The sequence below is a fragment of the Budorcas taxicolor genome, chromosome X, assembly GCF_023091745.1.
Source record: "Budorcas taxicolor isolate Tak-1 chromosome X, Takin1.1, whole genome shotgun sequence".
NCBI lineage: Eukaryota > Metazoa > Chordata > Mammalia > Artiodactyla > Bovidae > Budorcas > Budorcas taxicolor.
In genome coordinates, this window is record NC_068935.1 from 8,644,398 (window position 1) to 8,932,755 (window position 288,358).

The 288,358-nt window shown below is 40.6% G+C and overlaps 1 protein-coding gene across 1 annotated transcript; it reads right to left on the reverse strand.

The window, feature by feature from the left end:
- Positions 1–71,252: 71,252 nt before the first annotated feature.
- Positions 71,253–196,606, reverse strand: PCDH19 (protocadherin 19). Its single transcript, XM_052663666.1, has 6 exons — positions 194,460–196,606; positions 191,543–191,683; positions 190,537–190,864; positions 131,410–131,468; positions 123,021–123,193; positions 71,253–71,842 (listed from the first exon to the last, which is right to left on the reverse strand). Exons 1-6 carry the CDS (start codon positions 196,604–196,606, stop codon positions 71,253–71,255), a joined length of 3,438 nt encoding a protein of 1,145 aa, XP_052519626.1.
- Between the last annotated feature and the right edge of the window lie 91,752 nt (positions 196,607–288,358).

Consider the following 288,358-nt stretch of genomic DNA (forward strand, 5'->3'; position numbering starts at 1 on the left):
TCTCTAGTCTTTCCCATTCTGTTGTTTTCCTCTATTTCTTTGCATTGATCGCTGAGAAAGCCTTTTTTATCTCTCCTTGCTATTCTTTGGAACTCTGCATTCAGATGCTTATATCTTTCCTTTTCTTCTTGTTTTTCACTTCTCTTCGTTTCACAGCTATTTGTAAGTCCTCCCCAGAAAGCCATTTTGCTTTTTTGCATTTCTTTTCCATGGGGATGGTCTTGATCCCTGTCTCCTGTACAATGTCACAAACCTCCATCCATAGTGCCATCCAGGCACTCTATCTATTAGATCTAGTCCCTTAAATCTGTTTCTCACTTCCACTCGATAATCATAAGGGATTTGATTTAGGTCATCCTGAATGGTCTAGTTGTTTTCCCTACTTTCTTCAATTTAAGTCTGAATTTGGAAATAAAGAGTTCATGATCTGAGCCACAGTCAGCTCCTGGTCTTGTTTTTGCTTACTGTATAGAGCTTCTCCATCTTTGGCTGCAAAGAATATAATCAATCTGATTTCTGTGTTGACTGTCTGGTGATGTCCATGTGTAGAGTCTTCTCTTGTGTTGTTGGAAGAGGGTGTTTGCTATGACCTGTGTGTTATCTTGGCAAAACTCTATTAGCCTCCTTTGCCCTGTTTCATTCTGTATTCCAAGGCCAAATTCGCCTGTTACTCCAGGTGTTTCTTGACTTCCTACTCTTGCATTCCAGTCCCCTATAATGAAAAGGACATCTTTTTGGGGTGTTCGTTCTAAAAGGTCTTGGAGGTCTTCATAGAACCATTCAACTTCAGCTTCTTCAGTATTACTGGTTGGGGCGTAGCCCAGGAGGGCCAGCAGGAGCTACTCCACTTTCAAGGTCAGGAGGGACAGCTGTGAAGAGATACCCCTCATGCAAAGTAAGGAGCAGCAGCTGCTCTTTGCTGGAGCACCCGTGAAGAGATATCCCACGTCCAAGGTAAGACAAACCCTGGTAAGACAGTATCAGAGGGAAAACACAGAAACCATAATCACAGAAAATTAGTCAATCTAATCTCCCAGACCACAGCCTTGTCTAACTCGATGAAACTAAGCCATGCCCTGTGGGGCCACCAAAGATGGGCGGGTCAGGGTGGAGAGGTCTGACAGAATGTGGTCCACTGAGAAGGGAATGGCAAACCACTTCAGTATTCTTTCCTCGAGAACCCCATGAACAGTATGAAAAGGCAAAATGATAGGATGCTGAAAGAGGAACTCCCCAGGTTGTTAGGTGCCCAATATGCTACTGGAGATCAGTGGAGAAATAACTCCAGAAAGAATGAAGGGATGGAGCCAAAGCAAAAATACCCAGTTGTGGATATGACTGGTGATAGAAGCAAGGTCGGATGCTATAAAGAGCAATATTGCATAGGAACCTGGAACGTTAGGTCCATGAATCAAGACAAATTGGAAGTGGTCAAACAGGAGATGGCAAGAGTTAACGTCGACATTATAGGAATCAGCAAACTAAAATGGACTGGAATGGGTGAATTTAACTCAGATGATCATTATATCTACTACGTGGGCAAGAATCCCTTAGAAGAAATGGAGTAGCCATCGTGGTCAACAAAAGAGTCCGAAATGCAGTACTTGGATGCAGTCTCAAAAATCAGACAAAGATGCCACACAAAAAAGAAAACTACAGGCCAGTATCACTAATGAAAAATTCCTTAACAAAATTCTAGCAAACAGAATCCAACAACATATTAAAATGATTATACATCATGACCAAGCGGTCTTTATCCCAGGGATGCAAGGATTCTTCAATATCCGCAAATCAATCAATGTAATACACCACATTAATAAATTGAAAAATAAAAAAACATATGATTATCTCAATAGATGCAGAGAAAGTCTTTGACTAAATTCAACATCCATTTATGATAAAAACCTTCCAGAAAGCAGGCATAGAAGTAACATACCTCAACATAATGAAAGCTATATATGACAAACTCACAGCAAACATTATCCTCAATGGTGAAAAACTGATAGCATATCACTTAATGTCAGGAACAAGAAAAGGGTGCCCATTCTCACCACTACTATTTTACATAGTTTTGGAAGCTTGGGCCACAGCAATCAGAGCAGAAAAAGAAATAAAAGGAATCCAGATTGGAAAAGAAGAAGTAAAACTCTCACTGTTTGCAGATGACTTGATCCTCTACATAGAAAACCCTAAAGACTCCACCAGAAAATTACTAGAGCTAATTAATGACTATAGTTAAGCTGCAGGATATAAAATCAACTCACAGAAATCCCTTGCATTCCTGTACACTAACAATGAGAAAACAGAAAGAGAAATTAAGGGAACAAGCCAATTCACCATTGCAACGAAAAGAATAAAACTTAGGAATTTATCTACCTAAAGAAACAAAAGATCTATATATAGAAAACTACAAAACTGTGATGAAAGAAATCAAAGAGGACACAAATAGATGGAGAAATATACCGTGTTCATGGATCGGAAGAATCAATATAGTGATGATGAGTATACTACCCAAAGCAATCTATAGATTCACTGCAATCCCTATCAAGCTACAAATGGTCTTTTTCACAGAACTAGAATAAATAATTTCACAATTTGTATGGAAATACAGAAACCTCAAATAGCCAAAGCAATCTTGAGAAAAAAGAATGGAACTGGAGGAATCAACCTGTCTGACTTCAGGCTCTACTACAAAGCCACAGTCATCTAGACAGCATGGTACTGGCACAAAGACAGAAATAGAGATCAATGGAACAAGATAGAAATCCCAGCGATAAATCCACATACCTATGGTAACCTTATCTTCAACAAAAGAGGCAAGAATATACAATGGAGAAAAGACAATCTCTTTAACAAGTGGTGCTGGGAAAACTCGTTAACGACTTGTAAAAAAAATGAAACTAGAACACTTTCTAACACCATACACAAACATAAACTCAAAATGGATTAAAGATCTAGAAAGACCAGAAACTATAAAACTCCTAGAGGAAGACATAGGCAAAACACTCTCTGACATAAATCACAGCAGGATTCTCTATGACCCACCTCCCAGAATATTGGAAATAAAAGCAAAAATAAACAAATGGGACCTAACTAAAATCTAAAACTTTTGCACAACAAAGGAAACTATAAGCAAAGTGAAAAGACAGCCTTCAGAATGGGAGAAAATAATAGCAAATGAAGCAACTGACAAACAACTAATCTCACAACTATACAAGCAACTCCTGCAGCACAATTCCAGAAAAACGAACGACCCAATCAAAAAATGGGCCAAAGAACTAAACAGACAGTTCTCCAAAGAAGACATACAAATGGCTAACAAACACATGAAAAGATGCTCAACATCACTCATTTTGAGAGAAATGCAAATCAAAACCACAATGAGGTACGACATCACGCCAGTCAGAATGGCTGCGATCCAAAAGTCTACAAGCAATAAATGCTGGAAAGGGTGTGGAGAAAAGGGAACACTCTTACATTGTTGGTGGGAATGCAAACTAGTACAGCCACTATGGAGAACAGTATGGAGAGTCCTTGAAAAACTGGAAATAGAACTGCCATATGACCCAGCATACACACTGCAGAAACCAGAATTGAAAGAGACACGTGTACCCCCAGTGTTCATCACAGCACTGTTTTATAAGAGCCAGGACATGGAAGCAACCTAGATGTCCATCAGCAGATGAATGGATAAGAAAGCTGTGGTACATATGCACAATAGAATATTACTCAGCCCTTAAAAAGAATACATTTGAATTAGTTCTAATGAGGTAGTTGAAACTAGAGCCTATTATACAGAGTGAAGTAATCAAGAAAGAAAACACCAATACAGTATACTAACACATATATATGGAATTTAGAAATATAGTAATGATAACCCTATATGCGAGACAGCGAAAGAGACCCAGATGTATAGAACAGCCTTTTGGACTCTGTGGGAGAGGGCGGGGGTGTGTTGTTTTGGGAGAATGGCATTGAAACATGTAAATTATCATATGTGAAACGATGGCCAGTACAGGGTGCTCGGGGCTAGTGCACCGGGATGACCCAGACGGATTGGAATGGGAGGGAGGTGGGAGGGGGGTTCAGGATGGGGAACACATGTACACCTTTGGCGGATTCATGTCAATGTATGGCAAAACCAATACAATATTGTAAAGTAATTAGCCTCCAAAAAATAAATAAATATTTTTTTTAAAAAAGATGCAATTGGTAGTGTGTGAGCTATAGAAAAGCAATCTTTGTTGCTTTACAAAACATTTTTTTCTAGACTTTAAAATGCACTAAATAAGATTAAAATTAAAAAGTAAAACATTCAAGAAAAAAAAAAAGTCCAAGAGGGGCTGTTAAATGACAAGTTAGTACCCTAACTCAGTAAAAAGACCAAATTGATATAATAGGCAATCCCTAGCCCCTCACTCTCTGCTCCAGCCTGAGGAACATCTTCCAGTTGTCCCAATGTCCTGTTCTCTTTCATTCCCCTGAGCTTTCACCTCAGCTATTCTCTCTGCCTAGTTTATTCTTACCCTGCTACTTCACTTGTTTTACTTCTCTTTCTGGTCTAATCTAAAAATGTCATTTTGTCAAAAAGCTTTCCTTGACCAGCCCTTCTCCACAAGTGTGAGTTAGTTGATACTGCCACATGTAATCACAACACTATAAACTATTCCTGTCAGAAAACATATCACAGTGTATTATAATTGCTTATTTGCTTACCTAATCATCTGTGTTAAAACATAAGCTCAATAAAGCAGAGACAGTGTGTTTCTTTTTCACCATTATATTTTAGTACCTAGCACACTGCCTAGTAAAAAATATTTGTTGAGTTGAATCAAACTGAATACTACAGTATTTGAACTTCCATAGATATGAAAGCTACCAAAGGAGTAAATTTATGATTTGGAAATTTAACTTTTCTGGCAATATAGTGCAATATTTATGAGCTAGATTTTACCAAACTGTAAGCTTCTAAGTGCGATTACCATGTCTTTCATGTTCATTACTATATCCTCAGCACATTGAACAGTGCTGAGGATATGATGGGAGTTCAATAAATGTTCAATTAATGAATGAACAAACAGTTATCATATCAGACTTTCTCTCAATCAGGAAGAGTTCATGTCCTTGGAGAATAAGGGAGTCCCACCAGGACCTTAACACAAAATCTACCTCCTTCGTGAAGCACTCTAATTCCTACTAATCCCCCTAAACAGAAAGCTTTATACCAACTTAAATGAATAGAAAAGGCAAACCTATAAAATGTGAGCATTACATAAAGCTTAGAAAGAATAGTCAATAGGATGGATTACCAAATCAGGATTCAAAATGATCTCAGTAAACAAGAATAAAATGCCTACACCCAGAAGATTCAATTTAACTGAAATATGTGCGAAGTCTAGTATTCAGGTTCAAAATATCAATGTCACAAGTACAGGATAGGATGAGACCAGTCTTGACAGCAGTGTGTGTAAAATAGATGTGCGGATTTTAGTTGGCCTCAAGATCAATATGAGCCAGCAATGAGATGTCAATGCTAAAGGTGTGAGTGCAATATAAAAACTATACTAGAAGTATTTTGTCCAGTTCACTAAATGCAATGGTCCCACAGTACACTGTTCCAGTCCAACCACATCTGTGGTACTGTTTCTGACATTTTGAGAGAATCATTTACAAAGTAGATAAAGTTCACAATAGATAAACTGAGACCTGAAGGACCTGGGGACATTTTCATTGAGAATAGAAAATCTGAGGTCAGAGAATGTAGCAGCATCTTTGAGAAAGTGGAAAGGAACAAGAGGTAAGGAGTGATGAGGGTCATATGTAATTTGAAGACATCTCACCAGTGAATCTAATATACACACTATTCACCATATCCACCCCCATAATGGTTGAGAACCACTGTTCCTGAAAACATAAACTACTCAGCTGAATAATACAGGAAGGCAATCCTAGAAATAATAATATAATGTTACTATAGTTGAGGCAATCAAGCAATGCAACAGACTGCCTTATGAGGCAGATAGCACCACCACCACCACTGTGTTAGTGTGTGTATTAGTCTTTCTCATGTCTGACTCTCTGCAACACCATGGACTGTAGTCTGCCAGGTACCTCTGTCCATGGGATTTCTCAGGCAAGGATAGTGGAGTTGGTTGCCATTTCCTTCTCCAGGGGATCTTCCCAACCCAAGGATCAAACCTGGGTCTCCTGCATTGTAGGCTGATTCTTTACCATCTGAACCACCAGTGAAGCCCACCGTGTTCCTGGAAAATTAAAAAGAAACTGGACACTCACTGTCAGGACTATTAAAGGGAAAATTATCTTTGGAGTAAGTTGTTGAAGATGGCCTGAATAATGTCACCATGTTGTAAAGACACTATGATTCTATACTCTTCCAATCTTCTAAATTCCTAAATCATCTAGCATACACTGTTTCTCTCACAATTACCATTCATTTATTTCAGACAGTATTTATATTTAAGACAAAATTGAGGTTGGATTCTATGCACAGAATTTTATGCAGAGTAAGCTGTCAAATATTTAGTGAATACATGAATTCTTGAATTGTAAAAAAAAAAAAATATTAAGAGGGTTCAGAAAACCAAATGTTTGCAACGTTTACTAGAAAACCACTGAGTTTGGATTTAGAATATCAGGATTCTCAATCCAATTTGTTTTTTACCTTAATCAAGTCATTTGAAGTTAATTAACATCAGCTTTCTAATCTGTAAGATAAAAATAATAATGCCTGCCTTGGCTATCACATAAAGTAATAATTAAATGAGATAGTGGAGTTTATGATACTGCTGGAGCAGGGGGCAGTGGCTGCATGGCACTGGAGTGACAGGCAGCCGAGAGGAGATACTCCATGTCCAAGGTCAGGAGCAGGGGCCGTGAGGAGATACTCCACATCCAAGATAAGAGAAATCCCAGTAAGATGGTAGGTGCTGAGAGAGGGCATCAGAGGGCAGACAGACAGAAATCACAATCACAGAACACTAACCAATCTAATCACATGGACCACAGCCTTGTCTAACTCAATGAAACTATAAGCCATGCTATGTAGGGCCACCCAAGACAGACGGGTTATAGTGGAGAATTCTAACAAAATGTGGTCCACTGGAGAAGGGAATGGCAAACCACTTCAGTATTCTTGCCTTGAGAACCCCATGAATGGTATGAAAAGGCAAAAAGATAGGACACTGAAAGATTAACTCCCCAGGTCGGTAGGTGCCCAATATGCTACTGGAGATCAGTGGAGAAATAATTCTACAAAAAATAAGAAGACGGAGCCAAAACAAAAACAACACCCAGTTGTGGACGTGACTGGTGATGAAAGCAAGGTCCGATGCTGTAAAGAGCAATATTGCATAGGAACCTGGAATGTTAGGTCCATGAATCAAGGCAAATTGGAAGTGGTCAAACAGGAGATGGCAAGAGCAAGCATCAACATTTTAGGAATCAGCAAACTAAATGGACTGGAATGGGTGAATTTAACACAGATGACCATTATATCTACTACTGTGGGCAAGAATCCCTTAGAAGAAATGGAGTAGCCACCATAGTCAACAAAAGAGTCCAAAATGCAGTACTTGGATGCAATCTCAAAGAAGACAGAATGATCTCTATTTGTTTCCAAGGCAAACCATTCAATATCACGGTAATCGAAGTCTATGCTCCAACCAGAAATGCTGAAGAAGCTGAACGCTTCTATGAAGACCTACAAGACCTTTTAGAACTAACACCCTGAAAATATGTCCTTTTCATTATAGGGGACTGGAATGCAAAAGTAGGAAGTCAAGAAACACCTGGGGTAACAGGCAAATTTGGCACTGGAGTACAGAAGCGGGGCAAAGGTTCATAGAGTTTTGCCAAGAGAATGCAGTGATCATACCAAATATCTGCTATAGGGGAAAAAAAAATCATGTCCTTTTTTCTAATTTTGTCATAATAGGTGGTGTCTCATATGAAAAATAAATCTCCTTACTTCATGTTCTATGTTAAGACTGGAGAAAATAATTGACCAAACTATAAGATCCATATTCGAACCTCACTCTGTCAATAACCACCTGTGGGTCCCTAAGTAAATCACTTTCCTTCTCTAGGTCTCACTTTATTCACCTGTAAAATGAATGTAGTTGGACTAAATTGCTTGTTCCCGAATGGTAGCTCATAGTCAAGTACCACTCAGTGACGATATTTACCGGTCCTGAGCAAAAATGAGATAATGAAAATGTAGAAGGTTTTTCATTAAGCTAATTTTTTTAAAAAAATTCTGAACAACAAAAAAAAATTCTGAACCTATGGACTTATTGGTATTGGACAAAAAAGGCCATTGTTTTTATTATATGGTAATAATAGAAATGCTAATATTTTTCTTAAACAATGTCTCTAGTTGGCAAAATTTAGTTAGCAAGCTTATATCAGTTTTCATGTTTTGATTTCCTTAAAATTAATGATAGATTATAATCAAAAGTCAATTACATAGTTTCTAAGATCCCTTCTTGCTTTAAAGTTCCCAGGATTATGCATCCTAGAACCATTTCTTGTCCAGATTTTGCCGTATATCATTAGAACTACACTCAAAAGTTTTGTCTTAAGAAACAAGGTATTGAGCAGTCACTTCAGAGGCATCTCCAAGAGATGTTGACGGAATCTGTTAAAACTTGGGGGTTTTCTCTACTTTCTCAATCCAAACCCCAATAAGCTTCAATATCCAAATGTTGGCCATCTTCAAAATTGGAGGATACAACTATAGATGATATTTTAAATATTCACACACACACTGAGAGAGAGAGAGAGAAACGACCAGAATTTCACTTTCTTTGTTCCCAAAGGATTTTGGGATCCTAGGATAGTCTGCCTTAAACATCACTGCCCTCAACATGAAGTCTTGCCCTTCTCAGTAACACACAAAAGTTTGCCCAGCTTGTCCTTACTGTGGTAGCCACAGATCCTGGTTAATCTACAGTGATACAACTACCTCACAAAGGTGCAAAGGTTTATGCTTTTCAGAAATTTTTCTGTACTTTATCTTGTTGGAGTTACACTGCATGAGCTGGGTTTACCACATGAGGAAGACAGGTCAGTTCAGTTTAGTCACTCAGCCATGTTCAACTCTTTGTGATCCCATGGACTGCAGCACGCCAGGCCTCCATGTCCATCGCCAACTCCTGGAGCTTACTCAAACTCATGTCCCTTGAGTAGGTGATGCCATCCAACCATCTCATCCTCTGTCATCCCCTTCTCCTGCCCTCAATCTTTCCCAGCATTAGAGTCTTTTCAAATGAGTCAGTTCTTCACATCAGGTGGCCAAAGTATTGGAGTTTCAGCTTCAGCATCAGTCCTTCCAATGAATATTCAGAACTGATTTCTTTTAGGATTGACTGGTTGGATCTCCTTGCAGTCCAAGGGACTCTCAAGAGTCTTTTCCAACACCACAGTTTAAAAGCATCAATTATTCGGTGCTCAGCTTTCTTGATAGTCCAACACTCACATCCGTACATGACTACTGTAAAAACAAAAGTTTGACTAGATGGACCTTTGTTGTCAAACTAATGTCTCTGCTTTTTAATATGCTGTATAGGCACCCCACTCCAGTACTCTTGCCTGGAAAATCCCATGGATGGAGGAGCCTGGTAGGCTGCAGTTCATGAGGTCGCTAAGGGTTGGACACGACTGAGCGACTTCACTTTCACTTTTCACTTTCATGCATTGGAGAAGGAATGGCAACCCACTCCAGTGTTCTTGCCTGGAGAATCCCAGGGACGGGAGAGCCTAGTGGGCTGCCGTCCATGGGGTCGCAGAGTTGGACACTACTGAAGTGACTTAGCAGCAGTAGCAGCAGCTAGGTTGGTCATAGCTTTTCTTCCAGGGAGCAAGCGTCTTTTAATTTCATGGCTGCAGTCACCATCTGCAGTGATTTTGGAGCCCAGGAAAATAAAGTCTCTCACAGGTCATTGGCATGAAATTTGTTGTATAAAAACAACAATAAAAAAAATAGTTACCATTAACACAAGAAGTGTCTCTCTTTTCCTGATTTAAAGTAGTCTTTGTAAAATTGTTCCAGGTTACTCTTAGAAGCTCAAAAGAGAAATAAGTGTCTGTTTGCTTATTTGTGGGGAAATGTGTGTGCATTTTTTAAAAAAAAAACACAGCTGCAAGTGAAGATTTATCTGGTTGTATTGGTGATATATCAAACTTAGCTTTGTTGTTTTTGAGAACCCTTCTAAAGAGAATTTCTAGAAAGTTGTAGGACATTAGTCTCATGGCTTGGCCAAGGAGTTTTCAAAATGAAAAAAGAACACCAGAAACCTGGAATAAGGAAGTAGTAGAAGTGAAATAGGCAGAAAAGGGGGTTTTGATGTCCTATTTCAAAGATGTTTAAAATAATCAGGAGTCTCCTTCTCAATGCAGAAACTTTGAAACCAAAGTTGCACCTCAGGATGGAAGCAATATTAGAGAAAATGGGGGGCTTCCATGAATTACCCTGTTCCAAGACAGCAAAGATTATCTAAAAAACTAGTGAGTAGTAAAGTTTCTTGCCAGTAAAGACTCTGCAACTTGTCATTCTTTGCTCCCTTCTGCCATGCCATGAAGGAAAGAGTGACTAGAATCAACAGAGTATTTTGTCATAAGGTAGCCCCGTAGAACTTCAGCTAGCAGAGAACTTGACATATGTGGTTGTTGTTTAGACACTAAGTAGTGTCAGACTCTTTTGTGACCCTGTGGACTGTAGCCTGCCAGGCTCCTCTGCCCATGGGATTTCCAGGCAAGAATATTGGAGTGTGTGGCTATTTCCTTCACCAGGAATCTTCCCAACAGGGGGACATTCAAAATTTGGTAACTTGGTTATGGTCAGAGGATAATCAAATACTTTTTGTCATTCAAACTGAGACATTTTTAGGAAAAGCTTGGCTGCTATTAATAATTACACTTGAGCTTCCCTGATAGCTCATTTGGTAAATAATCCACCTGCAATGCAGGAGACCCCAGTTGAATTCCTGGGTCAGGAAGATCCGCTGGAGAAGGGATAGGCTTCCCACAGTATTCTTGGGCTTCCCTTGTAGCTTAGCTGGTAAAGAATCCGCCTGTAATGCAGGAGACCTGGGTTCGATCCCTGGGTTGGGGAGATCCCCTGGAGAAGGGAAAGGCTACCCACGCCAGTATTCTGGCCTGGAGAATTCCATGGACTGTATAGTCCATGGGGTCGCAAAGTGTTGGATATGACAGAGTGACTTTCACTTTCATTTTCAGGATGGCAGGTATAAACCATAACTGTCCCCAGGCAAACCAGCATGTCTCATCATCCTAGTGATGAAGAACAGAATTCAGATGGTGAATTTAGTCCCAGAGACATAGCTAAATAAATAGGGGCTATGAAGTCTGATTGCAGAGAGGAGAGTTAAGTTGGGCTACTCAGGAGAAGTCAGATGATTGTTCAAAGATAACCAGATGTTCGCCAAAGAGAACAAAAATCTGTCTGAACTTATCTCTAATTTTAGGTTTGCGATGATTTTAATTATGTAAAACTATTAATTAAGAAAGACAGCTGTCACAGCACAGAATAAAAAGTATGTAAACAATTGGACTGCATTATCATATTACCAAGAGTATGTAACAGGCGAAAACTTTCCATTGAAGATCCAATGATCTCAAGAGAACAAAAGAAACTGGTTCTCCCCCAGGAAGTTTCCCAAACAGCTCACTGCACTGCCAATAACCTAACTTACACCAAGGTGAAAATGGCTTTAACTAAATGTCCATGAATCAAGTTTCCAGTCCCAACATGATTGCTAGAGTTGAAGGACAGGCCATCCAACCCTTCTTATGAGAAACTGAAAAGTTCTATGGATCCACAATGCAGCCTCTATTACATCTGACCCACTCTCAATATTTATCAAATAGAAATCTTTCTGAATTAAGAGATATCATACATTCCAGCATGCAGTAGGCATTGTGCTGGTAATCTTTGTAAAGAAAACTTGCCAGGTTGGTCAAAGCACTGACTATACCAGTAAAGGCCACATGACCAATCAGCAGCCACTTAGCAACAATTCAAGGCTGGCTCCAGAATAGCTGGAAGCAATACAATTCCTGAATTCTTATTCAGGGAATCCCAAGAGTTCCAACAAAATTGGAGTCAGTCATTTAAATCTTTTAGGAAAAAGAAATTTACCCTGTATATTAGCATTAAGAAACCATGTTTTGAAAGTAAACATAATTCTGAAGGTATAGAAAAATGCACCTAGATTTGTGGGATCAAAAACATCCTCAGTTCTGAAGTTAAGCAGCAGAAGGGAGGTGCAGTCTGGTTTGTCAGTGTCTAGATGGTTACCTGCACACGTGCTAAGTCGCTTCAGTCCTGCCCGACTCTTTGTGACCCTATGGACTGTAGCTCGCCAGATTCCTCTCTCCATGGAATTCTCCAAGCAAGAACACTGCAGTGAGTACCCATTCCCTTCTCCAGGGAATCTTTCCAATCCAGGGATCTAACCCACATTTCATGTCTTGTGAATTCACAGGCAGGTTCTTTACCACTAGCATCACCTGAGAAGCCCCTAGATGGTTAAGTGAAGTGAAGTTGCTCAGCTGTGTCTGACTCTTTGCGACCCCATGGACTGTAGCCTACCAGGCTCCTCTGTCCATGGAATTTTCCAGGCAAGAATACTGGAGTGGGTTGCCATTTCCTTCTCCAGAGGATCTTCCCACCCAAGGATCGAACCTGGGTCTCCTGCATTGTAGGCAGACACTTTTACCATCTGAGCCACCAGGGAAGTCTCCTAAGAGAGTGAAGTGAAAGTCACGTTTGACACTTTGCGACCCTTTGATTCTCCAGGCCAGAATATTGGAGTGGGTAGACTTTCTGTTCTCAAGGGGATCTTCCCAACCCAGGGATTGAACTCAGGTCTCCCACATTGCAGGCAGATTATTTAAAAGCTGAGCCACCAGGGAAGCCCTAAGATGGTTATTCCTGAGTAATTAAGAGCTGGCTTAAACATTCTTAGGTGGCCACACACTTAAGACAGGCAGGTCATGATGGAGAGTTCTGACAAAATGCGGTCCACTAGAGAAGAGAATGGCAAACCACTTCAGTCTTCTTGCCTTGAGAACCCATGAACAGTATGAAAAGGCAATAGGATAGGACACTGAAAGATGAACTCCTCAGGTCGGTAGGTGCCCAATATGCTACTGGAGATCAGTGGAGAAATAATTCCACAAAAAATAAAGAGACAGAGCCAAAGCAAAAACAACACCCAGTTGTGGATGTGACTGGTGATGAAAGCAAGGTCCAATGCTATAAAGGAACCTGGAATGTTAGGCCCATGAATCAAGGCAAATTGGAAGTGGTCAGACAGGAGATGGCAAGAGTGAACGTCAACATTTTAGGAACCAGCAAACTAAAATGGACTGGCATGGGTGAATTTAACTCAGATGACCATTATATCTACTGCTGTGGGCAAGAATCCCTTAGAAGAAATGGAGTAGCCATCATAGTCAACAAAAGATTCTAAAATGCAGTACTTGGATGCAATCTCAAAAACAACAGAATGATCTCTGTTTGTTTCCAAAGCAAACCATTCAATATCACAGTTATCCAAGTCTATGTCTCTATCAGTAATGCTGAAAAAAAGCTGAAGTTGAACGGTTCTATGAAGACCTACAAGACCTTCTAGAACTAATACCCAAAAAAGATGTCCTGTTTATTATAGGGGACTGGAATGCAAAAGTGGGAAGTCAAGAAACACCTGGAGTAACAGGCAAATTTGGCCTTGGACTACAGAGTGAAGCAGGACAAAGGCTAACAGAGTTCTGCCAAGAGAACACACTGATCATAGCTAATACGCTCTTGCAACAACACAAGAGAAGACGCTACGTATGGACATCACCAGATGGTCAATACTGAAATCAGATTGATTATATTTTTTTCAGACAAAGATGGAGAAGCTATATACAGTCAGCAAAAACAAGACCAGGAGCTGACTGTGGTTTAGATCATGAACTCCTTATTGCCAAATTCAGATTTAAATTGAAGAAAGTAGGGAAACCCACTAGACCATTCGGGTAAGACCTAAATCAAATCCCTTATGATTATACAGTGGAGTCACAAATAGATTCAAGGGATTAGATTTGATAGACAGAGTACCTGAAGAACTATGGACAGAGCTTCATGACATTGTAAAGGAGGCAGGGATCAAGACCATTCCCAAGAAAAAGAAATGCAAACTGGCAAAATGGTTGTCTGAGGAGGCCTTACAAATAGTTGCAAAAATAAAAGAAGTGAAATGCAAAGGAGAAAAGGAAAGATACACACATTTGAACGCAGAGTTCCACAAAATAGAAAGACCAGAGATAAATCCACACACATATGGACACCTTATCTTTGACAAAGGAGGCAAGAATATACAATGGAGTAAAGACAATCTCTTTAACAAGTGGTGCTGGTAAAACTGCTCAACCACTTGTAAAAGAATGAAACTAGATCACTTTCTAACACCACACACAAAAATAAATTCAAAATGGATTAAAGATCAAAATGTAAGACCAGAAACTATAAAACTCCTAGAGGAGAACATAGGCAAAACACTCTCCGACATAAATCACAGCAGGATCCTCTATGATCCACCCCCCAGAATTCTGGAAATAAAAGCAAAAATAAACAAATGGGATCTAATTAAAATTAAAAGCTTCTGCACAACAAAGGAAAATATAAGCAAGGTGAAAAGACAGCCTTCTGATGGGAGAAAATAATAGCAAATGAAGCAACTGACAAACAACTAATCTCAAAAATATACAAGCAACTTATGCAGCTCAATTCCGGAAAAATAAACTACCCAATCAAAAAATGGGCCAAAGAACTAAATAAACATTTCTCCAAAGAAGACATACGGATGACTAACAAACACATGAAAAGATGCTCAACATCATTCATTACTAGAGAAATGCAAATCAAAACCACAATGAGGTACCACTTCACACCAGTCAGAATGTCTGCGATCCAAAAGTCTGCAAGCAACAAATGCTGGAGAGGGTGTGGAGAAAAGGGAACCCTCCTACACTGTTGTTGGAAATGCAAACTAGTACAGCCACTATGGAGAACAGTGTGGAGATTCCTTAAAAAATTGCAAATAGAACTGCCTTATGACCCAGCAATCCCACTGCTGGGCATACGCACTGAGGAAACTAGAATTGAAAGAGACACATGTACCACAATGTTCATCGCAGCACTGTTTCTAATAGCCAGGACATGGAAACAATCTAGATGTCCATCAGCAGATGAATGGATAAGAAAGCTGTGGTACATTTACACAATGGAGTATTACTCAGCCATGAAAAAGAATTCATTTGAATCAGTTCTAATGAGATGGATGAAACTGGAGCCGATTATATAGAGTGAAGTAAGCCAGAAAGAAAAACACCAATACAGTATACTAACACATATATATGGAATTTAGAAAGATGGCAATGATGACCTTGTATGCAAGACAGCAAAAGAGACACAGATGTGTATAATGGACTTTTGGACTCAGAGAGAGAGGGAGAGGGTGGGATGATTTGGGAGAATGGCATTGAAACATGTATACCATCATGTAAGAAACGAATCGCCAGTCTATGTCCGATGCAGGATACAGGATGCTTGGGGCTGGTGCACGGGGATTATCCAGAGAGATGTTATGGGGAGGGAGGTGGGAAGGGGGTTCATGTTTGGGAATGCATGTATACCCGTGGTGGATTCATGTCAATGTATGGCAAAACCTATACAGTATTGTCAAGTAAAATAAAGTTAAAATAAAAATTTTTTAAAAATGAATGCAGAGTTCCAAAGAAAAACAAGGAGAGATGAGAAAGCCCTCCTCAATGATCAATGCAAAGAAATAGAGGAAAACAATAGAATGGGAAAGTCTAGAGATCTCTTCAAGAAAATTAGAGATACCAAGGGAACATTTCATGCAAAGATGGGCTCAATAAAGGACAAAATTTTATGGACTTAACAGAAGCAGAAGATATTAAGAAGAGGTGGCAAGAATGCACTGAAGAACTATACAAAAAAGATCTTCATGACCCAGATAATCATGATGGTATGATCACTCACCTAGAGCCAGACATCCAGGAATGTGAAGTCAAGTGGGCCTTAGGAAGCATCACTTTGAACAAAGCTAGTGGAGGTGAAGGAATTCCAGTTGAGCTATTTCAAATTCTGAAATATGATGCTGTGAAAGTGCTGCACTCAATATGCCAACAAATTTTGAAAACTCAGCAGTGGCCATGGGACTGGAAAAGGTCAGTTTTCATTGTAATTCCAAAGAAAGGCAATGCCACAGAATGCTCAAACTACCACACAATTGCACTCATCTCACACACTAATAAAATAATGCTCAAAATTCTCCAAGCTAGGCTTCAACAGTACGTGAATTCTGAACTTCCAGATGTTCAAGCTGGATTTAGAAAAGGCAGAGGAACCAGAGATCATATTGCCAACATCCATTGGATCTTTGAAAAAGCAAGAGAGTTCCAGAAATACATCTACTTCTCCATTATTGACTACACCAAAGCCTTTGACTGTGTGGATCACAACAAACTGTGGAAAATTCTGAAAGAGATGAGAATACCAGACCACCTGACCTGCCTCTTAAGAAATCTGTATGTAGGTCAGGAAGCTACAGTTAGAAGGGGGCATGGAACAACACTGGTTTTGAATTGTGAAAGGATTGCTATGTATTGTCACCTTGCTTATTTAACTTATATGCAGAGTGTATCATGAGAAACGCTGGGCTGAATGAAGCACAAGCTGGAATCAAGATTGGTGAGAGAAATGTCAATAACCTCAAATATGCAGATGACACCACCCTTATGGCAGAAAGTGAAGAACTAAAGAGCCTCTTGATGAAAGTGAAAGAGGAGAGTGAAAAAAGCTAGTTTAAAACTCAACATTCAGAAAACTTAGATCATGGCCTCTGGTCCCATCACTTCATGGCAAATAGGTGGGGAAACAGTGACAGACTTTATTTTTCAGGCTCCAAAATAACTGCAGATGGTGACTACAGCCATGAAATTAAAAGATACTTACTCCTTGGAAGAAAAGTTATGACCAACCTAGACAGCATATTCAAAAGCAGAGACATTACTTTGCCAACAAAGGTCCATCTAGTCAAGGCTATGATTTTTCCAGTAGTCATGTATGGATGTGAGATGGTAAAAAAAAAAAAAAAAAAATCTGCTTGTAATGTAGAAGACCTGGGTTCGATCTCTGATCTGGGACAATCCCCTGGAGAAGGAAATGGCTATCTACTCCAGTATTCTTGCCTGGAGAATCCCATAGACAGAGGAGCCTGGTGGGCTACAGTCCATAGTGTCACAAAGAGTTAGACACGACTGAGTTACTAACATATACATAGAGCTCTGAGTACCTTAAAAACTGCCATGAAAGAAAGCAAGGGGGAACACCAGTCTTATGTGAGCCTCTTGGACACTATCACTATTACATACCAGTCAAAGTAGCTCTGTTTTAATCTATATTAAATTGAGGGTTAAGTAATATTTCACTTGAAAAGGGTGTTCAACAAATAATAGAAAATTTGAAAACCATATGATTAAGTGGCTTCTTGAGTTCTGCTTTATAAAAAGCATTTATTATTTATTAAGTGACTGATTCTATGGATTTAAACCAGGCATCAGCAAACTTTTTCTTAGAAAGGCCAGATGGTAAATATTTTAGGCTTTGTGTGCCATTCAGTCTGCCACTACCACTCAGATCTGCCACCATAGTGTGAAGGCAGCCTCATTAGACAATACATAAATGAATGGTCATGGGTGGCTGTGTTCCAATAAAAACATATTTATGGACCCTACAGTTTGATTTCATGAAATTTTAATGTGCCAGAAAATATTCTTTCTGGTTTTTTTCCATCATTTTAAGATATAAAAGCCATTTTTAGTGTGCAGGTCAATAAAAACAGGTAGTGGGCCATATTGGGCCATAGACCAAAGTTTGCTGATTTTTTTTTTTTTCTGAACTACATGATACTAAAGGAAAATCAGATGGAAACAACTATGTAATGAAAGGAACCTGCTCCCTTTCTGCCAAGCTGTGATTTGGAAGTTCCTATCAGGTAGCCTTCTTTATATGGATCTCCTTTCCAGTTTTCAGTAGCATCATTTTCTCCTCTGTCTCATCAAGTCTAGAGTAGTAATCACTTCTTATTGTTGTTAGTCTCAGGAAACTTCACCATCCCTTGTTAGTTCCCTTTACCCTGTTCACATCTTTGTAAATACTGCCTTCAGCAATATCTCTTCAGTTGCCCTTTGAGTGTGCCATGTGCTTCCTATTAGAACCCTGACAAATACAGAGATGTTAAGTGCATATTCACAACCCCATACCTCTGAATACATGCTTTTCAATATGCTCCGTTTCATTTGATTCAGGAATACCAACCCCAAATGCAGTACAGATCCAAATCAGTTTCCTTAGCAGAAATCTCTTTCTCTGCCCAAACTTGAATTATCCTTCATTAAACAATTGCTAAATACAATAAACTTCATAAAGTCCTACTTTCATATTTGCAAGTGTCTTACAACTCATTGAAATTAAGAAAGAAGAAATAAGAAATGTGTCTTGGAGATTTAACAGGAAGCTTTTCTGTGTGAATTGCTTGACTCCTCTAAGGTTGAAATCAGCTCTCCTTCATCTTTGGGAGTTACAGTTCTGCTTTCATGAATCTATGGATCAGGCCAATGGCAACCAGTAGTTACATAACCCCTGCACAAACGTCTAAAAACGACTTCTGATAATAGAAACACTGGAGGCATGACATACGAATCTGACAGATTTTTGTTTGTTTATAAATGGTGCAATGTGTTGATAAAGATATGAGGAAATAGATACACTCATTCAAATTGGTGAGAGTTCATACTGATAAATCCTTTCAGGAAAGTGATTTGAAAATAAGCTTTAGCATTCAAAATGAGTAAAATATTTGACACATTTGATCAAGTAATAATGACAGACTTAATGAAGAAATAATGAGAGACTTAAAGATGTATATACAAGGATATCCTTACAGAATTATTTATTACCATAATATTAATGTTAAAATAAGGAAATCAATAGAGTAGTATATTATAATCAGTATAATTGGGCACTAAAAGTGAAAGTATTAGTTACTCAATCATGTCCAACTCTTTGTAACCCCATGGACTGTAGCCCACCAGGTTCCTCTGTCCATGGAATTCTCCTGGCAAGAATACGGGAGAGGGTAGCCATTCTCTTCTCCGGGGGATCTTTCTGACCCAGAGATTGAAAGAGGGTCTCCTGCACTGCAAGCAGATTCTTTACCATCTGAGCCACCTTGGAAGCCCCAATTAGGCACTATGTAGTCATTAAAAAGTATATTTTCAAATAATATTTAATTTTATAAAAATGTTCATAAGCATTTGTTAAATATAAAGAAATGTGTTGTTCAGTCTCTCAGTCATGTCCGACTCTATACAACCCCATGGACTGCAGCAGGCCAAGTTTCCCTGTCCTTCACTATCTCCCACAGCTGGCTCAAACTCATGTCCATTGGGGTGGTGATGCCATCCAACCATCTCATCCTCTGTCATCCCCTTCTCCTCCTGCCTTCAATCTTTCCAAGCATTAGGGTCATTTCTAATGAGTAGGCTTTTCGCATGAGGTGGCCAAAGTATTGGAGTTTCAGCTTCAGCATCAGTCCTTCCAATGAATATTCAGGATTGATTTCCTTTAGAATTGAATAGTTTGATCTCCTTGCATTCCAAGGGACTCTCAAGAGTCTTCTCCAACACAGTTCAAAGGCATCAGTTCTTCAGCACTTAGCCTTTTTTATGGTCCACCTCTCACATCCATATATGACTACCGGAGAAACCATAGCTTTGACTGTACAGACCTTTGTTGGCAAAGTAATGTCTCTGATTTTTAATATGCTGTCTAGGTTGGTCATAGCTTTTCTTCAAAGGAGCAAACGTCCTTTAATTTAATGGCTGCAGTCACCATCTGCAATGACTTTGGAACCCAAGAAAGTAAAGTCTGTCACTGTTTCAATTATTCCCCATTTGCCATGAAGTGATGGGACCAGATGCCATGATCTTATATATATTTACATATGTATATACACACGTATTTATATGTGTACACTTACATACAGACACACATGATATAGATATAGAAACCCAAGTAGCTCAGTGGTAAAGTATCTGCCTACCAATGCAAGAGACATGGTCTTGATCCCTGGGTCAGGAAGATCCCCTGGAGAAGGAAATGGCAAGCCAGTCCTGTATTCTTGCTTGAAAAATCCTATGGACAGAGGAGTCTGGCAGACTACAGCCCATGGTGTCACAAAGAGTCAGACACAACTGAGTATGCATGCAGCAATAGTATAGATTTAGATATATAGTGGTAGGCAGAATGATGGCCTCCCAAAGATGTGAACTTCCAATCCTTAGAACCTGTGAATATGTTACCTTCCATGACAAAAGGAACTTTGTAAGATGTAATTAAAACATGTGACTAAGCAATTAAACATGGAGATACCCTAGATTAACTGGATGAGTTCAACCAAATCACATGGGTCTTCATGTAAGTGTGACTACAGAAGAATTGTCAGAGGGATGAAACTGCTTAGAAGATGCAGAAAGGGGGTCATGAGCCAAGGAAAGCAGATACCCTCTAAAAGTTGGGAAAATCAAGGAAATGGATTCTTCCCTAGAGCCTCTAAATAGGAATACATTCCTGCTGACACATTGATTGTAGCCCAGTAAGATCCATTTCAAACTTCTGACCTTCAGAATTTTAAGATAAATTTGTATTAAGCACTGCAGTTAAGGTAATTTGTTACTGCAGCTACATACACACACACACACACACACACACACACACGTGCACACATTATCTGTAAGTCATATCACTTCAGTCGTGTCCGACTCTGTGTGACCCCATAAACGGCAGCACACCAGACTCCCCCATCCCTGGGATTCTCCAGGCAAGAACACAGGAGTGGGTTGCCATTGCCTTCTCCACATTATCTGTAAAGTTTGATTCAAATTGCTTTGGAATTTAGATTAAAATAGGAGGAATTGCCATTTCCTCAATGCAGTGCTGTTTGATTCAAATTGCTTTGGAATTTAGATTAAAATAGGAGGAATTGCCATTTCCTCAATGCAGTGCTGTTCCCAACTGATTTTTTTTTTTTTTTTTAGTAATATTATGGAGAAGGCAATGGCAAGCCACTCCAATACTCTTGCCTAGAAAATCCCATGGACGGAGGAGCCTGGTGGGCTGCAGTCCATGGGGTCGCTACTAGTCGGACACAACTGAGTGACTTCACTGTCACTTTTCACTTTCATGCATTGGAGAAGGAAATGGCAACCCACTCCAGTGTTCTTGCCTGGAGAATCCCAGGGACGGCAGAGCCTGGTGGGTCACACAGAGTCGTACACGACTGAAGTGACTTAGCAGCAGCAGCAGCAGCATACTTAGCAAAATTAGAGAAAAACGAATACTGTATGTTATCACTTATATTTGAAACCTAAAAAATAAAACAAACAAATGTTCCCATTTGATCTTCGTAACCTTGTTTAACTCTTTAAATCCAATTCTCTTGACTCCATCTCATGTGTTACTAATGTCAGTATTTTTAATTTTTACTTTTACATTACTCAAGATAGTCACGACAGGGTATTGATGCTTTATAGAATAAATGGTTGTTAAATTTACTCATGTTTGCTAATTTCTTAGGCTTCCCTGATAGCTCAGTTGGTAAAGTATCCACCTGCAATGCAGGAGATGCTAGTTCGATTCCTGGATCAGGAAGATCCACTGAAGAAGGGATAGGGTACCCACTTCAGTATTCTTGGGCTTCTGTTGTGGCTCAGCTAATAAAGAATCTGCCTGCATTGCAGGAGACCTGGGTTCAATCCTTGGGTTGAGAAGATCCCCTGGAGAAGGGAATGGCTACCCACTCTAGTATTCTGGCCTGGAGAATTCCATGCACTGTATAGCTGCAAAAGTCAGACACAATTGAGTGACTTTCAATTCAACTAATATCTTATTTGCTAGCTCTTGCACCTCACTCCCTTTTTCTGAATTCAGCGCTGTTCATTGTTTTACCCCTTACTTTGAAGATTTTAGGACTTCCCTGTAACTCAAATGATAAAGAATCTGCCTGTGATGCAGGAGACCAGGGTTTGATCCCTGGGTCAAAAAAATCCTCTGGAGAAGGCAATGGCAATACACTCCAGTATTCTTGCTTGGAGAATTCCATGGACAGAGAAGCCTGGTGGGCTACAGTTCGTGGGGTCACAAAGAGCTGGACATGACTGAGTGACTAACACAAACACACTCATTGAAGCCTTTATTCTACTTTCTTCTGACTTCTATTGTTGCTATTGAGAATTTTGCTGTCAGGCTAATTGTCATTCTTTACAGATAAACTGTCCTTTCTTTCTGCTGCCTTTTAAGATCTTCTCTTTATCCTTGGTGTTCTATAGCTTCGTTGTGATGAAACTAAGTATAGATTTATCTCTATTTTTCCTGTTAAGGATACACTGTACTTCCAGAATGTGGATTCAAGTCTTTCATCAATGTTGAAAAATTCAGAGGTACCATTTCCTTGAATTTTGCTTCTCTCCCCATCTATGTTTTCTTTGGAGATGCTAATTATTCCCTGGTGGCTCAGAGGTTAAAGCATCTACCTGCAATGTGGGAGACCTGGGTTCGATCCCTGAGTCGGGAAGATTCCCTGGAGAAGGAAATGGCAACCCACTCCAGTATTCTAGCCTGGAGAATCCCATGGAAGAAGTCTGGTAGGCTGCAGTCCATGGGGTCACAAAGAGTTGGACATGACTGAGCGACTTCACTTACTCACTTACTTACTTACCTACTTGCATAGTTTCTTATTATTCTTTAATATTTTTAGTTCTTTCTCCTATTTCTGTAATGATTTTAAATACTAATTTTATTGACTATCATATTGTGCCATTTTGTGATGTGCTTGGGATTCTAATTTTGCATTTTGTTGTATTTTCACTTTTCATTCATGGTGATATTTCTTTTTCAATTAATTTTGAGTTGTGAGCTCTTCTGCAACAGAACTTTGTACATGAAAATCTTTTGCAACCTGGTTTTATCACTAAAATCAGTTTTATCTGAAACCAATTTTCTGCTAAATCTTTGGCTTGCAGGCTCCTAAACCATGCAGGAAAATAAAATATGAAGGATACCATCCACTGTTACAAATTTTCAGGAGAGATTTTTTTCATCACCCAGATTCCAGATAATGATAGGCTTCCTTGTTATTTTTCTGTATTATTGCATATAATTTTTTCTACTGCACATTCTGTGGGCTTCCCTGGTGGCTCAGAGGTTAAAGCGTCTGCCTCCAATGCGGGAAACCCGGGTTCGATCCCTGAGTCGGGAAGATCCCCTGGAGAAGGAAATGGCAACCCACTACAGTATTCTTGCCTGGAGAATCCCATGGACAGAACAGCTTGGTAGGCTACAGTCCACGGGGTCACAAAGAGTCAGACATGACTGACTGACTTCACTTTTCACTGCACATTTTCACTGATGTTGTAACCCTCATGTTCTTGTGTTTTTTTGTTTTCTTTTGTTTTTTCTTGTGAGAGGCACTTTTCACTGACCCAAGGATTTACCTTTTGCCCCCTAACCATAACCCTAACCCTATAACCCAAGCCTTTAGACCACTGAGTGTGATACTCCACCCACTACCTCTAGGGTATCCGTATCATCAAATATATTACCTCATTGATTTTCCCTCTTTGTTTCTCAATCCTACCAATATTCTTTACTGTACTGATAGCTTAGTAATGTACTTAATAGAACGCTTGTTATAATTTATCTAATATTTCCAGAACCCTCCTGGAGGGTTCTCATGATATCTAGTTCACATTAAGTCTCTCAATATTATTAAAGTACTTTTAAAATAACATTTTCAAAATTTATTTTTTAGAAAAAGGGGTACATGGAAGCACAAAGGAAATTTTTAAATAATAATGAACTGCAAAATCTTCTCTAATGAAGATATAAAACCTGGAATCTGTAAAGGAAATATTTGATAAATTTGGCTACATAAAAAACTTCTGCATGACAAAAAAATTAGTTTAAAAACAGACAACAAATGACAAGCAAAGAACAAGTATTAGCTATATATTTGTCAGGAAAAGGCTAATTTCTCTCAAAGAACTATTAAAATTTAATAAGAAAAAGACATAAACAGAAAATGAAAAGTTCACAAAATGAAAAATGAAAATCACCAATAAACATACAGATACATATTTAACCTCACTTATAATTGAATAAATTAAAAATAAAACAGTAAAATACCATTATTTACACATTGTATCAACAAAGATGATAATATCAACATTTTTTAAAGCTACACAAGGGTCTATATATGTGCATAAATATATCTGCATATAAAGTTTCTGGAAAGATATATAAAAAACAAGTGACTGCTACAGAGTAAGTAGAGTTGGGGAAGGAAGAGGATTTTATATTTCAACTTTTGTTCTTTCTTTACAGCTTGAATTTTTACATGAATAGAAATCACTTTTTCAACAGCAAAAGGAAAAAAAAATACTAGATAGTAATAGGAACAATAATAAATGCCAAAATGAATAGGGCTCCATGGCCATAAACACAGGGAATCAAAGAGGAGAGGAGGAGGGAAAACTAGGACCCAAGCAAGCACTGAGCTATTATATTTTCTGGTTGCTTCAAGAGACACAAGCCCACATAGAGATGAGGGACAAGGTGACTGTAAGCTCTTCAATGGGGACAAGTGAGGCTTATTTCTATGCTGAGAGTGTTATATTACATTCTGCACTGTAATACTCGGTGTTAATTTGACAATTTTCATTTTCATGCACATTAATTGTAATTGCATTCTAACTTTCAATCCTTTTTTGAGGAATACAGGTGGCAGCCATTATCATTAGCTATTTACCAAGTATACAGACATATATAAAACTGTATTAATATAAAAAAAGAAGAAAATAGACATATGCTAGCAAGAATTATAGTTTGAGAAATTCAAAAGTGCTTGAATCTCTTTCTCTTCCAGCTTAACTTGCAAACCCTTAGTCTAAGATCCAAATGTTCAAGCTCCCCTCAGATATTGCCCTTCCATTTTGATAAAGCATATAGTGCACAGAAGGGGAAAGTTCTGTCATTAGACTGGATCTGAATCCTAACTCTACCACTTCCTAGCTGTGTGAACTTGAGCAAGTTGCTTAAGTTCTCTGAATCCTAGCCAGTTTCCTCCTTTACAAAACAGAGACCAATAAAAGTACCTACAGGCGTTGTTGGGAGAATTAAATGAGGTGATAAGCATGTAAAACACTAAGTGAAGTGGCTGGCACATGGCAAATAATCCATAAATATTAGCTATGATTATTGTGAATAATTAATCAACTGTATATTGAGGTCCCAGAACCATACTACGATGATGTGAGGGATAGTCTAACATCTTATAATGTTGCTGAGTGATAGAGCATGTAAATTCCAAGACGAAGCTATTGAAACCTTATATTGCTCACTGCCAGTACCCCAGAGCAGTCTTACATTCAAAGTTTAAAGGTTCAGCAGTTAAGCCCCAAAGAACAAAACTTCTCTTGTCAATAGTGGGTCCAACTAAAGCAACATTTCCAAAATGTAGTGGGAGGTATTTTCATGGTCATGGAAATAAAAGGAAATTCAGTGAGTGGGGAAAACCAGACTTCAGTGGGGTTGAATAGTCCAAATCCACAACACTGATTATTCTCAAGGTACATGATCTGAAATAAGTCACTAATTGAACCTTAACAGCTTTATATAGCTAAACCTAGAACACTTTGATTACATTGGTTCTGTATGAACTGGCCGACCAGTCAGTCAGCCAGAAACTATCAGCAGAGGACAGACCACCCTTTCCACAAGTGTTTCCTAGAAAGAACAATATATCAATCAAGTGGTTTACAAATGAAAGACAACTGTATCTGATGGTGCCAGAGGTGGGTGGGAGTTGATGATAATAACAACTGACTGGTAATGAATCTCAGAAGTGCTCTTATGCATTATAAATAACAAAATTGGGACTAGTCAAAAACTCATAGAAGTACAAAATATTAGAGCTCTAAAGGACATTAAGTCCTTCAAAGCCTGATATATGGTGGGCATCAAAATTACTTGTGGATATGTAAAGAATCTGCCTGCAATGTGGGAGACCCAGGTTCGATCCTTGGGTTACGAAGATTCCCTGGATAAGGGAATGACTACCACTCCAGTATTCTTGCCTGGAGAATTCCATGGACAGAGGAGCCTGGTGAGCTACAGGCCATGGGGTCACAAAGAGTTGGACACAACTAAACAACTAACACTTTTCATGTATTTGTTAAAATGCAGGATCCTGGGCTCATTTGAATTCTGACATTTTCATATTTATCAATGTTCCTATGCAATTTTTATGCAGCCTAAAGTATAAGAGGACTTCCCAGGTGGTGCTAATAGTAAAGAACCCACCTGCCAATGCAGGAGACAGACATGAGAAGTAGCTTCTCTTCCTGGGCCCAGGAGATCTCCTGAAGGAGGGCACAGCAACCCACTCAGTATTCATTCTTGGAGAATCCCATGGACAGAGGAGCCTGGCAGATTATGGTCCACGGGGTCGCAAAGAGCCAGACATAGCTGAAATGACTTAGCTTGCATGCACACAAAGTATGAGGGTCATTTTTAAAAATTAATTTATTTATTTTAATTATAGGCTAACTTCTTTACAATATTGTGGTGATTTTTGCCATACATTGACATGAATCAGCCACAGGTGTACATGTGGCCCCCATCCCGAAACCCCCTCCCACCTCCCTCCCCATCCCATCCCTCTGGGTTGTCCCAGTGCACCAGCTTTGAGTGTCCTTTTTCATGCATTGAACTTCGACTGGTGATCTATTTCACATATGGTAATAGAAATGTTTCAATGCTATTCTCTCAAATCATCCCATTCTCTCATTCTCCCACAGAGTCCAAGTCTGCTCTTTATATCTGTGTCTCTTTTGCTGTCTTGCATAAAGGCTCATCGTTACCATCTTTCTAAATTTCATATATATGCATTAATATGCTGTATTGGTGTTTTTCTTTCTGACTTACTTCACTCTGTATAATAGGCCTCCAATTTCATTCACCTCATTAGAACTGACTCAAATGTGTTATTTTTAATAACTGAATAATATTCCATTGTGTATATGTACCACACCTTTCTTATCCATTTGTCTGCCAATGGACATCTAGGTTGCTTCCATGTCCTGGCTATTGTAAACAGTGCTGTGATGAACATTGGGGTACACGTGTCCTTTCAGTTCTGGGTTCCTTGGTGTGTATGCCCAGCAGCAGGATTGCTGGGTCATATGGCAGTTCTATTTCCAGTTTTTTAAGGACTCTCCACACTGTTCTCCATAGTGGCTGTACTAGTTTGCATTTCCATCAACAGTGTAAGAGGGTTCCCTTTTCTCCACACTGAGGGTCATGTCTTTAGAGACCATTATTTTATTTTACAAAAGATGATCTTTAGCTGTGTTGAGAGTTACCTGCCATAGAATAACCAAGAAGCATGCTTCTTGGAAACAGCATAATGAAAGTGCATTAGCATAAAATTAGGCAGCATGTGTGCTTGCTCAGTTACTTCGGTCAAGTCCAACTTTTTGCAACCCTATGAACTGTAGCCCACAAGGCTCCTCTGTCCATGGGATTCTCCAAGCAAAATTACTAGAGTGGGTGGTTGTGCCCTCCTCCAGAGGATCTTCCTGACCCAAGACTCAAACCCATGTCTTCTGCTTTGCAGGCAGATTCTTTACCCACTGAGCCATCTGGGAAGCCCTAAAATCAGACAGAGGTATGTTCAAATTATACTTGTGCTACTTATAGTTCAGTCTTAAACAAAATACTTAATCTTGTGACCCTCTGTTTTTCTGATAAGATGAAAAGATTTACTTCTTAAAGTTGTTTCAAGGACTGAATAATATCCCACGCCTAAGCACACAGAACATAGTAGATGTCCAGTAAGTGTGCTTTCTTTAATGCCACACTGGCCGAGGAGATTTGAAAAGAAAGGAAGTTAGTATAGATTTAGTGTTCCCTGTGTGTTGGTAGTTTACATACATGTAAACTCCACAGGCTTCCTTGGTGGCTCAGAGGGTAAGGAATCTCCCTGCAATGTGGGGGAGTTGGGTTCAGTCCCTGGGTTGCGAAGATCCTCCGGAGGAGGGCATGGCAACCCACTCCCGTATTTTTGCCTGGAGATTCCCATGGACAGAGGAGCCTGGCCGCTTACAGTCCATGGAGTCACAGAGACAAAGCTAAGAGACTAAGCACAGAACAGCACAAACTCCACAAGAACAGGGAACTTTTTCTGTTTTTATAACTGATGTATTTTGTTCACTGATACCTAAGACAGGATCTGGAACAAGGTAAGTATGAAATAATAATGTATAAAATAAATATTCTCGTCCATTCTCTGGATCTCACACTACTCTTGACGATCAAATGGAAGGAGGGGTGGAGTAAGGTTAGGATAAAGTTCGGGAATGAGCCAAAAGAGAAAGCTGTTGTACATATCTGTAACAAATATGAAGTTTGTATACGTGTGCATTCTATATAACTGTTTTAACACTTGGACTAACAACTGCTAAGTCGCTTCAGTCGTGTCCGACTCTGTGGACTAACAACATAAGTCCATAAACAGTTAGTGTCAAGTGTGGAAAAGACATGAGTGCTATGTAAGACCTAGTGCAGAAAATGAGAATAGGCCTTGATCTAAAAACTCAAATCATGTTCCATATTCAGGCAGTAGAATTCAGATGAACAGAACTTGGAAAGCTATCTTGGATGTTATTTAACCTCCCACCTCCAATATAGGAATTCTCTCTACCATATTCCTAACAGTTTACCATCTGACCCCTATTTCAACACTCTCATGGAAATGAAGGTCATTACCTGGCTAGTTAGTCCATCCTTTCTAAGCACCCCTGATTTTGACCAGGTACCCATGTTAAACCAAAGTCTGCCTCTTAAGAACTTCTGCCCATTAGTCCTAGATTGTCCTCTGAAGCTCCAGAGAGTATCTACTCACTTTCCCACATGACAACTCTTCACATTTTAGAAGGCAGCTCTTCAGTCCTCTTCAGTCAGGCTGAAGTGAGGAATACATTCCTTCCTTGCCCTCATATACAACATGCCCAGGGCCAGTGGTCTCAGGAACATCCCCAGTGCCAGTGAAGCCCACCCAAAGGTGGAAGCATTTCTGAAAAAAAAAAAATAGAAATGTAAGTGAGCCTGGTGAGATAATCACTGCTAAAGACAGCAACTTGCTGTGTGGCCTCCAACCCACCAAAGCAAGCAGCCAGCACAAATGTGTTCAAGTGAGAAACTGGGAAAATGGATCCATTTTCTCTTCAGCAATTGTTCTTCCTGAAATTGGACAATTTCTCACACTGCTCTGCATTACACACTAATTATTCTCTGGTGCAAGGTCAGTGGAGGCTCCTTAACTCAAGTCCCAAAGAGAATAAGGCCCTCCCTCTCACCCCCTCATTTCTACTGTCCTAGGTCAGGGTTTATTTGTCCTTGGAATCTAGGGGAAAACTGGAGTGCCCGCAGAATGGATGAGCCTGACACATGTGTTTTCACAAAATGACAAAGGGAGTGATTGCACTTGCAGAATTTCACAGCAAATTCGAAAGAATGTTGAGGATGTGAAGAATTTTACAAGAAATATGAGCATTGTCAAAAGTAGTAGAATTTCTGTGAAATTCTCTAAAATTCAGCCACACTCATCTCACAAGGAAATTGGTCATAACCTAATGGAACAGATTTTAATTTCATACCCTGTCTATGCAGCTTTCATTTATAGTTTAACAGTTTTAGTGAAGAGTTCATACCACACACTTTTGCTGAGCAGATTCATGTTTCCTAGATAATTTCAGGCACTTTCTCTCCACAGACTAGCTGTTGCCTACATTTCCAATGGTAACCTCCATTTCATCTTTTACAGATCAGTTTATTGGCCATGTTTTAATAAAACTCAGTGTTTCTTTACATTTGTCTCTTAGTGACTTCTCTGCCAGAAATGTCTCATTCTCTTGCCTCCATTCCTTCACATATCAAAATTCTGTTTTTTCAAGGCCCATTACAAACTATTCTTTTTCCATGAACCTTCCATAATTCTCCCATCCTAACCCTCTTCTCTGAATTCTCAGTTTACCTAAACAAAGTGACAGAGGGGCAAGATGATGCTAGAATTCAAGGGGGAAAAAATCAAAGGTGCAAATCCAAGCAAACTGCTGCAGCAAGTTGAAAAGGCTACAATTGGGTTAATAAAATTTATTTATTCAATAAATGCCTATTGAGTACTCACTACGTGTCCGGTACCCCAAGAGGCCAATACTTACATTACAGAAATAAAGGAGAGAGATGATACTCAAGAGAAGCAGATATTTATCAATTCACCACACAAACATAGATCACACAGGATCTTTTGCTTGAGCAACTAGATGAATGGTGGTGCCATTTACTGAGATGAGGAAAACTGAGAGAGGTATAGGTCAGGGTGAAGTGCTAGGGACTCAAGAGTTCAATTTCAGTTCCTATAAAGTTGGAGTGACCTGTGCAACTTCCAGATGGAGATGTCAAGTAAACATTGGATATACAAGTCAGGGACTCAGAAGAGAGGCTAACACTAGAAATGAGAGGAAGTGATGAAACTCAACAACCAGGAAGTCAAGAGCCAGTTGAAAGCAAGTGAAAAGTGGCCAGCCCATCAGCATTCTGTACATGTTGAGCATCTCAAAAGATATTCCTTTTCTATATTGGTGACAGGTTTTGCAGAGTGAAGAGAAGACTCTTAAAGGGCCAAGTCACACTTGTGGTACTGATCATATTCACCTTTTCTTATAGTTATATATGGACTTGTCTTATAACTCCTATTTGTCCCTGATGGGAGTAGAAAGAGGAGGCCAAATAAGTAACATTCCTTCGGATTGTGAGTCAATCACCTGCTAGACAATAAATTCAGACTGATGAAAATCAAAATATCACCTTTCTTATAAAGCCTAGAGTCAAGGACATAACTTGAGTGTACTTCCTAATATCTGAACCCCAGAGTTACCCCCATCCCGAGCAACACTGGAAGTTAGAAGTCCTTCTCATCTAAGGACCTGCAGCTATACAACTTCAGGCATGTAGGAGCAACAGGATGTACCTCAAAGACACAAGTCACAGGGATCTCAAACAAAGCAGGAGGACTCAGCTGAGCTACACCTGCCCAGCACCTTCTCTGAAACTCACCAATCAGAGCAGTCACGTCTTCTCCGCAGGAGAGGAGGGGATGAGGGGGCAGAGAGAGGCCAGAATGTTCTGCTAATGAGATGTCCCTCCATATGGAAGGAAACATCAGGACTGGGGAAGTGAACCTCCTTAACAGATTTGAAGCTTCTGGGGGAAGGCAGATCTGGAGCTTTTTACCTCCGTGTATCCCCCAAAGCACCCTGCAGAGTGCCATGCTACAACAGATGCCAAATAAATACTTACTGCATAAAAGAATGGTGCCAGAAGCTCTGTGTGTGTGTGGTATGGGCTTCCTTCATTCAAACCTCAGCTTAAGATTTTCCTCCTCAGGGAAGACTTTTCTTTCTCTATTTTTTCTTAAATTGAAGTGTAGTTTATTTACAATGTTGTGTTAATTCTAAGTGTACAACAAAGTGATTCAGTTATACATATATATATATATGTATATTTTCTGTTTCAGATTCCTTTCCTTTATAGGTCATTACGAGATATTGAATGTATTTCCCTGTGCTATAGAGTAGGTCCTTGTTGTTTACCTATTTTATATTTATCTGTGTATCTGTCAGGGCTTCTCAGATGTCTTAATGGGTAAAGAATCTGCCTACAAAGCAGGAGATGTAAGAGACGTGGGTTCAATCCCTGGGTGGGGAAGATCCCCTGGAGGAGGGTATGGCAACCTGCTTCAGTATTCTTGCCTGGAGAATCCCCATGGACAGAGGAGCCTGATGGGCTACAGTCCATGGGGTCACAAAGAGTCAGACACGACTGAAGCAACTAAGCACTCACTCATGTATATCTGTTAATCCCAAACTCCTAATTTATCTCTCTTCCCCATCCCCTGTCCCACCACTATCCCCTATGGTAACGGTGAGTTTGTTTTCTATCAAGCTTTTTCTTTTTAAGCCTCCTTCACTGTGATCACCTCTTCATTCTGGATTTCCACAGCCCATTCCTATTCTAGTTGATCATTTGAATCTGCACTCATTCGTATGATAATTTGCAAATATAAGTCATTTGCTACCAAAAAAGTCCTCCTTTCCTCAGCTGGATAGCAAGCTCCTTGTAATCATGTGTTCTGTCCTTCCCTGTGCCTAGAGAAGTGGTGGGCTCCAACAGGGCCAGTACTGGCATTGCTAATTGTTGAGGTTGTCAATCTCCCATGAGAAGGAGAATGCAGTAACCTCTGAGACACAGAAGTCTCTGCTGCAGCTCTGACTTCAGTACTGGATGCATTCCTCCCTGCCTTTCTATCCTATGCTCTCAGAACAAGATTCCTTGCCTACTGCCTTTTTCTATCTATCACAAATTCAATTCAGTCACTCAGTCATGTCCGACTCTTTGTAACCCCATGGATTGCAGCACGCCAGGCCGCCCTGTCCATCACTATCACAAAGGAGTGCCTAAAGAATGACAGGCTCCCAGTAGATGAAGTTTCTTCCTACCCTTTTGCACTGAATGAACACGCCACAGTAACAGGGTTTTGAAGGAGATGACAAAAAGAAGCCCCCAAATGAAAGCTGATGACATGGAGATTTCTCTGCATGAGGTTGGTCTCACCCTAATTTCTCTGTGAGCTGAGTTATGAGCCATCACAGGTCACACAAACTGATAACGCATTTGATAGGGCATTCAAAATAGCAGATAGGAAAAATTCTAGAAATAAGCTTTCACCCTAATGGAATTCATAGACGGAACTAACCCAGCAGATGTTAATGGAAATGCCAGTTCTGAAACTGAGGATCTTAAGTTTCTAGTGCCATCTTGACCTCATTCACTGCAGAATGATTTGACTTATACAAGTGGTAAAATATAAATTAACTGCACAAGGGAGGCACAGCTTCAAGATGAATTAAAAATGAAAATATTTAGTGGGATCAAAGTTCATGTCTTAGCACGTCTGTGCATCATTCTGTCAGCATGTGATACGTATGTGTGCTAAGTAGGGAAAGTGTACATGATCAGGAGTAGACTCTTTGTATATGATGGAGGTTAATTAGCCTGATCTAGAAATATATAAAATATCAGACCTGAGAAGCCCTGATTCAAAGTCCTTATTCTATAAATCAGGAAAGTAAATCAAGAGAGGGAGTAAATTAGGCCTCAAAGTGGACTTCTGATTCCTAGTATGTATCTGTCTTCTCACTATAGGATAGGGATTACTGTAGGGTAGGCTACTTAATGGCAGTTCTCAACTGATTTGTCCTTTTAATTGTATAAACAATAGTAATAATATCTTTTTGGCCATCTTACTTCCATGTAGCTCTAGAAGCACTATTCATAGTATTATATGATGCTGCTGCTGCTAAGTTGCTTCAGTCGTGTCCGACTCTGTGCGACCCCATAGACGGCAGCCCACCAGGCTCCCCCGTCCCTGGGATTCTCCAGGCAAGAACACTGGAGTGGGCTGCCATTTCCTTCTCCAATCCATGAAAGGGAAAAGTGAAGGTGAAGTCGCTCAGTCATGTCCGACTCTTAGCGACACCATGGACTGCAGCCCACGGACTGCAGCCAACCAGGCTCTTCCGTCCATGGGATTTTCCAGGCAAGAGTACTGGAGTGGGGTGCCATTGCCTTCTCCATTATTATATGTTATGACTCTGTAAATTAAACACCAAATCTCATCTTGCATATGTCACCACTGACTATGCTGACATTGGACTAAAGTCCAATGATTAAAGGATTTTTACAAATTCACAGAGGTGATTATAAACCCCAGTACTCCACCTTTACTCCCTGGACTACTTAGAAAATTGGACTTTAGAATAAAAATGAACTCATCTCTACTGCTTCCTTGATATGCCATATGTTTTCTTCACAGTATACCTTGCCTCGTGCTATTCCTTTGCCTGAAACATCTTCTTAGCAGCCTAGTCATCCTCATCACAGTTTGTCAAAATTCTATCTTTCCTGGTACATACAAAGTATTACCTCCTTTATGCAGCCTTCTTTAAACCCAGGCTCTCAAGCAAAATATCTTCTTTTCTTTGAAGCTACAGAGTCCTCAGTTTATTCTGCCCCCAAATATATGTTGCACTCTCTCTTAATGATAGTTATGTTTTTTAATGGCAAACACTGATGCCTACTCAATAACTATTTCCTCTGCTTTCTTGCCAAAAGAAACCTGTATTGGAGGAGCAATGTGCCTAGCACCATAGAGTAAATTCTAATTTAGCTAAGCCCAATATGATTATTCCACTGTCCTTTGCCATATAATCTTCTAGCTTTGCTTCTCTCACAGCTAGCCATGTCCATATGAAAAAAAAGTATGACAAATTAGACTGTCAAGAACGGGGAAAGATCTGAGATTTTACCCTATTTACAAACAAACAAGTTAACCTGCCACAGTGTTACGAATTCTGTCAGAAGACTCCCAGCTCCTGAGCCAGAGACAAGGACTGTATCACTCACAACAGTATTAATGATCAGAAGTGAAATGGAGTGAAGTCACTCAGTCGTATCCAACTCGAGACCCCATGGACAGTAGCTTACAAGGCTCCTCTGTCCATGGAATTTTCCAGGCAAGAGTACTGGAGTGGGTTGCCATTTCCTTCTCCAGGGGATCTTCCCAACCCAGGGATGCAGACACTTTACTGTCTGAGCCACCGGGGAAGCCGTTAATGATCAGAGTATAGCTATTTTTTCAAACTTATTCTCCAATCCCCAATTTCCACAGGATGATAAAAAGAGAGCTGCACAACGACTGTAGACTCAGTGTTTTAGGTTACTGAAGAACTCTGAAACACAAATCATTTGTAATGGGCAGTAAGCAGGCCTGCCTTTGCCCTGAGAAGAATATTATCTCTATCTTCCAAGGTGATTTACTATACAAACATCCTTGAAAATAGTCCAGAACAAAAGTAGTCAGTGTCTCTGCTCATAAGACATGTTGAAATGCAAATGACAATTGGAGACTCATCTTCCAACAGAGATATAATTAGAAATAAAAATGTTAAATTCATGGCTGCGCTAGGTCTTTGTTGCTGCGCCCGAGTTTTCCCTAGTTGTGGTAAGGGAGGACTACTCTCTAGTTGTGGTAAGGGAGGATTACTCTCTAGTTGCAATGCATGGGCTTTTCATTGCAGTGGCTTCTCTTGTTGCAGAGCACAGGCTTTAGGCTTGTGGACTCAGTAGGGGTCACAGATCTAGTTAGCCCCACAGCAAGTGGAACCGTTCCAGACCAGGGATAGAACCTATGTCCCCTGCATTAGCAGTCAGATTCGTAACCACCAGACCACCAGTTAAGTCTTCATAAGTAGAAATTTGATGTAGATGTTTTGCAAAATATTTTTCTCCATAATAAGAAGAAAACTCTGCAAGAAATTAGAACTCCTTCCATTTCTTCCTGCCTAGAGCACTTGCATATGAGGACATGCAACACTTCTGCAACCATCTTGAAATTCTGAGAAGAGGCTGAAAGAATTCCAGGGATGGCTACCCAGTGCCCATGAATCATCTTGCTCAAAAATACCCCTGAAGTCACCCCCTTCCATAGAGTGACCTTAGAGCTTAAACCACAGTCAGTAAAGATGTCTATATCTTCAGGCAAAAGTGCCCAACCTGAAACATTTTTTCACAGTTCTTACCATTCACCTACTTTCTGAAAGTAAGAACTATGTCAAATATAATAATTAAGATAGACACAGGTTTGAATTATTAGTCTTCTGTTGACTAGCTGTTTGTGTTAGATTGTTACCTAAACTCTCTAAGCCTTAGTTTTCATGTTTTAAAATGAATAGAATAGTGTAACCCACCTCAGAGAGTATTGTGAAGATTAAACAAAATTATAAATATCAAGAACTTAGCCTAATGTCCAGTATATAATAAACATCCAATAAAGGATAGCCATCAGTATTTTTTCCTCCTATTTAAGGCCTATGGCAAAGCCATTTACAGAGTCAGATGAATGTGTAAAATGAATTGTGCAGGGTCACATAGCTTGAGATTTAAATATAACTACTTCTCAACTCTCTATGAGCTAACCAGGAATAGGAAGAACACAGCTGAATAGTACCTTTGGATAATCTCTCAAATTCATTTTTGTCAGTATTTTCAATTCCTACCCCAAGCCCCACTGACTATTTTTTGAATAAGATTTTCCCAGTATAATAGTAGAGCATGTTCAGTGAACAAAACTGGGGGAAAAATGCAAAAAAAATAAAAACAAAAATTGGGAAGAAAATCCCACCCACCCAAATTTAACAATTGTTACCATTCAGTTGTATTTCCTTCCATATTTTTTACTGTGCATTTATATGCATATTTTAAAATATAGTTGTGCTCATTCTAAATAAGTGCTTGTGTTTTTTCTCCAGTTAACGACAACATAAGTATTTTGCCATATTATTAAAAACTCCTTGTAAGCACATATTTTAATGGCGGCCTAATAGCACTCGTAAATATGCCATAATGTACTTAAACATATTCCCACATTTTCACACATTTTGGTTGTACCATATATTTGGCTAAAATAAATAAGTCACAATGAGTATATCTATGCTTAAAACTTTACCTACTTAATATCATTTACTTAGGTTATATAGATTCCCAGGAGTCAAATGGTTTCATCAAAAGTATCATTTCAGTTCAGTTCAGTTGCTCAATCGTATCCGACTCTTTGCAACCCCTTGGACTGCAGCAATCCAGGCCTCTGTGTCCATCACCAACTCCCAGAGTTTACCCAAACTCATGTCCCTTGAGTCGGTGATGCCATCTAGCCATCTCATCCTCTGTCATCCCCTTCTCCTCCTGCCTTCAATCTTTCCCAGCATCAGCGTCTTTTCAAATGAGTCAGTTCTTCACATCAGATGTCCAAAGTATTGGAGTTTCAGCTTCAGCATCAGTCCTTCCAATGAATATTCAGGACTGATTTCCTTTACAATGGACTGGTTGGATCTCCTTGCAGTCCAAGGGACTCTCAAAAGTCTTCTCTAATACCACAGCTATAAAGCATCAATTCTTTGGCGCTCAGCTTTCTTTATAGTCCAACTCTCACATTCATACATGACTACTGGAAAAACCAAAGCCTTGACTAGATGGACCTTTGTTGGCAAAGTAATGCCTCCACTTTTTAATTTGCTGTCTAGGGATTGATCATACTTTTCTTCCAAGTATCAAGGTCTTTTAATTTCATGGCTGTAGTCACCATCTGCAGTGATTTTTGGAGCCCCCTCAAAATAAACTCTGCCGCTGTTTCAACTGTTTCCCTGTCTATTTGCATTGAAGTGATGGGACCAGATGCCATGATCTTAGTTTTCTGAATGTTGAGTTTTAAGCCAACATTTTTACTCTCCTCTTTCATTTTCATCAAGAGTCCCTTTAGTTCTTCTTCACTTTCTGCCATGAGGGTGGTGTCATCTGCATATCTGAAGTTGTTGCTATTTCTCCTGACAATCTTGATTCCAGCTTGTGCTTCACCCAGCCCAGCGTTTCTCATGATGTACTCTACATATAAGTTAAATAAACCGGCTGACACTATACAGCCTTGACGTACTCCTTTTCCTATTTAGAACCAGTCTGTTGTTCCATGTCCAGTTCTGTTACTCTCTGACCTGCATACAGGTTTCTCAAAAGGCAGGTCAGGTGGTCTGGTATTCTCATCTCTTTAAGTATTTTCCAGAGTTTGTTGTGCTCCACAGAGCCAAAGGCTTTGGCATAGTCAATAAAACAGAAGTAAATATTTTCCTGGAACCCTTTTGCTTTTTCAATGATCCAACAGATGTTGGCAATTTGATCTCTGGTTCCTTTGCCTTTTCTAAATCCAGCTTGAACATCTGGAAGTTCACAGTTCTCGTACTGTTGAAGCCTGGCTTGGAGAATTTTGAGCGTTACTTTACTAATGTGTGAGATGAGTGCAATTGTGTGGTAGTTTGAGCATCCTTTGGCATTGCCTTTCTTTGGGATTGGAGTGAAAACTGACCTTTTCCAGTCCTGTGGCCACTGCTGAGTTTTCCACATTTGCTGGTATATTGAGTGCAGCACTTGCACAGCATCATCTTTTTTTAATATAAATTTATTTTAATTGGAGGTTAATTACTTTACAATATTGTATTGGTTTTGCCATACATCAACATGAATCTGCCACAGGTATACATGTGTTCCCCATCCTGAATCCCCCTCCCTTCTCCCTCCCCGTACCATTCCTCTGGGCCGTCTCAGTGCACCAGCCCCAAGCATCCAGTATCATGCATCAAACCTGGACTGGCAATTCATTTCATATATGATATTATACACGTTTCAATGCCATTCTCCCAAATCATCCCACCCTCTCCCTCTCCCACAGAGTCCAAAAGACTGTTCTATATATCTGTATCTCTTAGCATCATCTTTTAGGATTTGAAATAGCTCAACTGGAATTCCATCCCCTCACTAGCTTTGTTCATAATGATGCTTCCTAGGGCCCACTTAAACTCACGTTCCAGGATGTCTGGCTCTAGGTGGGTGATCACACCATCATGATTATCTGGGTTGTGAAGATCTTTTTTTGTATATTTCTTCTGTGTATTCTTGCCACCTTGTCTTAATATCTTCATCAAAAATATAAACTGTGTTAAACTGTTTTCCAAAAGAGTTATGCACATTTCTACTCCCACCAGCACCATTTGAGTGTGGCTATTTCATCATACCTTCCTTGGCCCTAGTTTTTTCATTTTCCCCCTTTACTATTTCGATGGGGTAAAAGCTTTAATGTTCTAATTTGAATTTCTTTGATTATCAATGAAGCCGAACATTCTTTTTTCCATGTATTCCCACTAAACTGTCTGATCAGTAATGCTGACATATTACAGATTTTACTGATTCACACTCGCCCTACTCCTACCATGGAAGTAATCTCCAGAAGACAGGAGGAGGTGAAACAAATGATAACCTAAAAGCCTCAAAAGTCCAACATGGCTCCTAAATAATCTGATTTGATTGTACGAATGGTTGACTAGAAGTTCTCCTTCCCACGGTATTTCCTGCCTCCGGGTCTGTCCTCACAAACATTCCAGTCACTGACTGAGCTACATTTGAAGTGGTTAAGAAGTGAGGTCCTTTCCCACTGCCTCTGGGTTTCCTAAACATAACCCATAAGTGGCTTATTAAAGAACAAGCAAGAAGTGCCTGCTTTGGAAATCTCAACTTAGAAGTCTTGCTTAATAGGCAGTTTCATCAGTCATCATGCCTGCTTTGAACTTTACTTAACACCAACAGGCCTGTCAAGTTACAAGGAGTATGGTACATGCTGTAAGTCTTTGTGCATCAAGATCTGACATATTTCTCACACCTGCCTCTCACCCCTCCTCCCTCACATCTACACAGTTGGCAGTGGCATGTCCCAAAGTGTGATGTGGGCTGACCTCACTGGCCGACCACTCTGTCAGAAGAGTTTGCCGGGAGGGAAAGATGTGTGCCTTCATCATTAGTGTTTCTCCCAGGTGACCAACTGCATTCCGAGGATCAGGAAAGAGTCCTGCAAGGCCCCTCCACGAATTCTGCCTGAATATCCACATGGTTAAAAATACTTCACAATTCCCTATTAAGTTTTAGATGCCTACTATCCAGGGCTGTCACAGTGGTGATCCATCTGGGCCCAGCTACACAGCTTTTCTGCCTGAAGGAGCTGACCTTGCCTCAAAAGTCTCTTCACTTGAGCACGTTTAACTTCAAAGAATCAGCCTGAGAAAAAAAATTAAAGCTGTTCAGTATATGATGGAGAAATTCACTTCTGCTCGATCCAGATTCCTTTCTCAGCTTCCAAAGATTAATTGGATCCAAGAACTAGCTCACGTCATTTTCTGAAGCAAGGCCACTGCTGTGTTAGCCAGGCAACACAATAGATCAACATGACAGGAGGAGTCACTGAAGGTATTTTAAGATTAAACCCATCTGCACTTACCCAGCCTGACATAAAGTTGGTGCAAGCTTGCATCTCTTTTATAACATAATGGGCATTCTGTGATGCAGCTCACTGAAATCAAGAGTGTGAGGCTTGTAATGGAGGCATCAACCTACGACCATTTTCAGGAATAAATCCCGATAATATGCTTGCTCTGGGGCTGAAAGTAACACTATCATAATAACTTGGTCTGATTATCATGTCCCAGCCCACTCCTCTCAGCAGCTCTCTGATCCACTGCTGACATGTCAGACAAAGCAAAACCAGGAAATTATGGACTCACCCTCCAGGGAGCATGTTGCAGTTTGACTCAAAGAGATATAAGTTCCATCCAGAAATCCCTTTTTCATCCTCAGTTGATAATCTAGCTGCTTTTTGTCTTTATTTTTTAAAAGATGACTTTCTGTCCTGGTGAGAGTTGAGTGACTGGCTTGGGTGTCAGCACCATCTCACAGAACTGATTCTGTATTGGCTGAACCCACACATTCAGCACCAGAGCTCGGTGCCTGGCATTTGCTTAACATGAGATAAATGTCAAATTGAACTGAACTGAACCACACACAGTCAAACTGAATAGAACAGAATTCAATTTATTTGGGTATATTAAATGGGGTCTTTCCTTTCACATATATGGCAGCCTCCCAAGTGTCTTATTTCAAACTTCCTCAAACAACCTGAGAATAACCAAATGATTACTAAAACATACAGCATAGATAAAACAAAGATAGAACTGAGTTCTTGTTTTGCTATTCTTTTCGTGGTTTTTTTTTTTTTTGTAATACCATAATTTACTCACTTATTTTCTTCCAGTTTTATGGAGGTGTAATTGACATACAGCACTGTATATGTTTAAGTTGTACAGCATAATTATTTGACTCATATATATCATGAAATGAGTAGCACAATACGTATAATGAACATCCATCATCTCATATATCTATACATACAAAATTAAAGAAATAGAAAAAAATATTTTTTTCTTGTGATGAGAACTCTTGAGACTTATTCTCTTAACAACTTCCATATAAAATAAACACCAGTGTAAGTTATATTTATCATGCTGTACCTTACCTTCCTAGTATTTATTTATCCTATAACTGGAAATTTGTGCATTTTGACTTGCTTTTATAATAATAATCATCTAACTAGAGGAAGGCCCAGAATGGAAAGGTCACGTTTTCTGAGGACAAACTTTGTTCCGATTATAGTATTTTCTAAAGCTGACTTTTCCTTAGACTCTCAGTTTTCTGAGCCAACTACACAGTTATCCTCCTTTAGTTCAGTTCAGTTCAGTCGCTCAGTCATTCGAGAGTCTAAGGAGAACTCAACTTTAGAAAGTACTATAATCAGAACAAAGTTTGTCCTCAGAAAACGTGACCTCTCCATTCTGGGCCTTCCTCTGGCTCTCAAGCTTCTAGTGCCCAGCACATTCATAGGCTTTCCCCCATAAAAATCCATTCTTGAAAAAGAATGAAATGCATAGACTCATACTAAGATGTAAAGCATCAAAAAGTGTCGAAAGCATCAGCCCTCCTGAAGATGCCTACACATTACAGAGATTTAAAAGCTCATGCTAAAGGGATAAAGTGGTGTATCATTCTCTCTTGGGGAGAAACACTGGAGGTTGGGGACACCTTGGCACACCCAAATCATACCACATCACCAGGAAGTAATTTTTCCTCAAACTATTGTTTGACTCAATTAGAAAGTTAAAGGGTTTTTTTGTTTGTTTGTTTGTTTTGCTCTGATTTGTTTTATTATTTAGGCCAGTGATTTAACCCCTGTGGTCTTCACTTTCCCCATAAAAGAAAAAGCAAACAAAAAAACACAGAGGCAGTAATCGGACAATTCCTCTTGGTGATGCCTGTGGGCTAAGATGTTTGGGAGCACATTTTTTAAGAGTTAGTAATAAAGCAAACCAAATATATATTTCAGTTCCTTATTCTCTTCCCCAAGGAAAATCGAAGCTGCGCACCTGGCCATCCCCCAGTGTAAACTGGCTCATCTGCCCACTCGCAGAAGGTACTAGCTCCATTCAGACTAGTCAGTTTAGGAACAGGAAAAAAAATGCTAATCAGTGTACTTTTGAATGTGATGAGAATATCATAGAAAAAGGATAGAAAAATAAGGGGAGGATTCTTTTTCTTTAAAAAAGTGAAGGAGAAATCACTCTTAAGGTCTACTACATAGCTACAAAAATCAAGACAGCTACATATGTGAAGAAATTGCATAAAACTACACACACATACACTAGCAGACACAAGAAAGAGTAAATGGGTACACCCATAACTGAAAGAGCTCTGTGGATTGTACCAGTGTCAATTTCATGGTTTTGATATCAGACAATAGTTATGCAAGATGATTACATTGGGGAAGGAGGGGTGAAAAGTGCATGGGACCTCCCTCTATATTTTTGCAGCTTCTTGAAAATCTATTCATATTTCAAAATTTTTAATGTAAGATGAAACCCCAGTTTCAATATGGGATGTTGCTGCCTTCCACTATGATACCCTGCCTTCTATGTGCCAAGAAGTGTAAGGCTGGCTACAGAAAGCATTAAGTAGACAACTCACTTTGCAGAGACCTGACCCTGGCCTCTCCCTAGGGGTTGAACACTAACAACAGCAGCTAGTCCTGGCCTTGGACTTCTTTCTTGCTTCTACTAATGTTTTTGATCAGGGCCAGATGCAATTGAATATAGGGGATTGAGACTGATTTTCTTGGAGTCCTTGAAGCAGGGACCCTGGCTGTGTGAGTAAAAGTAGAAGGTCTCCCAGAATACTGTGGGAGAGAGCAGAATGGAAATGTATCTTGGGGGCTGGCATCAGAGTGCCTCCCTGAGGAGAATCAGCATTTGCCCATTGCCCTTTTTAGAGACCAATGAAAATTAAAGAGGGAGCAGAAGCAGCCTATCTTATCAAGCTGTTTCTAAACTGCAAAATTTTATGCCTGATTGTTCTGCTTGCTAGTTTCATCTCCTGTGATGTGAAGAAGGAATGAGTTTTTGCTTCACTGAAGATTCTGCTTCTAAGTTGTGTCCTTAAGGTATTACATGTTAACAAAATGTTGACAGATAAGACAGAATTTTTAAGTGCTTCTTTTTTTTTTCTTGCTAGGATTTTTTTTTTCTTAAGCAGAGGTACTGCTAGCAGCACCTTCAGTGTTCATTTCATCAAAGGACTCTCTAAACATATCGTATATTTATTGTATCTTTGGGAGTAATAATTTTCTTTCCAGCTTTCAAATTACTGTATATTTGTTACTGCACCACTGAGGGAGGAGATCATTTGTTATTAGTTCCTTGTCTGATGTGAAACATTTAATTTGAACTGATACCACCCCACAAGAAAATAAACAGTGCATTTCATACACGAAGTGTCTGCTTCTCTCACTGGGAGGCAGGGGGAATCATTTAGACCATATGGTGGGTATTTATCATCCAATGGCTTATGAGCTGCTCTGCTCTCTGCCTCCCTTTTCCCCTCAGATATGAGCACTGGCTCTTTTTCATAGAAGCGAGGTCAACTTGCTCTTAGAGCTTCTAAACTCTGGAGGTTCATCAGAGTCCTCAGGGGAGATCTTTGTAAATACTAATGACCAAGCCACATCACTCGTAGGTCTGTCACCATGGTGGGACAGTTTAGTCAAGAGGTTACTCTCTTGGGTTCTAAAGCTAGATTGCTTGATTATGATACCTAGCTTTGCCACTAAAGACTGGGAGCTGGTAGGCAAATTATTTAGTCTTTCTGGGCCTCAGTTGCCTCAGTTGCAAAATGGAGGTAATATTATTAATATTACCTAAATCACAGAATTATTTATATATATAATTATCTAATATTTTATAATTATATAACATAATACTAATATATCAATATTACCTAAATCACAAAGTTATTCATGTAAAGTGATTAAAACAAATCCTGATTCACAGGAAGTACCTGATAATGTTGGCTATGACCTTTACTGATGAATACTACAATTCTCACGTTTTCAAATTTTATTCAAGTATGGTTGATTTTCAATATTGTGTTTAAATTCTGCTGTATAGCAAAGGGACTCAGTTATATTTACATACACACTCACATACATATATTGAGATGGTTGGATAGCATCATCAACACAATGGACATGAGTTTGTTTGAGCAAACTCCGGGACATAGTGAAGGACAGGGTAGCCTGGCCTGTTGCAGTCCATGGGGGTGCAAAGAATTAGACATGACTTAGCAACCGAACAACAACAAACGTAGTTATATATATATATATTCTTTTTCATATTCTTTTCCATTATAGTTTGTCATCAGTTCAGTTCAGTTCATTTGCTCAGTCGTGTCCAACTCTTTGTGACCCCATGAATCACAGCACGCCAGGCCTCCCTGTCCATCACCAACTCCCAGAGTTTACCCAAACTCATGTCCATTGAGTTGGTGATGCCATCCAACCATCTCATCCTCTGTTGTCCCCTTCTCCTCCCGCCCTCAATCTTTCCCAGCATCAAGGTCTTTGCAAATGAGTCAGCTCTTCACATCAGGTGGCCAAAGTATTGGAGTTTCAGCTTCAACCTTAGTCCTTCCAATGAACACCCAGGACTGATCTCCTTTAGGATGGACTGGTTGGAGCTCCTTGCAGTCCAAGGGACTCTCAAGAGCCTCCTCCAACACCACAGTTCAAAAGCATCAGTTCAAGTTTATCATGGGATATTGAATATAGTTCCCTGAGCTCTACATTAGGAAATTCTTGTTTATCTACCCTATATATAATAATTTTCACCTGATAATCCCAAACTTTCAATCTTTTCCTCCACCGCCACCCCATTTGGCAACCACAAGTCTGTTCTCTATGTTTGTGTGTCTGTTTCTGTTTTATAGATAAGCTCATTTGTGTTGTATTTTAGAGTCCATGTATAAGGGATATCTTATGGTATTTGTCTGACTTACTTCAATTAGTATAGTTTCTTTTTTGTTGTTCAGTCACTAAATCACATCCAACTCTTTGTGACCCCATGGACTACAGCTCACTTGGGTCCTCTGTCCTCCACTATTGGAGATTGCTCAAATTCATGTCCACTGAGTCAGTGATGCTATCTAAGCATCTTATCCTCTGCCACACCCTTCTCCTTTTACCTTTAATCTTTCCCAGCATAAGGGTCTTTTCCAGTAAGTCAGTTGTTAGCATCAGGTGGCCAAAGTATTGGAGCTTCAGCTTTAGTATCAGTCCTCCCAGTGAATATTCAGGACTGGTTTGACCTCCTTGCTGTCCAAAGGACTCTCAAGAGTCTTTTCTAGCACCACAATTTGAACGCATTGATTCTTCAGTGCTCAGGCTTCTTTACAGTCCAACTTTCACATCCATATACGCCCACAGGAAAAACCATAGTCTTGATTATACAGACCTTTGTCAGCAAAGTGATGTCTCTACTTTTTAATATGCTGTCTAGGTTTGTCATAGATTTTTTTTCCAAGGAACAAGCTTCTTTTAATTTCATGGCTGCAGTCACCATCTGCAGTGATTTTGGAGCCCAAGAAAATAAAATCTGCCACTGCTTCCACTTTTTCTTCATCTATTTGCCATGAAGTGGTGAGATCAGATGCCATGATTTTAGTTTTTTGAATGTTGAGTTTTAAGCCAGCTTTTTCACTCTCCTCTTTCACCCTCATCAAGAGGCTGTTTAATTCCTCTTCTCTTTCTGACTTAGAGTGGTATCCTCTGCATATCTGAGGTTGTTGATATTTCTCCCAGCAATCTTGATTCCAACTTGAGATTCATCCAGCCTAGCATTTCTCATGATGTAGTCTGCATATAAGTTAAATAAGCAGGGTGACAATATACAGCCTTGACATCCTGCTTTCCCAACTTTGAACCAGTTTGTTGTTCCCTGTCCGGTTTTAACTGTTGCTTCCTGACACACAAACAGGTTTCTCAGGTGATAGGCAAGGAGGTCTAGTGTTCTCATTTCTTTAAGAATTGTCCACAGTTTGTTGTGATCCACGCAATCAAAGGCTCTACCCTTTGTCAATGAAGCAGCTGTTTCTGTGGAACTCCCTTGCTTTCTCCATGATCCAACGAATGTTGACAGTTCAATCTCTGGTTCCACTGCCTCTTCAAAACCCAGCTTGTACATCTGGAAGTTCTCAGTTCATGTGCTGCTGAAGCCTAACTTAAAGGATTTTGAGCATAACCTTACTAGCATGAGAAATGTGTACAATTGTTTGGTAGTTTGAACATTCTTTGGCATTGTCTTTCTTTGGGATTAGAATGAAAACTGACCTTTTTAAATCCTGTGGCCATCGCTGAGTTTTCCAAATTTGCTAACATTATTGAGTGCATACCTTAACCACATCATCTTTTAAAATTTTAAACAGTTCAGTTGGAATTCCTTCACCTCTACTAGCTTTGTTCATAGTAATGCATATAATGCGCATAGTAATCCTAAGGCCCACTTGACTTCCCATTCCAGGATGTCTGACTCTAGGTGAGTGATCACACCATCGTGGTTATCTGGGTCATGAAGATCTTTTTTGTATAGTTCTTCTCTGTATTCTTACCTGTTCTTCTTAATGTCTTCTGCTTCTGTTAGGTCCTTACCATTTCTGTCCTTTATCATGCCCATCTTTGCATGAAATATTACCTTGATAGCTCTAATTTTCTTGAAGAGATCTCTAGTAGTTTCCATTCTATTGTTTCCCTCTCTTTGCCTTGTTCATTTAAGAAGGCCTTCATATCTTTCCTTGCTATTCTCTGGAACTCTGCATTCAGTTGGGTGTATCTTCCCTTTTCTTTTTTGCCTTTCACTTCTCTTCTTTTCACACTTATTCGTAAGACCTCCTCAGACAACCACTTTGCCCTCTTGCATTTCCTTTTCTTTGGGATGTTTTGGTCAGTGCCTTTTGTACAATGTTATGAACTTTTGTCTATAGTTCTTTAGGCACTTCTCTACTATATCTAATCCCTTGAATTTGTCAGCTCCACTATATAATCATAAGGGATTTGATTTAGGTCATATTCAAATGGCCTAGTGGTTTTATCTACTTTCTTCAATTTAAGCCTGAATTTTTCTATATAGAGCTCATGTTCTGAGCCACAGTTAGCTCCAGGTATTGTTTTTGCTGACTGTATAGAGCTTCTCCATCTTTGGCGGTGAAGAACATAATCAATCTGATTTTGGTCTGACTATCCAGTGATTTCCATAAGTAGAGTCAACTCTTGGGTTGCTGGAAAAAGATGTTTGCTGTGACCAGCGTGTTTTCTTGTCAATACTCTGTTAGCCTTTGCTTTGCTTCATTTTGTACTACAAAGCCAAATTTGCCTATTATTCTGGGTATCTCTTGACTCCCTACTTTTGCATTCCAATCCCTTATGATGAAAAGGACATATTTTTTTGGTGTTAGTTCTAGAAGGCCTCGTAGGTTTTTGTAGAACTGGTCAACTTCAGCTTCTTCAGCATCAGTGGTTGGGGCATAGACTTGGATTACTGTGATGTTGAATGATTTGCCTTGGGAATGAACCAAGATCATTCTGTCATTTCTGAAATTGCACTCAAGTACTCAGTATTCTTTTGTTGAGTATGAGGGCTACTCCATTTATTTTAAGGGATTCTTGCCCATAGTAGTAGTAGATATAATGGTCAACTGAATTAAATTCTCCCATTCTCATCCATTTTAGTTCACTGATTCTTAAAATGTCAGTGTTCAGTCTTGCCATCTCCTATCTGCCAACATCCAATTTACCTTGATTCGTGAACTTAACATTCCAGGTTCCTATGCAATATTGTTGTTTACAGCTTCAGTCCTTAATTTCACAACCAGACACATCCCTACTGAGCATCATTTCCACTTTGGGTGAACCACTTCTTTCTTTCTGGAGCTGTTAATTGCTCTCCACTCTTCCCTAGTAGCATTTTGGACACATTCTGACCTGGGGTGCTCATCTCCTGGTGTCGCAACTTTTTGCCTTTTCATACTGTTCATGGGATGCTCCAGGCAAGAATACTGGAATGGGTTGCTATTTCCTCCTCCAGTGGACTGTGTTTTGTCAGAACTCTTCACTATGACCCGTCTGTCTTGGGCGACTCTCCCCTTCACCATAACAAGGCTGTGATCCACAAAGGGGATAATATCTTCTAGGTCATTCCACATTGTTGCAAATGGCAAGATTTCATTTTTATGGCCCAACATAAAAGTATTATAAATAAAGGAATGGGCTTCCCTGGTGACTCAGTGGCAAAGAATCCACCTACCATGCAGGAGATACTGGTTCAATCCCTGGGTCAGGAAGATCCCCTGGAGGAGAGCATGGCAACCCACTCCAGTATTCTTCCCTAGAGAATTTCATGGATAGAGAAGCCTGGCAAGCTACAGTCCATGGGGTAACAAAGATTTGGACCAGACTGAACAACTAAACAACAAAGTTGCTCTTACCCACTGAGTTTTTCCCCAGCCTTTATTAATTGATTGATGCTTCACACACACACACACACACACACACACACTCTACATGCACACATTCTACAAGATTGGAAAAGCCCAGAGCCAGTTTCAAAGTAGGCCCAGGTAGATTGGATCTTTTGCTTTGCTAAGAATCAGAAATGTCAAAAACAAGTGAAAAGAACCCTTTCAAGAAACCATGATGCTTTTCATTCAACATATTTTAATACACACATACACACACACACACACACGCCAAAATGCTTTGATATTGCAAACTTTTTGTCTAAGTATTTTTTACCATCTACACATCACTAAAAGATCATGTACCAAAGTGGTAGAAAAAAAGAGTCTATCATCCAAATGATCAAAGCGTTAGGTTATGAGACCATAGATACACATGATGAAATATAGCAAACACTGTAGTATCATATACTTCCTATATCATCAAATTCACACCTGATAACTGGTTACAATGCTTCTGGAAACACACATATTGCATTTCTGATGTCTTCTAGTCTTAGCTCTATAGGATGAGTCAGCGTCATTGGAGTGTTATTACCTTGAAAGATGTCCTTTGGGCTTCATAAATACATGCGCCATTATATGGTTCTTTAGATTGAAATCATGCTGCTGTTAAGCCCTCTCTTTAGTCTGCTTTAATATCGAAGATTGCCACATGTTAATGAGTTGTCAAAAATATAAAATATAAAAAGAATGTGAAGAAGAAAGCATATTGGACAGGGCTCTGAGTACTGTCATTTTACATGTGAATAAGTTAATTATAAACCCTTTTTTTTTTCTTCCCATAGCACCTAGCAGTGCTTTCCACAGAGTATGTAGTTGCTCAAGATTTTTTGGCTGTTGAAAAATATAAAACACTCTATACCTCCAGGAGGGTTTACATGTATTTAAGGTGCAATGTGAAGTATTAGCATCAGTCCCCTTATTTTAATTTTTATTGCTTAAAAATAAAAGTTAAAAATGTCTTCTTTCCAGAGACACAATATGGAGTGATGAAATGTCTTTTACTTACAGTAAGTTTTAGATCTCTTCTGGTTATTGCTTATTTTTTTCACCATTCATATTCATCTTCTTTTATTGATGCTCAGCTACAAATCATAGCACTGTATTTATCACGGCTTATTCATAACTCTGAATGAACCATCATTTGATAAGTGAGCGTGAATCACTAGCCTCTCTTATCTAAGTCTATCCTTCTAGATATTTCTAGTGCCCGTTAGCCCATCAGCCATAGGTACAAAGCTAAATATATTAAATATACTATCCTTTCCTGTTAGAGATAAGAATGACACTTTGGCACAAAATTTAAGAGCCCCTGCATCACGTTTGGGGCTTCCCTGGTGACTCAGTGGTAAAGAACCTGCCTGCCAATGCAGGAGACATAAGAGATGTGGGTTCGATCCCTGTGTCAGGAAGGTCCCCTGTAGAAGGAAATGGCAACCCACTCCAATATCCTTGCCTGGGAAACCCCATGGACAGAGGAGCCTGCTGGCTACAGTCCATAGGTTCAGAAAAGAGTCAGATACAACTTAGCGACTAAACAACAACAAATCACATTTTAACTGTCATTTTCAAAACATCAGTATATTGTGTTAAATTTAACCCTCAGAATGTAACTACCTGTCTTCAAGTGAATCTGTTAAAGAAACTAGTTGTATTGCTAAATGGCTATGCTTTTTCCACTCCTGGACGCAATAAGAAGTTAAAATAATGGAAAGTTACTAACACACAATATTCTTTCAGCACAGCCCTGCCATATTATAATAAGGTTTTACTTTTAGATCTTCAGTTTAACACAGTATGGATTTCATTATTTTAAGAAAACTATTGACCAAAATAAAAAGGTGGAGCGAGGGAAAAAAAAAGAAAAAGCATTTTACAATCAGAAGGCTAATGATGTGAAAGGGAATTTTGCAAATGCTTTTCCTTTAAAGTGAAATTGGACAAAGGCCAAACTGATTATTGAGGGAACAATGCTGCCATGGTTAGGAGGAAGTGAGTTAATTGACCTGATAGGTTCTTTCCATATGGGATAGCCATGACTTTATCATTCAATTCACAAGAATTCATCCACTGACAAATGGACTATGATCTTTCCATGTATACATTACAAGGAAACATGTAACTATCTGAGCCTTGGGTCTCTCATCAAAAGAGTAATGTTGAAATTCACACATGGGAAAATCTTTTTACTGGAAAGACAATGTGTACTCATTTGACATCTGCATGTTCAAAGCCACTAGACACGGAACTATTCAGGAAGCAATCTGGTGAGATGACAAACTTCAGTCTGCAATGCTCTGTGAATTTCCAGTCCACGCCACTTCCATCTGCTAAAAGTGTAGCAGCCCCAGTATGGCCCCCGCACTCCGTTTTAAGGGCAGATGTTCTCTCTGCAAATAGGTTTCCCTTTTAAAGTTGAACCATCAAACTCCATTATAATCTACTCTCCTGTCATTTCCTTTGTTACACTTTTTGTGCCAACAGATTGTGAGGCACTAAACATTTTAAGCAAAGTTCTGCAAAATTGCTAATATCTAGCAATAAATATTAATGGTCAACTGTTACATGATAATGAGAGGTGGATATAAAGTTGGCTAACCTTGACAATAAGTGGCAAATCATTACCTGATATTCATTTTAACAAATGTGATCAAGTATGGAAAGAGTAACATGGAGACTTATATTACCATATGTAAAATAGATAGCCAACGGGAAGTTGCTGTATGGCTCAGGAAATTCAAACAGGGGCTCTGTATCAACCTAGAGGAGTGGGATGGGGAGGCAGATGGGAGGGAGTTTGTGGCTCAGACGGTAAAGCATCTTTTACAATGCAGGAGACCCGGGTTTGAGCCCTGGGTTGGGAAGATCCCCTGGAGAAGGAAATGGCAACCCACTCCAGGACTATTGCCTGGAAAATCCCATGGACAGAAAAGCCTGGTAGACTACAGTCCATGGGGTCGCAAAGAGTCAGACACGAGTGAGCGACTTCACTTTCACTTTCATGGCTGATTCATGTTGAGGTTTGACAGAAAACAGCAAAATTCTGTAAAACAGTTATCCTTCAATAAAAAAATAAATTAAAATAAAAAAGAATGAACTCTTATTAGTAAGATAGGCATGAAATACAGTTTTACGAGTGATTCTATTATATAGCACTTTCCAAAGGGAAATTCATAAAGGATGACTAAATGAATGGCAGGCATACTTCATTATATGGTAGTTAAATGGGATGGAGAAGTTGGGGACAGAGAGACTGAGTCCATACTTTCACATTTACAGGCGCATACACACACAAGTCACTGAAAAAATAAGTACTTCTCATTGTTCTTCAATGGAGAAGGCAATGGCACCCTGCTCCAATACTCTTGCCTGGAAAATCCCATGAGTGGAGGAGCCTGGTAGGCTGCAGTCCATGGGGTTACTACGAGTCAGACACGACTGAGCTACTTCACTTTCACATCCTTCTTCAAAGAGGCTTTTCCCTCCTCTTCAGCCTCTTGAAGAATTTGCTTTTAGTGCTAGGAAGCTAAAGTGAAAGTGAAAGTCGCTCAGTCATGTCCGACTCTTTGCGACTCCATGGACTGTATAGTCCATGGAATTCTCCAGGCCAGAATACTGGAGTGGGTAGCCTTTCCCTCCTCCAGGGGATCTTCTTAACCCAGGGATTGAAGCCAAGTCTCCTTTATTGCAGGCGGATTCTTTACCAGCTGAGCCACAAGGGAAGCCCACTAGGAAACTACGGTACAAAAATATTAAGTAATTTGCCAAGTCTGAAAGAGGTAGTAGACTGGATTTGAACTCTAGGCTGAAAGAGTCTAAAGATAAGTTTAGCCATTATACCATCTGCTTCTTCCGCCAGAACAAAGCACCAGTTTTGAAAGGCCCTACAAAATGCTATTATGAAAGCAGCCTGCAACACCAGCACAAACTTAGCAGACTTTCTAGAGACATTAGGCCAGTAATATCTAAGAAATTGAGCAGCTAACTTGAGTGGCCTTTCAGAGACCATCGCAGAGAAGCACATTGGGCCTGCAGTATGAACAAGCTACCGAAGATCAAAAAATAAGCAAAAACAAAGGCTGGGGGTGGGAGGGTTACAACTTTGTTATTCTGTAAGACAGACTGTTCATGTGCTGGGGTGCTATATCCTAAATACTTATTTGGAGAGCACTACATTATTGTAGTTAAGGACATGGGATGTAGAACCTGATAGTTGTTTCATCTGTAAAATGAGGTTCGTAATATAATTCTTTAGGGCTGTTAGAAAGATGAAATGAAAGAAAATATGTCAAACTCTTACCACAAAAACTGGAACAAAGTAAGTACTCAGTAAGTGTCACGTCATGCTGTTTTTGTTGTTTTATAGTTGATAATTTTCTTGCCTGTCTTCACAAATTGTCCATGAATCACTTGACTGCAAAGACTCTTATTTCTCTTTGAAAGACAATGAGGAACACGTGTACACCCATGGCTGATTCATGTCAATGTATGACAAAAACCACCACAATATTGTAAAGTAATTAGCCTCCGGCTAAAATAAATAATTTTAAAAAAAGAAAAACAAACAGAAAAAAGAAAGACAATAAACTACAATAGTTGAAAGCAGTTCTGGGACCCATACTACCTGGATATAATCCTGTCTCTGCCACTTCCTGCCAATGAGATCTCTATGTCTAGGCTTCTCTACCTATAAAATGGGCTTAAATATAGGATTAACCTCCTAAATGTGTCAGAAGGATTAGAGCATAAGTTCCATGAGAACATTAATTTTTGTTTGTTTTGTTCAATCACCTAACCCCAGTGCCCAGAATGTAACTGGTATACAATAAGTGCTCCATACAAATATACTAAAAAATTAGACAAAAATCACCTCGAACAGATCCTGTAAAGATATATGAAGCCTAGCTCTTATTTACATCTCTACCATTGGAACTTAGTACAGTGCTCTGCACAGGTTAAGCCCTCAAGAAATATTAGCAGAGCAAATGAATGAATGTTGTCCCTCTAATCAGGGCCAGCCCACCTTCATGAGAAACTGTGAAATTATTGAAGTTTTACCTTTCACACCATGGCCTCCATCACCTACATCACATACATACATATGTAACTAGCTTTGATAGTTAAGAAAAATTTCTGAGGAACAAACAAAATAGAATGTCAGATATGTAAAAGTTTTCAGATCCATAGTTCAAGCCTTCCATTTGCTGATTTAACCTGTATTCAGTAAAAATTATTTTATTGAGCACCTACTACAAGCTTGATCCTGTGATTAGAAGCCAGGCCTACAATGGTAAGCAAAATATTTATGATCCCCACCCTCATAGAGTTATAGATCTTATAGCCTCATCATTTTCCTCCTCTGTGGTTCATTTTCCTCTGAAAAAATAGGAAGTTGAATGATCATTAAGGTACTTTCAGCTTGGAAATAAAATGTAACATGTTAGTTAAAATCCCAGGTTTTCAGATAAGGCTACTTGTATTTGAATTTCATTTCAAGTACTTGAATAGCTGTTTGAACCTCAATCAAGTAAAGGCTCTCTAATCCTCAGTTTCCTCATCTGCAAAACAGGAATGATCTTGATAATAGGAACTATGCTGCTGTGATGTAAGTTGGATTAAATGAGAATATATACATTTAATTTTGATGGTGCCTGACACATACTAAATACTCAACAAATGATGATGAATACTTTTCAACCTGTCAATCTATAGTGTGCAATCCCTGAGGCCCCAGGTGGGAAAATGTTCCCTGTAAGGCCAGCTGTATTTACAGAGGTCAAGCAGGGCCAATCTGCATCTCAGAACTATTTTTCTGATATGTCTTTGGATTTCACTTCCTTTTGATTGTCAGGTAAAAAAGTGAAAGCCCTCAGCTCCTGCAATAGTTGCTTACCTGTGCCATGTTGCTAAGCAGCATCTAGATAGCGTCAGATTGTGACAAATCATAAGAAAAATCAAGCAGGAAAAAATGGGTAGTAAATGTCTAGGATGTTACTAAAACTTTAGTTAGGGCAATCAGCAAAAGCCTCAATGAGAAGCGCCACCACCACTCAGAACCCCAGTACATGTGTTTACTCCCTTGAGGTTTCCTAATGTGGGATTCTCTTTCTTAAGGTGTCCTGGGGATGAAGGTCCTCTTGTACTCACTGCTTTCTGACTGAGGCTGCTGTTCTAATCACAGTATTCTTTGCTTTATCACAGCCAGATGCAGCTCCCTGACAAAGTTCTGGGAGGGAATTAAAACATCTTCAACTGCCTTTGGAGACCTCAGAAGGGATTTATCCAGGCCAAATATTTGACCTGTCATCTGAATATAAGTAAGTGAAAAACTACCATATGTTTAACTCAAGCAGCACACAGGTGCTGTTTCCAGAGCTCAGCCCAGTTCTCTGCACCATTCCCCAAGGCCCAGACTGTGACCAGTAAGCACAACCTTCTCTGATAGAAACTCACCAGTGAGTTCTTTGTGTCAAACTAGCTATTTTCTAAGCAAAATTATAACAGTGGCTCCAACAATTATCAGTTGGCTCCCTTATTGGGAATAATTACTGATCAAAAGAATGTAAACATTTGTAGGCACTCTCCCTTCTCACTTACCCCATCCCAGAACCTTCTAAGCACCCTTCTCCATATACATATACACACACACAAATAGACATACCTACACCTTTTTGTCTCAATACTATCAAGTTTCAGGGAAAAGAAAAGTGAAGATGGTGCAAAAAGTTAAGCTTGACATTCATTCTATGAGAAAACACTACAGTAAACTGTTAAGACCTCATATTTTTCAAGAAACAAAGAGCCTGAACTTTAAAAAGTCAATGTACTGTGAAAAGAAAAAAAGTGGTGAGTGAAAAATAACTATTGGCAAAGTAAATTACTTTTCCCATGGAGTTTTTATGCTGAAATATAACAGTGAGGTAATGTTTCATTGAAAGAAAAAGAGGAAACACCCTAAATATAATGAGTAAATTGAACTGCAAACTTTGAGGAGAAAAAAGTCAACCATCAGATATCAACCTCATAACCTCTATACAGTTGCGCTCCACCAGGAGCTCAGGGATTTCCACTTTTCCTTAGTAGATTTTTCTCAATTCTAGAAGTTAACATTTCCCTTCTCTCTACCTCTGGATGTTCTTCAGTACGGAAAACCTGAAGATGTCTCCTATTTCTGGACCAGACTATACTTTGAGTCTTCTGATTGCAAGGAAATAGAATGTCACAATTCCAAAAGACAGGGTCTACTCACAGTTCCATTCCCCTTTATTCTCTAGGAAATATAAAGCCCAAGTGTATTAACAATTATTAAATTATTAAATACTATCCCTCAACTACTATGTATTGATATATTGGAAATTTTTCATAATAAAATTCAAGAATTCAAGGCCCAAACAATTTCCAGGTACTTGTTACTCTGCTTCCAGCCTTCTACCAACAGGAAGGAATTCTAAGTTGTCTAGATGGTCCTGAACCTCAGGAGTAGCATCACACATTTGATGATTCTAGAGCAGATCAGAGGGGATTTTGCCTGTAGCCCATTCATACAGGGAATACTGCTCAAGTAAAAACAGAAAAAAAGGATGGTGTTATTCTGATCCATTAATTACTTTTCCCAGGGCCGATTAGGGTTTCCTTTTACTCATAGGGCTTCCCTGGTGGCTCAGACGGCAAAGAATCTGCCTGCAATTTTGGAAACCTGGATTTGATCCCTGCGTTGGAAAGATCCTCTGGGGGAGGAAATGGCTACCCACTCCAGTATTCTGGCCTGAAGAATTCTATGGACAGAGGAGCCTGGCAGGCTACAGTCCATGGGGTCGCAGAGTTGGACACAACTGAGCGAGTTTCACTTCACTTCACTTCACTTTTACTCATTTAACTTAGAGAAGAACAAGTATCCTGCTTATATATATGTATGTATGTGTGTGTGTGCATGGACACATGTATGTGTGTGGGCTTAGTTGCTCAGTCATGTCTGACTCTTTGCAACCCCATGGATGGTAGCCTGCCAGGCTCCTCTGTCCGTGGGATTCTCCAGGCCAGAATACTGGAGTGGGTTGCCATATCCTCCTCCAGGGGATATTCCCAACCCAGGGATGGAACTCAGGTGCCTGTCCCACGTTGCAGGTGGGTTCTTTACCACCTGAGCCACTAAGGAAGCCCATATATATATATTTCAAAATGCTGCAAATCACACTACTTTGCAAGGTGATAGACACCACAAAGGGGATGGTTACTGTGCAGTGTATATAATCAGAAACACCTGATATTGAAAAAATTATTTCAAAGACATTCTAGTTGCCTGCTTTTTTTTTCCCACATGGCCCTATTTTCTCACAATTATTTCCTCCCTTCCCCATTACCTATTCTGTCGCACCTAACAGAACCTTATACCTCCCCAGCATTTTGCAGTTATTCTTGCCTGTCTCCAGTCTTTATTATTTATTGATATTGATATCATCATTTTGGGCTACAAAGAGACAATGGGGAATGTATCCAGATTGGATCACTTCTCACCTTCTCCATGGCCATCACCCTGATTCAGGCTACCATTTTCTCTGGCCTGAATTATTATAATAGCCTCCTAATTGGTCCCTCTGCCTCTGCCTTTGACCCTCTGCAGGCCATCAGTCAGAGTGATACTATTAAATTCTGAGTCAGATTACCGCTCTGCTCAAACCTGAAGATGTCTCCTATCTCTGGACCAGATACAAGTGTGGCTACTAATTCAGTTTTCTTAGGTCTTTATTCAAAAATCACCTTCTCCGTGAGATTTTCTCTGGCTGTCCTAACCAAAGTTTCGGAAACACCTAAGGCTATCTTATTTCCCTGAATGATTATTTTCCTCTCCTTGGCATTCATCACAATCTGACATAACATATTGTACTATCTATCTTGTTTATTGTCTGTATTCTTCACAGAATGTAAACGTCATGAGGGTAGAGATTTTTGTGTATGTTATTCATTAGTATATTCCTAGCACCTAACCAGGAGATGGTGAGGGACAGGGAAGCCTGGCATGCTGCAGTCCATGGGGTTGCAAGGAGTCTGACATGACTGGGTGACTGAACAACAGCAACAGGCACCTAACAGACTACCTATCACGTAGTAAGTGCTCAACTAGTATTTGTTGGATAAACGAATGAATCAGAAACCACAATAGCTACATGTGTATGTCTTTGTGGGTGTGTGTTGATGGTGGTAGGGCTGTTGGTTGAAGGATAAGGTGAAGTGAAGTGAAGTCGCTCAGTCGTGTCCGACTCTTTGCGACCCCATGGACTGTAGCCTACCAGGCTCCTCCCTCCATGGGATTCTCCAGGAAAGAGTACTGGAGTGGGTTGCCATTTCCCTCTCTAAAGGATCTTCCCAACCTAGGGATTGAACCCAGGTCTCCAGCATTCCAGGCAGATGCTTTAACCTCTGAGCCACCAGAGAAGCTATAAGGATAAGGTAGGAAATAGTATTATATGATCATATTCCTCTAATCAGACCATTATAAATTCTCCTATTTGCCAATTCTTTTTGCTCGTTTTTGCCCTTTAACCCTCAATCAAATAATAAAATTTGTCAAGTTTTCTTTTTAGTATCACTGCCACAGTCCTAATTCAAGTCCTGAAACCTCATGCCTGAATTATAGCAAGTCTTGCACTTATTTTCCTCAATGTTCCTGGCACTGTCAAGCCATTCTTCAGAGGAGTCTGGAACTCAGCAAGCACTCAGAAGTGATACTTTCTGAAACTGCTTAAAGCTTAGGCTATGTGCAATGGGCCAGGGTCGTAAAGGTAGAAATATCGTATATGAGACTCAGAAAGAAGGAGGGTAGACACAGCTAGATTTCTTGTGATGTTCAGAGATGGACTAATCCTTGAAGAAGGAAGAAAGACAGAGACAGGCTGAAGAGGAAAATAACTAGCTCAATTTCTTAGACACAATAGTAAGCACAAAAATGAGAAGAATTGAGAAATGTAGGAAAAAAAAAAAGAACTGTACAGCTAACTCTAAGATTCAAGCTTCAGAAATCTCAAAATTTGCAAGGTGTGTAGGTGATATCATCTAACAATTCAAGCTAAAGTGCTATGAAACAAGGGTATCTCTTTCTTCCTCTGAGTTGCGTTCTTTGAAAAGATTCATTTTGTAAAGTTGGGTTGGAGATTGAATTTATGTAAAATTGTGCTTTACTTGTCACATACACATATGTACTTATTTGCATACATACATGTGACATATACATTGATAAAGGAAAGAGAGAAAGAATTTGTTCTGTGACGTTTTTCCTCTCTCTAGTGATTGTGAAAAGTATTTTCTAGCTCATTGCATGCTAATCGAGTTTAGATAAATATTTCAGTTGTATTAATACTTCAAGGGGAAGAAATATAGAAAATAAGGAGTATGACATATAAAGGGGACACTGATGTGGAGCTTCTCAAGATCTGGGCCTATGAGTAAGACACTGTATGATGCTGAAATGTCTCTAGTTGCAGTGCTTACTACTCAGGATTGGGGGTGAGTTGCTCTGCACGTGAAAACTGGAGGAATCTTTGTGTGGGGAATGTACAAAGTCCTCAGAATTGTAAACAAAAGTATTTGTATACACACTACAACAGTAAAGTTTAGTAGTGGCAACAGGGATCCTCCAGCCTATGCATGCATGCTGAGTCCACTTCAGTCATGCCCTACTGTGCAACCCCATGGTGTAGCCCGCCAGGTTCCTCTGTCCATGGGATTCTCTAGACAAGAAGATGGGAGTGGGTTGCTATGTCCTTCTCCAGGTAATCTTCCTGAAACAGGGATCAAACCCACATCTCTTACGCCTCCTACATTGGAAGGTGGGTTCTTTACCACTCATCCCACCTAGGAAGCCCATCATCCTACCTACAAAACCTAAAATACATATTATGTGTTCCTATACAGAACAAGTCTGCTGATCATTGACATGCAGAGTTGAATGGAAAATCTCAGAGTACATTGCAGGTAACAAAGATTAAGTGTTTGTGAAATGTTTGTTTCAGTTATGTGTGTGTGTGTGTGTGTGTATGATACTAAGTTATCATGCAAAATGCATTTCTTACTATGGGGAGCAATCCCCCAAAATTGAAAAGTACTCTTGTAGTCCATGGTAAGGAGTTTGAACTTCACCTTAAGAGAAACCATTGACAGATTTTAAGCAGAGTTGTGATTTAACCAGCATTGTGTTTTAACAAGATCTTTTTTGGCTACAATGTGAAGAATGTGAAAAATAGAGGCAAGGTGGATGAGAGGAGGAAAATTAGGAGACTATTTCAGTCATCCAAATGAGGGATGCTGTGGCCTGGATCACAGTGGTGGCAGAGTAAAACTTATTGGATATTTGGGGGAAAGCCCCTCTCTATTAATTTGGGAATATAAAATGCCTCTGTCTTGGTCTATGATATGCCATATTTTTCTGCTAAAAGAAAAAAATATGCCAGAATAGAATTGGCAAAACACCTCAGTGCTTACTTAGCATTGCCTGTAACTCAATTCAGACATCCAAAACCCTAAAGCATTGTATCCCAGACTGAGAAAGTTCTGGACCACTGAGGAAAACTGGACAATATCTTTTCAATAATAAGAATTTTAAAATGGGTTGGTCTGTAAATTCTTTACCTCAAGGCTTCTTTTAGGGGAACCTGGTATATTCATCACCAAAAAACTTCATTCATGTAATTGGGATCATTCCTCTTCACCCTTACCATTTTTCTTTGACCACACTTCTTAGTTTAGCTCTGTGTTAGGGCCTTTGCTGACTTTGAAGGGCCAGATAAAGGGCCTTTGCGGGCCTATCAACACCTCTTTGTGACCTCACTTGAACAATGAAGCAGGCATGGTAAACAATTCCTAGGCCTCTGGGCCAAATCCTCACGACTGATTCAGTCACTTTTCTCAGCTGGGTTTTTTGTTTGTTTGTTTGTTTTTTTGACTCCTTGATATCTTTCCTTGCAATAGTCTGGGTTTCAATTTCTCTTTCACGTATGTCTCCCCTCCACACCTCCACAACCACCCTGCTTTAGCCTTCAACCTCTCACCCTCAACCAACGTTTGGGATCTAAAAATGTCACCAAGGCCTGTTGTGGACATATTTTTGGTATTAATTCCAGCTGTGCTGACATGTAACACACATGAACACATCCTTCACAGATTGCTTGAAACCTAAAGGGACAGATGAATATAGGGTTCAGTTCAGTTCAGTTCAGTTGCTCAGTTGTGTCCAACTCTTTGCGACCCCATGAATCGCAGCACGCCAGGCCTCCCTGTCCATCACCAACTCCCAGAGTTCACTCAGACTCATGTCCATCAAGTCGGTGATACCATCCAGCCATCTCATCCTCGGTCATCCCCTTCTCCTCCTGCCCCCAATCCCTCCCAGCATCAAGGTCTTTTCCAACGAGTCAACTCTTCACATGAAGTGGTCAAAGTTCTGGAGTTTCAGCTTTAGCATCAGTCCCTCCAATGAACACCCAGGACGGATTTCCTTTAGGATGGACTGGTTGGATCTCCTTGCAGTCCAAGGGACTCTCAAGAGTCTTCTCCAACACCACAGTTCAAAAGCATCAATTCTTCGGCGCTCAGCTTTCTTCACAGTCCAACTCTCACATCCATACATGACCACTGGAAAAACCATAACCTTGACTAGACAGACCTTTGTTGGCAAAGTAATATCTCTGCTTTTCAGTATACTGTCTAGGTTGATCATAGCTTTCCTTCCAAGGAGTAAGCATCTTTTGATTTCATGGCTGCAATCACCATCTACAGTGATTTCGGAGCCCAAAAACAAATAAAGTCTGACACTGTTTCCAGGTGTTTCTTGACTTCCTACTTTTGCATTCCAGTCCCCTATAATGAAAAGGACATCTTTTTTGGGTGTTAGTTCTAAAAGATCTTGTAGGTCTTCATAAAACCATTCAACTTCAGTTTCTTCAGCATTACTGGTTGGGGCATAGACTTGGATAACTGTGATATTGAATGGTTTGCCTTGGAGACGAACAGAGATCATTCTGTCGTTTTTGAGATTGCATCCAAGTACTGCATTTTGGACTCTTTTGTTCACTTCATGGGAAATAGATGGGGAAACAGTGGAAACAGTGTCAGACTTTATTTTGGGGGGCTCCAAAATCACTGCAGATGGTGACTGCAGCCATGAAATGCAAAGACACTTACTCCTTGGAAGAAAAGTTATGAGCAACCTAGATAGTATATTCAAAGGCAGAGACATTACTTTGCTGACTAAGGTCTGTCTAGTCAAGGCTATGGTTTTTCCTGTGGTCATGTATGGATGTGAGAGTTGGACTGTGAAGAAGGCTGAGCGCCGAAGAATTGATGCTTTTGAACTGTGGTGTTGGAGAAGACTCTTGAGGGTCCCTTGGACTACAAGGAGATCCAACCAGTCCATTCTGAAGGAGATCAGCCCTAGGATTTCTTTGGAAGGAATGATGCTAAAGCTGAAGCTCCAGTACTTTGGCCACCTCACACGAAGAGTTGACTCATTGGAAAAGACTCTGATGCTGGGATAGATTGGGGGCAGGAGGAGAAGGGGATGACCCAGGATGAGATGGCTGGATGGCATCACTGACTCGATGGACGTGAGTCTGAGTGAACTCCGGGAGATGGTGATGGACAGGGATGCCTGGCGTGCTGCGATTCATGGGGTCGCAAAGAGTCGGACACGACTGAGTGACTGAACTGAACTGAACTGACACTGTTTCCACTGTTTCCCCATCTATTTCCCATAAAGTAATGGGACCAGATGCCATGATCTTAGTTTTCTGAATGTTGAGCTTTAAGCCAACTTTTTCACTCTCCTCTTTCACTTTCATCAAGAGGCTTTTTAGTTCCTCTTCACTTTCTGTCATAAGGGTGGTGTCATCTGCATATCTGAGGTTACTGATATTTTTCCTGGCAATCTTGATTCCAGCTTGTGCTTCTTCCAGACCAGCGTTTCTCATGATGTACTCTGCATAGAAGTTAAATAAGCAGGGTGACAATATACAGCCTTGAGGTACTCCTTTTCCTATTTGGAACCAGTCTGTTGTTCCATTTACCAGACCTTTATTTCAAGGACTGTTGACCAGCTAGAGTACACAAACTCTAAAAGGAGCCGTAGTTGTCATGCATGAGTGATGTAACTTGAAAGGCAGGCCCTGGGTATAGAAGGAGTAGGGGGTTGCCTGTGAGGCTAAACGAAATCCCCCTGACTTGAAAATCCCACTGCTGCTACCACTTCTTTGGACCATGACACTGAGTTCACAAAGATCTCAGTTTAAATGTATGCTTTTTAGACGGATAAATGCCTTAAGACATTAGCATCAATTGTTAATACTCTAGTAAGGAAGAACTTAACAGGTTAATTTCATGTTCCTTTAGAGTAGTTGAAAAGAACAATAATGTCTAAGTAGGTAGATGTGGTTTTGAATCGCAGCTCTGCTACTTAATAGGACCTGGGGCAAGCCTCCTAACCCTCTAAGCCTCAATTTACTTATGTATAAAATGGAGATAGCATCATCTACCACACAAAGTTAATGTGATGATAAAATTAGATGTTTGCAAAAATGCCTGGCACATGGTAGGTTTCAATAAAAGTGTGACTCCCTTAAGCCCTAGCAGAGAAAAACCCTAGAAGAGATGAGATTCAGCTAAGTTTTAGAGATAAAGTGGAATGGGAAGTAGGAAGGCCCTTACAAGAGAGAAAATAGTTATGGCTGGGAAGAGGGGACATACTGGAAAGCCTAGACAGCTGAGAGAAATTAAGGCTCTGGGAATCTGTGCAAAGTCAAGACACAAAATCACAAGGAAAAGGAGAATAGGGAAGTGTTGGGACCATTAGCCCAGCTCCCTCCTCACTTCCAGGCAGAAACAGCAGGATTTCCTAACAGGGCCCAGTAGACTTCCTGCAGCGCACTGATTCTTGAGAGTAGGGTGGGGTTACAGCTAGTGATCCAGGAATTGCATGTAATGGAGGGAATCTTGTGTCAAGTCCTGCCTATCCTCCTTCTCCACATAAAAAAGGTACAGAGATGCAGTGTCAGACACGTGCAACTAGGTCATTTGTCAACATGAAGGTTAAGGACCAAAAACTCTAAGAGAACACCTCTCTTCTCCCAGCCTGGAGAATTTTGTTTTGGGGGTTAAGGGTCTAATCCCTTTACAAGCATTGGCAGTGCATCCAAGATGCTCCTCTGTCAGGCATATCTCTACCCCCAAATCAAAATAATCAAAATGGTTAGTCCTATATTTGTTCCTGGAGCAGCTGTCACCTCCTATCAGAAACTATCCTCTTAGGCATCAATTCCCAACATGGTTTCTTGACAGCCATACACAGCAAATCAGTGACATGTTTGATGTAAGTCACGAGCACTTTGTTAACGAAAATGCAGGGGATTATTTTAATGATTTGTTTTGTTGTGTTTTATAAATTTCAATAGCCTTGATGTTATGCCTCTAACTTGGTCACTCTCCAACATTAGGTAGTGATCCATGACTTTGGATATACGTATGTTGGACATGTGAATGCCCTTCATCACATGACCATTTATTTTCTCTTGCTCACTCTTCTTTTAAAGCAGGAGTTTCCATTTCTTGTTCAGTGTTAGTCACTCAGTCGTGGACTGGAGTAGATAGCCATTCTGTTCTGTTCTCCAGGGGATCTTCCTGACCCAGGGATTGAACCCTGGTCCTCTGCATTGTAGGCAGATTCTTTACCATCTGAGCCACCAGGGAAACCCCCCGAAAACAAAACGTAGGTGGAAGAGGTTTGAAAAACGTTCCTTTGCTCTCTTGGTATGGACCAACCCAGAAGCACTCACGTGTGCATGCATGCCAAGTCGTTTCACTCATGTCTGACTCTTTGCGTCCCCATGGACTGACCCACTAGGCTCCTCTGTCCATGGGGTTCTCCAAGCAAGAATACTGGAGTGAGTTGTCATGCCCTCCTCCAGGGGATCTTCAGGACCCAGGGATCAAGCAAACGTCTCTGGCATCTCCTGCATTGGCAGATGGGTTCTTCACCATTAGCACCACCTGGGAAACACTCATAATGGCCTGAAAGTGAAAGAAAGTGAAAGTGAAAGTCACTCAGTCATGTCTGATTCTTTGCGACCCCAGGACTACACAGTCCATGGAATTCTGCAGGCCAGAATACTGGAGTGGGTAGCCTTTCCTGTCTCTAGGGGATCTTCCCAACCCAGGGATCGAACCCAGGTCTCTCACATTACAGGCAGATTCTTTACCAGCTAAGCCACCAGGGAAGCCCAAGAATACTGAAGTGGGTAGCCTATCCCTTCTCCAGCAGATCTTCCCGACCCAGGAATTGAACCAGGGTCTCCTGCATTGCAGGCAGATTCTTTACCAACTGAGCTACTAGGGAAGCCCTACTAAGACTTAAAGGCCTCCGAGCAAGTGACAATACACTTTTGTCAGCATCTGTGAGTCTGTGTGAACATCTGCACATATATCAATCAGTCCATGCAACTTGTGTGTCCCTGCACGTCCGTGTTTACATTGTGAGGTAACATCTGCTAAACTACAGCACCAAATAGCTGGCTATTGCTGCAGCTTTAGGGCTAACGTGGTGGGGAATAAGATGCAATCTCCATTTAATACAGGTTAGTAGAGATAACAGGAAGATGGAGATCCAGAGAATCAGTGGATTTCCTGGAGGTCAATTTTTTTTAATTGTCGAGACGGTAGGTCATGCTAAAGCAATTTAGCCTTTTACCACTAAAGGCACTACTTGGAAATGGTCTGCCATGCTCCTTTTTTTCCCTCTTGCTCTTGATTTTTTTTCCTACCAGTTGAATACTTACAGCCCAAGTGCTAATTCTCAGAGAATAATAGTTTGGATAAAGAAAGCTTGTCAGGGCTTTCACTGCAGCCTTGTAATGTGCGAAGTCAGAGTCTCTCCTGTTGCTTTGCTTTCAAACCTGAAGGCATCAAAGGAGCAGCTAGATCATCTTTGTTTTAAACTCTCTTTTCCCCTGCTGTCAGCCTCTACTATTTCTCACCTTTTTTAAAATTAATTCTTCAGAGAAGTCCTACTGTGAAGTTGGCCTGAAATGGTTTATTCTAAAGAATGGTTTTAGTGCTCTTGTATAAAGTACCACCCAGGAAAGTACCTCTCTGGATGTGAGTGGGTCTCCCTCCTCAGAAAAAGGTATTGACTGGGATGGGAAGGAAAGGAGGTACTGAGGAAATGACTGGAGCCTGGCTGATGGAAGAATCCGCTCTTAGTTGGAGAGCTGTGATGGTGTGGAACGAAAAAGGCAAGAGAAATCCTTTGGGTCCTCATGGACCTCACAGTCACTCCCAACACCACCCCCCACGCCCAGCCAACCAACACCCTCTGAGACACAATTCACCAATCATTTCTCCATAATAGCCTTTAATACTAAAATGCATTAAATTTTTGAAGCAGAGAAAACACATTTAAGGGGAAAACAGAGAACCACCAGATAAAAGGAAACAATGTGGCAGATAACACCATTTAAAACATAACTGTAATAATTTAATAAAGCTGCTTTATCATCTTCATAAAATAGAGTGGTGATTCTTTTTTGTCTTTTTTCTTTCTACAATGATTCAATCACTGTGAAAATGTACATAACATACAGATCAGCATATACAACAATTTCACCTTCATATAGTCAGCAACAGAGACTGCTTAATGAAACATACTGTACTTGCATCCCTCTAAATTTCCACCCTGGTTTGACAGGTAAACAGTAATAGTGTCATCAGGCTCATTCCCCTCACTAGAGGAGCGAAGGCGTAAGCCTTTTGCAACTAATACCTTAGCATTCAAATAGCACAAGAAGGTATTTGTTGCTGAATTTCTAGCTCAAGCTAGTCTGGCTCTTGGTCATTAAAGTCTGCATTCTAGCCTTCCTCAGCTGAACGCCAGCCAGTGCCAGTAAAAATCTACTTAACCAGTGCTGTAATGGTGTTAGCTGGTTTGTTTGCTAAGGTTGACAGCAACTTGCAGTTAGTAACAAGGTCATTTTTAATTGCCAATACAGCTGGAGCAACAATCAGCATCATCAGTTTTCCCTAATGACCTACAATGCTTTCCAATCAAGATCAGGTTTTCGTGGGTTGTTCTTTACCAAGAGCACCTTACAATATATATTTCAGACAAGGTGGTTGATTTTCTTTGTTTTTACAAAAAGCAATATGAGTTCTATTGGAAATTAATTCACTTTTACACAACATGTGACCCACAGGCCAATTCCAGCTTCACAAGAAAATAAAGAGAGCTGCAACAACTTCATTAGGACAATGTGTTTTGCTCTGGAATATTTCATTATCAATATAAAGCCACCCAGTCCCAGCCCCACCCCCACACATCCCCTTTGAATATTACTTTGTTACATACTTAAACTAAAGAACAACATCTCAATACACTTTAGTGTCAGCAGATACAATTTTGACTCATGAAATGACATCCTTAAATGTAATTTTACTGAGAAGGCAAACACTAGGACTGTATACAATGGACTTTTTAAGCTCATTTATGCCAGTTTTTCAAAGTCAGTTAGGGTCTTATTATCCTGGAGAAAGAGCCAAGTGGACGGGACTTGTCAGGATGCTCTGGGACCATTCAACATCAAAATGATCCTCATAGAGTGAATTGGAATTCCAGCCAGAACTTCTATTATGTACAGTAATGATCCTTTTCCCACACCAGATGCCCAGTCAAGCTATCCTTACACACTTGTGTCTCCCAAAACTGCCCGTTGCCCTTGATGCTTCAACTGGACCACTTTTGTTTTGCTTGTTAATATAATAGAGCAATATGAAAAGTTCAACTGAATTCCCTTCAATCAGGTGTATGTTGAAGTAACACTATTGGGATGACACTGGATGGCTCCAGTTTTCAGAGTTCTAAGTTGTATTCCTCCAATATTTTTGAGCAGTGATCAATGGGTCACCAACTTATTGGTCTAAATGGACACCTTAGGTGCAATTAGCTCTACTAGGCAGGTTTACACTGGAGCAGTGATACTTAAAATGTGATCCCTGGACCAGATGCATCAGCATCACTTGGGAATTTTTAAATCAGCAAAGACTCAGGCCTCACTCCAGACCTACTGAGCCAGAAACTCTAAGTGCAGAGCCCATCAACCTGTGCTTTATCAAGTCCTCAACCTTTAGTGGGCATTTGATTCATATAAATTGCTAGGTCTCACCCCCAGAGGTTCTGCTTCAGTTGGTCTTTGTGAGGACAGAGAATTACCGTTCCTAACAAGTTCCCAAGTGATGTTAGTACTGCTGGTCCAAGGACTACACCTTGAAACCACTGCCTTTCAGGAAGTGCGGGGTCCCTTGGCCCATTACCTATTTGGGCAATAAAGTGGGCCATAATTTACTCTACTGGCTTTAAGAGAATCCAAGGGATGGTAAGTTTCCTTCTGAACGGGTTCATAGATTAGTCAGTATAGAGAAAAGAAAAAAGAGACTCCACACAGCATGGCTCCCTTCTTCCTATTTCTTGTATGTATATACCATGTTCCCATATTTGGGGAGAAGCGATTGATCAATGCAAACTAACCTGTTTATATTGCATGAAACCATTCACCTGCTCAGGGACATGCCCAAAGCAGTTAGTAGTAGAGCATGTCATACCTCAATATGTCACACCTAAACACACCTAAAATGTCAATTCCTCCCTGAAAGGGACATCAGAATAAGTGGAAGAGAACTCCCTAAGATTTAGAAACTGAAATTGATCCCTCATATTTAAGTGTGTAACATATTTAGAGAGGAAAAAAAGGGAGAATATTTGGCCCTCTGGCCTTTGTGGCTTTTCATCAGACATGTTGGAAAGGAGAGAAAAACATGAACCAAAAGGGAAAGTTAGGATCCTTGCACAAAATTTCTTTTTGCAGGCACAGCCTGACTATAAAACCAGCATACAAAGCCCTCCTAGGATGCACTTGTGCTTCTGGGAGGATGTATACATCAGACAACTGTAGAGGGGAAAAAAAGATATTTTCTTAATGAGGGAAATTCTCTGAACAAACTCAGTAAAGGATTTGGAAGCCAAAAAATATCTGACTGCCCATTGTGAACAAAGTATTTTGAGAAGGAAAAAGGATTGGTCTATTGCTTGAAACTGAATTCTGGAAAAAAAAATGGGGCGGGGGGGGCGGTGGTGAACACAAGAGAGAAGCAGAATCAATGTCACTGCTACATTAACCATTTTCAATTTGGCTGGGAAGAGACATGGCAGCCAGTGGCCACATAACATTGAATGTTCTCACTTGCCACAATCTTTTCAGCTCCCTCATCCCCACTGAGCACATAAGAAATACACCTGTACAAAAGCTGTCAAATCTGACTTGAAAGTGAGGTGGTAGCTAACAGTATAGCTAATATCTGGATGGATCAGCAGAGGAACAGTCTAAATTCTATGGGCAGCCATCATAAATTAAATTGAAAAAAAAAGTTAATTTTTAACATGCTAAATAAACTATTCACTTTCAAACAAATAAATACTTAATTCACAATCTACTACTAAAATGAAATGAGTTAAAGGGGGAAAAGTGAGAGAATTAAATGAGCCAAAATGAAGATGCTATGATAATTGATTTCTAATTGTGTCAGTTTCAGGGGGAAATTTGCAGTCACACCAGTATTCTGTATGAGGTAGTATTCAGCACTGAATAAGAAATAAGGATGAATTTGTAGCTTCATTTATAACTTCTTTTTCAGAAATATTCTCCCCTACTAACCCCATTCCCACTGCCTTACCCAGCCCCCTCCCTCAAACCCTCCTTTCCACAAAAGAAAATGTTCCCAGTTAATGTATAAAGCAGGAACTCAGGCAAAAATAACTAAAACATTTAAAAGAGTGGACTTATCTACCTAACTTAAGAAAATAAATCATCTTTTGCATTCTTAATACTCTAAGCCTGTTTCTTTGTGTATTCTTGAATTTCAAAAAGTGAAACAAATGAGAACATAACCACAAAACTTGTTTCTCTAGAAACAACTCTTTTAAGACCAAGACAGAGCAAAGGTGACATATTTGTTTTTAAATTATGAACTCTTAGGCTGTAAGAATACTATGTTGGCTAGTGAATATTAATAGACAGTTAATAAACAGGGGAGTTTGAGGAATGTTAAACAAACCGAGAAAGAATGTGTGTAACAAACTTGTTAATAAAAATGGTGTATTCCTAGCCTACAGCAAAGAGTTGGCTAAATCTAAAGGATTTTTATTTTAATAGTTTCCTGATCACATTTTTAATTTAAAAAATGTATCACTCATAAATACGAGTTCAAGTGTCCAAGTGTCTCCATTCAGAAGGCACAATAATTGGATTAGGGATGCTGTTATCTGTTACCTGTCTTTTCCTAAACATACACTTTGTACTGCTTACTCGGTTCCTATTTATACTCCTATGATACAGAGCCACATGGAGTTCTCAATTCCAGTCCATGACGTGCTTTGCACTCTAATTTCTAATCGTGTTTGGGAAGCACTGAATCAGGAAGTATGTGTCTGAAAGGATGCTAATTTAAAATCCAAAATAGATTCAGTCTTTTTGAGTTTTAGATGATTGGAGATAGGGAATTTCTAAGCCTGGAAACTGATAACTTCAGGAGCAACTTTCCGGTTCAGGGCCTGAAAATCAGAAAAATTGATCTCATAAAATTTTCAGCACAATATTTCTGACAACTGCAAATTAGATAGCAGAATATCCAAAAATGACTTTCTGTAATGATCTATCATGGATCTGGGCAGAAGCCTGAAAGTCAGGAAAAATACTCTGCAACGTGGTGAGCAACCATTCTGTGGGTATCCTACGTGAATGAGTACCCTCCAAGGACTCAGCCTATATATGTGGCATTACTCACTCACTTGCCATCTCAGTTGTTTGCACTTTGTTTTGTCTGTAGTTTTTTTTTTTTTTTTAAGAAAAAAACACCAATTTCTATAAGCCTTTTGCCACCACCACACACGTAGCAATTTGCAATATCAAATACGACAATAGCACAGCTAGCAAAAGGGTTCTTTAAAGCAGGGGTGTCCACAGCAAAGTAGCGGCATTGGAAAGTACTCGAGCTTCAGAAACAACCATTTGGGGACTCAATTTCACATCACCAAATCAATGAATAGTACACAATAAATGACCATTAACTTGTCTACACTACAAAACAGTGGCAAAGTTATTAAAGGTGTCCAGAGCCTTTTTTTTTTTTTTGCTTTTTTTAAATGTAATCCTCCACAAACAATGGTAATTTTTATTATAATTTCGACATAGAAAAATATATAAATTCAAACACTTAATACATAATACTTTTCACAACTGAATTTGTCTCTGTTTCCCCAACATCAAGGCCTCATGAACGACTCAAGCCAAAGCTAATTTGCTCCAACGGAACACCCCTGCTGCCTGTTGAAACGAGAGGGATTGTCACAGATTGATAGTCATTTATAAACAATACATTTAGGGAAAGCTCTGAAATACAGCCACTCAAGAACCAACCATTGGTGAACAATTACAAGGATCAGCTACTGCTTCTTAGCTAGCCAGCATGGTTTCTCTCTTTCTTCTTCCCCAGAACTGATTTAGAGAATGATATCCTTCAGACGCTTTGCACCAGGAGACTCTTTGTCTCGACCTTCCTTCAGAATGGGGTTGACCTCATGCACGACTTTCTCGCCATCAGCTCCACGGGGTTCAGCTTCAGAGGGACGAGAAGGACCATTGTTGACATACTGCTCCAGATCACGGGCAGGGGGTGCCAGGGCAACAGTGTAAGACACAGAAGGCTTGGTAGGCAGAGGGCTCTTGAGGTGCAGAGGGGAAGTGACAGGGCTAATAGCCTCACAGCCATTGCCCGCCTCCCGGATAGCGCTGTTGACCTTGGGGCTACAGGTGGTCACATCAACAGTCCTTCTCCCTTTGAGGGTGGGCCTCTCCTCAGCTGGGTGGTCGCTGACATCCTTTCCAAAGGTTGCGAAAGTCCGCTTGGTGGGGCCGCAGTCGTCATAAGCTTCAACATCAGCAGCAGTAGCTTCAATGGACAGCGTGATGATGTTCCTCACATGTTCAGGGGACTTGGAGCAGGTGGGCATGGGATTCCGGGGCATCCAGCACCTGTCAGAGTGGCCAAGAATCCGGCATTCTTCCCTGCAATGAAATCCTTCATTCTGATCTGTTTGGAGAAAATTAAAAATGTCAATTTCATCAGCTTTTCCCAGGAATCATCGTTACTTCCCAGTGCTCAGGTTTCTTAGGTACCCAGAGATCCTTTGGGGAAATAACACTTTTAGATAGTCCTTTATTGCCTTTTGGGACAAGTGTGAAGAATTGGATTTTTAAAAAGCTGTAGATCTCCCCCCAAACACTCTCCTCCCTTTTTTATGATTATCTTTGTTGCTGCTTCCACTGCTGACAAAACTAAAAACCTAAAGGGAAACACACTATGATGAAAAATTTTATTCTTTTAAAAGTTTATCTGATGGTAAAGGTGCTGAGACTCAGCATTTTATCAACAATTCCTGCTAAAAATCAACTGTGTTTGAAACAGGTTCTAGCAGATATACTGAGAAGTCTTGGCCATGTTTTGGAGTAATAGCACTGTCAACCACATTCCTACCCTACTTGTCAATGATATTCAATGCTTAGTTTTAGATTAGTAACATACTCTTTGAAAACCCAATCACATCACTTTTTTTGGCCACCAGTCTCACCAGCCAATCTTCTCACTAAACCCTTTACATGACTTAGATTTCCCATGAGAAAGAATATACTGAGATCTCTTCCTTCAATCTGATCCAGAAGCTACACCTGGCCTTATGTACACATCCCTCATGGGTTGAACATCATTTAATTATATTCAGCTAGCCATTCCTTCTTATTTTTCTTATCTGCAATTTCATTTGGGTCATATTTCTTAACATAATTTCTTCATGGATTACTTTAACCCTATCATAGATGATCTTAGCACACAGAATTCATAATTAATGGTAAGACGTGTTTTTCTCTTTTTATCCCAGGTTCATTTAGAGTTAAGGTTTTAATTTGGCTCTCAGAAAAGCTTTCTATATGGGCTTCACTAAAGTATGGACTCAGGGTTAACTTCTACCTGTCCATTGGAAAACTGTTAATGTCTGGTTTAGAGCTCTAGTTTTTCAGATCAATTTATATTTATGTTACATTCTTGCATGAGGATGACCTAGTAAAATTTTTCATATCACACTGCACAATGCATCAAAGTATGAGCAGCTTAACATTTATAGATATCCTTGGGGTAGGACTGGAAGAGGTAGGGAGACAAGAAGAGATTGCAAAGACAAAAAAAATATCCATCAAAAAAAGTTGGAAATATGTGCTATGAGTGCTTTTTTTTTGCAGGAAGAAGTCTGCAATTCAGGGACTTGCCTGATATTAGTCTATATATAACACACCTTCCTTTACAATTGTATTTCTATTTTTTAGCATTTTTCTTGAGTTTTTAGAGTAAATGATACAGCAAAGAGATATTTCTCTGCCTCATTTACCGAAAGTTATTTTGGTAAAGGGGTACTTGGGAGGAGGCTCAAGAAATAATGGTTGAAATGAGTGTATATTTCATCATTTGGAGAAAAAGTGTTAGAAGCAGCTAAATGTCAAGGCTTAATCCAGGCTGAGTTCAGCTTTCAACATGACTCTGGAAATGGCTTTTGACCTAAATTACAGAAAAAACAGCCAAAGATAAGACCTCCTTCTGTATACCTTTACACAATTTGCTGACTTATCTTTAAGATGGCCAGTTTAAGCCCCCTTTCAATGCTGGAGAATGAAACTCTCCGAATTTTGCAGAGTTGGAACCAAATAACAAATGAGCATTATCACCAAGAAGATGAGTGCCTTCTTCATACATAGGACAAAGCTCCCACAAACTCCAGCACACTTCCACGTCAGGAATGCCTGACCACCTCTGAAAAACAAGGGTTTGTCAAAGCCGTTTCTCTGCCTCTTCCCTGTAAACTTTCATTGCTGCCACCTAATGACTTGTGTGCACCAGGATCCAGAGACCCCACAGACACTGAGACAAAACTGTGTGTGAGTGTCTCCTGTGGAGGTATGGGTCAGCAGTGGACTGCTGCAGGGGCACGGGCTCTGGTGCAGCAGACCCGGGTACGGCATAAGCCCTCTTGGAGGACGTCGCCATTAACCCCACCACCTAGTCACCAGAACTCTCCGTCAGAGAGCAGACAGACTGAAAACAACAATCACAGAAAACTAACCAATCTGATGACACAGACCACAGCTGTGTCTAACTCAATGAAACTATGAGCCATGCCATGTAGGGCCACCCAAGACAGGCGGGTCATAGTGGAGAGTTCTGACAAAACGTGGTCCACTGGAGAAGGGGATGGCAAACCACTTCAGTATTCTTGCCTTGAGAACCCCATGAACAGTATGAAAAGGCAAAAAGATAGGACAATGAAAGATGAACTCCCCAGGTCAGTAGGTGCCAAGTATGCTACTGGAGATCAGTAGAGAAATAACTCCAGAAAGAACAAAGAGACGGGGCCAAAGCAAAAACAACACAGAGTTGTGGATGTGACTGGTGATGGAAGTAAAGTCTGATGCTGCATAGGAACCTTGAATGTTAGGTCCATGAATCAAGGCAAATTGGAGGTGTCAAAGAGGAGATGGCAAGAGTAAACATTGACATTTTAGGAATCAGCGAACTGAAATGGACTAGAATGGGTGAATTTAACTCAGATGACCATTATATCTACTACTGTGGGCAAGAAGCCCTTAGAAGAAATGGTGTAGCCATCATAGTCAACAAGAGTCGGAAATGCAGTACTTGGATGCAATCTCAGAAATGAAAGAATGAACTCTGTCTGTTTCCAAGGCAAACCATTCAATATCATGCTCATTCAAGTCTATGCCCCGACCAGTAATGCTGAAGAAGCTGAAACTGAACAGTTCTATGAAGACTTACAAGACCTTCTAGAACTAACACCCCTAAAAGATGTCCTTTTCATTATAGGGGACTGGAATGCAAAAGTAGGAAGTTGAGAAATACCTGGAGCAACAGGCAAATTTGGCCTTGGAGTACAGAATGAAGCAGGGCAAAGGTTAACAGAGTTTTGCCAAGAGAATGCACTGATCATAGCAAACACCTTCTTCCAATGACACAAGAGAAGACTCTACACATGGACATTACCAGATGGTCAATGCCAAAATCGGATTGATTATATTCTCTGCAGCCAAAGATGGAGAAATTCTATACAGTCAACAAAAATAAGACCAGGGGCTGACTATGGCACAGACCATGAACTCCTTATTGCCAAATTCATACATTGAAGAAAGTATGGAAACCCACTAGAACATTCACGTATGCCCAAAATCAAATCCCTTATGATTATACAGTGGAAGTGATAAATAGATTCAAGGGATTAGATCCGATAGACAGAGTGCCTGAAGAACTATGGATGGAGGTTCATGACATTGTACAGGAGGCAGGGATCAAGATCATCCCCAAGGAATAGAAATGCAAAAAGGCAAAATGGTTATCTGATGAGACCTTACAAATAGCTGTGAATAGAAGAGAAGTGAAAGGCAAAGGAGAAAAGGAAAGATACACTCATTTGAATGCAGGGTTCCAAAGAATAGCAAGGAGAGATAAGAAAGCCTTCCTCAGTGATCAATGCAAAGAAATAGAAGAAAACAATAGAATGGGAAAGACTAGAGATCTTTTCAAGAAAATTAGAGATACCAAGGGAACATTTCATGCAAAGACTGGCACAATAAAGGACAGAAATGGTACGGACATAAGAGAAGCAGAAGATATTAACAGGTGGCAAGAATACACAGAAGAACTGTACATAAAAGATCTTCACCCTCCAGATAATCACAATGGTGTGATCACTCACATAGAGTCAGACATCCTGGAATGTGAAGTCAAGTGGGCCTTAGGAAGTATCACTATGAACAAAGTTAGTGGAGGTGATAGATTCCAGTTGAGCTATTTCAAATCCTAAAAGATGATGCAGTCAAAGTGCTGCACTCAATATGCCAGCAAATCTGGAAAACTCAGCAGTGGCCACAGGACTGGAAAAGGTCAGTTTTCATTCCAATCACAGAGAGGCCATGCCAAAGAATACTCAAACTACCACACAATTTCACTCATGCACACGCTAGTAAAGTAATGCTCAAAATTCTCCAAGCCAGGCTTCAACAGTACATGAACCGTGAACTTCCAGATGATGAAGCTCGATTTAGAAGAGGCAGAGGAACCAGAGATCAAATTGTCAACATCTGTTGGGTCATTGAAAAAGCAAGAGAGTTTCAGAAATATATCTACTTCTGCTTTATTAACTATGCCAAAGCCTTTGACTGTGTGGACCACAACTAACTCTGGAAAATTCTTAAATATATGGGAATACCAGACCACCTGACCTGCCTCTTGAGAAATCTGTATGCAGGTCAGGAAGCAACAGTTAGAACTGGACATGGAACAACAGACTGGTTCCAAATAGGAAAAGGAGTACGTCAAAGATGTATACTGCCACCCTGCTTATTTAACTTATATGCAGAGTACGTCATGAGAAACACTGGGCTGGATGGCGCACAACCTGGAAATATCAATAATCTCAAATATACAGATGACACCACCCTTATGGCAGAAAGGAAAGAAGAACTAAAGAACCTCTTGATGAAAGTGAACAAGGAGAGTGAAAAGGTTGGCTTAAAGCTCAACATTCAGATAACTAAGATCATGGCATCTGGTCCCATCACTTCATGGGAAACAGATGGAGAAACAGCAGAAACAGTGATAGACTTTATTTTGGGGGGCTTCAAAATCATTGCAGATGGTGACTACAGCCATGAAATTAAAAGATGCTTACTCCTAGAAGAAAAGTTATGATCAACCTAGACAGCATATTAAAAATCAAAGACATTACTTTGCCAACAAAGGTCCGTCTAGTCAAAACTATGGTTTTTCCAGTAGTCATGTATGAATGTGAGAGTTGGGCCATAAAGAAAGCTGAGCACCAAAGAACTGATGCTTTTGACCTGTGGTGTTGGAGAAGACTCTTGAGAGTCCCTTCGACTGCAAGGAGATCCAACCAGTCCATCCTAAAGGAAATCAACCCTGAAAATTCATTGGAAGGACTGATGCTGAAGCTGAAGCTACAATACTTTGGCCACCTGATGTGAAGAACTGACTAATTGGAAAAGACCCTGATGCTTGGAAAGATTGAAGGCGGTAGGAGAAGGGGACCACAGAGGACGAGATGGTTGGATGGCATCACTGACTCAATGGACATGAGTTTGAGTAAACTCTGGGAGTTGGTGATGGGCAGGGAGTCCTGGCCTGCTTTATTCCAAGGGGCTGTAAAGAGTCAGACCCAACTGAGCAACTGAAATGAACTGAACTGAATTGAACTGATGACTTATCATCATTCAAAACATGTGTGTTCCTGGGACGCTGAAAGTATGGGAAACATGTTGGGATATACATGGGAAACACTTAGTGTAGACCCAAACATTATGAGTGAAAGAGTCTATAGCTGATCCACCCACATTTTTTCATTCAAATCTAGTGCTTTCTCCAGAAGACCCCAGGATCCCTATAGTAGGACAGAATTCACACCTCAGAGTTTTCCCAAATATGTTTCTTCTTCAACATTTCCTCTGAGGCCTATCTTGTAACTCTCCAAGTAATACCTGTAAAGAATTAGTCTGACTATTTGTTTGGAGGTGGAGAATAAAGAGGTGCAACTGGAGGACCAGTCCAATAACTAACTTCCCCATCTACAATTCTGAGTAAGAGTTCCCTAGAAGTCTGGAGAGGCAGGTAGGGAGGAAGGGAGAGAGAGAGAAGAAGGAAGAAAAGAAAAAAAATGTTCAGAAGGTTATGGGATCCCTGGCCATTTTGTCCAAAATTAAGGCAAGGAGGCATAGAGCTCTTAGCCTTTGAACCCTGAAACTGCAGCCATATGACCAGCTATGAAGAGGAAATCCCAGGTGAACTTCAGACTGATATTGCTCATACTCCCAGGGCAGAGCAGTGATGAACTACAATCTAGGAGAATATTCCCAATAGGTTCAAAATAAAGCTCTTTTAAGTCTCAAGTTTTGAGTTTCAAGTGGTTGTCTTAAAATGTGAAGATGTAGCTCTTTTTTCAACACAATTCAGTAAGAGAATGCCATCCATGGGTCACCCCCAATCCATGTACAGTTCTCCTTCCCTATGCTGAGTGAGTGATAGTCACTCAGTCATGTCTGACTCCTTATGACTGTAGCCTGACAGGCTGCTCTGTCCTGTCCTCTGGAATTTTTCAGACAAGAATCTTGGAATGGGTTGCCATTTCCTTCTCCATTCCCTATGGTAGGCTTCTTCAAATGAACGTGAGGAGACCTGGATCCCCAGCATACACAGAGGGCAAAGACTCCAGAGTCAGACACCTGTGAGATCTTATGAACTGAGGAAGACCAGAGCAGGGAACTTAGGCATGTCATAAGTTTCTCTGCAAAGACAGTACTTGCTTTCAGCTGGCCCACTGCCTAAGTGAATAGATCACTCTCAGGGAAGAGGAAAAGGTAAACTTACTCAGGGACCCCAGGAATGCAATTAGTTTAAGCCTACATACCAATTTCACTAAGCCCACTTCAGTCCTATAGAGTGAGAATAATATGCAATTTTCTTGGATTAATTACGTGTACATATTAGGTACACTGCTCTTACCCCATGCAAGTGAAGACTTGAATCTAAAAGATTTATTTACTCACAATGTCTCACTCTTGGCTTAGATCTAATCTCTTTATTTCCTTAAATCCTTACCAAGGGCAGAGACAAGACTTGCTGTTTATCATTTTAGTATCAAACAACACTCAGTGACATTTGTGTCAATACTACTGAAACAAAATCTAACCTAGCTTTAGTGTTTATGGACATATGAAATATGAAAGAAAACATGGAGAATATAAGTGGACAGAAAGAAAGTGTCTTCCCAACCCAAGGCAATCTACATTCATAAATGTAATGTAGATGGATTGTTGTTGTGTGTTTAGTTGCTGAGTCATGTCTGACTGATTTGTGACCCTATGGACTGTAGCCTATTAGGCTCCTCTGTCCATGCAATTCTTCAGGTAAGAATGCTGGAGTGGGTTCAGGGGATCCTCCCAACCCAGGGATCGAACCCAGATCTCCTGCATTGGCAGGTGGGTTATTTACCACTGAGCCACCAAGGAAGCCCCTAATGCAGACGAATTACCTTTTGAAAATCAAACCTTCAGTTTAGTAAGGAAATTAAGTGTGCATTAAAAGTGAGAAAGTCATGACACAAAGTCCCTTTAAGAATAGCAGTGATGACAAACCAGATGAAAAAGGCAAAGAGACTACTTCTGGAATTGCCTAGGCCTGATACAGATCATATGCCTGCCATCATGTAACACTGTGGCTAGGGATGGAGCTATGAGACCAGAGAGAAACCATTTGGCATCATCACAAGTTAATTGTCAAGATGCTGGCTCCAGGTGAAATAGAGGTAAGCTAACACTTCACTGGAGGAAACACAAGCTGGGAAGGAAGATTGCCGGGAAAAATATCAGTAACCTCAGATATGCAGATGACACCACCATTATGGCAGAAAGTGAAGAGGAACTAAAAAGCCTCTTGATGAAAGTGAAAGTGCAGAGTGAAAAAGTTGGCTTAAAGCTCAAAATTCAGAAAACAAAGATCATGGCATCCGGTCCCATCACTTCATGGGAAATAGATGGGGAAACAGTGGAAACAGTGTCAGACTTTAATCTTTTGGGCTCCAAAATCACTGCAGATGGTGACTGCAGCCATGAAATTAAAAGACACTTACTCCTTGGAAGAAAAGTTATGACCAACCTAGATAGCATATTCAAAAGCAGAGACATTACTTTGCCGACTAAGGTCCGTCTAGTCAAGGCTATGGTTTTTCCTGTGGTCATGTATGGATGTGAGAGTTGGACTGTGAAGAAGGCTGAGCACCGAAGAATTGATGCTTTTGAACTGTGGTGTTGGAGAAGACTCTTGAGGGTCCCTTGGACTGTAAACTTGTGATGATGCAAAGGAGATCCAACCAGTCCATTCTGAAGGAGATCAGCCCTGGGATTTCTTTGGAGGGAATGATGCTCAAGCTGAAACTCCAGTACTGTGGCCACCTCACGAGAAGAGTTGACTCATTGGAAAAGACTCTGATGCTGGGAGGGATTGGGGGCAGGAGGAGAAGGGGAAGACAGAGGATGAGATGGCTGGATGGCATCACTGACTCGATGGACGTGAGTCTGAGTGAACTCCGGCAGTTGCTGATGGACAGGGAGGCCTGGAGTGCTGTGACTCATACGGTCGCAAAGAGTCAGACACGACTGAGCGACTGAACTGAACTGAACAATTCACCAGTTCCTGGCTAAGATTTCTTGTATAAGCCTATTTGTGACTATACCTTGCTATAAATTGCTGGGAGAAATATCAATAACCTCAGATATGCAGATGACACCACCCTTATGGCAGAAAGTGAAGAGGAACTAAAGAGCCTCTTGAGAAAAGTGAAAGAGGAGAGTGAAAAAGTTGACTTAAAGCTCAACATTCAGAAAACTAAGATCATGGCATCTGGTCCCATCACTTCATGGCAAATAAATGGAGAAACAGTGTAAACAGTGAAAGATTTTATTTTGGGGGGCTCCAAAATCACTGCAAATGGTGACTGCAGCCATGAAATTAAAAGACACTTACTCCTTGGAAGAAAAGTTATGACCAATCTAGACAGCATATTAAAAAGCAGAGACACTACTTTGCCAACAAAGGTCCATCTACTCAAAGCTATGGTTTTTCCAGTAGTCATGTATGCATGTGAGAGTTGGACTATAAAGAAAGCTGAGTGCCAAAGAACTGATGCTTTTGACCTGTGGTGTTGGAGAAGACTCTTGAGAGTCCCTTGGACTGCAAGGAGATCCAACCAGTCCATCCTAAAGGAAATCAGTCCTGAATATTCACTGGAAGGGCTGATGTTGAAGCTGAAACTCCCAACACTGGCCACCTGATGTGAAGAGCTGAGTCATTTGAAAAGACCCTGATGCTGCTGGGAAAGATTGAAGGCAGGAGGAGAAAGGGACGACAGAGGATGCGATGGTTGGATGGCATCACCGACTCAGTTGGCATGAGTTTAAGTAAACTCCAGGAGTTGGTGATGGACAGGGAGGCCTGGCACGCTGCAGTCCATGGGGTTGCAAAGAGTTGGACATGACTGAGCGACTGAACTTACCAACCGTGCTATATCTTTCTGTGAAAGTATTAACCTGTGTGCGTGCTAAGTCGCTTCAGTCATGCCCAACTCTTTGTGACACTAGGAATGTAGCCCACCAGGCCCCTCTGTTCTTAGAGTTCTCAAGGCAACAATACTGTAGTGGGTTTCCATTCCCTTCTCCATGGGATTGTCCCAACCCAGAGATGAAGCCTGCATCTCCTCCAGCTCCTGCATTGCTGGCGTATTGCTTACCACTGAGCTACCAGGGGAAGCGCAGAAGTATTAACCTAAGTTTTAACCTAAGCCTAGGCAAAGCAAAATATAAGACTCTAGAACCCATACATAGTTGTAGAAATTTAAACATATGCACATGTACAGATGAATGAAAGCAGCTGTCTTTATTTCAAATACACACATGATTGGGGTGAACCATGAATTTGCACATTGGTCTTCCCTGCTTCTGAATGTGCCCTAGGATCTGCAAATAAATAAATGAAGAGAATGCATAAGTTTGGAAAAGAACATGAATCTTGAGGCTACAGAACACCTTAGTTCAAAACAGATCCAATTATTCTAGACAATTTTTTTAATATAGAGAAAAGATAAAGCTTCTTCAATCTAGGTAGTAATAAATAAATTTTCAGTCACAACTTTTCATTAGGGACTTTGGTGAGAGGCTCCCAAAACTTCTGGCAAAAAAAAAAAAATTAATCTTAAAACATGAGTCCTATGAGAACACAGGAGGCCTAAGAGGCAGCAATGTCTAAGTCACAGTGGATAAGGAAGTAATTCAAATAGAAAACGAATAGAATATGTTATTTTGTGTAGATAATAGCAAAACTGTTTGCTGCAATTACTCTCTTCCTCAGGACATGAAACTGCTGTCTCTTCAGATGTGGGCAAACAATATGCTTCCACACTATAGAAAGAGCTTACCAAAGGTCCCAACCAAAGTAAAAAAGAAAATGATGAAAACATCACCTCAGGCTTTGCTAAAACTTTCAAAGTCTTGGTGGAATAGAACAGCTGAGAGGCTCTGTTGGGTTTGTATAGGTGTCCAGTTACAATGGATGTGTTCAATAATGCTGGCACTCTGTATTGTGATTCAGAGTTTGCTGTATTAACTCAAAGATTCCGATGATCAGAGACAAAACTCCAGGACTAAACTAGTTCAAGGTAAGAGTTACAAGAGCAATCTGTTACCTCCTCAAAAGTGATCTGCAATCAATGAGGCAGAAAAGGAAAGTTAAAGTGAATTCCAGTTCCTGAGAGCTCAAGTAGTTAGCTATTTCTAAGTAACAGCAATAACATAACGTAGAAACAGGTGATGTATAAATCAGAAAAGCTTCCTGCATTGTACTCATATCTATTCACTTAGCTTACCCTGCATAACACCATAAGCAAAATAATCTATGATCAAAGCGGGCAATTTTTATGAAAAACAATGGAAGGGATTGTGGCAATGATTATGAAGTGGTTAAATGCTATTAAAATTGATCACATGAACCTAATCAAGAAAACATAGCTATTGAGAAGTGTCCCCTCTTGGCCTACCTAATTCCCGTACATCTGAAGCAGACATAACAAACTGCCTACCAAACTTTCATATCTATTTTTTATACTAGAAATGGGGCTTCCCTCATAGCTCAGTGGGTAAAGAACCTGCCTGCAATGCAGGAGACCCTGGTTTGATTGCTGGGTTGGGAAGATCCCTGGGAGAAGGGAATGGCAACCTACTCCAGTATTCTTGCCTGGAGAATCCCCTGGGCAGAGGAGCCTGGCAGGCTACAGTCTATGGGGTCACAGAGTCAGACACAACTTAGTGACCAAACCACCACCATACTTGGAAACAGAACCCCTCTCCTGTTAAGACTGGCAATGTGCCAGCTAAAAATCTACATTTTCCAGTATTCTCTGTAGATAGGGGTGGCCATGTAACTAAGAGTCAGTCAATGTTATGGAGGTAGGATATAAAAAATCTCCTTAAAAGAGGGGAACTGACTTAGCTGGGGGACCTTTCTCCTTATTCCTCCCTGCTTTGTCCTATCTGAAATGGAGACATAATGGGTAGAGCTATAGCATCCATCTTACTACCATGGGGCAACTCTGAGGATGGAAGCCACATGCCTATGAATAGCAGAGTAAAAAGATATAAGGACTATGGGATATTGGAGATACTCCTAGCCCCACCTTACTAGACCAGAACTTCTTTTAAATAAGAGGAAAAAAAGCCTCTCTCTTATTTAATTCAGGGGCTTCCATGGTGATAAGGAATCTGCCTACAGTGCAGGAGATGTGAGTTCAATCCCAGGGTTGGGAAGGCTCCCTGAAGAAGGAAATGGCAACCCACTCCAGTTTTTTGCCTGGAGAATCCTGTGGACAGAGAAGCCTGGTGGGCTACAGTCCATGGGGTCACAAAAGAGTCAGACACAATTTAGCAACTGAGCATGCATGCTTATTAAATTCATAATTTATTTTCCTTAGTTGAGAAAAAGGGATTTTTTTTGCAAGCAATCAAACACTATTCATATCTGATACATTATCCTTAAAGTCTCAACTTAAATGTTACTTCCTCAGGGAATCTTTCGCAGATTTCTTAGATTAAGGTAGGCCCCATCAGTTGGGTTCAGTCGCTCAGTCATGTCCGACTCTTAGTGACCCCATAGACTGCAGCACGCCAGACTTCCCTGTCCATCACCAACTCCTGGAGCTTGCTCAAACTCATGTCCATTGAGTTGGTGATGCCATCCAACCATCTCATCCTCTGTCGTCCCCTTCTCCTCCTGCCTTCAATCTTTCCCAGCATTAGAGTCTTTTCCAATGAGTCAGTTCTTTGCATCAGGTGGCCAAAGTATTGGAGTTTCAGCTTCAGCAACAGTCCTTCCAGTGAATATTCAGGACTGATTTCTTTTAGGATTGACTGGTTGGATCTCCCTGTAGTCCAAGGGACTCTCAAGAGTCTTCTCCAACATCACAGTTCAAAAGCATCAATTCTTCAGCACTCAGCTTTCTTTATAGTCCAACTCTCACATCCATACATGACTACTGGAAAACCCATAGTTTTGACTAGACGGACCTTTGTTGGCAAAGTAATGTCTTGCTTTTTAATATGCTGTCTAGGTTGGTCATAGCTTTTCTTCCAAGGAGCAAGCATCTTTTAGTTTCATGGCTGCAGTCACCATCTGCAGTGATTTTAGAGCCCAGAAAATAAAGTCTGTCACTGTTCGCATTGTTGCCCCATCTATTTGCCATGAAGTGATGGGACCAGATGCCATGATCTTCGTTTTCTGAATGTTAAGTTTTAAGCCAGCTTTTTCATTCCCCTCTTTCACTTTCATTTTGCTTTCTGCCATAAGGGTGGTGTCATTTGAATATGTGAGGTTATTGATATTTCTCCAAGCCGGGAAAAAGGTAGGTCTCATACCATCTCCTTTTATATTACTCATCATACTTGTAATTGCTTGTTTTATATATATATATAATGCCAGCTTGTAAACTCTAAATGAGCAAAGATTACATATGTTTTGTTCCCTCTCAGGCCAACATAGCCTTCCAGTGGCACAGCACAAAGCAGGTACTCACATAACATTTTAACTGAATGAAAAAAGTAATGAAAAATGACAGCAACAAAACGAGAATCTTGGTCAACACACCAGATACTGTACCACTAACCCAATGCCTAAAACCAGAAATAACTAGCATATTCTATTTAGTAGAGATGCTATGAAAACCTACATAGAAAATTATGTAGCTTTGCTGAAGACAATAAAGTAAGTGAACACTTGAGAAACATAAAAGTCAAGCGTCATCTCAGCCCCTTAGTGGCTTCCCGCACACTACATGCAGATCTTCAAGAGATCTGTTATGTTTTGATGTCCAGTTGAAAATAATATTTGTCATGTACCTTGGAGTTTTTAATTCTAACAATAGTTAATTGGGCCTGTACTCTGATAAGTTAACAACACAATAAGCAGAAACATCCATTTTATGAAATTAATCTATTGTTCAAATACCCACCACAGATGCTGGCTCTTCCTGGCAAAACTAATTTAAATACCCAATGAAGAATTAATGCTTAAGTCAAATATGCTTGGGAATTACCAAACGAAAGAATTATTCTGTAAATAAGTCTTCAAATATTTTAAGGCCTGCAAAGTGTCAGGAGATAAACATCCATCCTTTATTTGTAACTTAACAAGGTGAACAGAGTAGCAAGGGACTCTGGAAAAGGAAAGGAGGGATGGGAGAGGGAAAGAAAAGAGAGCAGGAAACACCATCTAGGCTTCGGATATTGCATCTTAGTTTTATCTGACTGACATCTTAAGGACTGAGCTTCTTTGGGTTATTTAGATACCATTTGAGCATCTTTGAAAATTCAATAAGGGCTTTGAAAAATCACAATTTCCCAAAACCCTACCCTTCCCCAGCTGTAATTCTGGGAGTTTATGCTCATTTCCTAATGGACTAAAAGTTTCTGCAAGAAAAGATGGGGCTCCATCTGTAAACTATTCAAGGCTACACCAGTGATGGCTGAGAGTTTTCTAGAGACTCATGAACCAATCACACCAAGCTATCCTGTAGCCAACCAGTGTGACAAGAAAGAAGTAAATCACAGATTACATACACTACAAACAGCTCCTTGTCTCTTTCTCACTCTCCTCATCTTTTTCTCTCAGCATCTTCTACCATTTTGGTGCTTCCCTAATGCTTTCTCTCTGTTCTCCTGTTCCCTAGCCTCCTGCTAGTCAGTAGCCCTACCTACGGCACTATGGCCTCACAGACAACAGGCAGAAGGGGTAGGATGCCAGAACTGTGATTAGCATTCAAAACACCTATGTGGTATTATTTGACAGATGCCAAAGAAGTATACAGTAAAACAGCACTTAGACCATGAAGAGGGAGTCCCACATTTTTCATTTACTATGTACAGGCATTAAAGGTCATTGTTAAAATAAGAGGATTCACTATCAAATTGAGATCATCAAATTATCTTTGGTCATATATCAAAGCCCTGGGTAAATGGTACCAGGAAAGGAGAGTTTGATAGGGTAAGCAGGACTAGAAATGTCTGGAGGCAGAGATACCTCAGGAAAGGCAAGGTGGGGATAGGGTGTGGGAACAAAGTTCCTGAGACAGACAGGGAGAAAAGTCAGCCCTGATCAGCATAAGTTGGCATTTTCAGGATGGCTAACAAGTTAAACAGCAGGAATTCTGTGAACTTTAATTTTAGCTTGCAATAAAGAAGATGGTTGAAAAGACTGATGAATTCCAACCTTTTCCTAGACCATTTGACAAATCAGCATCAGTTAGCAAGTGCCACCCAATATTTGGTCTCTGTGATGCCAAAGAGTATGTGGGCCTCTACTCTCATTCACAGTCTATGCACCTGTAATTCACATGCAACATGAAAATAGATTAAAAAGATGCCCCTTCCAGAATGCAAAGCAATTGAATTATCTTCAATGGAATCTTCAGTGCTGAGCTGGTCAGAGAGACAAAGTTAAAACATATTGAAGTCTAAGTGGTTGAGAATTTAATATTTATGATAGATGAGAGTGTGGCATATACAGTCATACCATCTAAGTTGCAATTTTGGCAATCACAATAGTTCCTGGAGTTTTCATTTTTGTACTGGGGCTCAATTCAATTCAATCCATAACGAAGATTTCAAGATGTGTATAAGTACAAATCATTTGTGCTGATGCATGGGGAGCAAGGAAATGAAGCAGAAGGCTGCCTAGAAAATTGAGACAGAGAAATAAGAGGCGCTGACAGTGACTGAGATAAGCAGAGATTGACTAGGCTGGAATGTTTGTATTTTGGTTTCTATGGTGGAGCAAATTATTTGACTAAGTGCTGCACTTCATCGAGGGGCTTAGCAACCATTTGAAAAAGCTATACAAGTAAAATACGAGGTGTCACAGAAGACCACTGAACTATTCCCCCAAAGGAGGAACACTGAGATACTGCAACTCTGAGCAAAGAGGGACTATTTTTGAGTTTCATTCTACCATATCCACAGAATTAAGTCTCTTAGCCTATATCCATGGGACAGCTATCACACCTCATCACTTCTGCAAGAGTTCAAACCAAATGTTTGACTTTGTGTAGACAAAAAACAGACCATTTCACACATTATACAGGTGGTTATGTCACTGTGAAGACAGAACTTTTAGATGATACTTAGTAGCCCTGAATCCAATGTTATTGCCAACTTGGTTTCACTCTTTCATCAAAAATAAGGAAGTCACTGATACATACATCATTAGCATGAGAAAAAAGCCACTTTTATTCTGGTCTTAAGTTTCTAGGTATAGGTCACAATAGGTTGTGAAGATGGCAGAAATAAGGCTGGTACAGAAAGCAAGAGGGACAGGGCATGTTAGGTAAAAGAAAAATCTTCCCTTTTTGAGTGAAAATTTAATGTTGGTGGGAGAAAATGGAGCCAGCTGCTAGAGTTCTTAACAGGAACTGACACTTCTTTCAATCAAGTCCCAGGACATTTAGTTTTGTGGAACAGGCAATGCTATACATGAGTCAATGAAAAATCTTGCAACTCTAACTTCTAAATTCTTTAAAGATTCTCAACTGCAAAAATGCCCCTGTTACTGGGTGGAGAAGCTAAGAAGCAACATCAGTAATTCTCCAGTCACTTCCTTCCTGTTTGAAAAATAAAGTGCTCAATAAACCAATCACTGTTTCTTGCAATGATTCAAAAAGATAGTGTGTGTCATATCATCAGCTAGCTAAGAATCACTAGAAATAGTCACTGGAAGCAAATAAGAGTGTCAGAGGGATTAATATCTATTAACTACCTAGGTTGGATTATTCATTACCAACAAAAGGAAAAGTCTATCATTATCTTGATATTTCAGCATAACTTCAGCAACCATCTGGAATACTGTAATTGCAATGACACTGCTTCTGGGTACAGCAAACAGCACAATCATTAAAAAAAATTCATTTCAAATATGTGCCTGGAAGCTAATAAATTTTACAGCAGTTTCAACCTTTCCTCATTGCAACAAAGAAAAGCATCGTTCCAGACAAATTAAAAGTAAATTGATTGCTTAGGGGACTCAATTCAAATATCACTTTTCCATGTTAGAAATCTCTTTTCTTAAAACATTAGAGAGAGAGAGAATGAATGAATCTTAGATGGGGGAGTGAGATGGATGATGGAGATAGTGAGTGTGAAAGGGACAGAAGCCAGTATATGAAAAAAAAAAAAAAAAAATATATATATATATATATATAGCAGCAAGGGAAAGTGAGAGATAACCAAAACCATTAAATCCTTGTTTGCAAAACCAGGTAGAAGTCAACTTAAAATGAATGCAAATATGTCACTGGGGTGCAGGCCTAACATTTGTGCTGGAATTTATTAATAATAACTATGAATAATGAATACCAGAATTGAAGGGATCAAATGCCATTTTCTGTGTTTACGTGTCATTATCCATCTTTCACAGACAATGCTCAATTTTATTCATTTGCTCTTTTCCTTAGAATTTGAATTATTCTTTTTCCAGTTGTCCACTTAATCATAAAGAAAGCTGAATGCCGAAGAACTGATGCTTTTGAACTGTGGTGTTAGAGAAGACTCTTGAGAGTCCCTTGGACTGCAAGGAGATCCAACCAGTCCATCCTAAAGGAGATCAGTCCTGGGTGTTCATTGGAAGGACTGATGCTGAAGCTGAAACTCCAATACTTTGGCCACCTGATGCGAAGAGTTGACTCATTTGAAAAGACCCTGATGCTGGGAAAGATTGAGGGCAGGAGGAGAAGGGGACGACAGAGGATGACATGGTTGGATGGCATCACCGACTCAATGGACATGAGTTTGGGTAAACTCCGGGAATTGGTGATGGACAGGGAGGCCTGGTGTGCTGCAGTTCAAGGGGTCGCAAAGAGTCAGACACGACTGAGCGACTGAACTGAACTCAGTTATACGAGTAGGAGAAGCCAAGCTATACTTTTCAGGGTGTTGCCTCAAAAGCGATTAGACCAATTCAGAAGCAAGGCCAAGTAATAAAGTTTTTAAGGAAGCTTGATAATTTGAAGGCACCAGACACTAGTCTTGCTGCTCATTTTAGGAAGAAAAAACTCTTTACAATTTTAGCACATAGTGGTTCCAGTATAACCTCCTGACCTTCAGCTTGTCCAAGTGTACTTGGAAAGAAAGAATGGCTGCTCCATCTGAAGCATCAAGAAAGTCTTGGATTCTCTCTGCACCACAGATGTGAGGGCTTTTTTCTGAGTTGGTTTGAACTCTGAATACAGAAATAGCAGAAGGTTTTTCGGTTGAGATGACCTGAGTTAAGACATTCTGACATGGCTCTAGAAAAAATTCTATGTAAGAGCTGATACATAGTAATCCTGAATTATAGCCACAAAAAACTATCACAGATACACATGTGTGTACATACACACATTCACCAGCACCACTATTAGTCCTCATCATCCTGAATACTCATCTCCATTCACAAGTTAAAACAATGACACATCAATCGTATCTTAGTAAAGCTGGAAAAAAAAAAAATAGAACAAATCAAAAGATTACTAAAAACCTGTCTGGTAAATTTAAATGCCCTGTCCATTTAGTACAGACCATGTATCTTCACACATTTGGAATAATCTGTTTTTCCAAAGCATTGCATCTTCTGAACTCCAGTTTTACTGCATTTGCCCCTTGCTGGTTAAAATGCCAGTCTTTCATGACTAGGTCTGGGAAACATGAAGGAATGCCATGCTCTGGCTAAAGAAGCCCGGAGGAGTCTAGTTCTATATTCAGGAAACAAGAGAGCACCGGGAGCAGAGAATTTGACGCTTCATTCAAACCTGCACGATTTCTATTACCTGAGATGCCAATTTGGCAATTACAGAGAGGGAGGGGCAGACTTGTTTAATATAAGATGTTGGACTCTAGCATAAAAACGTTCTAAGAGTAAATGGAAATTATTAATGAAAGAAAAACAGCCTTCTTTGGCCCCAGAGCTTTCTTATCCCCTTAATTCCACTTTGCAATCTCTTTTCCTTTACTTCTATCAGTTAGTGAACAGCAAATAATCTATCTTGCTATTAAAACTTCAGATAAAATAGTCATTTTTAGCAAAATGCAAATGGTGACTAGCTGAAGAGCTAAGGGTCATCATCTGCTCACATATTAAGACATGACACAACTCCTTAAACTATCCTAATGGTCCTGGATTGGGGACAGGGGGTAGAAAAGGGTTGGAAAGGAAAAACGAATGGGGCAGATGCAAAATTATATTTTCAAACCTCCTGCTGGCATTCAACAAGCTCTTTGCTGTTCTTAATCACACACATATACAGAACTGTAATGCTGACATAGCTTCCTGATGAGATACTTATAGGACAGTAACAAACAAAGACATTGACCCATGGTTTTATTCTCCTGGGGAATCTTTGCCCCACCCCCCTTCCTTCAGAGTTTATGCAAACTGAAAAGTTTATACGTTTAACACCCTGTTATCCATTCCAATATGGGAGGTCAGCGGTATTTCAACAGAGAAACCACTCATGAGTAATGATTTCATGGAGACAAGAGTTTTTATGGAGACAAGAGTAGGAAAACAAACTGTTTGAAATGAGTTTAATTCCTTGTGTGACGGCTAATAAAAAGAAACATCCGAACACAGTGCTTGAGAAGCATTTTTGTACTGTTCAACAGACTGAAAATAACAGCTTTTTTTCTGGTCTGCATTAGCATTAATAACAGCCTTCCCTTCTGGTCATCTGTGTTTACAGAGGGAATAAAGATTCATAGAAGAGCTCGCCTTTCTTCTGTACCACCCAACTAGACACAGGCTGTCCAGATGATTTTTTTAAACACAAACCAACTTCCATTTTCAAAAGTAAAACTAATTAGGGTACCTAAGTGTTTCAGAAATTACTTAGGAAGTGTGAGGAAGCAAGAGAATTGTCAAGAGAGCTCTCAGAAAGGTTGTTTGTGGAAAGTACAAGGGGACGTTGACATCTCGCCTTTGTTTAAGGAAGTGCTTGAACGCTCCTGTGAGGAAATTTTTCATCAGTTCTATTTTCTTTCTTCTGGCCACACCCCCAAAAATATCCAAGGCAGGGGAACAGTAGACTGATTATGTACCAGACAGAATATTCCACGAACTGCAGGTTTTCAGCTCCCCCAGTGTATTTAAGATGGAATTGTCTTCACAAAATTTCAACATATTCACAGGCATTGCATACTGGAAGGTTCCCCTGGAGTTCAATGGACCTTTTATTCGCACCTGTAAATAATAAGTGCTCTCATGAATTGATTCTCATTTCTCTTTTCTCGTCTCATTTCCCTTGTCTCCATTCCATAGTATTCAACTCATTTCTGCCCTGCCCAAAACATCCTCTTGTCTTACTATTTTGCTCAGACCTCGTTTCTCTTCATATAGCTTTGTAGCCTTTCCTCACTGCATCAAATCTTTCTGCCTAGAAATTCACACCTCCAGGGAAGCTACAGGGAGGCAATCAAAAACAATAGCAGTGGCCAAGTCTCCGACGGAAAATCCACCAATATGATAAAAGGTCTGTTCCCTGGGACATTTCTTACTTCCCACTGAGGAAACTTCAGAGGAAGCCTGATGGTTCTGTGGGAGCCCCTCTGAATATTAGAAACAGCTGTGTCTGGAATTTCCTTAGCCCCGTATGTTCACCAGCACCCCTTACAAGAAACACTCGAGGACAGGAATATTATTTGTACAACTACATATTCTGCACACCCTAAAATAGAGCCCACATTTTCCTATTAGGAGAGTGAATAGTTAACATTTATTGTAAAATAAAATTTTAAGACTTATGATTTCCTCAAATTCTAAAAAAGTTGCCATGAACTTTATGTCTGCCAAAAAATATCCAAAGGGTATTCAGTAAAACACACAACTATTTGCTCACTGGAAACTCAAGTCTAATTTAACACTGGCCCTCTCCTGTCCTTCATGTTAATATCACTGGGCCATCAGCCAAGGCCTAGAAAAGGAGTAAGCTTCATCTTGGTGAACTGGAATCTCTGTGTCAGATACAGTCAGCCTGACTAATGGGAACCACTGCTTGCCAAAATCTACAGCCTCACTGTCTGATCCACCTATCAGATATGCTTAGAAGTCCCATGGCACAAGCCCAGCAGTCTACAGATCCCAATCAACTATCAATAGCTTAAATGTAAGTGATTGTAGATGAAGTACAAGCCAAATGTGTTTCCTTTTTAGTTGCAGGAATTCCAGTGCTATTATAGCACCCATAATGCTCATACCTAATGGTTCAGACAAGCATCCAGGAGCTAAGTGTTATGGGATGCTCTCCACACGCTACAATTACAGCATTCAGCACAGCACTAATGAGGATCCTAGGCTCGAGTTCCAAGGGCACCACATGCACAGGATTGACAGGATTGCCCTCTTCCCTGGTTAAATATGATGGAAGATGTAAGGGTTCTCATACGCCCTGCTGCTAGTCTGGATGCCTGTTTCTCCCTCTTCAGACTCCCACAGCTAGAGAGCAAAGAAATGCATGTGTATACATTATAGGCTATAACTCTCCAGTGAGTCTAGGTTTCCTGACACCCCAATATTGCATCAAATGGTAATTTATTGAATTTTCCTCCCTTTTCTATTCTTGAACACTTCCCTTATGATTCAAACTCAGTGCTCTATCAAAATAGCTTTTCTTCTCAAACCAAAGGCTCCCATCCTATAAACAAATATGCTACCTCAGAAATATTATTTTGAAGTGAGCTGCTCAGGAAAATCATTTTTCAATAGCCAGTTGTGTCAGGAGTGAATCTGACTGAGTTATCTCTGAATGCAACAGCATCCCAGTGCATTTAAAATGTAGTACTTTATTTTCTTTCTTGATCAGGATCAGATCCTGATATTCACATCCAGAGGAACGCCAACTGCCATTGTGCTAACTATCACTGGCCCTCCCCAAAGAATAATCAGGAGAATCCAAGGCATGGAAACCTGCTGTCACCTGAGAAAGTCCATACCTTGGGGTTCAGGAATATGCATGCCTGTGTGCCTCTTCAAAGGGACAGAATAATTACTAGATCCCAGACTTTATTGAACTGAACAGACTCAACTTTGAACATAACTGTGGGTGGAGGATGGAGATGGAAAAATTGGATAATCCATAATATTTGTATTTGTATCACTTCCCTTCACTGATCATATATTAAAAGTCTTTAGCATTATTGACCTAGTCATTATTTAAACAAATCTCAGGAATAAAACATTCCAGATATCAGAACAAATCAGTCCCTTCCAAAGGCAATATTGCTCTGCTCTTGTTTCCAGTGAACATGGAGAGAATCAAACTGAATATAAACGTAGCTACAATTTCATCAGGCATTTTCTTTACACTGTCATACTTAATCTTTCAGAGGTCCTTATTTTTCCCCTGTTTTCCATTCCTCTGTTTTCTAGCATCATAACTGGAGCATATTTGAGGATGTGGCTTTAGATTTTCACAACCTTTGCCTAGTTTTCATCCCCTACTGTTAAGAAGGTATGACTGTATAATTAACACCAGCTGTCCCATCTTCACTTCTGACTCTGCTGCTGCTGCTAAGTTGCTTCAGTTGTGTACGACTCTGTGAGACCCCAGAGACGGCAGCCCACCAGGCTCCCCTATCCCTGGGATTCTCCAGGCAAGAACACTGGAGTGGGTTGCCATTGCCTTCTCCGCTAGGAGCTAAGAAAGCCAATTTCATGGGGTGCGGACTAAAGTGGGTGGAAGAATGTCAGACCCACCCCAGCCACAGTGGGCCTCTCCCAAATTGCAATCCTCCTCCATTAGACAACACCTAAGTTCTTCCATCATGTTTACACAGCTGGAACTGTGCAGACCCTGAAAATCACGCAAAGCACAGGCCGCTGAAGACTCTTCCTTGCTTCATTCTGGATTTAATCCTGTTCATCTAAGGAAGAATAAATGAATGTATTAAATTCCTAGCACTGGGGTAAAGGCTACCAGGAAAGATAGCTCCCCTTTCTAGAAGCAGCCCACAGGTGTGAGGCTTTATGTCTGCTTGTAAGTAAGCAACAGCCAATACAAGTTTCGTCCAGAAGGAAAAGCAGTAATCCAGGAAACACAACCATTCACATCAGAAGATAATTTATTGTGTGACTGCGTTGAAAACTACCTCTAGTGAAGAGACTGGCACTGCCTTAGTGAGGCAGGGTTTCTAGCCATCAGCCCTTGAGCATATGGGTGAGCCTGCTCTCACCTTCACAGAGCCTCTGCCATGAGTTTGTCATGTTCCTGCTGGCCAACACCGAGGAAAACCCTCCATACAGCTCCATCAGCTCCAAAAGTAGAGAACTGATAGAGCGTATGTTTGGTCCTAGGCACTCGACAACCATTCCTCCTGAGGACCTAAAGCCATAGGGACTGGTGAAGAAAAATTTTAGCACAGCTAATTTGGGGGATGCAGAAAAGCAAACGTATACTGTTCTGATGCGGCACTATGTCCAAAGGCAAGCTTCTTTCCAGACAGAATGAGGGTGTATGGACACTGCTATATTTAAAATGGATAACCAACAAGGACCTACTGTATAGCACATGGAACTCTGCTCAATGTTATATGCCAGCCTGGATGGGAGGGGTGTTTGGGGTAGAATTGATACATGCATATGTATGATGGAGTCCCTTTGCTGTTCACCCGAAACTATCAAAACATTGTTATTTGGCTATACTCCAGGACAAAATAATAAGTTTTTTTCTTTTTTTTTTTTTTAAAGAATGAGGTTTATGTAAATCAGACCTACTGGAGTAATCGGCTCCTTGCCAAAAGGAAGCTTACCACCCTGCAGTGCATCTGAAACCAGCTTCTCTCAGTGAACTGTGTGTTTGAAAAAGGTACCATCCCTCTCTCCCAGAGGCAGTGTAGAATAGAGTGCACACTGTAGGCTCTGGAGCAAGACTGCCTGGTTCAAGGCTCAGCTCCACTACTTAACAGCCTTACTGGGAAATTACTTAAAATGATTCTCTGTGTCTTGGCTTTTTCCTTCCATCTATAAGAGAGGAATAATAGCACTGGCCTCCTGGGGTTGTTGGGATAGTTAAAAGTATGTATGTGCATGCTACATCACTTCAGTCATGTCTGACTCTTTGCAGCCCCATGGATTGTAGCCCTCCAGGCTCCTCTGTCCATGGGATTCTCCAGGCAAGAATACTAGAGTGGGTTGCCATGCCCTCCTCCGGGGAATCTTCCCAACCCAGGGGAACCCAAGTCTCTTAGGTCTCCTGCATTGGCAGGTGGGTTCTTTACTAGGACTACCTGGGAAGCCCCAGTTAAAAGTATAAATGCATGTAAACCAAGCTAAAGAGTGCCTAGGACAAAGGAAGAACTCAATACATATTTAGGTCAGGATGCTCTAACTCTTTGGGGATATAAAGGAAGGGATGCTGGGAAAGATCCCATGCTAAAGACATCAACCTCATCAGGCTACCTGAGTGGCCCAAATGCCACCATTAATTATTCCCTTATATTATCATCCCATCAAGATATCAAGTGCTCGGAAAGAGAGATCAATGAGTTTAGCAGATATTTTGGAATAATTAGGACCTTGGGGAAATGGAACATGGAACAGGTAAGTTTGTATGTGGGAAGCAGGAAACAAAGAAAACCCGAAAATGCAGGACCCTGAGTAGTAGGGCTAACAGTGACAGAAACTAACAAAACCCAAGGGGAGTATTAGATGCCAGTGCTCCCAAATGGAGGGGAAGGGGCAAACAGATAGATATAGTCACAAAATAGACACAATTTTGCCAAAGGCTCACCCTTATACACTCCTTCTGAGAACGTGAGGAATGCTGTTTCCCTCTATGCTTTTTTTCTTTCTTTGTTTCTAGGCACAAAACTAATTCTGACTCTCTGCTGCAGTATATTTCATCACTTAAGTGAGGGGGCAGAGGACACATGCAGAATGCATTCAAATATTAGAAATAGATCACAGAAAGGAAATATTGACAAGATGCTTAATATGCTAAGTCAGTTCAGTTCAGTTCAGTCACTCAGACTGAGTGACCCCATGGACTGCAGCACGCCAGGCCTTCCCGTCCATCACCAATTCCTGGAGTTCACTCAAACTCATGTCCATTGAGTCAGTGATGCCATCCAACCATCGCATCCTCTGTCATATCTTACTCCTCCTGCCTTCAATCTTTCCCAGCATCAGGGTCTTTTCAAATGAGTCAGCTCTTCACATCAGGTGGCCAAAGTATTGGAATTTCAGCTTCAACATCAGTCATTCCAATGAATACTCAGGACTGATCTCCCTTAGGATGGACTGGTTGGATCTCCTTGCAGTTCAAGGGACTCTCAAGAGTCTTCTCCAACACCACAGCTCAAAAGCATCAATTCTTTGGCACTCAGCTTTCTTTATAGTCCAACTCTCACATCCATACGTAACTACTAGAAAAACCATAGCCTTGACTAGACGGATCTTTGTTGGCAAAGTAATGTCTCTGCTTTTTAATATGTTGTCTAGGTTGGTCATAACTTTTCTTCCAAGAAGTAAGCATCTTTTAATTTCACGGCTGCAGGCACTATATCCAGTGATTTTGGATCCCCAAAAAATAAAGTCTGACACTGTTTCCACTGTTTCCCATTCTATTTGCCATGAAGTGATGGGACCAGATGCCATGATCTTAGTTTCCTGAATGCTGAGCTTTAAGCCAACTTTTTCACTCCTCTCTTTCATTTTCATCAAGAGGCTCTTTAGTTCTTCTTCACTTTCTGCCATGAGGGTGGTGTCATCTGCATATCTGAGGTTACTGATATTTCTCCCCACAATCTTGATTCCAGCTTGTGCTTCATCCAGCTAAGCATTTCTCATGATGTATTCTGCATATAAGTTAAATAAGCAGGGTGACAATATACAGGCTTAACATACTCTTTTCCCAATTTGGAACCAGTCTGTTGTTCCATGTCCAGTTCTAACTGTTGCTTCCTGACCTGCATACAGATTTCTCAGGAGGCAGGTCAGGTGGTCTGGTATTCCCATCTCTTTCAGAATTTTCCACAGTTTATTGTGATCCACACAGTCAGCGGCTTTGGCATAGTCAATAAAGCAAAAATAGATGTTTTTCTGAAACTCTCTTGCTATTTCCATGATCCAGCGGATGTTGGTAATTTGATCTCTGGTTCCTTTGTTATGTGTGTTAGTCGCTCAGTCGTGCCCGACTCTTTGCGACCCCATGGACTGAAATCCACCAGGTTCCTCTGTCCATGAAATTTTCCAGGCAAGGATACTGGAGTGGGTTGCCATTTCCTTCTCCAGAGGATCTTCCCAACCCAGGGATTGAACCCGGGTCTCCTGCACTGCAGGCAAATTCTTTATCGACTGAGCTACAAGGGAAGCCCTTTGCCTTTTCCTAAAACTAGCTTGAACATCTAGAAGTTTGCAATTCATGTACTGTTGAAGCCTGGCTTGGAGAATTTTGAGCATTACTTTACTACCATGTGAGATGAGTGCAATTGTGTGGTAGTCTGAACATTCACTGGCATTGCCTTTCTTTGGGATTGGAATGAAAACTGACCTTTTCCAGTCCTGTGGCCACTGCTGAGTTTTCCACATTTGCTGGCATATTGAGTGCAGCACTTTCACAGCATCATCTTTCAGGATTTGAAACAGCTCAACGGGAATTCCATCACCTCCACTAGCTTTGTTCAGAGTGATGTTTCCTAAGGCCCACTTGATTTTGCATTCCAGGATGTCTGGCTCTAGGTGATTGATCACATGATCATGATTATCTGGGTCGTGAAGATCTTTTTTGTACAGTTCTTCTGTGTATTCTTTCTACCTTTTCTTAATATCTTCTGCTTCTGTTAGATCCATACCATTTCTGTCCTTTATTGAGCTAAGTATGAGAAGTTAAATTGGAAGAGGCACTTGGGGTGGGGAAGCAAAAACAGGCTGCAGCACACACATTTGGAATGACAGTAATAAACTGATAACACAAAATGCTTTTGGTTGCTTAACAGGGAGCATAATGTGAGAGGGAAGATGGAGTGGCGTGGAGAAGCTGACTTGATATCTTATATGTAAGGGTAAGCTATGATAAGCGCAAAGCCCACCAATTAACAACGGAAGTCAGTCATCTGTTATAAAATTAGAGGCCGGTGGGGGGGGGGGGGCAGATAACATCAAAGCACCCAAAGAAAAAACAGGAATTGCTTTCTAAAATACAGGTACATAAATGTAAAACAAAAAGATCAATGGCAAGAAGATTTCTTAGGAACTGAAGTGGAGACTCTGTGAAACAGACAAAGGAGAGCCACTTAATTCAGTGAAAGTGTAAGTGTTAATCGCTCAATCGTGTCCAACTCTTTGCAATCCCATGGGCTGCAGCTCACCAGGCTCCTTTGTCCATGGAATTCTCCAAGCAAGAATACTGGAGTGGGTTGCCATTTCCTTCTCATGGCATCTTCCCAACTCAAGGATTAAACCTGCATCTCCTTATTGCAGGCAGATTCTTTACCATCTGAGCAACCAGGTAATTCAGGGGCAAAGTATATTTAGGATCTTTCTTATCCTCTGTTTCTCCATCCAAACCACATCAGAGACATTGGCCTAGGTTCTTCTCACAGACTAATTAGCATCTCAAAAGGCTGAATAACAGAATCACTGGAGATTATTAAAAAATAATCTAAAAAATATTTTCCACGTTGTTAAAAATGTCTCTCATAATGAGCCAAATGGAGCTCTGAAAGATTGCTAAATCCTCCATTTCACGTGAATTAATTTCCCCTAAAGATTTAAAGGCACCAAAAGGAACAATTTTGGTCATCAGATTTGGGACTTGCATCACCAGGAGATGGGCTAGGAGTCCTGAACAAATGAATACCTAAGAAATTGAAAGAAAGAGCTAACCATTCCATTTGGGGAAGGCAGAGGCAGCTGCCAAAGCAACAGAGAGGGAACATCTGTGTTCTTCACTTAGGGGAAAGACCTAATTAAGTTGAAAATTGCAAACTATTCAGAAATTGATGATTCAGTAAGGGAGAAGGAAGACGAGAACATGAATCGGTTGTAAAAGGAAAGGAGGACCATTTCCACAAAACTGCACACACTTGAAAGCAGAGTTAAGCTAAACACACGTAAACAGAAGTCAAAGAGGAGGAAGAAACTCAGTATGTTTAACCCACGCTCTCTTCACCAATGTTTCACCCTAATCCCATTTGCCACAACGGAAGGATTTTTACAACCCAAAGCCCCATGGATGAGTCACATTTCCTATCCTGTCTTGGTCTTTAGAAATACAAAGGAAAATCTAACTAACATGCCTTCTACTTCCCCTTCTACATCTACTTCATACTTTCATACTAATGAAAATTGAACATTCATAAAGAATCAGCGGTAATAAGTCCCTATAAATCATTCCAGTCTGAACTCTTCATCTATAGATGAGGAAACTGGGGCCCAATATGATAAGGAAGTAAGTCATTTAAGATCACAAATGAAGTCAGTTACAGATCCAGGACTTGAATACAGATGCCTGAATCAGGACTTTTCTCCTCAAACAACAAAAATCCCAATAAAAAGAAAAAACAATAGGAAATACCCTAACAAATATTAGGAAGTGAAGAGTAATCATAGGGTGCTTTAACCATGTGGAAAATATTTTTTAGATCATCTTTGAGAGCCTTCTCCAAAATGCCCATACAGTACCACAAAGAACCAACCAATCTAGAATGACTGGGGCTCAGCAAACTTGCAGTCCCTTAAGTGAGAAAGAATGAAGCCACCTGATAAAACAAGACATTTATCTTAATGAGAACATTTGACCCCCAAATAGTCCAGATCAGAGGAAATGATGAGGGGAACAGAAGCTAAAGATTTTAATTTCATCAGGCATTTTTGAAAGAAAAAGTTTTAAGCCCCAACGTGAGTAAGAAATTATCAAGGTTAGAGGGAAGGAAACTTCAAGACTCAAGCTGTGATTCAATTGAAGTGTTATGGTCAATGAAATTGCCAGTGACACAAATTACACAGCAGGCCAAATCAAAGAGTAAAATGTTAAGAAACAAAATAAAAAGTCAATATCTATACAGATGCCAACACTGTAGACACACCCATGTACTATCAAACATGCCCCCTGGGCTAGTTAGGAATGCCATTTCTTTCCTTCCATCTCATAGTAATGCTTCTGCCTCCCTGATCTTTCTGGCTCCACTGTTATATTCAGCTGCAGTTTCCCTAAGCAACATGTCTTCTAAATTGGAGGACATAGTCCTTTCGTAACAGGAATGAAAACTTCCTGCCAATCCAGTAGCCTTTGAGATTTCAAATGGAAAAAGAACAATGCTCTGGAGTCACATAACAAATCCAGGAAATATAAACTCTCTTCTTCTTCTTTTTTTTTAATATAAACTCCCTTCTGATTCTCGCCCTGTCTTAATCATTTTACCTCCAGCATCTATAGAATGGGGTGGATGAGAACTGCCCTGGAGATCAAACATTGGTGTCTGGCATCTGTTGTTTGGTAGTGTTCAAAGCAATGAACTGATCACATTTGTCCACTAAGGGTCTTCTCTATTCATAGGAGTGTGTTATGAGCTGTGAGGAAGGAGGGGAAAAGTAATAAAGAAGTTAACTCTACCAAATGAAAAGAAGCCAGAAAAATCTTCAATAAGGGAACACTGTAACTCAAGAAATTCTTGATGTCATTTAAAAATCTCTGTTTTTCATAAAAACATAATGATGATTGAGAAGTTGCCCCTAGAAGAAAAGAGGACAGAATTATGCTAAGCTTAAAAGAGGGAGATTTGGAGAAAAAACCAAAAAAAACATCAAGGGGAAAAGTGGGGGAGGGGAGGGGGGAGAGTCTATAGTAAAGTTAGCAGCTAACAACTGACCCCATAGAAGAAATGACAACAGATTTGGCTTAGTGTGTTAGATTTAAGAAGAATGGTTTGACTGTGAGACGTGTGACATGGTAGCCAAGGAGGAGGCCTAAATGATGTTTAAGGAAAATGGAGACAGGTACCAAGCAGGTATGGTCAACTTGCTTAGGGAAAGAAGAATGAACAGACAATCTAAATACACTGTGCCCTTGTTTGGCCTCTAACACTAGGGCGAAAAGCCCCTTCTTGGTAGAACTTCACTGATCCTTAGTTTTAACCATAATTATTTTCTTTGAGAAACCCAAAGCCTGGACAGGACAAGTAACTTGCATACAGGAGCACAGCTATGAATTTGTGCAGCATAATGAGAACCAAAAGCCCCTGACTCTCAGGTCAGTAATTATCTGCTAAACTAGATTGGGCTGATAGTAAAGTCAAAAGGCAAGGAGAAGAATGGCAGAGAAAAAAATAGCTATCTGACTCACAATTATATTATATCAAGAAAAGGTATTCTACACATATAAAAAGCATTTTGGTTATTGATCCTAGCAACATTATTGGAATATTGCTCATCAGCCCCTCTATAAATATATGAATTAAAATTTTGAAAGGTTAGTGACTTATCCAGGGCTCTGTGATAAATAAATAACAGAGCGAAAACTACACTTCTCTTTACCCTGGGCAACAAGGCATTAAATCATTTTAGGACTATAATGATCTTTTTAGGATTTTGCATATTGCCTGTGACACAGATTACTGGATTCTGTGTGGATTATGTGGATTGCAATTATTAGGAAGGCAAAAACTATATCCTTCCATTTACATTGATCATCAGATGTTACGTTCAAGCTAGGAAAGATTGTTTTTGATTTTCAGAATCTGTCTTTTTTTAAAAAAAACACTGTGTGTTCCTGAGTTAGAAGTCCTTTTTGCTGCTGCTGCTGCTGCTGCTAAGTCGCTTCAGTTGTGTCCGACTCTGTGCGACCCCATAGACGGCAGCCCACCAGGCTCCCCTGTCCCTGGGATTCTCCAGGCAAGAACACTGGAGTGGGTTGCCATTTCCTTCTCCAATGTGTGAGTGAAGTCGCTCAGTTGTGTCCGACTCTTAGTGACCACATGGACTGCAGCCTACCAAGCTCCTCCATCCATGGGATTTTCCAGGCAAGAGTACTGGAGTGGAGTGCCATTGCCTTCTCTGTAAGTCCGTTTTGCATCTCCCTAATTCCATTCTGAGCTTCCCTGGTGGCTCAGTGGTAAAGAATCTGCCTGCCAATCCAAGAGACGTGAATTCCATCCCTGAGTTGGAAAGATCTCCTGGAAGAGTAAATGGCAATGTACTCCAGTATTCCTGCCTGGGAAACCCCATGGACAGAGGAACTTGGTGGGCTACAGTCCATGAGTGGCAAAAGACTCAGACATGCCTTTGTGATACAGTTCAGTTCAGTTCAGTTCAACACTCAGTCATGTCCCACTCTTTGTGACCCCATGAATTGCAGCACGCCAGGCCTCTCTGTCCATCACCAACTCCAGGAGTTCACCCAAACTCATGTCCATTGAGTCAGTGATGCCATCCAGCCATCTCATCATCTGTCATCCCCTTCTCCTGCCCTGCATCCCTCCCAGCATCAGAGTCTTTTCAAATGAGTCAACTCTTTGCATGAGGTGGCCAAAGTATTGGAGTTTCAGCATCAACATAAGTCCTTCCAATGAACAGCCAGGACTGATCTCCTTTAGAATGGACTGGTTGGATCTCCTTGTAGTCCAAAGGACTCTTAAGAGTCTTCTCCACGGGTGTATATGTGGTGGATTCATGTCAATGTATGGCAAAACCAATACAGTATTATAAAGTAAAATAAAGTAAAAATAAAAATTTAAAAAAAAAGAATGAAAGAAAACATATCTTGTAAAAAAAAAAAAAAAGAGTCTTCTCCAACACCACAGGTCAAAAGCATCAATTCTTTGATGCTCAGTTTTCTTCACAGTCCAACTCTCACATCCATACATGACTACTGGAAAAACCATAGCCTTGACTAGATGGATCTTTGTTGGCAAAGTAATATCTCAGCTTTTCAATATGCTATTTAGGTTGGTCATAACTTTCCTTCCAAGGAGTAAGCGTCTTTTAATTTCATGGCTGCAATCACCATCTGCAGTGATTTTGGAGCCCAAAAAATAAAGTCCAATGCTGTTTCCACTGTTTCCCCATCTATTTCCCATGAAGCGATGGGACCAGATGCCATGATCTTCGTTTTCTGAATGTTGACCTTTAGGCCAACTTTTTCGCTCTCCTCTTTTACTTTCATCAAGAGGCTTTTTAGCCCCTCTTCACTTTCTGCCATAAGGGTGGTGTCATCTGTATATCTGAGGTTATTGATATTTCTCCCCACAATCTTGATTCCAGCTTGTACTTCTTCCAGCCCAGAGTTTCTCATGATGTACTCTGCATATAAGTTAAATAAGCCTTGACGTACTCCTTTTCCTTTTTGGAACCAGTCTGTTGTTCCATGTCCAGTTCTAACTGTTGCTTCCTGGCCTGCATACAGATTTCTCAAGAGGCAGGTCAGGTGGTCTGGTATTCCCATCTCTTTCAGAATTTTCCACAGTTTATTGTGATCCACACAGTCAAAGGCTTTGGCATATTCAATAAAGCAAAATTAGATGTTTTTCTGGAACTCTCTTTCTTTTTCGATGATCCATTGGATGTTGGCAATTTGATCTCTGATTCCTCTGCCTTTTCTAAAACCAGCTTGAACATCAGGAAGTTCATGGTTCACATAGTGCTGAAGCCTGGCTTGGAGAATTTTGAGCATTACTTTACTAGCGTGTGAGATGAGTACAATTGTGTGGTAGTTTGAGCATTCTTTCGCATTGCCTTTCTTTGGGATGGGAATGAAAACTGACCTTTTCCAGTCCTGTGGCCACTGCTGAGTTTTCCAAATTTGCTGGTATACTGCGTGCAGCACTTTCACAGCATCATCTTTCAGGATTTGAAACAGCTCAACTGGAATTCCATCATCTCCACTAGCTTTGTTTGTAGTGATGCTTCCTAAGGCCCAGTTGACTTCACATTCCAGGATGTCTGGCTCTAGGTGAGTGATCATACCATTGTGATTATCTTGGTTGGGAAGATCTTTTTTGTGTAGTTCTTCTGTGTATTCTTGCCACCTCTTCTTAATATCTTCTGCTTCTGTTAGGTCCAGACCATACCTGTCCTTTATCGAGCCCATCTTTGCATGAAATGTTCCCTTGGTGTCTCTAATTTTCTTGAAGAGATCTCTAGTCTTTCCCATTCTGTTATTTTCCTCTATTTCTTTGCATTGATCACTGAAGAAGGCTTTCTTATCTCTTCTTGCTATTCTTTGGAACTCTGTATTCAGATGCTTATATCTTTCCTTTTCTCTTTTGCTTTTCACTTCTCTTCTTTTCACAGCTATTTGTAAGTCCTCCTCAAACAGCCATTTTGCTTTTTTGCATTTCTTTTCCATGGGGATGGTCTTGATCCCTGTCTCCTGTACAGTGTCACGAACCTCCATCCATAGTTCATCAGGCACTCTGTCTATCAGATCTAGCCCCTTAAATCTATTTCTCACTTCCACTGTATAATCATAAGGGACTTGACTTAGGTCATACCTGAATGGTCTAGTGGTTTTCTCCACTTTCTTCAACAATTCCTTGCTAGTCTTTGTATATGTCCTCACTCCCTCACTCATTCTCTGTCCTTCTCTCTCTCCAACTCAATCTATTGGCAAACACAAACATGTCATAAGGTCCGTTATAAGCCAAGCATTTTATGACACAAAACCACAGCCTGCCAACTAAATTCATTGCACTATAACCAGTGAAGATGAGTCATCTGACTTCACAAACAGCTCTAAACAAGGCAAGAGTAAAAAGAAAGAAAGAAAATTCATTCATCAACTGAGTACCTGAGTGGCTCTCTCTTGGCATTTATATAGAGAGAATATTATTAAGGGGCTTTGGTTGAGGGTTTTGTTTTTGTTTTTTTTTTTTTCTATCATTAACAAATTCATTTTTTCACTACAAAAGAGGCAGAAATCCAAAGACACATAAATTCCCATCATTGCTCAGATGACACTGTCCCCTTGGACCTGCTGTGAGCTCATTCATATGATAAGGAGATATGACCTTTCAGGTACTAGCTGGGTATTTTTTCAATCCAGTGGCAGAAAAAAAGAATAGAAAGGGTTCTTTGCAGAGTGACTTCTTTTAGAGAAAAATTATAAATGAAAAATGTATCTCCTCATTTATTTTTTAATGAAAGTCTGGGCATGAGGTAGAAATAACAACAAAAAAAGGACTCAAAATGATGTCCCATTAGCCATTTAAGAGCAGTGAGGTAAGAGGAGAACAGGGAAGAATAGAGCCCCTGGGAGTTGGGATATGCACATTTATGCAGAGGGAAAGCAAAGCAGAGTCAATGCCAACAGAAAAGAACTAAAACTTTGCTTGCCTTACCACAGGTGCTCAAGAATATGTGCATTTTGTAATGTAAATTAACATGGACCTCTCTTCGCAGTTCCACAATGAAACCAAGGAGGATCCTGTGGGGATCCTGGGCACAGAAGCCTTTCCATGTCCCCCATTTCTTGTTTGTAGGAAATAGACTCCAGCCTCTGTGACCTTCTCTGAGTTCCAAAGGGCAGATTTACAGTTGCTAATTAGGGAAGGGAGAGGAAGCAGAGGCAGGCAAGAAGAGCAGTCAAGAAACAATAGTGAAGCCTTGGGACAGGATCCTGATTTTGCCTTAAGGGATACACATAAATATATCTTTGAGCGCTTCTCCAGAATTCAGTTCAGTTCAGTTCAGTCCCTCAGTCCTGTTCCACTCTTTGCAACCCCATGAACCACAGCACGCCAGGCCTCCCTCTCCAGCTCCCAGAGTTTACCCAAATTCATGTCCGTTGAGTCGGTGATGCCATCCAACCATCTCATCCTCTGTCGTCCCCTTTTCCTGCTGCCCTCAATCTTTCCCAGCATCAGGGTCTTTTCAAATGAGTCAACTCTTCGCATCAGGTGGCCAAAGTATTGGAGTTTCAGCTTCAACATCAGTCCTTCCAATGAACACCCAGGACTGATCTCCTTTAGCATGGACTGGTTGGATCTCCTCACAGTCCAAGGGACTCTCAAAAGTCTTCTGCAACACCACAGTTCAAAAGCATCAATTCTTCTGCATTCAGCTTTCTTTATAGTCCAACTCTCACATCCATACATGACCACTGGCAAAACCATAGCCTTGACTAGACGGGCCTTTGTTGGCAAAGTAATGTCTCTGCTTTTGAATATGCTATCTAGGTTGGTCAAAACTTTCCTTCCAAGGAGTAAATGTCTTTTAATTTCATGGATGCAATCACCATCTGCAGTGATTTTTGAGCCCAGAAAAATAAAGTCAGCCACTATTTACATTGTTTTCCCATCTATTTGCCATGAAGTGATGGGACCATGATCTTAGTTTTCTGAATGTTGAGCTTTAAGCCAGCTTTTTCACTCTCCTCTTTCACTTTCATCAAGAGGCTCTTTAGTTCTTCACTTTCTGCCATAAGGGTGGTGTCATCTGCATATCTGAAGTTATTGATATTTCTCCCAGCAATCTTGATTCCAGCTTGTGCTTCCTTCCATGTGCGTTTCTCATGAGGTACTCTGCATAGAAGTTAAATAAGTAGGGGGACAATATACAGCCTAGACATACTCCTTTTCCTCTTTGGAACCAGTCTGTTGTTCCATGTCCAGTTCTAACTGTTGCTTCCTAACCTGCACACAAATTTCTCAGGAGGCAGGTCAGGTGGTCTGGTATTCTCATCTCTTGAAGAATTTTCAGTTTATTGTGATCCACACAGTCAAAGGCTTTGGCATATTCAACAAAGCAAAAATAGATGTTATTCTGGAAATCTCTTGCTTTTTCATTGATCCAGCAGATATTGGCAATTTGATCTCTGGTTCTGCTGCCTTTTCTAAAACCAGCTTGAACATCAGGAAGTTCATGGTTCACATAGTGCTGAAGCCTGCTTTGGAGAATTTTAGGCATGATTTTACTAGCGTGTGAGGTGAGTGCATTTGTGAGGTAGTTTGAGCATTCTTTCGCATTGCCTTTCTTTGGGATTGTAATGAAAATTGACATTTTCCAGTCCTGTGGCCACTGCTGAGTTCTCCAAATTTGCTGGCATATTGAGTGCAGCACTTTCACAGCATCATCTTTCAGGATTTAAATTGCTCAACTGGAATTCCATAACCTCCACTAGCTTTGTTTGTAGTGATGCTTCCTAAGGCCCACTTGACTTTGCATTCCAGGATGTCTGGCTCTAGGTGAGTGATCACATGATCATGATTATCTGGGTCGTGAAGATCTTTTTTGTACAGTTCTTCTGTGTATTCTTGCTACCTCTTCTTAATATCTTCTGCTTCTGTTAGGTCCCTACCATTTCTGTCCTTTATTGAGCCCATCTTTGCATGAAATGTTCCCTTGGTATCTCTAGTTTTCTGGAGGAGAACTCTAGTCTTTCCCATTCTATTGTTTTTCTCTATTTCTTTGCATTGATCGCTGAGGAAGGCTTTCTTTCTTTCCATTTTATTGATTTATTGATTTTTTTTTAATTATTCATTTTACTTTACAATATTGTATTGGTTTGGACATACATTGACTTGAATCCACCATGGGTGTACATGTGTTCCCCATCCTGAAGCCCCTTCCACTTCCCTCCCCATCCCATCCCTTTGGGTCATCCCAGTGCACCAGCCTCGAGCACCCTGTATCATGCATCGAACCTGGACTGGCGATTCATTTCACATATGATAACTTACATGTTTCAATGTCATTCTCCCATATCGTCCCGTCCTTGCTCTCTCCCACAGAGTCCAAATGACTATTCAGTACATCTGTGTCTCTTTTTCTGTCTCGCATACAGGGTTATCGTTACCATCTTTCTAAATTCCATATATATGCATTAGTATACTGTATTGGTGTTTCTTTCTGGCTTACTTCACTCTGCATAATAGGCTCCAGTTTCATCCACCTCATTAGAACTGATTCCAATGTATTCTTTTTAATGGCTGAGTAATAACTCCATTGTGTATATGTACCACTGCTTTCTTATCCATTCATCTGCTGATGGACATCTAGGTTGCTTCCATGTCCTGGCTATTATAAACAGTGCTGCAATGAATATTGGGGTACACGTGCCTCTTTCAATTCTCGTTTCCTCAGTGTGTATGCCAAGCAGTGGGATTGATGGATCATATGGCAGTTCTAGAAAGCCCAGTGATCAATCCACTCATCTATGGGTACCTTATCTTTGACAAAGGAGGCAAGAATATACAATGGATTAAAGACAGTCTGTTTAACAAGTGGTGCTGGGAAAACTGGTCAACCACTTGTAAAAGAATGAAACTAGAACACTTCCTAACACCGCACACAGAAAGAAACTCAACATGGATTAAAGATCTAGATGTAAGACTATTAAACTCCTAGAGGAAAACATAAATCACATACGTCACAGCAGGATCCTCTATGACCCGCCTCCCAGAATATTGGAAATGAAAGCAAAAATAAACAAATGGGAGCTAATTAAAATTAAAAGCTTCTGCACAACAAAGGAAACTACAAGCTAGGTGAAAAGACAGCCTTCAGAATGGGAGAAAATAATAGCAAATGAAGCAACAGACAAAGAATTAATCTCAAAAATATACAAGCAACTCCTGCAGCTCAATTCCAGAAAAATAAAAGACCCAGTCAAAAAGTGGGCCAAAGACCTAAACACACATTTCTCCAAAGAAGACATACAGATGGCTAACAAAGACATGAAAAGATGCTCAGCATCACTCATTATTAGAGAAATGCAAATCAAAACCACAATGAGGTACCATTTCACGCCAGTCAGGATGGCTGCAATCCAAAAGTCTACAAGCAATACATGCTGGAGAGGGTGTGGAGAAAAGGGAACCCTCTTACACTGTTGGTGGGAATGCAAACTAGTACAGCCACTATGGAGAACAGTATGGAGAGTCCTTAGAAAACTGGAAATAGAACCGAGAAAGGCTTTCTTATCTCTCCTTGCTATTCTTTGGAACTCCCCCAACAAATGGACGATGTTACCATCCTTCATTCCAGAGAAGATCAGTTTGATAACATCAAGAGAGAAACTCATCAGGAGACTACCTGAGGCCACTTTAAAGGAACCAGAGAAGTTCATCAGGAGACCACCTGAGGCCAGATTAAAGAAGTGATGGCCCTACACACACCCTGGTCCTTAGTAACCCCACTGTTGAACCCTTGCTATAAAACTCACCAAATCCTCCTAAGTTGGGACAGATTTTGAGGCATTACCCTGCTGTATCCCCTTTGCCTGGCAAAGCAATAAAGCTCTTCTTTCTACTTCACCCAAAACTCTGTCTCCAAAATTCTACTGGTCACTGGTGCACAGAGGCTACATTTTCAGCATCAGTAAGAACCTTTTGTGGACGTTCTTTAATATCTCAAACCAAAGACTGGGCTAATTCAGAAACATGATTTGATAGTAAAGGCAGCTTTTCAGCATTCAGATATTTCACAGTGAGTAATTCAAATAATTATTCAGCATTCATTTGGACATTGACAGCTCTGGGAAAACTCATGAGGTTGTCATCTTTGACACCCCATTTTAGTGCTTTTCCCCAACTGCTGAGACTCTTATAGTCTTCACTATTCTAGAAACCATCCCTCCCCCCCACACACCCCAAATCCCAGTGTTAGAAACAATTTAAGAGCACTCATTTACAATTTACTGTGAAACAGAATAAATGCATTCCCTCTTCCCAAAGGCTACTTGAAATTTGAACTATAATTGTAGAATTAAATGCCTGACCCTCTGTTAAAGGTATTATAGACAGCAGCAAGCAGATGAGAGGCTCTGAAATCATGCAAAGTAGATATTTTGAAAACTGAAATCTCCATAGTAATAACAGCACTTTCTATTTTTGAGTACTCATTATGTGTCAGGAAGTAACACTAAGTGCGTTACCTAGATTATCTCACAACCACCCTGATAATTAATTTCTGTGTTTACTCCTATTTTGTAGATGATAATATTTAGGGCTCAAAAAATAAGTAATTTGAGTAAGGTTAATAACTACTAAGAAGCAAAGATAAGCATGGCACTTTGTTTTATTCCAAAATCTGTATTCTTAGTCACTATGATGCTATGCTTATCTTCAGATTTACAGGCACACTAGTGGTGTTGATCTTAAAGAAAAGGAATAGGCTAGAAGCTGACTCAATGGGACTTGCTTGTATTAGTTGGAGCCTGAATTGATGGGACAGTGTCTAGAAGATTCTAATGACAATTAGAATTCTGGGTTTACCTGTAAGGATTGAGTATGACACCAACCTTATGGCAGAAAGCAAAAAACTAAAGAGCCTCTTAATGAAAGTGAAAGAGGAGAGTGGAAAAAGTTGGCTTAAAGCTCAACATTTAGAAAACAAAAATCATGGCATCTAGTCCCATCACTTCATGGCAAATAGATGGGGAAACAATGGAAACAGTGACAGACTTTATTTTGGGGGGCTCCAAAATCACTGCAAATGGTGACTGCAGCCATGAAATTAAAAGACGCTTGTGCCTTGGAAGAAAAGCTATGACCAACCTAGACAACACATTAAAAAGTAGAGACATTACTTTGACAACAAAGGTCCGTCTGGTCAAATCTATGGGTTTTCTAGTAGTCATGCATGGATGTGAGAGTTGGGACTATAAAGAAAGCTGAGTGCCTAAGAATTGATGCTTTTGAACTGTGGTGTTGGAGAAGACTCTTGAGAGTCCCTTGACTGGAAAGAGATCAAGCCAGTCAATCCTAAAGGTAATCAGTCCTGAATATTCATTGGAAGGACTGATGCTGAAGCTGAGACTCTAATACTTTTGGCCCTCTGATACAAAAAAAACTAACTCATTGGAAAAGACCCTGATGCTTGGCAAGACTGAAGGTGGGAGGAAAAGGGGATGACAGAGGATGAGATGGTTGGATAGCATCACAGACTCGACGGACATGAGTTTGAGCAAGCTCCAGGAGTCGGTGATGGACAGGGAAGCCTAGTGTGCTGCAGTCCATGGGGTCACAAAGAGTCCATGAGGGGAAACATCATACTTATGGAAGCCTTAAAGTAGACTGTGTTTTTGGAAAACTGGATTTTAAACCAAAGATCCAAAGCAGATAGTTTTATGAGCCCCTAATTAGCATCACAAAGGAAATACCAAAAGGTTAATGAGAGATGGTTAGTTTGGAATGGTGGCTTCCTGGTGCCAGCTCCAGCAGCTCAGACTGTTTGCAGTCTCATTAGCTGCCTAGATTGATCATCAGCTGAATTCAGAAAGTGCTCACTTGCTGTGTTAGCAGAAGGCTAGTGTGATTCAAGACATCTATGCTATAGATAACTAACTAGGACCAAACAGTAAGGTAATGTTTTCTGCAGTCAAATAAGGCAGGTTTTCTTTGCCTTCAACTTCAGTTGACATCAATTATAAATCTGAAAGTGTTTGGTGAAACTCTGAGATAATGAAACTTTCTAAGTTGACAGTCGGTACAAACAAAGGTCTGGCTCCAGGTCCTTAAGTTCCAATTTGTGCATAGACACCATATTTCTGAATTCACATTTTGCGCTAAGCAGAATCATCCACTGTAAGAAAATCCAAACTTAATAGGGTACTCACAGATAATCACTCAGCTTCTAAAATGTACAGCTTGATGGACAGTGAGTCAACAAAAAGAATCTGCACTTTGGGCTTTACTCTGGACTTTGCCACTGATTTGTGTTCTGACATGAATAAAAGTCTTCAAATTCTTAGTGTATCAGTTTTTCTTCCAGAAAAAAACATATGGAACAGATAATTGTATGAAGCATATCTCTTAAATAAAATGGTTCCTTGAATTAAAAGAACTAAATTTTCTAACTAGTGATAATAATAATAATAATAATAGTTCCCTAAATTTAATAGAGTTCACATTTGCATATGAATGATGGTTCAGCTTCTGCATTGGACTTGCTTCAGTTTATCAACAGTTTACATGACTCTCACAAGCTGGAGGCATTTTTTTTTTCCCAATAAGCTGATTTTAAAATTAAATTAAAATCAAAACCATTCTTTTGGTTTACTTTCCAGATTAAAACAACTGACAATCTCATTAATAATTAAAACATCAGGTGGTGATGTCTTAGAACAGTCTGACCAGTCTATCTTGGAACCTATATCATTCCTCTTCCCCCTTTTTCCATATATTAAAAAGGAAAGATTCTATTGTTCACTCAGGTTGGAAACTCCATGGAAAGAAAGAGGAAGGGAGAAAGCAAGTAGTCAAACATCTATTATTATCCAAACTAAGAAGAGAAAAGAGAGACTATATGAGCTTAGAAGTGGTGAAAGAAGCCATATATTGGAAAAAGTATCTCTGGATTTCAATTTACAAACTCATGGCTGGGAAGCTGCCTTGCTGTAATTGACTAAAATTACCAAGTTTCTCCAGGTGATTACAGTAGTGTTTGTTTACAGATATCTATTAAAAGGGAAGCAACATAATGAGTTGCACTTTTATTTTAAAGCAGACTACAGTTGAACTCCTGCATGATTTAGTAAAGGTATTAAACCACAAATTAGAAAGAACTTAAGATCAAGATTGCCAGAAGAAATCAATAACCTCAGATATGCAGATGATACCACCCTTATGGCAGAAAGTGAAGAACTAAAGAGCCTCTTGAGGAACGTGAAGGAGGAGAGTGAAAAAGTTGGCTTAAAGCTCAACATTCAGAAAACGAAGATCATGGCATCCGGTCCCATCACTTTATGGGAAATAGATGGGGAAACAGTGGAAACAGAGTCAGACTTTATTTTGGGGGGCTCCAAAATCACTGCAGATGGTGACTGCAGCCATGAAATTAAAATACACTTACTCCTTGGAAGAAAATTTATGACCAACCTAGATAGCATATTCAAAAGCAGAGACATTACTTTGCCGACTAAGGTCCATCTAGTCAAGGCTATGGTTTTTCCAGTAGTCATGTATGGATGTGAGAGTTGGACTGTGAAGAAGGCTGAGCACCGAAGAATTGATGCTTTTGAACTGTGGTGTTGGAGAAGACTCTTGAGAGTCCCTTGGACTGCAAGGAGATCCAACCAGTCCATTCTGAAGGAGATCAACCCTGGGATTTCTTTGGAAGGAATGATGCTAAAGCTGAAACTGCAGTACTTTGGCCACCTCATGAGAAGAGTTGACTCATTGGAGAAGATTCTGATGCCGGGAGGGATTGGGGACAGGAGGAGAAGGGGACGACCGAGGATGAGATGGCTGGATGGCATCACTGACTCAATGGATGTGAGTCTGAGTGAACTCCGGGACTTGGTGATGGACAGGGAGGCCTGGCGTGCTGTGATTCATGGGGTCTCAAAGAGTCGTACATGACTGAGCGACTGAACTGAACTAAACTTATGCTGTGCATAAGTTTCTAAAAAGCAACTCTTCTGATGGTTCTGAAGGTCAGTTCAAACCTTTTCTAATTTGGTCCTTGGTGATTTTTCCATGGCTAAAGTGTTTTGGGGGGTAAGCCTTGTAGGAAGAGAAATTGAAAAGACTTCCTTGTCAAGCCACATTTCCAAAGTGTATGTGTTAAATTAGCTTTCATTGGCCCAAAATAAACAGATAATGAGCCATCTGGTAAGGGCAGAGATCAAAAATACCTGGGGCAAAGACCTGATCCTGGATGATAAAAAAGCATCTACAGTAAGAGAGGAAAGCCATCTCACAGATATTTTGCCTATACAATAAGGAAGCAATACAGGATTTTGGTATTCTTGAAATTGCTTTTTAAATCAGGACTCAATTCTTCATATTTATTTCATAAGAAAAGGGTTAAAGGGAAGATGAACAGAAAAAAATATTTCATAAATATATAAATGGAAAGTTCAGTTTGTTTTCCGATCCTGATGGAGTTTATTTATGGTGCTTAACCATCTTAATGATGGAACAGAAATGATGTTAAATAGATTGAAAAACCCAAAGAAGATAATGATCTTGATATTTCAATGGACTGTTTCAGTATGTGAACCAATCATATGATTTATCCCTATAAAACAATTTGATTTGCTTCTCATCTGTTGTCCGATCGCCAGCATCCCTACTTACCATGGCCTACAGAACTTGCTTTATCATGAAGCAATTTGAAAAAATTCACCTAGCAAATCACCCAAATAGAGCTTAATATTATCTCACGTGCTATCTCGGGGCATGGCTTCCAGTATTCCTCCAAAGGAATCCCATTACACAGAAGTGTCTTTTGAAAAGGATTTTGCTTTCCAGCTGAAGTTGTCTTAATTAATTTCTTCACTGATCCCATGCAATCTATTCCATACTGGACCATTTGTGCTATTGGGCCATAAACTCCTAGAGAATGAAATTCTTAACTGTTCAGTGTGCTCCCTTTATAGAGCCTCCATCCTCCAATTCTTTCCAAGTGCTCAGAAATATAGAAATTCTCAGTGTCAACTAGTCAGGAAAGACCTCTGTATTTATTCTCTTGATGAATAATGAATCCTTTACTAAAGGTAATTATTAATAATAATAAAATTTAAAATAGACAGTGACTTTGAGACAACTAAAAGTTCTAAGTGGATCAAGAAAACATTACTATATAAAAAAGAGGAAGAATGCTTTTATTTCAAAGTAGATAAACTTGAGCTGTCCTAAAAGAATTCTCTGACCAAAAAGCCCACGCCAAAAGAACGCTAGCAAACAACAACTAAGAGCATGAATGTTTCCATTAGTTTGGCTGTGCTGTGCTTGTCGTTCAGGCATGTCCGACTCTTTGTGACCCCATAAACTATAGCTCACCAGGCTCCTCTGTTCATGAGGGCTCTCCAGGCAAGAATACTGGAGTGGATTGCCATTCCCTCCTTCACAGGATCTTCCCAACCCAGGGATTGAACCCAAGTCTCCCACATTGCACGTGGATTCTTTACCGTCTGAGCCACCAGGGAAGGCCAAGATTACTGGAGTAGGTAGCCTATCCCTTCTCCAGCGGATCTTCCCAATACGGGAATTAAACCAGGGTCTCCTGCATTGCAGGTAGATTCTTTACCAGCTGAGCTACCCGGGAAAGACCTTCCATTAGTTAAGGAACATTTTATTCTAGTGGCCACCTTACTAATAAAATGTAAATAATGCTTTGGAAGGAATCCATTTATCTGGTGCAACAATGTAGTTGAAATAAACAAAAGCATCCACCTGTCATCTCTCTTCCCACCTACCCACCCATTGCTGAGACTGAGAATGGATAAAGGCCCTGGACCGCAAAAGGAAAGAGAAACTGGGTATTGAGTATCACTGAGTACTTCCTAACCAGAAAGGTAAAAAGGCATGTCAGAGATTAAACCTACCGTTTTACAATGACATTAACTAAAATTAAGCAGGAAGTTCAATCTCAGAGCAGAATTTAAAAAGAAAATCCTTAACATTGTGACTGTTCAAATTAGATCAAGGAAGATTTTTTCATGATACTCTTATTAAAAATATGACCTTGACTGTAACCATCTTCTTTTATAGTTTCTTCTGCTTTATTGGCACAGTATTAATAAGATTCATATTAGTCCCAGGCTCTATTCTTAGAAATATTTCTAAAATAAAAGTTATTTATTTCATCATTGAGCTGACCTTGGTCACCCCAGTAAAACCCAGATAAGCAAATCTAAAAAGGTGATAATTTTCACAGTCAATAACAGAAGTAGCTGACACTTTCCCAGAGCTGGACCTATTGCTGAATGAATGAATAACAATATCTATGCATGGATTGTTCCTATCTGGTATTAGAATGCTGTATACCTGAGGCAAGATGAGAAAACCTGAAAGCCATATATATAGAAACTCTGTATACATATACATTACTCTGTATACATTACATTACATATACATTCAAGTAATTAAACATTTTACCTGGTTTGTTTTCAAGAGGCTAAAGACATCTTTAAACAATTCTATATGAGCTAAAGCAGGGGAGAAATAACCACATGAATTGCAAAACAGTATATCTAGCCTCAAAGATGCTAATTTGAGTCCAGGGGGAGCTAATCAACCTCTTTGTTGAAGTAAAGATAAACCTTTTTGACAGCAAATACTATCTGATAAAATGCAATTTTCAATTACTCTATGAACATCTGGTTCATGCTACCATTTCTGGAGCCCAGCAGCACACTGCCTTGCAATGTCACAAAATATTCTCCATTGAGAACTCCCTATTTTGCTAAGAGACTAATTGAAATGAATGTTGGCAGTTTAGTGAGGTGAGAGGTGAGTCAGGGGATAGGTAAGAGGATAACGAAGGGATGTTCAGTCATGGAATCATAATTTCATTAAAAGGCTATAGGAAAGGAAATTACATATTGTTGATAGAGTGTTGAAAGTGTAAACGTCCTAATACACCTGTGCTTGAAACTAGGATATGCATAGTGTGCAGCCTCCAGAACATTTTCATGGCTAATTTGCAATAGCGGTTGCATTAGGCACAGCTCAAGTTCTTTAAATCAATGTTTTACACAACAAACATGTTAAATGATATACAGGTGATGAAAATAGCAAATGAATAAGTTTAGGAAAATGCGAAGAACCTACACTTTCAGAAATAAAGCAATCATTATATTGCATTTGGGTGCTTTTGGATGTGAAAATCAGATAGATGTTCTCACAAATTTCTGTACACTGCTTCCATTTGGTATCAATTAGCATGGGAGGGAAACCAATTCAGTGTTGTAGTGAGCTCCAAATTAGGTGCATATTATAGCAATTAAATTCATCTTTTCAGCTGATGAATTTATAATCAATAATTAAATCATAAGGTAAGAGAGATCGAGTGTGATTTGAAACAAATGAGTTAGGCTTGGGACGAGTATGTACAACTCTAAGACATGAACCCATAAACTCTAATTTCATCAGAACTACACATTTGAGTATTCATAATGGGATATACAAGTCATCGCAAATGAGCATGCAAAGAAGCAAGGAGACAAAAGCCTATTAAACCCAGCACTATTCAACCCAGAAATAGGCAGGAAGGGGTTGCAGTCCTGTCAGACTCCCAAATGTGCAACAAACCCACGAGCCTCTGGCACCTCTGAGCACTCTACTTTTTGGTTACTCTTCTTAGAGATTGTCTGCAGAAATTGCACAGGGCAAAATTTTTGTCCCTGCCAGAAGGTGTCATTTTACCAAATAACTCAAATTCAGGGAGGGAAAACATTGGTTAAAAGATTTGAGTGTGACTCCCCAACTCAGCACCAAATCAGGTGGTAAACTATGCTGAGTGACAACACTGACTTGTTTTCAAGGTACTCTGAGAGCTACATAGACATAGAATTGCAATGGCACCCCACTCCAGTACTCTTGCCTGGAAAATCCCATGGACGGAGGAGCCTGGTAGGCTACAGTCCATGGGGTCGCAGAGTCGGACACGACTGAGCGACTTTACTTTCATATGCCAGTAGAAACTATAGGATAAAGAATGCTCCATTAGCTCCTTTTCTGGGAAGCCATGACAAGAGCTACAGTACTGGGGGCAAGTTGAGACATATTAATTCAAAGGCACTATAAATAATAAATGTAATTCAGATACCTGGCAACTGGGAAATTTGGCTCAGTCAGTTCATCAGCCCACTGATCAGGTTTTAGGCATGTTGTGAGTGATACTGCTGCTGCTGCTGCTGCTGCTAAGTCGCTTCAGTCATGTCCGACTCTGTGCGACCCCATAGACGGCAGCCCACCAGGCTCCCCCGTCCCTGGGATTCTCCAGGCAAGAACACAGGAGTGGGATGCCATTTCCTTCTCTAATGCATCAAAGTGAAGGATTGATAATAATTCAGAAAGCAGAGATTCTTACCATTCCATTTTATCTCTACCCTGACCCAGCTCACAGATATGTCTGGTTGGGGCAATCAAAAAAAGAACTGAAACCAACACAATTCTGTAAAGTAATTATCCTTCAATTAAAAATAAATAAATTTAAAATAAAAAAATATTGTAATTATCCTCCAATTAAAAATTTTAAATAGATAAAAGAAAAAAAAACTAGCAAGCTGATGGTACAAAGGAATGCTGCTGCTAAGTCGCTTCAGTCATGTCCGACTCTGCGTGACCCCATAGATGGCAGCCCACCAGGCTCCCCCATCCCTGGGATTCTCCAGGCAAGAACACTGGAGTAGGTTCCATTTCCTTCTCCAATGCGTGAAAGTGAAGTCGCTCAGTTGTGTCCAACTCCTAGCAACCCTATGGACTGCAGCCTACCAGGCTCCTCAGTCCATGGGATTTTCCAGGCAAGAGTACTGGAGTGGGGTGCCATTGCCTTCTCTGACAAGGGAATGGGGGCTGTGGAAATTCCATCTGGGTGATGGGTAACCCAAGGTATCCAGGTGGCAGTAGCAGGGACACCCAGAGCCCAGCATCCATGGTGTCAATAGTGTAAGCTGGGGATTCTGTATACAGCAACAGCAGTGGTGACCTCACCACACAAGTTCTATGTTATCACTTGGAGCACTGTTTCTGGCTCTGCATCTCTTGGGCAATTCAATATCATTTGAATGAATTCTTTATCTACTCAAATTAATAAAATGTAGAACATATTGACTGTAACCAGTGTGTTTCCATTAAAATTAAAAGTAAAACAAACAAACAAACAAACAAACAAAAACCCCACAATCTGAAGTCAAGGGTCTAAATCTGGACTCTTGCCCTTTGAGTACAAAATTCTTCCAGCCATTCTCCTTTGGTTAAATATAGTGATCCTGGGTTCCCTTGTCTAGGAATGTTCTCAGAGAAAAATAGCTGAAAATTAGGGGATCTGAGAATCTCAAAGCACCCTTGATATTCACACTGAGCATTGTTTAGCTACAGTATAGCTAAAAAAATAAACTCCAAAGAAAGTTTTGGCAGTGTGAAGAAGCACAGGGCCCTGGTGTCTAAGAAAATGAGAAGCAAATACTGTTTGTACATTTTCCTCAAACACTAGCAACACAATATGAGCTCAATGAACAACTTGCTCCTGTTCAAGGAAAAAAAAAATTAACAGTTGAATAAAATTACCCTTATCTGGAAAATCCTGAGATTCTTCATTATTCATATGTCTATATATATATATATATATATATATATATATATATATATATAAAATTCTGCACTAATATCCAAATTGGAAACATCACAGAGAGATCTACACACATGAAATCCAAGGTGAGCTAAATTCCCCCAAACAAAGGCATAAGGTGAACTGTATTGGGTATATTTGGTCCAACTTTGGAGTAATTCTGATAGGACCAGAAAAAATAATTATCAGGATCAGAGTTAGTCTGACAGTATCATTATAACCCTTGCTCTTCTCCAGAGACATCCATTAAAATCTCAAAAACAGTTCAGCTCTGGCACCTTTTGGATTTAGGGGTACTTTGGTTTGAGATGCCTAACACAGTATCAATGAACCAAAGAGAACTGGGACCTTTTTTCCTCAATATATCTTTGAGACTTTCAGCATAGTCTGAGTCCAGAGGAGATTCCATTTTCCCTCCTCACCTTTCTAGATCAGTAGTCCTCAGGAGCAACAATACCATGTTGCCCTGGAACAAATCTAATTAGAACCACACTAATTATGATTACTATTTATGTAATTATGTAATTAGAATGGTTACCAGATCAGGCAGGCATAAATTTGTTCATATTTGTCTTTCAACTACTTATGTGAAGTCAAGTGGGCCTTAGGAAGCATCACTATGAACAAAGCTAGTGGAGGTGATGGAATTCCAGTTGAGCTATTTCCAATCCTGAAAGATGATGCTGTCAAAGTGCTGCACTCAATATGGTAGCAAATGTGGAAAACTCAGCAGTGGCCAAAGGACTGGAAAAGTTCAGTTTTTATTCCAATCCCAAAGAAAGGCAATGGCAAAGAATGCTCAAACTACCACACAATTGCATTCATCTCACACCTAGTAAAAAGTAATGCTTAAAATTCTCCAAGCCAGGCTTCAGCAATATGTAAACCGTGAACTTCCAGATGTTCAAGCTGGTTTTAGAAAAGGGAGAGGAACCAGAGATCAAATTGCCAACATCCACTGGATCATGGAAAAAGCAAGAGAGTTCCAGAAAAACATCTATTTTTGCTTTATTGACTATGCCAAAGCCTTTGACTGTGTGGATCACAATAAACTGGAAAATTCTGAAAGAGATGGGCACACCAGACCATCTGACCTGCCTCTTGAGAAATCTGTATGCAGGTCAGGAAGCAACAGTTAGAACTAGACATGGAACAACAGATTGTTTCCAAATAGGGAAAGGAGTACATCAAGGCTGTATATTGTCATCCTGCTTATTTAACTTATATGCAGAGTACATCATGAAAAACGCTGGGATGGAGGAAGCACGAGCTGGAATCGAGATTGCTGGGAGAAAGATCAATAACCTCAGATATGCAAATAACACCACCCCTATGACAGAAAGTGAAGAAGAATTAAAGAGCCTCTTGATGAAAGTGAAAGAGGAGAGTGAAAAAGTTGGCTTAAATCTCAACATTAAGAAAAACTAGATCATGGCATCTGGTCCCATCACTTCATGGCAAATAGATGGGGAAACAATGGAAACAGTGACAGACTTTACTTTTCTGGGCTCCAAAATCACTGCAGATGGTGACTGCAGCCATGAAATTAAAAGACACTTACTGCTTGGAAGGAAAGTTATGACAAACCTAGACAGCATATTAAAAAGCAGAGGCATTACTTTGCCAACAAAGGTCCGTCTAGTCAAGGCTACGGTTTTTCCAGTAGTCATGTATGGATGTGAGAGTTGGACTATAAAAAAAAGCTGAGCGTAGAAGAATTGATGCTTTTGAACTGTGGTGTTGGAGAAGACCCTTGAGACTCCCTTTGTCTGCGAGGAGATCCAACCAGTCCATGCTAAAGGAGATCAGTCCTAGGTGTTCATTTGAAGGACTGATGGTGAAGCTGAAACTCCAATACTTTGGCCACCTGATGCGAAGAGCTGATTCATTTGAAAAGACCCTGATGCTAGGAAAGATTGAGGGCAGGAGGAGAAGAGGACGATAGAGGATGAGATGGTTGGTGGTGTCACCGATTCGATGGACATGGGTTTGGATAGACTCCAGGTGTTGGTGATGGACAGGGAGACCTGGCATGTTGCAGTTCATGGGGTCACAAAGAGTTGTACATGTCTGAGAGTCTAACAGTTTCACTTAAGTACCATTATAGGAAGCTCAGAGGTACTGGGATATCATAAGGTAGAGCCAGAGATGTAAGCAAGACCTGAATTCCCTTTGTACCTAAGCTTTAATGACTCAACCAAATTGTAAAGAACAAACACAAGGGATGGTTCAAGGTTTAGCCACTGCTAGAACAATGGAAAAAATGAAGATACATGTATGAGAACTGAATATTGAGAAACAAAATGTAGAAGTATGCCAAAACAGAACAGCAAAAACGTGTGTGTGTGGTCCCCACCTTAAATGTAGGAGAGTCTTGGGATAATGCCATACATTTGCTTTAGAATCTCATTATTACACAATCTATAGGATACACATACAATACATCACTTTTGTAAGAAACACCCCCTCAGAAAAACTAGCTCCAGTCCACTGGTACTGTTTTCCTAGAGATATGGGACCAAAAAAAAAAAAAAACAGATGTTGTTCTAGACAGGCACAAAGTGAGAATCAATTACGACTATTTCTTTTCCTGGAGTTATTTCATTTTAGAGAGCATCTAACTAAAACCCTTTCTGATATAAATGAAAAAGCATTTCTTTGAGACACAAGAGTAGTAAATGATACACATCAGTCTGTATTCTGTGACATGCTGCTAATCCTCTGAGAATTAAATAGCCTCTGTTTCACTTATATGTTTAATTTTTTCATCTTTAGTCTTAGGTTGCTTGGAAAGTATATTATCCCTGCGGATGTCACCACTCACCAATTAGGGAAGGCAGCAGCTCACAATTGGTAGTGACTTACATATATTATAGACTTTGACACTTGGATCTGCTGGGAAAGGGATGGATTAAACAATCTAATAGAATCTACAGTGACAAACTTTTTCCCCACAGAAAACATTTTGTTTTGTGGATCATGCATTTTTTTCCTTTGGATTCATTTACAAGACCAAAACAAAGCCATTTAATGATGTATAAAGTGAAATGAAACAGTTGAAGACCAGCACATAATCACCATATTTTGTTTTCTCATCTTTAAGTCTTTTAGCAGCAGGGCTTCCAGCTGAGCTTGCGTCTAGCTACTCTCAAGACATAGCCAAGCATCTGAAGCTTCACTGAGCCTAAACACCAAGCTGAATTCATAGTTCTTAATTGAAAAAGACAGGCTGTTTGCCTAGCAGGTTTGCATCAGTAAAACATTGAAAATGACAGTTGTGCCCAAGTCCATCTGAACATTCTGCCTTAGCTGAACTCTGCTAATGTTTTTATACCCTGGTTTATGCTTGGAACAGTTTTAAATAGCTCCTCTTGCTAAAGCATGTGTGCTAGATTCCCAAAACTAGACTCTTCTTCATACATGAGGATGTCGTTCCTGACAAATACTTTGAGGCATTTTTGACATGCACAGAATGTTACATTCAGTTTTCTTACTCTGGTGTCTCCTATGACCAGTGGCTTGCATTTGCTTGGTAGCTAGAGGGATTTGGTGGCATCACCACCTCATAGACAAAACGGGAAGTTTTGTACTCTGTCTCCTCGGTAAATAGTATGCAATACGTGGCCAGAGAAGAGTCTCCTTCTGGGTAAAGCTAACTAGCCTGATATGGAAATAAAACTCACCCCTTTGGTGTCATAAGTGCTGTGTTCTCTGCAACTCAACTGATCGGTTGAATTCATGTACTAAATCAAAAAGAGGCATTTATTCCTGGTGAGAAGGCATCTGCTCATTCCCTATGTTTGTGATATAGTTATGATTGACAAGTGTGTATGCAACATGCATAGGTAGTCAGCTTTTTAAGTGCTTAAACGTTTATATGATCATAGTGGATCCACTCATAGAGGGCAAAGAAGAGTCTGGACAGGTGTCAGGACATCTCAAAACCCTTTAGGTGCTGCTGAGGCACGAGCATAATACACACCTTCAACACACACTCATTACAGTCAAGAACAGTACAGGAGTACAGTGAGCCACTAAACCTCCCGAGTTCTTATAGCCACACAGTCCTTACCATGGTCAGGCATCTGAGATCCCATGGAGGTCACACTGGTGTTCAGCACATCATTGACCGCTGTGTCACAATACAGGCTCCGCTGGATATCATGTTCACTGTCGGTCTGGTCACTCTCCTCATGGCCGCTATCCTTTAGGCTGTTGCCCTCTAAGTCCTTGAAGGTGGAGCTGCTGGGTTGAAGAAAGAATGATAATTTATAACTGTGACAGATCTGATTTTTAAAAATCTTTCAGAGCCAGGATGATGTCAGCTCTGTGATGAGGCCAACAGCGACTGTATGGTCCAACACGACAGGAGGAAGGAAACTTTCTGTTTAAAGATCATGGAACTTAACACTGTAGAGAGGTCCCCACTATTGGATTCTGATGAAGCTAATCACTTTCATTCACTTATCTTCAGGGCATCACTACAGGCAAGGCAGAAGGAACTACAATTCTGAAACAACCACCTGCAAAAAATATCATCATTTCAGAAGGTTTTTTTTCCTTTTATGCAATCAAAGTAAAATAATAACAGCTAAAGTTTACTGAGGGATTACTGTGCATGAGGCACTGTTCTAAGTGCTTGATATGAATTCACTTTTTTAAATAATCACAACTCTATAAAAGAAAGGTGCTATTAATATTCACATTTCGTGAAAAAAAAAAAGAGGCACACACACATAAGTTGAATAACTTGTCCAAGGTCACACAGCTAGTTAAAACGTAGCAGATTTAAGACCAAACCCAGGCGGTCTGACTCCAGAGCCTGGCCCCTTAACCCCTATTTATACTGCCTCTCCAAATATGTCTACTAAGCAACTGTGAAAGTGAAAGTGGCAGAAACTGATGTAATGCAAGTCAGATAGAAAGGGTCATCAGGATCAGAGAACCTGGGATCAGATTTAACTGAGAGAGGCTGAGGGACAGAGTCAAAGAAATAAAGGAAAGGTAGGAGCTGAGAAGAGAGCCTTGGTACATGGAAAGTAAGACAAAAGTGAGAACCAGAGGAAACAGTGAGTGCAGTTATGCTAAGAACATGGCACCCTGCAGCTCAAGACTTTGTGGGTAAATTTTGCCTGCACTTATTAAATCAATCCACCATTCCGTGCACTAACCATATTACCCAAGAACCCCACTGCTGCTGCTGCTGCTAAGTTGCTTCAGTCGTGTCTGACTCTGTGCAACTCCATGGACTGAAGCCTACCAGGCTTCTCTGTCCATGGGATTTTCCAGGCAAGAGTGCTGGAGTGGGTTGCCATTGCCTTCTCCACAAGAACCCCACACCATTTCTCAAAAAATAGAGACTAATATATCAGGTACATCCATAGAGGCCTCATCTTCTCCAATACTTTGTATGTCCTGACAGAATGTGCAGCTGTGATGCACCATGGACTATAAATTATGTATCTGAAATACCTAGTGAATGGTGAATCCATTCCCTAGTCAGTAAGGAAGCAGCAAAGGCATACTCAAGAAAATGTGTTGTTGTCTCAACAAGGGAGAGCAGCATGCTTGTGAATTAGGACAAGTCCCAACAGACCTACTGTACTTCTGAAAAGGGAGCCCTGTGGAGATGACACTGCAAACTCACTTGATCTGCTCAACCTTGAACATCCCCAGGCCTGGCTCTCTGAGGCTTTGATAAGAACACTAAGTACATATGATGAAGAGCTATGCCATGGACACAATGGCTACATTGTCATTCTCCACACTGGTCAAAAGGAATGACAGCGGATTTTTAACATATGACCAACCTAGATGTAGAATGTTTGCTGCCCTGAATATGAAAAGGAAAAGATCAAAAGGGCAGTAACTGGAAAGCCATAATTATCAGAAAATGAAGGGCAAAAGGGGGTGAAGCACTGACCTATTTGCTAATTATTTTCAGAAAGAATAACTGAGGATCAACTGTATTAAAACTAAAATCACTCAATAGGCCAACTCACTCAGCTCCTTCAAATTATGTCATGTAGCTACTCAGCCCTGTGGACCCACCAGGATGCAGTTCTATTCAAAAACCAATCATCCTATGAGTATTTTATGGTCATTAACACCAATTGGAAACAGATGCTTTAAAGTGTGTCACTATCTCTAGCTTCATGGCACAGATTCGGAGGCTTCCTGTAAGTACTAATTCCACAGAATGAACAGATTCAAAGTTTGCTTTTTAGAAAAAAACTCTGGTCCTGTCCACACGTACCCTTGCACCTCAGGAGAAAGGAAATGACCTGCCTGGATGGTCTTACTGGCTCCTACATTTTTATAACAAATCATTTTTTACCTACATTCATTCCTGCTATCTGAAGCATGTGAAAATTTCTTTAGTTCACAATGCACGATTGTTACCTTAAACCACAGAATTCAACCCTGACTTGACTGCATTTCAGCAGTTACTAAAACTTGCTTGAGATAGATGATAGTGAGGGGTATAAAATAAGGACAATGTAATTAACCATTCTTTCAGAGCAAGGTTCCCAACCTTGACACTACAGACACTGTATAAGTCTGTTGGCGGGGGGAGGCAGGTGTTCTGTCCATTATAAGACGTTTAGCAGCATCTCTGGCCTCTATGCACTAGATGCCAGTCATGCCTCTCCCAGAAGGCACAACCGGAAATATCTCCAGACATTGCCAAACAACTCCCAGTTGAGAACCACTGCTCTAGGTTCTTTAAACTCTATTCCTGTAACATGTTATATTTCCTGACTGTAGTGTAAAGAGCATTGAACTTGGAGTCATCAGAACAAGTGATAATCCTTAGTTTGCCACTTCATCTATGGGAACCTGGGTCTGATACTTAATGTCTTTGTGCCTTGATTTCTTTGTCTGTAAAATGCATCTGCTGGGAATTCCTTGGTGGTCCAGTGGTTAGGATTCCATGCTTTTACTGCCAAGGGTCTAGGTTCAATCCCTTGTCAGGGAACTAAGCACATGATTATTAATCAACTATACTCCAATTTTCAACAACAAAAAAAAAAAGAAAAATTAAACTCTAGAAAAATGCACTTGCTAAAACCTCCTTTAGAAAGCCATTTTGAGGACTTCATCAAATACTTCACATGAAGTACCAGTTATACACAAATGCTCAATAAATGGTTATTGCTTAATATGATTATTACTCCCATATATGGTCATGATTTCATTGACTTACAACTAAATATTATGTACATAGTTTTTTTTTTAGTTGGAGGCTAATTACTTTACAATATTGTAGTGGTTTTGCCATGCATTGACATGAATCAGCCATGGGTATACATGTGTTCCTCATCCTGAACCCCCTTCCCACCTCCCTCCCCATCCCATCCTCTGGGTCATCCCAGTACACCAGCTCTGAGTACCCTGTCTCATGCATCAAACCTGGACTGGCGATCTGTTTCACATATGATAATATACATGTTTCAATGCTATTCCCTCATATCATCCCACCCTCACCTTCTCCCACAGAGTCCAAAAGACTGTTCTATACATCTGTGTCTCTTTTGCTGTCTCACATATAGGGTTATCATTACCATCTTTCTAAATTCCATATATATGTGTTAGTATACTGTGTTGGTGTTTTTCTTTCTGGCTTACTTCACTCTGTATAATAGGCTCCAGTTTCATCCACCTCATTAGAACTGATTCAAGTGTATTCTTTTTAATGGCTGAGTAATACTCCATTGTGTATATGTACCACAGCTTTCTTATCCATTCATCTGCTGATGGACATCTAGGTTGCTTCCATGTCCTGGCTATTAGAAACAGTGCTGTGATGAACATTGGGGTACACGTGTCTCTTTCCATTCTGGCTTCTTCGGTGTGTATCCCCAGCAGTGGGATTGCTGGGTCATAAGGCAGTTCTATTTCCAGTTTTTTAAGGAATCTCCACACTGTTCTCCATAGTGGCTGTACTAGTTTGCATTCCCACCAACAGTGTAAGAGGGTTCCCTTTTCTCCACACCCTCTCCAGCATTTATTGTTTGTAGACTTTTGGATAGCAGCCATTCTGACTGGTGTGAAGTGGTACCTCACTGCGGTTTTGATTTGCATTTCTCTGATAATGAGCGATGTTGAGCATCTTTTCATGTGTTTGTTAGCCATCAGTATGTCGTCATTGGAGAAATGTACATAGTCTTTTTATAGGATTGATATAGAAAATGTATATATAATGAATGCTTCTATATCTTCTATAAACTATAGTCAGACATTGTCCACTACATTAATTTCTTCTAAAATTAAGGGATAGGAAAAAAAAATTCTCCTATCCAACGGGTATCCTTCCTTTATTGAAAAATGAGAATGACATGCTCTGGTATACTTACTCTGTCTTGGCTTCTCAAAAGCTTCAAGGAAAATGTAATGTTTAATTGCAGTGAGTTAGATGCCAGGGATCTTTATTTCGCTTTTCCTAATTGGTTTTGGCTCTATCTTTTAAAATTTTGATCATTTTTATATATACCTAACTATTATAAACCACATTGGAGCTTTTGGCTTTTTATAGGAAGAAGAGAAATAACAAAATAGTGAAGAATCGGCTACTTGGACTTAAGGGACTGGTAATTTGAGAATGAGAAGTCATGTGCTCTCTAAAGAAAAAGCAAAGTGTATTAACCCCCTCCGACAAACCTTAAAATAGTTAACTTGTATAAAGAACAGTTTGCCTATCTGACAAACTAAGTGCCACTTACTCTCATCCTATAAGGACATTTAGTGGCTTAACGAATGGATTTCTGTAAGACAGTTTAAGACTCAGTAAGCAAGATGCTGCAAATTGTAAAACAGCCTGGTAAATGGCCACCCACCCCAAACAAATAACAATTTATGCCAGGCATAAAAAAATACTTATTTCACTTGTTTATTACCTGTGTACCTGTTGGGAGATGAAAGACTTATAAAGCAACTTTTGTGGGACAATAAATTAGGGTTCTTTTTGCAATGGTATTATAAATACAGATGTTTCTATTACTTGTTCTGGTGACTAACAGAGGAACAAGTTTGAAAAAATTTGGAATAAGATTCTGTACGTAAGACTCAGAGAATACTTGATGAATGAACATTACTAACATTCTGACCCATATTTACACTTAAAAATATTAGAAATCTTTCCAAAGAACAGAAAAATCTGAAAGGAGAGCATATCTTTCTAGTAGGTAACACCACATACCTGGGAAATAGCTTCTGAGAATAAGAATGGACTAAAAGTCAAAAGAGTAGGGTAACTATATTAAGAAACATAAAATCTTAGAGTGGTTCTTGGATCACCTGTATCACAATCACCTTGGGAACCTGTGAAAACTGGAGAGTCTCTAGGGATGGTGCTAGAGCCTGCATTTAACAAGCCTCCCAGGTGATTCTAATGCACATAAAAGGCCAGAAATTGCCTGTATAAAGGAATGTTTAATGCTAGTTTTCAATGGAAAAATGCTGAGTTTTTTTAAACTTTTTTCATCCATTCTTTCAATAGACATGTACCAGCATTTGTTACAGACAAGGCACCATGCCAGGTGCTGCAAAACCCCAGGACAATTCAGGTGGAAAAGGAAAGCACTCTGTATGGTTTAGGAGCCAATGCTCATTTTCTTTCCCACGCTGCTTCAGAGCCATGTTCATTTCCTGCTTTATTTTCTCTGAGCTACAGCCCCAGCCCTGCTTGATATTGCTCAAAAGCACTACAGGAGTGGGTATCAGACAGCAGTAAAGAAAACTGGCGTGAGGAAAGACAGTGTTGCAGCAAGGGCAGCGTCCCACTGCTGGCTTTCCTTGCTCTGACATGATAGCAAGGCAACAAACATAGCAGGACGGAAATTCGTCCGGAAAAAATTCTGAACTGGCTTGGCCTGTTAATCTGGGACTCTGACATAAACCTTGGGTATACCTACAGGTTACAGATGACGTTCTGGAAGAAAAAAAAAAAAAACACTACAGAAATAAATCACTAGATTACTCAGTGCAGAAGATTATGGGGCAATGTGCTATATATCTTCCGTTACACTTCTGATCTACTCCTCACCCTTCTGAACCTTAATTTGTGCTAGGAGAAACCCCGTTGCCTTTTGGCTTTCTGTTGGTTTACCTCAGGTAGACAGATGAGAGAGAGAAAAGGAAGCCTGCACGTAAGACAGTTAATAACCCCTGGAGAATGCCAAAAAGCCGGGTCTAAGAAGAATCCTTTGGTGGGTGGAAAGCGAACAGAAGAAGAAAAAAATGGGTAGGAAAAGAAATTCTCAAAGTTGGCCTGGAATTGGATTGGCATTTAAAGAAACAAGAACTTGATAATAAAATTAAGACTGATAATCAGATTCAGAATTTTCTGGCCAGGATATTTCCCATGCATGTAAGTGGATCCTCAAGAAACCACATACAGTGAAACACCTTTCAAACATCACTGTGAGCTATGTGAACACAGTTTGTGTGGTTTTATCATCTGATGTTAGTTACTACTCTCTTAACACTTTCCATACATTTTACATTTAAAATAGTTAGTCCCCCTCAAAAAGCATAGCACACAAGATTCCCTGTGTCTTTCCAGGTATTGTGCTTTGTCTAAATTCAACTGATCCCATAAATTCCAAGACCTTTGTAGTTTTCCAAAGCTCTCAGGGTTCCAAAAACAGAACCTGGCAAAAATGCTTGTGTCCTTGAACTTTCCTCTTAACCAAGGTGATCCCTGACTGGAAAAAAAAAAAAAAAGCACTCACTATCTTTGATCTCAGGGAACATCAAGAGATTTTTTCCATTGAGAGTCTATTAATTCCACATTGTACCTTTTGTGTGTGCATGTGTATAAACAAAAACATATAATTAATCAAAATCAGAAGTTTTAGTGAGTACAAAAGCTGCTAAAGAAATACATGTGTCCCAAAAGCTAAATGTTTGAACATGGTTTTCATCTCATCAGTTTGCCTTGCACATTGGATATTCAGCTCTGACCTAAGATGGTGAGGGTTCCCAAGAGTCTTAGCCTTCTGCCATGCTATGAAAATCAGGTTCATGCTACGAGTTTAACCTGGTCGTAGAATTTCCAGGTACCCAGAGCTAGCCCAAGGGGCCTGTGAGGATAGGTAACTCACTGTTTTTATCAGAAATCTGAAAAAAGGAGCTTTGAAATAACAGTTCTGAAACAGAAAAGAAAGCAACTTTCTGCTGCAGTTACTCTAATCAGTGTACAAAAAGAGGGCTTTTATCCTTCCTAATAAATCAGTTGAATAATTTTGATTTGCTCACCTTTTGATTTCTTCTGTGGGCCAATAAAATATTCAAAATGAATCCCTCCCAATCCCTCAAAAAATTCTAAACAATGCTATGACTGTTAATACTAGGCTATCCATTTTCACATCATTAACAATTGTCACTTAAGGTCACAAGTGATTCCAGACCAATACAGATAAGCCTAGCATGTTAGTAGGCACTACTGCAGCATCGTGAATTAAATTAGATCTGAATTAAAGTTCTTTCTACAACAAACTAGTTTACTCCTCAAATCCTACCCTTCTGGTGATATAAATTTATGGGATTAAAGCCAGCAAAATAATAGAATTTTCAGATCTTGTCTACTGCAGCTCTAACATACCCTGCTTGCTTCTCTATTTCATTTCTATTAACAATCACACACAGAGTTCAATTTTAGCTACAGAATAACCTCTGGACCATTTAAGAGGACAATTGCATCAAACAGTAATAAAGGCATCATCTGAATGGTCAGTACCAGTTTTTCTGCACAAATTCTCTGCTTAGAGGACTCCCTAAACCATTTATCTTGCCTGCCTTGGGCACCTTGGTGACCACGGCACCAGATAGAATCTTCCTTCCTGGAATCTTCCCGCCTTAGAATCTTCCAGGCAGTATTCAGCTCTGTATCCACATACATTTTGTCTCCATGAATAACTGGGTTATGAGCAACCATTCACACAAATCTCAACTTTGAATGCTTCGCTTGAAATACGTATTTTAAAATTTATTGTATTAGCAAATATATTATCTTTCCCTCTCTCATTTATAAAGTTTTTTAAAGATAAGAAATTAGTTTATCTGTCATTAAAATAGCCTTAAAATGATTTCAAAGTTGCCAAAATAACAGCCATCAACCATCTTAAAAGTCAATAGAAGATACACAGGAGAAAACTTTAATATTAGATTTCTAAATCATCAAATCAATTTTATTTTAACATGACCCCAATTTTAATTTAATTATTTCTGTATACAGTGACATAAACATGATAAAATGCCAACAGTGATTTTGGGTGGTGGAATTACCAGTGATTTTTATTTAGTATTTTTTAATGCTTTTCTGAATTTTCCTAATTTCCTGCAATAAGCAGATAAGCATTTTCACTTTAAAATCTGAAAAGGCATCATTAAAAAATATCTTCATGCTTTTTGTATTAAATTGAGCTTAATTGTAGAAATAGGCAAGCAAACCAACATACCTTTTGATTAAATGGGCTCGGCTGTTCACGTAGTTGGAGTCAAAGGAATAATTTTCAGTCTGAAATAGGGAAAGAAAAGATTAAAAATGTTATGGAGGTGATTCATGAAGAGAGTCAAACTGTCCTACTTCGGAGGAATTTTTCTACTGAGCAAGAGGCAATGAATGAATCAGAAACTAAGGCCATAGTAGGGCAATGCCCTGACGAATACCTGCCACCTCCTTGGGGCCCTGGGGGCTCTGTGGAGGCAGGCCCCTGGACAGAGGAAGATGAACTTGACACAAACATCTCCTAGAATACGCCTGACTACTCACTATGCAACCACTTAGGGAAGATACAGCATGACCCAAACTCTTCACAGAAACTAATTGCTTCCCATTCCCCAGTGGACACAAATCTGTGCCCATCAAATTGACTGGAAGTTCAAAGGTATTTTCATTAGATAATTAACACATTAAAATATTTATTCCACAGATATAGAAATGCAGGCAAGGTAATCCTCCACTGTGGATTTAAACTCTGCACTTCCCTTTGTTTTAAGACATTTTGCTCAGCACCGGTTATATAGGGAGGCCTTCATTTTATCACAGATATAAAGGCAAACAAGTATTACACCTAAAACGGGGTGAAAAGCAGTCCACAGTGGATGCCAAAGCCTTTCATGTGAAACATGAAGTTTGAAAGTAAACCCTTGTCTCAGCTCCTATCATTAAAACACCACTGTCTAATGTGGTTACAGTAGACTGCCTGAGCAACAGCTTTGCAAAAGCAAACGCAGAATACCTGCCAGATAAGAGTTGGGAAAACAGCTGATAAGCATCCAGAGGTTGGGGGCGGATTGCAGGGGAGTCAGCCTTAGGAGGGGGAAACACAGGGAAAAGTCAACACTGAAGTAACTGGAGGTCCTAAAAAAGTGGATCTTATGTCCAAAACTAAAGTACACTCTCGTTAATCACTGTATAAACTGAAAAGTACCCATCTCCTTTGACTTCCTGCTGGTCTACCAGAAATTCTCACCATTCTCACCATTCCTTAGGGCCTTCAGAAATCACTTCAACTGAAAGTGCCTGTGAAAGGAAACACAATAGCTGTCGAGCTAACAGCAGCAGATTCCTTTCAGATGACTACATGTCACACAGGAACTATGCCAGGTTCTTAGATGCAGCTTTAGGTTTCAGGGAGCTCAGACTCCTTGAAAACAGGAAAACAGGACAGGTGATAGCAGTTCTAACACATGAGTACCAAATAGCCAACAGTCTGGATAGCGACCTTAAGTATCTAGAGTAGGTGGGGATGGGGGTGGCGAGCAGGTGAGAGAAAGAGAATGTAAGGAGAAGAAAACTAAATCCCCATCACTCTCCTGTACTTGCTGGTGCATGCCCATGTTCCCCCCATGCCCCTTATTTGAAAATGAGCTGTGTAATTATATCTGGGCTTCCCAGGTGGCACTAGGGGTAAAGAATTTGCCTGCCAATGTAGGAAACAGAAGAGACACAGGTTCAATCCCTGGGTTGGGAAGATTCTCCCAGAGGAGGGCATGGCAACCCACTCCAGTATTCTTGCATGGAGAATCCCATGGACAGAGGGGCCTGGCAGGCTACAGTTCATGGGGTTGGAAAAGAGTCAGACAGGACTGAAGTGACTGAGCATGCATGCATGCAAGCACACTGGCTTTTTCTAAAGGATAAAATCCCCTTGAATGAAAATCATAAGTAAGTTTCAGTGTTGTTGGAAGGAATGGATCGGACAGTTAAAATCAAAAGGGTTAGTTCATTTCTAATTGGTTCATAAGAAAATGGAGGCTGAAATTGTTGCAAACATAACTACAAGATGAGGAAGCAAACTTGAAGCTGCATTGGGAATACAGTGCTGGAAGAGGTTATCCATCAGTGTGTCAACCAACAAGCACTTCTGAAATTAATTTCTACACCAATATAAAAGGCAAAAATAGTGTTGGGTAAATGTATTCTTCTATGATATTCAGTACAATATATAATTTAATAAGTGGAAGTTTGCTAACTGCTTCCCAGGTAATGCTGGTGGTAAAGAATCCGACTGCCAATGCAGGTAGACGTAAGAGATGCAGGTTCAATCCCTGGGTTGGGAAGATCTCCTGAAGGCGGGCATGGCAACCCACTCCAGTATTCTTGCCTGGAGAATCCCATGGACAGAGGAGCCTGGTGGGCTACAGTCCATAGGGTTGCAAAGAGTTGGACTCAACTAAAGCGACTTAGTACATGAAACATGCTAACTGCCCCCCACTCACCCACAGAAAAGGATTCTGCCCAAACAAAACAGGGAAATGATTAAGCACTGAGTTTAATTATTAGTTTGTGCAACCTAAGCAAATTACTTAATTTCTATGTGTCTCACTTTCCTCCTCCGTAAAATAGGCATGCATTCATGTGTGCTAATTTGCTTCAGTCATGTCCAACTTTTTGCGACCCTATGGACTGTAGCCTGCCAGGCTCCTCTGTCCAGGGGATTCTCCAGGCAAGAATACTGGAGTGGGTTGCCATGCCCTCCCCCAGGGGATCTTCCCGACCCAGGGATGGAACGCATGTCTTATGTCTCCTGCATCAACAGGCAGGTTCTTTACCACTAGCGCCACCTGAGGAGCCCTAAAATAGGCATAACAGAAAACAAATCCTAAGGGGAATTTCAAGTGCATTTGTCATAACTCGTGGTAGGAATGGTGGAAATCCTTATCCTCTGCTTTCTACAGAACATGGATTCCCAAGTAGGATCTGAGATTTGCCCCATTTGGGCAATAAAAGAGTACCATGCAGCACACATTCCATCACAGCTTCCAAACTTCCTAAATCTTTTTTTCAAGGAAGTTAACAGAGACACAGATGTAAAAGAAAGGAGGATACTAGCTTTGCACAGAAAGCATGAGCAACATTCCATGATATTGTCACATTAAGTCAGTTTTCAGGTGGAATATTTTATACTGCTTTGCATATATGGATTTCCAATCTGTGTGCACTGTGCTTCAAATTTGGAGCCCTGTGGAGATATGACAGAACTCTGGGCAAATAAACTAAATCATACAAATTTATCCCTCGTGACTGTACTACTTCTTGGTCCTAATGGAGTACTACATCTCACCTTGAGGATTCCCACTCACAGGCACTGAGTTATAGGAGAACACAGGTCTAGAAGACTTACTTATGGAAACGTAGCAATTCTCTTTCCCTTGCTGTGGTATACAGATGGGTTAACCTGGACAGAGATGCCACTGATCTGCCACTGTAGGGTAGGAAAGGATCACTGAAGCTTATCACCTTGCTATCTTTCTCTTTTTACTCTAAAAGGGTAACCCCCCACCCCCACCACACATTTTCATCTGTCCTGACCTTCAAATGTAAATATTCTATTCCCCAAACCAGCACAAACCATAATAGACAGATGGCCCATGCTACATCCTCATGCAATTAGAAGCACTAGTCATGAGGTAGGGTCCTAGAACCGATTTTCCCACAGCAGATGGAGCTATGCTGAGTCATCCATTGCCTTTTGCCTCTGTAATCAGTCTCAGGTCTCTTTGTGAGGCAGCTTGGTGAGACTATGGACACAACCTATGCAACAGAATTATTCTATTAATAATTGGAGAAGATATACTATTCTGGCCTCATTAGGACTACAGTCCAAACAACTGAGCCAACTGGCCATAGACGGCCTATGATGAGTCAGGGTAAACTAACAGCAAGTATTCTTGCTTGTACTGATTCAAAGTGTGTGTTCAAATCCTAATGCACTGAAAGAGTACATTTTTTTTCACACTTTAGGTAGAGCAAAGAATGAGACTCAGACCACCCCGAAGAAGGAAATAATTTTTCTTAAGGAATAGTTTGCAAGTCTTAAGCCAATGGTTCTCAGCCCTAACTATACGTTAGCATCAACTAGGGAATTTTTTTTTTAAATACTGTTGAGAAGATCCCACTCCGAGAGATTCTGAGGTGATTGGTCTGGAGTGGGGCCCAGGCATTAGTACTTTTTTAAGAACTTCTTAGGTAATTCTAACTGACATCAGAGTGGAGAACTGTCTTGGGCGAAAGACCAGACACTGGCTTTGACCCGATGTGCTGTGTTTTCTAAGGCAAGCCTAGAAGATGGCATCTCTTTTGCCAGAGTATCTACCAAGGTCATCTCAACAAAGACTAAAAAATGACAAAAGAAATACACGCTTTAGGAAATAATAAAAGAGCTTTTCTTTTTTGCATGAATGTATTGGCTCCCGGTTAGCCTTATTTAATCAAAATTTGCTTGACATTATTCCAATCCCCTCTCTAAGTATTCTAAATGGGAAATAACATGAAACATTTGAGGGGAAATTTTGTCTAAATGTCACATTAATTTCACTAGGAAATGTCCCCATCTCCAGTGAGACAGCTAAGTTAACACAGGAACACAGCAGAGATAAGAACATTTGTTTCTAAAAAATCTAAATTTTGACATCAAAAAAATGGGTCTAGAGCAAACTTTTATTATATAGTATTTTTATGATAATAATTATATTCCCAGTCTCAACAGTAAATGTCACTTTCCTATCACTTAACATATTCCTCCCAAACCCTTTCTCTAATTAGAATTCTTTATCCTAGGATTCAATGAGAACAGACTTCTCACTTTGTTTAGTAGTGAAGTCGCTCAGTCGTGTCCGACTCTTTGCGACCCCGTGGACTGCAGTCTACCAGGCTCCTCTATCCATGGGATTTTCCAAGCAATAGTCCTGGAGTGGGTTGCCATTTCCTTCTCCAGGGGATCTTCCCAACCCAGGGCTCGAACCCAGGTCTCCCGCATTGTAGACAGACGCTTTACCATCTGAGCCACCAGGAAAGCCACTTTGTTTAGGTTTAATCAAATCTGAATTTTCTGAAAAAATAAAGAATAAATACTTGTGGATAGTAGAGTTTTTTGGATAGCTTAAAGCTTTCTTCTCTAAGGACTAAAACTTTGGTTTAAAATCCTACCCATTATGCCTTTTTTTTAATTTTTTATTGGAGGATAATTGCATTATAATATTGTGCTGGTTTCTGGCATACATCAACATGAATCAGCCACAGGTATACATATGTCCCCTGTCTCTTGAACCTCCCTCCCATCTCCCACCATATCCCACCCCCCCAGGTTGTCACAGAGCACTAGATTAAGCTCCCTGTGTCACACAGCAAATTCCCGCTGTCTATCTGTTTTACATATGGTAATGTATATGTTTCCTCACTACTCTCTCAATTCATCCCACCCTCTCCTTCCCCCACTGTGTCCACAAGTCTGTTCTCTATGTCTGCATCTCTATTGCTGCCTTGCAAATGGGTTCATCAGTACCATCTTTCTAGATTCCATACGCATGCATTAATATACAATATTTGTCTTTCTCTTTCTGACTTACTTCACTCTGTACAATAGGCTCTGCTGCTGCTGCTGCTGCTGCTGCTGCTAAGTTGCTTCAGTCGTGTCCGACTCTGTGAGACCCCATAGACGGCAGACCACTAGGCTCCTCTGTCCCTGGGATTCTCCAGGCAAGAATACTGGAGTGGGTTGCCAGTTCCTTCTCCAGTGCATGAAAGTGAAAAGTGAAGGTGAAGTCGCTCAGTCGTGCCTGACTCTTAGCGATCCCATGGACTGCAGCCTACCAGGCTCCTCCGTCCATGGGATTTTCCAGGCAAGAGTACTGGAGTGAGTTGCCATTGCCTTCTCTGACAATAGGCTCTAGGTTCATCTATCTCATTAGGACTGACTCAAATGTGTTCTTTTTAACAGCTGAATAATATTCCATCATATATATGTACCACAATTTCTGTATCAATTCATCTGTCAGTGGACATCTAGGCTGCTTCCACGTTCTGGCTATTTAAAAAATGTTGCAACAAATTGCCTTGTTTTTGAACACTATTGCAGTTTCTTAATGGTTCCTCTGAAGCACCTTTCTAAACATAAATCACTGTATCATGCAGGTTTGCCTGTACACTCACTGACTCCAAAACACTGTGTTTTTTGAATTCTTACCTTTAATTTTTAACATATGTCTCCCACCAACTTGCCATAAAACACTCAATATTGTTACTTCTCTGTGCTATTAGTACACCAAAAGCAGCTCCTCTTCCATTTCAAGTTTGATACTTTTCTCCTGTGTTCTTGGAAACTATATATTTAGAATATATAGAATATATTCTATAGAATATATTTAGAATATATAGATAGAACAGTCTAGAAAATGAGACTTAAGTTCTGGATAGAGAGATGAGATGTTTTTCTAAGAGGGAAATGGCATGATCTTTACTGCAAGGACTTTTCTATAATGTTTTGGGTTTTGTGGTTGTTTAGTTTTTTTTTTTTTAACCTACACAGGAGCCTTCTTTGCTAACTACTTTCAATTCTCATCTTCTTTCTGGATGTGGGAAGTTTCTAGAGAGACTTTGGGGTGGGTGGTATGTTATTATGTTAATGAGTCTGGCATATCACAAGTCAAATACTTCCACTTTGTCAGGCCCCCAAGGTACCAGAATGCCCTACTTTAATTGTCATTTTGCATTACTTTCACAGTTCACTGAGTTGTGCCCTAGTCTCTGGAAGAGTGACTGTGACTCTCAGTCACCAGTCTTTATCACCAGTATAAACTTCAACCCTAAGGAGAAAGAAGCCCAATAAATGAATATATCCAGGACTAGAATCTTTGCCCAGAGGCACAAATCCCCAGGCCACATTATAAAGTTAAAAAAGGTTACAGATGCTGAGATGAAAACCTTAAGGTTTTCATTTGAAAATGAACAGCCATTTTAAATTATACTTTAAAAGTCCCATCAAACTGAAAAACATTTAAGCTGCAATCTGCTAACTAATTTCTTTTTAATTTTTCACTCAGTCATTTTATCAATACAAACAGGAAAACTAGAATCCCAAATCAGATGCACAACAAAATGATTTTTAAATGCTGGTTCTTTTTTTAACTGCTGATGTCTAATAATGATCATTGTACCTATTGATCATATGATAAGACTCATAACCTTTTTCTGAAAGTGACTGCTGTTTTAGATGTTCAAATGGCATCATTTCACAAAGGCATTTTTTTTTAAGGAAACAAATTGACAAATGGCCTTTCCCTCCTTACTATCTTCAGCACATAAAAATGAAAATGTAAATTCTATATAAAAATAAAGCTAACATGCCTGCAGCTAGAATGTATATTCAAAGACTCATTCATCCAGACAGCAGAAGCTGAATGAGAAATTAGTGAAGACAGAACAAAAGTCACCATCCGCAGAGCTGCCATCACTAGAATTACCCTGAACTGGTAAACAAGCTAGGTAAATTTCCACTAGCCATGCCTATGTACACATTAGCACTAATTCTCATGTACACACACACACACAGTCTGACTACAGTAAGCAATATGATGTAGGGGAGGGGGTGAACTGAATTCTCTCCTCATGTCTGTCACTGACTCATTGGTGGCCTTGAATAAAGCACTTGATCCCTTTTGAAGTGTTAATTTATCTATCCAGGGAATAAAGAGAACAACCCAAATGACACCAATGTTCCCTTCAAGCCCCGGCTCTTGTTCAGTCATTCATTTTTTCATTCATTCCTACATTCAACAAACATGCACCAAACTCTGAGAATGAAAACAAAACAAACAAAAAAGAAAGATATAGGCTAGACCAGCAAGGAGATAACCGACTTGATAGACTCTGTGCTAGAGATGGTTATACTTGTGCACAGGCTATGGAGTGCACTTTTGAGAACTGTACCATAACTCAATGTAACTAAAGTCTGTCGCTAAGTGGTATCCAACTTGTTTGTGACCCCATAGACTGCAGCCCACAAGGTCCATAGGATTTCCCAGGCAAGAATACTGGATTGGATTGGGTTGCCATTTCCTTCTCCACTATGGAATTAATTAGCACCCTAATGGCTTGATGACAGTAGGTGACACACATAGGAGGATTTGGCCTTTATATTTGCTACACATACAAACCCACGTCACAAATACAGGGAACCTCTGTCTCCTATGAAATGAGTTATAAAACTTATAAAATTCGTACAAATAGCATGCCCCTTTGGCTCCACCTCCACAGCCTTCATCAACTTGTGCCAGTACCTCTTCATCTCCATCTGCCTTTTGCCCATTCTGCAAAATGCTATGTGAATAACCTTTCTTGCCCACTATTTTCATCACAACATTTCTCTTTTCAAGGCTTCAAAGAAACCTTTCAATGGTTCCCTGTTACATTTAGCATTAGTAGTTTAGTCGCTAAGTCGTGTCCAACTCTTGTGACCCCATGGACTGCAGCCTGCCAGGCTCCTCTGTCCGTGGGATTTTCCACGCAAGTATACTGGAGTGGATTGCCATTTCCCTTCTCCAGGGGATCTTCCCGACCCAGGAATCAAACCCAGGTCTCCTGCATTGCAGGAAGATTCTTTACTAACTGAGCTAACTTGAAAATAAATCTTTAGCTGAGCAGTCCTCCAATACCAAGTCCTCTACTTCCCTCATATCTCAACCCTCATTTCTAATATGCCTACATCTCTGATCATCCCACACAGCTTAACATGTTCTCAGCACTTAGTGTACAGACTGTGTGATGTACTTGTGCTTTTCCTCAGGTTCTATGATTATTTCATGTGTAGTATGTCAGTATATCCTCCAACTAGACTGGAAGCTTTCTTTTGAAGTCTCAGTGCCACAGTGCTGGACACTTAGCAAGTGCTCATGTAATGAATCCATTAATGAAAGACCAGAGAAGGGGTAGAATAGGTTAAGAATAAAGCTTCTTATTACTGTTAAAGCAGATGACCAAATCTGTAAGGCCAAGGTGGTCTGTTTCTCCAGAAAGCATCCCTTCTGCCCACTGTCTTCTGTAGTTACAGTTTGTTCTCTGTCCTTACTCCCAACAATGACCTTATAAATACACAGTAGTCTAGATATAACTGCCAAGGATAAGATGCCACGGTTAGGTGATTCCTGCCCATCATCCATCAGTCCTGCCATATCTCTGGGAACGGCCATAATGACACATGATAGTGTTTCCAAAACAGGGTAGATAAAATTTCTGTGAAAAGATAAAGCTTTGCCTTATCTGTAGAATTCTGAGCCAAAGACTGACAGTGTGACAGCTACTTTTCATCATGTGAAAGAAGACTCTAGGATTCCAATGGCTTGCAGACAGGGCTATCAGTAGGAAACACAGGCCATTTAGTTAACATCCAAGTCAAGTTGAAGAGTTCCCCTCTTGGTGGCCTTTTATCATCACTGTTAAAATTTCACTGGCACCATCGATGTAGAAAGACTACCTAGAGGTGACAAAGGCAGCTTAGAGAAAGCCCTTTTCTCTACCCTCATCTTTTATTGGGTCAAAGTTGTGACTTTAGAAGAGCAACCCAGTACATATTTTACTACAAAGGCCTCCTTGAGAAACCTAGGAACTTTCTGTAGGAATCTGTGCAATTCAGAAGCAAAGAGCCTACTGAATGACCAGACTAAACACCATCCCATTATATAGATAAGAACAGTTTTCTGTTCTTCTCTGGGACCCTTTTCTAAGTCCTTTGTGGGGTACAGTGCACTTGAAAATAATATCTGCTTATAAAAAGCTCTGGGGAACCAGTTAATGCTTATTCTACACAGGAATGCAAAAACAACAAGACTTTGGTGTGGATACAAGTAGTTTAAGACTAAATAAAATGACTAACCCAATCACATGAGTCATACCATCTCATCCCACACAAACAAAATTCAACCTGAGAAGTAAATAGCTATCAACCACATTCGCCAGTGGAACAAAACCTGGAGGGTAATCATCATCCCCAAATATGTAGCTGCTGCTGCTGCTGCTAAGTCACTGCAGTCGTGTCTGACTCTGTGCGACCCCAGAGACGGCAGCCCACCAGGCTCCCCCGTCCCTAGGATTCTCCAGGCCAAGAACACTGGAGTGGGTTGCCATTTCCTTTTCCAATGCATGAAAGTGAAAAGTGAAAGTGAAGGCGCTCAGTCATGTCTGACTCTGTGCGACCCGGTAGATGGCAGCCCACCAGGCTCCCACATTCATGGAATTTTCCAGGCGAGAGTACTGGAGTGGGATGCCATTGCCTTCTCCAAAATATGTAACTACCACACATTAAAGCTATTTTGTAGGCTCAGAGTGCCTTTCATCCCCAAATATTAAAGTATTTTACAGCAGGTGCCAACTGTTACTCCGACTTAAACAGCCAAGAAAACAAACACACAGGTTAAATGCTACAGCCACGTTAAATACTGACTCAGCTAGCTGCTGCTGCTGCTGCTAAGTCACTTCAGTTGTGTCCGACTCTTCGCAATCCCATGGACTGCAGCCTACCAGGCTCCTCCATCCATGGGATTTTCAAGGCAAGAGTACTGGAGTGGGTTGCCATTGCCTTCTCTAGACTTAGCTAGAACAAGTCATAAAAACAAGAACAACAAGAAAAAACCCCAGGAACACTGTTCTTGGCATGACCTACACAAGATGGTAACATCAGAGAAGTGATTAGCCTGCTTTATACCTATTTTCGTCTGAATGATTTTCTTGGCTATTTTTTTGTGAATGGGTCAGGAGAGTATAGCATAGCAGAGAAACAAAAGAAAAATTTGGCACACACTACTGCAGGTAGTTCTCCAGACGGAGATGGCTCCAGGAATGAGCTACTTTCTTCCCTGCAACCTTGGTGACCATTTCAATTGTCCTTTAGAGATATTGACAACCATCTTTACAAGGTGACATAAGATGACTAGTGATGACTTATGGGGTAGCTTCAATTTCAGAAGCTATGATTTGATAAAGTTGATCCAACTGACAATAAGAAACCAATATAAGACCTTCCAAAGCAATGACCCAGGGATCCACAGTATGAGCTCTCCTGAATCCAGCCTATCTTTGAGCCCTTCTGGCAACACACTCCAGTATTCTTGCCAGGATAATTCCATGGACAGTAAAGCCTGGCAGGCTACAGTCCATGCAGTCGCAAAGAGTCAGACATGACTGAGTAACTGAGCATGCACAGCTTAGAGAAGGTTCAGCACTCTGGTCCATTTCTGCTGAATTCTATTTCATTGGCCTCAATTGTCTACTACTTAGCAGCTACGGAGTCCTGACTGCCTACAGAGTGCAATTTCTATTGAGCAAGCCTTGTCAGCTGAAAAACTTTCAAAATATTTGGAGGGAAAGCTGCGGGTGACTCTGTGCCTGTGGGCCCAAACAACACCCCCAAATCCAGTTCCAGACCCAATCTCATTATTTATATTATACATCACTTAAAGCCCAGTTGCCTCCACAAGCTTAGAGTGAAGGAGAAACAGCCTTTGGCATATCATTCTAAATTCATTTCCCTTGTACCAGCTTGTTGCTCAAGCCTGTAATATGTGATCATGCTGACAAAAACAACCAAGTTCTACACCATCTTGAAAATAGTGAATGTGTTAGCTTCTGATATTGATATTTTCTAATTAGATGAAACACAATAGATCATTTTCTTGTTTGTGGTCAATGAAATTTTCCATAGTTCTCTTTTGGTGTAGTTATTCTGATGACCGTGGCAAACACAGTTTACTGGGAGGCATATAGGCAAGACTGTGCATACACGGCATCCGTTTATATTTACTGTCACCAAAATGAAAACAGATTATTTCTGATCTTTTTAAGTACTAATTTCAAATTTAACGAGGCACAATAAACATTTCTCAAAATCAGACTCCATGGTTGCTTACCATTGGCAACCCTCTAATTATGACCAGAGTTTAAATAAAGGGCATTCAGTTCTGTTGAAATTATTAGGCACCGAAGGAAATCCATGGTAGCCTCCAGTTTCTAGTGACTTACACAAGCACTGCAGAAAATCTGTGTTGGAAGCAAGACAGAACTTACACTTCAGCATCACCTCATGACACATAAATGAGAAGCAATAGAAAGAGGATTTGGAGGAGGAAACAGCAACCCACTCCAGTATTCTTGCCTGGAGAATCCTGTGAAGAGAGGAGCCTGGTGGGCTGCTGTCCATGGGGACCCACAGAGTTGGACACGGCTGAAGCAACTTAGCATCCATGCATGCAATGGAAAAGGCAATGGCAACCCACTCCAGTGTTCTTGCCTGGAGAATCCCAGGGACGGAGGAGCCTGGTGGGCTGCCGTCTATGAGGTCGTGCAGGGTCCGACACGACTGAAGCGACTTAGCAGCAACAACAACAGCCAAAGAGGACTGATTCAAGGAAGTAATGGAAATGTTTACTCGTTCTTTCAAAACCCCTACCTATCCACCCAGATCCTAACAGATCTTCTCATTTTATGCTGGGAAGGGGCTGGTGAGGGCAGGCTGGAATTTGACCTGATTTTGTAAACAGATCCGACATAAGAATGCCAGCAACCATGCACAGTAAAGCCATAACTACACCTTGTAAAGTGGCTAATATTATCAGCAGCTTGAAATTGTCAGAGTATTAGAAATCTGTAATGCAGTTACGCAGTGTAACAACAGAACAACAATTACTAATATGCCTTTCATTTATACGAATCTTTCATCAAAAAGAATTTCAGAATGTTTCAAAAGGGTTTCAGAAGAGAGCGAAAATGTACTCAACCTTAGAGCAACCATAAGACAGAGGAATATTCTTAGATGGCAAAAAAAGACAGCCAAGGTGGAAACTGGGCCTGAAGGTGGTTACATTTTCTACAGAGCTTATGGTACAGAACTGAAGAATTTTGCTTTTCATCCAGTCAGCGAGATTTCCAGGAGGTGCTTGATGAGTACAATGGAGCAGGTGTCTCCTGTCAATATCACCCTGAAACAATTAGCTTTGGGAAATGTGTCCATTTCCAAATACAGAAAACTTTACCCCATTTTTCTTTCTTTCCCCTCTTAACCAACATTAACTACTTAATCCCACTGCTACTATCATAAGCTGAATAAATATTATTAACCGCATTAACAGCAGGACAAAACAGGTTAAAAGACTTGCCCTCTGCTAGAGAGGAGCAGTGTCACATCCAAAACTAGAATTCAAGATCTCTCATTGCAAGTCCCACACTCACAGGTCACACCTCATTAGGATTCTAGGGAAGGCAATGAAATAGAAGTAATTAGGACTGGATGACTGGGTGTACTATTTGGGAGAAAAAATAAATACCCTAGCCTGCTTAAACATGACAGGTTCAAGGGTGGTGAACACAACTAGAGCAATTTCCTCTTGCAGGAAGATTGAGAAATAATTAGGGGGAACACCTCACCCTCCCTCTCCCATCAGACTCCCAGCAGCAAAACCCAGGAATAAGTCCAAACTTAACTGTCAAAAAAAAAAACAAAAATAAGAAAGTCAGAAACATAACACTGTACTGTGCCTGGCAGTCCTACTCGTCAACCTGTTCAACTAACTTCTACATTCCTTTCCCCATACAGTTTTTAGCATTCTCCCTCCCCAGCTTTCTTCTTAAATTTTCTCCATTCACTTTTCTGTATACACACACCCTTCTCTCAAACTAGCACCCTCACTCCTCATCCTAATCTGTCCAATACTTGTGTCTACTTGATAACAATGAGAGATTTTGTTTGAGATTCAACCTGTACAAACAGGTGTGGGCAGTCATATCTCCATTCATAACATACACAGAGATACACACATATTATATATAATTTTTATGAGGGAAAAGTGTTTGTGTTTTTGCATCTCCATATTAAAAAGTGCTTGTTTCTGGCAGACACAGATTCAGCTAGGGCCATAAGTCATACTGATGATTGTTTCTTCAGGTTGTTTTAAGCTTAGAAAATATCACAGACTATTCAAAGAAAAGCCCTAGAACCCTTAAATACAGCCTTCAATGTAAATATAAAGTTCCTACTGGCTGTGTGATTTTATAGAAATCACTGAACCTCTCTGACCAGCAATTTCCTAATCTATAAAATGGAAATAGCACCTGTCCTTACTATCTTATAGAGTTGCTATTAAGATGAAATAAAATAATAAACATGCAGATGCTTTCTAAAAGTGAACTGCCAGACAAAGGACAAGTCATCTGATTATCAGGTTATAAACTTGATTTCTCTTGAATATTCATTTCTATTTCCAACAAAATTTCCAATGTATATTTTTTTCATGTGTAGTTTTTTTTTTCCCTGAGGTTTCTTACAGGATATTTTATCTCATTCTCCCCTTATCTGTACTATCAGAAAAATAAATAATGCAGTGAACAGTCTTGCTTTGTGCATGCTCAGTCACTACAGTCCTGTCTGACTCTTTGCAACACTATGGACTGTAGCCCGCCAGGCTCCTCTCTCCACAGAATTCTCCAGGCAGGAATACTGGAGTGAGTTGCCATGCCCTCCTCCAGAGGATCTTCCTGACCTAGGGATCGAACACCCATGTCTCTTACATCTCTTGCATTTGCTGGCAGGTTCTTTATCACTAGTGCCACTGGGAAGCCATATATATATAGACTCAACTTCTCTAATTGCTGATTCAGCACCTTAACTGGAGTGCCTGTGTACCTCTGTGTGTGTGTGTGTGTGTGTGTGTGTGTGTGTGTGTGTGTGTAGACAGAGAGAGAGAGAATATTCAGATTAAAGAGAGTTGAACTAACCTCACACCATCTGAAATTATGTAAAAGGCAAGATTTGAGACACTTTAAAAGCCTTTATAAACTAGTTTTTCTTTGCCCTATTTGCTTTCTCTGTTACGATTGAACTGTCACAGAATCTCTTTTAAAAAAAAGAAAGAAAGAAAACCTCATCTCAGGGTTAAGTAAAGCACATTAGCATGCATAATTCAGAACCTTCAGCTGGAAATGAGCCATTTCCAGTGTAGTGTTTGGATAGAAAAACATGGTTAAAGGGCTATAGCAGCTTGACCAGGGCCTTCTAAGATCCAAAGCAATGAGAGAGTTCAACTCAAAAATACCCTGAGCCTGACTGTGGACTCATTTTACCATTCCTTAGAGTCGTGCTGCCCAATGGCATAGACATTATAAACAATAACACAGACATAGGTAGGCAATTATTTAAATTTAGCAAAAATTGAGTTAAATTTTTAGTTCCTCAATCACAATAGCCATCTTTCAAGTGCTCAGGAGGCAAATGTTGCTAGTGGCTAGTATATTAGACAGCACAGATATAGAATATTTCCATCATCCCATAAAATTCTACTGGACAGGGTTGCCTTAGGAAGACTGTTGACCAGTGTGACTCAGGACTCTCCAGTCCTGAAATGTGATGCCCTTGGTGACCTAAGGAAATACAAAGAGTAGACCTACCTCTATTACCTCATTTAACACCTTGTATTACCTATGTGTCAGCCACGTGCGGCTGGAAACTTAAGGGCGTCAGTGGCTGTCACCATTTCTGGCACAGAGCAGGTACTCACGCACTGCTTGTTAGTTAGCATTAGCTAACTAGCTAGCTGAAGGTAGACCCATCCATCAGATAGGAAGAGCTCATTTGCCTCTTTCATAGATGAAATGAAAGGATTTTTGCAAAGCTCTTTTAAGAAAGGCTACTGTGCTTCCTCTACTTGTATTTGTTTCAACATTTCTCAAGAATTTAGATTGCAGGGAAAACTGGCTTAAGTAAAAACTAGCCTTCTGTCTCCCCAACCCTGTAATCATATCTCTTTCATTCATCCAAAGAATCATTTGAGAACCTAAAATATTAGAATGCCATGTTTACTAATATGCCAGTATACACGTACATCATATTGAACATGATATCATCTACACCTTTAAAAAGGGTTTTTAACCAGAATTGAAAGGACACGTGTACCCCAATGTTCATCACAGCAATGTTTATAATAGCCAGGATATGGAAACAACCTAGATGTCCATCAGCAGACGAATGGGTAAGAAAGCTATGGTACATATACACAATGGAGTATTACTCAGTCATTAAAAAGAATACATTTGAATCAGTTCTAATGAGGTGGATGAAACTGGAGCCTATTATACAGAATGAAGTAAGCCAGAAAGAAAAACACCAATACAGTATACTAATGCATATATATGGAATTTAGAAAGATGGTAATGATAACCCTGTATGGAGACAGCAAAAGAAACACAGATGTATAGAACAGTCTTTTGGATTCTGAGGGAGAGGGTGGGATGATTTGGGAGTGTGGCATTGAAATATGTATAATATCATATATGAAATGAATTGCCAGTCCAGGTTTGATGCAGGATACAGGATGCTTGGAGCTGGTGCTCTGGGATGGCCCAGAGGGATGGTACAGGGAGGGAGGAGGGAGGGGAGTTCAGGATGGGGAACACGTGTATACCTGTGGTGGATTCATGTTGATGTATGGCAAAACCAATACAATATTGTAAAGTAATTAGCCTCCAATTAAAATAAAAAATTTATATTTAAAAAATAAAGAAATAAAAAATAAAAAGGGTTTTTACAATCTAATACAGTGAGACACATTTGTTGGGCTGTGTCTCTCAATGGTCCAATTTTAAAAATTATTTTCTTAAATGGCACCTTGGTTCAGTATGGCAACTGTTTTTTCATATAGCCTTGCCCTAAGATCCTTTCCAATAACCATAGCAGTTTTAAGCAGTACATAGGCAAGGTATTATTTTCCCTTTTTAAAACATGGAAAAACTGAGTCGCAGAGAGTTTTTTTTAATTCAAGATCAATAGCCAATTATTGGCAGAGTCAGAGCAAAAGCCTAAGGCCCCTACTTCCCAGACCAGGGTGCCTTCTACTCGGTCTAACTTTCCAGACAGTAGGAAATGGAAACCCAGTCGGCTTACACTGCTTTTATTTTCAGTCTATGGTCTCCTCTAAGTTCTAAAACTCTCCAGAAAGCAGGAATAGAAGGAAAATACCTCAAAGTAATAAAAGCTATATATGACAAACCCATAGCAAACATTAGCCTCAATGGTGAAAAATTGAAAGCATTTCCCCTAAAGTCAGGAACAAGACAAGGGTGCCCACTTTCACCACTACTATTCAACATAGTTTTGGAAGTTTTGGCCACAGCAATCAGAGCAGACAAAGAAATAAAAGGCATCCAAATTGGAAAAGAAGAAGTAAAACTCTCACTGTTTCCAGATGACATGATCCTTTATATAGAAAACCCTAAAGACTCCACCAGAAAAGTACTAGAGCTAATCAATGAATATAGTAAAGTGGCAGGATATAAAATCAACACACAGAAATCCCTTGCATTCCTATACACTAATAATGAGAAAATAGAAAGAGAAATTAAGGAAACAATTCCATTCACCATTGCAATGAAAAGAATAAAATACTTAGGAATATATCTACCTAAAGAAACTAAAGACCTATATATAGAAAAGTATAAAACACTGGTGAAAGAAATCAAAGAGGACACTAATAGATGGAGAAATAAACCATGTTCATGGATCAGAAGAATCAATATCATGAAAATGAGTATACTATCCAAAGCAATCTCTAGATTCAATGCAATCCCTATCAAGCTACCAATGGTATTTTTCACAGAGCTAGAACAAATAATTTCACAATTTGTATGGAAATACAAAAAACCTCGAATAGCCAAAACAATCTTGAGAAAGAAGAATGGAACTGGAGGAATCAACCTGCCTGACTTCAGGCTCTACTACAAAGCCACAGTCACCAAGACGGTATGGTACTGGCACAAAGACAGAAATATAGATCAATGGAACAAAACAGAAAGTCCAGAGAGAAATCCACACACCTACGGACACCTTATCTTTGACAAAGGAGGCAAGAATATACAATGGAGAAAAGACAATCTCTTTAACAAGTGGTGCTGGGGAAACTGGTCAACCACTTGTAAAAGAATGAAACTAGAACACTTGCTAACACCATACACAAAAATAAACTCAAAATGGATTAAAGATCTAAACGTAAGACCAGAAACTATAAAACTCCTAGAGGAGAACATAGGCAAAATGCTCTCTGATATAAATCACAGCAGGATCCTTTGTGACCCACCTCCCAGAATACTGGAAATAAAAGCAAATATAAACAAATGGGACCTAATTAAAATTAAAAGCTTCTGCACAACAAAAGAAACTATAAGCAAGGTGAAAAGACAGCCTTCAGAATGGGAGAAAATAATAGCAAATGAAGCAACTGACAAAGAACTAATCTCAAAAATATACAAGCAACTCCTGCAGCTCAATTCCAGAAAAATAAATGACTCAATCAAAAAATGGGCCGAAGAACTAAATAGACATTTCTCCAAAGAAGACATACAGATGGCTAACAACACATGAAAAGATGCTCAACATCACTCATTATCAAAGAAATGCAAATCAAAACCACAATGAGGTACCATTTCACGCCATTCAGAATAGCTGCTATCCAAAAGTCTACAAGCAATAAATCCTGGAGAGGGTGTGGAGAAAAGGGAACCCTCTTACACTGTTGGTGGGAATGCAAACTAGTACAGCCACTATAGAGAACAGTGTGGAGATTCCTTAAAACCTGGGAATAGAATTGCCTTATGACCCAGCAGTCTTACTACTGGGCATACACACTGAGGAAACCAGAATTGAAAGAGACACATTACGTGTACCCCAATGTTCATCGCAGCACTGTTTATAATAGTCAGGACATGGAAGCAACCTAGATGTCCATCAGCAGATGAATGGATAAGAAAGCCGTGGTACATATACACAATGGAGTATTACTCAGCCATTAAAAAGAATACATTTGAATCAGTTCTAACAAAGTGGATGAAACTGGAGCCTATTATACAGAGCGAAGTAAGCCAGAAAGAAAAACACCAATACAGTATACTAACGCATATATATGGAATTTAGAAAGATGGTAACAATAACTCTGTATGTGAGACAGCAAAAGAGACACAGATGTATAGAACAGTCTTTTGGACTCTGTGGGAGAGGAAGAGTGTGGGATGATTTGGGGGAATGGCATGGAAACATGTATAATATCATATAAGAAATGAATCACCAGTCCAGGTTCGATACAGGATCCTTGGGGCTGGTGCACTGGGATGACCTGGAGGGATGGTATGGGGAGGGAGGTGGGAGGGGGGTTCAGGATGGGGAACACGTGTACGCCTGTGGCAGATTCATGTTGATGTATGGCAAAATCAATACAATAGTGTAAAGTAATTAGCCTCCAATGAAAATAAATAAATTTTAAAAAACCAACCTTTTATGCAATATTAATTATTTCTCATATCATGACAGAGTCTTTAGTTGCTTTTCTACCAAATGTGGTCATTTGCAAAGGTTCTTGAAGTCATTAGTGCAGTCTGACCATACTATGCCCTAGGCTTTGAAAAATTTCCTTTTGGCCTCATGACCATCCCAGAATCAATTACCCAGAGAGTATTAAAGCTCAAAAAGATCTTAGAGAGTATCTAATCTCTCTTTCTCTCTCTCTCTCTCTCTCTCTCTCACACACACACACACACACACACACACACACACATTCAATATTTTGAAGACAAGGAAATGGGCCCAGGGAACCTCACTACCACCCTCAAAGTATCACAGCTGGTTTTTAGAAACCCAGACACCAGTTTAGAACTCAGCTCTTCGGCCACCAGGCCGGGACTCATCCCTTTCCACCTGCCCAACTTCTTCCTGTTATTTCTCCTAAGAAGTCCTCAAAGAGTAAAACCTAATGCTGTAAATTCTGTCAACAAAATTCCTCAAGGGAGGGAAAAGTAAAATTTAGTGCAAATGATGTTTGTAAATCATCTGCCAATATCCTATCATTAATAAAAGTAATTGTTCCTCAGGATACTGCAGAAAGAGGATGTATGATCCACCCAAGGAAACAGAGTAATCTGAAAAAGCTGAGTAATCTGATTTTTTTAAAAAAAGTGAAATGATAAAGCTCAGTGAAATACAGTCTCATTCTAGCAAATGACTTGTTTTGTTGCCACTTAAATTGCTCATCTATAATTGCTAGAGATAAACTGCAATCAAAATACAGTGTCTTCTATTAGTGCCCACTGGGGATTGTTTGATCATAGTGAAATTATTGAAAAGGTAAATTTGCCCTTTTTTACTGCCTCAGTGGAAATTGGCATTAGACTACTGAGGGGGGCTAGACTGACGGCAAGTGTTGCTTCCTGGTGAGGGACCTTTTTCCTCTCTAAATAAGACTGAGACCCTGCCTCTGTGACTAAAACTAAGCAGGAAAAGAGGAATTTGCTCTGCCCACTTCCTCAAAGCATCATTCTCAGGCTTAGTTTCTTCTCCATGTTGTACTAATACCTTTGTAGTTCAGACGTCACTAATTCATATTTGGTGATCATTCTGATACAGATAGGCTGCTGTATCTATTTTTAAAAAGGTTTACTGAGCAAATTATGGTGTAAACAAGATTACAAGGGAAGTGTTTAAACTACTTAAGAGAATAAATTGTTTTTAAGCACTTTAGAAGCAATTTACAAAGAATAAATATGTTAATTGCACATCATTCTTATTTAGTCATTAAAGCAGATCCAAGGACATCTACTTGGCAAAACTTCCTGGCAAGGGCTTTGTTAGCTTACTTATTATTATTCTATGAACTTGAAAGTAATAAAATTGCATTTTTTTTTCTCTGTAATTCCAACTGGCCTTCCCCCAAGTTAGTCTAAATTAATCAAATTTGACTGTACTATATAAAGGCTGAGTGAAGAGAGAATTATAATGACATGTTGTTAGTACTATAACAAGGGTATATAGAAAAGAGAGCAACATAGAAGGTTCTCCTAAGTGGCACTTGCCATCAGAACTACCTTCAGATACATGTGATCCGAAGCAGGGGACGGAACTAGAGAAATTATTTGTTCAGGGGAAAGAGTTTGCTTCTCTCTAGCTCTAATTCTTGATTTTGGAAGCTATGTATGAGTGCCAGGTGTGAGAAAGAACATAAGGCATGCTGAATAAATTCAAACAACTTCCCTACAGCCACAAATTCAACTGAATTTGGGTTGGCTCTTCTGTAAAGTTTGGAAGACAAGTCACATTCAGTACAGTGCTGAAAAAATCCGTATCCAAAGGGGTAGCTAATTAAACCACAGAGACATTTTTGAGCTAGGAAAAGTTTTCTCCAGTGGTCAGACGCTCATGACTTTAAAATTCTTCATGTAGCCTTTGCATAAAGATGAGTCCTGAGACAAGCTGACCCTAGTTTGGATACTCTCTTAAAAATTACTCTAGTCTACTTGTCAGAAGTAGGAAAGATGGAGGTATTCCCTACAGCAGTCTGTAGGTGGACACCTTCACTCTCTTCAATGGCCAACCCACCTGCTTTCAGCTCTACAAGAGGGGCTTCCTCAGTGGCGCTACTGGTAAAGAACCCTGAAGGGACTTACACACAACACTAAACATACACAATAGAAGAGAGTGCCATAAAACTGCACATTTGATGGGAAACAGAGTGAGCACTCTCCTTTCTTCTTTTATGGAATCTAAGGATGTGAATTTTATGCTTGTTCCCTTCCTCTTCTGATTGCCTGACGCTGTGCCTTTTTTCAGTAGAAGTTGAAAGTGTTTGGGTCACCCTCTTGCCTTCTAGGTACTGCTAGATCCCCAGTCCCTCCCAATTACCACCTAACCGAGTGCCATCCCTGGAGGCCTGATCTCATCCAGTACTTCAAAATGAGGAAAGATCACAGGAAGAAACAAGGGAAATCTTGGCTTGTTCACACAGGAAGAAACAAGGGAAATCTTGGCTTGTTCACAAATACGCTATCTCTGCTCTGGGAATGATGTTTCTGTGTCTTCCCTTCCTGGAAATCAGGGCCAGGATATGCTCTCAAGTCAGACTCTTTCTGTCTACTACTGGCCTTAAGCCAACAATGCACACACAGTGTTTCTGTGCAAACAAAGATTACTCTGATCTCTTCCCTCAAAAGTTTTTTCCCCTCTGCTTTAAAAAATAAATGAATAAGGCATGAGAAAATAGACAATTACTAAATAAAGGTATGAGTGACCCCTCCCTACAGGATCTAAAAATAATGAGGATCCAATGGAGGCCAACCATTTCACAAAATTTGCCTTTTGAATATTTATTTTCACCAGTTAATGTTTCTTCTGTCATTTGGGATAGTGATGATGATGATGATTAGAAATGCCTTTTAGAAAGTCTGTAAACCAGAAAATCTCAAAATTTCCCACTACATGCTCACCTTCTCAATATTCTTAAGAGAAAAACAAGCCACATCTAAGGTTATGCCAAGATATTAACTCTTTCCTGACTCCACTAAAAGCACACCACTACAAAGCCAGAAAGGATGTCAAGAAGATGTAAAGATAGAATACTAGCCATCAGTCCAAACTTTCTAAGACCTTGCCTCTGACAGTGGTGTTCTTCAATGATGAGAAGAGTAAATTGCCGGGAGCCAGTGTGAGGAACTCCGCCCTTGGCAAAGGTCATGAGGAAGGAGGCTTGGCGTACACAAAGGCGTGATCAAGCCTCAGGAAGCCCCATGTTCCCGAGCATCTAACCCCCAAACCAGAGTCTGTTTTATGCTCTCACCTACACCTCTGACTTTACGGGGGGGCTCGCCCCCATAACCGTTTCTCTCGGAGAAGGAGTAAACGTGCAGCTCCAAGGCAATAAAAATTCCTGGGTGTGACAAGAGTGTTTCAGCTTACAGACTCCTCTGAGGGTTATCTAGCCCACCTGTATAGGTTAGTCCGGCCACATGTGATTGTTTACAGCCTCCCAACCTGAGAGGCACGAGACGTTTTAGACTTACTAAAGGCAAATTCTTTTGAGGAGTTGGAAATTATTAGTATAGTGGGTTGGTTAGGAATTATATTGGTGAAGGGTTTTTCATTTGTTCTGTCAGTAATTGCTGCTAATTCCCTGCTCTGGGTGGGACAAGGATGTCTCAGGTCAAACCTCTCTGCTGACAGACTAGCTTGTGTGACAGGATTATCCATACTCCTGCCACTACGCACATGATTGTTTACTACCTCTTAACCGTAAACAGCACAGAGAGTTTTGAAGTATTTTGAGAGTCTTAATTAACATAGGGCTTTTTCTTCTTGTTGAGTCAATGATTGCCGCCAGGCCTCCATATCCTTAGGCACATGGGAATATATTAATCAATGTATTTGGAATATAGTAAAGGAAATATAGTAGTTTTTGATGTTAGCAATACTAGACTTTTTGAGTTAATGGATTTTCTCTTTTGTAATAGATCACTGTGCTTTGTTATAAATCACTGTGTCCTTGCTATGTAAAAATGTAACTTTATCACTATCTTAAGACTAAATAGATCTTAAGGGGAGCATTGGTGAAAGGATTTTCATTTGTTGGGCTGATGTTTGCTGCTAAATCTCCATGTTCCCTACCCTTATAATGAATATAACTAGCATATATGAAGAAGTAAGTATTAACCTTTAAGCATATAGGAGAAATAAGTATTAGCCTTTAAGATTAATCATGTTAACCTTGGGTTAAATAAATTCCTTTCTTGACTGTAACTCACTACACCCTCACCCTATAGGAATGTAACTTTATTTGGAGGGTGGTGCCTGGTTTAAGAAAAAACACCCTTGGAAGAAATAAGTTTTTTGGTTATCAGGAAGAAAGGATCTAATTAAAATTAAAAGCTTCTGCACAACAAAGGAAAATATAAGCAAGGTGAAAAGACAGCCTTCTGAATGGGAGAAAATAATAGCAAATGAAACAACTGACAAAGAACTAATCTCAAAAATATACAAGCAACTTATGCAACTCAATTCCAGAAAAATAAATGACCCAATCAAAAAATGGGCCAAAGAACTAAATAGACATGTCTCCAAAGAAGACATATGGATGGCCAACAAACACATGAAAAGATGCTCAACATCACTCATTATTAGAGAAATGCAAAGCAAAACCACAGTGAGGTACCACTTCACACCAGTCAGAGTGTCTGCGATCCAAAAATCTGCAAGCAATAAATGCTGGAGAGGGTGTGGAGAAAAGGGAACCCTCCTACACTGTTGGTGGGAATGCAAACTAATACAGCCACTATGGAGAACAGTGTGGAGATTCCTTAAAAAATTGCAAATAGAACTGCCATATGACCCAGCAATCCCACTGCTGGGCATACACACTGAGGAAACCGGAATTGAAAGAGACACATGTACCCCAATGTTCATCGCAGCACTGTTTATAATAGCCAGGACATGGAAACAACCTAGATGTCCATCGGCAGATGAATGGATAAGAAAGCTGTGGTACATATACACAATGGAGTATTACTCAGCCATGAAAAAGAATACATTTGAATCAGTTCTGATGAGATGGATGAAACTGGAGCCGATTATACAGAGTGAAGTAAGCCAGAAAGAAAAACACCAATACAGTATACTAACACAGATATATGGAATTTAGAAAGATGGCAATGATGACCCTGTATGCAAGACAGCAAAAAAGACACAGATGTGTATAGTGGACTTTTGGACTCAGAGGGAGAGGGAGAGGGTGGCATGATTTGGGAGAATGGCATTGAAACTTGTATACTATCATGTAAGAATCGAATCGCCAGTCTATGTCCGATGCAGGATACAGCATGCTTGGGGCTGGTGCACGGGGATGACCCAGAGGGATGTTGAGGAGAGGGAGGTGGGAGGGGGGTTCATGTTTGGGATCGCATGTACACCCGTGGTGGATTCATGTCAATGTATGGCAAAACCAATACAGTATTGTAAAGTAAAATAAAGTAAAAATAAAAATTAAAAAAAAAAAAAAAAGAAAGCAAGAATCATAAAATCCCTAAGCCCTTTTTATGTGAAGCACCTGATTTTGATAAAGGTCAGGACTGCTGACCCCCACGTGACTCTGTATTCATCCCTATGTGTAACAAAAGGTATATAAGCAAACCTAAAAATAAAGAAAATGGGTCAGTTTCCGGAAAGACTGATTCCCCCATGTCGCTTCCTTCTTGCTCCCGTTTCTCTGGCTGATTCCCAGCTGGATTCAGCCTCCTTTTCTCCACTCCACTATCTCCTACTACACTATCCGTTTCTAATCTCTCTCTATATCTGTAATTAAATATGTATTTTTCCAAAGACACCGACTCCGTCCCCCCACCTTCGAATCACCCTGGATCCACTGGGGCTGGACCCCGGCAGTAAATAAAGCACTCTAAAAGGCAGAGGGAAATCCTCATGATCCCCCAATTATCCATCAGGTTTTGGCCTCATACCTGAGAACCAGTCTTCAGGCTGAATATGTAAAAGCTATTGTTCTGGTCAAACAATTAGCTAGTGCTGGGTTCACACAGTATACATTTTTCAAAGCAACTAATTCAAAGTCCAAACGTTAGGAAAAAGAATGTTTTACGCTTTTGTGACACTTTGGTTTCAGTACCTTCATTTCAATACATTTTCCCAATGCAGACCAATGATAATGTTGACTTCACACAACTGAGTTTTTGCCTGTATTATAATAAAGGAATAGAACGTTGTTCCACAAATGATGTGGTCTCCAGGCCTTTTATCAATTTCTTAACCTTTTCTTGAAACTTACTGCGGCCTGTCAGTGTCCTACTTAAAATAAGGTATGCAGAATTGAAAACACTACAGATGTAATCCGAGCAGCAAAGAATTCAGAGGGGCTAATTCTTCCCATAATCGGGAAATTATTCTTCATTAATGGAGCCTAAGATCCTGTTTGTTTTGGAAATCCACTTACCCTCAACTTGCTTCCCCCATAACATTTCTATCATTCCTGAAGACGCCTTCCATTTTGGCATTACCAGTCCCACTCCAGACTGACATTGGGTTGGAACTTTCGAAAAGACCACCAGATAGGCAAGCAGAACCACTGAAAGAAGAGTAGACCCAAAGGGAAAGTAACAGAACATTCAAACAAAATAAATTATCCTCAAAAGGAAAGAGCACAGGCCAGCTAATAGTGTTACCAAAGTGCCCAGATAAAAAGGGCAGTTGGAGACTGCCAGAGATGGTGGCATGGAGAAGGATATCATAGCTGTGCCTGTTGTACTCTTCACTTGTTAACAGCTAATTTCTCCTGCTCACCAAAGTAACACCACATCAACCTAGAGATTATCATACTAAGTAAGCCAGACAGAGAAAGGCAAATACCATTTAATATCCATTATATGCAGAATCGAAAATATGATGTCAATCAACTTAGTTACAAAGCAGAAACAGACTCACAGACATAGAAAACAAACTTATGGTTACCAAAGGGGGAGGGGAGGGATAAATTAGAGGGTTGAGATTAACATATACATCAGTTCAGTTCAGTTCAGTCACTCAGTCGTGTCCGACTCTTTGCGACCCCATGGACTGCAGCACCCCAGGCTTCCCTGTCCATCACCAGCTCCTGGAACTTACTCAGACTCATGTCCATCAAGTCAGTGATGCCATCCAACCATCTCATCCTCTGACGTCCCCTTCTCCTCCCATCTTCAATCTTTCCCAGCATCAGGATCTTTTCCAATGAGTCAGTTCTTCTCATCAGGTAGCCAAAGTACGAGAATTTCAGCTTCACCATCAGTCCTTCCAATGAACATTCAGAACATATACATAGATGCTTTTGAACTGTGGTGTTAGAGAAGACTCTTGAGAGTCCCTTGGACTGCAAGGAGATCCAACCAGTCCATCCTAAAGGAGATCAGTCCTGGGTGTTCATTGGAAGGACTGATGCTAAAGCTGAAATTTCAATACTTTGGCCACCTCATGCATAGAGTTGACTCATTGGAAAAGACTGATGCTGAGAGGGACTGGGGGCAGGAAGAGAAGGGGACAACAGAGGATGAGATGGCTGGATGGCATCACCGACTCAATGGACATGAGTTTCTGTGAACTCCAGGAGTTGATGGACAGGGAGGCCTGGTGTGCTGCGATTCATGGGGTCGCAAAGAGTCGGACACAACTGAACTGAACTGATATATAAAATAGATAACCAACAAGGACCTACTGTATAGCACAGGGAACTATACTCACTATTTTGTAATAACTTATAAGGGAAAAGGACCTGGAAAAGTGTATATATATATATGTGTGTGTGTGTGTGTGTGTGTGTGTGAGAGAGAGAGAGAGAGAGAGAGAGAGAGAGAGAGAGTGTGTATGTGTGTGCAGCACTGCTGCTGCTGCTGCTGCTAAGTCGCTTCAGTCGTGTCCGACTCTGTGCGGCCCCATAGACGGCAGCCCACCAGGCTCCCCCGTCCCTGGGATTCTCCAGGCAAGAACACTGGCGTGGGTTGCCATTTCCTTCTCCAATGCATGAAAGTGAAAAGTCAAAGTGAAGTCGCTCAGTCGTGTCCGACTCTTAGTGACCCCATGAACTCCAGCCTACCAGGTTCCTCCGTCCATGGGATTTTCCAGGCAAGAGTACTGGAGTGGGGTGCCATTGCCTTCTCATACACACACACATACATATATAAAAATGAATCATCTTGCTGTACATGTAAAACTAACACAACACTGTAAATCAACAATGCCTCAATTTTTAAAAAATGAATTGTGCCAACAATGCTGGTAACATAAAAAAAGTAACACCATAGCACATAAAGGCAGATATCAGCATAAATAATCTAACTGCTGTCTACTTGAAGACTAAACAGAACAAAAAAAAGTTAGCTAAAGTGTATTCCACAGATGTCATTTCAAAAGTCAGAACTTTATAAAAAGTCATGCTCTCCTGGACAGACATTCATCTCAACTTTCCTTTTGCTCTTCTATTCCCCACCCACTAGCCTCTCTGCACTATTAAGGATTTGGTAAATATAATCAGTTATTCTAAAAGTGCCCAAACTCTCATTTCAACTTGTTTCCCAGTTAGTGTACCATAGGAGAGAATGAATCGCTATTACAAGGAACTAAAAAATATTTCAGAGTCCGTAATTGGCTTGTGTTGCAGGACTTTTTAGGGAGCCAAAGTCCTAGTTCTGGGCTATTAGCCCTTGGTCCGTAGGAGAAAAAAATTATATATTTCCTGAGGAAATAGTTTAAACATAAAAAGGATGCATTTTATCCTACAATCTTTCATTTTAGGGGATTTTGAATCTTTGCAGGAACAATGAATGGAGAAGAAAATCGAATAGGCACTCTAAAAATCAGCCATCATTTCATTAATGCTTTCCCTCTGTTTAAGTCAGTTTTCTAGCAGCCCCACAAATTCACCATATCAAACAGTCATTAATTTGTTTTCCAGAAAAATATAGCCATATATATGTACATGAGTATTTAAAATCAAATACCAATAAATAGCTGGATTGGAGGCTGAAGGTATCTATATGCAATTATAGCAATCAGATATTAAAATCACAAGTTCATGGGTTCCTAGACACAACCAAAACCAAATGAGACTTTCTGTTTTGTAATCATGTCATCATGGTCTTCCCTACTATACTCCGGTTAACAAATGTTCAGTGGTCTGCCTGTGGTCTTTAGCCTCATAGAGCTGGTATCCATGTCCTGGCCTCCATGTGTGGTACATGTTAGTACCCTCTACTGCTTTCCACCACACTTATGATTGCAAGTCATTATCTGTGTAACCATTTTTTACTGTCTGTCTCCTGTGCTATAGTCTGGGCTCCATAAGGCTAGGAGAGATATATTTTGTTCTTAAATGCATATCCCATGTAAGATACAAAGGCAGTTGGTAGAGTAGGTACTAATGAATGAATGAACTATCAGCCTAGCTGGAAAAGTGTGTGTGTGTAAAGTGAGAAGGAAAAAAAAATAGGTTTCACTGAAGCTTTACCTAACTGCCCTATTTAATTTGCATAATTTCTCCAATATTCACAATCCATTGTTCTCCATAGTACCTATTTTCTAAACTACCATATATTTAGCTTACTTATTTTATTATCTCTTTCCCCCTACTAGAATGTTAACCCCATGATGTTAGTAATTTTTGTCTGTTTTGTCCACCATTCTTCCTGGAATCCTGAAAACACTGTCAGGTGTGAAGTAGGTATTCTGCAGCTATTTGTTGAGTGAATTAATGTTCTTTAGGGGCTAGGCAAATGCCTATGCATGAAAAAATTCTTAGTACTAAATGTGTGATACTCATTCTAAATTTTGTAAGGGGACACCAGAGAAATGGGCCTACATTAGCTTCCCTTTGTTAGTTTTCAGCTTCCTAAGATACCAGAATATGGTCCTGTTTTACTAGGGGACCACACCCACCTCCACTTCCCATGTGTCCTGTGTGGTCTCCAAGTATCATCAAGTCACTTCAGGCAACACAATGCCTTTCTTCCATATCAGGGCAACTATATGTAAAACAGAGAAGGAAACTGCCTTTTTCTGATCATGAGATTCCAGTGTGACATGGGAAGCAAAAGTTGTGGTCATTTCTAAAGTATTAGCCTAATGCCCTCTACTCAAAGTTTTTCCTAGAATTGTCCCCAAACTCAAATTTTATGGGTCAGCCAGAATGCTAGCCTCTGACCTAGAAATCTCAATTGCCAAGGAGGCAGAGAAGCAAGAAAGTCTGGGTATTTTAAGTCAAGGGGAGTTTGAAGAGCACATCTGGAATTTGTACTAGAACTACTAAAAGCCTGTCACTTTTCTGGAAAATTCCACTACCTGGTGTGGAAAGGACTCTGGATCAGAGAGACTTGGTCATTCTTGATTATGTGTGACCTCAGGAAAATTAGTTAACCTTGAAATACGTTACTTTCTTCATCTGTAGAAATAAGATAATACTGTTTCCCATTTCATGGGGCTGTTGTGACAAGTGTTACTTAATATAAAAAAGGATCAAGCCCAGGAAATGATACAGATTTGGTATCTAACTAATGTCCTCAGTCCCCTTCTCTCCTTGGATTCCTTTTCCTTGCTTTATGGAAGAAACGGGGAGAAATCAATTTGCTATTCAAAAGCACTACAAAAAGTCTTGAATTCATTTTGTGAACAATGGTATCCTCTGAAAGGATAATCTCATTGGGGAAAACCGGTTTCATTTTTAACCTCTCCCTTTGTCTTTACACTGTAATAAGGAAAACAGCTCAATATACTGAGATACACAGAGAAAAAACTTGGACTTTTCCTCTCTACTTTCTCAGGGGCGAGAAAGAGAAAGCTCTTCAGAGCTAGTCCCTTTTCCTCTCTTTGAAAAAAGAGCAAAACCACCACCAGGCAATGTTCGATAGTCCCCAAGGTATTAAATTTCAAAAAAGGTCTCCAACAAAATTAAAAGTTGGAAAACCTCTGAGGGGCAGAAACCTGGGTAAGGAAACTCATGACTTCCTTGTGAGGGGAAAAATAAGAAAACCAATACCATGAACAGGCTGGAGAGCAAGGCAAGCAAGTTCTAGATGAGAGAAAAAACAAAGTGAGGCTCTGCCAAAAGTGGAAGCCAGAGGGACTGGCCCCTGGCGGCTCTCACGGGGGACTAAAAGGAAAGCAGCAACCCCAGCGAACTGACAACTTAGCTCCTCTTCTCAACTACCTTGTCTTCAGGGTGGCTTGTGCTAGCTGGTTCTGAAATCTTCAAAAGCAGGAGAAGATTCCATAAAATAAGGCTTTCTCTAGCCACCTTTGGAGGCTGGGTGGTTTTCACTGACTTTAAAAGTAGCTTTCTTGGAAGAGGGAAACAAACTCTCCCTTTTTATTCAACTTTACCTCTCCCCTTTTGATGATGCATAGGCAATACCTTGGGAAAAGGGGGCCGAATATCAGTTATTAATTACCCTAATTAACCCAATTCATAAGACATATTTGTAAGGCTGTCATGACAACTGCTTTGACTAACTTGCCAAGAATAGCTTAGCTGTCTATTCAAATAAATCCCTGATAATTACCAGTCTAGTTTACTGGGCTTCTTTGATAATAATAATTAGTGCCACTGTGCAAAAGGTCACACTAAACAGTTAATGAATGATGCATTTTGCATGGTGATTATGAGTCACAGGCAATGCTCAGAATGTACACCATTATGCTATTAACGTGGAAGGGGGTGGCCAAATTTTGAGAAAGTGACTGACTATGGTCTTTATGGCTGAGGCCTGTCCAAGGAATAGCAGGGTTCATTGGAACCGACTGTTTCTCTGAAGCCATAATCCAAAGTGACGGTCCCAGTCTTGGATTCAAAAGGGGATGAAATACAAAAAGAAGTACATACTCCAGTAGGAGTGTTTGAGAGGGTAGGAAGATGCTCTGTTACACATAGTAGAGGCTCAGTAAAGGCTCAAGAACAGAGTTCAGGATAACAAAGTCTGCGTTCAGATGTGCATGCTAAGCTCTACGCAGTAAGGACAAACCTCAGAAAACAAAACATCTCTTAACAAGTGGTGATGACCTTGATCAAGTAAGGGAGTAGGGCATTCCAGTTGAAACATCAATATTTTATTATTCTAAAGAAACAGTGTTATGGTCCACATGTTTGAAGAGTAACACATCTTTGAAAAACGAGTTTTGAATGTCACTGTCACCTTTCCATCTAGTAAAACATCTTTACACTACACAATTAGAATAGGAAATACAGATATCATACTCTGGGGTTTAGATGCACTGTAAACTTGACTTGTTAGAAAAGACTGAGTCAATTGCAAAAACATTGGTCCTGCCACCTCTTTTCTACTTTGACTTACTTTTGGTTCCCTCTCTTCCCGGGATTTTTCTTAAATGGCACAATATTTTGGTGTCGAAGAAAAAAAAATTAGACTAAAGTTTTGGGTTTTATTTCATTCCTACATCAAATAATTGAATTTATTAGCTAAGTCTTTTTCTAAACTACACTTTTGAGATCATAATTTGTCATTTCAAGCTTCAGACTGTGCTATAAGTACTGTTCACATCAAATTAGAAATTTGGCATTAATGAAGCACTCTGGTTGAGCTGGAAGAAAGAGATACAAAACATATCCTTTTGTTGCCAGTAAACTTGGATTTTTTATTGACAGCAAATATGGAGAAGGTTCACTGGTCTGGTGAGCAATTACTAAGATGCTACAATGAAGCACCTGGAACTGTGCCTGACATGTGGTGAGTGTTCAAGGAATGAGGATATATACAAAGAAGGAATTAGGTAATACACTAATGTGGGACACAGACTGTGATTTTGCCACCAGGTTGAGACTCTTGAGCATTAAGAACACAATTGGTAACACCTGTCTCCTTGCTGCTCCTTGTGGGAAACCATGACTGACTCCGTTTCCCATTACCATTGGTCTCCTCCCTTCCAGGGATGAATAAATTGTGCATATTTTGGTGTCAAAAGAAAAAGACATAGACCCTAGTCTGTATGTAATGTCAAGGTCTATTAGAGAGTAGACTATATATGAATTTTTATTACTCCATGCCTGATGGGTACCTCTTAGAATCATGTGAGTTCTAATATCATGCTAGGTACATACAAAAGCAGGATTGAGTATGTTAAGAGACCCCAGAATTCTCTTTTTGTAATCCTGCCAATACCTGCAGTAGAACCCAATAAAATGTCCATTTTCACTCAATTATGCTTCCAAATGTTTTCTTTTTTCATTATGGAACAGAGTGCTGGCAAAAATGGCATAATAAGGAATGAGTTGCCTTCTAAGGTGCTTTAATTATGCCAAATAAAAACTGTTATTAGCAAAGTGGTAAAATCAATGCTCACCCTTCAGGCATACACATCTTATGCACTGCCCTGTCCTCTCCCTGACCACTAGACTGTAAACTCCTTGAAGGCAAAGATTATTCCCCACTCATGTTTATAAATCCTGCAGGCTCTTGACACACAGATGTTCAATAACCGCATAGCTGAACTGAACAAAACCTGTGAGCAGACAGCGCTGCCTGCGGCACTGACGTGTATGGTCAGAGCTCATGCAGAGCTACGCATTAGAGAATATGCGAGAGAAGTGAATCTGCAAGTGTGTAATTAACAACCCAGAGACTGCTGATGGGAAAGAGAATTCAATACTACGCAGCACCAAACACAATTTAACAAGCAGCAACCCATGTAAGGAAATCGAACACTCTCCACATTGTGGAGAGGAAAATCCTGCTAGGCAGTGAGGTGTAAGGGAATCTAATCTGCTATCAATGGAAGGCAGCCTAATAGGGTTTGATGTGATTGGAAATCCAGTGTACTGGAGTAGAAGGAAACCCTATAAGGAATAGTAGGGAAGAGGGAATAAGCATTAGTGATTAACCAAACTGGTCACTGGAAGTTTCCTTTATTCCAAAGACACAAAACCAAGCCCGATAAATATTCAGCCCAGGACTGCAAGTCTATTGAGAAAGGGCAAGAATGACCCTGACTATACAAATGCTTTTTTAAAGCTGGTTACTTATACCACACAAGCCTGGGCCCAATTCCCAACCTTGCTCCCACCATACAGAAGCCATCCAAGAGAGAGTAAGCTAGCAGCACCACTCACTCCATCAGAAACAGTTACTGTGTTAAATGTCCTTTGTGCTTAGCGTATTAGTGTTTTGCTGGCATAGAAAGAAAGAATACTTCTACTGGGCTCACAAGCTAACATGAAACCTGCCCACGTGGATCTTGGAGACAAGGAGGGCAGCCCAGAGTCCCAAAGGGGAAAGCTGAAAGGCATTTTATTGGGAAATCATTTTGCTTTTTAAATAACCTGTTCTTCAACACAGTTCTTTTCCAAACTCGCTAACAGTCAGGAAATTTACATGAACAATGGCCTTTTGGAGCTATCGCTATTATTTATGAGAAAGCTATAACTGTGCCTGATGCTTTAACAATAAGGAGAATATGCTAAACTAAACCTTATTCATTTCTCGTGCAGAGTTATTACAAGACTAGTTAGTTATACAGTGCCCTGCACTAGTATCAATGTGTTAGCCACTATAACTACTCCCCAGCCAAGCAATTCTTTGTGGCACCAGAAACCTTTGAGCAAAGCAGAACAAAAGTCAGGTTAAGACATCAGAAGGAGATTGGCACTAGGGGCGGAAGAATGTGAAGTGTGTGGGCTTTTGTCAGAAACCTGTATTAAGCCGCACACCTCCTCACTCCCTGAGGCTGGACTCTGAATGTCTTCTCCTATTATGTCATTGACACAAACAAGTCTCCACCTTCGTCAGCACTGCCACGCCAAGGCATCTTTGGAGGAACTTAAACTAGCTCTCATCTGCCTCTCACACATCATGCACAGAACTGTCACAGACATATGTGGATTGCTTTCTACAGCCAGTGATGTTGGAGGCAGACAGGCTCCAGCTGGATTCTCTGACCTTAGGCAGAGTGAACAGAGCACACAGTTCAGAGGAGACAATGCACTTTGGACTTCAGCAAGGAGCAAATTCAATGAAGAAGTCACATTGGGGAAGAAGATGAATCTCCCCCTGGCCACGTCATCCTCATTATTAGGACCTGTCAGCAAGCAGGGCAGCTGCTCTGAGGACAACAGCCCAGGGAAAGCAAAGAAGAAGAGCCCAGGCTTTCTGCCTTGCTATTGGCAAAATGAGTCCTTTCCAAATGAGTCATACAGGGTACCAGCAACTCTGAGATCTGTCTCACACACACACACCCACACACACCCACACACACCATACACACATACAATTTGTTCCCATATATCAGGGCCTTCCCTTGTAGCTCAGTCAGTAAAGGCTCTGCCTGCAGTGCAGGAGACCCGGGTTCGATCCCTGGGTTGGGAAGATCCCCTGGAGAAGGAAATAGCAACCCACTCCAGTATCCTTGCCTGGAAAATCTCATGGACAGAGAAGCCTGGCGGGCTGCAGTCCATGGGGTCCCAAAGAGTCAGACACGACTGAACAACTAACACATACACATCAGGAATATAATCCTGTTCTCTCTTTCTCTTTTTATCTAGACAGTAATTTTTTCCCACCTTTCCAAAATCGGTGGGGAATATTTCCCTTGGTGGAAATATTACAAAAAGAACAGGCCAAGACGCATCCCTGTCTCTAAGGGATATAAAGATGAAGAGATAAAGACAATGAAATCACTGTGGCCAGAGGAATAAAGGCTGCATTTTAGTGCATTTGTGCGCCCTCTGCTGACTATCAAGCAGAACTTCACAGAAAAAAAAAAAAGTTGGAGCAGAAAGGAGAAAGAAGCCAAGACATAGGGAAAAAAAGAGTTCTTTCGTCTCTGGGGCCTGCTGTCTATTTATCCAGAGGGGAGATAAAAAGGAGAAATTCCTTGCCTTCTTCTCTATTAATAATGCCTTGACACTACCGATTGCACATCATAAATGTAACTAGCTAAGCCTGGTGTGTGCCACGAACACCATCTCAGAGAGTCCACTGGTACACTACTCACTAACATGTTCGGATGCAGCAGGAGTACAAAAGGCCATCGAGCAGAATGGGCTTGAACTACAAACCATCCATCTGAAGCTGCCTGCAGGCTGCTTCTTTCTTTACTTTAAAAGCAATCCTTTCCGTGGCTGCTTTTCTGAAATGAATTTGTTTGCTGCAGAATTCACAGTAGTCTCTGTGTACTACTCTCCTGCCTCAGCCTGCTTCCGCTGCTTGAACCAGAGGCTGTGTGTGGGATTCAAGACATCAACAAAGTCAAACCACCTCGGGGGGGAAGAACAGTCCATTGAAATTAAGCGGAGGTTTTCATTCCAGATCCACACCTCACCAGCCACAGCCTGTGATGTTCCCCCACTCGCCCACCTGTTTAGATTCTCCTGGCCCTCGCACTCTAGCTCCACCAAGCTCTTGCCCACCTCAGGGTCTTCACACATGCTACTCCCTTTCTCTGCTTTCAACCATCATACCATCTCCATACCTTTTTGCATCACCAACTGTTGTTCACCTTTTAAATGTCAACTCAAATATGACTTTCCTAATCCCCCAGACTAGCTCAGGTTCTCCCATTTCCCTTCTTGATGACATGATCCTTCTTTCATAGCACTATAATTTTATCTCGGGGTTTTTGTCTCCTCGCTCCACAAAGGCAGGGACCATGTCAGTTTTGCTCACCACACTTTAACCAGTATCTACAATACTAAGAACCCACTGGAGGCAAAGTTTATGTATATACATATTTTATACTTATTTTATATGTTTATGAAATAAGTATAAAATATATACATCCATAGTAAAGCAAGCTAAACTATTCAAGAAAAGGATTTTCTATTGACATAAGGCTTGAAAAACATTTTGGATCATCTCTGTTCTTTGGTTCTTATTCCTCCCAAACACCCAGATATACTTAGTTACATCGAGAAACGCTGGCAGAAATCTTATGCCACAGACTGCTTTCTGCTTCAGTCACCTTTATTTCTGTTTTCAAATTTCAAATGAAATTCTTGTTCTCTGCTACAACTTACCACTCCAACTGCTTATGCTATGTTTATTTAATTTTCAAACCAAGGAATCAATAAAACATTATATTGATAACATAATTTCATTGTATCCAGCAAACAGGCCATCAGCTGATGCTCACCCAATTAATATTGAACTCTATGTACTCTCATTTGATCTAATAGTCACATATGGTATTTACAAAGTCCATTATTCATCAATAAAAAGGCCTAGAATTATTTGATTTCTGACCTTTAGGTTCTAAGAAATCTTTTTTTCCATTTGAAATATTATCTATAAGGCCTTTTACCAAACTATACTGTCTACGTGGTACACAAAGTTCATGGCCAAAAATAAATGTTATTATTTTACCCCCCCCCCCCCACTAATAGATGAATAAACATAAACTATTACCTAACCTGCAAATGTTTAACATGGGTAAGAAAATACCAGAAGGTCTTAGCTTAGTGAAATGTCATCTACTTGACTTAAAAATGGGTTAATGCAATCCCACCAACAGAGACATTTTAAAGTTTTCTGTATTGGCATATATTTACTATCACAAAAGACAGCATAATCTGACAAACTGAAACCCTTAAACCAGTGAGTGATTTGTATCCAAGCTTCTTGTGATCATTGAAAGTCGATTTTTTTTCCTCCGCCGCTCAGCAATAGGGAAATTAAATTTCATTTGGGGTTAATTCTTACTTGATTTGATGTGGAGGGGATTTTTCTCCCCTTGGTTCTTTATTTGCACCAAGAGAAACTACATCTCATAGAATGTTTTAGCGAGGCTGTCAAGGTTATGGTGCACAATGTATATGAAACGCTTTGCTCTGCTACATTGTTATCAATCACTAAATTACCACTGGCCTGAACAAGAAAGCAAGAGCAAAGGGGGGAATCTGTTTTGTTCAGGGAACTACTTCTAAAATGACATTAAAAAGAACTGTCCACCTGAAATGAATCGTTAGATAAGCTTTGTATTTTGAACATTTCACAATACTTAGGATGATGTAATATGGGCAATTACACACAAGCAACTAGAAACTTGTCGTCCAAAATAGCTACAGCACAGCTGAGGTTTACTCTGGATCTGTGGTTTACAGCAAAGCAACAACCTTCCTTATGCACAAAAGCCAGTAACAATTCGAAGGAAACCCTGAGCTGTATGTGGATATCATTTTAATTGTACACACATGGATTACAACTTTATAAGCTAGATAGGAAATTTTAAAAAAAGAAAAATCTATCAGCCTGTCCTTAAATAAACAGAAAGTGTTTGGTATTCAACGGCTGACTCTAATAGGGACAATATCTAGTCATTTCAAAAAGCAAACTAGTGTATCAGGGCTACGTACAACCTGATTAGGAAATCATGGCATCCAGCTATCTACCGTTTTGTTGGTGCCAGTGGGTAAGTGAGATCATGTTTGCCAGGGTTCACAATTTCTATTCAGGTTAAATATATTCACTTGGAGTAAAGTCACACTTGCCAGGGTTCACACTTTTTGCAGTAAAGTCACACTTGCCAGGGTTCACACTTTTCATTCACATTAACTATTAAAATGGAGAATCAAGTTTTGTTCTCCCTTCCCATCCCCTACCAACCACCTGGCATTTCTCTAAAGCTCCCAAAAGTGTAAAATTAGTGGCCAAAGTGGAACTGAAGCCCCTGTCCTTGCCCTTATAGTCCTTCCTTAAAATTGAGAAAAGAGTATAAAATATCCCTTAATAAGAGACACAGGAACTGGTTTCCTGGGTGGAAGGCAGGCATGTCTGACACAGAGCACAGTCCTGGGAACATGAACTCAAAAGTTCCTCACCATAAACTGGCTATTTAAAATTCATTTGTAAGTCACTTGTATGAAAGAGAGAAGAAAAAGCAGTGGCCCTGAAACAGAGCCCAGGTCTCCGAAAGCAGCAGGTCACAGGAGAAGAAAGGCTTGAGGCAGTATTTACTGAAGTGCAGGTCACAACCCCAAGCCAGTGGTCCATGAAACTGCCATCTCCAAAGCTTCCTAGCTAATGGAGATGCCCAGCACAGAGTCACATAGGAGAAAGGCTGAAAACTCCAGAGTAAGGCCTAAATTGATATCTACCAACTCTGGAAATAAAATACAAGGAGATAACATCAGAGAAGGGCTTTTTGCTCTCCTGCCAGCATATCTAACCCTGATTCATGTAACACCTCCTCAAACTTTGCAGTTGAACTAGATATGAGTATCATAGTAAAGAGCAATGATAAACCTTGAAGGAGCCGCTAATGAAAAAACTAAATATTGTCATGTAAAAGGGACTTCATGTAACTAAAAGCAAAAACATATGATAGGGTGGAATTTATTTGTAATAATTAAATAGAGGCAAAGGGAAAATTTCCTTCCTTTCAAAATTGGGTTGTGTTGCCCTCTACAGTACATGGTTAGGGGACATGAGAATCTTATTGCCTCCTCCCAGTACAAATTAGATGTCTTCTTAGGCATAAAGAGATGATAATAACAGCTACTTAGTATTTGTGGAAGGCTTACTGTGTGCCAGGTACTTGAATACTCACATTAAATGTTCACAAGAATCTATGAAGTGGGTTGTATTATTTTCATTTTCAAATAAGAAAGTTGAGGCTCAGAGAATATTAATAACTTCACTTAAAGTCACCTGCTAAAGACTAGCTTCATTAGAATTCTAGTAGTCTGCATCCAGAATCCAAGCACTTACCACTCTCCTGACTATTCTGTGCCTAGATGTGTAAGTCCAAGTCCTGTCTTTTTGTTTCCCAACCACCCAAGTGAAACCATGTCTAAGAAAAAAAAATAGCTGCATACAAAATATAGCTGCAAATATCAAGACCTCTCTTACACACTCTACCAGAAAACATAATGGGGTTAAGAGCCCACTCAAAATAACAGCAAAATGATAAAATAGTTGAAAATAAGGTTAACAAGGAGAATTATATACGTTTAATGATGATAACAGAATAAAAGAAGCATGACTAAATGGAAAGATACCGACAATATATGCATGTCAATTCTTCCTAAATGGACTTATCAGTTGACATTTTCCAATCAAAATATCAACATAATTATTTTTACACTTAACAAGATTCCAAAGTATATCTGAAAAATTACAGAAAAACAAAAATTTTATTTAAAAAGATAAATAAGGGGAAACAATGCTATTATTTACTAAAATCACTATAAAGTATCTGATTAAATCAGTGTGATATTAGTAGAAAAGTAGACAAAGATCAATAGAAAAAAATGAACAGCTCAGGAAAGTACTAGTATATGTAAAAACTTAATATATAATGTTTTTGAGAAGTACCAGAAAGCAGTGGGGAAGGAGGAGAAATAAACAATAAATGATACAAAGTCAACCAACTAACCATTTAGAAAAATGTTTACAGTCACCTCCAACCATATGCCACAATAAATTTCTAATGAACTTAAAATGTAAAGAAAAGTGAATTCAGAAGACTACTGGGAAAATGTGATATATACATGCATGCAAACTCAATCAACCACAAATAAAAAATATTCAAAAAAATTCCAGAAAGTTCCAAAAAGCAAACTTTGAATTTGCCACATGTTGTCAACTATCTACATAGCATTTACTTGTATTAGGTATTTTAAGTAATCCAGAGGTGATTTAAAGTATATGTGTAGATGTACAGGTTATATGCAAATACTATGACATTTTATATAAGAGACTTGAGCATCCACAGAAACAGTCTCCCACAGATACCAAGAGATGACTGTATATATTAATATATACACACACATATATATATATAAAATATTTCTGTTGGGAGAAAGTTTCATAGCTTAAAGTAACAAATGATATCACAGAATAAAAGACTGATATACTTTTATATATAATGATTCCAAAACACTGTAAATAAAAAAGAAGCATAAACAGAATTAAAAGTCATACAATGCACTGGAAAAAAAAAACAAAAACCTTTGCAATAAATGATATGAATTTTTTTTCAAAAAATCAAAGAAATACAAATTTAAACTAAAAATAGATACCGATTTTCATCTACAGAACTAATCATTTTCCCTCCCATTCTTGTGCCCTATCTTCTCATTTGCCATTTTCCCAAAAAGTATCCATTCTAATTAATTTTGTTTTTCATTTCATACAATTTGTGCATATATAAAACAATAAAATGTATATTTTCTTTCTTTCTCCTTTTTTACAAATGATAGTGTGCTTATACATCTTCCTGAATCTTCCTTTCATTTAATTAACAATATATGTTATATGTCTTTTAATAACGCTATATAAAACATTCATTTTTGAAAAGGTTATATTGCTCGACATATGTATTATTTTAATTTTTGCTATATCAAATGAGATATTAATGAATAATCCTGTATTTACATAATTTTGCACATTGTCAAGTGTATCTATGGAATGAATACCCTAAAAACATAATTGCTGGGTCAAAATATATCCTTTGCAAGTTTGAAGAAAGTTGTCAAGTTGTCCTCCAAGGACTGGTAACAATTTATACACTCAACAACAATGTATGAGACTTCCTGTTTCCCCATGGCTTCATCAAATTGGTGATGATATTTTATAATAATGCTTTATGAGTACAGTGAAATGGGTTCTTATACACTGTTGGTGGGACTGTACATTGGCACTTTTCTAGGAGATATATATATCAAAAGTCCTAAAAAGTATAAGCCTTCAGATAAAACAACTTCACTTTAGGGAATTTATTCTAAGGAAATAATCAGAGATTACAATCAGACTTATATATAAGGATATCTATCATAGTGTTTTTTATAATACAACAAAAATTTAAATAACTTAAAAGACTACATTAAGGTTGTTAACTAATCCTATCTACAGAACAGAATACAATTCAACAACTAAAAAAGTATCTTGCTTATGTTTTCTAATGACATAGAAAAAACTCTTATGATATAATGTAAAGATGTGAAAAGAAACAGAATGATCTCAACTAAAGTGATTCTAATCTTCAAATAGTAAAAATGCGGAAGTTTTTTCATTAATTCACTAACTTTTATTAAGCATTTATTTTGTATTGGACACTGAACAGAAAGTTAGTGGTGGCTGCTCCTGAGTAGTGGAATTATGGATGATATTCCAACTTCCTCAAATATTTCTGTTCTTCTCCATAGTCTTCACAATGAAAATGGATTAATTTTATAATGAGTAACCAATAAGAACAACAATAAAGAAAACACTAAGGGGAATTCCCTGGTTGTCCAGTGGTTAGGACTCTGAACTTGCACTGCAGGGGATGGATCCCTGGTTGGGGAACTAAGATCCTGCAAGCCCTATGGTGCAGACAAAAAAAAAAAAAGGACTCAGCCTACCATTCCCCTGAGAGGAGTAGGTTTCTTAATAATTGTTAAGTGAAAGTCAGATAGTATACTACATTCACTCAGAACAATTGCAGATGTGTCTTTGAAGATATAACACATTTGAGATTACCATTTATTGAAGGGGGCTTTTGTGTGTCTATAAGTCCCTAGATGGCTCAGTGTCTCTCATAAAAGCACTGGTAAACAAGAACTTTTCAGCCACAAAGTCTAATCAATTATGTTCTGGGTCCTGGGCAAAAAACAGCTATGGCAAGTGGAAGGTAGGGAGAACTTCAAGGTCTTTAGAGCTATCCACGCCTGTAGGTAAGATCAGAATCAGACCTTCACACACACTTGACAGCAGCATGTGTTTAGCAGGGCCTTCTTTACATCTAGTACCAAACCCCACTGACTGGCAAGTGCCTATAGGATCAGAATTCAGTAAATAAAATTCCTTGCTCTCAATCTTCTTATCACCTTCTGGAGATTGATACTTACTTTAGTGGTGATATGAATTTACATAGTATTACATTAGATTTTTTCATCTAGAACACTCTGCTTTATGACATTAACTTCTTTCAAATCCTGGCTTAAAATTAATTAAATATTTTAATTTCTTGGGAAGTCTTTTCTGATCCAAACAATCTCATCTTTAAGCCATATGAAGGGAAATGTGGATCTTTTCATAATCAAGTTTCAAGCCTTCTCAGTATTTCTTTAAATGAGGATATTTTCATTAAAGATCTAAGAAAAGAGAGGGGTCAGGAGGAAGGTAATGGTGTTTCCTTTAATTGTTCTTAATATTTAGTCCCTTCTTCCTGTGACTACACTCAAAAAAAAATGAAAGCTATTTATTTCTATCAAATACTCCATATTATACCATGAAATTATAACATGCAATTTGAATCAAAACTCATCTAGTCAAATGACTGCACATATAAGAAATACAGTCCTACTGAAGTCCATAGTCTCCATTTATCCAAGGGACAAACTATAGAATTAGGTCACAGATGTTTTCCCGTAAAAGGCAAACACTTCATCTACAATCAGGATGGCATTGTACAGATGACATCCTCATCTATTAGCTATGGTGGCGGGGGGGAGGCGGATGTGAAACATCTGTTTGTTTGTTTGTTTGTTTGTAATGAGAATTTCCTTTACGATATCTAGTTCTGATAGCTACCCAGGGCTACTGAATAGTCATTTTACATCTAAGACAGTACTCAGTGTGTGAGAAGTTTACAAGTCGTCATTTAAAAAGTGGATAATGGGTTTTGTTGTATTTATGCTGTTTAAAGTTAGGCTACTAGATGAAGAGGCAATCAAATAAATGTGCCTTTTTTAAAAAAGGATTGAACTTATTCCATTTGGGGAAAAAAAAAAAACAATGCATTTAGTCAAGACTGAATTTTAAACTTTGAGTATCTGTATGACTGCCAACTCATTAACGCCCTCCTTTTCATTGTTCCAAATTGTAAAGGCTATCTTATGCCTCAGAGCCAAGAAGCCCAAGCATGAAACCAAATACTGAGGAGTATAAAAATGTTCTCCCTCAAATTGGCTTTTTGGTCCTGGAAAGGGCACTGGAAAAATATATTTTGCGAAAACTGGCCCTTAGAAAAGGCTTATATAATTTTTATAATATTAAAAATCTGTACAGATTAAAGTTAAATGTTACTATTTCAAAACCTCTCATTCTAAAAATAAAATTTGTGAACCAGATGTCTAACACTGGTGAAATCTACGTTTGCAAGAGTATACATATGGGCAAGAAGAATGAAGGAGGAAAAAATATTTTTCATAACATAATTTCTCACACTTAAAAGGTAAACTGTAAAGAAAAGGGTTATTTTTAAATGTAAACCTTTATACCTGTTATCATCTTAGAGAGATCTCAAAAAAAGGAAAAAGAAGAAATATTCAGAAGGTATGATCTCACTGAAAAATGAAAATGAAGAGTATAATTGATCTGTCCCTCCACATAATAACTTACAGTTCTGTTTACACCACCTCTTTATTCTTTAATATTTACTGGGTAGTATAGTGGTGATGGTGGTTTACTCGCTAAGTCGTGTCTAACTCTTGTGACCCCATGGACTGTAGCCTGCCAGGCTCCTCTGTCCATGGGATTCTCCAGGCAAGAATACTGGAGTGGGTTGCCATTTGCTTCTCCAGTGTAGTATAGTGATTAACTTATTAAAATAATTCTTCTCTAATGTCAAAGATAGTACACATTCAATGTACAAAAATTGGGAAATTAGAAAAGCATTTTTTTTAAGTAAAAATCAACTGATTTCCTCCATCTTAGATAGCTATTAACACTTTAGCAATTTACCCTCCAGGGGTTTTTTCCTCTGCAAACATCTCTTTAAACGATTGGAATCAATCTATATATGCTGTTTTGCTGGAATCAAGATTGCCGGGAGAAATATCAATCACCTCAGATATGCAGATGACACCACCCTTATGGCAGAAAGTGAAGAGGAGCTAAAAAGCCTCTTGATGAAAGTGAAAGAGGAGAGTGAAATAGTTGGCTTAAAGCTTAACATTCAGAAAACTAAGATCATGGCATCTGGTCCCATCGCTTCATGGGAAATAGATGGGGAAACAGTGGAAACAGTGTCAGACTTTATTTTTTTGGGCTCCAAAATCACTGCAGATGGTGACTGCAGCCATGAAATTAAAAGACGCTTACTCCTTGGAAGAAAAGTTATGACCAACCTAGATAGCATATTCAAAAGCAGAGACATTACTTTGCTGACTAAGGTCCGTCTAGTCAAGGCTATGGTTTTTCCTGTGGTCATGTATGGATGTGAGACTTGGACTGTGAAGAAGGCTGAGCGCTGAAGAATTGATGCCTTTGAACTGTGGTGTTGGAGAAGGCTCTTGAGAGTCCCTTGGACTGCAAGGAGATCCAACCAGTCCATTCTGAAGGACATCAACCCTGGGATTTCTTTGGAAGGAATGATGCTAAAGCTGAGACTCCAGTACTTTGGCCACCTCATGTGAAGAGTTGACTCATTGGAAAAGACTCTGATGCTGGGAGGGACTGGGGGCAGGAGGAGAAGGGGACGACCAAGGATGAGATGGCTGGATGGCATCACGGACTCGATGGACGTGAGTCTGAGTGAACTCCGGGAGATGGTGATGGACAGGGAGGCCTGGCGTGCTGCGATTCATGGGGTCACAAAGAGTCAGACACGACTGAGTGACTGAACTGAACTGAACTGATGCTGTTTTGCCTACTGATCTTTTTCAATTGATGTATAAAATAAGCATTTTCCTGTGTCACTAAATATTCCTCAAAATATTATTTTAAAGGCTTCATATTATTCTAGCAATATATGTACCATATTTAGTCATTCACACATTGGTGATATTTGGGATATTTCCTATATTTTATCCCTGCAAACTATGTTGAAATTAATACCCTTGAACATAAATTTCTAAGTAAACCTAAAATTACTTCCTTAGGATAACTTCTAGAAGAAGAAACATTATATATTTAGTGGTGGTTTAGTGGCTAAGTCATGTCTGACTCTTGTGGCTTCATGAACTGTGGCCTGCCAGGCTCCTCTGCCTGTGGGATTTCCCAGGCAAGAACACTGAGGTGGGCTGCCATTTCCTTCTCCAAGAAAGACTACATTAATTTTAATTCTATCAATTATACTCCATGTGTGATAACCACAAACTTGCCAATGCTGAATATATTTTTTAATATCTTTCCTAATTTGATAAGTAAAAAATGACATCTTGTGCATCAAATTATTGTCTATGATTTCCCTGAGGTAATGTGGATTGGTGAGAAGAGAGTTGTGAAAACTTCAATTCTATTTTATACACTCTTGTATTGCTTGACTTTTTAATAAGTATATGTAGTGTTTTTAATTAAAAGTTAATAATGTCATTTCATTGCAATTATTGGTTATTAAGATTGAAATATCTTCATATCTACTGGAAATTTGTATAACTTCTTTATGAATAACCTATTTATGTTCTTTTTATAATTGTTATATTGTAGTATTTGTCTTATTGATTTGTAAAAGCTCTTTATATTTTAAGGGCATTGTTTAAATGTCCCCTTATCCAAGATGTCTTCCCTGACCTTCCTAGAGAACACTCATTCCTGGTAGAACATGTGCACTTTACCCTTCCTTATTTTTTTTCCATATCACAGCCTAACAAATTATATATTTATTTGTTTATTGTTTGTCTGTACCCATAAAAATATAAACTTAGTGGGGAAAGGGACCTTGTTTTGTTCACTATTGTATCTCCAGCACTTTGAATAGTAACAAGCACACAGTAAGAACTTTATAAGTATTTGTTGGAGTAATAAATATAGGTTGTTTGGAATGTAAATTGAAAATATTTTTCTGATTCATGTTTTATTTTTTGTTTACCTTTTGATATTTGGGTACATACAGATATTTTAAAATTTTATGTAGTCAGAGCTGCTGGTATTTTTCTTTGTGCTCATTTCCACTACTTTTTAATGCTTTTGAAGTTCTTCACAATTTCAAGAGTAGGTGAATACTTATGTTTTCTTCTAATAATTTTATTATTTGAATTCTCATCTTTAAGTTTTGACTCTCTAATCCATGTGGAATTTGTCATAGAGTGAGAAATAAAAACTTTTTAAATTGTTAATCAATTACATGGCATCACTTAGCGAATAATCCTCAGTTTCCCCATTAATTTTTTAAATGTGTTTAAGTTCGCATTTTGTCTCCTCAATGACAATATAAGCTATAAGGGTAAGTACTGCTTCTACTTCCTTTATCCCTCAGGGCTGAATACATGCTGGTCAATAAAGGATGATATACAAATATTTGGTGGATGGATGAATGGGTGAATATTTTTAAGCCAACATATTCTCATGAAAAAAGTCTAAATAACTAAACAGTACGTCCGTTCACTAAAGTCTGGAAGCAATCCACACAGAGGGCCAAGCTTTACCTAGAATGAATACCCTTTAAATCAGGGCACAATAACCACCACAGAAACTGTATAAACTCATGAGTAACAAAACATAATAATACTTGACACTGTACAGAAGCAATTGCATAGAACTGGCCCTGCCTTCAAGAAGCCCCTGAAAAATATTCTTCAGGGAGCTTAAAACTAAAACAGAGCTTTCCAATAGCTCTCCTACTGATCTCTCCTTCCCCTGAAATAGCAGTTTACTTTCTGAAAGAAATAGATTGCTTTGTTACAGATAGTGCCCCAAATCCTACTGAATGCAATCCACCAGCCTCCAAGATGCATTGGGTTTAATAATTCTGGAATCAAATCTGCTTTAAAAGAAAATCTACCTCATTTTTGGCTCTCAAGAAAACCTCAAGTGCCCCCATGTGTATTGATTCTATAAGGCTCAATTATCTGCCTATGGCCTGAAATTAAAAACAACAACAACAAAAATACATGTTTTTATTGAATTTCAGCTCTTTGCTGATTATCTGTATCAAACAGCAAAGTGAGCAAAGCCATGGTGAACTGCCTCTTATGCCAACAAATGCCCCAAAAAGAATGACGATCAGGAAAATATATTGTTGAGCATAAACAGAAGCTAAAAAATATTTATCTCTCTTGCAAGGTATTAAAATGAGAAAACTTTCAAAGTAGAAGCTTCAAGCAATTGCATTAGAAGTTGCATAATTCAGTTAGACTAACCTTAGAATGGAATAAAAAGCTGCTTATTTCCATAACGTTGGCCTCTGACAGTACGAAAGGTTAGATAATTTATCATGATATACAAAACAGTTCTCAAGAATACCAAACTTAAAAAGGAGGTCTTGGTGACATACAGCTCTGTGAACCTTTTGGTAGTGTGATAATCAACGTAATCTATACTTAAGTGAATTTGTGTTCTTCTCAAAGGTCTAGCTTGCCAGGCAAGAAAAATGTATCTTCTACTCATCTTTAGAACAGATACAGACCAACTGAAGCAAAGTTAGGGTACTCACTGTTTCCTTTATGACAGAACTCACATTGAACAAGGAGACCCATCTGACTAGGGAGGCTACGAAGTTTTGATGTACATATGACTCACATTAGACAGAATATCTTGCCCTCACGTAAAAGCTAAAGGGCTGTGTGTCTTGTGTCACCTGTCATAGTTAAGGCCCTCAGTCTCAATACCACCTACAGAGCAGCCATGGCCATCGCAAGGACTCAAGCCCTTCATGAAGCCGTCAAACCAATGCTGCAGAATTCAAAATCACACCCAGAGCTACACGAGAACTTGGTGCTCTCCTGACACAGTCCCCTCAGACATTTATTTCAGGGTTGGTGTCATTTGGCATCTGTTTGGATTTTTCAGAATTTTCAGTGTCTTAGAGTCTCACTTCTTTAGTAGTAATAGATTTCAATAAACTAAAGCTCCTCTTTTATGAGGTTTTTAATTTTTTCATCTGTTTTGCTACTGACCTCCTCCCCTATTACATAATTGCAGGTTTCTAGACTATCTTTGGGAAAACAGTGACTAGGGGCTGACACACACATTACGGATAACTGTCCCAATAGCGTTGGCTAAGCTCAGAGGGTGAGGAAAGCAGGGTATTGCAAGTGTCACACACATTTTTTGATGTCATGTCTCCAAATACAACACCACGCACAGCAACAAACCTTTGCAGTTCCGGACTTTTTTCTCCACCTTCCAAGATCACTTCTTGAGGGTGCTAGATGATCAGATGTATATCAGTTTTATAAGATTTTGCTCTATCATGCCATTACACAACATAGAGTTTGTACAAAAGCAGTTTAACTGTCTCTCCACTTGATGCATTTCCTTATTGTATTTCTTGCTGCAACAAAACATGTGCCTTTTTTCCATTTCTAAAGAATTACTAGTAAAGACAAAATTAGAAAGAGTGACCTAGAGGTGTAAGAACATGCATTCCATTAGCAGGCTCACAGACCACAAGAAAACTGGTGTTTCTTATGTAGTATTTGAGATTTGTTTCTAAGGAGCCATAACTATCATCAATTGTTTTGCAATTAAAATATTAGGCAAAATCTCCCTATAAAAAATTCATTATTTAATACTAAGGTCATCATGTTCTCTCCCCTAAGCTCTTAGGAACAAATGTTGCCATTAGCATACTCTATCACTCAAAAGTCTATACTTGAGAAAATGGAAATGCACTAATTAAAGAAATGATCAGGATGGTGAGATCAGAGTCCATGCCAGTGTTCTGAGTATGGCGAACCTGTGTCCTCACTATGGCCTCTGTGTCTGGCAGCACAAAGGGAATCATTCTTCCAGCAAGTCGTTTGACATTACCTATAGCCAGATGCTTCTGTTTGTCCCTGCATTTCCAGAGCTTTGCAACCCTAAACCATGTCAAGTTTCAAACATGGATGCTAGATTACAGGCATCTGTGTGTGTGTGTGTGTGTGTGTGTGTGTGTGTGTGTGTTTGCATGTGTGTGTTAGTAGCTCAGTTGTGTCCGATTCTGCAACCCCATGAACTATAGCCAAGCTCCTCTGTTCATGGGATTTCCCAGACAAGAATTCTGGAGTGGGTTGCCATTTCCTTCTCCAGGGGATCTTCCTTACCCAGGATTTGAACCCAAGTCTCCTACACTGCAGGAAGATTATCTTTTTCACTGCCACCAATTTTTTTTAAGTTACTTAAAGGTTAAGTCAACCACTGGGAATGTAGTCTGATCTATTCTCCCTACTCATATGTCCCACTTAGAAAAGATACGGTTTTGCAGCAAAGTCCCTGTACACATAGCCAGCTCAGATTTTCCTGAGCCAAGTGAATTAAAGAGGAAGACTTTAAACAGAATTATGCCTAAAAAGACAAAAAGAAACTGAGCCTCAGAAAATAATTTCCAAAGAAATGAGATTCCCTATAAGGTTTTCTTAAACTTCACTGTATGTACAGCAATGGTTATTTGGCTGCTTCCTACTCAGAGCTCTCAATTAAAAATAGTGTCCAGGAGATCTGTCCCTGGGCTATATCAAATTTGGGTGCTCTGGTCTCACATTTGAGGGATCACAGCCCTCTGTGATGAGGCTTATAAGCATTTCCTCAAGGAGATAACCAGTAGAGTGTCAAAGATTGGGAAGGTGGCCTCTGAGAACCTAAGATCATAGACATGTACAATCAGGCCAGCCCACAAAGGCTCTGTCACCTCAGAGGAAGAATAAGTGGGTGAGATAGCAGATATGTTCCCTCGCTCTCTCTCTCTCCTCTCTCTCTCTTGCTCTCTCTCACACACACACAGACACACACACACACACACATACACACACACTCCCCTAAAGGAAGAGTCTGACCTTTTGATTGAACGTATCTTCCCATCAGCTTACACAGGGAATCCATTTTGTTCAGAAGAGCAGACTACACAATCTGAGACGAAGTGCCCTTCATGCTCTGAAAATCAAATTTAGGAGCAAAAATAATCCAAAAAGCAGAGACTGCCAAGACCGGTGCTGGTGGCAGTGAGGGAAAGCAGCTTGCCACAGAACAGTGGCCAGATGGGGCCCGGTGGGAGCAACTAGAAACTGGCCACCCTGGCACTTAGAGACTTAATGGAGCATCCAGAGACTGTGCACGCCACTGCAGCGCTTAAGCATCTGACATGAAGAAACCCCAGTGCTAGGCTGTGGACACTGAGCTCAAGGAGAATGCAGACTTCACACCAAACTTCTTGCCTGCTTCAATACCAAGTGGTCTGCTCAAAACTCGAGATAACTGCTTGTGACATCTGTCTGTCAATTTACTCTCTTTTTTTTTTTTCTTCTCAAAAAGTAATTTTATCCCTCCCCAAAGGCTGAATTTAAAGAAAGTTTAAGATCGCCTTTTCATTTTCCAAAGTAATTCCCAGGCTCTACTCAATCCAGGAAACCAATATTGACTTTGGAAGCTTTCAGGACCTGGAGCAAAACAATGAGAGCCCTCCCTTTCAGAAGTGAGCTCAGGAAGCCAAGGCAAAAGAGCACCAAAAATATTCCTGGTGGGTTTCTCTTCTTCCATTTTCAGAGTTGCAAAGAATGAATGGAGAGAGAGGAATAGGATGGGAAGAGGATAGCTGTAAACGTTTATTTAATTTTTTAAAAAATCTAGAGCAAATATAAATGTTAACATTTGTTAAATCTGACCAATATTATCTGTCTTCTCTGGACACCATATATTTTAGATATTACATTTTTCAAAAGCTTTGTAAATCTTACCAGTGTGAGGAATTGCACATTAAGCAAACAAGACGTGAAAAATCCAGACTTACAAAGGAAATCAGTAAGAAGTTGATTATTCACATTACGCAAGTGCTCTTTCCTTTATGAAAGACTCCAGCACAGGGTTTTGATAGGAATGCCATCACTATGATTAACGTGGGGTCTAACTGACAAAACAAGTACTTTGCTGCTGCACAACTTTTTAGGAATACAACTACCAGCCAAAGGTACAGCCGCACATCTTGCTGTGGAGTCCAATCAAGTTTTCTGTTATGTGACAGAAAGTACTTGGAAACTGCAACAGAGGAACTGCTATCAAGCAAAATGCAGTCCAATTTGGCCCTAAATGATGTGTCTCCGGGTAAGTCATTTGCCTTCTCTGCAACTCCATTTTCATGATGAGTAGAAACACTGGTCCTTTCTGACACCTCTTCCAGGAGTGCTGTGGAGCTGTGTGGTCCTAACCAATATGCTGAAGCACAATCCTGAATGATGCTGAATAATAGCAAATGAGATTTCCTCATGGAAGCCCAAGTTCCGAGAGCTGGCAGAGCTGTTCTCCAGCTTCAAGCTGCAGTACTTTCCTCCTGGTTCCCTAGTAGGCTGGGGGCAGGGGGTGCTGAACACAGGGAGGCACTGGCCACCAGTGTATACCCACTGGAAGCAGACTGACCCTCACCATGCGGCCCACTCAGAGACTACTCATAACTACACAACAGCCAAAGAGGAAATGTAACTTGAAGAGCATTCTCCTCTACAAACAACTGATCCTCTGGGACTTTCACTTCAAGTTTCCCAATTGTTCAAAGTAAATGAGGCTCACATTAAAGGCCAGCCAGTCACACATCAAGAAATCAAGCCTCCTCTCAGTGGGGGAAAATGGCTGCTCCAGAGTCAACCTCCTGCCTCTCATACACATGCCTCTTGTACAAATGGCTTCATTTACTCACATCTGAGACACTTGATCCAGCCAAGCTTGACCTCCCCTAAGCCCTGGAAGCTGAGATACACATACAGAGGGGAAAACATCTCAAACTTCAAGCAGACGCCTTAGATCCACTGCAGCACGATAATTGAAAGACTCCAGCTTTGCCAGGAGGTGACTTCATCCTCTTTCAGTCTTCCAATTCCTAATAAGCAGTCCCCCCACCCCATAGCTTCAGCCTCGGAGCACGATATACTAAAGCCACCGCAAAAACTACGGCAAAGTTAAGGAGGGAGAGGTCTGCAGCTCCTCTCGCCTTAGAAATCTGACTGAGAGAAAAACCCAGGTGGGGCTACTGGGACCCAAAACAAGTGGTCCTCTGATAAGAGGAATTCCAAAGTCTCAGAGCCCACTATGGAAAATGTCCTGCCTCCAGTCCCCTAGGGAGAGAAATCTCAGGATCATTAGCAAGTGCTCTGGCTGAGCTCAACTTTAGTGAAGGTGTATGGGGAGAGAGGTGATCTCTAAGGTAACCAGTTAATTGCCAATAAGGAATGATAATAATAAATTAGCAAATACTAGTGTAAACTAACTCAGTTCTGTGGCAGTTGCATGGAGACGACAGAGGAACAGTTTATTCTGGGACACATCTTGCAAGCGGATCCCCTCTGGGAAATGCACTGCCTGGGCTAGATGTGAAACAGACCAATGAGATGCAATGTAGGCAACGGGTGGCCCTAGAGTGTCTCTCAGTTCAGAGTGGAGCCTTTGATATTTTTTAAGAAAACTGGAGTGAGCTTTGAGAAGATGTGGGCTGCACTGTTTTCCATCGCTTCCTTCTGCAGCCTGAGGGGGTACTTTCAACTCAGGGATAAGACTCAGATGGCTCAAAACGAGGAAAGTACAATAAAATTGCTCACTGAAGGGTTTGTCGGTTTGTTTTAACTGGAGGTGGTGATTTGTGTCATTATCTTGCGATCCAAACCAGTCTCATCATACCTATTAATTTTCTAGAGACTTCTTAATCTGACATCTGATAAGTTTGGGGCTGCTTTTCTACCTCCTTAGCTCAGAGTTCCACTCAAAGCACTGCAGATCCCTAACTTTAAAACTGTTTTGAGGAAACAAAACATGCTGAGCTATTTCCTTCTTATTTTTCTTCAAAGCATAACGGATGTTTTAGTTTCATTATTTGAGCTAAGTTACCATGCGCTGAGGCTTTCAGTAGGATAATTAGAAGCATTCAATTTGGTCTGCTACATACATCCTGGTCCTGCAAACTCGTCCACTGCTCTTAATACTACACTACTACTTATGAAAATTCTCTGTGAGTGACCACAGCAGACCACACACACACCCTGAGAATGTCTCACATCAAAGATGCTACAGTTAGCTAGTTAAAGGAGGAAAAATAAAAAAAAAGGGGCTCAAGATTGAGTTAAACCAAAATCTATATCCCTATGTACCCTATGAGTAGAATTCTGGAAGCTCTTGCCCACTTTCACTGGCTTAGAATTTTAAGCTCTGAAACATTCAATATTGAAAAAAAAAAAAATTCAGGTTAAAAAACGTCTCACCAAAGAGACTGGATGTTTGGCTACTTCACCCCTCCTGAAGGCAAGGAGAGATCAAACCAGCAGAAGAAATGAGTTTCATTTTCATCCTCCGACAGTGACTATGGGCTGGGTGATGAAGAGTAATGCAGGAATGCAGCACAAAGCAGTAATACTTTGTAGCCTACAGAGGTATCCGGGAGGCATGCCCCCATTCCATAAGCGTGGAAGAAAAGTTATTTGCCATACCGAAGTGTCAAAATATTGGAATAATTTTAGGAAAATCATAGCAATCTGACAAAACTACATTCTCTCTTCTCCATTCTCTATGTTTTCAACCTCTCTCCCCCTTTCTTTACTCTCCCCCAACTCCAAACACCCATACATACACACACACACACACAAACTCTCTTATATATACTCTAAGTATGGACTAAATCAACCAAAATGCCAAAGAACACAAATCTCACCTTCAATTTAAAATATTCAAGAGATACTTGACATCACTAATTCTACAGAAGTCTTCTGTAAACAGCAAAAGCATCCTCCACATTCCCTCCTCAAATTTGCATACATAACCACAAAATCCACACAAATGATTTCCTGACCAACATCAGAGGAGAGGGAAATGACCTGTGCGAGACGGTCTCTGTAATTCTAAAGGCTGAGTTCCAATCCAACTCATTCCTTCTGCTGGTAACGCAGACTTGGGTGGACTTTTTCCTGCCTTCTGGAGGGGTGAAACAGTCAAACATCCATTCTTTTTGGTGAGGCGTTTTTTAAATTTGACTTTGTCATATTGAATGTTTTGATGCTCCATTCCCTCTGCCTTTACCTACCTAACTTCATTTAAAGTCACATTCCCTTCGGTTTCTAGAGTCAACAATGTTCAGATGTGACTAGGTCTACACACTGATGCCAAAGTTACTCTCACATCAGCACCAACCCTTAAGAACTCAACGGTAAATCTAAATCTAAATGATGGCAAGGCTGCCAGGGGAGGAGGAGCAGGAGAGCACTAAGGAGGCTGGCAAAGTTTCTGCAGGTTACAAACCCTTTCTTTTGCTTACAAGGAACTCATGTAGGAACTCAACTTAAATAGCTCCCCAATCAGACTATGACCTCTGAGGGCAGATGCTACGTCCTTGTAGCTCAGTCGGTAAAGAATTTGCCTGCAGTGCAGGAGACCCGGGTTCGATCCCTGGGTTGGGAAGATCCCCTGGAGAAGGAAATGGCAACCCACTCCAGTATCCTTGCCTGGAAAATCTCATGGACAGAGGAACCTGGTGGACTGCAGTCTATGGGGTCACAAAGAGTTGGGCACGACTGAGCGACTAACACACACATACCACACAGTTGAGCACACAGTGGACACTCAAACTATGCTTACTGATTTGGTTTATTCCATGATGATAAACTTCAAAGTATGATGGAGAGCTGTGAGAAAAGCTGTTCTCACTCCTCTATAATGCCATTGCCAGTAAGGTTTGTAACTGACTCTGAAGCTAATGAGGTGAGTGAGTTTACAAAGTTGCTCAGCAAAGGAACCTAATGTGTAGTGAGTGACCTTTGGTTCCAGTCTGACAAGTAAGAATATAACATATGCTCAGGAAAGAGATGTTCTCCTGAATTGAAACGAACTGTTTACTTGCCTGTCTCCCTGTAAGCTCCCTGGGGTCAAGGATCGAGTGTTTTTATTTTTGTATCCTCGGCAAGCTGTACAGGGTCTGACATGTTCTAAGTGTGCAATAAATGCTCCCGGGTTGTTAATGAACAAATATAAAATGATTTAACAAAATAATATACAGAAAAATGGATATGACATAATAAGATTTAATACAGAAATTTCTAATGAATCTTTTAAATACCACATCATAGCATTCATCACTCTGTGCTATAATAGCTTAATAACTGTTGGTTGCTTGGGTGGATTAATTAATAATTAACTAGGAAAATATAATGTAGGAAATATATTAGGATATTATTGTCCTAGTAATATCCCATTGTATCTGATAGTAGCATTTATCACTCCATACCACAAGTCACCTATTTTTTCATCTCTTCCATTACAATGCTCATTCTTTGAGATCAGAGAACATCTTTTTCATTTCCCTAACACTGGATGCCTATAGGAGAACCTTACAAAGACTAGACAACAAATATTAGTTAACTGTATGAATCAGCCATCCTTGCCTTCTGTAGATTTCACTGAACCTAAGTATTCTACTAAGTCCATGTTCAACAGTCTCTGTTATGGAGAGAAAAGAAGAAGTGTCAATTTCCCCATGTAGGACTTTGTGATAGACAAAGGTTAAACAGCCTGATTCATGCTATGCTATGAGTGGGTCTCTCCCCTTTCTGAATGGGTTTGTCAAATGAACTCTCCAGGACTACATATTAGAAACACATACTTAACCTCACTGTGCCTAATATATGCTGTGTTGGCCCTGACTAGCCCTACATAATAGATCTGTATGATTTTGTTAACTAAGAAAACATCTGGTTTTGTGAGTAAGAGATGGGATTAGAATTCAAATTTTCAATGGCTTTTCTAAACAACTGAAGCAATATTTGGTTTCATTTTACCCACAGGAGAATCTCAGAAAGAACACCAAGATCTTAGGTCAACCATTCAGACATAGCCAAATATCTCCTGCCCCCTGGAAGCATCCCAGGCTTATGTTACCCAGGCTTACACTTCTCTAGTATCTTGAAATGACTGCACAGTCACCAAGCCCTCAGGATTCAATCCTTTTGTCCATCTCCACAAGCAACATCAGTCAGCACCTGAGTCCATTACCTTGGCATCTTTTACCGCCTTTGTTTAAAAGTCCAATATGAATACTCTAACCAAACCACATTGTAGGCCTTCTTTACACAGACACCAGCCTAAATTCCTCTTTGGTCGTGTCTACGGAGTCACACTCAGGTGTACAAGCCATTACAGTAGTCACTCTTCAATTATCATCTGGTGAACAGATCTATGATTCAGGGGGCACCTCTGCCTCAGACCCCTTACATTATATAATGTCGTATTATTCCTTGGATCAACCTTGCATGACAGATGCATCCATTTTGTAGGCGAGGAAACAGAGACTCAGAGGTGGTCCATAGCAGGACATGTCTTTCAGATTCAAAATCATGGTCTGTCTGATTCCACTACATTGTACTACCTTTCCGTCTCTATTGCTGAACTCTTGGTGGTCCACGAGTAGTTTTCTACAAACTCTATGGTCTAGTCCCTAGTAAGTATTCACCGACATTCATAATTATAACTGAGCCTACCTAGCATAATACTGGATTTTCAGTAAATCCTTATTTATAGATGTATGGACTGACAATATTGGAGTTTCTATTGCCAGAAGAAGATCCGTTTTTCATTAAGAAGCACTGCTTTTGGGCCTCATTACTGATAAGAAATATTTTTCAGGAACTAGGAAAAACAGTCGATAACAGTGGTCCTAAAACACTTTGCCCTATGAAATTGATATAGATACTGTGAGGCCATTTTATATGCATCCCAGCCCAGGTATGTCTGGCTAAATTATTTCTGAGCCAGGAAAAGTGTGGAAGGTGTCACTGAAATAGCACTGCACTCTCCAGAGTTATAGAGTCCTGAAATGTGGTCGTCTCTCTCTCTCAATATCTCAGCTCTGTGAGTCTCAACAAGTCCCTTATCATCTCTGGAGCTCCATTTCATCATCTACTGAAGGACAATCAAAATACCTGATTGTAAGAATCACAGAAGACAACAGTCGTGAAGTGCTCTCCGAGTATATAGTATTCCTTTCATTTGTGGCCTGGAAGAGGGCATATGCCTCCAAGTGCATCAAATTTCCAACCAAAGAGGGACTTAAGCAATTCAAGGAAAAATGAAATTAACTTAAAAACTGTTATTTATAGCCTTCCACCCAGCCACCAACTCACCATCATCCATATTACTACCCTACTATCCTGAAATATTTCAAGAGCCAGCAAACATCAGACCACATACTGTGTAAAAAAAATACTTCCATTTGAAAACATTCATTCCGGGTAAAGAGAAACAGAGCTAATACAAATGCTTAGTTAATTCTGAAATTTTAATTATTCGTGAAAATTTCTACATCCTCATTTATCAAATGTCACCATAAGAACTATTAAGCAATAACAAAGTGGCTTTTTTACTTTCTTTTGGTTTGCCTCCCTTTAACCAGCCCATCCATAACCACAGCTAAGCATGTATGCTGCTACTGCTGCTAAGTCGCTTCAGTCACGTCTGACTCTGTGCAACCCCATAGACGGCAGCAAACCAGGCTCCCCTGTCCCTGGGATTCTCCAGGCAAGAACACTGGAGTGGGTTGCCATTTCCTTCTCCAATGCATGCGAGTGAAAAGTGAAAGTGAAGTCCCTCAAGTCGTGTCCAACTCTTAGCAAACCCATGGACTGCAGCCTACCAGGCCCTCTGTCCATGGGATTTTCCAGGCAAGAGTACTGGAGTGGGGTGCCATTGCCTTCTCTGAAGTATGTATATGACCAAACAAAAAGCAAAAGTAGGCTTTAGGAGGCTGAATCACTCTCACACTAGGAAACTGACCCTCAAGCATTCTAGGGTTCATCTACCTTTAAGACTACTTGTTGATTATTACTCAGCCACTTTAGCTGGCATACGGGTACCACAGACTGGCAAGCATGCTGTATTTGCAACAGGTGGTAGAATTCATATCTTACTAGACTGCCAGACAGGTATTCCAAAGGCTCAGACCTTAAGCTCCCACTCCCAACATCTATCCCTACAAAGGACCAATATATTGGGTTATCAATCAAAAAATGGGCCAAAGAACTACACAGACATTTCTCCAAAGAAGACATATAGATGGCTAACAAACACAGGAGAAGATGCTAAACATCACTCATTATCAGAGAAATGCAAATCAAAACCACAATGAGGTACCACCTCACACTGGTCAGAATGGCTGCTATCAGAAAGTCTACAAAAATAAATGCTGGATAGAGTGTGGAGAAAAGGGAACCCTCTTATACTGTTGGTGGGAATGCAAACTAGTACAGCCACTATGGAGAACAGTGTGGAGAGTCCTTAAAAAACTGGAAATAGAACTACCATACGACCCAGCAATCCCGCTGCTAGGCATACACACCGAGGAACCCAGAACTGAAAGAGACACGTGTACCCCAGTGTTCATCACAGCCCTGTTTATAATAGCCAGGACATGGAAGCAACCTGGATGTCCATTGGCGGACGAATGGATAAGAAAGCTGTGGTACATATACACATTGAAATATTACTCAGCTATTAAAAAGAATACATTTGAATCAGTTCTAATGAGGTGGATGAAACTGGCGCCTATTATACAGAGGGAAGTAAGCCAGAAAGAAAAACACAAATACAGTATATTAAAGCATATATATGGAATTTAGAAAGATGGTAATGATGACCCTACATGCGAGACAGCAAAAGAGACACAGATGTAAAGAACAGCCTTTTGGACTCTGTGGGAGAAGGTGAGGGTGGGATGATTTGAGAGAATAGCATTGAACTATGTATATTATCATATGTGAAACAGATCACCAATCCAGGTTCAATGCATGAGACAAGATGCTCAGGGCTGGTGCACTGGGATGACCCTGAGGGATGGGATGGGGAGGGAGGTGGCAAGGAGTTCAGGATGGGGGACACATGTACACCCATGGCTGATTTATGTCAGTGTATGGCAAAAAAAAGCCCCTACAGTATTGTAAATTAATTAGCCTCCAATTAAAATAGCCTCCAATATAAATTTATTATAATAATAATAATAATATATATTGGGTTACACTTCGCCCTGAGAAGCACAGGTAGCAAACCTTGACTTCAGAAATGAGCATAGGCAGAGAAGTTCTCCCCACCCCTGCCAGGGAATGTGTCACCATAGAGGATCATGGAATCAGGGGAGCAGCAGGGGATAGAGGCCAGGGAGGACCTCACAGAGGCGCTTAGCTACACTCACCTCGGGCAGAGGCATGCCATTGATGATCAGGTCTGGTTGCTGGGGGCCCTGGCTGTTGAAAGAGTGATGGTAGATGTGGTTGGCGCTGGTATTGCGGGTATTCTGGTTCTCCACGTTCAGGAAAGTGCTCTCAGAGCGGCGGCAGCCCAGAGGAAGGGTCTGCTGGTGGTAGTCGAAATAGTTGAGAGAGGAGGTCAGGGAGGAGCAACTGACAACATTCATCTTGTCTGTCTCCTCCACATCCCGGGGTACCAGGCGGATGTCATTCTTACTGATTTTTTTCTTCTTGCTTGATTTCTTTTGATGACCATAGGAGTACTCAGCGATTCTATGTGATAGAAAAGGCAGCATGTATCGCTAACGCCCTCCCAAACCATGCATCAGTTAATAAACATCAAGCACCCCAGAGGGTTGCACCCCATCTCTGCTCCAGCTTCTTACTCTGGCACATCGCATCATCGGGTTTCTCCCTGTGCTTTTTACATGCGAAAACAAGCTGAGGGCCATAAAGTTTTTACATTAAGCATAGTAACCTCTCGCTACCCCTTCCTCCTCAAAAGTTTGGATTTGGAATTTCTCCTTGTGAGTGGCCATTTAACAAGGGTGTGGGGACAGGGGAAGTTGAGCCTATGGGAGAGAAAGCATGAAAATGCTCAAGTCTGGAGCTTCCCTGGAACCCAAAGGAACTCCTGGGTGAAATAAGCAGCAAGTCCTAATTTATCAGAAGCTGACAGGAAGGAAATAAAACCTAATCCCCTCTCCAGTTCCTCCAGGCAACTGCCATGTGACAAACAACCTCAAGTCAGGTTCCTTGATGATTGACCTGATCAGTTTTCGACTGGAGCACGTCAGACCCTTTTCTTTGACAAATCCTCAGCTCCTCTCCTCCATACCCTCCTTCCCCCTGCCCTAGCCCTGCTCCCTTCAACTCCCCACCCCACCCTCGCGTCTCCTCGAGAAATCTGATAGCCAAACCCATTTGAATGAGGGGGAAAAGCCTTTTTACCTCTTTCCCCTTAGGCTCACTTTCTCCTCAGCCTTTTTGTCTTGCTCCTCGCTAATGGGAGAAACCGAGATGCAATGCAGACACTTGCTGTTTTGTCCTTTTATAAAACAGCCGAGGAGACAAGTGATGGTTAAACAATTACTGCAAAGGAATTTAAAGGTTAGTGCATTCAGCATCCTTCTCGATTCAGGTGTACCTACAAGCAGCTGTGCTGCAACTGGAACATAAAGAGCTCAATTTAATTAACACTGACAGAGACCCAGCAATGTGCACCAAAGACACCAAGCATTAAGAGAGTTGTCCAAAAAAATACATTTAAATGTAGCCAGATTCTCAAAGTCATTTATTACTTTGCATATAATAATTCAGCTATTGTCTGTAAATTCAATTTCTGAGCAATAATCAGGAAAACAATTGGGTTAATAAATAATACAGGTTTATCTTTACAAGGGAAAAGATTGTGCCTGTATTCTCACTCGACAAAGCTAATTGTGGGAGGACAAAAAGGGAGCCCAATTCAAGCAGCAAGTGCAGATCATCTCACAAGTCTCATAAATGAATTCATTTCAGGAAGAGGCTCTGCAGAGGCTGAGAACAAGAAACCTCTGCTTAATACCTGGAAAGAGAAGCTCTTGAACTTTACGTTTCTGAAAAGTCTGAGCAGATGGGAAGATTGCATATCTCCAGAGGCCCATTCTTGCTCTGTCCCCAGGATCTTCCCGCACCTGTGCAGTCGTGTCAGCCTCACCCTTACACTCTGTGCTCAGGCAGACTTGCAGAGAGGGCGAGCTGATGCTACCGGGGCTTGGGAGCAGATAGAATCCCAAAGACCCCAGGACTGGGCTTCATTTTCTTTTCTAATCTGTTTAAAATCAATGGATGGTTCTAATCATTTCATTTACCCATGATGGGTAAGTTTGGCAATGCCCGGTCCAATTATTCAGCTGAAGCATTCATTGCGACCCCTTTCTGTATTGATCAAATATTTAATTAAACTGTACTTCATTAATCCCAAACCAGTGCAGGAAACAGAGCTCTTTACAAAATACACATATGAGTGAAGTTGGAGAGCACTAAGATTGCCACCCCCCTCCCACCAATTCAAACGCTCTCCTCCCTGTTTAATGATCTCCCTGGCAAGCTCTCAGAACGAGCTCTCACTTCAAGTCATACATCACCAAGAGGTGGCACAGCTTTCAATATCTTTATTTCAAGCTGATTTCTTTTTCATCAAGAAAGGGTCTTATGCGTTTACTTTATGCTGAGGAAATGGCTTTAAAAGAGTCCCCTCTATCATTATCTCCATATAAACAAAAGTTTGTAGACCCCACATTTTTCTCCTATAAAAATTGCCACTGGCAGTCAGAGGTTTCAAAGGTAAGAGCAATATTAATTTCCATTTCTCCCATCTGAAATGACTGGGAGCTGAAGGAAAGAAAAGTCATGGCCATTTCACTAGTAACAGGATTAAAGCATTTATGAGGCATTGCAGCTGCTCTTTTATGGTACCTGATTGGTATTCATGTGTGGTTAGCATTTGTCTACTAACTTGTGTAACGCAGAGAATAGTAAAAGGGAAACAATAATTGCATGACTGTTACATATTCAGGGGGCTCTGATTCACAGAAGTGTGCATTTCAGTTGGTGTCAAATACAAATCAGACCTACAGGAACATATTTTGACTGGTTAACATGCAAGCACAGATGGCACAAAAGACACACTGGATGTGTAGGTGTGTTGAAAGCACACACACACACACCTTCATTGGAAATAGCAGCATCATTCATTATCAGCAAACTAAAGAAACAACTTTTTTTTCCAACTGTTTCGATGAGACACTGCTGGAAAAAAAATTCCATGTATTATCCTAAATTGGATATTGTAAGGAGGGTCAGCAAGACCCTCCAAAGCGCTGATCAGGAAAACTTTTTTTTTTTAATTACTATGTGTTATTCCAGTTTCCAAATTTCTTCCCCCTCTTTCTCTTCACCTTCCCCTCCCCCATCCTCCCTCCCCCACCCGTCTCTCTCTCACTCATACCACACATATACCCTGCACACATTGCAAGGGAAACTGTAACAAAATAGCCCATAGTGACATCCACTGGTAGGGACCAGCTCTTAGTACCACAACAGAGTTCCATATTAGAGGAAAGAACCATCAACTCCAGAAAATTGCTATTTTTAGTGACACATCTGGTGCAAAAGTCCTGTCCCTCATTGGGATGTTTGGTGTCTACCCAACAACCAGATATTTGAAAACATATAGATGACTGGTAGAATTTCACTTCACATAGCAAGATGCTTGAGGACTGGATACAAAACAAGCCAAGAACACACTAAAAAACTCTAATCACCTGCTTCCCCACATACTCCTGTTCTTTCTTCCTCCCACTCTAAGGTTTTCTAAGATTCCACTCACAGGCTCTCTTCAGAGTTTCTCTCTGCACAGGACAGGGCAGCTGCCAGCGCTCCCTTTCCTTTCAGTACTTGTCCCCAAAACTCTACAGCCCCCAAATCAAGTTGTGTTACTTCAAGGTTTTGCCAAAAATCAACCTTTCTTTCTCTCAAGTCTCTCTCTCTCTCTCAAAATCTCTTTCTCATTAATTTTTTTCCTGCCATAACTTCATGGAGACAGCTGTGCAAATTTTAAAATGATAATTGCTTTTCTGCTCATCATCATTATGTGACAGAATCCATTCGAACAGTAAACGGTTGTCTTCCAGCAAATTGTCAGATCAAAAGAATTGATCAGCTGGGGCTAACACAAATTCCCCTTCCCCCCCCAAAGAAGCTGCTGTAAGTAGGATGCATGCATTTAAATAGGAAACAAAAGCATTGGGATTTTCACACAGAGACACAGATACACCTTATTCACCCAAGACAAAGAGAGAAAGAAAGAAAAAGTTGGCTCTACCTGCAGTTGTAGGTCCGGATCTCTTTGTTGTCTCTCTTGCACTTGATCGCCACGAAGATCATAGTGACAAAGAGGATGCCAGCAATGGAGCCCAGGGCGATAATGAAAATCAGAGACAAGTTCACCGAGCCCATCGACTCTTGGGCGTCGAGAGCAGGGGACAGGTAGATTAGGACGAGCGCAGAGGCGGAAAGAGACGTCTTGCCGTGGTCGTGGGCCACCACAATAAGCTCATAGGAAGCCTTGGAGCTCTCGCTGAAGGTGCGAGTGGTTCTGACTTCGCCATTGATCTGGTCTATCTCAAAGAAACCGCGGTCGCCCTCTGTCATGTCATAGGTGACCCGGCCATTCTCTCCCTCGTCGTAGTCATCTGCTTTGACAACGGTCACCAGGTAGCCTATGCCTGAGTTGCGGGGGATGTAGACTTCCGCGGTGCCGTTGATTAGCGGCGGGGCGGTGATGACTGGGGTATTGTCATTGACGTCGAGGATGATGACTCGAACAGTGGCATTGCTCTGCAGCGAGGGCAGGCCGCCGTCCTTGGCCAGCACCTTGAATTCAAATGCCTTGGTCTGCTCATGGTTGAAGGATCGCAGCGCATAGATATCACCCGAGTTGGGGTTGATGGAGACATAGGTGAAGACAGGCATGTCTCGCACCTGTGACGGCACGATCTGATAGGAAACACTGCCATTGAGACCCAGGTCGGGGTCTCGTGCCGACACCGAGAGCAGATAGGCACCGGGTGTGTTGTTTTCCTGCACAATGACCTGATAGTAGGGCTTAGAGAAGTGCGGGTGGTTGTCGTTCTCGTCTGTGATGCGCACGGTAAAGGACTTGGCACTCTGCAGCATGGGCACGCCGCCGTCGCGCGCCTGGATGGTGAGGTTGTACTGGTCATGCTGCTCGCGGTCCAGGCGTCCGTCCACCAGGATAGTGGAGAAGCTCTCATACTCCTGCAGCCGAAAGGGCACGTTGCCCAGCAAACGGCACTGCACGCGCCCATTGAGGCCAGAATCTCGATCAGACACCCGCACCAGTGCAATCACGTAGCCCGGGGGGGCGCTCTCGCTCACCTCCACCAGCTCGCTGTTTACCGACAGCAGGTTGATGACCGGCGGGTTGTCGTTGGTGTCCAGAACGCTGACGGTGACCTTGCAGTGTGCCGGGATGGAGTTGGGCCCCAGGTCCTTGGCCTGCACATCCAGTTCATAAACGTGGCCTTCTTCATAGTCTAGGGCACCGGTGACGGTGACCAGGCCGCTGTGCGGGTCGATCTGGAAGAGCTCTCTAGTGCGGTCATTGACATAGCCGTAAAATGAGTAGACCACCTGGCCATTGGTGCCTTCGTCTGGGTCCGTAGCATTGAGACGGATGACGGGAGTGTTGGGAGGTGAGTTCTCTGGCACGCTCACTGAATAGGTGGACTCTCCAAACACCGGGTTGTTGTCATTGGAGTCGGTCACTTTGATGCTGAGGCCAACAGTGCCCAGGTGCGGCGGGTCGCCGCCGTCGAGCGCAGTGATGCGAAAGCTGTAGTGCGACTGCGTCTCGCGATCTAGACTCTTCTCCACCACGAGTTCGGCGAAGCGCGAGCCGTCGCCGCGGGTCTTGATCTCCAGGCCAAATAGCTCGTTCGGAGTCAGCTCATAGGTCTGCACCCCGAAACTGCCCGAGTCCGGATCATAAGCGCTGTCCAGCGGGATGCGCGTGCCCGGGCTGGCCGCCTCCGAGATCTCCAACTCAATCTGTGCCGCCGGGAAGCTGGGAGCGTTGTCATTAAGGTCCTTGATCTCCACCTTAATCACGCAAATCTCCATTGAGCTGGACATGACCTCGAGCGAGATGATGCACTTGGGGCTCTGGCGGCAGAGCAGGTCACGGTCGATCTTCTGCTTGGTGACCAACAAGCCCGAGCTGGGGTTGATGTCCACCAGGTGCGGAGCCGAGTTGGACACCACACGGAAGGCAGAGGCCTGCCGTGGGTCCAGTGCGAAGCCCGCCTCGCGCGCGTCCTTGGCCACGTTGGCGATCACTGTCCCGGCGCGCTGTTCCTCTTCTACCGAATACTTGAGGTTAATGAGGGCGGCCGCCTGTGTCCATAGCACAGCCAACAGCAGCAGCACCGGCAGCAGGAGTGACTCCATGGCTGCGCGGGGCTCTGCCTGGCCTCGCCTCTCCACACCCCTCCGAGACCGACGCCGCCGGCGCTCCAGCTTCCCGCCGACTCGGGACGCCTGTTGCGCGCGCCCCGGGGCCCCGGAGGCCGCGGGAGGAGTCCCGCCCAGGGCGGCCCGGCGGCGCGGGGGGGAAACCCGCGCCGGCTCCAATGTTGAAGTTGCGGCGGACCCGGCGGGGGCTCTCGCGGGGCCCGGGGGCTCCGAGGGGCCGAGGGAGCGCCGTGCGGCCCCGAGCCCCCTCCCTCCAGCCCGGCTATTCAGTTTTCCCCCTTCAAAGTTAGCCCGGCGCGACTGGCCGAAGCGGCGCAGGGCTGCGGGCGGAACCGCGTCTGAGAAGCCGGATCGACGCGCTGCTGAGTCCGGACCGCACCGGAGGCGAAGGCGGGGAGTGCAGTGCGGGTACAGCCTCTCAGGCACTGCCCGACCCGCCGCGGCACGCCGGCACTGGGGCTGGTGAGCACGCTGTCTGTGCACCTGGCATGCGCGAGGATCTACCCCCAGTGCCCCTGGCTCACTGCAGAGACAGCACCCGCCTAGAACGCGCCCTCCGGGATCCTGGGGGGCCACGCTGGCCTTTTCGAGGCCTGTTGGGGAGAAAGGGGGGTCGCAGGAGGGAGTTTGAGTTGCTGTCAAGCGCCGCAGCCGTCAGAGTATCCGGCTGAGCGGGATGGCAGTTCTCCAGCCCGCAGAAGACGGGGGAGGGGATAGAGGCTGCCGAGACGAGAGCTTGCTCCCTTGCACTGTGGTTGGCTTCAGAAGGCTTGAGGGGCGCGTGTGTCCAGGATCGGAGGTGGACACGGAGTCACCCCCACTGAGCAGCTGGACTGCGGACTTCTGCGTCTCAGAAATTAAAGTTACCAATGCAGCCCGAGGCTCCACGTCAAGTCTGTGAAAACCGGCCGATGGAAATTTGTCCAAGAAAATAAAAGTCCAGGCTTTCCAATGGCCGGGGGGCGGGGTGTGGGGGTGGGGAGGAGGGGAGGGAAAGCAACAACAGTACCGGCCAGGAGAGGCGGGGCCGCCGCCGCTGGTACCAGGGGCTTCTCCTCCTCCCTCGGTCTGGACTGGGGTGTCGCTCCAAGGGCCGCCGCTGCCGGGGGAGGAAGCCCTCCTAGCTCAATCGCATGTCGCTGGGGTCCGCCTCAGCAGCTGCCACGGTCGACGGTTATGTTGCCACCAAAGTTTACTTGCAGGAGCTTCTTGATTCCATCCTCCTGGAGAGGCGCTGGCTGCGCTGCGTTGGGCTCACACCCTCCCCGGCGCTCGCGGGCATGGGAGGTCTATCTCGCTTTCTCCTTCTGTCTTGGGCTGTGGGTGAATGTGTGAGAGAAAGGAAGAGTGAGTGTACGGTGCGAGGAGTGTGAGTAGGGAGTGTGAGAGGGGAGTGTGAGAGAGCAGGGGTGGGAGGTTTCGGATCTCGGATGAATCCGCTCAGCCGGAATGCCGCGGAGCGCAACGCGCCAAGGGCCCGCGCCGGGCTAGGGACGCGGGTGCCAGTGCCCCCCAGGCAAGCAAGGGATGGTGCGCGAGAGCCGTGCTGCCGTCTGCGCCCGCTCGTCAGTCTCCCCTCTGTGCCTGCCGCCGCCGCTACTGCTGCTGCTGCTCCTGCCGATGCCGCAAACTACTGGCGGTGGAGTCTGGAGAGAGCAGGAGAGAGCCGGAGCTGCTGAGACAGGCTACGCCAGGCACTGGCCAATCAGCGCTCAGCCCAGCGGGCCCCCGCCTTGGGGCGGGGCCAATGCGCGGGAGGGGGCGGGGCCAGTCGGAAACTTACACACTGGCGGGACCAAGTGGTACCCCGGCCCGCCGAGGCAAGGCAGCAGTCTGGGAGGCCAGTCAGGCCCAGCAGGGGCTAGAAGGCAGGGTGGAGCAAGTCGAGGGGTGTGCTGGAGCTGCAGCTGAGCCTCCCCAGGAACTGCGCGCCTCTCGTGTTTGTAGAGATTGCAGGGGAGATGAGGATTTGATTCTCTCGGTGTGTTTATCTCCCTCACATATCTTCATATTTTGAATATAACATTCATATTCATATTCTTTCTCTCCCCTCCTCCCGCCCTCTTTTTCTCTTCGCCCTAGGTTTGGTCTGTCGGTTTCTCTTTCTTCTTCTCGGTTAGTGGAAGGAAGAAAGGGAAGGAGAAAGCGCCCCAGACGTGGTCATTCATCCAGCTCTTGGCCAGTGACTCTTCAGCTAAGAGCCGCGGCAGCCATCCTCCCGGACCGTCATCCCATCCCTCCTTCCCGAGCAGACCTGCGAGCCTCCACCCCCACCCCCGGCGCAAGCAGGGTCCCTGACCCGGTTCGGTTCGCTCTTGTCTGTTGTCTGTTAATCAAATGGGATCTGTGGCGCAGGGACTGAGCCACCCAGAGGGCTGGACATATTTCGTTGCCCCTCACCCAACCCCACTGGAGAATTTAGCTCCCTATAAATAAACTGTACATTTGAGAAGAGCAGGTGGGCGGACGCCGCCGCACCGCGCCAAGCTAGGAGAGCCGTGAGCCCAGCGGGAGCTGCGGAGCTGGTGCACAGTCTACGTTGGTCGCCGGCAGCTGGAGCCGGCGCGGATGTGCGGGGCGCCCCAGCTTTCCTGCAGTACCTCAGTCCCAGGGGGCTGCCAGCTTCTCTCTGGCGGTAGTGGCGACGGTGGCTGGCGTGTGCCGGTGCTGAGAAGCGGGAGGCCGGCGTGGCCGGGGTTGATATCAAACGGCTTCCCTTCTGGACTGAAGGCGCCCTGGGGACAGAGGGGGACTCCTCCCTGGCCCGTCCTGATTCTCTTAATTAAGGTCATGGGCTGGAAGAATCAAAAGTACTTCTCTGAACAAGTTGGGATGCTTTGTTTTTTCATCATAGATTGGGGGTGGAGGAGGGCTGGCTTCTGAATTCACAATTCTTGAAAGAGTGCATCACCCTTCTGAGTGAATCGTCTTGGATATTTGGGAGTCTTGGGTTAGCAAATTCATAATTAAGCCAGAGACACTGGCCTGAGCCTGTGTGCTTAAAATGAGACTCACTTTTGCCCTTTTAAAAACATTAAACAAGGGGAAAAGGCATTTGAACACATAATAGGTTTTCTCAAAACTGCCATGTTTTTGCAGAGAACAGCCTAGCTGCTTTTTAAAAATATTTCTTTTCCCAAGAGGAGCTAGTTTAGCGGCCTTTACTTTGGCAGGAGGAAGAAGAAGACAGCTTTCTCCCTCAGAAAGGAATTGTTCTGGGATTGAGTTTGAGACCGCCCCCCCGCCCCCGCCCCAACGTGCATCTGAGACCAAGGGGAGGGCGCAAAGAGCTTGATCCGCTTTCCGCGTGGGGGTCGTTTCACTCTCTCATATTAGCAAGCAATTCAGCCCAGAACATCTAGGAGAAAATCGAAGCATCTGCAATGAGTATCATTTAATTTGGTCATTTAGAGGTGCAGGTGAACAACAGAGTTGTGACTCGAGGGAGCCGCGTAGCCCGCCTGCTTTTCCGCAGACCCTGCCTGCCGAGGAGAGTGACAACATGGCAGGCAACGCGGATGCACCTCACAGGCTCCGCAAAGAAGGGCTCAATTTGATTTATCGCAGTTATTTACCTTTGATGCCAGCGAGTGGGAATGAAGTGCATCTTGGTCTAATTAAAACGGCCTAAAAGGCATTTGAAATGGGTTGCTATCTGATCACGGGATATGAGTTCTGCGTTTGGCAGCGTTCTAAAATATTGCTTGGACTATTTAAACAGAACAATTAGCAGCATGCTAAAATGTTTGCATGCTATGCTTAGAAGCTTTAGCTGTAAACTTTAAGGCGATCTGTTCTCCTTTAAGTCAAAAAAGGATGATGCTGCTTCCTTGTGGCGAAGGCTGTCAGGAACCCACTGATCAATAAAAGTAAACTGGCGCCTCCATGGCTTGACTGAGCGGGAGCAAAGAGTCTGAGAAGTAGTCTCGGCCATTAACAATCCCCCAGGTAACAAGAAATGGAAGAATTACTCAGGTAAAATGATTATCATTGCCGTGGCATCTGAAAAGACGCACACAACAAGATAAGAGGGCTGAGGATCTCTCTTACCTTGGTGAATGCTAATAGAATGTCTATAGTCTGTGGTCTTTAAAAGATAAATAAGAGAATTCAATCCATGTACAATGTCATTACCTTTGTAATTGCAATCACATTGTAAAGACATGTTCTGCATTTGCAAAGACAAATGTGCTCGCTTCGCTACAGAGATCACACGGGGTTCCCTGGGTCCTGCTCACTGTTCACACTCAATGCTCCCCGCCTTTCCAAGTAGAGCACCAGAAGTATTCCCAGCTATACTAAACCGCTTTTATGAAAACCAGGTGCCAGGGAGGCTGGGCCGTGTGCCTCTGCTTTCCTTCCTTCTCATCACCTGCAAGCTCAAAGTGACAGTGACACCTCCCCTCCAAAAAATAGTTCTTCCATCCCCCTAGTCTACTTCTACAGATAGCCGTAATACAGCCGCCGCCGTTTGCTCTCAGAATGTATTTTTTGCTAATAGACGCACGTTATCATTATACTCCAACAATGTTTGCTAATAAACACACTTGATCATCGTACTCCAACAATGCTACTAAGTGAGTAGCCGAAAACACCTTCACGATCAGGAATTTATTAATTGAATAAAAACAGTTCTGGGTGTAGATAATGAAAACAAAAAAGTTCTCTCAGTCTTAGGTTCCCTTTACTTCAATCCTGAAGTGAGCCCCGCCTCTTCAGCCTCTTTAGAGACACAAGAGGGACATCTAGCGACCGTCCTCAGTATTTTTGATCCAACCGTTGCTGAAAAACACTAGGCTCCCCTGGGTATCAACTACATTTCTGTGCAGCCCAGGGCAAGCTCTCTGGGCCATTGCTATGCGGAGGAAGCCAGCTCTCTGGGCCATGGTAGCTCTTTGGATCACTGAGGCAAGAATCAAAATGGTAAGATTTTTTATTAATCTTTGAGATTTCAGTCATGCTACTGAAATAATGGTGAATGGCAATGAGTGAGTGAGTGAAGTCACTCAGTCGTGTCCGACTCTTTGTGACCTCATGGATGGTACCCTACCAGGCTCCTCTTTCCATAGGATTTTCCAGGCAAGAGTACTGGAGTGGGTTGCCATTTCCTTCTCCAGGAGATCTCCCCAACCCAGGGATCGAACCCAGCTCTCCCACATTGTAGGCAGACGCTTTACCATCTGAGCCACCAGGGAAGAGCCCAATGGAATGGCAATGGAAGAATAAAGTGAGGAAAGCCTTATATTTAAATTAATCTGATATATGAGGTCAATTCTTGGTGTTCCAACATTGACAAGGATAAGGTCAAAAGGTTGAAAGGTTAAAATTGATGGTAGAAACTAAAATACTAGCATATGAGGACTGTAGCACTGACAAGTTTGAAGGATGTTTCTGAGATGTGTTTTTTAAATGTTTGCTTCAAGCTCCAAAGAGCTCAGCCTTCAGATAACTTCGTTCTCACTCTTTCCCTCTAGCCCCCAGTGCCCCTGCTGCAGAAAACTGGATCATCTGCTAGCTTGGCTCTTGTTGCATCCCGTGGGCATTCCACTCTATTCAACCAATTTGACCCGATGAGGTTCTCTAGGGAAGAAAAACTTGATTTAAAAAAAATTGCCTAAGCCAAACTTTTCCAGCCTGCACCTATAATCTTCTTACTTAGGTTACCATGCCTAGAATAGAGAGAATGAAAGAATGAAAATGGAGATAACAGCACAAAACTGCAAAGTGTCCTTGATCAAGTCATTGTCTTACTTCGTCTTTACAGTAGCCCCGGGAGGCAAAACGACTTTGCAGATGTGGAAGCAGACTTGCAGAGCTGTTCACCGATGTTCTAAGATGACCTCATTACACACAACTCAACCACTTCCCTTGTGAAATCAACTAGTGTCGGCTGTGTGCCCAGCACTGTGTTAGGGACTGAGAACTTTTTTTTTAAGATGGTCTTGCCCTTGTGATGTTTTAAATTCAGTTGATTAATTGAAGAGCACTGTGTAATTCTATAAGCTGTAGAATTACATACAGCTAGCTGCAGCTTCCTGAAATTCTGTCCCTTCTGCCCAAAGTGATTGACAACTTCTAGTGACCCACCACCCACACACACACATGTAAACAGACACACACACTCCCAGGCATCACAAGGAAAGGCCTTAAGAGGAGCAGCAAGGAATGTATGCCTACTGGGTATGGGTGGGGTGCATTTCCAGCATCCTGGATGCTGTTTATGACCCTTCTGAAATACCAGGAAGACAAGAGAAGGGGGCCAAGAAAAGTCTTTGAATCTTTGTGCTTTTTCCTCTCTCTGCCTCCCAATCCCCCTTTCTTTGTGACAAAGGATAACAGTAACAGCCAGGGAGTTGTAGCAGGAAAAACAAAGAGCAGACAGAGAAAGTGTTCTTTAAGTGCTAAAATTGTTCATCATGACCCTGATGCTTGCCTTTTCCAAGAAACACAAGAGAGTTAGGGGACAGTAGTGAAAAAGAGACAGAAATCTATTAATCACGCCAAGTCTTCCCATTTTGATGAGGCCAGCATAAGTGAACAGATTATGCCCAAGTCCCTTCCATGCTTATCCCCTCTCATTAGGCATGGCACTTCCTACAGGGCCAAACTCCTGCTGCTAGAAAACTCACAACTGGTCCTTACATAAACACACATCGTGGGGACCATTTAATTAGCAAAAGCTAAATCAGCGGATACATTTCAATAAATGACATTACTCTCTAACATCTTCTGTACTATCCTGCAGCGACTACCTGTAATGTTTTGACAGCACCATTTGGGCTCACAGCATTATTTCCTGAACCTTTTCATGTGAATTCTCTCCAAGTGGGTCCCAAACGCTATTTTCCTAGGTGCAAACTCATACCAACTGTTATTGTTCCCCACCACTAGCACTTTTGAAAACAGAAAGGTCTCCCTTCAAAGGCATTCTGGTCAGATCATGCCCAGCCTTCTTCCCACCACTAATTCTCTCACCCCAAGGAGGAGGGTGAGAGTGATATTCCACACCCCCACTACCACCAGAGGAAGTGCTTTCTTGACAACTTGGGGGGAAAAAAACATCACTAAGTAAGAGACCTCAAAAACCAATTGAAATATGAACTGAATACTAAAAAGAGGAGATAATCGAAAATGTACAGACTGGGGATGCTTTCTGTTAGGCTAAACCATTTTTTTTTCACTACTACTCCCACATTTTAGTACTGCAACCCAGTAGATCGATCCTAGGAACCCCTATACAATGTGTAACTCCCTAGATTAAAGCTCCAGATGCAGGCTTTGGCTTTTGACTCACAGCCTAGACTTCTCTCAAAAGCTCTTCTGCTATTTCTCGAGTGTGTCAAGTGGAGCATGAAAAGAAGCAGAAATATCACTGAAAAGAATGGTTGATGAGTGCTGAAGGACCCCTGACAAAACTATCAGGCTTACAGGATAGGTTTTGAAGACCAGCTTTCCAAAATAATAAAAAAAAAAAATCTATCTCGTTGCCTGGTTTTATAGAAAGCTGGGTTCTTTTTGGAGATGTCCATAGGACTGGAAAAAAGGCAAATCAAACTTTGAAGACTTGGAGATAGATGGTGAAGGAGCTGGGGTAGATGTGTGAACTCCATGCTTGGAAAACCCTTTTGCCTTAAGTTCAAATAAATAGTAATAGCCAAAGAGCTGGTGAAAAGAGGAGTACAAAAAATCTGATGAGCCAACTTCTTCAGTTTCTCTAGTTATCTTGGGCAAAAGCTTATTTCAATGAAGACCCCTGGCCTGCTGTACATTCTTTAGTCCTAGGTGACCAGGCTGAGCCTGGGGTTGTTCTTGGTTCCTCCAAAACTTCTCCCAGAAATCAGAAGAAGCCTTGTGTAGCTCCCTGAGAGTTTCAGCTGTTCCACTGACTAATTTGTCACTGAACTAGAAAACTTACTAGTTGGTTAATGTCAACTTAAGAAGGAAAGAAAGACAACTAATAAACGTGAAGAACTTCTGGTTTGACACCTGCAGTTACATTACCTGGGCTAGCAATGTAAGTACCAAAGGCATGTCACGTATTCCACTAACAGCGCAATGCACACTATCTGTTCAGGTTGACAAGCCCTGGGGCAGTGGAGAGTAAACTGAAAGATGGAGATCCCGGTAGGAAGCAGAGAGAGCACCACAAAGGGGACAGACAGAGCAGAAGTGACAGAAAAAATCATTTTAGCAACAGAGAAATTATTCACTTACCAGCCTGGAAAGCATCCCCATACGGGGTCCAAGAGTTTGCATACTGGTGCACTGGACTTGGGGAGGGAACGCATATTAATTTGTGTCTATTGCCTGCAGCTGGGTCCGGGACCGTGAGACAGAACCAATGACCTTTCTTCCAAAAGCTGGGAGGAGTAGAGAAAGATGGTGTCCTGTATCCCAGAAGACATCAGCTGGGCTGAGCTGCGCTGGTCCCTTTCAGCAAAGATCACAAAATGCAGTGACATCAGTACCAGGAAGTATCCACTCGGGGATAGCCGCCTAGGCAGCAGTGATCAAATTAAATCTTGCACCTAATGACAGGCTGGTAAGAGAACTAACAGTCTTGGAGTGGAGCTGGCCTAGCTTGAGGCCCAGGCAGCTCCGCCTGTTTTCTGCCCTAGCAAACAGTGGAACTTGAGAAAGACTTGCCATCTGGCTGTGCAGTTTCATTTGGGGAAAGAGGCAATCAGTTCTGGAAGGCTGACCGAAAAGAGTGGACAGGATGATAGCTCAAAATGAGATCTATCAATGACTTTGTTGCAACCCCAGCCAAACAATCAAAAGCAAATAGTGAGTTTCTAAAATCAATGCTTTGTAAGATGATGAGCCAGCCAGTGGAGTTCAAGTTGGGGTAGGGTAACAAGGAGGTTGGGGAGGGAGGGTGGAAACATTCCCTCTCTCAAGTCACCCACCAAAGCAAACAGCTGCATTTCCTTGAAACAGCAGATTTTGGTCCCTAGCAAAACCAGGCATCATAAGGAACTGCAGTCTCCTAGCACAGCAAAACAAAAGAGCAAGGGGCAAAACACTTTTGAAAACAGGAAGGCGTTTTGGCAACAATCACAAGGGGGCTGGTAAGTCATTGTACTCCTGGAATCCATCTGCTGAGCTCCAGAACATCCTCCCCACACTCCACCCCCATACAGCTCTCAGATTGCATGCCCTGGGTCAAGAGCAGGGTCATTCAAAAAGAAACCTTAAAGTGAAAAAGACAGGCTCAGCCTGAAGATGACAAGTGAGAAAATCCAGGTCTGATTTCTTCCATCCATGGAGGTGTGGTGGGAGAGACAGGAATGCCCTTCTGATTCTTGGTGCCATTGCGGAAAAGCAAGAACGGGTTCAATTAAATTAATGGAAAATACATTTAAAATTAAAATCAGCGTGCAACTTCTTATCAGCTTAGAATTTGCTGCTGCGAGAGACCATTGAGAGAAGCCTAGCAACTGCATCTTTAAAGACTTGAATAGTTTTATAGCTATTAATAATTTTGTTAGTCATGCAATGTAAGTGAACGCTAGCAAGGTAATCAAATTCCATGCTCCATAGCAGAGATCAGGGCTATCTGGGGAAGAAAATTTTAGATAGTCTCTCTCTTCAGTGTTAATGTATATGGAGACGTCTTCCACAGACATTTTCTCCTAATGTAAAGAGAATTATATATGACATGACTTTACATGTATTTATATATATTTTAAATATGTATATATATATGCATGTATGTATTTTTTAATGGAGTGACATACTTGATCTCATAGTTTGTGAAATCACCAGTTTAAAACCCCAGCAGAGGTAGTCACCTACCAGTCAGAAGAAAATTCCCAACTTTGAATTTCACAGATTTTCTTATACATTAGAGAAGATTCACACATGGGCCTCTCTTCTTTTATAACTCATGGTTCTGAATATTACTTAGTGAACCATTAACCTGTTCCAATATAGCATTACATTTGTCTAGCCAAGGAGAGCAAACTAAAGATGCTTAATTTAGTTCCCTTTTCCATGAGAAATAAATAGCTGTCACACATCCAGAACAGCAGGGTTCATGAGCAGCTTTGGAACATGGAGATCAATGAAATCTGATCCTCTCTTGAGAAAAAGAGATCTACATAGAGTTTAACCAAAGATTTCCTACCATAGGCAGTCCCTAGTCATCAGGAAGGCTTTGAAGGCCCTCCCAGGTTTCCTGTTCAGGCTTGTTTGATCTGCTGTGACACATAATTATTTTAAAGCAGTTTTATAAATGTAAATTACTCCACAAATGCAAAAATACTTATGTCCAACCTAGGCAACTAATTTCTGATTTCTGGAAGTTGCCATAGATTAGTCTAAGATAGACATAAATGGGTCTAAGAAAGGCGTAACAGGATAATTCAACCTCTGAAGCAGATTTACTTGTAAGGACGATAGTTATGATGATGACTATTTCTTCCCTGTCCCTTCACTTTCTCATCCTAGTAACTAATATTTGCACATGAAAGGACATTAATGTTTTAATACATCCTTATGTAATATAGATCTCTTGCCAACTATAATTAATCATGACCCTTCAATTTGTTCTTTCATCCCCATTTAAACCGTCACCAATAGTAAATATTACTTAGTTGATCTAAGTTCCTATACTTGATGCTTAAGGCTGAGAATACTTAACAGTGTAAGATGTGAATCCTCCCCTCCAAGGGCTTAGGGCCTAGCTATGAGGATCATAAAGTAGAACTACAAATAGAAGGAAGCATTTATCAGGTATCCAACATAGGTACTCAGCATTGAAATAACCTAAGTCCCAAGGAGCAGCTAAAGACCTAGAAACTGTCGGGGAAGTCTTTCAGTTGAGGGAAAAGGTGCTTGCAAAGGCACATAAGCTGCAGTATGTTTGTCTTGTTTGGCAAACAAGAGTATGAAAAGTAGTGCAAGTGTTAGTTGCTGAGCCATATCCAACTCTTTGAGACCCTATGTGCCTGCCAGGCTCCTCTATCCATGGAATTCTCCAGGCAAGAATACTGAAGTGGGTTGCCATTCCCTTCTCCAGGGGATCTTCCCAACCCAGGGCTCAAACCTGGGCATCCTCCATTAGCAGGCAGATTCTTTAATGTCTGAGCCACCAGGGAAGCCCAAACAAGAGTATAGTTTGGCTCACATATTTATTATACAGACACCATTGAAGTAAAAAGGTGTAGTTATTAATGGCACAAGCTCTGGGGATAAACAGATCTGGATTCAAATCCTCGTTGTACCATTTCCCTAGCTGGGTGACATTTGGCAAATTAGTGTAGTATCTATTTCATTAATTGGCAGGATTACAGGAGATGATGCTTGTAAAGTGAGGTGACAGCTGTAAAATAGTTCATGTTTTACATGCGTAGCCCAGAGTAAAGAACTCAATAATTTTTAGCTGTTATATCTACTGAGCACCACAATGTGCCAGATATAGAGTGCCAGGCTACTAGTAAAGAAGATAAAGCCTCTGCCCTCAAGGATCTCGAAATTTTATGTAGTGGAGTAATGGGAATTAAGGTTAGCAATCAGGGCCTTGATTGCTAGCATGAAGAATTAGAAACCTTATAATGGAGGCCAGTGGGATCATCAAAGGCTTTTGAAAGAGGTAGCAACTAAGTATCATTTACATGATTCATGGTTCACTTGAAAATAAATCAGGTTGGCTCTGTCTTCCTTCCTCTAGTTTACCCACATTTGGGCGTCCCAGGTGGTGCTAGTGAGGAAGAATCAGTTTGCCAATGCAGGAGACACAAGAGACATGGGTTTGATCTGTGGGTCGGGAAGATCCCCTGGAGGAGGGCATGGCAACTCAATCCGGTATTCCTGCCTGGAGAATCCCATGGACAGAGGAGCCTGGTGGGCTACAGTCCATAGCGTCGCAGAGTCTTGACACGACTGAACCAACTCAGCACACATGCACTCCATGATTCTTACACACGCCAAATTCCAATACAACACACACCAAGGCAGTATAACTACAGTGAGTTCAGGATCCAGGCTGAGAATGGTTGGCAACACTGAGACCAGAGGTATTGCAAGTCAGAGGAGGCTGGTATCAGCAATGGTAGAAATAATCCAAGGCATTGTTTCCAAGGAATTTATGAAGGCCCAAAATATTTCAGGGAAGAAGAGGACAGGATACATCCAGCAGTAGATGATTCCAGGTAAAAAGCACAGGTGGAGTCTAGTTGGTTCCAAGACATCTGACTGTGACAGAGGGTACAGTGAGTAGGATCTATGACTTGGAGGCTACATAGTCATCTAGGGTACCTTGCTAATACACATCATGCTAGGATAAAGGAGTCTTTACAGTTTTCACAGTACATTTAAATTATTTCATTGTGTGTACCTTCCAAATCCCCATACCCTCAATCACTTTAGCCTTACTTATAGTTTGGATGATTGACATAGGCTCTGGGTCTGGACCTAGAAATGGGTCTCAATAGTAGATCTAGTTGTAAATAGCTGGAAAAGGCAAAGGCAATAATAAAAAGAAAGAGATTGACAGAGAAGACTGCAACGTGTTGCCTTGGCATTTTTGTTTGTAGCAAATGTTCCTTGAAATATAGTGTTCCATTGATTGAGATCTGGGAGCCTTATTACAGAGAGATTTTATGATAATAAGAGCTTGGAGGAAAGAGATACTTGAATTATTTAAAAATATTCCTTCAGTTCAGTTCAATCACTCAGTCATGTCTGACTCTTTGCGACCCATGAATCGTAGCACGCCAGGCCTCCCTGTCCATCACCAACCCCTGGAGTTTACTCAATTATCATTAATTTACTAGTCCAGTATTTATTGAGCTCCTACTTTGTGCTGGGCACTGAGAAAAGGAGAATGAAAAAGCAAATACAAATGTGGTTTCTGCCCTCATATAACTTTCAGAATAGTGGAAGAGAGAGACTTTTTAAAAAAAGACTAACACCTACAACAATTTAGTTATAATAAGTGATATGAAAGACACACACGTGGACTGAAATTGTAGTGAGGAGGAGGAGGATGATGATGATAGCCAGGCACTGTTCTAAACGCTTTATGTACTATAACTAATTTTCACAACAACCCTATGAAGTATGTACTATTATTTGCCTATTGTACTAGGAAACTGAGATGCAGAGAAGCCAAGTAACTTGCCTTAGGTAACATAGCTAGTGGTGGACAGAGCGATGGAGCCAAGGAATGAATGCCTGACTCTAGAAATGTTTTCTTACTGTACCAAATGGGAGGTTGAAGAAACTAATTTTAAACCAGAAGGCCAGGAAAGGCCTCTCTGTAAAAGTAACATTTAATATGAGATCTAAAAACCAACTAAGGCAGTCTACGGATTGATAAGAATTCACTAAATGCCAAGAGATGGCCTGTTGAGCAAACTGGATTTTCTTCAAGATATTTGCTAGCGATTAGACCAGGAACATTTCAGCAAAAGCTGTTAAGAACTTTGTCAAAAGGTTACCCAGTTTAAGGAAAAGACCAGGAGCCAGAGGCTAATATAACACCTACTGGTAGAAATGAAAATGATTAATTCTGGGAATCCTGACAGTATATCTGTAAAACCACGTATTGCTATGTTTTGCACACTCTTGGGGACAGAAGATCCTGGAACTCTCCTGTGTACTCCCATAATTTCCACCACTTTCAGATCTCATGACTGCACCAAAAGTATGGTGTGTTCTAAGCCTATGACATGTTTCTATAAGACCTTCCTTGCTTCCCTGGTGGCTCAGAGGTTAAAGCGTCTGCCTGCAATGCGGGAGACCTGGGTTCGATCCCTGGGTCGGGAAGATCCCCTGCAGAAGGAAATGGCAACCCACTCCAGTATTCTTGCCTGGAGAATCCCATGGGTGGAGGAGCCTGGTGGGCTACAGTCCACAGGGTCGCAAAGAGTCGGACACCACTGAGCGACTTCACTTTCACATTCACTTTCACTTTGACATAATGAAAAGTCAATGTGTCTAAAAGCAGCCAGATGACCCGTACAACCTCTTCCATATGAACATAAAGCAAGTCTGACTTTGAGAGTGGATCCAGCAAATGATAGCTCACTTGCTACTACCCACACAATTGCTTTAGGTCTGACATGTGGACCAACTCCTTTCAGTCCTCTGAACTCCAAAGGAGTTCTATAAGACCTTTCTATAAGACCTCCCCATCTTGCACTAGGTTTCACTTCTCAATAATGAAGTAACCCCTCCTCTCCCCTTGACAACACAGAATGTAGCAGATCAAGCACTTAAGTCCATCTTCTGCCAAGACCCACAACGGAAGCCTGTCACGAGGATGGACTATGGTGGCACCCAAACTGCAGTATAGATGGAACCAAGGAGATAAGTGACAGGGTTCTCAATAAAGGTTGATGATAAGATAGCCAATCAACTTTCCATACTTCCCAGGTCTTGTAAAGCACTGACTGTGGGCTCCTCGTGTAATTGATAAGGAGGTGCTCAGGCTCTCTTGATACCTATATGTCCTCAGAGAAGAGGTCAACAAAAAGAGTGGAAGTGCAGTTGGGCCACAAAATTAATTATGCCCTAGCACCGGTCAGACCTAGACTGTTTCATGAATCATAATGGATAGCTGTGGCTGGTGAAGCGTATAAGAAGCCTGTTTAAAAATTCATTACTTCCAACCTTGTAAATTACATTCCGTAGTTTAGAAACCAAACCCCATTCCATAGACAGACGCTTTACTGTCTGACCACCAGGGAAGTCCATTCCATAATCAAGCAACTCTTAAAGAATCAAGAAGCTGAGCAGATTGAACGTTCTGTCTGTAGTTGACTGGCTCCTAGGAGAGAGCTAAGAATTGCTGTTGAAATCCCCTTCAATTCCAGGTGGTGGCAGCACAGCTCTAGCTCCAGAAGCTGAGGCAAACCTTTTCATGCCTTGGAGCACCTTGGCTGTTATAAATGACTAGGCTCAAAGGGGAAATGGAAAGTCACAGCAGCGACAAAGTAACACTAAAACAAATTCATGGCTGTAACTGAGGTCCCTGCTCTCAACCATACACAACTTCAACAGGGCCCTTGGATTCACCAATGGCCCTTGGCTAGCCACTTCACAATGATATCTGTACTCAGTAGACCTGAGAAAATTTTCATGTCACTCAGAAAAGCCAGATATGGATCTGGTCCATTTTCTTTTGGAATTATGCTTGAATAAATACCGTCCCCCCCCCCCCAAATAGAGTAGAAAGCTAGGAAAGGAGAGACATGGGAGGAAGAGACAGAAATCATTCCCCTTCTCTTTAGCTGCACTCCACTCTTCCAACCCTAGTTCCCAGCCTAGAAAAAAAAATGATGTAAAAACTTTGACCTACTCAAAGAGGAAGGACGAAGTCAACCCCACAGTAGAGCTGGAATGCCATCTTCTTTTCCTCTCTGCCACCTAAAATTTTCATCTCACAAAGGATGCTATTCCAGGCATGACTAGAAATTGGAGTAAGCTCATGCCAGGGGGTAGATGTTATTTTATTGGAAATTGACCTGTTCCTTACATTGCAATATTGACAGAAGTTTTTTGTTTTGTTTTGTTTTGTTTTGTTAAAAGGTATACCAAAAGACCACAGGAAAAGTGAATGTAACGAAGTATCCAGGACAAAATTTGATCCCTTGGGTATCACAGAGGAATAATAATGGCTGCCTTAGATACCTACAGAACTCTAGTTTTTTATAAAAGACTTTCACATATACTGCTGCGCCTGAGGCTCCCAACAACATTCTGAGATAAATTATAGAATAACATTTTACAGATGAGGAAACTGAAGTTAATAGTTAAGGGACTCCCCCAAAGTCACTCAGTAAACAGAAGCAAGACTCAAACCCAGGTCCACCTGACTCCAAATTGAGCTTTCTTTCTACTATACCATGGTTTACAATCTTCTTTATGAATATAAGGATGCCTTCTCAGATCAAAATATTTCAGACTCCCCCTAAAAGAGGATTATTCTTTTTTAGCAGTCACTGAATTAATAAAATGAATCATGACAAGAAGCCACTCTTAATTCAATAATGCTTTTACATGAATGTACAGTATATCCAAGCAAAATCAATATTAACTTAAAATATTAGATGATCACATTTTTAAGTCTACAGAGAATGCTTGACACATATACAGAGTCATGCTGCTGCTGCTGCTAAGTCACTTCAGTCGTGTCTGACTCTATGCAACCCCAGAGATGGCAGCCCACCAGGCTCCCCTGTCCCTGGGATTCTCCAGGCAAGAACACTGGAGTGGGTTGCCATTTTCTTCTCCAATTCATGAAAGTGAGAAGTGAAAGTGAAGTTACTCAGTCGTGTCCAACTCTTCGAGACCCCATGGACTGCAGCCTACCAGGCTCCTCCGTCCATGGGATTTTCCAGGCAAGAGTACTGGAGTGGGGTGCCATTGCCTTCTCCATACAGAGTCATAGACCCTGGACAATTGTCGGGAACCACTTCTCTAACCACCAAGGCAAGAGGACCTGATTCTCACTCTGACCTTTAAACAATGTAACATGATGATTAAATGCGTAGGGTCTGGAATCAGACTTTCTGGAGTCACACCATGTATATGCAAATACTTGATTCTGATACTTATTAGCAGTACTGCCTTGGTCAAATTACTTAATCTTTCTGTGTCTTGGTTTTCTCTTCTTTAAAATTAGATAGTTCATAAGATTATTATGTAAATTAAATGAGGTTGTGCACATAAAATAATTAGCACAATGCCTGACACATACAAAACACTCAAAAATGTTGGATATTATCTGCTACTAACTAAATATATTAACTTTATCAGATCACTGAAATTGTGTTCAATTATTTCATCTGTAAAATGGAAACGATGATAGCGTAGAGACCCTAAAGCAAATGGTTCACCATGCTATCTTGTGGTCCTTTCCAACTCCAAGTTATGTGGTTCTGAGACTATCACCAGCTGGTGCTCATAACAGGACTAATTTAGCTTCTAGCTTAAATGAGCCATAACAAGGAAATCTAGAAGCAATGAAGCCTATGAAACCCCAATAATTCAGAATAACCAAAGCAACACACCTAATCCGGTATGACTTCATCTAAGCTTTATTACATCTGTAAACATTCCATTTCCAAATAAGGTCACATTCACAGGTTCCAGGTAGACATGAATTTGAAGGAAAGGGCACCATTCAGCCCTCTGCTGCTGGGAATGTCACTTAACATGCCCACTCTTCAGTTTTCTCATCAGTAAATTGGTGATCAGTAAGTTGGTGACAAAAATGGGCTCCAAGAATTTTGATGATTATGGTGATTCCAAATTTTCCAGAATCTATCTTTTTTTATGGTCTCCAAGCACACTGAGCTTATGGTGGTGGGGGGCGGGCGGTGGAGGCAGGCACTGAGACAGCAGAAGAATTCACGAAAGAAATTTGAAAGTGTGAAGGATTGTGGTCAATTGTCCAAGCAGATCAGCACAAAGCATTAACTGACCATAAAGTGCCAACTCCCATACTGTGCCAATACTATGACTGACAGTGGGGACCAGGTCTTTTATGAGTTTTGAACAAGTGAAACCTCACTCTGTGAGTGCTTAATCAGTGTTTATCATCATCATTATCATTATCATATCATAGGCTACCAGCAGAGACTAGAAAGTGCTCATTACAGCTCTGTTTTGAGATAGTCTCAGTGGGGGAAATCAGAGAGGAGGAACGTGTTCTCTACACGACGTGGATTACCCAATAGAGCAAGTTTTGCCTCTGGACAACATCTGTGGGATTTTTATACTGCTCTCCTCTTAAAATTCTAGTCTGTTACCTACCTCCCCATAATTACAACACCCTAAAACATAAAATGAGGGAAGATCCCCTGGAGGAGGGCACAGCAACCCACTCCAGTATTCTTACCTGGAGAATCTGATGGACGGAGGAGCCTGGCGGGCTACAGTCCATAGGGTCGCACAGAGTTGGACACGACTGAAGCAACTTATCATGCAAAACATAAAATGCCATAAATCCCAAAGATAATGATTTCCATAACTTATTTTGACTGAAGATAGTGAGAGTAACTGGGAGAAGAGGCACTCATAGGGAGGCACTGAGGTGTCTAGAGTTCACAAAAGCCTAACTGCATCCATGTACCTACTGTTCACTATCTATGCAACCCTGGATTGTTAAGCTTCCTAGGGATGTGGGCTTCCCTGATGACCCAGTGGGTAAAAAAGCCGCCTGCCAATGCAAGGTTGGGAAGATCCCCCTGGAGGAGGGAAAGGCAACCCACTCCAGTATTCTTGCCTTGGAAATCCCATGAACAGAGAAGCCTGGCGGGTTATAGTTCATGGGGTCTTAAAAGAGTTGGACACGACTTAGGGGCTTCCCTTATAGCTCAGTTGGTAAAGAATCCACCTGCAATGCAAGAGACCCCAGTTCAATTCCTGGGTAGGGAAGATATGCTGGAGAAGGGATATTCTTGGGCTTCCCTGATGGCGCAGCTAGTAAAGAATCCGCCTGCAATGCAGGAGACCTGGGTCCGATCCCTGGGTTGGGAAGATCTCCTGGAGAAGGGAAAGGCTACCCACTCCGGTATTCTGGCCTGGAGAATTCTATGGACTATACAGTCCATGGAGTTGCAAAGAGCTGGACACAACTGAGCGATCTTCACTTTCACTTTAGTGACTAAACAATGACAACAGTGATGATGTTACAGATTCCCACAGGCTAGGTTTAAAACACCAGAAATTTATTCTCTCACCATTCAGGAGGCTAGAAGTTTGAGATCAAGGTGTCCATTGAGTCACCCTCCCTCTGAACGTTCCATGAAAGAATCTAGTCCATGATTCTTTTCTACCTTCTGCTGGTTGTCGGCCATCCTTCCGGTTGTCTTATAGTTGCATCACTCCAATCTCTGCCTCTACCAGCTCATGGTCTTCTTCCCTTTGGTCTCTATGTCTCTGTGTCTCCAAACCTCCCTCTCCTTATAAGGATGTCAGCTAATGGGTTTAGGAACCAGCTTATTCCTGTATGACTTTGTCTTAACTTGATTATATCAGAAAATAACCTATTTCCTGTAAGCTCACATTCATGGTTTCCAGGTGGAAATTAGTTGGAAAGGGGGCACGACACCTGGGACTTTCACTTAATCTTTCCATGCCCTATCAGTAAGTTAGTGACCATTTCTCCCATCATGTCTATCACACAATGACAAGATATTTTTTTTTAGGGAAGTAGTGTGCACTTGTGGAAGTATGCATCCACATTTGTGATTCCAGAACCAGTTTGGAAGATGGAGAAGTAATTTGTTTCCCCTTCCAAAATACAAATCAAATTCACTAATAATGTCTATGGTTGGATGTTTCCTGCAAGAGTGACAATAAGCATAAGATTGCATGCTACAAAACTACAGTTTGGGTTTCTATAAACCAATCCAACATATACATTGCATTATTTAATATAAATAGATATTTCAGAGATTACTACTTTTGAAAAATAAAATATCTGTCCTTTAAATAGAAATAACCCTACTGAGCCATAATCAGTGAAATAGTTTGAAGTATTTTTCCAGAATAAGAGTTCATCCAAACATTCCCCCTAGGTCCCCATTGCATAAACATAAACCCAAGGCCAGGGTAATGAGATCAGTCTCTGGCTACTTCAAGTAGCTCCTTGGGTATTTAAAACAGTTTAGAAACTGAATACACATTTCAGTGAGCCCTGTTCAGTTTCTCTGAATCCTACAGAGATGAAAGCATTCCAATAAGTTTATCATTATTTACAGCTAATCAACAATAAGTTTTAAAGTTAAGTTCAATAAATAGAATGCTCTTAGTTATAGCTTCCTTCTGCTGGAGGCTTTTATATCTCTCTACTTGGTTCAGTGAAGTCAGCTGTTGGTATTCCATGTGCTCCCTTGGGAAAAGGTGCACCTTCCATTAACAATACTTTCTACCTTCACTAAAATGAAAAAAAAAAAAAAAAAAAGCAACACAGAAAACAAATCAAGGAATGCCCCTTGGGCTAATCCTTTAGTAGGCTCCCTTGGGCCATCTTTGTATTTAATGATGGATTGTTCTGCCACACTACAGGACTGAGAAAAATCCATCCTTTCTTTCAGTCCAACCCACCTACACTTCAGTAATAGCTTTACACAAAGGAAATAGAGAATTGTTTTACATGAAAATTAAGTATCCAAGTAAAAATTCAAGTAGAAGTTCCCCCAAACAACAGCTAGGTGTCAAGCCACACTTTCAAGGAAAGATGTAAATTTGAAGATTTAAGAATGCCAGAATTCTCCTCTTCTTTTGTTAACCAGATTCATTTTTCTAATCAAGCATTCAGAGAGAACCAGGTAGCTCAGATGACTCGGACTGGTCTATGCAGAAGAAATCTCCTTGGTACTTTCAGAAGAGAAACACAGCCAATTTGAGTGAGAGCATAGACTCACATGCAATGCAGGAATCTGCCTGAAATGCATGAGGGGTGTGTTCAATCCCTAGGCCAGAAAGAGCCCCTAGAGGAGAGCATGACAACCCACTCCAGTATTCTTGCCTGGAGAATCCCATGGACAGAGGAGCCTGGCAGGCTGCAGTCCATGGGGTCACAAAAGTCGGACGTGACTGAGCGACTAAACCACGACTACCACCACAGGCTCGCCAGGATCTGTCTGCAGCACTTTGCAAGGAGATATTTGTTTGAACCAGTCTCTAAAATGAGCTGGGGAAGGAGGTTATCAGGTTTGAAATACGGAATGTCTGCATGTAGCATTCGCGTGGTCTCTGCAGAAGCAGCGCCTCTCCTCTAAGACTCTTAGAGTCACCCTGGGGCCAAGGCCAGATTATTTAAATTTACCACAAAAATTTTGAATAGTATTATATTTGCTATTTAGAAAGCAAGGTGATCATTATGTCAAAATCAAAAGATTTTTGGACTTTCTACATTTACTTTACATAAATGTAAAGTTTATAAAATAGAATATATTTTCACTTTTGAATTACATATGGGGAGAATCATAAGATTTTTAGCACTTAGAGCCACTAAGTGTTAATCTGATCAGCACTGAAGCCATGGTAAAGAAATTGCTTTGTGAACAACAAAAGCATTGTTAAAAGATATTTGAGGAATAGGATATGAGCTCCAGAATCTGGGGGTTTGGAGTTGAATGATTCTTTCTACAAACAAAGGCCCTTACCCATACATAGGTTCTAGGAGAAGCCTCCTGTTTGTCTGCAGCAGGTTAGTGGGGGGCCTGGAGGGAGACTTTCAGAATAGTTTCCAGAGAGCAGATGCTAGCTAGTGAGCCCTGTTTACCAGGCCATAGCAGGTCTGCCAAGCAGAAAGACCCTGTGGAGAGGCTGTGGGTTGCAGACTCATGGCTATAGTTGTTCTGAGATGGTCCAGAGTTCCAGAGCTGCCAAGCAGGCACCTGCTCCCAGCATTGAGATTAGGAGAGAAATCAAGCAAACAAACAGTCCCATCAAACCGTATTTAACCTCCTGTTGCTGGGAGCTGAGATTTCTTGATTCACTGGGGATGATGGGAAAAAGTACTGGAGCAGTAAGGCATGAGTTTTATATAGGCTAGTGCCAAAGAGGTTTAAGTTCCCCTCGGAAACCAGCCAGTACAAAGCACACTCGGCCTCACAGTGTGATAAAGAGTCACATTTCAGCTGCTCAGTCATGGAAATGAAGCTCCTTGAAATACCACTTGCCTCTTTAAACAAAGAAAAGCTTCAGTCTTCATCCTGGGCTCTTGCCTGAGTCTATATTAGACAAGTATGGAAATCCAGTTCAGGATTTTACTTCCACTGTCATGGACTGAAGTATTAACTCAGAGACTTGGCCCAGCCAGACAACTAGATATCTGCTTGAACCGGTGCATTGACTTGAAATAATTTAGTAGTAGGGGTTCTCACCTTGGGAAGCATGGGTAAATCCTAGACCAGTGGTCCTTGTCATTCCTCAACGGACTGCATATCTCCTGCTGCCGTGCCTTCATTAACAAACTCTGAATAAACTGAAGGGGAAATAAACAAGCCTCTTGCCATGCACACATGTGCTCACAACCTCTCCTACTTTCATCTCTTGGCACCTGGGATCCTCACCTCATGATGGGTTCTTTGAACAGTATTTTCCTTAGTGTCTTTTTACTCCAACAACACATTTCCTTCTTTCAGCTCTACTCTCTTCAATTCCTCTTTCTTTGCTTCCCAGCTGTACAGTGTCATCAACTTCCACAGAGTTCTTTTTGTTTCCTCTGTCTACAGTGACAATTCATGCTCAAAAATAGAGCTCTCCCATTCCCAAATTTTGTCCTCCCCTCCCAATATAAGCAACCCTAAATAGCAACCCATGTCATCATAGACGAGCAGATCACGGCATGAGTGATTCACAATGCCATATCCAGACTCAAAGGACTAGACAGCTCCATTTCAAAAAGGACCATAAGAAGGAATAGACATGGGCAGTGCGCTAGAAGGAGGCCTGAGTTTGGTGCTTGTTGGATGACCTTGACAGTTTCATGATAGTTCCCTACACCTTTGTCTTCCCATCTGGTAAAAAAAAAAAAAAAAAAAAAAAAGTACAGACATAATAGAAATGCTAGTTACCTGTACATTTCATGGAAAACTCATAATTCAGTTGCAGAAAAGAAAAATTTTACAAAAGGCTTAAAGAACTCCATAAATCCCTCTCTGGAAAAGTAGAAAGTGTATTGAACATTGGGGGATGAGGCTGCCAAATTGTGGCCCATGAATCTGTCTTTGACTCTCTTCTCACTCCATTCTCTCATCATGAAATATGTCATAGCTAAAATATCAATCTATGTGCTGATAATTTCCAAATCTGGATCTGTGAAACTGACCTCTCCACTGAGCTCTGCTCTTATGTATCCAATCGCATACTTACCGAACATCTCATATACACTTGGATGTCTAACTGACATTTCATATTTAATTTACTCTAAATCCCCCCTTCCCTTATTCCCTAATTCATAAAGAACCATTATCCATCCAATTATCATAGTCAAAACCATGAAGGTTAGCATCTCCCTCACTGCCACCTCCATGCATTCTACCTCTCCATCCCCATTGCCATCACTGTAGTCCTGGACGTCAGTATTTCTCACTTGTATTACTGCCAAAGTCTCCTAACTGGCCATGAAAGCTCACCTTCGTTCACAGTCTTCTATATACCGGTCACCGTGCTTTCCTCTACCGCTATTCCACTCCCGTTTCCCACTGCCACCAGTGTCGGGAACTGAGTCAGACTTCTATATGCATATTCCCATTTCATTCTGACAACAAGCCTTTTCCATATACATTATTATTGTCGCCATTTTTTGGAGGAGGAAACTAAGGCTCAGAGAAGGGTAACTTATTCAAGAACAAACAACAGCTCATTTAAATTCAATTGCAGATCCGTCAGACTCCAAAGTCTATGTCTTTCCCACTGCACAACATTGTGTCCGTTTTTTATTCATTACATTGAGGTTTTTTCATAAGACTCATTCAGTTCTCCTCTCCCTACCAAACTGTGTTTTAGCATCATGTCAATTCTGGGTTGCTAAAATATATCTAGTACTAAGCAACATGTCTGGCATCTAGCAGGTGTTCAATATATAATCACTGAATACCAATAATGACTGGTTGAAATCCACTAAGAAATGTTCTCCAGCAATTCACACATCTCAAGTTTTCTTTTTCACTTCACATCCTCACTAGCACACCACTTCACATATTGTGCCCACATGAGGCCTGGTTTGGAGTTATAACCTGGGACAATGCATCAGACTAATTTCATTGATTCTTCCCCCACTTTGCTTATGATGGCCCAAGGTACTTTTCAACCTGTTGGGTTTTTATGCCTACTAAAACCTTTTCTCATTCCTAGCATAGCCAAGAATCTGGCTGAGATGGCAGGAATGGGGTGGGGGACGTGAAGGCTGAGTTGCCACTATGCCTTCCAGCTAAGAGGGCACAGCCCTGTGCCCCTCAGAACTAGGCAGAGACAATCAGGCTAACTCAATATACATTTTTGACCAATAGAATTTGGCCGAGAGCCAGCCATTTTGTTTAATGATGCAGTACATGCTCTTGGCACTTGAACTCTAATAAGAACTGTAGGGGCACTTGGCATCACTCGTTCTATCAAAAGGCTTTGACAACTAGAAAGCAAACAAAAGGATAATTTAAATGTAACATCACATCCACTCAGGCTGTCATTCAAGTGCCTACCAGCGATCTGACACCAAATCAATAGAATTATGGTTCACTGAAGTCAGATCAATGGCTTCACAAAGTTTCAAGCAGCAGCAGCAGAATAGCAAACTTCATGTCTCCTGTCTATTATTACAGAGGCGGTAACCACTGTCTGGCTTCTCTCAGTGCCAAAGCAAAGACTCTGGGACTCTAATTGAGATGACTGGGCACACCATGCCATTTTCTTCTTACCCACGACTAAAGCGACTTAGCATGCACGCAGACACGAGAAGCCACTACAAGAGTGTAAGTTCCTAGAAAAAAAAGACTACTTTTGAAGCTTGCTCTATCTTGGAGGGTTTCAAATGCCTCCTGGTTAATTTACCCCCTGTACATTCGAGTTCATTTGACCATGAGAACCTGTGAGAGGCTTATCTTTTCAATAAGCAGAAGACCCTGCCTGAATTGCCACTTCCTGTCCTTTTCCACTTCTTCATAGCCCCAAAAGCTAACTTTGGGGAGTGTCAATTTTCCAGAAGTTTCTGCAGAGGAGCATAATCATTTGACGAGCTTAATAGGGACTATAAAAATATAAATTGCCCAAAAAATTAAATGAGGAAAGAGCACAATCTCCATATGCCCCCAGTGAAAGGGAAACTTACCCAGAGCTCACACGCACACATGCACCAGGGGCCTACTAAGGTTGAAAAGGCTCTGGTTACTGGGACAAGCAGCATTAGATGGGTGGGTCAGACAGTGGGTACATTGATTTCAGGGCTCAAATGAATGTTTCCCTCATGCCAGAGCACCTATTGTACTCACCAACCTAGCCAAAGGCTTGCTTATACATCAATGAGATGAGGATGAATTATTGAAAAGCTTCTGTATAAAATGCTGTACTCTGCCATTTCCTACAAATCAAATTATTGAGAGAGATATTTGATTGTAAACATATTTAGAAGATGATTTCATTGTTGTTAGGTTGGTTTTGCTTGCTCCTCCACCCCTGAAATTTCATTTGCATTAAAGTGCTACAAAGTTAAAAAGGTCGTACACATATATCCCCTCCCAACCAGGAGCTTGCACGCCAGCCACAGATGTAAATAAATTCAATCAGCAAAAAATGAAAACCTATTATAAGCAATAGAAAACCCTTTAAATCATGCCTAACATCCTTAAACAGAATTGCCTCCTCCTCACCCAGGCCACTAACACATAGTTATCCTGCCAACAAATGGCTTTCTTTTTTTTTTTTACTTGGAGAGACCCAAATTCTATTTATAGTTCTCAAGTCGCAGACCTAATGGGGTTAACTAGGTTCCACTGTTAGCTCAAGGAAGATCTTAATTTCAATCACAGCTCACTTTTCAGGGCCTGCTGTCTCTGGAAGTGGAAGTGGAGCCCCACCCTGCTGAATCTCTAGGGGGATGCACCCACAGGTACAAAAGCCCACTTAGCCAAGGCTGAGAAGACTCTGTTTCTTGCTGCCTTGGGAAGAAAAGTCATGGGAAAATGAAACATCAGAGGATCCACAGGCCAAATAGTTTTTCTTGAGGGACTGGCCTAATGGCATTCAACTAGGATGCCATTGCCCAAGGGAGCCTCCAAGCTATGCCTTTGCTCTGAGCATTTGAAAAACAAAGAAATGAATATTGTGGACTTCCCTGCTAAGACATACAATAACAAAGAGAAGCATCTAGTGGCAAGAGTGAAGGATGCATTAATTTAGTATTCATTTTTCCAACAATCCTGTTCTGAGGTCCTGCTATATGCCACATATCAGATTTAAACCAGCATCATGCAGTCCCATCTTTAAATTTCCAGAACCCTCAGACTCAGTTTCCCCCTGGAACAATGACAGTAATGCAGGTATGAGTCACTGAGGTATCATGGAATTTGATCTATCAGAAATGAGCCTCTAGATAATGTGAACTGATAATTTATTCAACATAAATTTATTGATTGTTGACTTTGCGCAAAGAATTGAACTAAGCACAGTGACCAATGGGAATGTGGCGGGAGTAGGACACAAAGGAAGAGGAAGGCATGTTTTCTCCTCTCAGGTTGATTCAAATAACAGTGGGGATGCAAGAAAACAATGAGAAACAAAGTCCAGTATTAACTCATTCGGCTCCGTTTCAGCTGCAACTGAACAAAGCCACTTTGTGTTTTAAATTCATTTATTCATTCACTCACTTGACATTATTTGAACACCTGTGCACTCAGCACAATGCTAGACAACCAAGGAATGTAGAAATAATGGCTTATATAATAACAGCAAACACTAATTAAAGAGCTACCAGACCCCATGATAAATTTACAGGTTCCTTTGCATCACAAAATCACTGCAATTCAAATGATCTGCTGTGTAATAATGTATAGAAGTTGTTTTATTTTTTTATTTTTTAATTGGAGGAAGATTATTTTACAACGTGTTGGTTTCTCTCATACACTGAGGTTGTTTCAGGTACAAGGAAGAATACCATTCAATAGCTAATAGTGCCATATATGTAGCATAAGTGAATAAACAGTCCTTGAGAAGTATTACCTTAAGAAACATTATTATTTTACCATTGTTTGTTATAATTCTGTTATTATATTCATTGTAATGATAGCAACAGGTAGAACCATTTGTTAATGTGCCAAATACTCTACCAGTGTGTTTCTATGCATTATCGCTTTCATTGAGCACAATCAGCTCATGAGGTATTATTATCCCTATTTTACAAAGAAGGAGACTGAGGCACAAGGGGGAAAATAACTTGCCCAGGACTCCACAATAAGAACCAGAGTCAGGACTGGAACTCTCATCTGGCTGCCTCCCAACTTCTTTCCATTATCTTCACTTCAAGTCCCTGAATAGTTCCCATTGTGTGGGGGAAAAAATGAGACACACCCAATAAACAGTTAAATGTAGGATGGTAGTCAACTCATCTGACCACTCAGTTTCCTGATAAAAGATGGGGACAATAATACTCAGCTTACCAAACTTGAAGGGTGATTGTGATAATGAAGTGAAATGTTTTGGAAATCTGTTTGTATAACATTTTGCAATTTAGGTGTGTGTGTTTGTGTGCATGCTCAGTCATGTATGACTTTGCAACCCCATGGACTGTAGCCTGCCATGTTTCTCTGTCCATGGGATTTCCCAGGCAAGAATACTGGAGTAGGTTGACATTTCCTACTGCAGGAGATCTTCCTGACCCAGGGATCGAACCTGCATTTCTGGTGTCTCCTGCATCGACAGGAATATTCTTTACCACTAGTGCCACCTGAGATTTATAAAGTAAAACAAAAGAAGGAATGTGTATAGTAATCACTGTAAGGTCCAGCTATTTCAACAGCCAGCTGCCTTGGTGGCCTACTCTTCATATTTTTCTTTATAAACCCTTCAATAGTAAGACCCAATACTCTAAGAAAGAACAGGAGACTTGGGACCTTGACATTTGCTTTTCCTCTGCCTGAAATGCCCTTTCCCTAGAGCCTTCCATGCTTACAATAATAACCAAAGAAACCCCTTCATTCACTGTTCTGTTTTTCATGGTACTAATCACTACCTGAAATTATCTCAGTTATTGCTTTATTTATTACCTGTCACTTTCCACCCACTGAAATACATTCCCCTTGAGAGCAGCAGCTTTCTTGTCTATGTTCATTCCTACAGCCTCAGTTCCTTAAACAGGAACATAGAAGATGCTCAATAAATATTGCATCATAAATGGGACAATAATAAATGGCAATGAAAAAAGAGGCATGAGAAGGCTTTATAAATGAGTAGGTATGAGCATATGAACTAGAAATTCAAAAGAGGGAGCAATTACTTTGAGCTGGAATGGACCAGTACAAGATCAAATGGACATGCACTTGAGTTGCTCCTTGAGGAATGGGGAGCATTTGAATGCGCGAAGGGCAGCCAGGAGGGCAGGATGGATGGCATCAGGAAAGGGTGAATACAGGAGTGAATATACCTTGTCCCAGGCTTCCAACATGGCGTTGGTGGTAAAGAACCTGCCTGCCAATGCTGGAGATGTAAGAGGTGTGGTGGGTTCAATCTCTGGGTTGGGAAGATCCGCTGGAGGAGGAAATGGCAACCCACTTCAGTATTCTTGCTTGGATATCCCATGGACAGAGGAGTCTGGCAGGCCACAGTACATAGGGTCCCAGAGTTGGACACAACTGAAGTGACAGCGTACATGCATACCTTCTACCAGGAGTAGTGGTGAGGTCTGTCTTCTGAAGTTTGGTGGAGTACAGAAATTAGAAATGTACATAGGTAAGTTGTGGGCAGATCGTAGAAATCCTTCAGTGGCAGGTTAAGAAGCTTGGCATTTAAGGAGACTTTTCCTTGGAAAAGCAGTGAAAATGATAATGATGTTAATAATAATAAAGACAGTGAAATGGGGATTAGAAGGCAAACACATTCTGGTTTTATTTTCTTCCTGGTTATTGTCACAGGCATCGGAGGCTGTATGAAAAGAGCACAAGGAAGAACAAATGTTAAAGCCTCAAGTCTCCTTTTCTTGGTTAGTATATGGTGTCCATTATGAAATATTTAAGAGGAAAAATTCTCAGATAAGGCTGGCCAGGTATAAGTGAAAGGACTACTATAAATCATAACAGTTATGTAGATGAGCATTTATCATGACAGCTACTTTTCTGTGGCAGACACAGAGGTTTGCCGACTGAATCCTGCTCCAAGGCCTTGCTGACCAGCTGCAGGGGCTGTGGTCAAAACAGGGTGACAAGACCCAACCATTTTGAACCAACAGGGGTCTCTGGGGCCCTCATATGGGCAATGGTCTTTCCTTATTTCCCTGAAGAGTTAACCAAAGGTTTGTCTGTCCTGCTGTAATTTGATATCTCCAATTGCTGTAATTCCTGCTCTGCCTAATTCTGTTCCCTCTCCCTTCCTTTCACATTAAGAATTCACATTAGGGATCCTTTCCTGTTGATAGCTAATAAACAACTCTGTCTCCAGTTGCTTTACTGTATAACAGACTCCTTTATGTGCTTTCCTCAAAAATGACCTTACAAGATAAGGACTTTTATCAACTTCACTGCACAACAGAGGAAACTGAGGCTTGGGGAGGATAGCTAACTTAATCCCATTTACACACTTAGGAAAAGCCATGTCTAGAGAAAGCAATTCTTGGCAGGGAAACTGTTCCCCCATTTACCATTCCCAACCATAGCCTATCTTCTTGCATTTGATTACCAAAAACCATGTTGCCATTGGCCAAGACTTCTAACTCAAAGTTACCTCTGTAAGATTGACAAGAGACAGAGAATTGTTACCACTGTTCCTCTCTCAGAGTTATCAGTCAAACACATTCACCTTGTGTAGTTTTCCCATTTTGATTCAGGCTGACTACATGCGTGCGTGTGTGCCTGCTAAGTCACTTCAGTCGTCTCTGACACTTTGCGACCCTATGGATTGTAGCCTGCCAGGCTCCTCTGTCCATGGGATTCTCCAGGCAAGAATACTGAAGTGGGTTGCCATGCCCTCCTCCAGGGGCTCTTCCCAACTCAGGGATAGAACCCCGTATCCTGTGTCTCCTGCATTGGCAGGCAGGTTCTTTACCACTAGCGCCACCTGGGAAGCCCCAGGCTGAATACATCCCCCAGCAAACCAAGTTCCTAGTACAATGATGAAATCCATCTTTAAGTTCCTTGAACTATGCTGTTTAACAGACCCTGACCTGGAGGTACTGCATATGCAACTCCTCATAAGGCAGCTAATCAACATTACCAGCTGCAGAACATGGACTTCTCTACCAGCAGAAGCTGCAGCTGAGCAACCACTGCCAAATAAGGAAGGGACATTGCAGTCGCTCCCAGTGGACAGTGTTTTTTTCTCTCAACATAATTAACTACAGGTGTCACCAGAAAATGTCTGGAGAGAGGCCTATAAATGCAAGTGATGTGAAGGTATCAGAAATAATAAGAATCATCTTGGATACATATTTAGAAATGCTGAGGATGTTCGAGGCTGCTGAAAAACAGCATATGTGTTAAAGTTTTTAGGGATTGATAGTCCTACAGCAGGGCCTCCCTGGTACCTCAGCTGGTAAAGACTCCATCTGCAATGCAGGAGACCCTGGTTCAATTCCTGGGTTGGGAAGTTCCCCTGGAGAAGGGGTAGGCTACCCACTCCAGTATTCTTGGGTTTCCCTGGTGGCTCAGATGGTAAAGAATCCGCCTGCAATGTGGGAGGCCTGGGTTTGATCCCTGGGTTGAAAAGATCCCCTGGAAGAGTGCATGGCAACCCACTCCAGTATTCTTGCCTGGAGAATCCCCATGGACAGAGGAGCCTGGAGGGCTACAGTCCATGGGGTCGCAAAGAGTCGGACACGACTGAGAGACTAAGCACAGCACAGTCCTACAGTAAGAGCAGTGTGTGAAGCAAAGGAGGCTAGAAGGTCACGAAAGCTGTCCTTGGTTGTGAATTGCCTCTACCTGTGGGTTTGTTGTGGTTGTTTATAAAATGAAATTGATTTTGGGTATGGCTAGTAGAAGCATTAACATGGTTTGGGAGGAGGAGTAGTTCTTGGCATAGGTTTACCTTACTCTTACTATTTTAGGGATGAGGGCCATTTTTTCTTTCTATCAAATGCATGTATTTCACTTTTTTGCTACAAAAGATCAATGGAACATAGGATTCCTTTTATAACATTTTAAGAAAATCTTGCTAAAACAAATCTCTTCTAAGATGTTGGAGAATTCCAGGTCGTATGAAAGGGAAACTAGAGGCAGAGGAACACAGCCTGGAATTCTCTTGTCTACAGCATCACAGAACATGCTCAACTCCACATGGGACCATCCCCCAAGTGACTTCCACAATTTCCCTGAGATGAATTAGACCACTTAACTGGTGTTCCAGTTACATCTTAAGCCTTTAAAAGCCCAACAAAAACATAATCAGCATTGTACATATGAGATATGCATTAAAATTTAAAAAGCAAACTTTAATAAATTAGTTGCAAGGAGCCCCCAAATGAGTTTCCTTGTAACAGGAACCTATTCTTATTCATAACTGTATCTACCATAGAGATTAACATAGTGCCTGGCACATAGTAGGGACTTGAGTTTCTTAAAATTGAATTAAAAAGGGAATGTAAATCAAGGTGAAAGAAATTAATGGAGACAATCCATTGTAAAGGTATTTAGCCAAGCAAGTTACATCCTGACTATACCTAGGGCACCAAGCTATTGATCTCACATGGCTCTTCTAACTGGAGAATTAAGATTTCCCATTTTTTTCCATTAATGGAAAGAGCAACTACTCTAAGCCTATCCTTTCTTTATCACAGGGACTGATATTAAAGGGCTATTTTTTTTAAATTGAAGGATAATTGCTTTATATATATTACTGTGTTGGTTTTTGCCATACATCAACATGAATCAGCCATAAGTACACATATATTAAAGGGCTCTTAATACAAGATTCTTTAGAAAGCAGAAATCTGTTTTCCATCAACAACTGACTCATTTTAAATGATCAAATTCTGTGGGTAGTCACATGGTCTAATACTGTTCAAGCAAATTTTTCTAACCCAGAAATGGGGAACACGTGTATACCTGTGGCAGATTCATGTTGATGTATGGCAAAACCAATACAATATTGTAAAGTAATTAACCCCCAATTAAAATAAATAAATTTATATTTAAAAAAATAAAAAGAAATTTCTGTCGTACAACAAACTGTTCTGCCAAACTCTTTTTTTAAGAAAATGCAATTTATCATGAATTGGTTACCAACAAATAACAACAATGTTGTCTCTCTAATCTTTTCTTACTTAAATCCTGAAGATTCTGCTTTTTACTGAGATGTTTATAGGCCATAAATTTTAATTTGAAACATGTTTCATGATAACATAATTTGTCCATCTGGATGCAATAGGGGAAAAAAAGAAACAAAAAGAATTAGTTCCTAAAAGGTGGCCCAGAACCCTATGAGAGTAAAGAATTCTAATGTAGCGTAGGGTCTATGTAAAACTGGGTACTGTTGAGACTACCAAAAATGCACTTGATTTCTGCCAAACTTGCATAAATAATGAAAATCAAAATCAAGCTGTCTAAACCAATGAAAAAGCTAAGCTCTACTAATGCAGGCTTCCTTAAAGGTTTTATTATTGCTAAATAATGTACATTACCTAAAAATTTAATGTACACTAGGCTTTAAATAAAAAGTCAGTTCCCTCCCCCCACCACATTTCAGATTACTACCAATATGTTTAACAATGTTAACCATGATTAACAATTTCCCAAGCATACTTCCAGAAATTTTCTTTGCATATACAAGCATATGTGTAATAATTGATTTTTATGCAAATAATACCATACATATGTCTTGGGTATCTCTCCCAGCAAGAACAGATAGAGTATCACATCTATTTTAACAGTGGCATAATATTTCATAACTATAATATACCATATTTATGTATAGCTGGTTATTTTATAGATATCTGGTTGTTTCTAGTTTTTTCTATTCAGTTCAGTTCAGTTCAGTTCAGTCGTTCAGTCGTGTCCAACTCTTTGCGACCCCATGAATCGCAGCACGCCAGGCCTCCCAGCCCATCACCAACTCCTGGAGTTCACTCAGACTCGCGTCCATCGAGTTAGTGACCATCCAGCCATCTCATCCTCTGTCGTCCCCTTCTCCTGCCCCCAATCCATCCCAGCATCAGAGTCTTTTTCAATGAGTCAACTCTCCACATGAGGTGGCCAAAGTACTGGAGTTTCAGCTTTAGCATCATTTCCTCCAAAGAAATCCCAGGGTTGATCTCCTTCAGAATGGACTGGTTGGATCTCCTTGCAGTCCAAGGGACTCTCAAGAGTCTTCTCCAACACCATGCAGTGTTCCAAAGAATAGCAAGGAGATATAAGAAAGCCTTCCTAAGTGAACAATGCAACAAAACAGAGGAAAACAATAGAGTGGAAAAGACTAGAGATCTCTTCAATAAAATTAAAGATACCAAGGAAACATTTCATGCGAAGATGAGCACAATAAAGGACAGAAATGGTAGGGACCTAAAAGAAGCAGACGATTTTAAGAAGAGGTGGCAAGAATACACAGAAGAACTGTACAAAAAAGATCTTCATGACCCAGATAACCATGATGGTGTGATCACTCACCTAGAGCCAGACATCCTGGAATGCAAAGTCAAGTGGGCTTTAGGAAGCATCACTACGAACAAAGCTGAAGGTGATGGAATTCCAGTTGAGCTATTTCAGATCCTAAAAGATGATGCTGTGAAAGTGCTGCACTCAATATGCCAGCAAATCTGGAAACTCAGCAGTGGCCACAGGACTGGAAAAGGTCAGTATTCATTTCAATCCCAAAGAAAGACAATGCCAAAGAATGCCCAAACTACAGCACAATCACACTCATCTCACACATTAGTAAAGTAATGCTCAAAATTCTCCAAGCCAGGCTTTAACAGTACATGAACCAAGAATTTCCAGATGTTCAAGCTGGTTTTAGAAAAGGCAGAGGAACCAGAGATCAAATTGCCAACATCTGCTGGATCATTGAAAAAGCAAGAGATTTCCAGAAAACATCTACTTTTGCTTTATTGATCACACCAAATCCTTTGACTGTGTGGATCACAACAAACTGTGAAAGATTCTTAAAGATATGGGAATACCAGACCACCTGATGGGGACTATAGCCATGAAATTAAAAGACTCTTGCTCCTTTGGAAGAGAAGCTATGACCAACCTAGACTGTGTCTTAAAAAGTAGAGACATTACTTTACCAACAAAGGTCTGTCTAGTCAAAGTGAAAGTGAAGTCGCTCAGTCATGTACGACTCTTTGCGACCCCATGGACCGTAGCCTATCAGGCTCGTCCATCCATGGGATTTTCCAGGCAAGAGTGTTGGAGTGGATTGCCATTGCCTTCTCCAGCCAAAGCTATGGTTTTTCCAGTAGTCATATATGGATGTGAGAGTTGGATTATAAACAAAGCTGAGTGCCAAAGAATTGATGCTTTTGAACTGTGGTGTTGGAGAAGACTCTTGAGAGTCCCTTGGACTGCAAGGAGATCCAACCAGTCCATCCTAAAGGAAATCAGTCCTGAATATTCATTGGAAGGACTGATGCTGAAGCTGAAACCCATATGGGCCACCTGATGCGAAGAACCGACTCATTGGAAAAGACCCTAATGCTGGGAAATATTGAAGGCGGGAGGAGAAGGGGATGACAGAGGATGAGATGGTTGGATGCCATCACCGACACGGTGGACATGAGTTTGAGTAGGCTCTGGGAGTTGGTGATTGACAGGGAAGCCTGGCATGCTGCAGTCCATGGGGTCACAAAGAGTTGGACACGACTGAGCAACTGAACTGAACTGATGGTCATCTTTGTACATATTTCTTAGGGCACATGTAAGAATTGTTAGATGAAAGATAACATATGAGAATATAAAATGGTGAAATTTCTTTGGAAAATAGTTTGGTCATTTCTCAAAATGTTAATCACAGTGTCACCATAAGACTTAGCAATTCTACTCCCAGTTACATACCAAGGAGAAATGGAAACATATTTTTATGCAAAACTTTGTACTCAAGTGTTCACAGTACCATTATTGATAATAGCAAAAACCTGGAAACAACTCAAATGTGTATCAACTGATGACTGGATTAGCAAAATGTGGCATACCTATACAATTATGTTATTCAGTCATAACAAGAATAAAGTACTGATTCATGCTAAAACCTAGCTGAACCTTGAAAATATTAATACGATACTAAGTGAGAGCTCACAAAAGTTCATATCTTCTGGATTTCACTTTTACAAAATTCCCACAATAGGCAAATCCATATAGATAGAAAGTAGATTACTGGTTACCAAATGGTGGGGAGAGGGAAGGATGGGGAGTGACTACTTCTTTTTAGAGTGATAAAAATGTTTTGGAGTTATATGGTGATGGCTACACAATCTTGCCAATATACTAAAAAACATTGAATTGTACACTTTAAATAGTTGAACTTTATGGTATATTAATTATGTCTTGGTATTTCATGGGAAATAGATAGGGAAACAGTGGAAACAGTGTCAGACTTTGTTTTTTGGGCCTGCAAAATCACTGCAGCCATGGTGATGGTGACTGCAGCCATGAAATTAAAAGACGCTTACTCCTTGGAAGAAAAGTTATGACCAACCTAGATAGCATATTCAAAAGCAGAGACATTACTTTGCCGACTAAGGTCCGTCTAGTCAAGGCTATGGTTTTTCCAGTGGTCATGTATGGATGTGAGACTTGGACTGTGAAGAAAGCTGAGCGCCGAAGAATGGATGCTTTTGAACTGTGGTGTTGGAGAAGACTCTTGAGAGTCCCATGGACTGCAAGGAGATCCAACCAGTCCATTCTGAAGGAGATCAACCCTGGGATTTCTTTGGAGGGAATGATGCTGAAGCTGAAACTCCAGTACTTTGGCCACCTCATGCGAAGAGTTGACTCATTGGAAAAGACTCTGATGCTGGGAGGGATTGGGGGCAGGAGGAGAAGGGGACGACCGAGGATGAGATGGCTGGATGGCATCACGGACTCGATGGACGTGAGTCTGAGTGAACTCTGGGAGATGGTGATGGACAGGGAGGCCTGGCGTGCTGTGATTCATGGAGTTGCAAAGAGTCGGACATGACTGAGTGACTGAACTGAACTGAACTGAACTGAAGGTAGTTTTAAAAGTAACATAAAGCCTTTCAAAGAAAGGTCAGTCTGGAATATATATTCTCCAATGAAATACCTTTATCTTGGGATATTTCCTTCAGTTTCAGTTCAGTTCAGTTCAGTTCAGTCGCTCAGTCATGTCCAACTCTTTGCAACCCCATGAATCGCAGCACGCCAGGCCTCCCTGTCCATCACCATCTCCCAGAGTTCACTCAGACTCACGTCCATCAAGTCAGTGACACCATCCAGCCATCTCATCCTCTGTCGTCCCCTTCTCCTCCTGCCCCCAATCCCTCCCAGCATCACAGTCTTTTCCAATGAGTCAACTCTTTGCATGAGGTGGCCAAAGTACTGGAGCTTCAGCTTTAGCATCATTCCCTCCAAAGAAATCCCAGGGTTGATCTCCTTCAGAATGGACTGGTTGGATCTCCTTGCAGTCCAAGGGACCCTGAAGAGTCTTCTCCAACACCACAGTTCAAACGCTTCAATTCTTCGGTGCTCAGCCTTCTTCTCAGTCCAAATCTCACATCCATACATGACCACAGGAAAAACATAGCCTTGACTAGACGGACCTTAGTCGGCAAAGTAATGTCTCTGCTTTTGAATATGCTATCTAGGTTGGTCATAACTTTTCTTCCAAGGAGTAAGCGTCTTTTAATTTCATGGCTGCAGTCACCATCTGCAGTGATTTTTGAGCCCAAAACAATAAAGTCTGACGCTGTTTCTACTGTTTCCCCATCTATTTCCCATGAAGTGATGGGACCAGATGTCATGATGTTCGTTTTCTGAATGTTGAGCTTTAAGCCAACTTTTTCACTTTCCTCTTTCACTTTCATCAAGAGGCTTTTTAGCTCCTCTTCATTTTCTGCCATAAGGGTGGTGTCATCTGCATATCTGAGGTGATTGATATTTCTCCCTGCAGTCTTGATTCCAGCTTGTGTTTCTTCCATTCCAGCGTTTCTCATGATGTACTCTGCATAGAAGTTAAATAAGCAGGGTGACAATATACAGCCTTGACGTACTCCTTTTCCTATTTGGAACCAGTCTGTTGTTCCATGTCCACTTCTAACTGTTGCTTCCTGACCTGCATACAGATTTCTCAAGAGGCAGGTTAGGTGGTCTGGTATTCCCATCTCTTTCAGAATTTTCCACAGTTTACTGTGATCCACTCAGTCAAAGGCTTTGGCATAGTCAATAAAGCAGAAATAGATGTTTTTTCTGGAACTCTCTTGCTTTTTCCATGATGCAGCGGATGTTGGCAATTTGATCTCTGGTTCCTCTGCCTTTTCTAAAACCAGCTTGAACATCAGGGAGTTCACGGTTCACATACTGTTGAAGTCTGGCTTGGAGAATTTTGAGCATTACTTTACTTCATGTTTCCTTCATACCCCAGGAAAAAAAAAAACTGCCTTCATATATTTTCTCTCACCAAACAGTTTAATATCTAATTTTGATATCTAATAGCTTCATATCTCATTATCTTATTTTAATATTATGATATGAACATTTTCTCATTTCAAAATCATGATTTTTAATGGCTGTATAACTTTCTATTCTATGCCTATACCATAATCTATTTTTTTTTAATTTTCAACTATTTCTCCCACCAGACATTTTAATGTTTCTCATTTCCCAAAGGAAATGACTGTGTTTAAATTACAAGAGAAAAAATTAAATCAAAGATTAGCTTTCAGAGACCAGTTTAAATGTCTTTTTAAATGCAATTTCTGTGCTATTGTCTTTTTGTAATTATAAAAGTAGCACATATTCACTGTATGAAATTTGGAAAAGTCATAAAAATGCCAAAAAAGAAGAAAGTAAAGAGTATCTGTCATCTCAACACCCAGAGATAATTATTGTTAGCATTTAAGTGTTTTTTCTTCTAATCTTTTAATATACTTTTGCTTATGAAATTGGCATCACACTCTGCATACACAACTTCATATCTAATTTTATTTTAATATTATGATATCATGAGCTTTTTATCATTTCAAAATCATGATTTTTAATGGCTGAATAACTTTCTATTCTATGCCTATACCATAATCTTTTTAACTAGTTTCCAATTTTTTGATATTTCATTGTTTCTGATTTTTACTGCTACAGTTTTTGTAGCTAAACCTTTTTTTTAACATTTTTAACTATTTCTTTATGATAAATATCTAACAGTGAAAATGCTAGGTCAAAAGATATGCACATATTAAAGTTTTGGGCACATATTCTCAAACTGCCCTTCAGAAAGTTCAGACCAGTTTATACCTCCACTAGCACTGTTTCTCCCTTAAGCTGTCTAACACTGGCTGAGACAATATCATTTTTAATTTTTTGATTGTTATTAATGTGTTAGGTATTAATAGAGCACCTGAGTTCATTGTCCTTTATATAATGCCTATTGCCCATTTTTATTTCTTTTCTATTTTTGCGTGTATGCATGGTTGTGCAAATGGTCTATTCATCTCATTTGTCTCTTTGTCTGTTGTGATGTTTGCATTTTTCTTATTAATCTATAAGAGTGCCTTATATATTAATAACATCAAGTATTTGTCTATCATATATACTTACCCATTAAAGGGCATTTCCATACCTACAGTACTATTTTAATTCTTTAGAGTCTTTATATCTTTATCAGGGAAGTTTTCCAAAATCCAAAGATGAAAAAGAAGAGAAAATCTCTTTTCCTTTCTTTTCCCCACAAACTAGAAGATATAAGAAACTCACAAATGATCTTAAAAATATGGACCACGTCATTAGAGAAATAATTCAGTCTCGCTTACAGATTCATTAATGGCCCCTATAAACACCCTTTCTCCCAAGTCTCTCTGGGCACCTAATGCCTGTTCTAAATCAACACTCCTAGAGACTGAGGGCCTGTTCAACCTTCTCTTTCCATCAGCAACTCAAACTGCAGCTTTCCTCATAGTCCTAGGCATTGTAACACTTGCTAGTACTTAAAGAGCAAAGTCTAGAGATTCTAATCACTAGGTCTAATTACAAAGAAGGGAAAATTTTCACTGAAAAGTTAATAAAAGAAAACGATTACTAAGCCAATTGGGATCCCGTTCTCTTGACCGACTGATAATGTGGATTAGGCTGTATTTCCAAAACCTGACTCCTGAACCACATCTATGAGAAAGAGGGAAAATCTCTCCTTCTTACGATTCAAGAAAAAAGGGTCCTTGGGAGCCTCATAAAATACACTCTGTCTGAACCATATACAGTCTGGGGTAGGGAAGGACTTGACTTTCTGATAATTTGTTATCATTTGAAGGCCCTGAGGTTCAAATAATCAGTTTGTGCCCACAAATTAATGTCTGAAATACCACCATGAGTTTAGAGTAAACATCCAGTGCTGACTTCAAGAGTTTTACTAGGCAGAGACACCTCAGTGAAAGAGAGCTATCTGGCTCCCTCCAAGGCTCAAGTAAAGAAAGCTGAGGACCAAAGAACCGATGCTTTCAAACTGGTGCTGGAGAAGACTCTTGAGAGTCCCTTGGACAGCAAGGAGATCAAACCAGTCAATCCTAAAGGAAATCAGTCCTGAATATTCATTGGAAGGACTGATGCTGAAGCTGAAGCTCCAATACTTTGGCCACCTGATGGGACTTAGTGATTGAACAATAATAAGGCACAAGTATGAATGAGGCATTTTGGGGAGGAAGGTAGTATGATGTGCAGAGTGCCTAAGGAGGCAAACAAGAGTGGTCCATGAATCTGCACAAGGCCACAACTGACGAAGGACAGCTGCAAATACCATTGCTCCAACGGGTGCAAGTGAATAGCAGTTCTTTTCCAGTACACAAGGGTTTTGCCATTTCTAGTGCTTCCTTTGATCTAGATAAGACTCATTTTCACCCAAGGAAACAAGAAAGTATCTACATGTATGAGTGATCATGTGGCTTTTGTCTTTCATTCCTGTGGTGTATCACATTGACTGATTTGAGTATGTTGAACCGTCCTTGTGACCCTGAGATGAATCCAAACTGATTGTAGTGTGTGGGCCTTTTTAAGTGTTGCTGGATTTGCTAATACTTTATTGAGGATTTTTACATCTATAATCATCAAAAATTTTGGCCTGTAATTTTCTTTTTTGGTCATATCCCAAAGTTTCTAGATTTCTTTTATATCTTCATGACAGAGCTTTGTCACATAATTCTATCTATAGACTAGGGACAGTTCAAAATGTTTAGTATGTATTATCTCATTTATATTTTGGAACCACATTATCAAGGTCACTGCTATTATTATCTTCATTTGACAGATAAGGAAACTGATAAAGAAGAAACAGAACTGAGATTTGACTCAAGTTTTAGAGACACTAAAGTTTATATTTCAATCCATGTTTGGAAGCAATTTGTCCATTGCCAAAAAGATAGCATTCATGCCAAAAAGTATTGTCACTATTCCATTTCAGCTTTCACATTATATTTTGGGTGTTCTTTAAGGAGTTATTTAAATGGGGGGAAATTTTTGAGAAGTTTACAATGAGTGGGAGCACAAGCTTTAAAATCAGACAGACTTAGAATCATGTCTAAACTCTGCCACACCCTAGCATGGTGACTTTCAGCATTAGTTAACTTTGTTGAGTGTCAATTTCTTCATCGCTAACTGATTTGATAATCATAATCTCTACTTTCTAGGGTTGTTGTGAAGATCACATGAGTTAATATTTGTAAAAAGCTTACAGTAGTACCTAGAACCTAGGAAGTGCTCAATGAGTTTAGCTTATACATATTATAAAGCTAGAGAAGACTTTAGGGACACTCTAGAGTTTAGCTTCAGGTTAAAATAAGGGCAAGAAAAACACACAGGCACTAGCTCCAGCAAGGGCATCACCATTCCAGACAAAGCCTTCTCTTGCTCAGTAATTCAGTCTTCTCAGTCACCCCTGAGTAGTCTTCCCTTCAACATTCAGGTACAAAGCTATCGTACAGTCTTCACTTCCAGTTTGTTTCTCTTATTCACCAGAAGTTTGTTTATCAAGCTTGGGAAACTCAAAATGCAAATCTGAGTTTCCTCATCTTCAGTGGATCAAAAGGAGATAACCAAAATCATGTTTAAATTTTCAGGCTGAAAAAAAAAATCAAATTTAATCATAAAGCCAAAAGACCATAGATTATAACAGAATGCCCAAGGAAAATAGATACAAGCAGATCTGGATTTAAACATGACTCTGTCATAGGCTGTGTGACCTTAGGCAAGCAACTTACCTTTCTTGAGTCTTGTTTTCTATAAAATCAAGGACAGCAGTGGTTGCTACATCTGGTAAATGAAATGTTGAGCTTCAAAGTGCTTGCAAACACTAAGGGACTAAACACTATATAACTGGTGGGTATGATAATGTAGTCAAACATGCAAAGAAAATTACTAAAAATCAAAATCACTGCAAAACTGGTTTAAAAACTCTAACAGAAAACACTATCACTGAATTATAAATCATCTATTACTCATTTATTATTACTATTATTTTGACTGCCATAGTTTTAGCAAACATAGGCATAATTTGAAGCAAAAGGAGTAAATAAAGATCTGTGGGGAAATTCCAAAGAAAACATGTGGACAAGTTTTAGGACTGTAGATGGCACTAGTTCTTCTGAATGTCTCATTCTCAGTAAAATGTATGGCTTCCTTTTTTCTTGATTTGGGGTCAAGGGAAGGATAAAGGATTACTCAGAGCGAAGTGTTCTCCAAGACCCCACAGAAAAGAAAAGTGTATGAAGATACATTCTAAGCTATAAAGGACAAACCCCGCAGCCGTCCTGACCCTCTCCCCAACAAATCCCATTCTTAGGTCCCTGGATCCCTTTCCCCAGCTGAGCGTAGGCTGTCAGGACTGCATTGCTGCCATGTGGCCACTAGGGCACTCTCTGTCCCCCACGCCCCTCCCCTCGACCCCTTCCCTCCCACACAATTTCCTAGAGATTAGTGTAATCAGAAAATTTTTATTGCTTAGCTATGTTGAGATAGAGTAAAATTTTTGAAGTGGCCTCACAGAGAAGCTAAAGAAAAACAATATAGAAATAAGAAAAGAAACAATTCAGGACCAGGGAGGCCAATGAATTCAGAGATCACTAATTTCTTTTCTCTCCTTTTATAAACTCTAATCACATTCCTTGGCAGTTATCCACTAAATTTTAAATGAGCTTATTCTCCAGCCAAACAATTCAACCTCCAATTCTCTATCCAGAGAAATTCTTGTAGATGAGCAGAAACAGGTATTTGCAAGGATGCTCAGTACTGTTTGAAATGAAGAAAGAAGAAAGGAGGGGGGAGAAAGGGAGGAAGAAGAGGAGAGAAGGAGAGAGAGAGGAGAAAGAGAGAGAGGAGAGGGAGAAAGAGACACATGCACAGAAAATGAGGAAATAAAGAAAGAGAGTATTTACATCAGCTATAGTTTATATAGTCAGTATCATATTCCACACTGGGCAACCATTTAAAAGGAATGGCATTCTATCATGTATACTATCATGTAAGAATTGAATCGCCAGTCTATGTCTGACGCAGGATACAGCATGCTTGGGGCTGGTGCATGGGGATGACCCACAGAGATGTTATGGGGAGGGAGGTGGGAGGGGGGGTTCATGTTTGGGAACACATGTAAGAATTAAAGATTTTAAAATAAAAAAATAAAAATAATAAAATAAAATTTTAAATTAAAAAAAATAAAAATAAAAGGAAGTAGATCTGTCTATACTAACATAGAAACAGAGTTGTAACACCTGTTATTGAATACAAAAAAGCAAGCTATAGAACAATGCATATAGCAACATATTCATGTGAAAAAAAAACACAAAACCAAATAATATATTTCTATTTGTACATATATAGTCAAATTCATAGAAAAATTTCTAAGGATGCGCATCACACTGATGGTCAAGGTAGGTCAAAGAGAATTTTTGCTTTGTCTTTGTTATGTGCATTTTTAAATGAGAATGTATCCCATATACTCATGTTTTTTCCTTCTAATCAGAAAATATAATTGTAACCTCCAGCCACATACCAGGACCTCCAAGTGGCTTCCTATGGGTACTGGAACAACCCAGGGCCATCCTCATTGCAATGAGAGCAGGCTCAGATTGCTCGCTTCATTCCTACTTCAGATTGGCTGCCTCCACAGTCTTCTTAGATTCTTCCCTAATCTTTGGTTGGAATTTCTCTTTCTGCAGCTCTTATTCATCATTCATTCAAATTCATCAGTTCTTTTTGAGTGCCCACTCTCTGCTAAGGACTGAAAATAAAATTTTAAGTGTAAAACAAAAAATGTTGCCCCATAAGTCAGTTCTACCTATAATACACCCTGAAAGGAATTCAGGGCAAAAATTAGAAATAAGAGACTCTGTCATCTGGAGAAACTGGTAGGACAGGGCTTTAATATAGTGAGATATTCTCAGGAAAAATTTTTGATGAATGTGCATTCTTGCATCTTCTCATATTTAGAAAAGCATTAAAACCATTAGCTAAGATGTTGTTCCTCATGACTAGTTGCTAGCAACCTTCTGCCAAGATGTGTGCTTGGTTGCATTGTACCCCCTTTGCCAAAATCACATACACACGATCTCCCCCCTTACCACTTGGGAGTAGTTCCTTAGAGCCATCTGAGAGGCTTTTTCCTGGGCTATAGTCCTCAGTAAGTCCCTGAATAAAACTGAAACTCACAGCTCTCAGATTGTGTGTGTATGTGTGTTCAAGTCAACATGCATCTGTGCTATGTCACTTCAGTCATGTTCAACTCTGTGACCCCATGGACTGTAATCCACCAGGCTCCGCTGTCCATGGGATTCTCCAGGCAAGAATGCTGGAGTGGGTTGCCATACCCTCCTCCAGGGAATCTTCCTGAACCATGGATTGAACCCACATCTCTTATGTCTCCTTCATTGGTGGGCAGGTTCTTTACCACGAGGTCCACCTGGGAAGCCCTTTGCTACTGCTGCTGCTGCTAAGTCACTTCAGTCGTGCCCAACTCTGTGCGACCCCGTAGATGGCAGCCCAACAGGCTCCCCGGTCCCTGGGATTCTCCAGGCAAGAACACTGGATTGGGTTGCCATTTCCTTCTCCAATGCATGACAGTGAAAAGTGAAACTGAAGTCGTTCAGTCGTGTCTGACTCTTTGTGACCCCATGAACTGCAGCCCACCAGGCTCCTCCACCCATGGGATTTTCCAGGCAAGAGTGCTGGAGTAGGGTGCCATTGCCTTAAGTCGACATACTGTGTGAAAGTCACTCAGTCATGTCTGACTCTTTGTGACCCTATGAACTATACAGTCCATGGAATTCTCCAGGCCAGAATACTGGAGTGGGTAGCCATTCCCTTCTCTGGGGGATCTCCCAATCCAAGGATCAAACTCTGGTCTCTCGCATTACTGAGCGACTTTAAGTCGACATAAGTATCAATTAAAAAACAGACAGCCTTTCCTTATGATCTACAGGTTAAAGTCAGTACTGCTCAGATGAAGTACTGAGTTTCAGTTTCAGCTCTGAATGGCTTGGATGCAGTGTCCTCGTCTGTAACATGAGATAATAATGTCACCTAATTCACAAAGTTGTCGTGAAGATTCAATGAAGTAGTGCAAGCAACCCATGGAGCAGAGCACCTGGAAGATAGCAACTGCTCAGAGAATGATCACCCATCTCCTTCCACATACTTTGTGCTTTCCTGCACTAAACTTTCCAAAATAATACTATCTATTTTAGTAAACACTTCTGTTGCTTTACTACATGCCAGGTGCTATTCTAAGTGTTTTACAACTATTGGTTCCTTCAATCTTGTAAACAACCCTATAAAACAGATACTGGAAATGTTCCCATTTCCAGATGAGGAAGTTGATGCACAAGTTAAACAATTTGCCCAAAGTCATTAACTGCCCAGTTAGTAAGTGGCAGAGACAGGTTTTGAAGCCAGACTGTCTAATGCCAGAGTCTGTGTTCTTAACAACTATTCTTTTATTGCAAGTGTCTCTATGGTTACAGACTCCTTTCCTTCTTCCTCCAAGACCCATTTCTCTTTTTCTGTAATCATTCAACAAATGCTTATTGAAGACCTGCAATGTTCCAGGCACTGTTCTAGGCAAGTCCTATAGCGATGAATAAGAGCAAGTACCTGCCGCCATCAAGTGTCTAGTAGGGTACAGGAGGTAAGGAGTGGTGAGGGACAACAAAGAAAGCTAAACATGTAGTTGTATCTATTTGAAGAAAATAACATAAAGATGAGTCTTATTCACTTTGTCTGAACATAGTTCATCTCTATGAACTAGCTGCTATTTAAGACAATTTCTCCTCTTGGAGAAAGTCAGGTTTGTTCTGAGCTCATGGGAAGGCATGTGGCTTCTATGTCAGTTTCTTCCTCATCTCATGCCCTCTTGCTTGCCAGAATAGCAGAAAGCTGCAGCTTGTTATCTTTCAGAAGCCCAAGGCCCCATGGGGCCTGCCCACCTTGTTCCTGTTTCATAGGAGCCAAATACTTCTCCGTGTATTAACAGAGCAAAGATTACAATATTTCCTGAGGCTGAGAATGCTCAGGTCTCTCGCAGCTCAAGTTCTCAGCTCTTCCCACATCCCAAGAAGCTCTCTTCTGGGTCCTGATGATCTCACAGTGTTGCAACCAAGCCAGTTTGACATAATCAAAATAGTTCCAACACCCAGGAACCATTCATTCTACATCCAACTTAAGAGAAGGTGTGCTAAGTTTCTCCAGTCGTATCTGCCTCTTTGCGACCCTATGGAGGACTGTAGCCTGCCAGTCTCCTCTATCTATGGGATTCTCCAGGCAAAAATACTGGAGTGGATTGCCATGCTCTCCTCTGGGGGATCTTCTCGACTCAAGGATCAAAACCCTGTTTCCTGCACTGACAGGAGGGTTCTTTACCACAAGCACCACCTGGGAAGCCCACTCTGTACCTTTAAAGATCACTCTGCCATTAAAAATGGCCTATATCCACAAAAGCAAATCAAGATAATTCATGTAACAAACCCACTCTATCAAACAAACAAAAAAGCCCACATTGAGTATTAACAACTATCTCTGGTATGTGAACAGACGCTGCCTCCCATAAACCCATTCCAAATCCCTTTTGTTGTTGTTATTGTCAGAACTCCTTGATTCAGGGGGCCACTTTCAATCCGTATCTGATTCTGCGCCTAAATACCTTCTTTCTCAGAAGGAGCTGCTGGCAAGAGGCCCTGGGTTCCCTGCTTCTAGCCAGCAACTGGGTAGGTCTTAGCAATTAAGAGTGTAAGTTCTGGAGTCAGAGAATTTGGGTTAGATTCCCAGCTTTGCCACTTACTGGCTTTGTAATTGTGATATTATAATTTGTAATAAAAAGTATAAATTTGGTGTTCATCCTGTTTCTGGCACAGAACTCCTAAAACCCTTGGAATTTCCTAAGTGGTAAGTGTGATAAATGTGTCTTTTGTTATGTTAATAAGATGACTTTGGACCACACCTAAGGATGGGGGCTCTTTGCCAGGAGAACCAACCAAGTAATTAAAAAGTTGGAACTTTCAGTTCCAATCACCTGACCTCTGTGGAGGGGATGGCCTGGAAATTTAATCAATCACCAGTGGCTGATGATTTAATCAATCCTGCCTCTGTAATGAAGGCTCCAAGAAAAAAAAAAAAAAGAACAAGATTCAAAGTGCTTTTGTGTTGTTGAATATGTGGTAATTAGGGACAGTGGTATGTTTGGAGAGGCCATGGAAGCTATGTGCACTTTCCTTATGAGACAACCTTCAAAAGAATGACATAGCTGTTGAGGATACAATATAAACTGGTTAGAACTAACTAGGTCCTAAATGGCAGATGAGTTGACTTCCACTAGACCTTGAGCCTCAGTATAAACTCACTGTAATACATCAGCAAGTTAAATGACACTTCCACAGGTGCCAAGACAGTTCTGAGGCTGACCATAAAAGGCCAAAAAGTGGGCAGTGACCCGCTTCTTGGAAATCCCTGTCCCTTCCCCCAAATAGTTGGAATAATTCGCCCACTTAACAGCCTATGAGATTACCCATTCTTATAACTGACAACTCCATACCCTGGCACTTCTCACCTTCTGAGATGACCCAGACTCTACAGTGTGCTTATCTCCCAGAATAAACCTTCTTTCACCTTCCTATGGCTGACTCTTGAGTTCTTTCCTGTGTGAGGCCAAGAACCCACATTTGGCCGCCCTCCCAGGGACTTGTCTGAGACACGGGATGTGAGCATCCTCTCATGCTCCACTTTCTTTCCTGCAACATTCATACCTTGCCCTATGCCTCTGTCTTCCATCGGAGTTATATCCTTTTATAATAAACTAGTAATAATCTAGTATGGAAAATGTTTCTTTGAGTTCTGTGATCTGCTCTAGCAAATTAATTGAATCCGAAGGGGGGGCCATTGGAATCTGCAATCTACAGCCAGTAAGTAAGAAGCACAGGTGGAAACCTCACTTATGACTGGAGTCTGAACGGGAGAAGGACAATACTGTGGGACTGAGTCCTTAACCTGTGGGATCTAATTTCTCTCCAGGTAGATGTCAGAATTTAGTTGTATTGTAGGACACACAGCTTGTGTTGCAGAATTGATTAGTGGTGTAATTGATTAGTGGTGTGGAAAAACCCACACACATTAAATTGGGTTCAGAATATTAGTAACCATAAACCTTGGTTTGCTCTTGTGTAAAATGGGAATAATTATACTTACTACCTCCTGAGGTTATTGTGAAGACTGAGATAATGCATGTAAAGTGCTTAGCACAGTAAATGCTCAGTTAATGAACTACCAAAAAAAGGTTGATGTCTTTCTTATTCTTCTTCTTGGCTGTCTTCTTATCTCATTCTTTATATGCTCCCTGAGAAATTTTTATATGGTTCATAGTTTCGAATACTGCAAATATATTGACTCCTAAATTTCACTCTGGGCCTTCCCTCGTGGCTCAGTGGTAAAAAAAAAAAAATCTGCCTGACAATGCAGGAGGCATGAGTTGATCCCTGGATTGGAAAGATCCCCTGGAGAAGGAAATGGCAACCCACTCCAGTATTCTTGCCTGGACAATCCCATGAACAGAGGAGCCTGAAGGGCTACAATCCATGGGGTCAAAAAGAGTTGAACAGGGCTTAGCTACTAAACAGGGCTTCCCTGTGCCTCAGAGGTTAAAGCGTCTGCCTCCAATGTGGGAGACCTGGGTTCGATCCCTGGGTCGGGAAGATCCCCTGGAGAAGGAAATGGTAACACACTACAGTATTCTTGCCTGGAGAATCCCATGGAGGGAGAAGCCTTGTAGGCTACAGTCCACGTGGTCACAGAGAGTCCCACACGACTGAGCGACTTCACTTTCACTTTTCTTTAGCTACTAAACAGCAAATAGCACCAACAAGTTTCACTCTAGCCTGGAGCTATCTCTAGAGCTATTCAAAGTGTTGACCAGCTATGAGATAAGGAGTTTGGCCAGAATGATGCATATCAACATACCATCACTTCCTTCCTTGAGAAGGTCTTTTAATCAAAAAATCAGCTTAACTTAGCAGTAGGCACAGTGAAATAATCGATTTACAGTCTAGTAGCTCAGTCGGCAAAGCATCTCCCTGCAATGTGGGAGACCTGGGTTCAGTTCTAGGGTCGGGAAGATCCCCTGGAGAAGGAAATGGCAACCCACTCCAGTATTCTTGCCTGGAGAATCCCATGGACAGAGAAGCCTGGCGGGCTAGAGTTTATGGGATCACAAGAGTCAGACATGACTTAGCACTTTCTTTCTTTCAATTTCTTTAACTTGTCACACACCAGCAACTAAGAGTTTGCAGACATACATGGAGTAGTAAAGACATTTCTAACTGGATGTTTTCTATAAATATTTGACCTGCCCACCAATGAAGAAGAATCAGCTACCAGACAGCCTCTTTCTAGACAAGTATGACAGACATGCTCACCACCAGCACTGCTACTACTATACTTAACCACATTTTTTCTTACACATTATCATCACACAGGTCCCAAGTTCCTGTATCTGTGCACAGATCTCCATATCTGACTCCCAGCACTGTGTGACCCTCCAGATTACTCCCCTCCTAACTTTGGAAACTTGGCTTTCCTGTACAATTGTTAGCTCTGCTCTCATTTTTGCTTTGGTAACTCCACTCTTGCCCTGGTTCCATGGATCCCAATCTATACTTCATCAGACTCTCCATCAGAGATGAGAGCATCTTACTTAGAGCCCATAGTTTCTATGACCCCTAGTCAACCACTCAGAGTCAAGAACTCACAGATTTGTGTGTGAAGTTAAATATACAGCTGGGGATCTGCTCCACCTGGGAAACAGCTACAAGCCATATCCCCAATAAACACTTGGTTTCCTTTAAATGGTAGAATTGGTTGGGCTTTGACCTACATCTCAATCCCAATCATAGGAGAAAAAGATATTCTGAATTTTCTTGGAACTGTAGGTAAGAGGCTCTCACTTTCAGCTAATACCTGATCCAGCAACTCCAATCACCAACCCAACCAAAACTAGTTTCCCAGCTAAGGGGCAGCCTAGAGACCGACTGAATATAAATTCCCACTGAGCTGCAGTTAAAAGCCATCACAAACTCCCAGTTTCTCATTCTCAGCCTCTGTTCAGTGAAGATTCTCGTTTTCACTTTTGTATGAAAAATCACATATGCTCTGTACTTTATTTCCCACTGTGATCATCAGGATTGTCTATCACCTAGTTAAACGCTTACTTGTCTTTCAATCATAGCTCAAATCTTCTGTGGCCTCTCAAGTCTTCCCCCTAACCTATTAGAACATATTCACTCATAGTATTTACCAAATTTATAATTTTTATATCTGCTTATAATTGAATACCCATACATTTGTGATGCAACCACATGAATGGAAACTATATAAGGGCGGAGACCATGTCTAGTTTCCTCACTCTATGACCACATCACTAGCACAGCAGTAATCATAAAGTAGGGACTCTGATAAATGTTCACTGAGTGAATGACATGAATGAATTACCAGCACGGATCCCTTCCTGCTAATCCCTGACCTCTGAAAACAACTCTGCAGCCCTATTGTGACTATTTAGTCACAAAGTAAAACCAAAAGGGCTTACAACTGAGTCCAATTCAAAGAGGGCTACAAAATGAAGATAGAATTCTTTCCAATCCAATCTCAGTATGAATACACAATCATATCTGTCAGTTTATAAAATGCCCCTATTATGTTTTTGGTGATTATTGAACAGGATCTGTGCTAGTTTGTTCTCATGTCAACTTGGGTACACTGTGAACTATATTTCCCCAATTCCTCTTCTCTGAATGATGTTTGCTTAGAGTTGGCCAAAAGTGAGTCTGTATGAGATTTCAATGGCAAAAGTCTGAACCAGTAGCCATTACATTCAGTCAGTACCAGTAATCAAATGTCACATTTGGTTAGAAGCAGCGTGAACAAAGGAATTGCCACCTACATCTACAAGAATTGAGTCATCAGCCACTGCAGTCACTGACCTAAAGTGAATTCAGGGTGGAAACCAATATTGAGGCACCCTGTGCTCTGGGAAAACTGGCAGAAATGGCCCTCAGACAGATACTTTCAGGAGAAAATTTTATGAATCCAGATTCTTATATCTTCCCATACTTAGAAAAGCACCAGAATCCTTAGCTAAGATATCTATTCCTTGTGACTAACAGTAACCTTCTACCAAGATGTGTGCTTGGCTGTGTGTACTCCTTCTCCAAAACCGCTTATATACTGATCTTCCCCCTTAACTCTTTGAAACAGTTCCCCAGAGCTCTCTGATAGGCTATTTCCTAGGTTATAGTCCTCAGTAAGTCCCCCAATAAACCTAAAACTCATAGCTCTCATGTTGTGCATTCTTTTTCAGTTGGCAAGTAAGAGACAGAGGTATTGGTAGGTTCCAGTCTGTCCTCACATTTTTCTGCTCCATCTCCAGCTTTTCTTTCCTACACCAAGATCACCACTGTGACCTCGCAGAGGCAATATTATAACCATACAAAGCCAGCAATCTTCTACAGTCATCTACATCATTCCCCTTCACAACCCAGCTCTGGAAGCCTGACATGCCTACCTTTCAGATTTCCCCACAACTTTCAACACTTGCACCTACTCCAGAGCTATTAGTGAACTTTCTGGTAATTTTTGAATTCTCCTTTTCAGGCTTTAATTTCCTTCCTGCAATATGTTTTTTTTTACAGTTACAAGAAGTCTAATTCTTAACATAGACTGGTACAGGATCTTAAATAATCTTCTGACTTGAGGTATCATTAGCTTTAAAAATATTTATATGGTGCCAGAGTACTTAGAAATATCTCACTTTGCATTACTCTCACTTCCTCTATTTCCTGTCTCATCCATCCGCACTTCCTCATTTTCCAATGGGAAGGAACAGGAAAAGCTTTCAAATCCATTCTTATCTTTACTCTTTATTTTTTAAAAAAATTACTCAAGTAATACACGAACACATTCTCATCAGGAAGTATGAGAGTATACCATAGTTAAAAAATTCAGAATGTGAACCATACAGATGTATAATATATAAAGTAAACATGAAAGCCTCTCTTCATCATTCTCCATAATATACCACACTCCAGAAATAACCTCAATGCTAACAATTTTGTCTACAGATTTTTCCTATGCATGTGCAAACATAATCACAGAATTTGTTTTTTTTCCCCACAAAATTGGATCATACTTCATATAATTTTATGCTATCTACTATTTTCATCTAAAAATATGTCTTGGAGATCTCTCTATGTCAGTATAGATAAGTCTATTTCATTTTGTTTACAGTTGCACAGTAGTATTTCATAGCAAGGAGGTACAATAATTTATTTAGTCTTTCCAATACAGATGGACCATTAGGTTGTTTACAATCTTTTAGAACTATAAACATCCTTGTATAAGTCTCCTTGTGCAGATGTGCAAACATTTTGATAAGCGAATATGCTGCATCAAAGTATATTTGCATTTTAAATTTAGTATAATAGTGCCAAATTGCCCAACAGAATAGCCATATCGATTTACATTCCCACCGGTAGTGTGTGAGAATATGTTTCCCTCATCCTAATCAACATAACATATTACCAATCCTTTATAATTCTTTGCCAACAAAATGGGCAAAAAAATCTAACTATTGTTTCATTTTTTAATTCTCCTGATTAGTAGTGAGAAAGAGCATCTTTTCATGTGCTTATTGACCGTTAGTGTTTCCTCAATGAATCGTCTATTCATACCTTTGCTCATATTTCTTTTTAAAAGAAACTTTTTATTTTATTTATATTGGAGCGGCACCCCACGCCAGTACTCTTGCCTGGAAAATCCCATGGACGGAGGAGCCTGGTGGGCTGCAGTCCATGGGGTCGCTAAGAGTTGGACACGACTGAGCAACTTCACTTTGACTTTTCACTTTCATGCATTAGAAAAGGAAATGGCAACCCACTCCAGTGTTCTTGCCTGGAGAATCCCAGGGATGGGGGAACCTGGTGGGCTGCCGTCTATGGGGTTGCACAGAGTCAGACACGACTGAAGCGACTTAGCAGCAGCAGCAGCAGAGCCAATTAACAATGTTTTGATAGTTTCAGGCAGACAGCAAAGGGATTCATCCATGCACATATATGTATCCTTTCTCCCCCAAACACCCCTCCCAACCAGGCTGCCACATGCTTCGCTCATATTGCTAATGGGTTGTCACTTTCTTAATGATTCGTAGAGCAGTTGGTATGTTATAGATGAGATCACTGACTCGATGGACATGAGTCTGAGTGAACTCTGGGAGTTGGTGATGGACAGGGAGGCCTGGTGTGCTGTGATTTATGGGGTCAGTCGGACACAACTGAGCGACTGAACTGAACTGAACTGAACTGAACTGGTATGTTATGGATGTTAATAATTTGTATTTATATATGTTGTAAATATTTTTCCAGTCTCAAACTCAAACAGTAACAAGGTCTAGGAAGGTAATGTGATTGTGTAATGGTCACCAAGCATAAGACACTAAGGAATATGGCAATAATGTCCAACTAAGGCTATTAATATTTATTAATATTTATCCCCAAATACTTAAAGCTCCATGCAAGAATAAGTATATTTGCATGTATGGTACAATGGACCTATGACATCACTCTTTACGTGAATAACTTCTTCATATCAAATTCTTTCTTTGAATAAGTCCCTGGTCCAAGTAGTTCTTTGGACCAGCCTTGAGCATTGTGTTTTCTGAGCCCAGAGGTGAAATACCCAAGTTATATTTTGTCCATCCAAGTGATCCTTGTGACATTAGAGAAGGGAACAGTTGTTCTGAACTAGAAGGATCTCGGGCTTCCCTCATAGCTCAGTCAGTAAAGAATCTGCCTGCAATGCAGGAGACCTGGGTTTGATTCCTAGGGTGGGAAGATTCCCTGTAGAAGGAAATGGCAACCCACTCCAGTATTCTTGTCTGGAGAATCCCATGAAAAGAGGAGCCTGGCAGGCTACATACAGTCCATGGGGCTGCAAGAGTTGGACATGACTTTAGCAACTAAACCACCACCACAGAAGTATCTTGGTAAATTAAGCCCCGTTTTTCCTTCCAGGCTATTACAGTAGTCAATATCCCCAGTGGGGGAAAAATGTATCTGTTTACCTACTGTTGCAGCAACATTCCAAATGTTAAAGACTTCAATTCTGCTCCCACATGGCTTATCCTGACCCATCTCAGTCATTCAGCATTAATAACAGCAATTTTGAATGCTTAATACATGTCAGGTACTCCTTTATTCCTCAAAGCAAACCCCAGTTTTACAGATAAGAAAACTTAGAAGCAAAGAGATTGAATAACATTCTCAAGATTATAGAACAAAGCCAAGTCATGGAAGCAACCTAAGTGTCCATAGACAGAGGAATGGATACAGAAGTTGTGGTATATATATATATAAATATATATACACAATGTAACATTATTCAGCCATTAAAAAGAATGAAAAGCTCCATTTGCCACAATGTGAATGGACTTAGAGATTGTCATATTGAGCCAAGTAAGTCAAATCAAGAAGAAATATCACATGGCATCCCTTATATGGAAAATTTATAAAGAAATGGTACAAGCAAACATCATTTACAAAACAGAAACAGGCTCACAGACTTAGGCAATGAACTTATGGTTGCCAGGGCAGAAAGATGAGGGGAAGGGACAGTTAGGAAGTTTGGGATCGACATTTACATGCTACTGTATTTAAAATGGTTAACCGACAAGGACCTACTGTGTAGCATAGGGAACTCTGCTCAATGTTGTATGGCAGCCAGGATAAGAGGGGAGTTGGGGGGAGAATAGATACATATATATGTCTGACTGAGTCCCTTTGCTGTCCACTTGAAACTATCACAACATTGTTAATCAGCTATACTCTAATACAAAATAGAAAGTTAAAAAAGGATTATAGAGCTAGTAGGTAGCAAAGTCAGATTTTTAATTCCTATCAGCATGATTAAAAAGCTTCTACTATTAACCAGTATACTTCCTTCCAATAGCATTAGAGCCATCCTGACCTAGTAAGATCCACAACAGAGTTTACCTCCATTTGTACAGCTTCTCAAAGCTGCTACTGCTGCTGCTAAGTTGCTTCAGTCCTGTCCGACTCTGTGTGACCCCATAGACAGCAGCCCACTAGGCTCCTCTGTCTCTGGGATTCTCCAGGCAAGAATACTGGGGTGGGTTGCCATTTCCTTCTCCAATGCATGAAAGTGAAAACTGAAAGTGAAGTCGTTCAGTCGTGTCTGACTCTTCGAGACCCCATGGACTGCAGTCCACCAGGCTCCTCCATCCATGGGATTTTCCAGGCAAGAGTGCTGGAGTGGGGTGCCATTGCCTTCTCAAAGCTGGATCCAGCCAAATTCAACTATTTTGCCAGGGAATGGGAACTGCTATAGATTGAACCCAGCTTTCAGTGGAAGAAGTACTACATTGAGAAGATCAGCAACTCAATGATCGCTTTCCAGCTGTGGGACCTTGAGTGAATTACTTAAATTCCCTGGAAAACCAATTTCCCAAGAAGAAATTAAAAAAAAAAATAGTGCCTCGTTCACTAGGACTTTGTGATCATTGCACAAGCCAATACATATAAGAAAGCTACCAAAATCCTTGGCTCTTAAGTGTTCAAAAATGTTCATAATAATATCTTCATACCAGATATCAAAGGGCCATTCTGCTACCACAGACTATCCAGCTTCCTGATCTCCGGCCACTGCCTCCAGTTCATGCTCTAATTCTAAAAAGTACTCCTTAAAACTCTCCACATCTGAATACACCTATCTAACTGTCCAACAAGCTGAACTAAAAACAAAAAATGGAAAAATCAGCTCTAAAAATGTTTGCTGCATTTGAAGGAAACTCACTTCAAATTTTACCAAAGCCTTGTCAAAGTTTTTTTTTTTTTTTTTAATTTCAAGAAAAATGAAATCACATAAGTATCAAAGCAGGAAAACAAAATTAAATGCTAGTATGAACCTATTTGGGGCTTCCCTGGTGGCTCAGCTGTAGATAACCTGCCTGCCAGTGCAGGAGACATAAGAGACAAAAGTTGGATTCCTGGGTTCGGAAGCTCCCCTGGAGGAGGGCATGGCAACTCACTCTAGTATTCTTGCCTGGAGAATCCCATGGACAAAGGAGCCTGGTGGGCTACAGTCCACAGAGCCGCACAGAGTCAGACACGACTGAAGCAACTAAGCAGCAGCAGCAGCAGCATAAACCCATTTTGCTTCTAAGTCCCTGGATCCATCTCCTGCCTTTCCTGCAGTGCCCTGGGAAGATGACCTATGCAGTCTGCATTACCAGAGCTTACATGGTTTCTAGTTTCCAGTTGAGTTTGGAAAATGGGAAGAAATGGCAGGACATCTAAATGAAGCAGGAGAGTGGAATCAGGGCACTTACTCGCCCACAAGTCTCTCCTCTCCCCAGCCAGTCTATCACTTTGGTAATATTTGTGCTTTTCTATCTGTGATGACAGCACCTATCCGGCAGCCCCTCTTTCATAGTTTTATGTCTTACCTGCTCCTAGTAACTCTCATGCATTCAGGCCTACCATTAGTAACAGCTGCCTGCTGTTGCTACACTTGGTCGTCTCACTATCCTTTGTGAGTTCCTTAACCCTGTCCATCATTCTGTAAATAGTCTCATCATTAAACTGTCCTTAGTTAAACCTCTTGAGTATCCCATCTGTTTCCTGCTATGCCCCCTAATCATTACACTCACGGCAGGATCAGGGGAAAGAACAGAAATGGCTTCAGATTATTTTAATGAGAAAAGTGGAACTGTGGAAGACAGGCATCTTGGAAGGAGCTATATTTCTAAAAGGATGCAGGTATTGTCAGAGATGAAATACAGAAGCAGAAAGAGAATAAATAAGAAATGCCCCAGCTCCTCTATCCTCCTGCCCTCTATTCCCCTCCCAGTGCCTCCCATCGAATAAAAAAAGGAAACTAGCCAACAAAAGAGCCTGGGGAAAGCAGTCCACAAGGGGGTCAGTCCTTCAAGGCCCAGAGCAGGATGATAATGGCTCAGGGTTGGAAGCAAATAGGTAAAACCTAGTACAACCCACTTGTCCCTTTATAAGAGCAAAGAATTAGTCTGTTTTGTCCACAGCTACATTCTAGATACCTGCAGGAATCTTTGGCATATGCAGATGCTCAAAGAAGATTTTTGAATTATACAATAGAATGCTATTCAGCCAGAAAAAGGAAGGAAATTCTGCCATTTGGGACAATGTGGATGGATCTTGAGTTAAGTGAAAGTTAAGTGAAATAAGTTAAGTGAAGTAAGTCAGGAAGAGAAAGACAAATACTGCAAATCTCATTTATATGGTATTTAAAAAAAAATTCTTAGAAACAGATTTGTGGCTGCCAGAGGTAAGGGGTGGGGATGGGGAATAGGTGAAAGTGATCAAAAGATACAGTCTTCCAGCTATAAGATAAATTAAGTTCTGGGATGCAATTTACAGCATGGTGGCTATCTTTAACAATACTGGATTGTATATTTGGAAGTTGCTGCGAGTAGATCTTAAAAGTTCTCAGCACAGTGTGGAGTGGGGGGGGGGGGGACTTTGTAGTTATATAAGGTTCTAGGTGTTAAACTTGTGCTGATCATTTCACAGTATATACATATGTCAAATCATTATGTTGTAAATTCTAAACTTACATAATGTTGCGTGTCAATCATATATCAATAAAATGGAAAATTTTTTTTAATATTTTGAATGAATGCTGAAAAACAATGGAAATATAGCTATGAAGTATTAAGGGGAATTTTTTCTAACCCAAGAATTCTATACTTAGAGAAGTTACCTTTCATACGTAAAAGCATAAAAAATTCTCAGATATGTAGGGGGTCAGGAAATACATCACTCATGGATCCTTCTTGAAAGAAACTAGGACATTCAGATTGTCCAGGAGATGCATTAAAATAAGATAGCAAGAGTGAAGTAAGGTTTAAAAAGAATAGTATTTAGTCTCTCTTTCTAAGAATGTATGTTAATGAAAAAATTCTGAAATGCAAATAAATATCTCTGTACAAATATGTTTGTGGCAGCCTGCTGACCCTCTGAATCTCTAAATCTTTCTTTTTCCTCCATTGTAAGAGATGTGCCAGGTACATGACTGCCCAGCTGTGCTTCATTTTCAAGCTTCACTTCATTGTGTGTGGTTGTACGACCGACAAGCACAAGCGAATGTGTGCGCCCACATTCTTAAGAAGTAGGCACACCTCCTCCCTGCTCTATTTCCTCTTCCTGTGACTCTGAGGATGATGTCCAAGTGACAGTTAATGAAAAAGAGAGAAGAAGTCTGCATTTCTGAATGATAGCATTAAGTAGAGTCATAATCTGACTCAGAACTCATTCCATTACTTGAAACGAACTTCTCTGATTTAAGCCATTTCATGTTAGGCAGTTGATTCATTATAGCAGTTGGCATTATCCTAATTAATACAATGTTCATTGTAGCAGCACTGGTATTTAAGACTATCAAAATAATGTGATATGAGGAAACTTCCAAACAATGGAAAATGATGCAGTCCTCACAAAGTATGTGTATAATAACTCGTAAGACCTAGGGAAAAGCGTATTACATAACCTTAATAAAACAAAGCAGTATACATATACATACACAGTATAATATCAATTATGCAAAGTACACTGACTGTAAAAAAACTAGAAGGAAATAGGCCAATACGTTTTTACCAATTGCCTTTTGATAGTAAAATTGTGAGTCTCTTTTCCTGATTCATTTTTCATTGTACTTTCCAAATTTTCTGCAGTCATCATGCATCATTCTTTTTTAATATAAATTTATTTATTTTAATTAGAGGCTAATTGCTTTTCTAATCACAAAAATTAAAATGAAAATTTGATAAAGACTGTAAAGATCAGGTGGAGAACACTGAAAATGTTTAAGACATGATGCTATGAGAAAAGAGCAGAACAGAGAATCTGTGTTCATTTCATCTCTAACCATGTGAAAAAATGTGTTTGCAAGTTGCAGTTACGGAGGATGAATACGTCTATTGATATCTAAGGTGCAGCATGATGATATGGTTAATAATACTGTATTGAATATTGGAAATTTGCTGAAAGAGTACAGTTCAGTTGTTCTCATCACAAAAAAAGTGGTAACTATGTGAGGAGATGATATATTAAGTTTGACTGTAGTAATCATTTCACCATGTACATGTATCATAAATCATCATGTTGTGCACCTTCAATATATATAATTTTTCTTAAAAATAAAATTAGAAAACAAAGTTAAGATGCCTATGCATTTGGATGCAGACTAGAAAGGAAAATGCAGAAGTGAAACTAGCTGTTAGAGGGCTTGTGGGTGATTTGTTTAAAATTTTTTCTTCAATGTAATCATAACATCATTTCATTCCAATAAAAACATGACACAATTTTAAACCTACTTCCTTAGCCCCAAATATTTGCACTCCCTAGTGTGTATTTAACTAATCGCTGTGATTTGAGCCTCAGCTGTGTGTGAGGTTTTTCTGGATCAGCTACTTCATGGGCTTCATTCTAGAATTCTTAAAGTTCATTCCTCAACTCAGTTTATCCTTGAACCAATCATTCCACCAGATTAAAGGAAGAGTTACTCAAAGGACAGGAAGAGGCATCGCTGGTGATGTGTGTGTATTTAACCTAATATTCTCCTGGCTATTTGCCTCCATGTCTTTTTCTCATTTTTACTAGAGTATAGCTAACGTTCCAGGGCTGTTTACAAGTTAACAAAAGATGACACTGGATTGTTAGATGTCCTCTGGGGGTCAGTGATGGGCTTTTGGTTTTGCCATACCTTCCTACAATCCTGGTGGCTTAAAGCCTATTAGTGGGATGCCCCGTAGACTGAGACTGTTTTACTTGGAAAGGAGTCTCACTCTGTCTTTTCTTGCTCTTCCACACAAGCACTCTATATAGTGTAAAAATGCTGCAAACACACACTGATTTCTTCTACACCCATTTGAACTCTGACCAGGCATCTGCTGCTCCTTTGCCTCTGGTTCCTGGTCCATCCCAGCTCAGCTGAAATGAAAATCGACAAAACCTTTTTATGTGAAGCAAGCTGGAAAGATAATAATGAAGGTGTCTGTGGTGTGTACTAGAACAAGGAGAAATTTCAGACCTCTTTCTTGCTTGCATCTTCATTGTGTGACTTCTGTTCTGCTGCAGAGCAAGGGTACTGCCCAGCTGTCACAATAAATCCTCCCTGTTGAAGCAGAAGAGCTCAGATGAATGGCACCCGAAGAGCTCCAGCCTGCAGCTTGAGATCACTAGTCCTTTGTTGCGATCCTTTCCCTCTCAAAGGAAAAGCAAAGGTGTCTGCTTAATTGGGAACTGTTTTTGTGTGTACATCCCTAGGAATGTCTCCACTCTGCACAAGAGAATGTACCCCTCATCCAAGATTGTTTTCTTAGAATAATCTATGGATTATTTGAAGTGACCCAATAATTGGGGAAAAAAGGAATATCTGATCAAAGTAGACTGATGAGAAATCGACATTTCCAAAAGAAGAAAAATATTCTAGGGTTCATCAAGCTTGCAGGGAAGGTCAAAAGAACTGCTAAGTCAGAAACACTCTAACTTGCAGGCAAAATATCTGTAACACTTCTAGTCCTTTCCAAAGGCACAGTGTTGACATGGCAAATAACTGAGACCATTCACTGATTGAAGAAGAACCTTATCATATCCTTGGGGTGAATTTTCCTAAAGTTCCTACTTTGAAAAAGGCTAGTCATCCTTCACAAAACTGTAAAGTCAGTAATTTGGCTTTCAGATTTCCAGTCTTTCTTTTCTTACCTTCTCAGTGCCCACCACTCCTACTTTCAAGCAGGCAATATTCTTGCGCTCTATCCTTCACTTCCACTAAGAAATTCCACTCTCAAAAAAGGATCTAACACCTCTGTGTAACTGTGACCAAGGCCCCTGTTAGGAAGATTGAAAGAGTCAAAGAGGATTTTGAAATGCAAGGCTCTGTCACCTTTTAAAATAATTTAAGCCATCTGCCAGTAGGTGGGAGAAGTGATATATTTTTAGGAATACGACCCCTGAAATCCTACCCCTCGGGCTTCTACTCTTCTGTCTACAGCTAATTTTGAGGTTCAAGCTAATTCTTCAGGCACAAAACCCCTGGGGCCCAGATAAATTGTTCCAGCAGTATTTCATCTTCTACTTCCTTTTGGGTGAGGTTCAACTAACTGATGAAGTTCTGGAAAATTATGGTTGATTACCCCTTGTGTCCATCAGTCTGAAACTGTTACATTGGCTAATCTGTTGGTTATGTCTTTGGCCAATAAACTGTCCTTATTGTAAATAATCTAACTCTAAACTTAAATTCCAGGCAGAGACCCATAAAAATTGATTGCTTGGCATTAAAAGATACTCTCCTTGGAAACTCAAAAGAAGGTAAAGCCATCATTGGAAGGGTGGGACTTGGTAGAGGTGAAGAGCAGACCTGGAGACAGGTTTCACTGTGATCACAAATTTCCAGCAAGTCTGAAGTAGTTTACGAAAAAAAAAAGGATTGTTCCATCCTCAACTCCCACATAATAAAGAAGCTTTTCATGGTCGCGTTTCTCTCCCGGGACTGCAAGCTCTTCCAAGCATACCACACCCCTGCGCTGTGCAGGCCAATAAGAGTTAAACTGAGATTCCTCTAAGGTCCCATGAGGGTCTGATCTTGCCAAGTTTTTCAAGTGGAAAGTTTCAGATGTTTCTGTTTCTGATCTAATGGCAAGGCCCCTCTGCCTTACTTTCTGCTCCCTTAATGAACTCCTTTGCTGTTACCTTGGGGTGGAATAAAAGTAGATCCATAGGAAGGATAGGAGTGGAGAGTGGTTATCTTACTTGTTCTAATGTTCTTACTCATATAACTCTTCATCATCTCAGGGGCTATATCTTGCCTCAAGTCTGTTCTTAGTGGGCATTGTGCCCCACATCTTTTCTTAACATTTTAATTTCCTTTTGTCTGATTGCCTTTGGGATCTCTCCCTCCTCAGCTTCTTTAGCCTCCCACCAGTCTGTGGATTAATTATACTATTCGAGGATCACATTCTCTCTTATAACTCATTCTTTTTCTCTAGTTTCTTTAACACCAGGGTTTACCCTTCCTGTCTATGCTCTGTGGCTCCCACAATCCTGAAGGATTAAAGAAGTGCAAGGAAATTCAAATAGTCAAAATATGAAGCATATGAAATACCCCAATGTGTTGGGGTAGCTATTTAGCCTGAACCAATTCTATAGAAAGAAGACACTTTTGTGAGGAGAAGCCAAGCGCCTTGATTTCTTGACCCCTAAGAGCTCCAAATCCACGTGGAATGGCAGATTGGAAGCCAAGGACTCAGCTCTGTGTATGCTCTCCTTTAAAGCAATGCCTTTATTGAGATCTCCAGGGAAGGCCGATATTGAAGTGTTTTGAGAAAGTTAATATGAAGTAGTGATAAGCATTTGTCAATCCCCTGCTGTGTTCCTGCCATCTGCTCTCCTGAGCTTAAGGGAAAAATCACAGGCTTACGACATCTTATCCAGGGCATTGCTTTTCCCCATCAGAGAGCAATGGGAAGCTCCCTATCTACATATCTAGTCCTATGGAGGCTGAGGTGTGGCATTGCTCACCCACCCCAGGCAGCACTGTTCAAGAAGACTCCATCTGGAACTCAGTTTCCTTTTGATGTACTTAAATGTGTTCGCACACTGGTAGAAATGAATCACAGGCTATCTAAGGACTGCTGTGCCCTAAACAAGGAATCTAGACTGAAGCTTGCCAAGAGGCTAATTAGAAGCACTAGTCATGTGACCTGTTCTTACTCTAAAGCATCTAGAAGGAATCATTATCCTTGCAGGGACATTCAGATACTGTCCCTGGATTACTCAAGTGCAGGAAGGGAGTTCTGTACATTACAATTGCCTCCTGATGTAGCTCTTGAGCTTGCATTCAAAACAGCCAGTAATCTTGTCCCCTTTGCACTCTGAGCCAACCAGCTGAGCAAGCGGGAACAGTAGGACTAAAGAAAGAGTATTTTAGATACTTCTTTGATGACATAGGAAAATATCTCCAGAAGAAATAAAACCAAAAAAAAAAAAAAATCAAGGAAACTAGACTGTGGCACCCAAAAATAAGACAGCAGGATAAAAGTCCAAATATAAAGTGCTACTCAGGATACATCCCACAGGAAATAAAGTGCTCCAACTGCACACACCTACTGGCAGATGAAATTCATGGCCAAAGCAACAATTGACAATACTTAAGTGTACCATCTTTTTTGCATTTTCATACTGTTCATGGGGTTCTCAAGGCAAGAATACTGAAGTGGTTTGGATCATGGCATCCAGTCCCATCACTTCATGGGAAATAGTTGTGGAAACAATGGAAACAATGACAGACTTTATTTTCTTGGCCTCCAAAATCACTGCAGATGGTGACTGCAGCCATGAAATGAAAAGACACTTGCTCCTTGGAAGGAAAGCTATGACCAACGTGGATAGCGTACTAAAAAGCAGAGACATTACTTTGCCAATGAAGGTCTGTCTAGTCAAAGCTATGGTTTTTCCAGTAGTCATGTATGGATGTGAGAGTTGGACCATAAAGAAGGCTGAGTGCCAAAGAATTGATGCTTTCAAACTGTGGTGTTGGAGAAGACTCTTGAGAGTCCCTTGAACTGCAAGAAGATCAAACCAGTCAATCTTAATGGAAATCAATTCTGAATATTCACTAGAAGGTCTGATGCTGAAGCTGAAACTCCACTTTTTGGCCATCTGATGTGAAGAACTGACTCATTGGAAAAGACCCTGATGCTGGGAAAGATTGAGGGCAGGAGAAGAAGGGGATGACAAGGCATGAGATGGTTGGATGGCATCACCGACTCAATGGACATGAGTTTGAGTAAGCTCTGGGAGTTGGTGGTGGACAGGGAAGCCTGCAGTGCTGCAGTCGATCGGATCACAGAGTCAGACACAACTGAGTGGCTGAAGTGAACTGCAAGGAGATCTTCAAGGTTGAGAAAAGAAGGCAGTGAGTAAAAAGTGGATTCTTTCAGGGAATGGTAAATATAAATACTATTAGGGAAGCAACTGCTCTTGCCACTGACTTCCATCCTGATGAATCCAGTGGGAAAGTCTCTATCCTCTTCTTAACTGCTCAAAAATATTCAATATGGCTGAACGTTGCCTTCTTGTCGATGATCCTTACTCCCTTCGCTTCCATGGCGCCACACCCTTCTACTCACTCTTCGTCAGTCTCCTTTTCTGGATCTTCCTCCTCCTACCAGCTAAAGGTGAAAGAGCCCTGAGGGCTGAAATTTGACTCCATTCTCTTAAGAAGAAATAAGAGCATAGCAGGTGAGAGAATGGACTCAGAAGCCAAACTTTCCAGTTTTGAATCTTATCTGCTACTAACTAACTCAGTGTGAAATTGGGCAATTTGCTTAGCCTATAAGTGCCTCAGATTCTTCATCTGCAAAATAGGGATAACAATAGCACCTACCATACAGTTTTGTTGTAGAGATTAAATGATTCAATATATATATAAAGCACTTTGAACAGTACCCAGCATATAATAAACACTACCTACACATTTACTGTCGTCATCATTGCTATTGCTATTGCCATTACTATTATCCTTATTATTTCCTTTTCTAGCTATATACTTCTTCAGGAGTCTTATCCACTTTCATAAAATTAAATACCATCCATAGTCAAATGACTCATTAATTTATATCACCCAATTCTGACCTCTCCCATGACATCCAAAATCATAAACCTAATTGTTTGTTTGACATATTCCCTGACATCTAATTGGCATTTCAAAATTAATATCTTATTCAGGTCAGACTGCTATATCAAAATACCATAGACTGGGTGTCTTTAACAGCAGACATTTATTTCTCACAGTTTCAGAGAAATCCACAGGCTGGGAAATCCAACATCCCGGTGCCACTAGATTCAGCTGTTGACAAGCACCGTCTTCCCAGTTTGTAGATGGCTGCCTTCTCACTGTGTCCTCACATGACAGAGAGAGAGAGAAAGAGAGGGGGTGAGGGAGAAGGAGAGCTCTGTTCTCTCTTTCTCTTAGGTCCCATTCTCATGACCTCAGCTAAATTAACCACATCCCAAAGGCCCCACCTTCAAAGACTATCGCACTAGATGTTAGGGTTTTAAGATACAAATATGATGGGTGGGGGTGGGGTAGATACAAACATTCAGTCCATAATAATATGTCTCAAATGTAACATTTGTTTTTCTTTCCAAGCCTGCTCCTTCCCTAGACATCCCTGGGGATATGTTTATTTCAATAAACCTACCACTGTCCACTTAGTTGTTCAAACCCAAAGCTGGGAATTATCCTTATTCCTCCATTCTTGTCATCCCCAATATCTAATCCATTCTTTAGTGATAATTGTCCTACCTCTAAAAGATATTTCAAGTATGACCATTTATCTCCATTTTCATTGTTTCGACTCTAGTTTCAGCTGTTAGAACTTCTCACCTACACAATTTTCAATTGAATATAGTTATTGAATATAACTATATTCAATTGGCTGTTAATGGGTTTCCATTCTTCTTGCCACCACCCCTTAAAATCCATATATCACACAACAGCCAAAGTGAACTGTTAAAAAATATTAATATAAATCACATTATGCCACTCTTTACTTACTTATAGCTTTTTATTGCATTTATATTAACCAAAAATCCTTAACAGGGACTGCAAGAACACTAATGATCTGGTCTCTGCCTGTCTCTCCAAACTCATTTTCTACCCCTCTGCTCCTCACTTACTAGATGCCAACCATCTTGGCCTCCTTCTCTTCTCTGAACACTTTTATCTCTTTCTAAACTCAAGGCCCTTGTATTGACTATTCCTTCTTCATGAAATGGTCATTCCCAGGCTCTTCATATAGCTAGCCTCCTCATCCTCCAAGCCTCAATGTCAGCATCAATCTTAAGGGACCTTTCCTAACTATCCTTTCTAAATAAAATAGCCCTCCGCTGCTGCTGCTAAGTCGCTTCAGTCATGTCTGACTTTGTACGACCCCAGAGATGGCAGCCCACCAGGCTCCTCTGTCCCTGGGTTTCTCCAGGCAAGAATACTGGAGTGGGTTGCCATTTCCTTCTCCAATTCATGCATGTGTACTAAGTCACTTCTGTCATGTCTGACTCTGTGTGACCCCATGGACAGCAGCCCACCAGGCTCCTCTGTCCACAGGATTCTCCAGGTAAGAATACTGGAGTGGGTTGTCATTAAGTAGCCCTCTAGTTATTCTCTATTTATGTACTTTATAAATGTTTTAAATTTATTTTTAACTTGCTTACTCATTCATTTTGTTCCCCTCCTCTACCAGAATGTAACTCCACAAGATGGGAACTCTGTTTTTCCACTGTGATTACCTCACAAATATTGTAGTGCCTGGCACAATCATATGCTCAGTAATTATTTGAATTGAATTGAATTTGAGTGAATGAATGGATAGACTGATGAATGAATGAAAATATGTACTGAGTACCTTTACTGTTCTAGGTGCTTCATAAACAACAACTTACATAATTCTCAGAATAAGACTTTGAAAAATATCTTTCACTGCACAAAAAAATAAACCGGTTCAAAAAATGGTGTAATTTACCAGGATCACACAGTAAGGCAGAGTCAGCCTACAACTCCAAGTTTTCTAAAAGTCTTATACTTTCTGCTTCAGCAAAATTCATTCATTCATTAAACCGTTACTGAACATCTATTCTGCACCTCTGTTCCAGGCCCTGGGGATAGAGAAATGAATGAAACACAACCTCTGCTCTGCACAGAGTTTTCAATCTAGTTGTGGATACAGATAAGCAACTGGATAATTGCACTAGTGGCTATAAATACTGCATTAGCTATTCTAGGGGAGGCAGTAGAGTGTCTGAGTTCCTGGGTTTTGAATTTCAGCTTTGGCACTTCCTAACTTTGTAATTTTTGGCAAGTTGCTTAACCTATGCCTTAACCAATGCTTCAGTTTATTTATCTGTAAAATGGGAATTATGATGGATAGAGTGTCAATATGACAGAATGATTGTGAGGATACAATGAGTTAATACAAGTAAAGTGCCTGACACATAAGAAGTATGCAATAAAATGTTAGCTGTTGTTAGAGGTGCTTAAGAGTAGAGACGAGACCAGTAAAGAAGGGTCCATTGATAGCTTCCCAGAAGAAGTAAAGAAGTCTGAGCTGAGCTTTGAAGGAATAGCAGAAACAGTGGTCAGTTAGGTTTAGAAGCTGACATTCTGGTAGAGAAATGACATTCCAGGTAGGGGAAAACATTCCAAGGCCGTTTTCCTGCCAGCCTATTTCAGGTTCATCCGTCCAAGTTTTTCAGAAAGTTGGCACTGTGAACCCTGCTCTTTCTCTGAGCCACAGTGGCTTTCCCATATATCACGTGGCTTTGGTGATGCTCCCAGGGCCCCAGAGATGTATGAAATGAGACTGAAGAGACTGGCAGAAGCAGCAGGAGCTCTGGATAAGCCGGGCAGGCATGGATAAAGGCAGGACATGAAGAAGCATAATCTCTACACACTGGTCTCTGTCCAGGTGCCTGGCAGCTGGGAAGGTAGCCAAGGAGGACAGGGAGACAGCCAGAGAGAAAACCAAGGTCTCAAGGCAGGGTACTGCTGCTCAATTAAAACCACTGGGGCTGGTGAAGCAAAGAGAGGTGGAAGCGGAATAAATATAAAGAAAATTTAAAACTCCACAAAGGATTCACTCCCAATGAAACCAGTTTCCCAAGCAAAGTTCTAGCAATTATTTAAAGAGTTCCCTTCAATCACATTTGCCATGCAGGCAACCTGCTGAGGCGAGCAAGCTGCTGCTGCTGTGCTATGGTTGTAACTTTTGTAGAGACATTTCTGGAAGAGCCCCGTGGATAGACCAGATGCAAGACGGCTGGTGGGCCAAGGATCCTTGCCCTTGGCTTCAGCTCACATCAGAGATTTGAAGGGGAAAAAGAGGCGACCAGCCTGCAGCCCAGTTTGTAACTCTGAGGAAAGGCAAGCCTGATGTTTGTCATTCTAAGCTCATAAAGAGAATTTTTAATGTCTCCTGATGCCTCTTGCTTGACAACATCTGCAAGAATTGGCCAATGCAATGTGACATTCTGGTATCTAGAATCAGGACATAATTCCTTGCTGGAGTCCTTGTTCTATTTCCCTAGGATGCGGCAGGGTTTGATGATGATTATCAGTGGTATTTGGAGCCTGCCTTGCTTTTTATGCATTCCTGATTACAGTATGCAAACTTGATATTATTCCCTAGCTTTCTCACAGCAGCCAGAGGAGTTGCAGTCATAGTGGGGAGAAAGGAGGTATGCATACAAGCTTACCAAGTACTAAAGGCTTGGAAATTCAGAACAGGATCTTAGAAGACATCTCTTCTCTAGGGAAGAAAGTTACACCCAGATTGGGCATGTGAATTCCCCAAATTAGACAGTGAGTGACAAAGCCCTGATCCAGTTTCAACAGGGAAGCATTGGCCCGAATGTAGTTTCTTTAATACAGCTAAGCACAGTTTTAAAAATAGAAGCTATGTGATTCATGTTAATTCTCTTGATTTTGCTACAGTATGTTATTATTCTGTCAGGAGGGTCTGGAGAAAAGACTATAATTTCTATGCCAACAGGTTACTGACCTGTATGATTTCTGTGTGGCACAGACATTTTGAAGGCTGCTGAGAGCAAAACTCAAAAGATTTAAAGTAACCTCCTCAATTGCAAAACAAACCAGTCCTTTTTGTCATTGCCTTCATAAGTCTTTCAGTAGGAGAATACCAAAGGCCTTTGAGCAGTTCTCACACTACTCAACAAGTCAGCCAAACTGACTTGCTTCCTCTACCCTCTTTGTACCTAGTTCTTTCCCCCCTTCTTTCCAACATTTCCCAAGCCAACCACTGGCTCATTGCCCCTGCCTTCCTCCAAAGTGCTCTCCCTAACCAGTACCCCATACCCCGAACTTTTATTAAATACTTTCTGCATGCCAGGCACTGTGCTAGGTAATTTGCACATGCTATAACACTTAATCCCCGAACTTCCCTCTAGGCCTCCTGCCCTAATTTTCAGCATCCAGACAAAATTTTCCTATTCCATGTCCCATGCTATCAAGGCCTTGCTTGAATTGCCAAGGTAACAGCTAGTTATCTGACAAATTAATCTGTGCTAAGATGTTAAATTACACACTTCAAAGCACACTATGTAGACAACTGTAAACCCCCTGTATTGGCCTTATTGGAAGCCTATGGTTTGCCCAAGGGTCCAACTCAATACTCTTTATAATAATAACACTCTCTATTTCTACAGCTTGTAAAAAGCCCTTTCACATAATTGCTGAATATTATCCTTTAGCTATATTGAGGTGTTAATGAGGAAGTTATTCACTGCCTTATAGTACAAAGGCATGTTTAAGGTATTCCTTAACAGCTCCTAATTGCAGTCCTAACCTGCTGTTTCTTTCCAGGTCTTGGCCTTGCTCTGATAAATCCTGTCTCATGGACATAGGAGGTCAGAATGCCCGGTCCATTTAGGGGTTGTGGGGAGGAGCAGGGGCAATAAGAAAAAGTCCAGGAAAGTCAGGACTGCTGAGAACACAATCTCCTGTGTGCCACAGTCTAATTCTGTAGGGGTCTGAGTCTCAGGCCACATTTCTAGCCCAGTCATTCCTGACAACTGCAGCAGCTCACACAAACTATCACTTCAAGCTAAGGGGTTCAGCTTTACTCTCGATCCCCACATTAATCACCAGCATAGTCTGGGTTAGGGAGGCAGCTCTAACTAAAATACTGTGGTTGCCCCATCAGAAAGGGCATGCCTCAAGGAAGCTTTATGCAACCCACTCTGGCCTGACAGTGGGAGCTTCTTGAAGGTGAAGAAATGTCTCCTCTAGTGAGTGGACATTTGACAAAGAAGAAAGGGTAACAGGAAACATTGAGGTTAGAGGTCAGAATGGTAGAGCTAGAAGAAAATCTTGAAGTCATCTATTAGAGATTAGTGGGTCTTAAACTTTAGCAAAACAGGATTATCCAGAGAACTCATTAAAACACAAATTTCTGGGCCCCACCCTCTAGTTTCTAATTCAGTATGATGATCACTTTTAACAAGTTCCCTGATGATGCTGAAGCTTCTGGTCCAGGGATCACACTTTAAGAACCACTGTGATAATCTATTCTACACATTTCACAGATTTTAAAAAAGAGCCTCAGAGAAGGAAAATAACATCTCCATTTTACTGATGTGGAAACTAACCAGTGGTTTAGTAAGTTGCCCAAGACCACACAGCTAGTAAGTGGTGCGTGCATGCTAAGTTACTTCAGTTGTGTCCAACTCTTTGAAACCCTATGGACTATAGCCCACCAGGCTACCCTGTCCATGAGATTCTCTAGGCAACAATACTGGAGTGTGTTGCCATGCCCTTCTCCAGGGGATCTTCCTGACCCAGGGATCGAACTTGCATCTAACTGCATCTCTTGCATTGCAAGCAGATTCTTTACCCACTGAGTCACCTGGGGAGCCCCTAGTAAGTGACACTGACTTTTAAATAAATCATGGAGCCCAGTACTAGAATCTCTACCCTTCACTTTGCTACTTCTCTCTCTAAGGGTATGGTTTTTGGAGTCCTGGCTCTGCCATTTCCCAGCTGTGTGATCTTCAGTAGGTTATTCCATCTATAAAATGGAGGTAACAATGATACCTATTTCCTCGGGTTATTGTGAGAACACAGAAAATATATGTAAAAACACATATGGTTAATCGTTAGCCCTGTATCTCACCATCGTTAGCCCTGTATCTCACCATCATTAGCCCTGTATCTCACCATCGTTAGCCCTGTATCTCATCATCGTTATGTGCTTAGTAAATGGCAGTTACTATCATCATCATAACTGAGGTTGTTCCTATTTTTAGTTGAGGAAGCCTGAGGATATCCCTTCTCTTGGCTTCCTGTTCCCAAGTGGAGAGACATCCATTAGCGTAAGACTGTTGACTTTTCTTCAGCTTCACATTTCCTCCTCCTCAAGAGAAGGAATTCCTATTGGTAGATTTGGGAGTCAGAACAGAACATGTATGGCCTATCCACTTTTAAGGGAAGGAGCTCTATTCTATTCATTTTCATAAATTCCCTATTGTGAGCAAGACCTAGAGTTTTCTTGCATTTCTTGGGTCTCGATGGGTATCTCTGCCTAATTCTGAAGGTTGGAATTAAGAAATCCACTTGGCAAACACATCTAAGCCACCTTCTCTAGTACTTCCATTAGAAATAAAGCCTTCTTTACTTCTTTTGTCTCTCTCAATCAGTTCACAAGAGGATGAAGAGAAGGATGCCATTTATTTGGCCACGTCAAACATCCACATTCTGATTCCTTATTCATATGAGTTAGTGAAATAGTTTTAACTGAAAGCTAAGTCTGCAAACTCTTTCTCCAGGGCTTATTAACTATCCTGGCTTTATTATATTGAAAATGCCTTCAGGGCTGCATTCATTGTCTTCATACTTTATAGCACTTAATTGAGGTATAACATATACATAAATGTATACAAATCATATTGCCAACAAAGGTCCACCTAGTCAAGGCTATGGTTTTTCCCATGGTCATGTATGGATGTGAGAGTTGGACTATGAAGAAAGCTGAGCACTGAAGAATTGATGCTTTTGAACTGTGGTATTGGAGAAGACTCTTGAGAGTCTCTTGGACTGCAAGGAGATCCAACCAGTCCATCCTAAAGGAGAACAGTCCTGGGTGTTCATTGGAAAGACTGATGCTGAGGCTGAAACTCCAGTACTTTGGCCACCTCATGCAAAGAGTTGACTCATTGGAAAAGACCCTGATGCTGGGAGGGATTGGGGGCAGGTGGAGAAGGGGACGACAGAGGATGAGATGGCTGGATGGAATCACTGACTCGATGGACGTGAGTCTGAGTGAACTCCGGGAGTTGGTGATGGACAGGGAGGCCTGGCGTGCTGCGATTCATGGGGTCGCAAAGAGTCCGACACGACTGAGTGACTGAACTGAACTGAACTGAACTGAAGGTCACATGGAAGAACCACCATGTAAGGTCCTGATTTGTCACTTCTGCCTATCATCAATCTCCTTCTACTGCCTCCTGCTGTTGTGAAAAAATCAAGCTGAAGTGCTGTAAGTATGGACTCTAAGTCATAATAAATAATTCAGATGTCAAGGGTCCTGATCTGCCAATCTGAGGACAGAGACACTGATTAGAAGGTTTAAGGGCTTCACTTATCATTTTTCAGAGTTTCTTCTGCTTCTTTTTCTTTCTTTCTTAAGAAAGATCAGAAGATGTATCATTCTCCTTTCTTGTATGGAAAGCTAAGTGAGTTAACATTAAAGGAATGCCAGCTACAACTGTACTAGGGAGATTTTCAGTCACTGTGGAGTAAGCACTAGAAGGTACTGTGGAAGTCATTTAATTCAATCCCTTCATTTTATAGAATAATCAAGACCCACAGATGAGCCATGTCATTTGCTCCAGCTCACAGGGAGTTAATGACAGAACCAGAATAAAGTCCTAAGTCTTTTGACCCTTAGTTTGGTGTTCTTTTCACTCAGCATTTCAAAGAAAGGATCAGGGCAGCTGACTCAAGCCTTGACAGAGAGAATGAATGCATGTGTATTCCATATATTTGTCATAGATACCTAGAAATGGTAACAAAATATACCAATCAAGGTCCCGGCAAGAAAAACGCAAACACACTCAAACTGAGTCATTTGAGGAGAGTTTAATAAAGGGATTATTTGCAGAGGTGAGGTAAACCATAAGAAGAGATTATAAAGTAATGGGAGAAATGAGACGTGGTGGGGAGTTATCATCTCAGGCCTGAAACAGAAACAGGAGAAAGCTGCTCCCAGAAGGGGAGAAAGACTGTTCCATGGAGAAGGCTTCCTGTGACCTTTTCTTGATGGACCTAATCAGCTTACAGCATCCTACAGGGAAGAGGTTGGGGCAATACATATCCCAGGAAGTATCCCAACTTCACCTTTGCCACTCTGGTTCTCCTGCTAGTGTTCTCCATTGGTCTAATCCACACAGGAACCAGAGGAAAAGGAAGCCCAATGAAGAAGTCCAAGGCAAGCCAGTCTTTGGAAACACAAGAGAAAAAAATAAGGTGAGGAATGGATCTGGAGAGGCAAAGGGAAGATCTCTAGTACAGTTGACACGGGAAACGAAACAAGCTTTTATGGAGCACCTATCACATCTCAGATAAATGTTTTCAGATTGTATTTATCCATCACAACAAATCTTTGCCATATATAGGATCTTCCTCATTTTACAGATTAGAAAACTGAAGCTAAAATGGGGAGATCACTTGTTCAAAGTCACACAGCTAGTATTTGAACACAGCTAGTATTGGAACTCCAAAATCTGTGATGTTAATACATCACAGTATTACCTTGAGAATAATCAGAAATATAGAGCAGGCCTCTCCTGTGTCCCAGCAGGTTAAGAAAAAGGGAAAAGAACCCTGGTATAATTACAATCCAAGCAGCCTCAAGTATGTTAAGAAAACTACACCTACTACAGAATTCTTCCTTAACTATTTTTTCCAAAGTGTGTAGTCTTTATCACCCCCCCCCCCATTTTATAAACTCCTACTGAGATGTTATTAATGGAAACTATTTTGTTAGCTAGCAATTTAGTATTAACTAATAAAATCATAAAGCATATCTACTTTCAGCATGTCTACTGCCTTTTAATAGAGAATTCCTCTCTTGTCATCTCACTTCCTTTCATACCTTTCTCAGAGTAAATATATAAAAGAAAGATGAATTCACAGAAGCAGACTTTAGAATGTCATTTGCAAGGGCTGGGGGGTGTGGGGAACAGTGAGATATTCATCAAGGGTACAAAATTTCAGGTATAAGATAATTAAGTTCTAGGGATCTACTGTATAACATAGTGACTATATATATATATATATATATATATATATATATATATACATATAATGATTAGTAATATTGTAATATTGTATTGTATAGTTGAAATTTCCTGGGAGTATATACTAAGTGTTCTCACCAAATAGAAAAGGTAACTATGTGACATGATGAATGCATTCATTAGCTTGCTTGTGGTAATCATTTTACAGCATATAAATATCAAATCACACAGTACACCTTAAATATATACAATTTTATTAGTTAACTATATCTCAATAAAGCTGGAAAAATAATTTAAAAAGAAGACTTGGAAAAATCAATAAAAAGGGAGACACTGCTGAGTTAGAAAGGCAGATAAGGGGGATGGTTCTAAGATGGCAGAGGAATAGGACAGGGAGACCACTTTCTCCCCCACAAATTCATCGAAAGATCACTTGAACACTGAGCAAATTCCACAAAACAACTTCTGAATGCTGGCAGAGGACACCAAGCATCCAGAAAGGCAGCCCATTCTCTTCAGAAGAAGGTAGGACAAAATATAAAAGAGAAAAAGAGAAAAGAGTTAGTGAGGGAGACCCACCCCAGGGAGGGAGTTGTAAAAGAGGAGAAGTTTCCAAACACCAGGAAACTCTCTCACCGGTGGGTCTGTGGGGAGTTTTGGAATCTCAGAGGGCAACATAACTGGGAGGAAAAATAAATAAATAAATAAACCCCACAGATTACGAGCCTAACAGCAGCTACCATCAGAAAAGTAGCCCAGATGCTCGCATCCACCACTAGCAAGCGGGGGACAAACAGGGAGGCGTTGGCTGCATTGCTTAGGGTAAGGACCAGGCCTGAATGCCCTGAGGACTCACATGAGATAGCAATCCAAACTGTGGAATAGCCAGAGAGAGAGAGGAAAAGAGGAAACAGAGAGAGAGAGGGAGAGAGAGAACTTTCCCACTAAAAGCTCTAACCTAAGGCACTGCTGGGCCTGCTCACAGAACAAAGGACTGACCAGAGGAAAGCTAGCCAGCTGCAGACTGGCCTACCCCCCACCAGAAGCAGAGAGGCAGGCGGGCGACAGCCAGAGCCAGAAAGGGGCAATCTCGGCCCCAGAGATGGCATCCTCTACCTAACTGCGAGCAGGCTCCCAGTTGCTAACCAAGCCTTCCTGGGATCCTGGCTGGTTGACATCCACCAGGAGGGTCCCAGCCAGAGATCAGCTCCCCAGAGGAGACACACAGACCACCTGAGACAGCGCTCCTGCTGCTCACCCAGGAAACCGAGCAGCTGGGACGGGGGAGGTCATAAGATGCACAGCCCTACCTGAGGAGAGTGTGTTCACCAAGCACCTGGTCACCTGAGCTGCTTGGACCTGGGAAGGGCACAAAACGCAGGTCCAACCGAGTCTGTGCCTTTGTGTTGTACCCAAGAACCTGAACCTGAGCGGCTTAGACCTGGGAAGTGCATGGCAACCCAGGGCCTGCTTTAGACAGTTCCCCTGCAGAGTAACCTGGAGCCTGAGCAGTGTAGACTGGCAAAGCACACATTCCATGAGTGGGGGCAAATCCAGTGTGGCCGGGACACTGTAAGCACTCCCCACACATGCCAGTGATATTTGTTTGCAGTGTTCCTCCCTCCCCACAGCACGACTGAACAAGTGAGCCTAAATAAGTGACCACCTTTGCCCCCTTGTGTCATGGCAGAAATTAGACACTGAAGAGACTTGTAAACATAAGAAGCCAAAATAAACAGAGGGAACTGCTTTGGAAGTGACAGGTGCAACAGATTAAAACCCTATAGTTAGCACCATCTACATTGGAAGGGGCCTATAGATCTTGAGAAGTATAAGCTGGAAAAAGGAAGTATCTGAAACTAAACCCACACTACCCGCAATAGCTCCAGAGAAATTTCTAGATATATTGTTACTATTATCATTTTCTTAATTTTTAAATTTTTAAAAAATTTTCAGTCCTTTCAGTTCAGTCACTCAGTCGTGTCGGACTCTTTGCGACCCCATGAATCGCAGCACGCCAGGCCTCCCTGTCCATCACCAACTCCCGGAGTTCACTCAGACTCACGTCCATCGAGTCAGTGATGCCATCCAGCCATCTCATCCTCGGTCATCCCCTTCTCCTCCTGCCCCCAATCCCTCCCAGCATCAGAGTCTTTTCCAATGAGTCAACTCTTTGCATGAGGTGGCCAAAGTACTGGAGTTTCAGTTTTAGCATCAGTCCTTCCAAATAAATCGCAGGGTTGATCTCCTTCAGAATGGACTAGTTGAATCTCCTTGCAGTCCAAGGGACTCTCAAGAGTCTTCTCCAACACTGCAGTTCAAAAGCATCAATTCTTCAGCGCTCAGCCTTCTTCACAGTCCAACTCTCACATCCATACATGACCACTAGAAAAACCATAGCCTTGACTAGAAGGACCTTAGTCGGCAAAGTAACGTCTCTGCTTTTGAATATGCTATCTAGGTTGGTCATAACTTTTCTTCCAAGGAGTAAACATCTTTTAATTTCATGGCTGCAGTCACCATCTGCAGTGATTTTGGAGCCCCCAAAAATAAAGCCTGACACGGTTTCCACTGTTTCCCCATCTATTTCCCATGAAGTGATGGGACCAGATGCCATGATCTTTGTTTTTTGAATGTTTACTACTCCTTTAATTTTCATTTTTATAACCTACTATCACCTTGCCAAAAAGACCCTATTTTTAAAGCAAATTTCATATATATTTTTATAATTTTGTGATTTTGTTTTGTTTTTTAAATATTGTATTTTTGAGAGTCTAACCTCTACTTCAGATTTTTAATCTTTGCTTTTTGGTATTTGTTATCAATTTTGTACCTTTAAGAATCCAATCTTCAGTACCCATTTTTACTTAGGAGTGTGATTACTGGCTTGATTGCCCTCTCCCCCTTTTGACTCTCCTTTTTCTCCACTAGGTCACCTCTATCTCCTTCCCCCTTCTCTTCTCTACCCAACTCTGTTAATCTTTTGGGTATTCTGGGCTGTGGAAAACACTTAAGGAACTGATTACTGGCTAGATCTGTCTCTCTCCTTTTGATCCTCCCTCTTCTCCTCCTGGTCACCTCTATCTCCTTCCTCCCTCACCTCTTCTCTTCTCTATGTAACTCCGTGAACCTCTCTGGGTGTGCCAGGCTGTGGAGGGCACATAGGGATTTGATTACTGGCTAGATTGCTCTCTTCCATTTTGATTCCCCCTCTTCTCCTCCTGGTCACATCTACCTCCCTCCTCCCACTTCTCTTCTCTTCTCCATGTAACTCTGCGAACCTTTCTGGGTGTCCCTCACTGTAGAGAATCTTTTCTCCATTAACCTAGATGTTTTATCATTGGTGCTGTATGGATGGAGAAGTCTTGAGGCTATTGTAAGAATAAGACTGAAAACCAGAGGCAGGAGGCTTAAATCCAAAACCTGAGAACACCAGAGAACTCCTGAATCCAGGGAACATTAATCAATAGGAGCTCATCCAAAAGCCTCCATATCTACACTGAAACCAAGCTCTACCCAAGAGCCAACAAGTCCCAGAGCAAGACATACCATGCAAATTCTCCAGCAATGCAGGAACATAGACCTGAGCTTTAATATACAGGCTGCTCAAAGTCACACCAAACTCACAGAAACCTCAAAACTCACTACTGGACACTTCATAGCACTCCAGAGAGAAGAAATCCAGCTCCACCCACCAGAACACACATGGAAGCTTCCCTAGTGAGGAAATCTTGACAAGCCACTCATCCAACCCCACCCGGAGGGAGACCCTCCACAATAAAGAGAAACAACAAACTGCCAAAATACAAAAAGGCCACCCCATACACCACAATCTAAACAAGATGAAAAGGCAGAGAAATACTCAGCAGGTAAAGAAACATAATAATGCCCACCAAACCAAACCAAACCAAAGAGGAAGAGACAGGGAGTATACCTGAAAAAGAATTCAGAATAACGTTAGCAAAAATGATCTAAATTCTTGAAAACAAAATGGAGTTATAGATAAACAGCCTGGAGACAAGAATTGAGAAGATGCAAGAAATGCTTAACAAAGACCTAGAAGAAATAAAAAAGAGTCAATCAATAATGAATAATGCAATAAATGAGATCAAAAACACTCTGGAGGGAACCAACAGTAGAATAACTGAGGCAGAAGATAGGATAAGAGAAGTGGAAGATAGAAGGGTGTAAATAAATGAAGCAGAGAGGAAAAAGGAAAAAAAGAATTAAAAGAAATGAGGACAACCTCAGAGACCTCTGGGACAATGTCAAACAACCCTATATTCGAATCATAGGTGTCCCAGAAGAAGACAAAAAGAAAGGACATGAGAAAATACTTCAGGAGATGAGAGTTGAAAACTTCCCTAAATGGGGAAGGAAATAATCACCTAAGTCCAAGAAACCCAGAGAGTCCCAAACAGGATAAATCCAAGGCGAAACACCCCAAGACACATATTAATCACATTAACAAAGATCAAACACAAAGAACAAATATTAAAAGCAGCAAGGGAAAAACAAAAAGTAACACACAAGGGGATTTCCATAAGGATAACAGCTGATCTTTCAGTAGAAACTTTTCAGGGCAGAAGGGAATGGCAGGACATACTTAAAGTGATGAAAGAGAAAAGGCTACAACCCAGATTACTGTACCCAGCAAGGATCTCATTCAAATATGAAAGAGAAACCAAAAGCTTTACAGACAAGAAAAAGCTGAGCGAATTCAGCACCACCGAACTAGCTCTTCAACTAATGCTAAAGGATCTTCTCTAGACAGGAAACACAGAAAAGGTGTATAAAATTGTACCCAAAACAACAAAGTAAATGGCAATGGGATCACACTTATCAATAATTACCTTAAATGTAAATGGGTTGAATGCCCCAACCAAAAGACAAAGACTGGCTGAATGGATACAAAAACCAGACACCTATATATGCTGTCTACAAGAGACTCACCTCAAAACAAGGGACACATACAGACTGAAAGTGAAGGGCTGGAAAAAGATGTTTCACACAAATGGAGACGAAAAAAGGCAAGAGTAGCAATACTCCTATCAGATAAAATAGACTTTAAAACAAAGGCTGTGAAAAGAGACAAAGAAGGACACTACATAATGATCAAAGGATCCATCCAAGAAGAAGATATAACAATTATAAATATATATGCACCCAATATAGGAGCACCGCAATATGTACAACAAATGCTAATAGGTATGAAAGGGGAAAATAACAATAACAAAATAATAGTGGGAGACTTTAATACCCCCACTCACACCTCTGGATAGATCAACTAAACAGAAAATTAGCAAAGAAACACAAACTTTAAATGATATAATGGACCAGTTAGACCTAAATGATATCTATAGGACATTTCACCCCAAAACAATGAATTTCACCTTTTTCTCAAGTGCACACGGAACCTTCTCCAGGATAGATCACATCCTGGGCCATAAATCTAGCCTTGGTAAATTCAAAAATATTGAAATCATTCCAAGCATCTTTTCTGATCACAATGTGGTAAGATTAGATGTCAACTACAGGAAAAAAACTATTAAAAATTTCCAACAGATGGAAGCTAAACAACATGCTTCTGAATAACCAACAAATCACAGAAGAAATAAAAAAGAAATCAAAATATTCATAAAAATGAATGAAAATTAAAACACAACCCAAAACCTATGGGAGTCAGGAAAAGCAGTGCTAAGGGGAAGGTTCATAGCAATACAAGCTTACCTTAAGAAACATAAAAAAGTCATAAATAACCTAACTCTACACCTAAAGCAACTAGAAAAGGAAGAAATGAAGAACCCCAGGGTTAGTAGAAGGAAAGAAATCTTAAAAATTAGAGCAGAAATAAATGCAAAAGAAATAAAAGAGACCATAGCAAAAATCAACAAAGCTAAAAGCTGTTTCTTTGAGAAGATACATAAAATAGACAAAACGATTAGCCAGACTCATCAAGAAACAAAGGGAGAAGAATCAAATCAACAAAATTTGAAATGAAAGTTGAGAAATCACAGGAGGCAACACAGAAATACAAAGGATCATAAGAGACTACTATCAGCAATTATATGCCAATAAAATGGACAACTTAGAACAAATGGACAAATTCTTAGAAAAGTATAACTTTTCAAAATTGAACCAGGAAGAAATAGAAAATCTTAACAGACCCATCATAAGCATGGAAATCGAAACTATAATCAGAAATCTTCCAGCAAACAAAAGCCCAGGACCAGACGGCTTCACAGCTGAATTCTACCAAATGTTTAGAGAAAAGCTAACACCTATCCTACTCAAACTCTTCCAGAAAATTGCAGAGGAAGGTAAACCTCCAAACTCATCCTATGAGGCCACCATCACCCTAATACCAAAACCTGACAATGATGCCACAAAAAAAGAAAACTACAGGCCAATATCACTGATGAACATAGATGTAAAAATCCTTAAAATTCTAGCAAACAGAATCCAACAACATATTAAAAAGATCATACATCAAGACCAAGTGGGCTTTATCCAAGGATGCAAGGATTCTTGACTGATTTATATATTGATTTAATATCCATAAATCAATCAATGTAATATACCACATTAACAAATTGAAAGATAAAAACCATATGAATATCTCAATAGAGGCAGAGAAAGCCTTCGAAAAAATTCAACATCCATTTATGATAAAAACCCTCAAGAAATCAGGAATAGAAGGAACATACCTCAACATAATAAAAGTTATATATGACAAACCCACAGCAAACATTATCCTGAGTGGTGAAAAATAGAAAACATTTCCCCTAAAGTCAGGAACAAGCCAAAGGTGCCCATTCTCACCATTACTATTCAACATAATTTTGGAAGTTTTAGCCACAGCAATCAAAAAAGAAAAAGAAATAAAAGGAATCCGGATTGGAAAGGAAGAAGTAATACTCTCACTGTTTGCAGAGGACATGATCCTCTACATAGAAAACCCTAAAGACACCACCAGAAAATTACTAGAGCTAATCAATGAATATAGTAAAGTTGCAGGATATAAAATCAACACACAGAAATCCCTTGCATTCCTATACACTAACAATGAGAAAACAGAAAGAGAAGTTAAGGAAACAATTCCATTCACCATTGCAATGAAAAGAATAAAATACTTAGGAACAAATCTACCTAAGGAAACAAAAGACTTATATATAGAAAAACTATAAAAAACTGAGGAAAGAAATCAAAGAGGACACTAATAGATGGAGAAATATACCATGTTCATGGATTGGGAGAATCAATATAGTAAAAAATGAGTATGCTACCCAAAGCTAACTATAGATTCAATGCAATCCCTATCAAGCTACCAACGGTATTTTTCAGAGAGCTAGAACAAATAATTTCACAATTTGTATAGAAATACAAAAAACCTTGAATAGCCAAAACAATCTTGAGAAAGAAGAGTGGAACTGGAGGAATCAACCTGCCTGACTTCAGGCTATACCACAAATCTACAGTCATCAAGACAGTATGGTGCTGGCACAAAGACAGAAATATAGATCAATGGAACAAAATAGAAAGCCCAGAGATAAATCCATGCACCTATGGACACCTTATCATTGACAAAGGAGGCAAGAACATACAATGGAGAAAAGGCAATCTCTTTAACAAGTGGTGGTGAGAAAACTGGTCAACCACTTGTAAAAGAATGAAATTAGAACACTTTCTAACACCATACACTATAATAAACTCAAAATGGATTAAAGATCTAAATTTAAGACCATAAATTATAAAACTCCTAGAGGAAAACCTAAGCAAAACACTCTCTGACATTAATCACAGCAGGATCCTCTATGACCCGCCTCCCAGAGTAATGGAAACAAAAGCAAAAATAAACAAATGGGACCCAATTAAAATTAAAAGCTTTGCACAACGAAGGACACTATAAGCAAGGTGAAAAGACTGCCTTCAGAATGGGAGAAAATAATAACAAACGAAGAAACTGACAAAGAATTGATCTCAAAAATATAAAAGCAACTCTTGAAGCTCAATTCCAGAAAAATAAACGACCCGATCAAAAATGGGTCAAAGAACTAAACAGACATTTCTCCAAAGAAGACATACAGATGGCTAACAAACCCATGAAAACATGCTCAACATCACTCTTTATCAGAGAAATGCAAATCAAAACCACAATGAGGTACCATCTCACGCCAGTCAGAATGGCTGCTATCAAAAAGTCTACAAGCAATAAATGCCAGAGAGGGTGTGCAGAAAATGAAACCTTCTTACACTGTTGGTGGGAATGCAAACCAGTACAGTCAATATGGAGAACACCATGGAGATTCCTTAAAAAACTGGAAATAGAACTGCCATATGACCCTGCAATCCCACTACTGGGCATACACACCGAGGAAACCAGAATTGAAAGAGACACGTGTACCCCAATATTCATCGCAGCAGTGTTTACAATAGCCAGGACATGGAAGCAACCTAGATGTCCATCAGCAGATGAATGGATAAGAAAGCCGTGGTACATATACACAATGGAGTATTACTCAGCCATTAAAAAGAATACATGTCAATCAGTTCTAATGAGGTGGATGAAACTGGAGCCTATTATACAGAGTGAAGTAAGCCAGAAAGAAAAACACCAATACAGTATGCTAACACATGTATATATGGAATTTATAAAGATGGTAACAATGACCCCATATGTGAGACAGCAGAAGAGACACAGATGTATAGAACAGTCTTTTGGACTCTTTGGGAGAAGGCGAGGGTGGGATGACTTGAGAGAATAGCATTGAAACATGTATATTTTCATATGTGAAACAGATCATCAGTCCAGGTTTGATGCATGAGACTAGTGCTCAGGGCTGGTGCACTGGGATGACCCTGAAGGATGGGATGGGGAGGGAGGTGGGTGGGGCTTCAGAAGAACAGATGTACACCCATGGCTGTTTCATGTCAATGTATGGCAAAAAACACTACAATATTGTAAAGTAATTAGCCACCAATTAAAATAAATAAATTTTAAAAATTTAAGTTTATGTTACTTAAATAAAGCTGAAAGTTTTATTAAAAAGAAAAAGAAAGGCAGATAATACTTGCCTTGGTCTATAAAGTATTGGGGGATGCATTTGTTAGAGGAAGCACAAATTTACACACTGTGATCCAGTTACAAAAAACAACTTTATTTTCTATATCTGATCTCATCTTGATCTAGTGCCTCAATTCCCCAAGTATCTTTCATGTAATATTCAGTCAATTAAAAGTTCAAACTTCCTATTAGGGATCCCTCTATCTTCTCAAAATATCTTCTCTTCTCCTTTCCCAAGATGATATCAAAGTGCAGAGGGAGCTTATATAGCTTCATTGCACTTGAGAAGTGGGCTTTCTGGTCAGCTCAAGGGTAAAGAATCTGCCTGCAGTGCAGGAGATGCGGGTTAATTACTGGGTCAGGAAGATCCCCTGGAGGAGAGCACAGCAACCCACTCCAGTATTCTTGCTTGGAGAATCCCATGAAGAGGAGCCTGGTGTACTACAGTCCATAGCATCACAAAGAGTCAGACATGAGTGTAGTGACTTAGCATGCACTTGAGAAGGTACTTCTGTGCTTCATGTTGGTGTCTGGCTTCTTTCCGATCCCTGCTGAGATGTTTGATCACCATGAGTCTTGCATAGATATCTACTACACAGTGTCTCAGGGCCACCTGACCTTTGGAGAATCCTACTTTGACCCTCTGCTAAGGACCAGGAACCTTGCCATTACTCTGATGGTAAGGCTCCTGCACTCAGCTTCCTCCTCTTCCTGACCCCAAGCCTCTTCTATTCCACCCATCCTTTCTTCACTCTTGCATCTCTCATCAGGTCATGTGAGAATTTGAGTTCACTTGTAGCCCTCTAGCACCAGTATGTCCCCAATACTATCTTTATCATGCCATGGTGTCATTTCTACTCAACTGTGGCTACTTTGTGATGATGGGGCACCATGTGATCCCCTCCAAGAGTTTTAAACAAGAAGGGAAATATAAGCTCTTTTTGTGTCCCAGACTTTGTGTTCAGCATCTTAAACCCAAGCACATTCTTTCCCAAATATCTCCAAGCTCCTCTGAGCACCAAAACAGCTTTTGGTTTCCTGAGTGACAGAAACTTTCCTTATGCTGGTATCACTCATCCTCTCCACACAATGACTGATGGTGAAGCACTATTTTTGCTCTTGGTATGTAAAGGAAAACTACCTTCATTAAAGCCTGGGTTTTGAAACTATTTTCTCACAATGTATTCAAAAAAATTACAGTTTGAAATTCCAAGCTGAGTAACGATACATATATTCCAGATCATATCCGCCTTCCCCTGAAACAATAAGCTCAATGATTCATTGAGTAGGAGGAGGACAAGACAACAAGGAAACAGATTATCAGGGGCAATTGGCAACAAAACTAATTTAATATTTTTAAAAAATATGCAGGGCACACATTCATTCTTCTATTTAGACAAAAAAATATTTTAAAGCACTGTTAAAGCCACCCACAGTTCTGGATGACTGTATATAGTGAATAACAGCAAGCACCCCAGATCACTTTCTAATACCACAAACTTACTCTAAAACAAAAATTGTTTCCAAACTATAGGCAATCATCTTGGGCTACTTCCAATACAATGACACATTGGCATGGCCAATCCTTTCTTCATTGGGTCTGAGAATAGAATATTGTGGTTAATTGTTTTTTGTCTGTGTAACTGGGGGTTAACTTGAAACCCTATTATCTTTTAAAATTTATGGCTGGAAATCCTATAAGTCTAATTTCCTGCCTTAGTGAGTACAGTAGAGTAAGTTACATTAGTGAACAAAATTTAATATTTGAAGATTAAAGATATTGCTGGGTCTTGAAGTCATCTCTCCAACCATAGATGGCATCAGCTCAGACTAGTGATGTAGTTGTAAAAGGCTTAAGAGATTGTGTTTAACCCATAGTGAACCCACAATACATTGGAAATGCTGTATTTGTTTTTTAAATTGGAACATGGTTATCTTTTGACACACTTCTTTCTGCAAAAATACAACTCAGGGAAGAGTTTGGTTAATTAAGAGTCTTGATTAAAGAAAATTGTATTACTTGGTTGAAACTGAAATCAGATTTTGAGCTACATTAAATAACATTTTATTTCAATTAATGCTGCAAACTTGTTAGACATTCCAGTAAGCCTTCTTGTTGAAAGATCTTCAAGATTGTTCACCATGACCATTTTGCTTTACTGAGCCTAGAATGTAATGGATTTTATATTTCGAAATATGCCTTCAATAGAATGCTTACAAGCTTTTCACAGCAGAAAACTACGTATTAGGGCAGTGACATTATTCTTAAATTTTTCCTGATTTTATTGTCCTGGCCCCATATTGTTCAAAACAGTACAATTCTTACTCTAATTTGAGAGAAGCTGTCATTAGTTAAAGGGATTCTTTACACAGGTCATTGGGAGTATTTTGCCCTTCCTCTCTAAGAGAATAATTGCATTTTCTCCTTAATAAAGAGCTTGTGGTTAAAAAGCATCTCAAGTTATAGCCAGGCAAAAACATGAAAGGAAGAGCCACTTACATGAATATATGAGATTTCATATTGCTTTTGTTTTCATTGCTAAACAAATTTTGCAGACTTGAAAAAGGCTGGTTTTACAGCCCTGAAGCAAAAGCCCTTGTTTACCAACAGTTGTAGCCCTAACCTATTCAAAAACAATATGAGGCCAAAAAAGAGAAAAACTCTGGGGTTTCTTAGGAATGAGAGTATGAAAGATGGTGGATAAAATGTTGCCTAGTGGTGAAGGCAATTACCTTTGTCAAGAGTAGAGCAAAGTACCCGTTTTCTTCCTGTTTCCTTCTTCGAAGCTGGTGGACATTGTCCTTATATCAAACAAATAGGCATGGAAATTAAAGAAGTTTTCCCTTCTGAGCTCAAACACCACTCCCTCGTCCTAGGATTTCTTGGGGAAAATGACTAAAATTGATTTATGTGCATAAAGGGTAGGCCACTCCTAGATGACAACGAAGGAACGTTCGAGAATGTACTGGAGAATGTCAAAACAGTAGCAAGAACTTTTCTAGCAGTAGTAGTAGCAGAAGCAAGGAGTACCAAGTGGTGTACGGATGAATGCCAGTCAGTAGAAGCCAAGAGGCCCAGCATACTTGTCTGCTAATCACATTCAAACCTACAATTTGCCAGAAAGCCACATCCCAAACTCTCCAAATAATGCTTGCTTCAGGGGTCAATTTTTCCAAGGGCTTTCTGTGAAAAGATTTCAAATGGAAATTTAAGCTTCATGTGAGCAATAAGGGGAAAAAATGTAAATCTCTTCTCCACCTTGCACTCACTGTTCCTGCTGTGTTTTAGGCAAAAGAAAAACTCATCAGAAATGACTCCAAAGCCCAGACTCCGACCTCCTTAGATCCTGCTCCCTCTAATCAGGCCACAGTTGACTGACAGTCAGGAAATAAACTCTTCTTTGAAGGTACAGCAGAGCAGATTTATAGCAAATGACTAATATGATCTAATCTTCCAGCGATTTCAACAATTTCAATTCTGGAAGATTCATATATGTCTGTTTAACTTTCTGATTCTATCCTGTGGCTGCTCATTGAATTATCCTTCAAGATTCAATCTTCTCATACATTGCAACTTTTCTCATTATCAAACTTTAGTGTAATATCCGGATTCACCATGTGCCCAGCCCCCACAGTATCCATCTGGGAAACATTGAAAGCCAAAGAAAAAACCTAACAGCCAAAGCCTTATTGGTAGGAGGAGTAAATAACCACTTAATCCAATTAGCAAATCCTCACTAAACTGCTACTAGATGTGCCAGCCACTATGTTAAGTATTGCGGGTGATACAATCAATTTCTAAGATGACTAAGATCAGCTTGGAGAAAAATTTAAATTCCCCCAAAGCTCAGTGATGCCTGAAATCCATTTAATAAGGGACACAGTCTTTAATTCCTTAATTGGAGATAAAGCTTAGAAGGAGGCTGCCTGTGAGAGGGAAAGAAGCTGATTTAAATCCATACTGAGCCATAAATGATTGATATTAGAGCAACTTCTCAGAGTAGATTTTAATAAAAAGGAAAAAAAGAGAATTGGTGGTACTAGAAGTCTGAAGGGAAGGGCCAGGAGCGGGCCGGGAAACACTGGGGGTATGGCAGAAAACACAAAGAGAAAAGGGAGCAGACTTCAGAAACTGGAGACTCCAGAAACCAACTTTGCCAGCTATACCAGCTTACAAAAAAAAAAAAAAAGACTGTAACTCAAGTAAGTAACCATGGGGTTTAAAAAGGATGATGCCAAATGCAGCTGGTGCCAGTCAGACTCTGCAAAAGTTTTACATTTTTCTGTTTTGGTTCCAGTAATAAATTATATACTCAAAGGACCCTACTTCAAATGTAAGGCAAAATAAAATTCAAATCTTAAAATTGCAGAGGGAATTAACATGTAAATTAGCTATTCCAAAAGATTTTTAGGCTTATCCACATATGGTTCATTCTGTCTTCAAACATATTTTACACTTAGAGCTCCAGTTTAGACTTCACTGTCGGATAAGGTTTTGTATTTGGTTTGTATACAATTTTGATGTAGGGTATCCTGAAATTTCCTAACATACAGTGCAAACCCCATCCATCCCTTACTTCTTTTAATTTTCAATGGGCTGTGCAAGGGCTGTGATCTCATAGCATGAAGGTTCTGTTAGAGTAGGAGTGTGTGTGTGTGTGTGTGTGTGTGTGTGTCTGTGTGTGTCTGTGTGTGTCTGTGTGTGTCTGTGTGTGTGTGTGTGTTGGAGACAGGGTTTTCCAGATTCTCACAGAGTACATCTTTCAGTTCAGTTCAGTTGCTCAGTCATGTCCGACTCTTTGCGATCCCATGGACTGCAGTACGCCAGGCCTCCCTGTCCATCACCAACTCCCAGAGCCTACTCAAACACATGTCCATCGCGTTGGTGATGCCATCCAACCATCTAATCCTCTGTCATCCCCTTCTCCTCCAGCCTTCAATCCTCCCCAGCATCAGGGTCTTCTCCAATGAGTCAGTTCTTTGCATCAGGTGGCCGAAGTATTGGAGTTTCAGCTTCAGCATCAGTCCTTCCAATGAATATTCAGGACTGATTTCCCTCAGAATGGACTGGTTGGACTTCCTTGCAGTCCGAGGGACTCTCAAGAGTCTTCTCCAACACCACAGTTCAAAAGCATCAATTCTTCAGCACTCAGCTTTCTTCACAGTCCAACTCTCACATTCATACATGACTACTGGAAAAACCATAGCCTTGACTAGACAGACCTTTGTTGGCAAAGTAATGTCTCTGCTTTTTAATATGCTGTATAGGTTGGTCATAGCTTTTCTTCCAAGGAGTGTCTTTTAATTTCATGGCTGCAGTCACCATCTGCAATGATTTTTGAGCTCCCCAACCCCAAATAAAGTTTCTCACTGTTTCCATTGTTTCCCCATCTATTTGCCATGAAGTGATGGGACCAGATGCCATGATCTTAGTTTTTTGAATGTTGAATTTTAAGCCAGGTTTTTCACTTTCCTCTTTCACTTTCATCAAGAGGTTCTTCAGTTCTTCGCTTTCTGACATAAGGGTGGTGTCATCTGCATATCTGAGGTTATTGATACTTCTCCCCACAATCTTCATTCCAGCTTGTGCTTCATCCAGCCCAGCATTTCTCATGATGTTAAATAAGCAGAGTGACAATATACAGCCTTGACATACTCCTTTCCCGATTTGGAAACAGTCTGTTGTTCCATGTTCAGTTCTAACTGTTGCTTCTTGACCTGCATACAGATTTCTCAGGAGGCAGGTTAGGTGGTCTGGTATTCCCATCTCTTTAAGATGGCGACAAAAATGAAAGTATAGTCACAAAACAGGAGACCACATTCCCATTGATAAAGCAGGTTCTCTGAAGCTCAACATTCCAACAAAGAGAAGACTAGTCATGGGGCTACCATATGGCTGTATTCATGATTCTATTCCTCTCCAGTCAGAAAGATGTTGGGCCTTTAGCATTCAGCCAGTTTCTTAGAATTATTATGCTCTTTTTGTCCCTTCACTGGGGCTTTATGAACCTCAAGGTAGTAGGTAAAAAGAATGCCTATGTATAGCTGACAACATGAAGGGCCTTTATGAGCTCCATGGGAAAGAGACACTTCATATTTAGAGAAGAAAAAATTAAAGAAGGGGTTTCTTCCTTTCTGTCTTTTCTCTGACAGACAGTAATGTGTCTCCTGCTGGTAGCTTTCAGGACAAAAAGATTTGTGTGAGTTGTCATGAAATTCACTATCATACATTTATGCTCTAAAAATGCAATTGGAGCCACTCTTCATGTGTGCCACATTTACAATAATTATCCCAATAAAACCTTATTCACAATAAATGACTAACAAGAAATCCAATGGGGAAAAGATGTTTTTTTCATTATTGGATCATATCTCAGGACTGAGGACAATCACAGTACAAAAGCCAAATACGCAAAACACAGCCTTCTTATGGATTAACTTTTCACTTGAGAATGCCCACCCTCAGGCAAACAATCCTTGCAATAAAGATCCTTTTGACAAATCAGTACACAATCCTCTCAGCCCACCTACGCTTTCATGCTTCTTCACTATTTTGAAAAAAGAAAAAGTGAGAAATAAGGGTGCTAGACACTTAGAGGTCTGGATTTGACTCTGTCAATGATCAATGACATGACTTTAATCAGTCTCAACCTTCTCATCTATACACTGGGGCGCACAGCACATCTTTAACACAACAACACAAAAGTTCAAATGTGGTAATGAATACCAAAGCAATTTGAAGTGTATAAAATGTAATACAAATGAAAGATGGAATTATTTTTTCTAATTCCAGAGGAGAAAGGTGATCCAGTGTGGGAAAATCATGCCTAATATCCTGTCCTGGAAGACATGCACATGGCCTTTTATACTGTTAAACTACGGTTGCAGAGGCTTTTGATTTCTACTAATTCGTTTCTTCTTCTGGTTTCCCGCCCCCACCCAGACTTTTTCCCTCTAAAACTCTCCTATTCATCTTCTCAAAGATACTGTTTTTTCTTCTTGAATCTAACATTGCTATTGAGAAGTCTGAGGTGAACTTAGTCTTTATTCCTTTGTAGATATACTGTTTGTATTTTAAGGATGCTTTTAGAATTTTCTTTTTGATGCTCTTAATGTTCACGATAGTGTGTCTAGTATAGGTTTTCCTTTTATCTCCTGTTTGGCACTCTATGACTTTTTAACATGAAGTCTTTTATCATTTTTCAATTCTAGAAAATTTATTTCCACTATCTCTCAAAGCAGTTGCTTCTCTCCATTTTTTATTTTCTCTATTTCTTGGGCTCCTTTTATTTGATGTTGCAACTTTTACTTCTGTTTTCCAGATTCCTTAGCTTTTCTATTTTCTATCTGCTTATCCTTCCCTGTTGCCTTCTGGGAAACTTCCTCAATTTTATCTTTACCTCACTAACTTGTTTTTTAGCTCCATTTTTCCTGCTGTTGATACCATCAATCATATTTTAAATTTCAACTATTACATTTTTATGAATAGAATTTCCACTTCCATCCATGACAGAGTAAGTTGCACTAGACTTGCCCTCCTACCTTAAACAACTAGAAAAAACTGCACAAAATATAGGAAACAATTGCTTCCAGACAGTACAAAACAGGCAGTATAGGACTATGATCTTTAAAGGAATGGAAATAAATGAAACCATCTCTGTGACTGTCCCAGTTTGCTGCCTGGAGGCATTTTCTGGACCACAGTATAGCAATGAAAAGCCCAAGCAGAATACAGTGTTCTTGCTGATTTGAGGAAACAGAAATCAGAGTTCACAGAGACTGAAGCAGCTGTAATTAGTAGAGCAGAGTACTGAGGAGAAGGGAGCTATGCAAAAAAAAAAAAAAAAAAATCCTCCAGTAATTGGCATAGAAATTCCCTTGAGTCTTTGAAACATATTGAACTGTGCATGAACAGAGTGAGACTCTAGGGATGGGCAAAAGCTGTAAGAACTTATCCAAGGCTAGGAAATGTTTGAGTTCTAACTATCTGGAGTGGAGAAATGTTACTGAGTACCCAGGAGTTTTCCTTATTGCCAAATTCAGACTTAAATTGAAGACAATGAGGAAAACCACTAGATCATTCAGATATAACCTAAATCAAATCCCATATGATTATACAGTGGAAGTGAGAAATCAATTTAAGGGACTAGATCTGACAGACAGACTACCTGATGAACTATGGATGGACATTCCTAACGTTATACAGGAGACAGGGATCAAGACCATCCCCATGGAAAAGAAATGCAAAAAAGCAAAATGGCTGTCTGGGGAGGCCTTACAAATATTTGTGAAAAGAAGAGAAGTGAAAAGCAAAGGAGAAAAGGAAAGATATACCCATTTGAATGCAGAGTTCCAAAGAATAGCAAGGAGATATAAGAAAGATTTCCTCAGCGATCAATGCAAGGAAATAGAGGAAAACAACAGAATGGGAAAGACTAGAGATCTCTTCAAGAAAATTAGAGATGCCAAGGGAACATTTCATGCAAAGATGGGCTTGATAAAGTACAGAAATGATATGGACCTAACAGAAGCAGAAGATATTAAGAAGAGGTGGCAAGAATACACAGAAGAAATGTACAAAAAAAGAGCTTCACAACCCAGATAATCATGATGGTGTGATCACTCACCTAGAGCCAGACATCCTGGAATGTAAAGTCAAGTGGGCCTTAGAAAGCCTCACTATGAACAAAGCTAGTGGAGGTGATGGAATTCCAGTTGAGCTATTTCAAATCCTAAAAGATGATGCTGTGAAAGTGCTGCACTCAATATGCCAGCAAATTTGGAAAACTCAGCAGTGGCCACAGGACTGGAAAAGGTCACTTTTCATTCCAATCCCAAAGAAAGGCAATGCCAAAGAATTCTCAAACTACCACACAATTGCACTCATCTCACACGCTAGTAAAGTAATGCTCAAAATTCTCCAAGCCAGGCTTCAGCAATATGTGGACCATGAACGTCCAGATGTTCAAGCTGGTTTTAGAAAATGCAGAGAAACCAGCTATCAAATTGCCAACACCTGCTTGATCATGGAAAAAGCAAGAGAGTTCCAGAAAAACATCTATTTCTGCCTTATTGACTATGCCAAAGCCTTTGACTGTGTGGATCACAATAAACTGTGGAAGATGCTGAAAGAGATGGGAATACCAGACCACCTGACTTGCCTCTTGAGAAACCTATATGCAGGTCAGAAAGCAACAGTTAGAACTGGACATGGAACAACAGACTGGTTCTAAATAGGGAAAGGAGTACATCAAGGCTGTATATTGTCACCCTGCTTATTTAATTTATATGCAGAGTACATCATGAGAAATGCTGGGCTGGAAAAAGCACAAGCTGGAATCAAGATTGCCAGGAGAAATATCAATAACCTCAGATATGCAGATGACACCACCCTTATGGCAGAAAGTGAAGAGGAACTCAAAAGCCTCTTGATGAAAATGAAAGAGAAGAGTGAAAA

Coding starts and splice junctions, on each gene's coding strand:
- PCDH19 (XM_052663666.1), bottom strand. CDS start 196,606: ATGGAGTCACTCCTGCTGCCGGTGCTGCTGCTGTTGGCTGTGCTATGG. Junction 131,469..190,536: donor ATGGCATGCCTCTGCCCGAG/GTGAGTGTAGCT, acceptor TCCCTATTTCAG/ACTGAAAATTATTCCTTTGA. Junction 71,843..123,020: donor ATCTCAGATGCCTGACCATG/GTAAGGACTGTG, acceptor TTCTCCAAACAG/ATCAGAATGAAGGATTTCAT.